General features: G+C 40.4%; 3 protein-coding genes across 7 annotated transcripts; 2 read left to right on the top strand and 1 right to left on the bottom strand.

Annotated features, from left to right (window-relative positions):
- The first annotated feature begins 23,098 nt into the window (after positions 1–23,098).
- SLC9A2 (solute carrier family 9 member A2) lies at positions 23,099–100,771 on the top strand. Its single transcript, XM_033125646.1, has 12 exons — positions 23,099–23,623; positions 49,655–50,118; positions 56,542–56,792; positions 72,214–72,431; positions 72,911–73,113; positions 83,136–83,225; positions 83,756–83,826; positions 89,587–89,748; positions 95,276–95,372; positions 97,307–97,438; positions 98,619–98,709; positions 100,223–100,771. Exons 1-12 carry the CDS (start codon positions 23,338–23,340, stop codon positions 100,591–100,593), a joined length of 2,436 nt encoding a protein of 811 aa, XP_032981537.1. The 5' UTR covers positions 23,099–23,337; the 3' UTR covers positions 100,594–100,771.
- Positions 100,772–105,985: 5,214 nt separating this feature from the next.
- MFSD9 (major facilitator superfamily domain containing 9) lies at positions 105,986–127,699 on the bottom strand. Of its 4 annotated transcripts, XM_033125085.1 has the most exons (7): positions 127,469–127,699; positions 122,357–122,444; positions 121,133–121,176; positions 115,571–115,700; positions 112,791–113,000; positions 109,235–109,905; positions 105,986–107,288 (listed from the first exon to the last, which is right to left on the bottom strand). In XM_033125085.1, the coding sequence occupies exons 1-7, from the start codon at positions 127,631–127,633 to the stop codon at positions 107,229–107,231; spliced, it is 1,368 nt and encodes a 455-aa protein (XP_032980976.1). In that variant the 5' UTR covers positions 127,634–127,699; the 3' UTR covers positions 105,986–107,228. The 4 variants fall into 4 exon arrangements, with proteins under 4 accessions (XP_032980976.1, XP_032980974.1, XP_032980975.1 ...); XM_033125083.1 differs by having other exon boundaries at positions 105,986–109,905; XM_033125084.1 differs by having other exon boundaries at positions 105,986–109,905; positions 112,791–112,943.
- A 16,765-nt stretch (positions 127,700–144,464) lies between these two features.
- TMEM182 (transmembrane protein 182) lies at positions 144,465–219,104 on the top strand. 2 transcript variants are annotated; one of them, XM_033124183.1, is made up of 5 exons: positions 144,465–144,532; positions 164,343–164,442; positions 166,051–166,149; positions 199,894–200,031; positions 216,349–219,104. In XM_033124183.1, exons 1-5 carry the CDS (start codon positions 144,488–144,490, stop codon positions 216,567–216,569), a joined length of 603 nt encoding a protein of 200 aa, XP_032980074.1. In that variant the 5' UTR covers positions 144,465–144,487; the 3' UTR covers positions 216,570–219,104. The 2 variants fall into 2 exon arrangements, with proteins under 2 accessions (XP_032980074.1, XP_032980073.1); XM_033124182.1 differs by lacking the exon at positions 144,465–144,532 and adding an exon at positions 163,484–164,127 and having other exon boundaries at positions 216,349–219,017.
- Positions 219,105–244,194: the final 25,090 nt, after the last annotated feature.

Below are 244,194 nucleotides of genomic sequence, written 5' to 3'. Positions count from 1 at the left end.
AACCTGAGGAGATAATAATAAAGCAGAAGCAACAGAAGAAAGGAAACTAAAGATGGGGCTAGAAAATGGAACCAGAAAAGAGGCTAAAAATATGCATCAGCTCAACACCTATGTGCTCTCTTACACGTGTGTGAGCCACAAACGTGGCTCTGAGCCGTCTAGCAGCCAAGGTGAAAAGACTAGCTTGGCTAAGTCCTCCTGTACAGATTCTCCAACATAGAAACAAATGCGTTTCCACAGAAGACAACCACCTCTTCCTGGTATTGAGACCAGGAAAAAAACAAACAAATAAAAACGTATGTTTCATCTCTGTGATAAAGAAACTACGTAATATAATAAACAATGTCTTCGACAATATCTTAATACAATGTTTCATACGACTTTTCCTTAAATCACTCCTCTGGATGGGGTGCCCAGTTTAATTTGAATTTCAGAGGAACATAGGAGATATACCCCCAATAAACAATTATTCATTGTTTATTTGTGATTCAAATTTAAGTGGGCACCCTGCAAAATCTGGCAACCTGGGTGAGGGCCTCATATAGAAATGCAAAGCCCTACATCTGTGCATGTTTATAATACCGATCAAAATATATGACAGCAGGCAGGTAACAGCTATTGGCAAATCAGTACTCTAGTTCAGTGATCTTGAGTATCGAGGGGGAAAATATTCACCCAAACTCAAAAATTAAAACATTTGATGGGAACACCCTTCTTGCGGTAGTTGAGGACTCAAGGAGGTTTTATTTAAAATGCATGTAAATCACTGTATCATCAGGTCATTACTGCTCACCTACAAACAATTTGTGGAATGACAGTGTTTTTGCTTGTTTTTCTGTTTTTGGTACCATATAACATGATTGCACAGGGATATAGATTAATATCTTAAAATAGAGCTTCCAATTAACATAATAGAATGTGAGAAGCTAGTAAGATAAACCAATAGCATTTTAAAGCAATAATTATTAATAAAAAGGCACTTGACACAAATAACATTGCACAAAAAAAGTAAGTGTTTTTACTTCAAATGCTTTAGATCTGCCTACATAATTAAGAGTCAATATTTTTAAATAAAGCTTGCAAATATGTCTAACCACTATTAAACTATTTAGTACCACATTTTAAACTAAATTTAGACGCTTAGGAAGAAAATGCTATCACCAAAGCCATTTGTTTGCCCTTTTTTTCCTAGGTGAATTGCTCATTTTTAGTTGTTGATATGAGGAAGACTAAATATAGCTAACTCAATTATTTAATAACGTATTCTATTAATCATAGCCTAAAATAATGAAACATTGTGTTTTCTCAGTGTAACTACTTAAATACATAATCAAAATGGGGGACTTCATTTTCTCTTTTCTCACATTCAGGTTAATACGTATTCTCAAAGGTAGTGTTAAAAATCTGACTTCTAAAATTTTGCATCTGTAATAACAAAATAGACTCTCAATATGGTAAATTTTAAAATTAATCCTCGATTTGACATCCAAGAATTTTGTAGAATTCACCAAACAAGAATTTCAAATAGAAAATTCCTTGATGTTTATTAATCTGCTAAGAAACTGGTCAATCGGAGGAGCCAATTCCTTCAGTCCATTAGTGCCAAGTTTCTTTACAAAACGATGTGGAAACCAGTCCAACAGAACTGAGGGAAACAACACAATTTATTCTAGTTAAGCTTGCATTGAATCTTAGCTAGAAAATGAGAAAGTTGATGTCTCAGATCAGTAGTACCTGGGACAAATGGGAATTAGCAGTCTGATTAGTTGTCTGCAAACCCCATGACCCCACCTTGGCTGGCTCCGCTCTGATGTCTCAATGACTTCACTTCTCTGATTCTCAGTTTTCAAGTTCCTAAAGTGGAGTTTCCTGTCAGTAAGCACCATGGAAGTTATAAAATTTATATATAACTAATATTAAGTGCTTAGAGTTATTATGGATTTTGCAATAATCTATGTTTGTTTAAACTGTTTGACTATTCTTACCGACTACTATGGTATTTCCTTCAGTAAAAGATAAGACGTTGGATATTCAACTTACAAAGAGATGCAATGTAAAATTCCTTTATTTTATTTTATTCACTTGAAAAAGTAATACAGTCATTCTTTTACAACACTAAATAGGATCTACAATGAAAGGTCTCCTTCCTACTCCAAATCTACAGTTGCTTATCCAGAAGCAAAACTGATTGACAGTTTCTTGTGACTACTTTAAGAAAATGTCTATTCATATATATATATATAAGCATAGATGTTATATATGTCTCCCTTCTATCCAATCTTTTGTTTTTAACATTTTTACTTTAACAAATGTGTACATACTGTGCAAGCTTTTTTGCAATTGGCTTTTTTAACACAAGAAAGTCTTCAGAGACCTTTTCATATCTACAAAGTTTTTAAAAGCTTTTCATTGTTTGGAGGTACCATAATTTACTTGACACTATTTCTATTGATGAACACTTAATTTAAATTGTTTATCTTCTATTGATGAACACTTAATGTAAATGGGCACTTATCTTATTAGGGAGTTCACTTCATGGACTGTGTCAACGCCTGACCACTGCACTGTGCACCTGAGGCTGAAGCTGAAGAATATTGATTGTCAACTATAATTAATATATATATAAATAGAATATATATATGTAATATTTATGGGATGCGGAGTACAGCATAGGGAATAGACAGCATAGTCAATGGTATTGTAGCAGCTATATACCATGTCAGAAGGATAGTAGATGGGCCAGGGGGGTTATCACTTTGTGAGGGGTTTAAATGTCTAGCTATTACATCGTTTTGTACACCTGAAACAAATAAAAAAAAATTGTTTCTCATCTGTCTTCCCTTTTATAAGCAGTGATTACCCTTGCAAATTCATTTTGCAGGTATGTGCTAGGAAGGAATATGAACCTTCAATAGAAAGTAAATTGAAGGTTCAAAGCGATCGTACAGTTTTAAGTTTGATAGTTATTACCAAATTGCCCCCGAAATCAATTAAATCAGTTTACCGACAACCCACAGACTAGGAGACTCCCTTTCAGCACCCTTAGTGACAATACTATACACCTTCTAATCTTTGCCAGTCTTATAGGTAAAAGAAAATTAATCTCCATCTTGTATCAATTTGAAATTAATTAATTATGAATTAAGTCGTAGTTGATATTTGTCAATTTTCGGCTGCCCAGCATCCATCCCCCATTTTGACACCTCCAGTTACCTAAGGACGGCTCTGTGAAGGACTGCACCATCCTGTGTCTTTGGAGTAGGAGGTAGAGTCCAAAGTCTCTGTGGAAACTATAGGGTTCTGACTGCCTCCCCCCTGCCACTCCATCCAGCAAAGGAGGGGATTCCATGGATCTCTGTGGGTCTGTCATTCTCCTCAAATCAGTGGGCTAGCACAGCCATTCTCTTCTCATGAGAATGGCTGAGGCACCAAAAGACCAGCAGAAACATGCAAGGTTTCTTGAGTTAGAATGACATAGTGTCACTTTCACATCAATCTATTGACCAACATATGCCTTGGGCTGAAAGCAGAGTTAAGAGGTGGGGAAACACCCCTGCCCACAGTTAGAGACCTTTGCAAAATTACTTGACAAATGGCATGATACAGGGAGGAGTGGAGAATGGGAATGAATGAAATCTATCACACACCTGTAAAAGTCATACGTTTATAAATGCACTTTTAAAGAATTTATGATAGATAATAGACATTATGAATCATTTGTAGAATATTTTACCCTCATTCACTGTCTTGCTGAGAGCTTGATGTCCCTCCCTCCACCCAACTTATTTCCATTTAGTCTTTGAGAGTCCTAAAGCAGTTATGTCTTTTATGAATTTATTTAATAGTTATTTGATGTGCTTTCTATGTGCCAGGTACTGTGTGCTAAGTTCTAGAACCATAACAGTAAACAAGACAGGCAGAGTTTCTGAAAGTCAGACTTGGATGGAGACAACCAAGTATTAGGTTGGTGCAAAAGTAATTGTAGTTTTTGCCATTATTTTTAACCTTGTAAACCGCAATTACTTTTGCACCAACCGAATAAAACGCTTCCATTTGGTAGAATGCTAAAGGAGCCCACTGACAGGGCAGTTTACCCAGGCTCAGCGTGTGAAGGAAGGTTTTACAAAGAAAAGCACATCTCAGCTAAAGGCAAAGGAATATATGTGAGTTTAGAAGGCAAAGGTGGCCCGGCGTGGTGGCGCCCCCCTGTCATCCCAGCTTCTCCGGAGGCGAGAGGCTGAGGCAGGAGGGTCGTGTGAGCCCAGGAGTTCTGGGCTGTAGTGCGCGGTGCCTTTCGGCATCAATACGGTGACCTCCCTGGAGCGGGGGACAGCAGGTTGCCTAAGGAAGGGTGAACCTGCCCAGGTCGGAAACGGAGCAGGTCAAAGATCCCGTGCTGGTCAGTAGTGGGATCGCGCCTGTGAATAGACACTGCACTGGGCCACAGAGCAAGACCCCAGCTCTTAAATAAATAAATAAATAAATAAATAGATAAATAAATAAATAAATAAATAAATAAATAAATAAATAAATAAAGGCAAAGGTGGAGGAATTCATTAGCATGTGCTAGAGGTGATGGACGGTCTGATGACTTAGAATTTAAAGTAGTTAAACGGAGCATGGAGTTTGAATGGAAAGATTACTATGAGCACAGAATGCGGTGCGGAGTGGCTCTCGGAAGTGGAGGCAGGGAGTCTAGAGGGATTGGTAGACCAAGCGGGTGTGTGAGGCATGGACAGATGTGAATGGATTCCCGTGATATTTGGGAGTCACAGTGAGAAGCATGGGAGTTAGAATTTACGGAGGATGTAAGGGAGAGTAAAAAATCAAATATAATGCCAGTTTCTTGATCAATCAGATGGTCTTGCATTTAATGGAATAAAGATTCAAGGAAAGGATTGCATTGCATTGATGAGAGGAATAGATAACAGATTTTATTCTAAAAATATTGAGTTACCTGTGTTAGAAGATAAATTGAGGCAGGTTAAATATTTTGAGCAAAAATCATTTCAAATGGGGCAGCATCCAGTCTAGCAGATAAAAAGGCGCTCCAGGGAGCTGTACAAAATGAAAGACTTTTAAAAACAATTATTATTAGTTTCAGGTGTACAAAATGAAAGACTTTTATAGGCAGAAGGGAGCAGGAACAAGGGTTATACCAAGCGAAAAAGTGGATTGTTTATGGCAAGGTCACTTTCCTTTAGGCAATAGCAGGATGGATCAGGCGAATTTCCCAATTAGAGCTGGTCAGGTGATTCCTGATTGAGTGGGTTAAGATCCCATTTCTGGGAGAGCCAAAACTGTAATTCAGTAAAGTCTCACTTTGGTGACATGGGGGCGTACCATAAGCAACTCCATGTTGGACCTGTTGTCTTGTTTTTAACACCTGTAAGATATCTAGGAAGCATTGTCTTGCAGTTAGAAGTAAACATAAATCTGAAGTTTAGTAGGGAATTTAGGGCTGGTGGTAGATTTATGTATCACAAGTATTGCCAGATTTGAACACCAAGGGAGAGGGTAAAAAGGCTCATGGAGAGTCAAAGAAGAATGATGGCAGAATGATGAGAAATATCAATCAGCAGATAAGGGGATCTTGCCAGGGAGGCCAAAAAGTGCAGCCAAAACCCTAAGAGAAAGGTGATGGAGGAAATGTGGACGCCTGCTTGTAGGGAGGAGATCGAATAGCAAAAAGCAGGTGAATCATCAGTGTAGTGCTATTCTTGACAAGACCCAAGAGAATGAGATTTGAAGCAGAGATGGAAGAACAACATTTAGATAGGAATCGAGACCCCTTTCAGTAGAGAAAAAGAAAAAGTGTGTGTGAAAGCAAATAAATGATTAATCTGCATATGTGAGAGAGTTCTTGTTGAAAGGTGTCTCCTTTCTTCTTTCTTTCTTTCTTTCTTTCTTTCTTTCTTTCTTTCTTTCTTTCTTTCTTTCTTTCTTTCTTTCTTTCCTTCTTTCTCTCTTTCTTACAGGAGGGTAGAGTGGTGTGGAGAGAAGACGAAGTATTATCCTTGAGGAAAGTAGAGAAGATTTGGGGAAAAAACAAAAATGGGAGAGAAAACTTAAAAAAGCTAGTTGTTGTTGTGGCAGCATTCAAGGCCCAGGAATGGTGAACACTGTGAATTTATTATGTCTCAAATCTCAGTGGGTGTGCCCTTTTGCACCAGTGTTTAGGTGCATGCGCAGAGAAAGCAGACATTTGGCTTGATCCAGGTAAGGGGTTTTCCAAGTGTCTGCCAGAAGGACAACAGAGCAAAGGATTTTAGAATGTTGGATGTATTTTGCTCTAAACAAATCCTTCATTTTGTAATATAAAGATTTTCCTAGAATTGATTGAAAATTTCAGAATTTTGGTGACTTTGGATGTTTCTCAAAAATAGTCAACTTTTTAATCAATGATAAAGAAATACAAATGGGTTTTCCCATAATAATGCATGTTTAATGGCTCAATCTCTTATTGACATTCTTATGTTTGCTTGCTGGTGACTTGAGTGGGGACAGAGAATTTGTTTTTCCTGTTCTCTCTGTCCAAATATCTAGGGACATAACCTATACAGATAGTGATATGGTAATTTACCGTGACACCTTCAAAGTTTTTGAGAAAAATGTGTATATATCAACATTTTATAGGTTAATACATCTAGCTAGGAAACATATTTAAAAGAGGCATCATTTCAAGTATGGCCTTTTGGATCAAGATACAACCATGCGCGATGAAGCAGTTTCCCATTTCCCAGAGTGTAAACACTTCTCAGGATAGAAACACAATAAGATGTTGGTGTTAACCCAGAAGAGGATGCCATTCAATTCATAAATTACAATAAAGCCTCTTGCAACCAATAATTCATGGGTTGTTTAAATGGGAGCTATTTAGTCATAAAAGGTGGAATCCAGGTACTAGTAGAAGAATGCAGGTCTACCTCCAGGGACAATTGCATAATCTAATAAAAAGATTTATAAAAGTAGGCTCTTGTCTTCTTGTTGCAGTCTAATAGAGGAACTGGTTTTACAGCTTTATTTGATGTCTGTGAATTAAACAACAGGTCTTAGGAACAGGTATATAAGAACTGGTTCTGAAGTGGTAAGAACTGGATTGTACTGTAGGCTTGTTTTTCATATGTAACCTAACTCTTACCTTGAGTTGAATATACACAAGGTGAGTGAGCCAAAATATTTCATATATTTTGGCTGCTTTCATACTCAATCTCACTATGACTCAGGTAGTGAGGCCCATCAGTTGTTAGAAATGATTTAACTTTAAGCCAAATGATTCATTCTTGTGAATACAGCTTAAGTACTATTTTTAGGTAAACAGACATGTCCTTTTTTTCCCTTGCAGTCTTATTTCCAGGTTTTCCTTGTCATTGTTACAAGCCTAAATCCTATAATATTTCTGCTCCAGAACCATAGCAAATGATGTTGATGACATGGAGAAGTTGAGAGGAATCAGAGAGCACTTTCTGACCAGCTAAAAATGCAGTAAAACACTGGAGCAGATTAGATTTGGATTGGATTATAAAGACAATGAAGCATGCCTCCTTATTTAGATGTGGAAAAGTTATGGGGATGGAGGTAGGTAGGTAGGCAGGTAGGTAGGTAGGTAAATAGATCAATAGAGTGAGCTAGATATCAATATATTATCATAAATTAGAATCATTTAATTCTCTATACATAGTTCAAATTGAGATTTGTTTGTATGTATGTGTGTGTGTGTGTGTGTGTGTGTGTGTGTGTAAAAGTAAAAAGGACAGAGGGAGAAAGAAGAGGAAGAGGAAGAAGTAGGAAGAGGAGGGAGAAGATACAGGGACACCATGAGAAAAAAAAACCTATGAAAAGCACACGGCCCGTCCCTGCCCACCCTAAGCAATAATTTTACTTTCCTTGCCTCTTTTTGACAAAAACATAAAAGGGAAGACAAAACACATAAACATACAGAACTGATGAAGAAATAAGTAAATTTAAAAATATGTATTATGTACTTGAATATAACTCATACTTTGGACCTTACATAAAACTAGAGAGTCATGATCATATAGGAATCAGAAAAACTAAATGGACAAGTAAGCGAATCAGACAAGTAATTTAGGAAAAAAGTGATAGCTGACATAACCATTTCTTCCTTTTAATTCGTTCATCCATATAATTTTTAAAAAGTTCTCCCTTGTCGTTAGGTGCCCAAAGTTTAAAAAAGTAATGATGATATCGTTAAGTGAGTAAATATAGAACGGGGGAGGGGCGGAAACCTGGGTTGAGATTTCTAATTTTGCTCTCTCCTGATCAACAACTATGGAGATTCTTATCACAGCTGACCTTGGTCCTAGGCTTTACCACGTGGTAAATTGTGCTTAGTCACTTGAGCCCTCCTTTCTGCAGCTGTTTTCCGGAAGAGGGGCAGGCGAGAGCTTGTGTGAGGCTAGAAAATAGGGCATGGGAGGCAGCAGGTGCTGGTGTCAGCAGACTTCCCTGTGGAGAATCCAGGCCACAGCTGAGCTCTGTGTGTGTGTGTGTGTGTGTGTGTGTGTGTGTGTGTGTGTGTGTGTGTTACAAAGTCAAGTTTCTTGGGTTTAGCTAGATTTGCTTTCAACCTCTGACTGAGCCTGTATTTTCATGGAAAATCAAGACAATTCTCTCTTTTCAATAGGTCAGGAGGATGGATTGACCAGGAGGTTCCTACATTCTATGGGATCAGAAATATCATTTCTCTTCTGTCCTTAGCTCATTTCTCCTGAATCTCATTTACTTGGATAAAAATATTCCATGATGACAATCCAGTGTGAAATCTCATACTTGAACATCTGTGATTATGTTTTATTCATGTAGCATTTTTATTTAGGCCACGTGTTCACTGACTTTCTAGTTAATCCCAGATAGATACTGGAAACTTTTAAGGTACATTAACCTATTTGGACCATCAAGCTACCAGGGCTATTAAGCTGAATACGAAGAGGCCCAGATATGAATTACAAGGTCAGAATTCTTTACTTGGATGTGGCACTGATCTTTGGGCAACTCCATGCATTTTTTAGGATTTCATTCTCTTGTAAATGCAACTGGTGGAGTGGAAAAGATCATGTATGTACACATGTGTGCATACGTGTGCGTGTGTATATATGTGTGTAAATTTTCCTCACAAGAGTAAGACCGAGCTTTTTTCTTTTTCAGTATCTTCCTTTTCCAGTTTGTTACCCTGAGATTAGTTTATGAAAAGAGAAGGGTTGAAGATACTATTCCCCAGAGCTGGAATAAGGACATTTCATGTCCTTATTTTCTTGTACTGTTTAGTCCCATTTCACCAGAATTATTACTAAAAAGTCATCTCAGCCCTTTCAGTTTCAGTGATTCATCTGGTTCCAGTTTATAAGCCAGAATCATGTGTTGTAGAGCCGTGATACAGCTGCTAAACACAAACACCTGAGAAAGCAGTGTCACTTTCACAGGCAGCCCCTTTGATGGCTGCAGTGTGTGTCCTCCCAACACATCGTTGTTGGAAGTCCTTTCTGCTAACCTTTAACTTCAAGGACTACACAGGGTTCCTAGATAACTGAGCCATTAACTCCTTAGCTTAGTATCTATGTCAACATTTTCAAATAGTTGGAAACAAATCTGAGTAGACCTTAATTTAATCTAGAACTCAAACCTGAATAGGTCTGAATTTAAACCTAAATAGACATGAAATTAAGTACTGTAGAACAGAAGTGGGATTCTTAGTGTTTGCATACCTAATAGCATTTGCCATGCTTAATAGCCAATATATTTATAGAATCAAAGTAAAATTGGTAAACTGAGGACACAGTATAGACTGGTGCTTTGGTCAATTACCCTTCCCCCATTCATTTTTATTTCCTTCTGATTGTTTCCATAGTGTCCAAGTAATTCGAAAACTATAAGTAAGATCGCAAGGTGATTCCGACCCATTGACAATTTAAGTCTCTTGGATCCATAAAGACAAAGAATTCTGTTTCCTAATCACACTTGTGAAGGAGTTATGCTATACTTCTACAAGTTTGGACTGGTTACCACCTGTGTAAGTGGAAGGAGGCCTAGTCTAAATATATATTCTTATAGTTCCATGGGATTCATATAGGACCCAAGTGTTACTGAACACTATGGATGGTCATTAGGTTTTGCATCATGTGATACAGAGAAACTTCGGGCAGGGACCTCCAGGAGCCATGTAGGGAGAACTGTTTATATGTAGTTAAAGTATACTCTGTTTATATGTAGTTAGTTAGTATACTCTGTATACTCTGCGCAGACCTGTGCGAGGTGTGTAACATGTTTTTACAATCCATCCTGGCAGCAGTTCTCTGGTGTAGACATCATTGCTCCAATTTCAAAAATGAAGAAGTAAAGAAATTGAGTTCTGGGAAGCTGTAGAAATGTGCTCACATATGGACCTGCATAAATCTTATGCACATTCATGATACTTACCATGTTTTCTTCGTTAGTCTTTCTTTTGTACACACATTTGATTGTGCATATCACTTTTTTCTATGACAATTCCAGGATAAAAAAAGATATTCACACTTATAAAGTTAAAGACAAGTTCAAGACAAAAATATAAGTATAAATTTTATGATGAATCACCAGAGGAATGGTAACAATAATAAGCACTGATAAACAATTGTTTAATATTTGATCAATTATTCCAGAAAAGGGGATATTTATAAAAGGATGACTTTACCTCCTCAATAGAATTCTCAGAAAGCCTCACTGCTTTGTGAAATTTCACGCCCAGGGTCAATGATTATGCATCTTTGAGTCATTGATGTTGTCACAATGCCTTTCATAAATCAATCTCCTTTTGGATGTTTATAGTACGTTTGCCTATTTTATTGGAAATATACTGTTACAATACAACAGAAAGGTATTATCGTCATCATCATCCCTGTTATAGGCAACCATGTTAGGTTGCCTAATTATAGTTATCTCTCCAAAGCTCTTATAGTATGTTTCATAAAATTAAATCTGTATCCTAACCTAGAATAGCATTAAATATACTAAACGTGTATCACAAAATATGCATTTTAAATATGTTAAATGCGTATTATGAAATATGCATTTAAAAGTAGTTTTAGGGAGTAAAACTTTCTTGAGATTTCAAACACAATTTGTGTGGAAGCTGTGTCAAGTATCTTTGCAAACAATGTATTAATATCTGAATTGTCTCATTTCTCGAAGCCCAGAACGAGCCAAATATTCTCTCCCTGAGATTGTGGCATAAACAGGAAATATATATTGTTTTCTAAAAATGTAAAAAACTTAAAATGTAAGTAGCATATTAATCAAATTAGAAGTACTGTACAGCATGGTTCTGCATTAATTTCCAACTTTCTTTCCAAAGGAAACCCTTACTTGAGGTGATAAGAACTGTCTTTATCCTGGTTTCCTAAGGTCCTGCTTTTATATATATATCAGGTTCATATATATTTTTTTCTCCCATTGTCATAATAAATTTGAGATCAGTTTTTATATACTCAAGGCTTAAAATACAAAGGTTTAACTCATCTAGAATAATTTGTATCTACTGTGCTATAGGCACAGTCCTGGAACTCAGGCAGCCATAGACAGATGATTACAGTAACAGTTTCATTTTAGGATTGGAGATGTTCCACTTTGAATGGAAGACATTTTATTTTTCTGAAGGAAGCTTTGCAATAAACTCCATTGGAAAGGGTAACATAAACAGGGGCAAAGGAATTGGCAGTCACCTGAATTGAGGTATGCAATTGCTTTTATACTTTGCATTGAGGTTTTCATAGAAATCGATTGTTTCATTTCCTTTCAATTTAGGTAACTGACATCTTCAACCTAAGCTTTAATCCCCCTACCTCCTACCCCCAGGGACAAGAAAAAACAGAGGGAAGCTTCTCTCTGCTGATATACTGGCTTTGGGATCAGAAGGGCATATTCAGAGAATCGAGACTTGGTGACCACCCCAATCTGTGCTCACCCTCACCTTTACTTGAGATGACTTTGTTCATTTGCCTAACAATAGCTGTGCTCTGTGGGCAAACTTAACGACTCACCAAGCAGTGCTCTTTGAAGAACCTACTCTATGTTATGTTTCAATGTCTATTATTTTGCTACTTGTATGAACACAAATTGCTTGAAGACTGGTTGGTTCCGCAACTCCAGAAGCAGACCACTGAGCTGAAGCATTGTTGGTCCACGCAGTTATGTTCACCTCAGGAGGTGAGGGGAAGTAGAGTTCCTCCCCCACCCCCCACAATATATCTTTTGAGATATTGATTATTTTAAGCTGGTTATTTTCAAGAAACAAAAGACTCAAGAAAAATCTTTGATCTCCCCCTTTACTGCCTAAAGGAATTTAGACAGAGGCCCTGATCCAGGAAGGGAACTATCATCATACATAACTGTAGTTTAATATGAACTAAGTATGGTAGACAGGGAGGAACCTAGTAAGACTCCTTTGATGAAAGTCCTCTCTGTGTCCCATTGTTAAAGAAGGCCCAGCAAACATTTATTTACCAAACATTTGCTTTTCTATCTCCATGAATTGCCTTCCTTCCCTTTGAAGTCCCAAAGCTCCACCCTCACCCCACCCCTACACACCCCTTTCTCCTCTCAACATGGCATTTAAGCCTTACTTGTTCGATACGCCCTCGGGCCCAATATTTTTATGGAACACCTGTGTGTACATACGTAATACATCTTGTTATTTTCTCCTGTTAATCTGCCTGATGTTAATTTGATTATTAGTCCAAACCAGAAGAATTTAAAAGGGTAAAAGGGAAAGTGTTTGTCCTACCCTGCGGAGGGAAGCCATGAGTGGGACAGTCACAATTTGTGAGGCCGCTCCCAGGACTCTTGAGTAGAAGAAGCCAGTGCTAAGCTAGGATTTACATATTATATGGCTCAATTTCCTTTTCTTTCTCTGGATACTTTTCAAGAATGAGAAAAGTCTGTGAAAAGATTGAAGGAGATTTTAGACAAAACTGCAAGGAGTGAGTATGACAAACAGAATGAAAAAGAATACTCGGAGAATTAAATAGGAAATGACCAGGCAGCAGATCAAGGCCAGCCACGGAATTTTCACTCATTTCAGCACGGGCTGAGTGTTGCCTCTGTGCCACCATTCTACCAAACACCACAGCTTCTGCTCCATAAGCTCACATTCTACACAGGAGGTACACAAATCAATGGGTGGGGACGACAATGGATGGATGTCGTGAATGAATACAGCGAGACAGTCATGGGTTGTCTTGTAAGCAACTAATTAAGGGCTCCTCAGAATAGTCCTCAGAATTCCAAGATTGACAAAACTATCTCTAAGCAGTGTCTATAACCCAGAAGGAAGTAGGTTCCTATAAAGAGGTCAGGGTAATTTTTTTTTTTTTTAAATAGTCTGGGTGAATTCTAGCTCAGATTAAGTAAGCACTGGAATTTATTAGGAAATATTTTATTGAGTTCAGCACTTTAGGGTATTCAAATCTTGCTCTAAATTTGTATAGTTTTTGAAATGTATGTGCTTGTATTAGGGATAAGTTACTATTTAATACAAATAGCACATTTTACTCAGGTACAGAATTCTGAAGAAATCCAAGGCTGTGTTTCTGTGCAATAGCCACTTGGCGATCTACATTAGTTTATAAATTTGAGTTTCCAAGGCCAGTTTCTACAGGATGTTCATTTGATTCTGGAGCCAGAACTTCAAGCTTGAATTACCATGTGAGCTTTATGCCAGTCCATGAGAAAGAGAGCTTCATTAGTTAAAATGAGTGATGTTGTACAATTATGAGTGTCTGTCACAATGTCTAAAAACTCAGTTGAATAATCATTTATTGATGAATAAATCAATGCATGAACACATTGCACAAATTAATTACATTTACCTTTTGCAGCCCTCTTCTCATAAACTAAAGTATACATTAAAATAAACAAATTCATAAATAAATTCAAATGGAAGGTTAAGCCTTCCTTTCTCTACTTCCCCTTTCTTATCTTTCCAGTTGACTCCCTTTAGTACCCTGACTGCATCAATGTTTGCTTCCATGGTACCTGCAATCCACTGATCCTACCTGACTTAAACGCTGTGCTCCATCATTATACCACTTCTTTGCACAATCTCTCAACTGCCTTGCTCCTTCATGTGACTTGTGAAACTATGATGTGAGTTAACCTGATCTCTGCCCACTGCGCGCCTCCACCTGTACAAGAAAATACAGATACAGAAAACACACAGCTGAGCTGACTGGTTCCATGTTACATGCATGGTTACTAACCTCAGTGTACTCTAATCCTGTTTGGAATGCATAATTTATATCAGTAGTCATTCTCTCTTCCATTCTCCTTAACAAGCTTTTCATAGTTTCATTCTGCTCCTCAAATCTCCAATGTCTCTTTTCCCATCCTCACCCTCAAGGAAAACTGGAAGTGGTGAGACGAGAACTTATTAAACTACTCTCAATACAGATGTTCACCGACCTGTCTCTGTGCCCGTCCTGTTTCTGTGGTTGTGGCTTTGTCCTTGCTCCTAGCCCAGCCCCATCCCTCGACCAGCACACGAGACACCGTCCCTCTCATGTAACCAGAATAGTGCTTCAGCAATTTCCCTTTTTCTCCTCTAACTCATCCATTATCCCGCCTTTTCATGGGATCATTCCCGTCACTATGCAAATATGCTGTTATTTCTCCAGTCTTGGCAATATTTTCTTTCTTTGTCACCGTGTTTCCCTCTGGCAATTGCCCTGTTTATTTCCTTCTCCATACAGTAAAATTCCTAGAAACAGATGCTGATAACTGACTTTCTCTCACTTCTCTCTTAAACCTGTCAGGATTTTCTATCTACAACTCTATCTACCAAAATTGTTCTTCTCAAGGTCCCCAAACCTCCATGTTCCCAAATCAAAGGACCTGTTTTGGTCTTCAACTTAAATTTGACCCATCAGTGGCATTTGATACTATTATTCACTCTCCAGTGCATGAAATACTCTATTTAACTTCACGGACAAAGTCCTCATCTGAGTTTCCTCTTATTTTCTCAATCGTTTTTTGTTTTTGTTTTTTTTCCTTACCAGTTCTTCATCAACTCCCTAACTTGCAAGTGTTGGCATGTCATGTGTCTCAGTCTTCGCACTTCTTCTTTTCTCCTTCTGCACTCTCTCCATAGGTGGTCTTGGTGTTCCCCCTGGAAGAGGTGTCCAGCTAACTGCCAATGAGTAGTGCTCCCCTTCCTTAGTGTAGAGTTGTTGCTTGGGATAAAACCTGTCCAGCCAGAGACTGTGTTTCCAAGTTCTTTTCACAAATAATTGTGATCGCTAGTCTATTTCTTGTCAATGGAATATGAGCAGAAGTGATGTGTACTCCTCAAAAATTTCCCATTGGAAGAATTTCTTTTTCCTTTGTCCTAGTGAGGTGATGATACCAATTGGCAAACTTCTATTAGTTTAGGTCCCTGAATGACTGTGTGAACCCCGCCGTCAAGCCTATACGCCCTCCCCCAATTGTGTATCAAACTTTAAAGGAATGAGAAATTTTTATTGATTTAAGCTACTAATCTTTGGGGTTTAAGTTTCAGCTCTGTTGCTTAGGAGGCATGTTTTTCTGTAATAGCACCCAGTATTGCCTTAATTATATACAACACTCTATTATTGGCTGATGTTTACAGATTTATATATCCAATCTGAGTTTTCTCCCTAAACCCCAAACCTGAACACTTAACTGTCTTTGACGTTTCCACTTGGAAGTCTAACAGACACCTTCAGCATACCATCTCCAAAGTTCTCGATAAACATTTCTCTAAACCACTTCCTCTGCAACCTTTCTTGTCTGTGTTAAAGAAACAGAACTTTCTGAAGGCATCTCCATTCTTCCAGTGGCTCAGAGAAAAAAGCTTACAGTTAATGTAGATTCCTTTTTTTCCTCTCACACCTTCCAAATCTGGTCTTTTAGGTAATAATGTTAGCTCTCCCTTCAAAATATATCTAGAATTCAAATATCATCAGAATCCAACCACTTCTTACCACCCTTCCAGCCACTACACTGAGTCACACTAAGAGCACCTCTTGCCTGGATTGTTACGAAATTCCCCTAACTTGTACCTCCACTTTCGTTCTTGCTCCCCTAGAGTCCATTCTCAAGTCAAGAACTGGAGAAATCCCATTAAAATAGAACTCAGATCTCATTTGTTTCTGCTCAACCTTTCAAAGATTTCCCATCTTAGTGTAAATGCTACTATCTTTGTCAGGGCCTCCAGAGCCCTACCTGCTAAAGCCCCTGTTTCCTTCCTGATTCCCACTTCTGAATGTCTACAACTTTTGATATTTGTTTCTCTTGTGGTATCACATTTGAGGCTCTCTCATGGCTGTGTATGAACAGCCTAGAAGAGTCAAAAGAGATTTCTTTTCTAGTTTCAGTTCTGTCACTTAGAGACTGAATAGCTTTTGATCAACTTTATTAACTTTTTTGAGTCTTGCATTTCTTATATCTAAACTGGGGGAAATCACGCTCACTACATAGGATTGTTGGTTAATAATGAGTTAAAGAAAAACATACTAAAGACTCTAAATTCGTGTTGACATCATAATTACACCACCATCATCATCACCACCATCGTTATCATTCATCATCATCTCGTCACCATCACCACCACCACCATCACCACCATTACCGCCATCACCACCACTATCACCACCATTACCGCCATCACCACCACTATCACCACCATCATTACCGTTATCACCATCACTGTCATCATCATCATCATTGTTCTATAGCATAGTGTTTATGGTGTAGTCTCTGGGGTCAAGTTACCTGTATTCAAATCTTGACTAGCGGTGTGACCTTGGGCAAGTTACATAACTTTTCTGTCTTAAACTTCCTCATTTGTGAAATAGGTTGTACTAATGATATCTATAATTTTAAGGTATTATGTATACTATATATTATACTGTGTATAATGTTTAAGATATATTTAATGAGATGATAGATACAGTGTTTAAAAAGAGCCTGTCTCATTGTGGGTGCTCAATAAATGTTAGCTATTGTTATTATTCTATCTATCCTTATCATGCTGTATAGTTGTCAAGGTAAAGACTCGTATGGTCCATCTGTCTGTTTATCTCCTGCAGGAACAAGAGCTTAGCACATAGTGGATCCTCAAATAGTTAAATAAATACTTGATGTTTGGTTGTACAAATGAATAAATGAATAGATGGATGAATGAATCCATAACTCAAAGTTAGGCAGGGCATAATGTAGCACACACTAAGTTTCAAACTGACAACTCTGTAAGACATTTTCAAGTGTTAAGGCTGATAAGAAGAACTGTAGAAGCTCAGGGACTGTAGGAGGTGTGGACATTCAGAGGTGTGTACACTAAATTTTGCTCTTGCCCTTTGGGGAAGCTCTAGGAAACCACAGGAACAGTTCTCTATGAACAGTCTGGAAGCAACTGATGACATTTTCTCAGAATGAACTCTTATTAAATAAGATCTGCACAAGCATGCTTTCTTAGAGTGACCTTTGGTCAGATAAATGGAAACTCAAACAACTTTAAGGAATTACTCAAGATCAAAGAGCAGTCAGTAGAAGCGGATGAAGATGCTTGCATGAAAACTGGTGTTTTCAACTCTGATCCCTTTATTTCCACACTTGGTTTTGGTGAGATTTCTGTCTATTTCCAGTATGGTAACAGTTGATTAAATTGTGGAATACTAAACAAATTATGCATTTGCAAATGTACCCCTCATTTCTAACTCCTGTTTCTAGAAACATCTTTGCCATGATCCTAAAGAATAGCAGAATGCCATCCCCAAATCTGCCACTTTGGTACATTGATTATTTTGAGCTGTACGACTTGAAAAACAGTCCTCTGAACTCTCCTGATCTGCATAAAAACAAAAGGAACTCAACTGTCATAAATCTTCTCCGTAAGAGTTTCATCAACCAGGAAAGATTGACTCGTTACAGGAGAGGAGACTAGAAATTGACACCAGACAAACTGTATCACAAACTATCATATCTCCCACCTGTTCTTCTAAGGGCCAATTCATCTTTCCCAAAAATGATTTTCTCTTCCCTAAGAGGCTGCATCCTCCCACCCCTTTCCCTACAAAAAGATGGTATTTCATCCTGAATTCTAAGCCACCCCAGAGAAATATCATTTTCCCCTGGATATCTCTCATGTATGCATGAGGTATACTTGTACATGTCAATAAACTTCTACTTGCTTTTCTTTTGTTAACCTTTTCTTACAGGAGTCTCAGCTAAAAACTCAAAAAGGCAGAGGGAAAATTACTTTTCCTCCCCTAAAATCCCTAGAAGTACTGTTATTTACTGAGTCTCCCAAAACACAAAGAGACTTTTAGATGCAGTGCCTCGCAACTGTAGAGTCTCTATAAATATTTGCTGAATTGATTAATGAGTGCCTTATATGCAATAATGGATAATATTTAGAGGTTCCGATGGGTTGTCTCTTTGTTTTGCGGCTGCATTGCACCGCAGAGTTCAGACATAGCCTGGTGGAGTTTAAAGGACAAGGAGTATCTCCTCCCACACGTGACATTACAGTGACTGAGGAGGGTGAGACAGGATGGAGGTGTGTGTCCTTTTTACACAGATGTGTTGTTTTCAAATGCCAGATTTGCAAATCCTTTTATAAAGAAACGTAAAGCTTCTTATTCTGAGTCTTTTATTTTATGGAGGAACACTGAGGCTCTGAAAGATTTAGTGGTTGAATATCTGAAGACAGCATCTTATTTCAAATATACTAAAGATTTCCATATTAAAAGGACTGCTGTTATTTATAACCTTGAATTTGTAGAAAGTAGCTTTTCAGATAGGAAAACATTTCTCTGTTGAAATGAAACAAATACCTCTGGTGAAAAAGAAAGAGAAAAACATGTAATTTCACGCACACCAGTAAAACATTCACCCCACTGCTTGACAGGGATGCTGTCTAAGAAGAGGGTTCTAGGCTTTTGCTGAGGACTGTCTTTAAAATAAAAAAAAATGAAGTTAGTTTCGACATTAAGAATTTTCAACTATAATAACAAAATCATTAAGTCAACCATACTACGAGCACTGACTTTTTATAGTCAAAGACTTTTAAATTGAAACGTCATTACAACACTAAGGGTTAGCGGTTGTACAATACAGATTTCAAAGAAGGAAGGAGATAAAACATGCACATTATAAAAATGTGTAAAAAATAAAGTACAGTATCATCTGTAAGCATTACCTAACTATTAGTAGGTCCTCTGGTGACTATCATATGCTGGTACCTAACCATGGAGACATTTCTTTTGCGATCTGCTGCAGATCCAGCACCTAGCCTGGCCTGCCTGGGTGCTAAGGGAGCTGCTGGCTTGTGGAGAGAGTGCTGGCGCCCCGCTGTGGTGCAGAGGGGCACTGCCACTTAAGAAGTGACTTCCTCTCCTGTCAACCTTCCTGAAAAACTGGGATAATAATACACTGAACCTTTGGAGATCTCTGCCTGCTCCTTCACACAGAAGGTCTCGGGAAGTACACATTCAACAACTTCATAAAACTCCAAGCTCTGTGAGGCAAGAGACACAAAGTTAAATCTTGAGTCCTCCAGACCCTTCCTTCCAGCAGTGCAGGATTTGAGTGGAGTGGGGGTGAATTTAAAACCAGCTTTGCCCTAGGTGATAATCCTAATCTCCTAGCACAGCTCACATTTTTATTTTTTAAGGTACATTTGTTCTCATAAGCTAAATGTCAAAATCCTGTGATTTTCTTTTTTTTATGCCAGATATAAGGTCCTGCTTGATGACTATGATTATTCCTGTTACAGGATTCCATTAAATATATTCGTATTCTAACGGACCACTTTAGCTCAAAGGGGAGAAAAAAAGATTTGCCAGTTTCTCTGAGAGGCTTCCTAAATTCCCAGGAAACTTTTCTATGCAACCAGGAGAAAGCCAATCTCAAATCAGGTAATTATTATGCATTAAAATACTTAGAAATTCTGTTATGTGATTGGATTTTCACATCATTTGGATAGGAAGGATAAAAGGACATGGGAGATCCCAAAATATGAACCAGGATCATTGGAGGAAAACATTTCCTGTGGAACCATTCATATCCATCCTACAGCTGGTGCAACCATGAGAAAGGCCTGCAGCCCATATCTCCAAGGCAGGACAGCTGTGAATTCCTGGTCAGATCATACATTTATTCATCCAACACATTCTTAGTGGGTACTTACTGTGCTCTCGGCACTCTGCCAGGAGCTAAGGATAAACGAGTGAATCAAACAGATCATTCATCCTTACCTTCACAGACCTTTCAGTCTAGCGGGAGAAAAGTAAAATGATTAAGTGCTAGGAAGGAAAGTTATGGGGAGACATCACAGGGCATCAAAGGGGTCTCTGATTAATCCAGAAAGGCAGGGGCCATGTTAGACCTCCTTGAGTCGGTTACCCTTGAGCTGAGACCCTAAGAGGAGTTGACAGGGTAAAGAGCAGAGAAGAGAAAAGGTTCCCCTGCACAGGGAACAGGATGTGCAAAGGCCCTGAGATGAGAGGGAGCACACACCACTGGCCAGAATTCATAGAGCATGGAGGGGGTAGGGAGAGGAGTGAGGTAGTTTGAGGGAGAGGCAGAGGTCAAAGCAGGTAGGTCACTGTAGGGTTTTAGTCTTCCCCAATGGCACTGAGAAGCCACTAAAGGATTTTAACTTGACAGAGATGTGATCTCACCTTCAGTCATTCCATGGGTACAGTGATGAGTGGTGTTTTACCATTTTCTGGGGCTGAGCTCCCAGCTAAACAGCCCTTTGAAGAAATGGCTCAGCCCAGTCTGTGTCAGCAGGGAGGTGTAATTTAACTCTCCTTCTTATTTGCTTTCAGGAAAAGACGAAGAGTGTTTTTTAAATTAAGTCCTCCATTTTCCATTTATAAGAATAAACAGAAGAGCATTTTTCCAAATGGAAGAAGTTGATGACTAACTGCCAAAGTACAGATTTGTAAAATGAAAGCGATACTAGAGTCTGTCATTTCTGCAGCTACTATGGGCAGTAAGGTCTCAGAAATATCAGTTTGTCATTCATCTTCTTGTTTGTGGTGCACAAACAAGTAATCCAGGTGACTCCAACTCCTAGAAATTGTCTTAATGTGCCCTCACCTTCTTATTATTTCACTAAACTAGTAGCACTGGTTTGGTGTGCTTACTCTAAATAAAATTTTATTCTGCTGTGGCTTTTGTGCACATCCCTATAACACGCTCCACTATTCTATTTAACATCACCTGAGGAAATAACTTGCTGTTTTGGGTCAACTAGTGTCATGGGGTGGAGGGTGGGATAAAAATCAGTGTTAGCATAGATAGGCCTAAGCTTGATTTCCTTCTGGACTCTGATTTGTAAACTTGGGTAAGTCTGTTTGTTTGCTTGTTTTTAAACACTTCTGCATCTGTAGTTCTTCACTGAGAAAGTGGGTACAAAAATGTATCTATGTGGTTTTTTTGATGATGATTAACAAAAATACAAGTGTGTTGCACAGAGCTTTTCCGTGTAGAGCTATGCAATTTTTTAAAAAAGTATGTATCATTTGTTTTCTCACAAGGAAATGTTAAGCAACTACCTTTCATGAAAATTTCCAGTGAACAGAGAAGGGGAGACAGATTTTTGGATGGCTCATTGATTCTTTTTAAGAAGGTAACATATCCTTACATTCAATTCTGTTTGCACTTTTGAAACACTATGCTTTGCAAAATATTAACTGAAGTGTTCTGTGTCATCGCCTGGATTCCTTCTCTCATTTTATCTTGGATTTGTCCCTGTATTACTTTCAAGGTCAGAACATGACTGTTCCTTGTTTGCTTCTACTCAGGTGGAGGATTTTTTTTTTTCTTGTACCCTCTGCTGACATCTCATGGATTCCTTGCTAGACCTTTGAAAAAAAGAAAAATCTGCTTTGAATGTTGAACTGCTGGGTGTTTAATAGGAGGAGCCATATTTTGACACATTAAAACCTTTAGAAAAGAGAAAGATTTTATTTCCTAAATATCGAAGGGAAAATTGTTGCAGTTACTTGAGTGACTCCTGCTCTAATTTCATGTTCCTTTCAGTTTTTGGTGGTAAGATGCTGGGACACTACGGTTGCACCCAGTGAGTCTAAGATGCCTTTGCAAGAAAGCTGCGCTTTCTGAGGACGCTGGCCTGGAAGATAAAGCTCTTTTAGATCCAGAAGGAGAATCGCATTTCCTTTCCTTCCCTTTCCTCACCACAGCGCGTCCTGTAATTAGCGGAGCAAGTCAATCTGAGCTAAGCTAGGCAAATCACTGGTTTTCCACGAAATAATTATATTTTTGTTGCTCCCGGACATGTGCACCTCTAAGCCTGAAAACAGAGAAAGATGTTTTTTCTATTTCGTGACGGGGGTAGGGAGAAGAAAAGTGGAGGCGACAGTGGCGATAGGAGTGAAACTAGTACACTAGTACGAGGTGGAAAAGAAACGGATTCGGTGGGAGCGTGGGAACAGCGCGTTCTGCAGAGGGCGTTTCGGCGCGCTGAGAGAGTGCCCGGGACGCGATCCGATAACTCTCGGAGGGGGAGCAAAATGAGGCTTTTCTAAACTTTCTGTGCCATCTGCAGAGTTCCGTGGCGGGTCGGGGGAGGCGACGCCCGGGAGAGGCGGGTAGCGCCCCCCCCCATTGTCCCCCCGCGGGGCGGCCCGGCATCTCCTTCAGACCCTGAGCCTGCGGCGCCCCCTGCGCGCCCAGTTGACCCGGGTGTCCCCTCGCAGAGCCTGTGCGGGAAAGGGAGTCACACGTGGGTCGCGCCGGCCCCCTCACTAGATGGACGCCCGACGCTGCCTCCGGGGCGGGGACAGCTCCGGCTACCTTGGGCCCGGCGCGGCAATTCCACCCAGAGCTCGCTGGCTCCGGGGGTGGCAGGTCTCCGCGCGTTGTGTCCGCGCGAGGGGAGCGCAGCTGCCGACCCCGCGGTCACAGAGGCCCCGTGTCGCCGGCCGGCTCCGGCAGGTGCGCGGTGCCCCGGCCGGGTGCTCGCGTGCTCCCTCCCCGCGGCCCGGGCGCCGCGCCCGCCCCGCCCCCGCCCCCGCCCGCCGGCCGCCCGGGGCAGGGCCTGCAGCCGTGGCCGGCGAGCCGGGACCGGGCATGGACCGGCGGCCGGCGTCGGAGGGCGGCTAAGCACGGTAGAGGGTGCGCACCCGGCTGGGGCCGAGCCGGTGGGCTGCAGATACACGGCCCCGCGGCGGCAGCGGCCAGTGCCGGCTGTCGCTGCCCCGCGCTGCGCGGGTCCAGCGGGCGGCGCTGCCGGGCGCGATGCGCTGAGCTCCCGGGGCTGAACGTGGGCTCACGGGCGCGCGGGCAGCAGAGCCCATGGAGCCGGCGGGAGCCGGGCGGAGCCTGCGGGCGCCCACGCCGCTGCTGCTCCTGCTGCTCCTGCAGGTGGCCGGGCCGGCGGGCACCCTAGCTGAGACCCTGCTGGACGCGCCCAGGGCCATGGGCACTAGCTCCAGCCCGCCCAGCCCCGCGAGTGTGGTGGCCCCCGGAACGACGCCGTTCGAGGAGAGCCGGTTGCCAGTGTTCACCCTGGATTACCCCCATGTGCAGATCCCCTTCGAGATCACCCTGTGGATCCTGCTGGCCTCCCTGGCCAAGATTGGTGAGCGAGCTGGACCCGCGGGGTAGGGAGAATCGGGAGCGGACGCTCGGGAGGGTGTCCGGGTTGGAGAGTTGACCTCTGCGTCGTGACCACCTCCCTGTGAACCTGGGCGGGGGCGACAGATAGAGCAACTTCTTCTGGTCAAGAAGGAAGAAGCAGTTTCGCACAGGAAGCACAGGAAGGAGCAGTTTCGTGTTTTGGGTTCTTAAGTGGACATTGGCCTTGAAATAGTCCCAAGTATTAGCCCATACACACTTTGCGATTTGCTGCTTACTTCTGCCTCATTGGCCAAGTGTGACAGCCCTCTGCCAAAGCGGGGACCTGTTTACTGAGGGAGGCGGGCAGAGGGCTGAAATTTAGTGCTCTCACCTACTGGGAGAGAGGTGCTGGCAAGCTTGGAGGCGAATTTTGTTAAAGGCCTGGTTGCTGGAGGGGAGAGACGTGTCCGTGATACAGACCTGACCATGCACCTGACTAATGAGGTGCATGGAAGGGGACCAGGGACACCTGAGCGCCTGCTGCTGGGACAGTAACGCTGTCTCCTCCCTCTTTTGGGCTTAGGCTGTCACTCTCCAGGAAGTGTTTTCTTAGCTGACTGAGGCCAGTGAGGAGAGATGCATATTCAAAATAATTAAACCACCTTTCAAACTACCTTTAACCCCCATTTGGAAAGCAGAAGCCTCAGAATATGTTTTCTCACCTCCGTCCCCCACACCACATAAACTTTTGTTGTGATCATGGTGCTTTATTTTACTTTATACTTGAAATACTTGTTTACCTTAAAATGTGTCAACTACTGTTGTAATGATTCAGAAGTTATTAGGTGGAAAGAACTGATGCATTATTGCCCCGGTTTTATCCATTTGTTCCGTGAAAGGTCCTGTGCTGTACAGTGAGGCGGGTTTCCATCAAGAGTGAAAAGACACATTGCCTGTCACCCGTGACGAGCTCAATGATAAGTGGGAGAGATTGTACACATGCCACTGATCTTAATGCAGAAAAGTGCTAAGTAGGGTGGGAAAAGATAACATGGCAGTGTAGGGAGGCAGGGATCACTGCCTCATGCAATGGAAGCGTTTAAACTGGGTTTCCAAGGAGGGCAAAGATACAGTCAGTTGGAGATGAGAGGAAACCGTTCCTAAGAGGCATAAGCACAGACATAAGGAGGGAGGGAAGCACAAAGCAGGTAGAAGGGATGGTTTATGGGAGGGTGGAAGTTGTGGGAGGTAAGTAAGCTTGAAGCGGACCTCCAACATCAGATTACATTACTTAGATCCTGTTAGTGGTGACCAAAGGAGATACATGCTACTTAATGACTTTGCCATCTGTAATTGCCTCGCTTTGACATGTCCTACTAGTTGAGTGTTTTAATTCCACCTGAGAAATAGAATGAGAGGAAGTGGATTTCCCCATCTGTTGAGCTAGATATACACATTTACAATAACCTCGTTGCCTGTAATAATACACTCAGGTGCCATCTCCTTCTACGGGCCTCACAACAACCCTGCCATGTAGTAAGGACAGATATTAATACTCTCACTTGGTAGAGGTGGAAACTGAAACTCAGCGTTTATACGAGTTGCCCACAGACACACAAAGTGGGGAGCCAAATGCAGGCTCCGTTCACTCTCCAAGTCCCAGCCTCCTGCACTGGAGGTGTGCTTTGTGCCCCGTTTCCACTGCTGCTTCTCTGTCACCATTTCTACTCAGTTACAACTCTTTCTTCTGTTCTTTACTCTTGATTGTTTAATCTGATTAATTACACTAATTACAGCCTCGAGTAGGCACTTAAGTTCATTATGTCTAATTTTCACAACCATCCTGGGTAGGTATGATCATCCCATTTCCTATATGAGGAAACTGAGACATGGGGAGGTTAACCTGCTGGTGGGTGAGCCAGAATCCCCCCACCCCCCAGTCTGTCTGATGTGTCTCCTCTTTGTGTCTATCCAGGAAGCTTGTTTTGTTGTGAAAATTCAATGAGAATAGGTATGTATAACATTCTTAGGAGACTGCTGGGCATGTTGTAAACACTAAATAGCATCATCAGTACTGGGACTGGTAGTGGCAGCAGCAGCAGTGCTGGGACCATCTCTGGCACTCCAGTTCCTTCCTCGCTGGACTGGGCTGCCTGCTTCTGTTGTAGGCTTAGCTTTCTCCACGTGTTGTTATTCTGTGGGTTGCTTCTTGTGCTTGCTCCTTTTCTATCATGATCTCTCCATCTTCTTTGAGCTTATCACATCGTGTGGTATATTATTAAAAGGCATTTATGCTTGCATGAGGTCAAAGGTGCATTGAACTACCTGTTGGCAGTTTTCTTATCCAGGTGTTCCCTGGCATTTGCTGTTCTCCCAATCAGTCATCTGCCCCCACCCCACCAAATGCTAAACTGCTCTGGCTACTGTTTCCTCTTTCCTTCCCGCATCTGGGGTAGTCTGGGGTAGCACAGAGATGGATACAGAGACAAATGTTCCTGGATCCCAGGACAGAAGGGTATGAGTAGAGAGGGGTGTGAAAGGAGACTGCAGTGGGTGGGGTGAAGAGTGTAGTTCTCCGAGCAGAAAGTGCGAGTTGAGAATCCCCAAAGCGGGGCCTGGGGCTCTTTTCCAGGTTCTTCCTGTAGCTAGTGCATCCTTGTAGTCTGTTGCAGTCCGGTGCCTAGGGAGCCTAGAAATGCTCAGAGATCTCCCCCACCCGCCAGCCCCAGGTCCCAACCTTTCTGATTGGCTTAGGGGAAGACTGTCCTGGTCCTGTGGAACACTTTCACAGCCCATTAAGCAGTCTTCTAGTCATTCAAGTTCTATTTGAACTTTTGCACTGGAAAAACTTCTTTTGGGTGACTTATCTGACCTAATTTGCTCATATTTGGAGAGGATGATGAATTGAGCTGTGCAGTGGGGAGGTGAGGCTGTGAGGTAACAGGAGTATTAACCATACAAAATGCCATGGTTTCTATTTGGGGCACTTTTATGCCTGTACCTAGTGTACCTGAACTTACCTGCCCCAGAGAACATGGAGAAATATTGTGAGTGATTAATCAGAACAAGGTTAAATCAGGTTACCCAAAGTGGAGGCTTCTGATAACCTTTGCAGGAGGTTTAAATCACCTGAAACTGACATAACATCGTATGGCAACTGTCATTGAAAAATAAAAATTTAAAAAGCGTGCCTGATGGTGAATTTGGAATCGTTTTGCTTGCCCACAGGGATGGTGTTCTGCAGCCTGGAAAAATAGGTAGCCAAAGAATTCAGAAGAGAAAAATTTCCTGGAGTGTTAAGATTGTCTCCTCTGATTTTCTTGCCCGTGAAATGGGTCAGTGGGATTTGAACTTGGGCATTCATTCCATCTCTGTTCAAGGACAAAGCACTGGGTCCCCTGCTGTTGAGTATCAGGTCCCCTTGTTTGCCTCCAGTGGTTCCTCAGATGACCCTTCATTTATATTGTGGTCTTGTAGAGCTGGTCTGTTTGACTCTTCCGGGTGTCACCACTCAGCTTGCTCTTTTTATGTCCTTTGGGTTTAAACTTGGGGTTAGGATGCAGAATTTCCCACTTCCTTCCATCCTGTTGTCTTGAAATTAAGTAACTTGTGTTATTATTTTAAGAGGAAGACAAAGCGATTTGGTCTGTGAAGATTTCTCCTCTGGGGCCCAGGCTGTCCTGTATTTGAAATATGAAACCAGAGAGTTTCCTTGGATAATGCCTGCCTGGATTACGAAGATCTTGATCTCCGGGGAAAATCTATCCTTGCCTTTAATTTGTTTCTCTTTGTCATTTTTGGTTTTCCAGAAGCATATTTACCAGCTAGTTGGTCAGTGGATGAAGCTCGTGGTCTTCATCTATTATTTAAACCCCATCTCACTTTGAATACACTTCTAATAACCTGGTCTTCCTGAAGGCATGTGTGTGTCTCTAATAAAGCTAAAAGGAGAGCTCTGATTCCTTTGTCTCAAAGTCTCCATCTCTTCCCATTGGGCTAACCATGCATTTTCTGTTTTCTGTCTGAAGGGTGACTTTCAACAGCTTTGTCATATTCTTTCTAAGGAACATTTCAGGTGACTTTGAGAATTCTATCACCATACTCTACCACAGAAAGATTTTTGTACCTTTTACAGTAATAGCATATTGTTATAATATAATATTTTTCACCAATAATGTTACTCTGTGTATGAACTTTAACAATGACAAAAATATTTATCATTAATGGGATGCTTTATTTTTCACATATCTTGAAGTATACAAAGAACCTTTTGTATAAACTTGTTTATTCCCTGTAGGTTGTGAAAACCCACCTGTAATAAAACCAATTGAATTTGATGGTTTGTATATGGATACATTTTTCACCGATGATTAAATTCTAATTTTTTTGTCTTATAATTTAGACCTGGTTTATATTTAACTTCCTCCAGATTAGTTTTTAATTTTTATAAGCAATGTATACATAGATTTGCAAACATGCTCACCAGTTTATCTTCATTGTTACTTCTTGTATCTTCCCTTTTCTTCAGATTGTTTCATTTTTACTGAAATATATTCTTTACTAGCTACTTCAGGGAGGGCCTTTGAATGATAAATTCTCTTGGTTTTTGTCTGAAAATGTCTTTATTTTGATTGTTCTCTTGAATGATTATATAACAGAGTATAGCAGTTGAGTTATTAGCACTTCTCAGTTAGAAGACATTATTTCATTACTTTCTTTTAGCCCTCTTTTGCTGCTAAGGAGAATGAAATGTTGTTACTCTCATTGCTCTTTGGGATTAAACTGACCTTCTCAGTGCTTGTATTTCAGACTTTTCATTTGGTTATCCTGCTGTTTCCTGTGGATTTATTATTTTTTTTCTTGCTTGGAACTTCTTGTGCTTTCATACCTCTTACTGCCATTTTATGTTTTTCATCTCTTTTCCTTTTTCTTCTATTTCTTGGTGGTTTTATCAGATCTTTTTTCCAGCCTGCCCTATTATTTTCAGTGTGTTTCTAATCTGTGGTTAACTTACTCATTGGATTTTTCATTTTAATTATATTTTCATTTAAGTCTTTTTGGTCATTTTTCAAGTCCATCTGCCTTTTGTTCAAGCTCTTTATTATTTAATTATAGTTTTTAGTCCTCCTTTCATTCTTAAATTTATTTAAACTGTATTTATTTTATAGATGTTTTTTCAGATTGTTCTGTTATTTCTAGTTTTGGGGGGTTATTAGTTCTTAATGTTTATCACATCTACTGACTTTCCCTTTTGTGTATTTATTTCCTAATATAAATTATAGTTTTTATTGTGAGTTATCTTCAGCAGGGGATGTTTACTTGATAGGATTCTGTTTTCCTTAAGTTATAAAAGGTTCTCACATAATGGTTTTGAGTGTTCTTCTTGCTGGGACCTGGGGTTTCAGTGATTGGTTTTTAGCATTAGTTATTTAGCTTGGTTTTCCTATGATTCAAGTACTATAAATATAGACTTTATCCTAATATGTGGTGGAGACCTGAAATTTTATACTTCACAGGTGAATTTTCCCTCTGCCCAAGGCCATAAAGAGTTGACATGTTTCCTTCTGTTTCTTCTCTGGCCATGGACATCTTTTAGTATTTATTTATTTAGGATAGTGTAGCTCTTCGAGGCTAAGGGATTTATGCCCGTGTTCTTCCCTTACTGGTCTGAAGTCGTATTGGGCAGGTAGTAGGTATATTTGGAATTCTCCTGGTTCACAGTGGCTTGAAATCCTGCCTACATCTCTTGCTTTGATTCCTCTCCTTTTTCCCGGCCTCCTAGACTTCTAAAAAAAAATTTTGAACATGGCTAGATATTAATATTGTATGGTTGTAGTGAGCGGAGGCTCTATGTTGACATTGTTGGATGGCTCCATGACATTTTACATGGTACTTTTTAAGAAATGCTTTCTATATAATGTTCAAAGTCCATAAGTTTGTTCTGCTCATAGAATATCATGATGGAATCGCTAATGTAAATTAGAAATAATAATGTACTTTTCTAGTATTTTCTATCTGCAGAATATAGAGGTGTGAGTATTCTGTCTTTGTTTTATCATCTATAGTTTCACACTTGGAGAGAAGGGGAATAGCTCAGCAGTTGAAGAAGTGTGGACTTAAATTTTGGAAAAGGTATCCCCTGATTAGAAGTAGGAAGACCTTGGTGCAATTCCATTTCTGCCATTAACTTCCATTAACTTTGTCTTATGACCTTGGAAAGTCTTCACCTACTTGATTCTCTCGTTTAATTAGTAAAAGTAGGTATATATATTTGCTCCATCTGTTTACTATTTACATAGAGATAATATGAGATACTTTGTAGGGAAGGAAATCAACAAAGTTACAACAAAGTTACAACAAAGATTTTACTCTTATAGCAAAAGCAACTTAAGCCAAGACAGATGTGTTTGTTTTATTAAAGTGATTTGTAGACATGGGCGTGTTGTCATTCTAAATAAGACGTGCACAGTTAAGTGTAGGTTACTCTCTTGCAATTACATCTTTTAAATGCAGTGAATCATAATGAATATACTTCCTGCAACAATCCTGTACATTGTTCATCACTGTCCAAGGCCTTTCTAATATGGATTTGAAAAATTCATCCCTTATATGAAGTGTGTGTGTATTCCTCTCTCCGTCTTCAGTAATTCCAAAGGAGGGTGTGGGAACTCCTCTAAAAATTCTTCATATGACTGTGACAGAATTATATTTTAAATGTGAATTTTATGACTTAGTGTTGGCATACAAAGGCTCACATATGAAAGACAAAAATGAAAAATCTAATTCACAATTACATTTAGAAATTTCAACTGAAAATGAACCAGATTACACATGCCCGCCCTACATGTGAAAGCACTCTAAAATAAAATTGGGAGGTTTTCTTATCCATAGAAAGCCCTCATGGAGTCACAGGGCAGTGACACAATTCCGTTGCCATATTTCTTGACTGCGCCACTGGCAACCCTGCCACTCTGTGTTCCTAAGCTTATTTCCTAGCGATCCCCTGTCTGGGAAACCTGAGCAGTGTAATGGAACCTAGTGAAGCCTTTTATGGTGGCAGTGGAGGGCGGAGATGGGTGAGACAGGATAATCCCTCTACCATGGTTTCTTTAATAAAATAATAGCTCACCATGATGGGGCGTTCACCCATGCCAGGTATTTAGGCCAAATGCTTTATACCCATTATCTTATTTAATCCTCACAATAACTCTGGATAGTAGGCACCATTATTATCCCCAGTTTGAAGAAATAGATGAGGAAACAGGGCTAGAGAGCTCAGGGAACTTGCCCAAGGCATTGCAGCCCTTATGTGGTAGAGGTGGGGTCCTTGGCTGGTGTACGCCATCGCTCCAATGTGTCCTGCCATCTTACCTCTCGTGGAGAAGAGTATTAAGTGTTAGACCTCTGCCGATGGTCTTCAGAGCACCTTGATGTATCTTACATCACTTGCTCTTAACCTGGAGCCTGAAGTCTTGGTGCACTTGAGCCTCAGGCTGACCCTTATTTACTCATTTTGACTGTCTCAGATTTTCATCGTAAAATCAGGCAATAATAACAACACCCGGCCTACTTCACAGGACCACTGTGTAGACCCACTGAAATAATATGTGAAAGCAGTTGTGACTCCGTAATTAAGGCGAGTCTGACCTCACAACTCTGTAAACTGGGTAGTACAGAAAGTGGCAATGAAAAGGCAAGGTGGCATAACTCATAAGAGTATCAAAGCTAGAACTTGAGTCTAGAATTTCTGAACATTGGTTTAGCCTTTTCCATCTTCCCTAACTTAGGGACTATAGCATTTTAATGCTTTTGAAATACATATATTTAACATGTTAAGGATTCATAGGTTAAAGGTTCAACCCATATAACTTGGGCTACAATGTAAATTTTAATAGGCCACAGTCCAACCCAAACAGATTTACAGAAGAAAAGATGTCACATCTGTCTCATTATTGCACGTACATACACATTTTTTGAATTGCATGTGTACACAGATGCATAGAGACACATATGCACACATAAATGCCATTCATTTGGCCATAAGTTCCATGAGGGAAGGGAATTTATTTGACTCACTGTATAGAACAGTGCTTGGCACGTATTAGGTACTCAACAAATAATTGCTGAGGAAATGAATAACTAAATATTTAGAGACATAGAGATATTTTTTGTTACATCTCAATTTAATCGTGGTAATTAAGGTAAGCATACATCATGGTTTGTCCATGATGTCCACGGTTTACATTTGTTATCCTAGCACGTATATTAATAGCCTGTCCTTTCATTCTCAAATATACTATTTGTAGGATAATTTATTTGGTCACTGTCATGTGTGCTTTTATCTCACTTACATCAGTAACTTAAGCTCTGTTCTTCAAAATCTCAGCTCTGCCACTTCTTACCTGTGGACTTTGGGTGAGTTTTAATACACCTCTCTAACCTCAGTTATTTCATCTGTTTAATGGGATGATAATAGTAACTTTCTCATTAGGTTGTTGTGAGGATAGAATTAAAGCACTTAGTAAATGTGCTATCTTACAGACTTTAGAAATTTGGTTAGCCCTTGGTTGAGAACCGATGTCTTGCTTCCTTCTCCAAAGCATGATAGCATTATATTGTGAAAGTCTATTTTGTCCAGTTTTTCCATAGCTAGTTGATCTTGATGTTCCTCTCTCCTGCTGTTGGTGTTATGCATATCTTTCTCTCTAAATCATACATATTTTGGTTCCCAGTGTTGCATAAACTTAAACATTCATCCTACTGCTTTTGTAAGTTAGTTTGTGATGGAAAAGGAAAGACAGTGCATACCCTTTGTTTTATGCGAAGTTTCTGTGTTGGAAATTGAAAGGTGTACAGCCAGGCATAATAGGTGAAGGGCAGAAGGAGACAGTGAGTATGCAAGGTTCACGGTCAAGTGAGACTGTCTCTGCAGAAGCAGGCTCTCTTCTTGACCTTCCTCCTGACACCCCCGGAGCTGCTGGGTCTGCTCAATGTCATCAGGGTCCCCAGACATGTCAAGTCACCCACAGGTTGAGGGAATGCACTTTTTAGTAGATTTCCAAGTTCCCTTGTATTTTTGTACAAACAAGGTTTCTGTAGGAATCCAGATAGGGAAGAGTTTTAAAGCCAAGTGCTGCTGAAAGTAATTATTGTTATAAAAACTGTAAATCAGCCCTCTTTATCTCCAGAATTCTAAAGCAGAACCACACATTGGCTGAATGTACGTTTTCTCTAACAAAACACTAGGATGATGAAGAGAAATGATAAGACGTTGCAGCCCCTCCTTTCCTATCTGATTGAAATTTCTGATCCTCAGGAGGACACACTTAGCATTAGTTTGTCTTCTCAGAAGAGTGGCATCGTTCTCCGGGCATTCTCCTGTGAACTATCTGGAAGGATGTGAAGATGGCGCCTCCAGCTCGAGGGTCTCCCATTTGTAAGGGAAGTAGAAAATATATATGCCTGTGTGCAAAAGTTCTCACCCCAGTCTCTGTTCGTGCTGCTGCCCAGGCTTACTTTCTTCAGTACTTTTATCACTACCTGACATGTGATTATTTATTTATTGGTGCACTGTGTACTCACTGCCCCTCCCTGATCGAGCAGAGGCTGGCGGTGGGGTGGGGTGGGGCTCGTGTCTTTTGTTTTTGTCTCCCTCTGTGGAGCTACGAATGCACAGAGTTAAAACTCAGGATGTCTACATTCCCAGTAACACTGTTTTATATTTTCAGTGGTTTCACACCTCGAATTTATTTTGATTTCCACAAGTCTTTACTTAAAAAAATGTCTTTTAACATTCATTCATGTGCTCACATTCCAAGCTCTGCTCATGAGTGCTAATGGTTTTGCAAAACGGATGTGGTTGAGATGAGAGCTCATTTATGTATTTAATGACTGTAGTCCCTCTACCGTGAGTTTTTTTTCTTGGTCTTTTTCTTTTCATTTATTCTTGATGTTTCAATTTTATGTTTTGAGGCCACTGAAACAAGGGGTGCTGCTCCTGATCCCTCAATCTCTGAACAAATGCCTGTAATTGGTAGGGCTGTTGTCCTCCATTTTTCCACTAAACATATTAGTGTGATTGATTATTATTTTAATGAAACATAATAATTATGATGAAGGTGGAACCATAGAATTCTTAAGATGCACACATCCTGATAATCATTGAAACCCCTTTGGTCTCGGTGCCGGTGGACCCATAGGAAGTCGTGTGGACGTGTAAAGACCACCTGAGTTGATAATCAGAAGCTGGAGAGGAGGCAAAGTGAACAAAAATGTTATGGTTCTAGGCAGTTTAGAAAATAGTGTAATTTACTAAATGAGGTTGTTTCTTAGTTTAGCCCGAGCCACCAGTGTGCAAGTAGGTCCCCTCCATGTACATAACTAGTGACTGCAGTTGAGTGTTAGCAACCACTTAATTGAAAAATGAAATTAGGTAGCAATTACTGGCAATTGTGGTTTTTTTGTTTTTTTACTATACTTTGATCTATTTATTTTAAGCAAGTGGTAAATTTGTTTAGAAGGCAGGCTCTTAAAGGAATAAAAACCAAACAGAAAATAAAATTTCAACACAAGTGGTGGGTTAGGTGGGGTAGCCTCCCTGAGTAACCTTGTCCAACTTAATGATGGCAGTGGGCAAACAACAAAACGAAAATTGGCAGAATTCGCTAACTCCCACCTGGGTTGAAAGAATGGCAAGTCCTAGGATTTAACTTGTAGCCTGGGGCAATAAAATAAAAATTGCTTTCAACTGTTGGACTGCATGGAACGCTCTGAAGGTAGGTTGCAGTCTACCAGAGTCCTTATTCACCCAGGGTGCTGCTCCCATCCCCGTCCTCCTGCAGCTTGATTATGCAAGGGTTACTCAAAATAGTCCCCAGAACTGAACTACTCCGGGGATACTCTCATTTCCCCTAAATGGTGCCAACACACTGGCAAGTTTCTACCCTCAGAACAGTTTCTTCAAATCTAGTCTTTTCTTGGTCAAATCCCTTCATCAAATGGTGTTATTAAATGGAAAAAGAAGAAAAACAAAGACAGCCGAGAGCCACATGAGGATAAAACTTAGTAAAGTTGAAGATATTTTTAATGACATGAGGGCTGGGGTGTCTGCTTCATCGCTGTAAAGTCTACACCTGCAGTCCTGACAGATTCAGAACAAGGTCTGTGACGATTTTAGGCTGCCCTGCATGTCACATGAAACATGACTCGAAGACTTTCTAAATAAGAATACTCCGCATGTCCTCGGCTGCTCTCGGCGTTTTTACAGCATGGGTCTTATTTCCCACCTGGCTATAGTAGAAATTCCCCTGGCGTGTGGATTACTTAGCGTGGGGAGGCACGCATTTCACACCCAGACATATTATATGCAGAAGTATTTTGAACACTGTCCAGTGTCACTCTTATTTCCTGGGGCAGAGTTATTGCCTTGGTGGGTGGGGAGAGTGCAACTAAGCCAGTTATAATTCCGGGCCATCTGATGGTATGTGTATTCTATCTTGGTTGCACCGTGCCCATGGAGCATTTTGCAAAATTCATGTGACACAAACCTCAGATTTTCCTTCTGTTGGCTGCCATAGACTCCGAGAGTGCTGACAGCAAGAACTGAACGTTATTAGAAGCCCTCCCCGTGGCCTGTCCCACCTGTAGCTTCAAAAAGGAGAATGTGACCCATTAACAGAGTAATTAATCTAAGATGGTCTTTTCTAGTGGGAGTAGCCAAGATGGTAAAGGACATAACTGGTTTTGATCTTTTGAAAGCAGGTTAGTGGTAAACAATCTATGTAAAATTCAAAACCATGAATAACTAAATAAAAAGGGAGAAATATGATTTACAGAAAAGTACAATGTTTCTTTATTTATATACCATGTCTTCTCTGGCTTTCCTCTAACTAATTATCTTGGAAAGGAAGAAACTGATTTGCTTCTTACAAGATCAGGATGCGAAATAATTATGATACATATACAAGGTATGACCACAAAATATGGTGAATGTTTAAATTAAAAAAAAATTATTATGGTAAAAGACACATTGCCGTTAACCCCCCTCAAAAAACTCCCCCTCACTTCGAAGACACTTATCCCATCATTCTTGCCACTTTCTGAAGCAGCGTTGGAAATCCTCTTTCATGAGTGTCTTTAGTTGCTCTGTCATGGCTGCCTCGATGTCCTGAATTATTTTGACTTTGGGGAAGAGAGAAAAGTTTCACTGTTCCAGATCCAGTGAATAAGGTGGATGAGGACACACTGTAATGTTTTTATTTGACAGAAATTGCTGTACCAGAAGCAATGTGTGACACGGAATGTTGTCATGATGGAGGATGATTTGGGGCACACTTTAAAACACACCTCCTCTCAACTGTAGCTCACACCTGACAGACTGCACCAAACAAGTTGAAACTTGTCACACATTGTTACTAAGGTTCAATGCACTGCTTCTGGTATTGAAGATTCCTGCCTTTCCATTGGATGGCACTTGGCAGCAGCATTCACCATATTTTGTCTACGTGTCACACCTCACTGCTACTACAGTGATTTCTGTCAAATAAAAACATTGCAGTGTGTCCTCATCCACTTTATCACCGGATCTGACACCATGAGACTTCTGTCTCTTCCCCAAAGTCAAAATAACCAAGAAAGGTAAATATTTTGAATCAATTCAGGACATCGAGGCAGCCACGACAGCACAATTAAAGATACTCACAAAAGAGGACTTCCAGAACTGCTTCAGAAAGTGGCAAGAACGATGGCATAAGTGTGTTCAAAGTGCGGGGGAATATTTTGAGGGGAATTAATGGTGATGTGTCTTTTATTGTAATATTTTTTTTAATTTAAACATTCACAGTATTTTTTGATCACACCTTGTACTTCACCTAGATGCTAATTAGCCAGTCCCTTGCATAATAATCTCTTTCAAAAGCTTTTGTACCACACAAATAGCTATCTAGCACTTCGTACCACACAGTAGCCACCTAGCAGTGGGGCCTGCAGTTGTCACTTCATTGGAACAAATTTTGTAGAGATATTGGAGGGTGATAGGAATGTTCGAAGGCACAAGACTGGGAGCTGTGTCAGTGCGGTTGTTTCCTGTACAGTGTTCCATGAGCTTGCTGCTGTGACGGTCTCATCAACAGCCATGGCTGGCCTGCCCAGAACCCATGTAGGCAGCAGAAGGCTGGAGAGACCCAGCCTGTTTGCTCGCCCTCCAGGTCCCTGGGAGCCGAGGGGATCAGTGCCGGGAGCATCTTCCCAGACCACCCAATTCCTGCTCAGAGCGTAGGTACTCCCAGACACCTCCATGTGTGGGATCAAAGAATTCTCTCATTCGATGGGAGAGCTTTGCTGTTTATTCAATTTGTGACTTCCCTTGAAATCCGGAGCAATATAGTCTTTGTGTGTGTGTGTGTTACATCAAATTTCTGAGAGCAGTGTCTGCCTTTGGCTTCAGTAGATGTGTCCTTTTGTATGATAGGAAATTCAGTTAGCATTGGATGCAATGTCATTCATGAAGCGCCATGAAGCAGAGAGTTTATGGATGATGAGTCTGGGTGAGTGTGTGTGTGTGTGCGTGTGTCTGTGTACGCCGCCACACATACTCATACAAACACAGCTTTTAAGTCTGTTGTAAGTACAAGGCTGATGGTTAAATACTAAAAGTGAAATTTCTAGTCATTCTTCAGGCCCAACTTTTTGTGGAGAGAAAAACATAATCCTGAGAATTGATCTTACCTTGCTGATGGCCCAGGAATGGAAGTGAACTTCACTGGCTCCATGTGCTGCCTGGGACCTGTCAGAGAACTTGCCCCATTGACAGAATCCAGCCTGGGGCCCAAGAGGGTCATGGAGGTATCCCTTGTGCCTAAAGAGCTGAGCTCTCACTCACTGGCTTCCAGCCTCATACCTGGTTATGTTTAAGGGAGCTGAGTGTATTGTTTGGGATACTTATACAGTCAGAGTCAGTTACAATTTGTTTTATAGTCAAGTTAATAATAATCAATGGGAATGCCATTCTCAGAATGTGATCATGTTCCCGAAAGGGAAATAAATAAGTAAAAATGGTGACATTAACCATTTGATAATGGTGAATTATCAAAACAATTAACCATTGATAAAACTGGGAGACCATTATGGAATACCTAAGGGAAAGGCATTCCTGTTTTACATCTTGAATAAGGAGTGGGCTTGGGGAGTCGTGCTGGGCTAGAAGTCAGGAGGCCGGCGTGTTCTCTCATGCTCCTCTCACACTGTTAAGTCACACAGCAACTTTATCGTCTATGAATGTGACTCACAGAAACTCAGAGATACATTTTATTTGCTAAATTACTGGTTTATTATAAAAGGCTGTAACTCACGAATAGCCAGATGGAAGAGATGCAAAGAGCAGGGTATGGAGAAAGGGCTCGGAGCTTCCATGCCTTGCCAAGACACACTCTCCCCAAATCTCTGTGTGTTCACCAACATGGAAACCCTCCAAACCCAAGTCCTTTGGGTTTCTTCAGAGGCTTCTGTATGTAGGTGTGGTTGATTAAATCATTGGCCATTGGTAATCATTTCAGCCTTCTACTCTTCTCCCCTACCTAGAGGTCAAGGGATTGGGACTGAAAGTTCCAGCCTTCCAATCGCATGGTTGGTTCTCTGGCAACCAGCTCCAACCTTAGGTGACACCTAGGGGCATTCTAAAAGTTGTCTCAGCATAACAAAGGACACCTTTCTCACTCTCATCACTTAGGAAGAGACCAAGGTTTTTGGGGAGTCTGTACCATGAAAGTGTCAAAGATCTGTGGGGAAGGAGATAATTTCCCTCCCCACCTCCCCCCTCCTTTCCTTCTTACTGCTGGGCTGGTAATAAAATTGAAACAAGATTAGATTAGCAGGAAAAAAACCCCAATTTAACATATGCGCACAGGAGAATCACAATATGATGCTCAGATCATCAAATGAAGCTCAAAGAAATGAGCAAACCAGGCAGCTAGCTTGTTATACTTTTCAGACAAAGAAACAATAAATTTTTGAGAAATTGACAGGACGAAGAAAATTACTGCTTATTAGAAAGGAATCTAAGCAAGGTTGGAGCTTGGGTACTAACTTAGTAAAGGCCTTACAAGGTTTGTTTATAAGACTTTTGGACTCCAGATTCTTTTAACTCTTGTGATAAGGTTGTCTGTCAGCCCTCAGGAGTAGGGAGGGCACCTGTCACGTGGGAGATTTATCTCCTGCCTTTATGTGGACAGAATGGTCAGCGTTTTCTTGTTGCATGGACAGTTTCTTAAGTAACTTTAATTCAAAACAATCTATATGCCATCATGGGATATCTTGGGGTGGTTTCCCCCGGGCCCTGACAGACCAAATGTTTATTTCTTATTATAAATCATAGTACTCATAAAGGATATTGATCTGTTGCTTTATTTATTTGTACAATCATTGTCTGATTTTGATATCAGGGTAATACTAGCTTCATAAAATCGATTAGAAAATATTCTATGCTCATCTGTTTTTTGGAAGAGATTGTGTAGAATTGGTACTGTTTTGTAGAATTCACTAGCGAAACCATTTGGGCCTAGAGATTTCTTTTGGGGGGTAGTTTGAAATTATAAATTCGTGGGTTTTTTTTTTTTTTTTTTTCTGCTAGTTACAGGGATATTCAGATTATCTCCTTCATATTGGGTGAGTTGTGGCCATTTGCATTTCTTGAGGAATTGGTCCATTTCATCTAAGATGTCAGATATGTGTGTTGAGTTGTTTATAGTATTCCCTTATCATCCTTTTGATGTTGGTGGGGTCTGTAGTGATGCCCTGCTTAATTCCCAAATTATTGATAATTTGTGTCTTTTTTTTTGGCAATCTTACTAGAGATTTGTCAATTTTATCAATTTTTGCAAAGATTCAGCATTGTAATTTTATCGATTCTTTTTCTATTTTTCTGTTTACAATTTCACTGATTTCTGTTCTTTATAATTTCCTTCCTTTGGAATTATTTTACTCTTCTTTATTTAAATTTTTGAAGTGAAAGGCCAGATTACTGATTTGAGACTTTTCACCTTTCTAATGAATGCATTTAGTGCTATACATTTCTCTCTCAGCATTACTTTAGCTGTGTCCCACATTTTAATATATTGTATTTTCATTTTTATTCAGCTCAGTGTACTTTCAGATTTCCTTTTTGCCTGTAGATTTTTTTTGTAATGTCATTATTGAGATATAATTTACATAATACTTTTTTTTGTTGTTGTTAAAGATTTTATTGGGGAAGAGGAATAGGACTTTATTGGGGAACAGTGTGTATTTCCAGGACTTCTTCCAAATCAAGTTGTTGTCCTTTCAATCTTAGATGTGGAGGGTGCAGCTCAGCTCTACGTCCAGTTGCCATTGTTAGTTGCAGGGGGCACAGCCCACCATCCCTTGCGGAAATCAAACCGGCAACCTTGTGCTTGAGAGGAAGCACTCCAACCAACTGAGCCATCCGGGAGCTCAGCGGCAGCTCAGCTCAAGGTGCCGTGTTCGATCTTAGTTACAGAGGGTGCAGCCCATCATCCCTTGTGGGAGTCGAGGAATCGAACTGGCAACCTTGTGGATGAGAGCCCACTGGCCCATGTGAGAATCGAATGGGCAACCTTTGGAGTTAGGAGCACGCAGCTCCAACTGCCTGAGCCACCGGGCTGGCCTCTACATAATACATTTGACGCTTGAACATTGTGGGGGTTAAGGGAATCAAACCCCACATAGTAAAATATCCACATATTACTTTTGCCTCCCCAACAATTTAACTCCTAATAGCCTAGTGTTTACCAGAAACCCTATTGATAACATAAACAGTTGTTTAACACATATTTTGTGTTACCTATATTATATACTGTATTCTTACAATAATGTAAGCTAGAGAAAAGAAAATGTTATTATAAAAAATTATAAGGAAGAGAAAACACATTCCCAGTGTTTATTGAAAAACATCTGCGTGTAAGTAGACCCATGTAGTTCAAAACCATGTTGTTCAAGGGCCAACTGTTTATTTTTCATCCATTGAAAGTATACAGTGTGGTGGTCTTTATCATCTTCACAGTTGTGCAACCATTTTTACAATTAAATTTAGATTTTCATCACCCCCAAAAGAAATCCCATATACTTTAGCTTTGACTATGTGATTTCCCCATCCTACTCTAGCCCTAGGAAGTCCCTAATCTACTTTCTCTTTTTGTATGTTTGCTTAGTCTGGACGTTTCATATAAATGGAATCACACGATATGTGGTTTTGTGACTGGCTTCTTTCACTTGGCGCAATATTCTCAAGGTTGTAGCATGAATCAGTATGTCATTCCTTCTTATGGCCAAAAAGTGTTCCATTGTTTGGTTTTGCCACATTTTATCCATTCATCGGTTGATGGGCATTCGGGTTGGTTTTACTTTTTAGCTATTATGAATAATGCCGCTGTGAATATTCCTGTACAGGTTTTTGTGTGGACAAGTTTTCATTTCTTTTGGGTATACACCAAGGAATGAAAATTTTAAGCCAAATGATAAGTCTATGTTCAACTTTTTGAGGAACTGTCAGACTATTTTCCATTGTGGCTGTACAATTTACATTTTCACCAGCATTGTATAAGGGTTCCTATTTCTCCACATCCTTGTGAACGTTTGTTATGATCTGTCTTCGTTTATAGCCATCCCCGTGAGTGTGAAGACCCATAGATTATTTAGAAGTGTATTGTTGAGTCTCCAGATTTAGATATTTTCCTGTTTTCTATACGTTATTGATTTCTACTTTGACTAGTGATTAGAGGATATACTCTGTATGATTTGTTAAGTTTATTGAGGTTTGTTTTTATGGCTCAGGATATGTTCTATCTTGGTATATGTTCTGTAGATTCTTGAAAAGAATGTGTATTCAGCTGTTGTTGGTTGGAGTCTTCTATAGAATTAGATCCTGTTAGTTGATGTTCTAATTACTCTATCAATTATTGACAGAGGGTATTGAAGTCTTTACCTGTATTGTATATTTGTCTGTTTCTCCTTTTAATTCTGTCAGTTTTTGTTTAATATGTTTTATAGTTCTGTTGTTTGGTGCATACACATTTAGGTTTGCCATGTCTTAGTGGATTGACCCTTTTATCATTATGTAATGTCCCTCCCTGTCTGGTAATTTTCTTTGCTCTGAGGCTTACTTTATTAGAAATTAACATAGCCACTCCTGCTTTCTTTGGATTATTGTTTTAATGATATAACTTTTTTTATTCTTTTATTTTCAACTTTCTTACATCATTGCATTTGAAGTGAGATTTTTGTAGACAACATATAGTTGGGTCATAGTTTTTAATCCATTCTACTAACAGCTACCTTTTAATTGATCCATTTAGAGCATTTACATTTTATGTAACTATTGATATGTTTGGGTTTAAATCTGCCACTTTATTTTATTCTGTTTTTCCTTTCTTTGTTTTCTTTTCCTGCCTTCCTGTGGATTGTTTGAACATTTTTAGAATTCTCTTTTCATTTATCTATAGTGTTTTTGAGGTGTCTCTTTGTATGGCTCCTTCAATGGTTCCTCTAGGTATTATATATGGATACATAATGAATAGCAGTTTACTGGTGCAGTCATTTACCAGTCTGAATGAAGTGTAGAAACCTTACCTTCCTTTATGTCTGTTTTTTCTCCTGCATTTATAATAGAGTGGTCTTAAACATTTTCTCTATATACATTGAGAACCACATCACACAATGTTATAATTTTGGCTTCAGTGGTCAAACTTAATTTAGAAAACTCAAGCGGACAAGGAAAATGTATAGAATTTGCCCATATTTTTACTTTCTGTTTTTCTTTCTTATTTTCTGATGTTCTAAGATTTCGTTCTTTTCTATTTTGAGAACTTCCTTTAACTATTTTTTTAGGGCAGGTCTGCTGGCAAAAAATTTTCTTAGCTTTCCTTCCACTGAGAATGCCTTGATTTCCCCTTCGTTCTTGAAGGATGTTTTCACTGGATATAGAATTCTGGATTGGCAGGTGTTTTTTGTTTGTTTGTTTTGTACATGAATAATGTTGTGCCACTTCCTTATAGCCCCCATGGCTTCTGAAGAGAAATCTGCTGTCATTCTATTTTCTCTTCTATAGGTAATATACAGTGTCCTTTACTCTTTGTCTGCTATCAAGATGTGTGTGTGTGTGTGTGTGTGTGTGTGTGTGTGTGTGTGTTTGTGTGTATATTTAGAAGTTTGAGTATGGTATGTCTTGATGTGGATTTCGTTGGGTTAATCCTGTTTGAGGCTCACTCATCTTGATTCTATCGGTTTATATCTTTTGACAAATTTGGGAAGGTTTTCGCACTTATTTCTGTGAGTACTTTCCCAACCTCACCCTCTTTCTTTTCTTTTTCTGAGACTCTAATGACATGAATATTAGATATTTTGCTATAGTTCCACAGGTCCCTTAGGCTCTGTTATAAGTCTATCTTCTTTCTGTTTAAATTAGGTAATTTCTATCATTCTATCTTTCAGTTTACTAATTCTTTCCTGTCTACTCCATTCTGGTGTTGGGCCTACACAATTGAATTTTTTGATTCAATTATTTTTCAGTGCTAAAATTTCCATAGAGTTCTTCTTTGTATCTTATATTTTCTTGCTGAGGTTTTATATTTCTTTGCTCATATTTTCTTTTTTTTATTTGCTTCAAGTATGTGAGTAATTGCTTGTGAAACATTTTGATCATAACTGTATTAAAATTTTTGTCACATAAATCTAACACATTTGTCATTGTGATAGTGTTATCTATTGTCTTTTTCCATTAAGTTTGACATCTTGACATAATGAGTTCCTAGCATGATGAATGATTTTCTTTTAGAACATGGACATTTTGGATATTATGTTATGAGACTTTGGGTCTTTTTATATGTTCTGTTTTAGATGACTTCTTATGACACCACTCTGGCAGTAGCAGGGGAGGGAGGTGCCATATTAGTATTGCCAGTTGGGGGTAGATTTCATTGACCACCTGAGGAGGATGCTACTCATTATTACTGGGGGATGGGAGTCTGGTCTCCACTGACACCTCCTTGTCTCAGAGCAGGTAGGAGTGCCTCTTTGCTGCTCCCCTGGTGGCCTATACTGACACCACAGGGGAGTGGTGGCTTTCTTACCACTGGGGGGAAGTGAAAGTCCTGACTCTTCACTAGGCCTCTGACCCATGACAGTGTGGAGGGTATAGGTGCCTCCTGATTGCAGGGTGGTAGAAGTCCAGGTGCCATGGCACCATGGGGGAGAGAAGGTGCTCTTTACTGCCCAGCAGTGAAGAAAGTCCCACCTCCCTACTTTTTCTTTTCTGACACCACCCCAATAGGAGGCAGAGGTTTTCTTTGTGGTCTAATGAGGGTAGAATCTAGACTCCTCAACTCAGACTTTGCTGGGGCCATAGTTTCTTCTGTGGTGTTTGGCTGGAGTAGCACCATTATTATTTTAAAATTTTCTGTCTTGCTAGGCTGCCTCTTTCCTGGTCCTTTGTATAGACAGAGCAGGCTTTTGTTGGGGCTTTTGTTGTCTGCATCCATTGTTGTTTCCAGGTTGCTGGCTCCTTTAGCTCCAAGTGTGGGATATTAGAGTCAAAAAGATAACCCAGGTAATTCACTACTGTGTTGTTCTTCAGATCTCAACCTCCCTAGCTGGGATCTATCTCACTGAGAGGACAGATACACTCACAGAATACTTCTGGCCATTTGATGTGTGGATTTTTCCACAGCAAGCAATTCTCCACTGCTCTGTGGACACCAACTGGGTTTCCTACAATTCAGTTCTGTTTTGACATCATCTACTTGGGAGTTAGTGTCAGATCCCACTGGTTAAGGGCTGAGTCTCACAAGACTGCCCCCATTGCAGATGCCAGTTGTTTTGAGTCCCAGGCTGCCACCTGTGCTTCTTACTGGCCAGCTATACAGCAGGGTTCTCATGATGCCTAACTCAGGTTCGATAATTTGCTAGAACAGGTGTGTCATTTTCTATCTTGTATTATAAATACTTACCGTCTTGGGTTATCTTCCATGCCAAATATAAACTCACTGAAGACATGGTCCATTTGTGATCTGATTCTGGGTCCCTTAGAGCCATGTACAGGGAACATACTTAACCAGTATCTGATGTAGGGTTTAACTCTCTTCCTTTACAAAGTTCTACCTGGACAGACTAAACTCATTATGCTTTTCTTTTTCTTTGCAAGTGGTCAAGTCATTTGGACAAATAAAATACAGCTTAAGTTCTGCTTTGGAATAATGCCAACAATTTTTTTTAATGTTTCATTTTTATTTTCATTTTTTTCAATTATTTTATTATTGCAAGTCCCTTGCAGATTCATAAGTGGAGCATTTTTAAAACCTCTATGTTTATATTCCCACTGTTTTTGTTAGGGTAAATGTTAAATGCATAGAACTAAATGTTGTGAGAAATCTATATTCACAAGTTAGCATTATTGATGTAGATCACTTAATTGTGCTTTATTTATTGAATTGTACTCTACTCGTTTTACGTATTATTTATTTATTTGTTTGCTGCTTTATTATTTATTTACCCAATTTTGATTCTATTTATTTTTATAATTAAATTCTGTTACTCAGTCTTTGTCCACTAAAGGTATCTGCAGTGGGAGCAGCTTGTTGATGTATCTGATCACAGTGGTGTTTCTTTATTTTCTCTGTTTCTGTCTATTACTTGTTACAATTCTATCTTTAAAAATGTATATTTGCTTGCTCTGTGACTCGAGATACATAAAACCAGCATTTTAGGCCGAATGAACTTATTTATTTCTTTTAATACTTAAAAAAAAAGTTTAATGTATTCCATAAATATTTACTTTTGTTCCCCAGCCAAATGGGCTCGACTCAATTTAGACCTCTTTCTATCATAAATCCAGTGTTTCCCAGAGTTGCTTTGAGAACGAACAGCTTGGAAGCTAGTGCTGGGTCAGGCATGCTCAGTGGCTGCCAGCAGTAACTTCATTCCCTACCAAACACAGGCTTGAAATAGTTGTGGATTTAAGAAATGTAATTGTTTTCTCTTTAAGCTCATAGGGAGCATCATTAGAAAGTTTGTGTTTGTCTTCACCTAGAGACAGCCCTCTCTCTCCTGAGGGCTTTGTCCCTACCCCTCACCACTAATGTTCCTGGACCCTCACTACTTGTTCATTAGAACTGTTACTTTATTTTATTTTTTGTTTGAGACTCATTTTGCATGTTTTTTGTTGGTGGTTGTGGTAGTTTCCCTGATTCAGATTTTTACATTGTTGCTCTTTCGTGGATCCTGCTATCTGGAAGCTTCCTGTGTTGTTTCTCACTTTGCTTTCTTCCCAGAATTTGACAGAGATTATTTTGAGTAAAACAAGAAAAATGAAGTGAATTAATTGAATTGTGCTTTGTTATGCAATAGATCTTTAGATTTTTAAGCTCAGTTCATTTCAACACATATGCAGAGAGAAACTAAAATAGATTCTATCCAGGAGAGGAATGTTTTAACTACGTATTTTGTACAAGAGACCTCTAATCCTGTTCCCCTTCCCACAAAGTGAATTTTGATTGCAATTAAAATAAAATCAATTTAAAGTGTCCATTCTCAACAGACTTTTATATGCTAGTAGTAAAAAGTGAATAATACAAGTACAGTGCTCTAAACACTATAAATAGAAGGTAGCAGGAAATAACAAAGAACAAATTAAACCAGGGGTAGGTGAGCCACAGCCTTGGGGAAAAATATGGCCCCAGCCTGGTTCTGCATGGTCTGTGGGTAGAGAATGGTTTATAAAACATTTGTAAATGGTTAAGCAAAATCTAAAAGAAAAGTGATATTCTGTGACATATGAAATTATATTCTAGTTTTTGTGCCCATAAATAGTTTCATTAGAATGCGGCCACGCTCATTCATTGAGGTGTTAACCTCTGGCTACTCTTGTATAACCATAGTGAAGTGTGGCATGCAAGTTGAACATATTTACTATGTCGCCCTTTACAGAAAAAAGTTAGCTGATCCCCAGACTAAACCATGGGTGGTACCTGGAGTAGCTCATGGTCAGCCTTGTAAAAATCATCAAAACCTTCATTTGATTTTTTTCCCCGATAACTGATGTATTTCTCGATAATATTAGGCAGGCTAATGACTCTAGGAAGGCAAATTTTGTCTATTCAAGTTCATTTCCTTTTCAAGAAGTACTTGGGGTGGTTGGAGAGAGGCCATAGATGCATATGCATTTGTAAATGTTGATTTACTTGTTTTATTCTGCGAACAATGACATTTAAGAAGCGTGTTGGTTTTGTTTTGTTTTGACTAATTAGTTTGCTGACAAGTGTGATGTTCATCCTTCATAAAAGCATAGACACTTACACACAAAACCTTTTATGCCAGCGGAGAATATGTTATAAAGTTCAGTGTCTCTGCTTATGTTCACTAAAAAACACTGATCTAAGATCTCTTGTGACCGCCCTTCATTCAGTCCCTTCTCGTCTGTGGAGGAGTAGGGCAGATTCAAACTGCTGTGCAATTTCTAACAAGGGTCATTCAGACCAATTGGAAATGGTCTAAAAGAAAGGAGAGCAGCCTTTTCAAAATACTTGTAAACACATGATTTCTTAAACAAATGTCCTTGGTTTGTTGCCGTTCTTTTCTGCTATTTGCCACGACCTGATTTTCCCTTCCTCACTTCTTCCACGTGTCTTTCAGCCATGTGTCCCAGTGGCCATTCTGTCTGCGTCCTGCATTTATGTTGCTGCATTTCACTCGCTTCCCCTTGGTCATGTCCTGCTCGCCTGGGCTCCTGGTCAGGATCAGTCCTGATGCCAGAGCATGGCAGGTGTGGGTCTCTGTGATGCATTAAAGCAGCCTCTGTTTCTTCCTTTCTCCCATCACCCTGATTTGCCACCCTCCATTCTTAGGAATAAGGATCTCCTTTCAACACAGCAAGAGATGGCACCCCCACATGAGAGCATGGGGTACCAGAGGCTGGGTGGCAGTAAAAGGGGAAAAAAAGACAAAAAGAGAAAGTAGGAGCCACCAGAAACAGGCCTCCCCTACTTTTCAATTTGCAAATGATCCTGTTCCTGGCTTCTGTGCATTTCTTTAAAACTGTTTTCTCCTGCTTTTTCATATAGAAGACAGGAAGAAAACCAAAGTTTGGGGGTGTTTGTGACGTTGTAGACACAGTGGTTCGTGCTCAGCAGCCCATACATAGCTCAGTTATTGTCATAGTTCTTTATGTGGTGAGTGCATTTGTCCCCATTTTACAGATGAGCAAATCGGTCCTTAGCCTGTTAGTAACTCATCCACAGCTACAGATGAGGCAGGCTGGCTCCAAAGTTAGGGCCAGTCATCAGATAGTAGCTGATAAGGCCCCCAGCACACAGATTGGGCCTTCATTCCTGCATTCCTGAAAGGAGCTGATTGCGCATGAACCCTAGGGGTCCAGGAAGGCTGCTATTGGCACGTCCTTATCATACATGGAAAGTTGCTTGCAGAAGCAAGGGTCAGATGAGGAGAGGTTACAAAGATGTGATTTTTCAGTGGACTTCTTTTAACTTCTCTGTTTAACAGAGAGGTCAACAGGCCCGAGATCATGGATAAAGACCTGCTGAACCAGTTGAATACATATATTCCCCAACAATTATTGGCGTCTGCTACAATATGACTGATAAAAAAATCCAAGCTGGAGGGGTGATTTGAATACCCAACATAAATATGAACATTTAATTATTTAGAAATTAGTTCTTTAAATCTCTTCCAATTATTATGATGACATTGTGTTTTGGGGTTCACAGACTATTTTATATGGTTTGTAGGGTTCTAAGGATTTACTTATGTATTAAAACGCTGTGATTTTAAGTTGCTAAGGACTTATTCTGTTCTTATCTTCCTTATCTCAGATAATTTCCATATGCTGCTTTAGTTCTAAAATGTATGATGTGCTGTTGCCTTGCAAGTAAGAGCTGTTGTCACTTAAACCTTGTCAAGTGACCCTCGTGTGTGAAGGTCCTTGCCATGTTGCCCCATGTGCTGGTGCAACCATATTTCTGTCCTCTTTTCCTGCTACAGGCCACCCCCTAATGTGGTCTCTGCATTAAAGCCACATTGGGCCCCACCACAAATTAGGAGATAGGTATCTTCCTCCATTTCTTCACTTCCTGATATCTTCCTGTATTTTTTCACTTTCTAAGAGACTCTTCATGTCGTCTCTGTGAGTTCAGTGCCTGTCTGTTCTTCAGCCTTGCCAGATGCTGCCTCCTCCACAGATGTGCTCAGCAGCTTTCCTCCTGCTCTGTTCCCATAGCCCTTGATTGGGGCTTTATCTCCTGGTACCTTGTGTTGGAGTAAGTCCTAAACATACCTGCCCTTTTGCCTTCATTGGAAACTCTGAGACTGGACGTCGTGGCGAGTTTATATGCTTCATATAGCAGTTAACTGAAGTATCTTTGATCAGTTGATTTGGTTGCCTCTGAAGGAGCAGCCATCTGAAAAATTAAACGTATTCAACATTCCAAGCGAAAGAATCTGAAATCAGACATATTTAAATAAGTCACAAACTCTTCTCAATACCAGAGGTGACAGCAGTAATCCAAAAACTGGCATGTGATCTGGCCACCTTGGCAAGACTGTGTCTTTTTGAGCCTGCATTTTCAGTGAAATAAAAAGGTGTGTGTGTGAAAATATCTGCCTTGCTTAGCCCTTAGGGTTTTTATGAGGATGACATGAGATATTACACCTGAAAATGTGTTGGGAGTCACGATATTGCTTCAAATATAAAATTGCATTGTCTTATTTGAGAAAACGTGATTGGGATTTAGAAAAAATCTGTACTGTATACATATTGTGTACCTTAGCAATCTGCTTCTGATTCAAATTTAAGTTTGTACCTGAATGTACTTTGTGAATAGTTTTAAGGAGCTCATCAGACTTTAACTGCAAAGACTGTACAGCCAATCTATAGCCAATTATGCTGACCTGGGAGATTTTGAAATAGGACCAATTGGTCCTGTCAAACAGAACCAGTTTGTCTTCTCCGTAATTCCTGCATAACGCGAGTTTTGCCTTTTTATTTTTTCCTGAACAGGCTTCCATCTCTATCACAAATTGCCCACAATAGTGCCTGAGAGCTGCCTTCTTATAATGGTTGGACTTCTACTAGGTGGGATTATTTTTGGAGTCGATGAAAAGTCCCCCCCTGCAATGAAGACGGACGTGTTTTTTTTATATCTCCTCCCACCCATTGTACTTGATGCGGGCTATTTCATGCCCACGCGCCCATTCTTTGAGAACATCGGTACCATTTTCTGGTATGCTGTGGTCGGGACTCTTTGGAATTCCATTGGCATTGGGGTGTCCCTGTTTGGTATCTGCCAGATTGAAGCCTTTGGCCTGAGTGATATCACTTTGCTCCAGAATCTGCTCTTCGGCAGCTTAATCTCAGCTGTGGACCCCGTGGCTGTGCTGGCTGTCTTTGAGAACATTCACGTCAACGAGCAACTCTACATTCTGGTCTTTGGAGAGTCCCTGCTGAACGATGCAGTGACAGTGGTGAGTAACTTGTTGACAGTATGTCACTCCAACAACTCCAACAAGTGGGGCCGCCCACCAACCTGCACCAGCATTCTGTCAGAGACAGCTCTGTGCCTAGAAGAGACTCTCACTGGATTTAATGCTGTGTTGTTGCTATCTTCAAATTCTAAGTAAATTTTTTACGTATTGTTTAATATTTATTTATTATTATACAGTAGGCCCCTCATTTGCATTTTTCACTGGGTCATGCAAACTGCGTCACTGGTCCTTGCTTGCAAGGCTCTGCTATTGCCAGAGGAGCATAACAGTGATTGTGACTTGAGTATCTCTGAGATTTCTCATTTTAGCATTTTCAAAAGTGATGGGTTTTGATCAGAATTTAAAGGACTTCAGTTCCCAGAATTCTTTGCGGAGTGATGCTATCAGTATATAATGTGTATAATACAAGTGAAAAGATAATACCTACTAAGTGCCATTCTATCTCTGGGGATGCTTTATTTCTTAATTCATTGTCGTAGGGAAATTTTTCATCACACAGCTCACTTTCTGTTACTACTCAGCCAGCATTTTTCTAGTCCTCACCGTTTTCCCATAAGTGGGTATTTATTCAGAACGCGCAAATTATTTTGAATTCTTATTAACTGACATGTAATTAGAGGCAGAGGCTACTATGATCTTAATGTTATCAGAATTTACCTCCACCCCACCTTCTGAGCTCAGGCAAGGTGTGGAGAGAAAGGATGAGGACGCCTTGCAAGGAAAGAGGTCCCCGACCAGTGAAATACTCGGGTGGCCCTTCATTCATAAGCAGTTAGGGAGCAATGGTGACGCTGTTTCATGGTAGTCATGATTTTGTAGTAGTAATGGTGATGGCGGTGATCGCCATTAACCGCTTGTGAATGCTTAGTTTGTGCTCGGGTCTTCATGACAACCTATGAAATAGGTATTCTTCCCATTTTGCAAAGAAGAAAATTGAGAGAAATAAGAAAATCATCCATAATGTCTGTGGATATCATTATGTAGAAAATAACGTATTGATAAGGAAATCCCATTTTTTAGAGTAGCGGCTCAGACAGCTATTTTAAGAAGGCTGAATTAACTCAAGTAACACAATCTACCTCATTTATTCCATTATTCATTAACAGTGATTAGTCATTAACTCATCCATCTTAAATTTTAACTGGGAAACTGCCATAACAATGAAGATATTTCATAACTCTAATTTCTGAAGGCATCAAGTTTTATATTGTGACTTATGTCTGGTATATGCATTTTACTCTTGTTGAGGGAGATTGTGGATTAATTTCAACGTGGAGTTCTTACATCTATTTAGTATCAAGGAAACTTTACAAAGAAATCATAACACCTTGCTGCTTTCCTTCTAGAACAGTATGCCAGTCATGTCAGTTTCAGAATGCTACTCCATGCCTTTACGTCGCTTTCTCTTTTCTTGTAAGATTTCTCATTCAGACATCTCAGTGGTCCATTCTTTGAGTTTGTCAAGAATCATGTCTCAGGAAACCATCTGGCTAAATTAGTTTTTAAAGTGTGCAAAGGCCTCAGGCTTGCCCGGTCTTGTGCTTCCTGTCAAGAGGCACAAAGCCATCAAATGTGATTTTATGGACGGAAAAGGAAGGGCTAACCCAGAGAGGGCCTTGGGCCAATCTGAGGGCCTGCTATTCTGATACAGTAAGGAGGGCAAGGGCAGAGAAAGGGCATGGCTGCTCTTAGGTATGGAAGCCCTTGTTACAAGACCAAAGCCTGTGAGTCAGAATGACTGTTACGTTTTCAGGTGAAAGAGCCTTCCTGGTAGGTTATATACACTGGGCTGGGCTGAAAACCCATGGACGCTTAAAGCCAGACCCACAAGATAACGGGACATGCCAAGTAATTTGCCTACGTAATGCTGAAGTATAAACCACCAGAAGTTTCTTTAACTGAATTGGCTGAATAGTGGACTGAACTGACCAGGAATAATTTAAAAAATGGTGTAAAAAATTATAATTTTGCCCCCTACTCAGGTGCCCTTGAAAGTATAGAGGTGGAGATGTTTTACGGAAGATTTTTGTACTCATTCACCTAGTCTTATCTCTAGCAGAGTTATATGGACCACACTGCATATAGTGAAAATGATGAGTCACTACATATGAGTTGCAACCAGAATGGTAGAGATTAACAGAGAGAATCAATGTTAAAAATGTGGTCTGGAGGGTGAGTGCAAATAACTCCTTCCCCAAATCATGATAAATTCAATATTGAGTTATAAGAGTTGAAGGGTAGGAAACCTATCACAAAATGTCTCAAAGCAAAGAGAAATTCATAACGTATGAATTGCAGGCAAACTCTTTGTGTTATTGTCTAGGGCCGTAGTAGATTGCAATTAATTGGAGAAATGACAGTTGAAAATAAAAGTGAGTTTTTAAATAGGATTTTTGTGCTTTCTTTTATAATGAGTATTTTAGGAAAACTTTAAAAAAATTTCCCTTGTTAGGCAAAGACTGTTTAGGTTTTCAGTTATCTGAGAAGTCCTGTGTTTTCCGTGGTATGTAATCAAATGACTTAACGCTTACATGGTAACTTCCAACATCATTTCTAGAACATGTTAACGCCACCATTGAATATTCTAAGGCAGTTTCCAAGAACACTTAAATAGTTTCCCCAATCTACCGTAACTGGGATTGGTTAAGGAGTGCTGGCTCCGTGGAAAGGGGCTAGGGAGCTGCCCTAAAAGCCTGATCAGTACGTGCTATACAGTGGAATTTCACTGAAGGAAGCCGGACCACTTGTTAATTAATTTTGCTCTTGCAAATAGCAGAATAGATTTAAAATCCCATACCCCAAAGTGATTATTCTTTATGTTCCACATCAGAAAAAGTGACCTGTAAACTCTTTCTCTGGAACAGAGCTATTCTGATAAAGAATGCGGTATGGTTCGCATCCTTGTGTTACATGATTTCACTGGTTTCATTGTGCATTTTCTTATTTATTTATTTGTTTATTTATTTGTTTATTTATTTATTTATTTCAGGTGCACAAAACAATGTAATAAACATTTATCATTTATATCCCTCACACAGTGATAACCCCCCTCCCCCCATCTACTACCCCTCTGACATAAAGCCGTTACATTTCCACCGTCTCTATTCCTAATATTGTGCAGTTTCAATCAAAGTTCAAAATAGATCATTTCTGATTTTAATATATGTAAGTGTATTAAAAGTAACAATAATGAGTAGAAAGAGTTGAAAGGACTCAGCTGTCAAATTAGCCCATTGCAGAATTTAGCACACAAGCAGTATCCCTGACATTTCAGTCTTCTAAAAATACAGTTGTCAAGTGGAGGCCAACTTTGCACAGACCGACTAGAGACATAATTGCAGCCCACATACATAATACATATACATAAACAGATATAAATTACAACTCCAAAAGCCCTTTTCTATATAGATCCCCTTGCGGTAAAATTAAAGGATTTAACTGGAATGAAGTAACTGGGTTATGGCCAGTTGTAACTAAAAGAATTTTATCGTGTGTTGATCACTAGGTATCAAGTTCACTGTAAAACAGGTGGGAGGTTATGGAAAGCTTTGGGGTTGTCAAGGTAACGTCTCGACCTAAGCTATGTCCTCGTAGCAGTGCCCTGGCATCGGAGGCTGAAGAATGATCAAACTGGAACTTCTGACCAGTAAGCCGAGTGTAAAGTGCCTGCTGGCACTTTTGCATTGCTCTCTGCAAAACCTACCGGGATATGAGAAACAGACTGTACCTGTGATACACTTGGTTTATTGAGTTGCCAGGAAGATGGCTCTGGAAAGATGATGGCAGTATGCCAGTTGTTGCTTAGGAATGAGTATCTGAGTGTCCTTTGGGGGCCTCATCAGTGGGCTGGAGGGGTGGGGGTGGGGAGATGAGAGCGAGGAGGAGGAGACGTGAGTTCTGTGCACAAAGAATTTCTAATTTTGGGGGAAGTGAGGTAGGTGTTCAACAGGCAGCACCTACAGCACAAGATGGCATATCACCAAATGCCAAATGGTTCCCGGGGGCCATCTGTGTTGCAGGAGGCAAAGGAAAGGACACTTTGCAAGGACTGTAGGAGTCCAGGCAGGCTCTTGAGAGGAAGAGCAGCTTCAGCTGGGCCCTGGGCAACAAAGTCTCCCTGGATTTAGGAGCTGCGTTTCTACCAGGAGAAACCACAGGAAGGAAACCAGAGGCAGCGATGAATAAACATGGTACGTTTTGTGGAGCCAGTGATGAGACCCTCTTCCAGACGGAAGGGTGTTGGAAAGCAGTTTAAAAAAGAAAGTGTGCCAGGTGTGTTGAGCCTTCCTGAAGTCAGGCAGTCGAACATTTTAAACTTGAGAGTGGAAAATGCAATAGCAGTATTTAAAGGAAGTGAGTCTTTCGTAGCTGGAAGGGACATGAGGGCAAGGAGAGATGTGATTTGCAGGCTGGAGGCAAGGAGGTGACAGAACTGCAGTGCCCGAGGGGCTGGGGGAAGTTGTCTATGCAGCAATGGCCGGCCTGGAAATCCGTCTCTCTCCTCAGGCAGCAGGTGACTGTCACCTCTTGGCCTTGGCTGCTTGGAGGCAAGGGGTGTATACAGTACATGTCTGATCCTCTCTCAGGAAGCAGTTGTGGCGTGTTAATGCTGGTGAAATCCGTATGATGTGTGCACGAGGCCGGTGGCTGAAAGTTGGAAGCGGCTACTACTTGAAGCCAGTTTCTTTTCTGGTAAATGATGACACCTTCAAGCTATTTAAGTCCTCAGGCGAGTGAGTTGCTTTTTCCTTCTTTTCCTCAAGTCATTTCTTCGTGGTACTTCGTGGTACGATACCCAATGCTCAGGTGTGTCGCATCAACCATGGGGAGAGAGGAAAAGCCCACTGCTTACTAAGTAATAATCCGCTGTTTTTTTCCTGTTTGTTTGTTTTTTCAACACCAATGAACTTTTATTGTTATCGCCTAGGCAACATGGAAAAAGTAAATTATAATAAGGTATGATCCTTGACACAGGAGTTTATGATCCAGTAGAAGAGAGGAAAAAAATACACAAAACCTGCCATGTGGTAGCTCTAAAGGACCATTGGTGAGGTAGGAAAGAGTGAAATGGCTTTTTGCCAGGACACATCGGTTAGCAGGGAGCTTCTGACTCACTCTCCCATGACTGAACCTTGAAAGACTTACCCAGAAGGTCAAGAGCCCTGGGTTCTGGTATCACCTCTGACATTTTGTAGGACAAATGGGTTCAATTTTGAGTTTGTCCCAACCCAAACAAGGGCATAGCACAGCCTATACTATGAAAGGCCTGTGTCCCCAATGTCCTATCAGCCAGCTTTCCTGGAGATCCCCGGCTGTACATATGATGATGAAAAGAAGCAGGGCACCCACCTGACCTGTATTTTACTTGCTGGCTTGGGGGGCAAAGTGGTAGAGTGTAAGCCATCACCTCCCGTCCCAGTTGGCTCCGTGGTCCTCAGAAACATGTATGAAAGCATACTGCCCAGCAGATGTGAAGTGCCGAGCGCTTTTGAAGCCTTAATTAAACTAAGACTATGTAAAGACCATGTAGGTTTTTCAGTAATCCAGTAACATTGTAGTCTTATCACTTCAGAGGCACAAAATATGTACGAACTTATAACACACACACACACACACACACACACACACACACACTCGTTGCTGCCTCTGCTTTGAGAAAATTCCTTTGAGTCTCATGTTACACCAGCTATGTGTATGTGTGGGCAGGGCAAGGAGGAGGGGTCATGAGTGAGGACCTCAGTGACCCGGGGCTCTTCAGAGGGCACCTATACTGATGGGCAGATCCTTCCATGAGGTGACCCCACGATAGGACCTAGAAAGGTAACTAAATTCACAGCAGCACTGACGAGCCTCAATACTACAAGCAGGGCGTGTTGGATGGCAACCAGGTGTTTTTAAAATAATCTTCTAGATCAGGGGTGTCCAAACTTTTTTCAACGTTTTTCACCAAGGACTATATGCGGTAAAATATACAAACAGCCGGGCCACTCACTCGAGGTGAAGTACGTATTGCCTCACCTGGTTTATTTAAGTAAACTAAATATATTTTTGGAATTTGCTGCGGGCCAATAAAAAATGGATTGCGGGCCGCAGTTGGCCCACGGGCCACAGTTTGGACACCCTGTTCTAGATGGTACCTAAAAAATGTTTTTGGAGTAAGTTGTATAATAATTTTGAAGTTTCCTCTCCCTCACTTGAGCAATAGTTTTCCTGACCACACACTTTTATCAAAGATTTTTGTGTTTAAAGCTATCAAATATAATATTAAAGTTGCCACTGACCATCCACTTTGGTACACAGAAGACATGTCCTTTTGAGAAGGTTGGGTAGATTCTTCTGTGGCCACAGGGATACTGGGGAATTTGGAAGGGGTCTTGACACCGTGTTCTCTTTCTCCCCCAGGTCCTGTACAACTTGTTCAAGTCTTTCTGCCAGATGAAAACCATTGAGACTATTGACGTGTTTGCTGGGATCGCCAACTTCTTTGTTGTGGGCCTTGGTGGTGTTTTGATTGGCATCTTTCTGGGATTTATAGCGGCATTTACTACTCGGTTCACGCATAACATCCGGGTGATCGAGCCCCTGTTTGTCTTCCTGTACAGTTACTTGTCATATATCACAGCTGAAATGTTTCACCTCTCAGGTATCATGGCGTAAGTATTTAATTCTTTGTGAAAAGCACTTACTGATGACATTTCATTGAATTCATGTATTCTAAGCTGTTAATGTTAAATAAGTTATATGAAAGAGTAGGTTTTCTTAAATTCTTCTAAGAACAATTGAAAATAGATTTTTCTTACTCTTTGTTTTGAAGAAATAAAAGTGCGTATCGACCAAATTTTTACTAAAGTGATCTGGTGCTAATATGAAAAACTGCTTAAAAAGTTATCTCTTAGGTCTCATATAAAACATGACAGCACACTGTTGGGGTTGATTGCCAGACACCACAAATTTTCTGAGTCTGATGCCCATTCAGTGTTGTCCAGGTGGGGGGCTGTAAATTTCTTCCAATAAGGATGCATAACCCAAACTATATTTGGAATTCTGGAATTGCTTATGTATATTCATTTGAATAATCTGAGTAGTAGAAAACCTTCGTGCTGTGTGATTGACTTAATTTGAAATAATAGTGTAATGTCATTCATAGCAACATTCAATGAATAAGGTACATAGTCATGTCATTTTAGTTTAGCTTTTAAAATAAGGAGGCATGATTATACACCAGGAAATGTATAAAGCAGGGAATTATTTCTTTATTAACATTAGTGGATCATTCACTAACTGATTCAAAGTTTCACAAGTGGTAATGTTTGGGTCTAATGTTCGCCGTTGGAGGGTCACTTTGAAGGAGGCTACTTACTGGGTGTGAATGTTTTGGTAGCACCCCAAAACATGCCTATTATTGTATTGTCACACTCTGGATAGAGTCAGTGAGCAATACTTAATAATGGAACGCCTTTAAAAGGTTTTATTTTGACAAATGTTTACTTGAAGTTTAACATATGCTAGTCTCTATGCTAGGTAGGGCCTGTTATACATATTTAGAGTTTTGCTGTTGTAAACATAGGTCCAGTTCTTGACGTTTTCTGTGGTAGTCTGATTTAGCTGATGCTTTGATTAAGGAATGTTTTGTTTTTCTCCTCCCATCACCACTTTTGTATCAGAAGCAGTTAAGGTTGGAGGAGGAAGTCAAGTGCGTTTCCACAAGGAGAGGGGAACCCATTGTAATGAAAGCCATGAGTGAAAAGGTTGGGTGGTTTTCTGTTTCACAGAGAACCTAAATAAAGCAACATATTAATCCAGTTTGACCCAGTAATGAAATGTTCTGGATGCTATTCATATCATTTGTATGACTTCCAGTTTCCTCACTGTCATTGAAAATGTATGACCAGCTAGTTACAAGGTCTCTGAAAGGATTATGGGGGTAGGACTTGGTGTCTAGGTTTCCAGCAGCCATCTAGCAACAATCTGTGTAAGAACCTTGGCTGTATTTTCACCATGTGCATATGTAAACGTTCTAGAACACCCACATAGTTATCTAAATATCTTTGTCGATTTGCCTGATGTTCAAGGGCAGAAACTGGGTTGGGAAGAACCAGAGTATGGAGGTCATTTGGAGTGTTGGATGGGGTTGGGGTCCTGGTGCATCTCTGCTTAGAAGTGTTGGTGAGGCCCAGAGTCTGCAGAGGTCGCTAGGCTTGTGTCCTGACCTCCTGTGAAGACAGGCTCAGGGGTTTATCTACTCTGGGAAGTAGGAAACCCAGGACAAGTAGGGTAATTAGAACAGGTAATTAATTCCCTGCCGTGGCTTGTTGGTGGATGAAAAACATCCCCTTTGTTTCCAACCTCAAACTGAACATTTATTTTACAACGCAGTGTACAGAAAAGTCCCTTATTACATTTAAACTTCTGCTGTCGTTGCACACAGTGTACTAAAATAATAAACTAACCTTAAATAAGGTGTTATAGGAGATTTAAACATGTTGGGGGTCTAGTTTCCATTCATGCTCGTTAACCATGATAGTAAACGAAAGGACAGACCAGTGTGGGAGTGCACTTGTTCTGAGAAGTAATGGCCTGTTTTCTATTGTGAAGTAATTAGTATACTATTCAAACCTCAGCCATGTATGATTCTTCTGTATGGAGTACATCATAGATGTGCGTATCCCCCCTTGAAAGGGCATTGTGTGCACTTTCCTGTTGTAATTACTGTACTTACCTTGGGATGTTGACCCAAGGCATCCATATAATGATACAATTAAAATTGCATGTTCATATGCACCTTGTTTATAGAACTAGTAATTTTTTCCACAGTAAACCCGCATTGTACTGGGTTTAGAAATTCCTATCATACTTCATGCTATTGCACTTTCTTTTGCAATTTACAAACACATTTTAAGGTTAATGGGAGTGAAAGCATGTGACGTGCTATACTGAGCATGCTCAGTAATTTCCCTTGTTTGCTTAAGAGAAATGGGCAGCCACATAGAAAGGAAAGTAGGCGGAGAGGTTAGACGGCTGGTGAGCTCACAGAAAGGTTAATGTGCCTCTCTCAGAATCTATAAAATGTGGAGTTGTGAAACTTGTTCTACCTGAGTTTTGCCTGCTGTCCCTCTCTCCCTCCCGTACCTTTTTCCATCCATCTCTCCTTCTTGTCCCTTCCTCTGCTGATTGCCTTTCTTTTGTATAGTTTTGCCTAAACTGCAGGGTAAATGGTAGGAGGAAATTTGAAATTATAAACTTTTTTCAAGATTTATTGAGCTACAATTGAAATATAACATCATGTAAATCTAAGGTGCACAATATCATATATATATATATATATATATATATATATATATATATATATACACACACACACACATTTATCTCAAAATGATTACTACAATAAGGGTAGTTAACATATCCATCACCTCACATAGTTACCTTTGTGTGTGTGTGTGTGTGTGTGTGTGTGTGTGTGTGTGGTGAGAAGTTTTAAGATTTACTCTCTTAGCAACTTTCAAGTATACAGTACAGTATTGTTAACTGTAGTCACCATGCTGTACATTAGATCCCACAGCTAATTCATCTTATAATTAGAATTTCCTACCCTTTGACCTCCGTCACCCATTTCCCTCACACTCTCCACTCGCTGCCACTAGCAACTACCAGTCTTCTCTCTGTTTCTGTGACTTCGGTTTTTTGAGATTCCACACGTTAAGTGAGGTTATTCTCTCCATTGATAGTAATCATGTTCTTTCTTTTACTTTTTTTTAAAAATTAAATTTATTGGGGTGACGATGGTTAGTAAAATTACGTAGGTTTCACGTGTACATTTCTGTAATACATCATCTATATATCACATTGTGTGTTCGCCACCCAGAGTCAGTTCTCCTTCCATCACCATATATTGGACCCCCCCTCCTTTTCTACCATTACCTCTCCCCCCTTGCCCTCTGGTAACCACTAAAGTGTTGTCTGTGTCTATGAGTTTTTGTTTCTTTATTTGTTTGTCTTGTTCCTTTGTTGCTTTCAGTTTTATATCCCACATATGAGTGAAGTAATATTATTCTCGACATTTTCTGACTTAATTCGCATAGCATAACTCTGGATTCATCCATGTTGTCGCAAATGGTACTATTTCATCTTTTCTTATGGCACAATAGTATTCCATTGTGTATATACCACATTTATTTTTTTTTTACCCAATCACCCATGCTGTTTCTAAAGAACATTTATTTGAGAGTAAGGAAGGTCAGAAAGCAAGGGAGGAATAAAAGGAGAGAGGGTGGTGGTTTCTTCTGAGGTGGTTTGTAATTATTAAGAAGTCCAACTAAAACCACTGTGAGAAAAGGAAAAATATTGCCCCAATGTCCACATTTAGGGGTTTTGATATAATCATCTTGAAAACCTAGCTGAGGAGTGGGGACTCTCCCCGAGGAGAAGTTGTCACTCCTGTAGGAATGAGCAAAGTCCTTTAAAATAGATTCTGTGGGTTTGGGTATTTATTTTTCACAAACTAAAATTGCACTTACACAATATTTAATGTTCAAAATAATGTATTTTCTTGCTTTGTCTTCTTAGAGGAAAAACAACATTAGAAACATTATTTTAATCTCATTTTTTGTCTGTATTTACACTGCAGACTGACTGAAGATCAATAGAGCTTATATATTATGGTCTGTAGGGAAAATATAATTTATATAGCCCGTGAATTCTCAATTACATGAGTCATATAATTCAGTTACACAGTTTGTAATTAGGTATTTTAAGGTATGTTAAGAATGCAGGAAACAGCATATGGGGGATTTCATAGTAGTTCTTAAAAACATAGTATGAAAATTAAAAATAGCTATCATAATAAATGCTGCCATAGCATGTTTCATTTTGTGAAATACACTTCATGGACTTCTTTTTAAGAGCAAATGAGTAAAGTGATATAATTTGGGGCCTTCTACACCAAAGGTTTGTGGTGGCTTCTTAACTTGTGTTATTTCTATGCAGCTCTATTCTAGGTAATCTCAATTCTAGGTAGTCTCTGATTTTTGATGGAGGCAAAAAACAAAACAAAACAAAGACCCTACGTAAAATTAAATATTTCATTGTTGAAGATGATCAGGGATAGACTTTTAAAGTTACTCAGTCCTTCATCTCCTCACACATATTTCTGAGTCTCTCCCTGTGTTTATGAGGTGGTACTAAAGGAATGATAATTTTAGTTTAAGTGAAACACAAACAGAAAAGTTAATTTTCTAGGAAGAAGTGACACAATGCATAATAAAGCCAATAAGTGCTGTATTTGACCACCTGATGAAAATCAGTTCATTACATTCTCAGAATGACATTTAACTGAAAGACAGAATACTGATATTGTTTTTCTTGTTTTCAGGACTAATCTATGCTACTTCTCTTCTCTGGTAGTATAGGTAATAGAGTAGATTTTAGTGGCGGGTTGGGGATTCTTAGACAGGAAAATATCTGGTGTTTGCCTGCCAAATTTAAACTACATGAAACTTTAACAATTTGCCCCGAATTAAGAACTGATTCCCCAAAATCTATTTGAAAACTAGAGATTTTTTCATAATTGGGTAATACTGGTCCTGCCATCAGTTTGCTCTTTTGACTGTTTTTTGACTATTCTTTGTGCTTATCTAAAAAAAGATTATAGCATTGCTGGCCTGTGTCTCAAGTATATCGTAGAAAATAACTTGATGTGATGATCACATCCTCATTACATTACACTTGGTCCGGAGCTAACCATTTAAAGTGGCATTTTCCTCTTTCAGACTCTTAGATGTAAGTGACTTACAATGGTAAGGCTAAAATGATATTCTTGTAATGTGTAGGCCAAAAATGTAAAACACAATTATAAATCAGAAATGTAAATATTGTCTAATTGCTGAGATATTTCTGCCTTTTCTGTTTTAATGAAAACTTTTCAGAAAACTGATACTGAAACGAAGTGTGCAGATATCACCCGGCTGGTATGTCTGAGTATGACACATTTGGACACATGGCTGAAGTGAAATTTCCATTCCCTTTATGAGGGCATTAGAGCAGGGAATTCAGCTATGGGGGTCAAGGTTTGCTTTTCAAAGAACAGGATAGGTGCCCTAAGGGAAACCTGTTACCCCTTCACCTTGATTTAACAAACCTCAGTGTATGTCTCAGCAGTTCTCCATGTAGGGGAGGAAGCTAGCCTGGCACGAACCCAGAGACTTCTGTGTTGGTTTCCTTGACAGGGAGAGTCTGTGAGGAGTACCTCTAGATGCTGTCATGTTCCTCTTAGTGTACTCTCTCTTCCTTGCCACTTTTCCCTTACCTCAATCAAACATGAGGTCTCACTTTTTCAATGTTTCCAGGGACGTGTCCAAGTGGCCAAGATTCTGTCTTCCCACGTGTGTCCTCACTGTTAATCACCAGTTATTTGAGGTAACTTGAGTCACTTGGGCTCAAACCAAATCAAACCAGATTATTGGTTAGTAAGGGAAACTCAAATTAAATCACCGTATTGACTCATATAAACAAATTCTTGATGAGGACAGGTGTAGATTTGACCTTGGGGTTATGGGACCAGGGACAACTGTGTCACCTGGCCCCTTCCTTTTCCTTCCTCCCTCCCTCCCTCTCTCTCTCTCTCTCTCTCTCTCTCTCTCTCTCTCTCTCTCTCAGCTTTGTCTTCCTCAGAGGAAGAAATATGATTGGATCAGACTGTGTCATGTGACCAGCCAGGAGGCAGTGAACTTAAACTCACTTTGAGTAAGACGGCCCTGCCAATCTGTGTTGTCTACAAGCTATCAAGCAATGCTCAGTCCTTCATAGTTCAGTATGGTGGGGGTGGGACAGGTGATGGTGGAGTTCAAGTCTCAATGATTAAAGAGAAGGGAATTCTGGGCAGAAGGAGGAGTGTAGCCAAAGGCTCCAAGGTGAAATGCTCTAACACATTCCAGGAACGGAACTCTAAGGTGGTGAGAAAGGTGGATGCTCAGTCTTGACCTGTTTTGTTCTGTAAGCAATAGGGAGCCTTTGGAAGCTTTAAGCAGAGAGATGATACAATTATATAAACATTTTAAAGTGGATACATGAATGGAGTGCTTTCAAAATTTTTTACACCATCACACATAAAACTTACAATATTTTAATAGTACTCTGTGGTAAAAGCTGGAAGGTCATGGCCTCAGGCTCACTGGATGCCCCAGGACTGTCTGGGAAAGAGGGTGAAAGTACCTAGGTAGAGACTTGGGTAGGAAAGACATATGTGGAGATGTGAAAGAAATATGCTATTAAACCAGTCAAGAGAAGATGGGAACCTATACGTAGAACCTACACGCAATGAACATTGAGAGAAGAGAAGGGAAACTAGGTGGCAAAATGGAATTATGAGGTGTAATCAAACAATATGGTGAATGTTTAAATAACAAAAAAAAAATTACAGTAAAAGACACATTGCCATTAATCCCCCTCAAAATACTCCCCTTCACTTCAAACACACTTATCCCATCATTCTTCCCACTTTCTGAAGCAGTTCTGGAAGTCTTCTCTCATGAATGTCTTTAGTTGTGCTGTTGTGGCTGCTTTGATATCTTGAATCATTTTGACTTTGGGGAAGAACTAGAAGTTGCACGGTGCCAGATTTAGTGAATAAGGTGGATGAGGACACACCGTAATGTTTTAATGTTTTATTTGACAGAAATCGCCATATACCAGAAGTGATGTGTGACACGGAGCATTGTCATGATGGAGGATGATTTTATGGCACACTTTAAAACATACCTTCTCTCAACTGTAGTTCACACTCAACTGACTGCACCAAACAAGTTGAAACTTGTTACACACTGTTACTAAGGTTCAACACACGCTACTTCCTGTATTGAAGACCCCCGCCTTTCCACTGGATGGCACTCGGCAGCAGCATTCACCGTATGTTTTGATCACAACAGAAAGGCTCCATGTCACACATTGCTTCTAGTATGGCAATTTCTGTCAAATAAAAACATTATGGTGTGTCCTCACTCACGTATTCACCGGATCTGGCACCATGAGACTTCTGGCTTTTACCCAAAGTCAAAATGACCATGAAAGGTAAACATTTTGAATTGATTCTGGACATTGAGGCAGCCACAACAGCGCAACTAAAGACATTCATGAAAGAGGACTTCCAGAACTGCTTCAGAAAGTGGCAAGAATGATGGGATAAGTGTGTTTGAAGCGAGGGAGAACATTCTGAGGGGGATTAATGGCAATGTGTCTTTTACTGTAATACATTTTTTTATTTAAACATTCACCATATTGTTTGATCACACTTTGTAAATCCACAGTAGTCCTTAAATCTCATGTCATCCCTTCTTTTTACTCTCCAATAAAATTTTAAATAAAAATGATTCAACTTTCAGCTCTTTTTCTCATTTATTCTTTCTCTCCTGGACCTTCTGCCTGTGCTCCCACTTGCTTTCCTCAAACTTTGATGTATTTAGGAATCACCTGGAAAGGTTGTGCAGCATGCAGAATCCCGGGCCCCAGCCAGAGATTCTGGTTCTATAGGTCTGGGGTGGGGCTCTGGCATTTGCATTTTTCCCAAGGGTTTCTGGTAATCAAGTCCTCCAGAAAGCCATAGTTTTGGAAGCACTGCTCTGATATATGTGCTGGGAGCAGTAAGAGTTTAACTGCCAGAGAGAGGAGACTCTTGCTGAGGTTTGCAGTGCTCAGGCTGAATCCTGAAAATACTCCGTGTGCTCATTCAGTGCAGGGTCGTTGCCTGGCTGGTTCTTATATCCATGTCCCACTGGCAGTTCACCCCCTATACATACAAGGAGTTCTCCAGCTGGAAACCTTTCACTCATCGCCAAGATCTTGGTCCAGTCTTCCTGCCGTTCAGACCTTTGTCTCCACTCCCCGGCTAGAGCAGTGGACTCTGTGGGTCCCTTAACACCTTGTGTTTCATTACACTTTGACAGTGAGCTGTGATCCTTTGTGTTCTTTCCATAAAACCATGACTGCTTGGGTTCCAGAAAAATGATCTATAAACATTACTTGAATTGAATTGAAGACATATAAAGGAGAAAACACAAAAGATGTGGGAAATCCATGGCATGGACAAGACTGTGTGAATAATCAAGCATTTGTAATAGTTTGAATTTACTCCGTTTAATTTTTGCTCTTTTAGAAAGGTTCAGTTTTTATGCTTGGATCCTCCTTTAAAAACCTTTTTTTCTTCCGTTTTCTCATATGTCAAACTCACTCTTTTTTGGTTGTCATGTTTCCTGGAAGAGGAAATCCATTATATGGTAAATTCATGCCCTGGAATAATTAATTTACCTCACATGAGTGAGTACTTTATTCTGAGAACAGGCAGTGTACCCTGAGTCACCACAAAACCTGGCTTTAATCAATACAGAGAAAGCTCTTTAATTGTTCTTCGTCCTTGCTAATGCTTTGCACTGATTAGCAGAGTATGCTTTCATATTTAGCAAAGTCTTTATTCAGAATATGTAAGTATTATTTGGACTGCATTTTCTTGCAGTAGAATCCATACTTTTAAAGATCACCATGGATATGGAATGGGAGCAAAAGCATTTTGCAACATTCCTATTGTCAGTTTAATTGTAAGCAGTTCTGATTACAGAAAAAAACTCTCCTAACATGGGAACAGAAATTACAAAATTGACTCCTCTTGAAAAAAATAAAAACACTTGTACTTACAAACTGAATTAACTGAGGCATGGCGTCACTGTATGTATGTGAACACAAATAGGATATGTATTTTTATCTTCACATCTAGAAATCTGCTGTCACCGCCCACCTTAGGTATTGACACCTGGTCCCTTTGGCTACACAGGTCACGATCATCTGGATGAACGGTCGGGGTCTTCAGACCGTTCAGCAGACTGGGTCAACATTAGTTGAACTTACACTGGTAGCATGACATGCACAGAACCATGACAAGCATGCCTAGCTCCTCCTCTCCCCAAGCATCCCTTCTGTTAGGAGATGAACATCCATAGAAAGCTGGATTCATTGACTGCTGGGATGAAGTCACAGCACTATAGGAAAAAAACAGTCAAATGACAGATCATCTAAATAGAAAGTCTGATGCCCCCACCCCTGCCCGAAGCCTCTGTTGAGACACTATTAGCTGGCCTGAGTTTTTTCTATGCTGAATTTAGAGTGATAATGTGATGAAGAAAACGTCAATTGCTGGTGAATATAACAACCACTAATTATAGTGCTTTAGCTTTTCCTTCTTTAAATTGCTGATAATCACCATACATTTATGTTACAACGTAATGTGGGGCAAGATAATAACAAAGCAGAATGCACCAGGGAATTCTATGCATACCTTACCTCCATGTGGAATGGAATCTCCCACGGAATGGAACCTAACACCTGTCAAAACATGGTCATGTCTTGGGTGTTACATGGGCCAGGTGCTGCATCAGATTATGAAAACAAAATGGCAAACCGTCGTTGCAGGAAACAAGTTGACTTCAACCTCTAGGTTCGTGTCCCTCCAAATCTGTCCTCCACATGTCCTTCGGAACTCTCTAAAATATAAATCTGTTCATACCACCATTCATAGTAACAGTTCATCCAAGTATCCATATAGTCATTGATTCAAAACACATTAATGACAAGCCAGACACTATGCTAAGCATTGGTAACAACTTTTGTTTTTCCTTCATGAGTCTTCCGTTGGGTTGGGGAAATAGACACTCTTTATATGATCGAAGATATCAACTCATTTTGCCTCCAGCCTACAGAATAGTTTTAACTCCTAAGCATAATATATAACAGTATCATTTGTCATTATCTGGCCCCTAAACTTCTTTGATCCTCATCTCCTCTCCTCCAGCTAACACAGTCATTCCACAGTTCCCTGAATATGCCAACCTATTTATTTGTCTCGTGCCTTTCCCCATGGCCTCTCCTGTTGCTTGATTTACTTCCCTTTTCTTCTTTCTGCTTGGTGAGCTCTTCACCTATCCATGAAGACTTTGCTCAAATGCCCCCTCTTGTGCGGTGTGGCAGAAGTAGCCATTTCCTTGCTCCCAAAGCATCCATGCCACTCCTTGTTTCTAGCACTTGAAGTGTTGTTCCGATGATCTCTCTGTGACTCCTCGTCTGTTAGACTGGGAAATCTCAAAAGTAGAAGCTGCATCTTACTTGCTTTCATCTTCCTAGACTTCAGCACAGAACTTGACCCAGAGTAGATGCTAAGAAAATGTTGGTTGATATTAAATTGTTATTCACAATCATATTAACGAAATATGGAGATTAGAAAAGGGAGACATGGAAAGGACGGGAGAAGGATGATTGAATGGCATAATCTAATAAAAGTAAGGTTATATCGGAATACTAAAGGCCAGTAGTTTTATGTTTGAATGACCTTCAGGGTTAAGAAATTCAACTAGAATTTTCTACAATATGATGAGTCTATTTAGGTTATTATTTTGGTGTGGATACCATCTCACTGATGTTCAGAATCACGGTGAGAGGCTGTGGACTTCAGGCATGACATTCCATGTGTTCACATGACGATGGAAAAATAAATCTCATCTCTCAGTAACGTCCAGTGCTCCTGGGATATGCTGTGACATGACCTTGTACCCAGTGACACTCCTGCCCACATACTCCAAACCAATAAGATTTATGGTGACATTTGAGACTGTTAGCTGTAGGTGATCTAGGAAGGGGACAGAGGTGGTTTTATTTTTCTCTATTCCTGGGAGACTGTACTGTGTATGCCTCCCTCACTGGAGGGAGACTAGCTCATTTGTCATTTTGTGTACTTATGATGTTACTGAAGTGAGGTGGTTTGGCTTCAGGTCAGAGTCGACTACAGCGGAAAACCTCTTTGCAATGAAAACAACTCCTGGCCTTTGCTTGAGAGGCCATGTGCAGAAAGCTGGGACAGACCAGATCAAGGCCATTGGGAACAGTTCTCCTCATGGTGCACTGTGCATCAATGTCAGAGACATGCCCACACTTCCTGACCAGGGCACTGCCGGGCCCTGAATCCTCTGGAACCCATGGGGGGCATTCTTGTCCCTCCAGCATCTCACCTGTGCTGGAAGGAAACAGAATGAAGTTACAGTGAGGTGTCTGGCAGACGAGAGCCTCGCTCCTGGTGTCACGTTAAGGATACCAAGCAATGGAAATTGATCCTGTGGACATCCATGGAAAATTCTTTTTTTTTTTATTCCTACACCAAAGCTGTATTTTTCAATCATTTCTGAATAGATTTTTTTGTTAAATTCTTCACGTAATGAACTGAAGGTTAGTTTTTGCCTGTATGGTTCACATGTTGCCCAGTGACGGATACGAACATCATCTCGGAGGGAAATGTTTACCGCATTCCCAAAAACAATATTCTCCAGCCTTTTAACAATCACTTTCTGAAAGATAAACAAACAAAGAAAGTCCAAAGCCAAGGGGAACAGAGGGAAATTCGCTTGGTATGAGAAACATAGAGGTTTCAACTCTATAGGTGATGTTTCAACTCTATAGTTGATGTTTTATTTATTTAGTTAGTTTTTTAGATTATATTGGGGAAGGGGAACAGGATTTTGGATTTTATTGGGGAACAATTTATACTTCCAGGTCTTTTTTCCAAGTCAAGTTGTAGTCCTTTCACTCTTAGTTGTGGAGGGTGCCGTTCAGCTTCAAGTTGTTGTCCTTTCAGTCTTAGTTGTGGAGGGCGCAGCTCAGCTCCAGGTCCAGTTGCCATTGTTAGTTGCAGAGGGCACAGCCCACCGTCCCTTGAAGGAGTCGAACCAGCAACCTTGTGGTTGAGAGGATGCACTCCAACCAACTGAGCCATCCGGAAGCTCAGCGGCAGCTCAGCTCAAGGTGCCGTGTTCAATCTTAGTTGCAGGGGGCAGAGCCGACCATCCCTTGCAGGATTCAAGGAGTTGAAACGGCAACCCTGTGTTTGAGAGCCCACTGGACCATGTGGGAATCGAACCTGCAGTCTTCGGAGTTAGGAGCATGGAGCTCTAACCACCTGAGCCACCGGGTCAGCCTGTTGATGTTTTATTTTAAAAAATAAAAATGATTTGTAAAAGTTGGGTAGTGGGTACTTTAATGTTTAACATTCTCCATTTGTGTCTCTAAGCTTAAATGCTTTCTAACAAAATCATTGTGAAGCGTCTTTTGAATAGCATTAGAGAATTTCAGGAAGTAATATGGCCATTACGAATTGTTTTGTTACAAATTTTCAATATGGCAACATTTCTGAAAGGTTCATTAGTTTGTCTTGCTGTGTATGTCTTTTCTTTATAAAACATATTATGATCCAGATTCTTAATTTACTCTGGTTTTGCCCTCATTACTTTGTATTGGGCAAATCTTACTTTTTAAAGTCTGGTTAAAGAAACATTACCCCAGAATCTGACGGATGAAGATGTTCCGAAATGTGGTTAACTGATGGTTTATGTTCAGGTGGGTGCTGGCAAGGCGCCCCTGTAGGCTCCCTGGAGAATTGCCACTTTCCTCTCTGCCCTCCCAGTCTCTGTTGCTGGCTGGTGGAGGTTCCTCTTTTTTTGTCAAGTCAGTGTGACAGAGCTCCTGCTAGCTTCTGTCACCAAGCACATGTGAGCAGCTCTGGCCACACTCATCTGGGGACATGCACTTGTTTGTGGCCACCACCACAAAGGAAGTGAATGCCTGCGATGGTGTGTGGTCAGCTGAATAATGAACCCCAAAGATTCTCATCCCCACAACCTGTGAATAAATATATTCATACCTTCCATGGCGAAAGGGACTTCACCAATATGATTAAGTTGAGATGGGGAGGAGATACTGGACTATCCAGGTGGGCTTGATGTCATCACAAGGCTCCTGACGAGAGGAAGGCAGAAGGTCACAGTTAGAGAAGGAAATGTGTGTGACCGGGAGGCAGAGGTCAAAGCAATGTGACCACGAGACATGGACTGAGCAGCCTCCAGAAACTAGACAAGGCAAGGAACAGGTCCTCCCCTAGAGCCTCCCGAAGGAGCGTGGCCCTGTTAGCACCTGCATTGAAGCCCAGTGCGGGGGATTATAGACTTCTGAGCTCTGCAGGCGAAAGATGATCAATTTGTGTCGTTGCAAGTCACTGACACATTTCATACAGCAGCCCCAGGAAACTAATACAAACAGTCCTGTGCTTGAGAGAGGAAGAGCAAGGGCCCGGCAGGGGTGGAAGAACTCTCTCACATCAGAGATAATCAGGCTCGGCGAGCTTGGAAAGAGTGAAGATTCAGTTCTGAATAGCGTTAGATTTGCGTCGGACTTCCTGATTAAAATCCTGGCACTGCCATTTATTAGCAGTGTTTTCTTGAGTAAGTGGTTCTCTGTCTGTCTTTGTTCTCTCAACTGTAAAATGAGAATGATAATAGAACTTGCCTCAGAGGCTTGTTATGACGTTTAACTGATACAATACGTGCGAAGTGTTTGCACAATCCCTGGCACAGAGAAGAGGTGTAATAAACACTATTATTATTATATAAGCCCTCAGCTATTTAAAGGCTGTGCTGTGTGTTTATGGCTGCCGGATTTTATTAGCCCGTTTAATAAGGCACTCTTTCTTTTGGGAACAACATGAATTATACGTTCCTGGCACATATAAATGTAGAAGAAATACCTGCTCATTCTGGGGGCAGTGACATTGTGGCTAAATGCATGGTTCTTGGCTTGGTGGGAATTTTTTGTTTTGTTTTAATATGGGGCACAAAAATAAATATACACGCTTTCTATGTGAGGAGTAGGTCTGTTCCTTGCAATGAAATATTTTCATGGCTACCTGCTCAAGTCTTAACTCAGAGAGCTCTTAGGTTTGCAGTCTTGTATCCTTGTACTCACAACAAGGAGGATTTCTCTAAAGCATCCGAAAGCCTCTCAGGGAAAGAGGACTAGGTGCAGTGGTTGGGGGTGAGAGACATGTAGGGTCATCCTGTTCTAAAGTTGTGAGAATGTGAAAACCTCACAGATCGTGGCCAGCAATGAGTTTAAGGCATAGTGATCTCACAGTGGAAGGAGATGGTCCCTTGAAATCTGTCTTATTTCATTCTGAAGTCCTTTTGGTACTTTGCAGTAACTGTCTCTGTGGATAGGACCTACTGTGAGCTATCATCCAGCTTATACTAAATTTCCCTCTATGGGTGCCATTGGAGTTGGTCAGGTGTGGCCTTCCAGATAGAGAGGAACATATGTGTAAATAAGGCAGAAAGACAGCAAAGAGCAGGACATGGCTTGGGAAGTTACAGACAGTTGAGGCACATGGAATGTGCTGGGAGGTATACGGAACTGTCTGCTGAGGGAAGTGTGTGAAGAGCTTCAGGCATTTAACTAAGGAGCTGATCCTAGGGCCCTTCCCTTACCAGAGTGTGCAAAGGTGCTGTGTGAAAATAGGCACCGCGAGGTCCCAGAGTTTGGGAAATGTTTGGGAAAACAAGCAGAAAGCATTTCTTTCCTGTATCTTAGAGGAAATTCTTAGAGCCTATCGATACATTTTTAAATTTCCTGGAAGTAGATACAGTAGATGAGTAGAAATGAGACCTGGAACAAAGGCATCGGGACAAAAAAGAGAGAGTGGGTCCTATAGACACTCAGGGTGAGGGATAGAAAACAATTGGTGACCAATTAGATGGTGAGGGGTGCACTGAGGAGGGATGGCAGTGGCGAGAAGGCCAATGTGACCCCAGTTTCAAGTTAAGGACTTTAGGCAGTAGCTTAGCATGTTAAGTACCAGAGGAATAGAAAAGATGGATTTGGTTTTATAGGAAGATAACGGGTCTTGGATTTATTTTGGACTTGTTTTATTTGTGATGCTAACACGATAGCTAATGGTGCCAGTGTCCACAGACCTTTGAGAACGTGGATCCGGGGTAAGGATTGCTGTAGGGAACAAAGCTGGACAGAGCTGAGCAGTGCAGCTGAAGACTTCCAGAGGTAGTAGGGTTTCCAAGCAAATCACATTCACTTATAAAAATCAGTCGGTAATGTTGAGCTCATGGGCAGAAGGGTAGAGCCATAATTTAGCTCTTAAGGGCTAACTGTTATATTCCGATTAGGATCATTGTCATGTTTAAATAGAAACTATATCTTCTCTTGCAGAATCATTGCTTGTGCAATGACTATGAATAAGTATGTGGAAGAAAATGTGTCTCAGAAATCTTACACGACCATCAAGTATTTCATGAAGATGCTGAGCAGTGTCAGCGAGACCCTGATCTTCATCTTCATGGGCGTGTCCACCGTTGGGAAGAACCACGAGTGGAACTGGGCCTTCGTCTGCTTCACCCTGGCCTTCTGTCTGATCTGGCGAGCACTGGGTAATGAGCACATTTCCCCAAATGAACATTCGGAAACAGTCCTGAAAAGAATGGGGCTCTTGTCTCCTCCTTCCCCTTTGCTGCTGCGTCGTCTTCTTTGTCTCCCTTTCTTCGTGTTCCTCGCTTCCGTTTTTTATCCTCCTCCTCCTCATTCTTCTCTTCCTCCTCTTTTTCCTTTCTTCCTCTTTCTCCTCCTCTTCTCCTTCCCGATCTTTACTTCCCTGAGTATCTTCATGCCTTTGCTATAAATCAAGTTAATCTCTCTTAGGTACTCTGATTTCACATTTTCACCCATTATCTTGGAACAACAAAGGCCCAACAGCCTAGTAATACAAATACGGCAGAGGAAAAGGTGGAAAGATACCAAGGGGCCTATTTTTAAATCTTCTGTCTTTTCACAGAAGCATAGAAAACGCATCTTCGTATTTACTTGTTCTGGCCTCACAGTCTGTTTTCATTGGTTTTGTTTTCCTTCTCAGGTGTCTTTGTTCTGACTCAGGCCATTAACTGGTTCCGGACGATCCCCCTGACCTTTAAGGATCAGTTTATCATTGCCTATGGGGGACTCCGAGGTGCCATCTGCTTTGCGCTAGTGTTTCTCCTTCCTGCTGCCGTATTTCCCCGGAAAAAGCTCTTCATTACGGCTGCGATCGTCGTCATATTCTTTACTGTCTTCATCCTGGTGAGTCGAGTTTTTTCTCCCAGCAAAGTGTCTCCCTTTACCAGGACGAAACCTGATCTTTCAGACTATTGTGATGAGCGTTTTTTATAAGACACAACTCTGCAAAGGCATGTTCACGCTTTGGTAGTTATAACGTTAGGGAAAGTCATATTTCCTCATGTCACTGGATTGTGCAGCAGCCTGAACGTCCAGTTTGGTCACTTGGCCTTGACAGAGGATATATTATTTAAGGACTCTCAGCTAAGTGATCTAAGCTTACTACTGGAAACTTACGAACTGTGCTTGCTCGTCCTCGTCATTTATTTTTTCACTCTCCGACCTAGTAAATGTACTCAGTAAATGCTAGTTCTGTGATGATCTTCCAGCAGCTATTCGACCTGAGTTGACTGCTTAGCAGTGTTTCTTTTGAAATGGTGGGATGGGTAAATTCAAGTTTAAGGTTGGGAGGCAGAAAGTATGGCAGGGAGAGCATGGGCCTGTGTCAGGATCCTGACTTTGCAAGTTAATCTCTTTAAGTCAATCAGCCAGCCTTTAGGAGATTATATGTTGTGGATACTCATTTAGTAAATATATGTTGGACTTCTGCTACGTGCCAAAGAGTGCACTAGGAGCTCAGGATGAGTGAACTAGACACAGAAACGTCCCTCTCCCTGGAAAGCTTGTATTCCAGGGAGGATGGCAGACACAGGACAGTAAACACAACAAGTCAGTAAGTTAGAGAGTGTGTTAGGAGGCGAATGACGCTATATGATAGGAAGGGAACCAGTCTTAAGAAACTGGGGAGGAGAGGAAAGCAGCCAAAGAGACTGAGGACACATGATAAGTGACAAAGGAGGAAAAACAGGAGATGTTTTGTTTTATTTTTTTAAAAACCTTGTTTACCTTTTAGTCACAGAGTGCTTTCTATATACCTGACGCAGGTTGAAACATCTTTGATATTAACGTATTTAATCCTCATAACAATTCTATGGCAGAGTTCTAGGAGGAGTCACCATCATTCTTCCCATTTCATAGATGAGGAAACTGAGGCCTTGAAACGGAGTTTAAGTACTTTTCCCAAAGTTACACGACTAGTAAAAGACCAAGGTGGGAGTCAAAACCAGTTTGGTCTTAACTCTGAATAAAGTGCCCAGTAGAATATGTGGTGTGTATGGAAAGTATCCTATATTGTAACTCACTGAGCTTCTAGTCACTTCTCCAAACAGGAGTTCATCCTTCATTCATTCATATCTCCCAACACGGGGGACAGTAGGCTGCCCTGTCCAAGGAATCCTGGAGAAGCATGCCTTGGGAGACCCTCTCCTAAGTTAAGAAATGGCCGCTTTTTGTAACTGTCTTCGTCATCAGCACCTTTATAATGCTGGTACCCATCAGGAACCGCTTCCTTGTGTGAGGCACTCAGACCAGGGCTTTCCTATTTGCATTATGTCATTTCATCCTCCAAACAAAGCTTTGAGAAAGAGACCAGTGAGGCTCAAAGAGAGAAGAGACTGGCCCAGCGACACACATTGGTAATGATGGAAGCTGAAGGTGAGCCCAGGACTCTGACTCCATAGACAAGTTCGGAACTATTAGCTTTATTGACTTTACTTAGAGAAGCCATTATTCACCAGGTTATGGCTAGTAAGTTTCAGTTACAGTTATACATACTAGTTTGGGTTCTAATATCCCCTGTTGGTTTGAGTTCCCTTCTTATATTCAGGGAGACTCCTGGGTGTAGAGGACAAGCAAATTTCCTTGTCTTTATTTTTTTACTGATGAAGAGATAAAGGTCTTTACAAGGTCCTGGTTAAAGTCATCCACTTTCTTACTCTCCCACTCTGCCTGAGGCACAATCTTGACGTGAATCCACTTGCCTTGAGCATTTTCATTTCTCAGGAACATGCTAGGGCATCCTGTTTGAGGGGAAAGTCAGATAGGGATGAGTGACTCACCACCTTTCCTAGGCCAGCTGGCCTGTCCTTAACCCACCAAGGCTTAGTTAAAGCTCTGGACTCTTCCCCATGTTCTCAGAACTTAAGGTGTCAAATATGAAAATAGAAACACGTCAGTCTAGTACAACTAGGAACTAGGTTTATTAACCGTTATTGTCCATACAAGTGCTTCTCAAATCATCTGTAAAACCAGTGCCCACCCTGCAACATCATGGACATACACACTTGTAAAATACAATAAAATGACTTAATAGGAAGATGTAATTCAGGAGAGGGCATACAAAAGACAAGCTCACATTTTGTGGTTATTAGATTCAACAGACATAAAATTACATTTCTACAATCAGAACAAACATAGCATGGGGAAAAAGAAAAGTATTACAAAAAAGTATACTATTGTTCACTGATTGTGTGTGCGTGTGTAAGTATATAGAGTATCGCTATCACACACATACTATTTTGGCTTTTTGGAATTGTAACTCAACCAAAAGATGGAAGGCATTCTATATGCATTCCATTCCCGATAGTCAAAGCCTACGCAGCCACTTTGAATGAAAACCACGTATGTCAATATTTAACTTTGATGAACAAAGTTTTTAATATAATGAATTTTAAAAAAGCAGAGATAACAAACAGAATAGTTTAGATGTGTTGGCTATATTTGGTAACGTAAACACATCAAGTTAATCCTTCCTTCAGTGGTGGAGACATTTGCGTGTCAGTGTTGGGAGTCTGAAAGCATACTCCATGGCCAGTTTTCTCTGATTTAAGGAAACCTGGCAAAGCTCTCTTTGATGCCTGTTGGGAAGAGGGATTGCCGTAGTTCCATACCTACTGCTGTCTTACCTTCACTGTTGTCTGCCCCACCATTCTGTTTGCACAGATTAGAGACTAATGGAGTAGTCTTGACACTGACCACTTTCTCTCCCTCTCTTTCTCCTGCCCACCCCTGGCTCTTAAGAGACTCTGAACACACGCAAACAAATACATACGCACTCTCTTCAGAAAGGATTTTTTTCCCCAGAATATATCAATAATTAAGGAACTCAGGGAAAGAAGCCTGAAAGGAGATGCTTCATGGGTTGTAAACATAGCAGATATAATTAATTAAAATCTATGCATAAATTTTTGCCTTCTGATTAAGAACTATGCATTCTCCTTCAAATGACAACTTTTATGTTGATGGGTCTATCATTAAACTTTAAAATGTCTTTCCCCTTATTTCAACATTTCTTATATGATGAGCTCATCTATCCCGATACTGTTGAGTTAGCACTATCTTCTAAAATAGAATTCCTGTGACATATGGTTTATTATTTGATACCAAGATTTATAATGAGAATGTTAACATTCTTTGAATCACATTGATAAATTAGAGAAAGTAGCCTCTTTCTGAAGCACAGTGTTACCAGAATACAGTCTCGCTTGTGGAATATTGAATGAGTGAGCAAGTCTTATTCCTTGGATGTGTAAATTCATTTCTTTTAAATAAGATTGGTAATATTATCTAAAATATAAGCTGTCTCTCTTGTTTTAAAATTATGTTGAAGATCGAGGGGAGGCAGGGTTCAGTAGTAGAAAACACAGATGTTGGAGTAAGGCTGCACTGGGTTGATAGTGTGGCCCAGCTCCTAACAGCCTCTGTGAGCCTCAGTTTACATAGCTCAAAGATCTGGATAATGGGCTGGATAATGGTTAGTACCTTATACCACATACTGTGTTTATCCACATATTTCTTCTTCAATGCCTGGGAGTGGTACTAACCTGATGGATGATTTAACTTGTTGTTTTGCTATGTTTAATTATAACGTTAAGTAAAATGGTAATAGAAGAAAAAAAAACTTAATATCTTTCAATGTACTTTCCTTTGAAAGGAAAAAATCATTAGCGCACAATAGTTATTATTTCATGAATCCCTGTAATCATATAGCTGGTCCTCAGAATTCTGGAAATCCATTCAGTGGTTGTCTAGAAGTCCATCAAGTAGCAAGACTGACTGGAATTCAAGAGGCAGAAATCTCTTTTGGCCTCCATTGCAAATTAGTATTGTATCCACTGTGTGTCATTGTCCAGAACTCTGAAGTGTCTGGGATTTTTACCTTACTTACAAGTTAACAAGTTAGCCGGTTAAATTTTCATGAATGCTCGCAGGAGACACCTGATTCCTGGGTCAGAGACAAAGGACTTTATTACTTATGGTAAAATCCAGAGGCCAGAGCTTCATGTTTGTTTGGGTCAGTTCTCTGTACCCCAAGTCCCATGGGGTGACACAAAGTTTCTGTGATGGATGTCTGCACGGGCAGTGGACCGATAGACAGGAGTCAAACACTGAGCTTGAGGATCTGTCACTCTTTGTCTGGAGGGTAACATGACCTCATCTCTCAAGGTATCTTGTTGCAAATGCAACTCTGATAATAATGGCCAAAACAAAGTGGTCAAGGCCTTGTGTTATTGGCGCCCCCTGTAGCGATGTGTGTGACACTCAGGACCCATGGTGGGGTCGCCTTTCCCAACAATCAAAAACACCATTGCTGACTTAGCCTCTCAAACTGAAGTGAGGATGCTCACAATTTTATAGACACTGAGTAAACCTTCAAGTAGGCTTTGATTTGTTAAATAAATGGTCGTATATTTTATATATTTATATATCATATGACTATATATACTTTTTTATATATAGTCATATGATATATATACATATAGAATATAGAAATATATATATATATATATATATTCTTATATTTAATTCACATATACTATTACTAACTAGAGTTCAATGGGATTCAGAAAAAATTTTTTTTAGTCCTACAATAAAGTAAGCAAGATGATCAGGACTTTAAGATCAAAAAATGTAGGTGAATAATTGAGGATGTAAGAGAAAGAAGAGTTAAAGATAGTTCCAAGAGTTTTTGTCTGAGCAAATAGGTGGCAACAAGGAGATATATAATTTAATACCAGGGGAGTACTGGGTTGGAAGGGTGGGGTGTCACATGTTCGTTTTACATTTTTGGACATGCATATTCGCCTGTTAGACATCCAACTGAGACGTTGAGTAGGTGATTGTGTAAATGGGTCTAGAACTTATGGGAGAAGGCAGAGTAGGAGATACAAATTTGAGACTCATCAGTATATGGATGTTTTACAAAGCATAAATCTGGAAGAAACTCTTCAGGGAGTAAATATAGGAAGAGTATAGAAAAGAAGACATACCAATATTTAGAAGTCAAGACAATGTTGAGGAACCGGCCTAGGAGACTGAAAACAGTGACTAGTAAAGTGGGAGAAAAATCAGGGGAAATGTCCAGAAGTCAAGTGGAAAAAGTGTTCAGGAAGGAGCGGATTCTTGTAACTGGGACAAATGCAGCTGCCAGGTCAGGTGAGGTGGGCAACAGAGACTGGACAGTGGATGCAGTGACTCGGCGATGAGGGTAGTGAGTGGCCATCTTCACAAGATCCCTTAGGATCAGATGGTGAGTGAGGAGGGAACCCCATTGAATGGATTTCAGGGAGAAGGGGAGGAGAGAAACTGGACGCAGGGGATGATACAGGCAACTCAGCTGACGTCTGGTGGAGGAAAAGGGTAATAACCAGAGGGGAATATGTGCCAAAGGAGGGCTTTTGTTTTTGTTTTTTCAAAGATCGGAGCCATAGCAGCAGCGTGTCTGGATACTGGTGGTACAGTAGGGAGAGAACATTGATGACACAGTAAAAGGAAAGGCATGGCTTAAGGGAAGAGTGTAGATATATGACAATATGATGAGTCCTGAAAGAAAGGTAAACAGAGGGCTGTGGGACTGAAGTGAAAAGCATGAGAATCTACATGACATTTTTATTGTTCTTGTCCCATTTATTCCATTCTAAAATAAACACTGTATATATAACTGGGCTTGTGATCTCTATGATCAACTTTGTAATGTGAGAAAGGCCTGATGTAGGATAGCATAGCAGCGACAGTGATAGTTTGTAATACAATCGTTTTTTACAAGTTTTTCTGGAATTTGGCTGCTAAATCAGCAAAGAAATATACGGCAGTTCCTCCCACCTCTTTTTTTTTTTAAAACTCATTCTAAGGGGGAAAAAATCAAGAAATCAATTTATTTCAAAAGAATAAACCAAAAAGAATGCTCATTATTTAATAGACAGTACGTCTTTTTTCTTAGGGTACTGGGAGCAGAAGGGTGCAGGGCGGGCGGAAAGCAGAGATGGAACAAGGTAGAAAACAAACCGCACCTGGCGGTCATGCTACCCCTGCCTACTGTTAAATGAGTCCTTTCCATGAGCTCTGGCTCTGCAGTGTCGTGTTTATTGTGCCACAGCTGAATGAATGGGTGAAAATTTAACTTGGGCTTTGCAAATATGTTTTGCAGTGGTTGATGGAAAACCAAGGGGTATATCTTTAGTTTTTAAACTATATGGGTGGTAGCAAGCTGTTTTCTAGGCCTTATCAGGTTGCTCCCCAGGTGACCTAACTTAGAAATTTTCCAATGTGGTAAAGAAGGTGCCTTCTCAAAGGTATTTTTTTTTTCCCTCTGTCTCTCCCAACCAGAGACCCAGGCTCCTAGAATATAACATCCAGGGTAGGGAACTTAATATGACACACTCAGATGCCATGTACTCTACTTCCAAAATAGATGGATTGAGGAAGGAAGGAAAGAAAGAAGGGAGGGAGAGGAAATAAGGCAGAACGTATCAAATAATTCCTATTGAGCAAGACATGACAACTGCAAATAATTCAAGGTGAGAAGGGGTGTTTACTAAAGGAAACTGTTTAAACAAATACATATTTTAAAAGACAGTGTCAGTGAGCCATTGCATGTAATCAATATTTTTTATTAATTATAAACTAATTATAAATTATGTTGTAGTTTTAGAAACTTGAGTTGATCTAGCCACACTTGCTTCCGGTAGTTGGTCAGTTTTGTTTTATTTGTGACAGTCCATTAATTTCTAGATTATCTATCTAGTGGAAGGAATCACCATATGGATTGGGGCCCACCCTGTATTTTATCTTTATTTTTATGCCCCATATTTGCAAATACTGGGAACTCATTTATTGTTTACTAAATGAATAATGAGTGAAAAAAAAGAATATGTTAAATAATAGTTCATATCCTTAGAATACATCATATAGTTTTAAAAATTGTACTGATTTTGTTAATTTTTTTCCCTGGAGTTATTATTAAACTAGTGTCTTTATGATATCTGGAAATCAATGAAATCCATCTTTGTAAACTACATGTTCATACCTATTTATATAAGTGACAAATTACGGAATATGTATTGATTTCAAAACTGTTGTTACCTCCTCTGTTATTTCAAAGTGGCAGACTTGGAACGTGACACACTAGAGCTCAAAGTGTGTCTTATTTCAAATGTGGTCAAAATTAGTTCACACTTCAGAAAGTTAAAGTTAAGCTGAAAAATGCCCCAAGCTGGAGTGAGGGAATAAAACAAGTGGTCGCATTTAAAAAACTGTGTGTGTGTGTGTGTGTGTGTGTGTGTGTGTGTGTGTGTGTGTATCACAGTTTATATTCTCAAAAGGTTTCGTAAAGACTTAAAGAGGTGCAGAAAGATGAGATGGAAATCAAATGTATGGCAGGGAACCTATCTCAACATAAGCACCACCACCTCAAAATCCAATACCCCTCCCATACAAATATTCTTCATGCCCAGTGGTGGCAAATATCCACCAAGCAAGAAAGCTGGGGCCTCTGTTGTCCCCACATTCTCATCCCCTCCTCACCTGGCCTATAGTGCTAGTATCACATAACTTTAAATATATTAGTTGAAAATTTGTTTCGATATCTTTAAGTTCCCCGTTATTCTTTTTCTAAATTTTTCTGGTTACATTTACTCCTCCAGATTAATTTAGAACCAACCTCTGAAACCCTGTTGAAAATCCTTTGGAATATGTTATTGGAATTGTATTATTGCAAGTACATTGAGATAAAATTGTCATCATGATATTGTTAAGTAATCCCATCTAGGAACTGTATGTGTCTTTTTAAAACTGAAATCTTTTTAATATCCTTTAATTAAGTTTCATAGTTCTCTTTGTAAAGGTTCTGTGCATTTTTGTGATAGGATTATATACAGGTAACCCCCCGTATAACATGGCACTTCTACCGTGTTCCCCTGAAAATAAGACCTACCCTGAAAATAAGCCCCAGTTAAGATCGTCAGCCAGAAGGGCACATTTAGTATGTTATGACGATGTTCCAGAAGAAGGTGACATGACTGTATTTGAATAAATGTAGATTGTTGTACATGAAAAAATAAGACACCCCCTGGAAATACGCCCTAATGCATCTTTTGGAGCAAAAATTAATATAAGACTCGGTCTTATTTTCGGAGAAACACGGTTTAATGTGGTTTCCCTCTAACACAGTTCGAGAATTGGGGAAAACCCTCCTACAACACGGCATCCTAGCACACGGTTTCTCTCTAACATGGCTTGAGAATTAGAGAAATCCCCAAACAACACGGAGTGTAATAAGAGCTTTTAAGAGCAAAAGATATCTCATTCGAAACTAGGGAAATCCCCGAACAACACGGAACATAATAAAAGCTTAGTAGTGATGACGAAGAAAACATTATTTAATGCATATTAATATGTCATACTTTTGGTGAAAATTGCTTTATTAAAGATATTTCTCTTAATTATAAAAATATAATGGTATTTTAAAAAAATGTTTGGAACCTAACTCCCTTTTTTGTTCTTTGTTTTGTATAACACGGATTCGCATAACACAGCATTTTTTAGGAACCTAACAACCGTGTTATACAGGGGTTACCTGTAATATATTATATATATACATTTGGAGATAGAGTATATAAGAGTACGTATATATGCTTAGTATCTATATGGTATACTACTATATATTTAATGTATTATCTATATACTGGTACATACTATTATGTATATATTCTGTCTACATATACAAATAGATGAAGATGTAGATATAATTTTCCTCGCTATTTTCTAGGTGTTTATTCTGTTTCCTTTTTAAATTAATATATGGGATGGATTTGTGTATGTTGATTTTATGTCTAGTCACTTTATTGAACTTTCTTGCTATTTTTAAATGAAAAAGAATTGTCTTAGATACTTTAGGACAAAAAAAGTAGATCATCCGTGAACAACAAAAATCTTGTTACTTCATCTTCAGTATCTACACTTCCATCTCTTTGTCTCTTCTTAATCAACCGAGACCTGCAGAACTATGTTGGATAGCCCATCAGGAGTATCCTTGTGTTGTCCCAGTTCTAATGGAAATGCTTTTCATATTTCATTATTAAGTCAAATGTTCACTATAGGTTTCTAGCAAATAATTTAATTTTTGATCATGTTAAGGACATTCTTTTCTTCTTTGCTTGCCAAATATCTTATGATTCTCTCCATTTCCCAAGGTCATGGTGAGCATGCCCAAACCAACTCTTGCCCTTTGTCACTGCTGATCCTTTGCTTGTGTTTGGTCTCTGCTACAATATGTTTCCAACATCTTTTAAGACACCTCTCCAGTGTTCCCTCTCTACCAAACCCCTTTCTTGACCCGCTTTCTGTGTGTCTCTCTCATTCTTCCTTTGCCTACTTTGTAGCTGTTATTGGTATATCCTTCTCCCCATAAGACCACAAAGTCCCAGAGCTGAGGTCCGTAACTATTCATCTTTGGGTCTCAAATGTCCAAGCTGCTGACATGTATGCAGTAGGTGATCAATTAAGCTGTGTTAATAAATTAATTAATGTAAGAATCATTGAAAAGTTTTCTGTGGATAATACAAGTAGGTGATAGTGTGGATTTGGATAATATTTTATTATTTCTTAGAATTTCTTTCTCTTTCTATTTTTTACAATTACGTTTTCAGTTTCTTGTGTTTTGTTTCTAGTAGCAGGTGTGGGGACTTGGCCCTCTGAAAATACGCCAGCTATTGAAGGAGAAGGAAAAGTTTACAAAATGTTGCATGTACTGTGTTAAATATTTGGAGCAGGATGTCGTTTGTTGGTTGTCAAAGCGTAGGAGAATAAAAGTTATTCTTGAATTTTTAGTTTTATTCTATAAGAAAATTCACTTTCTGTTTTATGTGCAGGGAATAACCATTCGACCCCTGGTGGAGTTTCTTGATGTTAAGAGGTCCAATAAGAAACAGCAAGCTGTCAGTGAAGAAATCCATTGTCGGGTAGGTTTTAATATACTATAACAATTTAAATGATAAAAGAAAAAATGTTGGATTCAGTCAAACAGTTTTACATCATGGTCCTCATTTCCTGACAAAGAGGGAAATGGCAGAGGGTAGAAGGGAGGGAGGCTGAGAAAGATGTGGGTTGGGGGTGTAGAATGAATGTAGCCCCCTGGTGGCTTCTCCAAGTCAGCCTGCTGATCTTCGGAATACAGGACAAGGGATCCCCTTTTATTACTTCCTTCAACCTGAAAATGTTTCTACTGGAAAATCATTGCCTTACTTCATATTTTCAAAAATTATGAATAAACTTATGATGAGAAAAATAATCAAAGATTAGCTTAATATGCATGTGACAAACATCTCATCAATTTGTTGATGATTAATTATTGTTTTATTGCTTTTAGTGAAAAAAACGAAACGAAAAGCAAAACTATCAGGGTCTTTGAAATTCAGGCATGATATAAATAAAGTGGAAATTACTGATCTCAGGTAAAAATGAATCAATGAGCCTGCCTTTTTTGTTTTAGTTTTTTGATCACGTGAAGACTGGGATTGAAGATGTTTGTGGACATTGGGGTCACAACTTTTGGAGAGACAAGTAAGAAAGTCTGATGTCATTACATTATGCAGTGGCTCTGGATCACTCTGGAAGCTTGACTTATTGACTTACCTTGTTTTTCAGAGTTGTACGTGTTTCCTATACTGTGCCACAGTGTGTCCTTTCAGATAAAATTCAGCTATAACAGAGACCTGGAACAATAGTGGCTTTAACACGATAGAAGCTTATTTCTCTCTTATGTAAATAGCCAGAGGTAGGCAATGTAGGTTTAATAGACCTACATTGTTCTGCTGCACAGGCTCCTCATGGTCCCAGGACCCTTCTGTCTAATTGATTCCACCAACAACTTCCATTTCTAAAGTCGTCTTTTAGACCAAAATGGCTGGCCCAGCATTAACCATCATATACACCGTCCAGGCTGCATGTAGGAAGAAAGATAATGAAGACACAAAAAAATGTGTACTAGCTTCCTCCTAACAAAGTTATCAGAAGTTTCCACACAATTCTTCCAGTTATATCACATGGCCTGACCTTATGTGACTAGAACTCAGTCATACGAACATTTTTCACTGCAAGGGAAACTGAGGAATGCAATCTATTTGGTTAAAAACTGGGGTTTCCATTACTGTTTGTTCTCCCACCTGTATTGAAGGTCTTCAGAGAACCTGAGGATATAAAGAGACTAACAGAAAAGAAATATTTTTAAAGCTAGTTATCTGAAAGATTATGTACACTTACATAAATGTATATTTGTCTACATGCCTATCTATCTATGTATCTATCTATCATCTGTCTGTCTATCTATCTACCTATCTATTTTTTTTAAACTTTAAAGGCTCTGTGGTAGAGAAATAAGATTCATTGTCTCTTTTCAAGGATTTTGTAGTTGAAGTAGAAAAGGTAGACTAGCCAGGCAGAATCACTGGCTAGGAAAGACTTTTGAAGGAGGTGGCATTTCTGTTGGTCACTGAGGACAGGTGGACAGGTTCTAAGCGATATTTGGTGGATGCCTTCTGCTTTCCTGCCTTGTCTTTCCTAACTTGCTAACAGATCGCACCCCCCAATGCTAATTAACATGAAGTTGACCAATCTACCAATATATGTAATTTAACATAAGGGAATTGTTAAGTGCTTACTGTTTGCTCACATGTTCTGACATGATACTGGACTAAATGAGAAGTATAAGCTATAGACTCAGGCCTTTAAAATTTTGCAATATAGTAAAGACAACAAAACAGTCACACAGCATATAGATGCGTGTGTGTGCGTGTGTGTGTGTGTGTGTGTGATATCATTAAGTAATAAAATGAATTATGGAGACTTTAAGCGCAACTTTTACAAGCCTAACCACACCATTTACCAATGTAAAAAGGCCCCAGGGATCTAGACTTATTTCATCTCTAAAGGAAAACCATTTTATTTGTCAGAAGAGAGTGCCTAATTAGCCACATGGGGGCGCAGAGTAATACAACAAAGCAAATTAAAATCATTGTAAAACTATGAAAACAGTGGACGTTTATACTGGGCACTAGTCACTGTTTTGGAGGCACGAGGTAGAGGAGAGAACTCTAACCGTCAGCCATGTGACTTTCTACACTGCTCTGCTTTACATCCCTGGTACCTTCTAAGAACCATCCCAGTGTGTGCCTACCCAGTGATACAGACTTCTCTGCCTTTCATCACGATAGTTTCCATAGCCACGCCTATTACCCACCTACCTTCTCCCTTTCAACCCAGCCACTTTTCTCCTTTCTCTAGCATCCTGTCAGTCCTTCTTGAAGTGACAAGTGACAGTAGTACCCCAGAACAGTTTGTTTCTTTTCAAAAGGGAAGATCAGGCTAAAGATTTATACCACTCTTCTGCCTCCCAAACAGGGGGAAAAATAAATGTGAGTGGGTATGCAAATCAGGCCAGCAGTCCCTGGGCCAGTGTTAGGAGAAGGAAGAGATGGACCCTTTGATCATGTATGTTTTCTCTGGAACTTGGGTGAAGGAATGTCAGAGAAAGTCAGGCTATACATCCTATCTTTCAGGGAAAGGCACTTTTTTTTCTGGGGTACATGAGTCTGTTGCAGGCAGACATCTGTAAACTGCCAGGCTAATTGGACTATAACTATTAAGGATGGCAGAGACAACTTTAATTCCTGCCTGAAAGGTAACAGTTACATGTCTAACATTTTTCTCTGCAGTATGCATGCTTCATTTAATAATTTCATGAACCCCTATGCATTTCCATGCATGGTGTTTTCCAGGTAAATTTCAAATAATTTTCTGGATCATCAGGTGTACTGTATACTGCAGATAGAGTGGGGAAGTGGGTTCGGAGGGATTTGGTGCTGACACAGGCCACTTTTAACATGAGTTCCGCTCACATCCTGTCTCTGGTACACATATAAGTGTTGATTTACTAGAGATGACATAAAAAGCAATGATAGTTTTAGGTATGTTGGATATCTTCCCCTTTCCGCTGGAATCTCATGCTGTGGATTTCTAGTCATCCTGCTAAACAATTCTTGAGGCATTCGCTCCTTTGAGAATGAAACGAGAGGGTAATACATAGGGAAGCTTCTCGAACTTGGCAAGAGGAACCAAATAATGGAGAAAGAAACCACCTGTGTGTAGCTTGGCAGAGAAATAAAAGGAATGGAAACAAAGCAAAGAAAGAAAATGCACAGTTCCTATGCTAAATAGGTCAGATATCATTGTCCTCGGTGTTTATTCTTCCTTTTGTTTATCTCTAGTGAATAGCTAAAACAATAATAATAAAAGTTTAAAATGATGTGTTGCTGCCAGGAGACCTGCTCTAGGGCTTAATGTGCGATTCAAAATAAACTTAGAAAGAAGTAGGCCCAGTGTTTAGTGTAGGGATGGCTCTCTTTAATTATTCATAGCCCTCCAGTATTTAGAACAAAGGACTAGCACCAAGAATGTGGGTTAAGGTTGTTTCCTGTCAAAGCACAGGTGTGCCTATAAACCTCCTTGGGCTTATGGTGATCCCTGTAATAAATCCCTTTCTTTCTCAACCAATATTTATTACGTGCTGTTTCTCTTACAAGTTGGCATAATAATGTTACATAACAAACCACCCCCAAAACAAGTCATTTATTATTAAAGCGCCTGAGTTTAGAGGCTGAGAATCACCTGTTCTGGGCAGGTCTTGCTCCTGCTTCAGTGGGTGGCTGGTTGTCAGCTGATCCCGGCTGGCCTTCTCTGTGACTGGGGTAACTTACCTCTGCTTCACGTGGCATTGACCATTGTCCTGGGACTAATGAGTCACTCCGTGCATAGCCTTCTCGTGGTAATTATGGAAGCACAGGAGGCAAGATTTAATGAACAGGCCCATTTTAAGCCTCTGCTTCCATCATCATGTCTGCTAATAGCCCATTGGCCAAAGCAAGTAGCATTATTGAGCCCAGAGTCAGGAATCAGGACAGGGCAGGCTATCGAGGTCATGGAGGAAGGAAGATGCCAAGAGGATGTAGATACAGGGAAGAGTTGGGATCAAGTGATTCATTCTACCATACAGGCTTACAGTGTGCCAGGCGCTGCTCTATGCAGTAGTGATATAGGGAAACAACAAACCTCTGCCCATAGATATCATTCTAGTGTTAGGAAACAGAAACTAAGGTAAAAAATTAATAGCATATTAGAAAATGATAACTGCTATGGAGGAAAATGTATCCTTGAAATAGAACAGGAAGTGTGATGGGGGTGGCATGAAATTCTAATGGGATGGATCGGAAAAGCTCTTTTGGAAAAGTGACGATTGAGGAAAGACTTAGGGAGGTCTGAGAATGAGCCCTGCAGGTATCTTGGAGGAGTGTACCTAGTAGAAGGAATAGTAAGTACCAAAGCCCACAGATGGGGGCACAGCTGGTAAGTTTCCAGGACAGGAAGGATACCAGTGAGGCTGGACCTGAGTAAGAGGAGCACAGTACTAAGAAGTACGGCTCCAAATTATGTAGGGACTCCAGGTCATTGCATGTTTACTCAAGTGGCTTGCAAGGAGTCATATTGTTCCACTTACATTTTAAGAGGATCACACTGGCTTCTATGGGTAGGCTGTAGGAATGCAATGGTGGAAGCATGGAGACCAGTTAGATGCTCATTGCAAGAATCTGTTGAGAAATGATGTCTAGGACCAGGGTGGTGCCAATGGAAGTGGTAAGAAATGATTGGATTCTGTATCTTTTCTGATGGTGGAAACAACAGGAATAGCCGATCAAATGGATAGGGTGTACTAGTTTGCTAGAGCTGCTATAACAAGTACCACAGGTTTGGTGGCTTAAGAAACAGAAATTTAGTTTCTCAGTTCTGAAGTTTAGAAATCCAAGATCAAGGTGTCGGTACATGTTCCTTCTGAGGACTGTGAGGAAAGGATCTGTTAGAGGCCTCTCTCCTTGGCTTGTACGTGACCTTCTTCTTCCTGTCTTCATGTCATCTTTCCTCTGTCTGTGTTTGTCCCCATTTCCTTCTTTTTATACAGACACCAGGTATATTGGACCCAGGCCCACCTGAGTGACTTCATTTTCACTTAATTACCCATGTAAAGCCCCTATCTCCAAATATGGTCACATTCTGAGGTACTGGGGTTATGACTTCAACATGTGAATTTTTAGACAGATATTGAATTCAGGCCATAACATGGAATATGAGAGAAGAAGAATCAAAGATCACATCAGGGTTTTTGTCCAGTTGGAGTTGTCATTAACTGAACAGGGGAGTATTGTAAGAGAAGATTAGTTCAGTTTGAACATGTTAAGTTTGAGATGTCTACGAGGTATGCAACTGGAGATGTTGAGTAGGCAGCTGAATATTCATTTCTGGTGTTTGGGAGAAGTTGGAGCTGGAGATACTGGCAGGAGTCACTGGCATAGAGATGCTATTAAAATCCATGAGACTGGGCACGATCGCCATGAGTGGAGGTACAGAATAGCACCAACGGGCACTCCTACATGAAGAGGCCAGAAAGAAGAAAAATAACCAACAAAAAGAGGCTGAGAAAGAGGTAGGTAGGCACCATAAGGAGCATAGTGTCCTGGAAGAAAATATTTTAAGCAGGAGAGGTCCGAAAAGGTGAGGACTAATAATTGGCCATTGGATTTATATGGTGATGGGTCACTGATGGCCTCAATATGAGTAGTTTGAACAGAATATTGGAGGCAAAAGCCTGATTTGTGAATGTTCAAGAGAGAATTAGAGGAGATAGAGAGTATTAACACGTTTAAGTAATTTTGCTGAAAGGGGAAGCAGAAAAATAGGAAATGTAGAAATATATGTAAATTAATCTATAATTAGTGAATATTAGATATAAAGAGGGTGCCAACAAATGTATTCACATTTTAAGAAAGGAAAAAACTGCATTAAAATTGTAATACTCAATATATACCAATAACAAAAGATGAATTCAAGTCGTGTATACCTTTTGTTGGCACCCCCTTGATATATGACATGGCTGTATATAAAAATGTACCCATATATGCAATATATATATATATATATATATATATATATATATATATATATATATAAAATATATATACACACGTGTATACATATACACACATACATACACACATACATAAATACATACATGTGTATACACACATACATATACATATTTTATGTACATATATATTCAGGTATGCACATATGAAAATATATATAATGATCAGACTAGCTAAATAGTGGTACTACATTATTTCCCTAGGAGCAGTGGAAATGATTTTATTGCTGAAAACAGATTTTTCTCTTAGTGTGGTATTAATAAATTGAAGCTTTTATTGTCTTTATTTCCAGGTTTAAGAAGTTTGATGACAAGTACCTGAGGAAGCTTTTGATTCGAGAAAACCAACCCAAGTCAAGCATTGTATCCTTATATAAAAAGCTTGAAATAAAACATGCCATTGAGATGGCAGAGACTGGGATGATAAGTACTGTCCCTTCTTTTGCATCTCTAAAGTAAGTACTGTTTTGCAAATAAAAGTTAGTTTTGCTAATATGTCTTTATGGTTTTCTGAAACCAGTAATAATAACAAATTTGACCTATGTCCTAGAGAGATACCTTATAACCTCACAGCAGAATGAGATTCTGGCTAAACTGTGAAGCCTAGAAATGTGTACCTTATGCTATGTCATGTCATGTCATGTCATGTCATGCTGCATCACACCATGTTATTTTAGAATCGACTAGTCAGAAAATACTTTGTCATGTTTAGGATGATTATGCCTTTATTATATTTGCTTTGGGTAACTGAGAGCTTTTCAAAAGTAAAGTCTCTTATGCAGGCATTTCGATGTGTTATATTTGCTACCATGGTTCCCCCAAAATAAGACCTAGCTGGACCATCAGCTCTAATGCGTCTTTTGGAGCAAAAATTAATATAAGACCCAGTATTATATTTATATTACATTATATTATATTATACCCGGTATTATATTAATTATGTTATATTAATTATATCATACCATGGTGTTTTATATTATAAAGTTATCTTATTTTACTATAAGACCAGGTCTTATATTAATTTTTGCTCCAAAAGATGCATTAGAGCTGATTGTCCGGCTAGGTCTTATTTTCGGGGAAACACGGTATTTTATATATATACATGTAGTTATTTAGCTTTTTCCTCATCTCTGGTATTGAGAAACAGGTATAGATATCTTTATAAATTCTTCAAATGTTTTTAATAAGCAGCCAGGATTGAGATCCACTGACCTCGTCTGTCTGCTCAATTTTAAACATGAGGAAATGAATACTCAGATTTGGAAGTGATTTGCCCAAAATCTTATAACAAATCTCTAGTAGAACAGTAAATACTCAGTTAGCAAATTAGGTTATGTCATCATGTAATCATCATTCCTTTTCTATTACAAAAATGACAGAAATTACAGGTTCTACTGGTTTGTTCTTTCACTCTGAGCTTGAAGCTCATTTAAACTAAATGTCATCTAATTAAAATGCTATCTATGGGAGAGTTGAAATGACAGAGGAAGCTCCAAATCACACCCAACCATATAAACTATGACATTTACTAGGACTCTAAGTCCCCTATAAAAATTATGGGCGTTTACACAATTAAAAAAAAATAGTGATCAGAATGGCTTGGAGGTAAAGGCATTATTATTGCGTTATAAACAGTAATGGATTGAACAGAATGGCTGATTTATACTCTGCAAATAACTCTCTGTGTGACCTTAAACTGGTCCATTTATTTCCCTGAGGTTAAGTTTTTTCCAAGTAGAAAATGGAGCTAGACTTGATCCTTAAGTTTCCTTCTAGGTTTATAATTTCATTATCTTCCTTATGCACTATTCCATTTGCAGTTGAAGCAAGGGATAATTCAATTATCCAGCTTCTCAACAGGAGAGCCATTGTCTTTGTGATCACAGAAGAAAGAAATCTCAGTTTTATTCTCTGTTCACAATTCATTTTTGAAGCTGCTAATAAGCAGAGTAAAGGCAAACGTTTAGGGTTAGGGAACTAGGTTACAAAATTAATGGCTAGCCACATAACTAGATAAATGAATGCTATATTGACCATTCTGTCTCTCCTGAAATGTGTTCTCTGGGAAAAGTACAAGCAAAAGGGGAGAGAGATAATAAGGAGTTGTATTTCTGACAATAATGAGCTGAGTGTTACAGACCAAACCATCTTCTGAGAACAACTAGAAAAATAGTACAAAATATATTTTAAAAATTTGCATGAAATCTGGAGTATGCATGAGGTGAGGACTATTTTTAGCTAAGAGTCAATAGAATAAGGAAGTCCAAGAGATGAACTAGCATTTGGGGCTATTTTCTCCCTGGATTACAAAGAAGGTGTCCGACAGTCTAAAAGACCAAAATAGAGGTTTTGACAGACTGATTGGTCTTAGAGAATAAAATTGGAATTCAGGACCTACCAAGAAGGAAGAGCTCTTATACCCAAACATAAGTTGTTACCTCAAAATTCTACATCTTAGTCCTCAAAGAAAGGAAGTCCAATCTAGAATGATCTTAATCCACAATTGTTTAAATCATATGAGATTGATATTACCCCTATCCAAGCTGCTTGAGAGAAATAAACTTAAACCTTCTATGGAGGAAAAGAGCCTTAAACTACCACTATGATTTCTCATATGTGATGTCTAGCAACCAATCGAAATAAAATGAGTAGACAAGGAAATGTGACTGAAAACATTGAGAAAAAGATAAACAATAGCAGAGTAACAACAGGTGCAAAGGGGATTCAGATAATTGAGTTATCAGAGATTTTAAAATAAAAATAATATGTTTAGGGCAAGAAAATGTCATTGCCATTTTTGGCATTGTCATGGAGACTATTAAATAAAAAATATCTTAGTAGAATATTTGACCTAAAAATAAAGTAACTGAATATAGACTCTCATTTGATAGGTGTAAAGGCAGTTTAGATACAGCTGAAGAGAGAATTGATTACTTGGAATATAGGACAGAACAAAGTAACCAGAATGAAGCACAAAATGAAAAAAAAAAAGGGATGAAACATATTGAAAAGAAAGTAAGAAACATAGGATATGGTGAAAACTTCCAGAGGGAGATAAGAAATTTGTAGAAGCACTGTTTTATGACAAAATGGCTGTTAATTTCCTCAAATAGATAAAAGACATGAACTTTGACAAACCTCAAGCAGATTAGATAAAAAGAAAACCAAAAGTAGATACACGGTAGCAAAAAGTGCTAAAAATCAAAAACACAAAAAGAAAATTTTAAGTATACTCTAAGGAAAAAAGAGACCTATTTTCTTCAAAAGAAAAACAATATCCTGACAGCTGTTTTTCAACAAAAAGCAGTGGAAACCATTGCTATCTTCAAAATTCTTAAAGAAAGTAACTGATTAACCTAGAGTTTCATTTCCTGCTAAACTACCCTTCAAAAATCTAGAATAAAAACATTTTTAGACAAATAAAAACCATCACACTAAAGTGAATGGTAGAGGGTTACAGACAGAAGGAAGAGTCTCATAGAGAAGCTTTCAGATGAAGAAAGGAATTAAAACAATGGAAATAGTAAATATTTGTAAAATTTAAATGAATGTTATGTGCATAAAATGATAATGTCTGTGAGGTTTGACATGTATACCACATTAAAGCTCGCGACAATAATAGGTCATAAATTGAGAGGGTGTTATTGTATTCTAAGGCCCTTGCATTATCCAGAAAGTGGTAAAAATGAATGTATTTTGGACTTTAATAAGTCAATGATTTATGTTGTAATCCCAGGTAACCATTAAAAAAAAATAGTAAAAAAATATAACAAGCCACCAGAGAAAGGAAATGAAATAACAAAATAAAATAAATTGTAAAAGGGCAACAAACTAGAAAAATCAACCATAAAACATATGGGACAAATAGAATGCAAACAGTAAGGTAATAGTCTTAAATCCAAAGGTAAGTACATTAAATATAAACCCACTCCATTTAAAAGGGAGACATGATCAGAATTCAGAATGGATAAAAATATACAACTCATGTTGTTTGTAAAAGACACTTCTTATATGTAAGGGTATAGAAAGGTTACAAAGAAAAGGTTGAAAAAAATATACTGTTAAAGCACTAAACAAAAGAAAGTTTGTGTAATTATATTATAGCCATAAAATGTAAGTATTATGGGAAAAAATTACTAGAGATAAAGAAGTACATTTTATAATGATCAAAATTCAATTCTATAAGAAGACAAAACAAGTCTAAATTAGCATACAAATAATAACATAGCCTCAAAATAATAAACCAAAACTCGACAGAACCTCAAGTAGAAAGTCACAAATTCATAATCATAGTGGATATTTTAAGGCTACACAAGGGAGGTAGTTGTGCACTTTGCACTAGAGTTATGCAAACATATGTTGGTTAAAAACTTGTTGGGACACTGTTCAAGAAAATCAGGCATCAAAAAGATTGTTGTTTATGGATCTTATTTATTCATTCTGACTTTAAAATTCTGTGGATTAACTTTGCTGATCAAAAGACCTAACTGGAAAGCTGGACAGCTACCTAAACAACAGTGCGTCAGTCTATAAAGATGCTTCTTTAAAAAATCATCTGAGCAACTGAAGTTGAGACAAAAATGAATCATCTAAATAAGAGAAGTCTGTCCTGATGAAGCCTTGAATTTCTGTGTTCCTTCCTCTGTGTGTCTCCATTACCCTTCGCACATAGGTTTTTGTACCCCAGTAATTACTGTGATGGTTGGTTTACAGTAACAGTAAGTTTGCATTTAAAAATAATATAAGAGAACTATGCTCTTTAATTTGTGGGCCCTTGGCTCATCTTCTATATGCATTTATGTATATTAACCATCCCAGCTTTCATTTATTTTCTTAATTTATTTTCCTATTTATTTTATTGTATTCTGTATTTGTGAAGGCCCCCTCAAAGCCTTTTTGAAGGGGTTAGACTAAAAATATGTAAATACAGTCAATTCTCATTGTTTGCAGCATTTACGTTCTATAAAGTTGCGGTGAACACTGATTTGCAAATACTCAATCATCGCTCCTGGAGAAATCCAGGGGGAGGTTCCTGTGGGCTTCTTGTCACAATGTGCTCATCAGCCCATCAGGACATAATCTTGTTTTAGGTATATTTCTGTGTGAAGACAATTTATTTAATATCTAGTGTTGTTTCATTAATACTGAATTTGTGGCCAACTCATGCCTGAATAATGCTTCTCTGACACAGATTTTCTCTGGAAGGTCCCTCACCTCTTATTACACATAGGAACTCTATATAGCACTTCAGAACTGTGCTCAGGAGCCATTTAAAACAGCAACATCACCAACAAGAGGCACCAAAATAATGAGGAAAATGTGTCACTAAATAGACCATGAAAAGGACATTTTTTGACAGTACGAGAGCTGCAACAAGGAGGCAAAGCATCTCCATGTTGATTGACTTAAATTTCCCCCCACTTCGCACATATATGTGAATGACTGGCAAAGTGCCATGAGTACTGATAACACGTTTATAAATAAATTTTAGCACGTCAGTGAATTCGCAAATGTGAAATCCCTGGATAATTAGGATTGACTGTATATATATATATACATATTGTATAAGTGGTGTCTTTGCAGATATTTCTAATGAAGTATTTAAAAGCCCAGGCCACAAAAGCAAAATATATCTAATTACATTTCTGTTGGGAAAAAACCGTCCCATATTACTTTATTTATGGAGTATTAGAAATAATGGAGTGATAACATTATAAGGTACTATAGTTTATCTTTTTTAAAAAATAATTACATCAACAGACTGAAAACATGTGCATGATTGAACTTGTCCTGAATGATTTCGACACTGAAATAAAAATTTCAGAATTTTGAGTTATTTTAAAATATTGAATTATTCCTAAGTATTATTTTTTAAACTAAGGTTCTTCTTCTTACTTAATGGTATTGTACCTGTAAGAAAGAAAATTGATGATTTTAATATTTTTTTGAATACTAAAACCTTATTATTTTAAACTTTCACAGTGACTGTCGTGAAGAAAAAATAAGGAAGCTCACGCCTGGTGAAATGGATGAAATTAGAGAAATATTATCCAGAAACCTCTATCAGATTCGTCAGCGAGTAAGGATAATTTATTTAGCTAAATATTGACTTGCTTTTGACTAAAAATAAGGCCTTCTGATTTTATGCTACCAGTTAGAGTGGATATTGCCCCACTGGTACGCCAACCTCTGAGTTCCCACACCAGGCATCTTCACTTCTCTCAGACCTGTTTCACAGTGTGAGTGTGCTGTCTTGTTAGGGTACCACTCTCCTCAGGGCACCATGGGTGAAGGCCTGCAGTCCCCTGGGAGTTCTGCTACTGTGGGTTTGGAGATTAGACACACACACACACACACACACACACACACACACACACAAACACAGAGACACATTAACTAATTGTGAAGAAAGTAATTGATTGCCCTCTAGTTTTTAATGGATACTTTTATGTTTTAAGACTTATAAAAATATATTTAATCTTGTTATTCATAAAGTGCTATAGTTTCTTCCTTCACTGTATCGTCTGAGTCACTTCTTCCACTGCATTTCCATTGTTAACACAATAATTTGCTAGTAATATAGCTAACAGTGAATGCACACAATTTGCCAAGCCCCTTTTCAGCGTATTGCATGTATTAGCTCATTTAATCCTCTAATAAGTGGGAAGTGTTACCGTGGACTCCATTTTACCGATGACGAAAATGAGGCACAGTGAGGTGAAGTGGCACACAGGCCACGCTGCTTGTCAGGAGTCCCCTCACTCATGTCAGGGTCATCTCTGTAGCTTCTTAGCTGGTTTCCCCAAAGGCTGTCCCCTACATTACTGTTGCTCCACCCTTTTCCCTAAAACACCTTTTGATAGCAGTGTTCTCCTACTTAAAATGAAACACAACAACAGTCATGGCTTCCAGGCTAAATGGTTCTTTCCAAATTTGGGGTCTCTATATCTAAGTTCTGCTTTATCCAGCCTCATTTACACACCTCCCTCACCCACCCACCCCAAGCCCTCACGGAGTACAGGTTTCTGTCTTCATTCCTTGTCCTGGCTTGCTCTCTTTCCTGTCTCCACGGCTGCTTCCTGTCAGCTTAGCTGACCCTTTCATTTTTAAGGTTCCCCAACTTTCTGTATTATTCCCAACACTGTCTTTAAGTGGGATAACTTGAGCTCGTGCTGTACCACATACATTTAGCACTTAATTTCATGATTTTGTATTATTTTGTTAGCTTTAGATGCTCAACAAGATAGTAAGTTTCTCAAAACAGGAACTGAGCCCTGTCCTTTATTACTTTTGCATTTCTCTACTAGGCCTAATAGAGTCTGGACACAGCGATACTCCCAAGAAGTACACATTAATTCTGTCAGAAAAGGAACTTAATTATGAACAACAATTTGTCTTAGGAAACAGATTTCTATATAGCTTATAAAACTAAAACTGCATGCCATGTACAGCCCTCGTTGAGGTATTTTACTGCTTCAAATACGAGGTCACGATCACTGCTGGTGGTAGGTAGCAGCAGCTTCCTCAATTTGACAACCCAGTTGAGAAGAAATGTTCCTAAGTCAAAATCAAAAGCACATGGCACCACCAAGTGGCTCAAAGTGATGTGTTTTTATATTACTAATTCCTGTCCAATGGAGAATGTATGAAGATGATTTGTACCCAGCCGCTAATGATGGATAAACACATACAAGATACTTCAAGGTACATGAAGGCACTTGATGAATTCCATCATTTTTCTCATTATTATAAAGATCACACTTTCCAAGGGGTGGGGGGGAAACTTACTCACTAGCTTTTATTAGAAGAGGAATACGTTCCAAATTTTAAAGAATGTTAACTTTCATACTTTTTTCCCTTGCCCATTAGTTGTTAAATACCTAGCTGAGTTGCAAAGCCAAAGGAACATAGTAAAGTTTTGGAATTTCTGGGGCAGTGATCACTTCTTTTTTTTTCACTTTCTTTCTTTTTTTTTTTCTTTTTGGTAAAATGTCACTTATGTTTTCATTCCAGACTTTGTCATACAACAGACACAATCTGACGGCTGACACAAGTGAGAGACAAGCCAAGGAGATTCTGATCCGCCGAAGGCACAGTTTGCGGGAAAGCATTAGGAAAGACAACAGCTTGAATCGGGAGCGCAGGGTAACTGGCTTTTGTGCCTCTGGGATGCACAAGTCTTCCAAGAGGGTAACCAGCAGCCGTCCCGGAAGCGCTGCTGAAGGTTGATTCTTAGGAATTCTGGGATGGAGTTAATTACAGCCTTTCACATGTCTCTGGAACGACTGTTATGTTCCAGACACTGCTCTAGGCACTTGGAATACATTAGTGATCAAAAGAGAAAGATCTACGTTTGTAGAATTCGAATTCTAGTGGGGGAGAAGGAAGTCATCAATAGGTAGAATAAGCAAATTATCTGTTAGAAAGAAGGCAGTAAGTGCTATGGAAAAAATTTAAAATCACCCAGGAAGGAAGTTGGGAGTATCAAGAAGGGTCAGGCAAGTTACGATTTGAAACAGAATGACTGGGCCAGGCTTCGTTTGCAAAGCAATATTTGAGCTTTCCAGGGAGAGGTTATAAGTCCTCTGTGTGTTGACTTCCAGAAGGCTGGGGAGTGAGTGTTCACCAGGGAGTTCATTCAGCATTTATTTGGTCCAGGGTGTTGTCAATAGATTAGAAAAGCCATTTGCAAAAGATATTATGATTGCTTAATTTAACACAGCAGGTATGCATCTTATTTTTGAAAGTATTCTGTATTTGGTTGTCAGATCAAAATTTTGTATATGAACAAGATTATCTTTTTTTAATGTGTAAAATATGACAGCATCGTTTGAAAATTGAAGAAACTGGAGAATGTGGCATTGGAAATGCCAGCAAATTAGCTATAGTAATACTTTTTGTTTTATCATTTCTAAGACTTATTAAACTAAATAAACTAAAATGCGCTACATTTTTCATACGTCTTCTTCCCCATACACATAGGTTCTAAGTTTTTCAGTAATACTGTTGTCACAAATAGGTGGTTCAGTAACTTTTCTTTAAGAAAACCCAATAGTTTTCACATGTTGTTTCTAATGGTCCCACTTTATTTCCATTTTCCTCACTCCTGATTTCTATTATATTTTAGAAGAGGTTTAGTTATTTTAAATTAAATAATGATTGCTTGGAACTTTATTCACCATCCCTACAGCCCCTCACAAAGTGATTTTGGAATTGAGAACTAAAATTTTAATTTTTAATAAGGTCTGTCATAAAATTTTAAACTTCTAGTATACAACAAATGACATCTGCGTAGTCTAAGTATGGTTTTCTGCTTCTTTTACAGGCTTCCACTTCGACCTCTCGATACTTATCCTTACCAAAAAATACAAAGCTTCCAGAAAAGCTACAAAAGAAAAAGAATATTTCTAATACAGGTAATGATACAGTTGGAGTAGAACTACTTGACGCTTATTTACTAATGTTTATAGAATAGAAAGATGTCTTTATTCTTCTTCATTAAGCACAATGAGTTCAATAGTTTGCAAAGCTAAAATAACAATATGGTGACCTTTTATTCTCATTGCAGCCTTTTTGAATGGAGTTCCGTGCACATTATTAATAACTCAATCAGTGATTTTCCATAATGATTCTATTTGATATCCCAAAAATAAGACCTAACAGGACCATCAGTTCTAATGCGTCTTTTGGAGCAAAAATTAATATAAGACCTGGTATTATATTATAGTAAAATAAGAGAGAGCCTTATATTAATTTTTGTTCCAAAAGACGCATTAGAGCTGATGGTCCGGCTAGGTCTTATTTTCGGGGGAACACGGTAACAAAAGAAAATATTGTCACCACATGGTCAGTGAAGAGGTACATAGAAAGTTGTAAATCTGCAAAGGTGTATTTAAATTTTTACAGTAAGTCTAATATATTTTCATAAACACAGCCGTATATTCTATTTCTGAATATAATTATTAAAACTTTGACATAAAGTCTAAAAGCTCTTTATTTGATGATAATCTTTATGTAAACTCCAAGCCATTTTCTGTGAAACCCCAGGAGAAATATGTTAGGATATCGTGTTATTAAAATATGGCATGTAACAGTAATAATGCCCCCCTTTTTGCTTGTTTATTTAATTAACCAAGAAGAGGAAAGTCTAATGATGGCTGGCGGTAATGGAGAGTGAGGTGAAAAATGAGAAGGGAGGAAAAGGGAGCACTGGATATTTAGAACAGAGTGGGCCACGTTATCACCACACGTCCATCAGAAATGCTCTAAATTCCTAAGAGTCTCAACTCCTGGGCAAGCGTCCGACGAGCTGTTCTACGCTCCATAGTCTAGGACCAGAATTTTGACAATGAGCTGATTCTAATCATGGCTCCTCCCTTTGCTTGGCAAATACACATTGATGTTTGGCCTTTTTATAAAATTATAAAGAAAATAAACAAAGCTGTATACAAGATTCCAGACCAAGACAAGAATCTTCATAATAGCAGTTAATCCTTGGTGACTTCCTGTGTGACAGACCCTGAGCTGAGCCTCCTGGGGTGGCTTCTATGGGGCAGGTGAGAGCATGACCACTGCTGCATGGTGGTCCCAGTTTGAATCCCCGCTCCACCCCTTATTGATCCTGGTGGAACTTCTGTAAAATGGGGGATTGTGAGAATTAAGTAGGTTAATGTATCTAAAAGTGCTGAGGACAGTGTCTGGCACATAGTAAACTCTTCAAAATCAGTATGAGTAGACATCTGTGGAGCTGACTGCTCACGGAGATCATGCAAAAATGCCCAGATCTCTCAGAGCCAGAGGGAGCCCTTGGACCTCCCACCCACCCTGGGGGCGCAGCAGTGGCCGACCCACTGATGTATTGCTGAGTCACTTGTAACACCTTCTCCCTGGAATGCTTGTCCATGTTGTCCTTCTTTTGCTCTGTGGTAGGTGGCAATAGCAGCGACTCAGACACAGATGCTGGGACCACTGTCCTCAACTTAAAGCCCCGAGCTAGGCGCTTCCTGCCAGAACAGTTTTCAAAGAAAGCCCCCCAGCCCTACAAGATGGAATGGAAAAACGAGATGGACGTCGATTCTGGCCAAGGGCAGCCCTGCAGTCCCCCAGCTCCCCACAGCAAAGAGGGGGGCACCCAGACCCCAGGTGTGCTCCGGCAGCCCCTTCTCTCCAAAGGCCAGTTTGGCCTGGTGCGGGAAGACAATGTGACTGAAGGCAACAGACCCAAGCCGCCACCCAGGCTGGTCCGAAGGGCATCGGAACCTGGAAGCCAGAAAACCCGCTTTGGGAGTGAGAAGCCTTAATGGAAATGGCCAAAGCTGACCTGGGGGGCGGGGGTAACTGACCCAGCACAGCTGTGGTTGTTACCCTGAATCCTGGCACAACAGCGGAATCCATTTAAAACCCTGTATGGCTCTAAATCCTTTCTTTGGGCGATAGAGTCACGCCATTGATTAATGGGACGATTGCTTATCCCAAGAAGAGGAAAATCAAAGAAAAACAGTCCCCGTCCCATCGGATGTCTTTTATGACTTCAGTTATGAGCAGTTGTAGTCTTTGCAGGCCTACAGAAAAAAAAGTGTGCCTTTATTGAACTTGAACGACGGAACTTGAAATTTTTAATACACCCTTGTTGGTGAAAATTTTAATATATACACATGCCTCAAAACTTTATTTATGAAAAAACATGTATATCTGTAATCAGTTTTTAAGTAAATGGCACTAAAAATACTCAGAACATCTTCCCAAGGCGTAAAGGGCAGTCCTGGAGACTGGGGGGCCATCAGCTCAGAGTCAAAGCGTTTCCTGACTGTGAGGTGACGACCGCTTGGTAAAGGAAGAGCACAGTGTGGAGCAGATACCTGATGACTCAAAGGGGGAGACAGTCAGAACTCCTAAACAGATGAGATGGCCTGGCTCCCAGAGGGCCGGGTAGAGATCTTGCTACTCCTAAGGAATAATGAGAGTCAGCTGGTTTTTAATTTGTTCCTCATTCTACCATTTGCTTGAGGTGACATATATTCCATCTCCTCTTTGTGTTTAAATGGTGCAAAGAGGAAGGCTGTGTGGGTGACACCAGCTTTTGGTGTGTGACCAAGTTGGTGGCAGCTTTACATGAAGTTCCAACATGTGGGCCTCATGTGGTGTGTGGGGAGACAGGGCAGCACCTGCTGACAACTTGTTGGCAGATTTGTAGTGTGCAATCCTGGGAGGAGGATGCAGGAGATTCAGGTTCACACTCATGTAGGACCACCTGCTCCAGACATTTTTCTGTAGAACATTCTAGAACTTTGAATCCAGGTCAGAGGCTCTAAGCAGACAAGATTGAAAGTTTATATGAACAGTATTCCAATGTTTAACAAATTGGTGAGAGGTTAGGTTTTGAATTTTATTCAGGAAGCACTTTGGAGAAAGTGGGAGTTCTGTTATTTTGCACTAGTCTGTTAGTTTGTTACCTTTACCCTCAATAAAGTAGTAACTCCAATTCTTTATATAAAAATGGATTCTACTCACCTGAGTACTATTTAAAAGTACAGCAAAAAGACAAGCAGTGGAACATGATTAAAGATGGCTTGAATCTGTGTCTTAAACTGTAGAGTTTATTGGCCTGTCATTTTTTTCTTTTTTATTTTTCCCTCTGAAAAGCTCCTCTTTAAAACTTGACTGGAACAAGATTCTAAAGTTCTGGGTTTAGGTATGAAGCCACTCCTGTAGTTCCATGGATTCACATTGGAGATATAGCAAAGGATCCAAGTGACCACAGTATTACGGGTGGAAAACATGGATAAATTCAACAAAAGAGATACAGTACTGAGAAATCGTTGGCTGTGATTTTCTATCCTCTTCTTCTACCCTCACCGACATGGAGAAGTAAATCTTCTAGACTTTTTTCTCATGTTCTAAAGTCTTGGAATACTGCTAGATTGTTGGGCATGAGACAGAGAGGAGTATCAACACAAGACACAAGCTCATAAATAGCAGTTTCCTTCCGAAACTCTCAAGTTGATCCGTGGAAAGCAGTGTAGACATAATTTGAAAACTACAAGCTTTAGGACTCTGTGCCAAAAATCTTTATTTTAAATGAAAATATTTATAAAACTATGTAATTCATCTGTTGAAAAGAAATTAAAACTTTTATGTTAGGATTTTATTATAGGAATATAATTCAAGAGATGTGATGTGTATTTTTGAGAATGCTAAGACTAAATTTTAAGAAGTTAGTTTATGAAATTTGAGAAGGAATAGTGACATGGAAAGGAACCTTAAAAATAAATTTCTTGATTTTTCCTGGTGTTCTATATTAATAAATTTTATAAAGAGACTATGGAACTGAAGGAGAAAAACATGAAAATTTTTACAAGACTTCTCCTTAAGCAGGTAGACCAAATTCAGCTTTCACTTATTAGAAGTCAAATAAAGAATTTGGATGACATTGTGTGAATTTTGAAAAAGGGAACAGTTATGTCATTTTATCTTTATTACCAGTGTAAATGTTTTCTTATTTGTTGAATGATAAAAGTAATGAAAAATAAATTTGACTTCATTTAGCTTTTTCTCTATAACTTCTTCTGTTTTATAAAATTATTAAATTGTACACACTATACAGGGACAGAGTATGGAACTGAAACCCTTTAAATATGAAAACAGTCTAAATTTCAGTAATACAGCGAGACACCCAACCCTTGGTAACTGACTCCTAGTTCAAACAACACTGGATCCGGACAAAGTTCCAACCTGACTATAAAATGGCGGTGGGTCTTTGGTGTTTGTTGTAATAAATTTGATTTGAACGGTATGTAAGTGAAAAGTCAGGGCTTCTTTGTATATAATTCTAAGGGCCGACTATTTGGAATAAGTTATGCCAATTAGCAAACAACTAGAAATTGGCCTGCGAAGTCTGATACTTTAAAAAAAATCTATGTTTTGTATATATGACTCCAAATTACCTGGGCTGAAATTCCCTTTGGCTTTTGCTAAGCTTTGTAGAAGGGGTATACCATTCTACCTACCATGTTTCCCCGAAAATAAGACTTAGCCGGACAATCAGCTCTAATGCGTCTTTTGGAGCAAAAATTAATATAAGACCCGGTCTTATTTTACTATAAGACCAGGTATAATATAATAATAATATAATACAATATAATAATAACATAATATATGTAATATAATTAATATAATATATAATAAATATAATATAATACTGGGTCTTATATTAATTTTTGCTCCAAAAGATGCATTAGAGCTGATGGTCTGGCTAGGTCTTATTTTTTGGGAAACACGGTAGGAGAGGGGGGTGTTTATTTAAATAAAAAGCATAAAGAAGCACAGTTATTTATTATGTCTCAGCATGTTTTACATTTGTTGCACTGAGTATGTTAAAATTGTCTTTTCATCAATCATGAGAACTGTAATATTTTATTAGTTTCAAAGTTTACACTTGACTTGATTCTTTAAAGAGCGATAAAAGAGACTTCTTTCCTGTTGAAGCAGCTCTTCGCATGATCTGCTGAGGCCTGAACACTGTAAATTCTCTTCCTCAACCTGAACAAGAAAGGCTCCTGAATGCTGACAGTCTGGTGGTCTGGGGTTTTGGGTTAATTTATTTTTATTTTTAGAGCAAAACATGTATTAGTTTGGTGCAAAAGTAATTGCGGTTTTTGCAATTATTTTTAACCTTTTAAACCGCAATTACTTTTGCACCAACCTAATAGCTTGCTGGTATTTTATACCCCGCATTTTAATATGGCCCTTTCTTCAAATCACTTGAAAGACCCGTGCGACTTTCATTTGGGTAACTGCTGCCTGGCAGGGGCAGTAGCTCTTTGTTCAAGAGAAATGACACTTCCCTTTAAAATTCTTTCCAATCCTCTTGACACATGGCTGACACCCTCAGACAGGGTCAGCCCCCACAGATGTGCAGACAAAGCCCCCACATGGTTAGTTTTGAAACTCTAATGTTGCATTAGCAAGTAGTTTTCTGATTCCCTTTGTTTTCTAAGTTTCTCCCATGTTTTTCCAAATAAAATTCTATTTTACTGCCTCTAAGAATAGTCAATAAATTGTAGGTCAGTTCTCTGACCAGTATGGTCAGGGAGTGAGTTTTTCTTTGTAAACATATGCACTGTGACGGATGATCAAATTTTTAATATACACAGCATTTTATTTTGAATGGCTCAGAACCTACTGCAGGACCTATGTCACAGAGGTTTTATGGGGACCCATTATCCTTGTGGAGTGTAGAAATGTCCCTCCATGAGATGCCCAGTAAACAGAATGCAGACATACCAGTGGTCATTTTTCTGGTTTTCACTACTGTAACAAAATACCTTGAATTAAATATTCAAATGGTATTCTTTTTTATTTAATTGGGTCCTGTTGAGTCCTAAGTACAAGTGATAACTAAATTTATAATGTAAATAAGCCTCTCTGCATCCAGCAATGGTAACTCAAATGGCCAAAAATTATATGTCTCCTGACAGAATTTTTCCTGGTTCCCATGAAATGTTGTGCAAAAGTTTAAATATTAAATCATGGGGCAATATTTAATTACTCATTTATGGAGAAAATAAGACATCCCATGAAACCAGGACAGCACCAGATATTCCAATTTTTATATTTATATGTAAAAACCATTCTCATTTGTACTAAATAGGATCATGATAGCTGGAATTCACGAACGGTAAGAATGTAAGACCAGATGGAAATGCTCACCGCGGCCTGTGACGTCATAGTCTGGCGCTGTGGGAAGTCGGAGTTCACAGTGCCTTGGCCTATGCTACAACCCACAGCAGACGAGGCAAGCAAACCCTTCAAGTACACACACAACTAAAGAGCCGGGCCACAGCCCGTAGCGGAACACATTTATTACGTTAGGTTCATGTGGCATCATTCACGTGGTTTCACTTTCATTAAGCAAACTCAGGATAGGTTTCGGTAGGTAAGCCATCGTATGAAAAGGTAATTCTCAGTCTGGATGAGAACCTGAGTCCCAGCTATTCAAAATGGAAGAGAGATTCTTTGATAAAGGCCTGAAGAAAGATCACCACTTACCTCACATTGTAAATTGCTATTAATAGGTATTTTAACTACTTTTTTCTTCTTCTACTGTGTATGCTTTGGCAAAAGGATTTTTATTCATCAAGTTGTTGTATAGTTTAAATCTAGAGTGATCAAAACACAATACTTTGTTCTAACAAGATCCTTACGTTCCACGTTTATGCTATATAAGTTATTAGTAGTAATTAACATTCCTTAACGTTTGTAATTATCTGTCCCCTTAGAAGAACAACACAAGTTGTTTGAGAATACCCATCTTCAAAATAAGAATCAGCACTATTTCTCACATAGTGAATCAGGAAAACAATAGAAATGTTTTTATTGTTTTCACAAACAGCTATCTGTAAAATGGCGAGTTTAGACAATCTGGGAATAAGAAGTGATCTAACGTTTTAACATAAGTTCACATTTGAGTAGCTAATCAGAAATAAATCCTAGTGTGATGACGTGATCTTGAAACTATTGGCTTGCCATCAGTATAGAATTAATTTCAGATTATGTATAATTTGGTACTAGTATGTGGTTGTAAGGGACATGGATTTGTTATCCTTACTATTAATATATGTTTCAGGATGCTGGAGGTTAGAATTTTCAAGCACTTCAGTACCCTGACTTAAAATACACATCAGGATACAACAATGGCTTCGAATAATTATAATTTATTAGAATAAATAACACTGCATTACAGCTTTAAAGAGATTTTATAATTAAAGAAAATGATTTCCATATAACTGGCAAGTTCATTAGGAAAGAAATTTCGGACTGAAAAATGTTTTTTTCAATCCACCACCTGTTCCAAGAAGAACTGCATTTTTATACACGTTATCCTGGCTAGATCCATGGTAAACTATTTTAAGACTTCCGAAATGCCCCCACCAGACATGTGGGCATCACCCACAGCCCCTCCTGGAATCTCCCTGGGAACCACACACTGACAGTCACCAGGCTTTTCGGATTTTGCCCCCTACCTGCTTTCGTCAGTGCCCAGGACCACCTCTCCCTCACGCTCCTCTGGATTACTGCCCCAAAGTCCAGACTGCTTCCTCCTCGGCCTCCGGTTGGTCCTCCCTGCTGCAGCAAGTATGGATCTTTCTAAAACAGAAAGGTCCACAAAGCACTCGCCAGCACGAAATCTTCAGTCCCCTTTCTCTCAGAATAAAAGCTTATCCGAGCAAGGTAAATGAGCCCTTTCAGACCTAACCCTGTGATTCTCCACTCTGGCTGTGCATTAAAAACACCAGGCACTTCAGAGCCTGGTTCCCCAGGTCCAGGGCACGCTCTGGGTACCAGGTGATTACTACGCAGCCAGGGGAGAGAACCACTGATTCTAGTCCCTTCCATTTGCTCCAGGCTTAACTCTTGCCGGACCTCAATGCACTAGGAGGGCACAAGGCCTGGGATTGGAGTCCTGCACGTTTCTCTCATGGCCAGGCATTCCCTGCTCCCTTTCTGGGTTTGAGCATCTTTCTGGGGAAAAGGCCACGCCTTCTAGAATCCCAAGCCCTGAGGTGGTTTCACAGTACTCACCAGTTGGGCTGGCATAATGTTGAAAGCGTGCCATTCCCTTTATAAACTTTTCAGGCAAGTTCAATGCCTCTAAAATAAGATTCCACACATTATTAAGTTGAACCATATGAAACTGCAGATATTTTTGACATACAAAAATGGCAATTTCATGTGACTCCACCAAATACTTTAGAAAGCATTACAGAAGTTACTCAAGAGAATTTAAAAAACAACACAATATTTAACTGAGCAGATTTAATTTCCCTGAGATCATGTTCCATAAACCATACAGATACTGTCCATTACAGTAGTGGTTTTCCAACTTTACTGTGCATACAGAGCAGCTGGGTATCTTGTGAAAATGGTCCCCAGCAGGTCAGAGGTGGGGCGTGTCTGTTCCAGGGGATGCTGATGCTGCTGGTCCCCAGAACACACCCTGAATAGCAACAATACATTAGACTATTTAAGATAGGAACTGTAAGAAAATACTTATGTAAAAAAAAAAAAAAATCAGATGAACAAAATACCAAAATCACTAGTGGAGAGTAATGTTTCTGTGCTGTCTATACTAAGATCGATCTTTGGTTTTCAGTATTTCCATGAATCTGATTAAATGTAATTCCTCATTAAGTTTACAGGCTTTTATTTAACTTCGAAAATAAAGTGCTATGATTTCAAAAAACAAAAAAAACAAAACATGGCTATATTTAAGAGCTTCTAAGAAGCTTGTCTACTTCTGAGAGTGAAGTAAAGGCCATCTTGGGAGAAATTCTTCTGAAATTGTACTTCCTTGCAAAATTCCTTGATTATTTATTGTCCTTTTGAGTCTAACCTCCATGATGAGTTCTGTGCTCCTTAAGGATGAGGCCACTTTATATCATATTTCAGTCTCTTCCAAAGCACCAAGCACTTGTGTGAAAGTCCCGAATTACAATACTTAACACAAAGTGTGTATTTTTCTTGTAGCTAGATAGGAGAAAGGGCAATCTTCACATTTCCAATTGATGCTTTATCATAAATATTTGAGTTTACACCATACCCAACTTCTAAAAGTACAGAATTACTTTTTCTGCTTCATATACAGTAAGTACTAAAGTTATGGCAAATCAGCGTGCTAAGACAGTATTTACAATTATATGTGTGCTAGGGTGAAAGCAGGAATAATATCCTAGTGGACTAATTAAGAGGACTGAAAAGAATGTATACTTTGAGAGTCTGTGTGAGGAAAAGAGAGAGAGCACCTAAATAATTTTTATTAATAAGTGATGCCATCCAAACAAGCCTGTACTAGCCCTCACTCTAGGCCCCTCACCTGGCCCCTTGGGTGCTAATTTTGGAATGGCAGCTCAGTCTGGGTCCAGGAAAAGTCACACCAAAGCATGTGCCTGTAAACCAACACAGCTCTTCTGTTCGCAAGTGATTTTCAGCACAAGACATTAAAGAATTAAGTCCCTCCAATAAGGCATGACACCTGACTCTGACTGCATAAAATGTTATGGGGTATAATGCTGAGAGCTGGGGAAAGTTTAACACATTGTTATTACACAGTTTTAACGAACAGTCTAAATTGAGTTAGCTATTAATAAAAACAACATACTCAGAATGGTCCTTTTCCTACCTCTATGAGAAACTGTAAATGGTCCTTACTAAATAATGGACGTCTGGGCCTCACGAAGCTTGGGAATCAGTCCATAATGGATTTTTAACCAGGTCCCCAGGTAGAAGTAACACTCATAACCTTGTTATGACTTGAGAATATGACAGGCTGGTTTTAATAAAGTAGCTTCTTCATTGTCTAGGATTTTGATAGTAGAAAAGCTCCCTCTTAGCTTACACAATTGGACATAGAACCTGTGTTCTAGCTGACTGGCATTTTATTAACGCATCGCCCTCTTCTTATTCAGTAGGGAAATGCTTGGGTCTCTCCCCTTCTGGTGCACACCATGTTCTGTTATCCCACCGCTCTTCCTGTAGCTGGTAGCTTCCCCACCCCCGATTTCACCTCATTGGCTCACATGGGAAGAGGAGGCTTTTAGGAAAATGTTTAAGCCTTCCCCTTTGGCAAAGCTCTGACTTCTGATCCCCTGGCAGGCCTAAATGCAGAGCTGAGCGCTGCCCTGGATGCCTCCCAACAAAGCCCACTACTTGGAAATAAGTCTTCCCACTGACACCACCACCCTTTGCCAGGCAACTTCTCATCAAGGCCTGGGTCCCTCACTCACACACCTCGGATTTTGTTCCTTCCGGTTGTCCAAACCCGTTCTATTCACTTTTTAATCTATCACTCCCAGTACCACCACGGCGAGGACTGTTTAGTGACATTACAAAAATAGCCACCAAGGCTAACGCAGCCCCCAGACTGGGGGGGCCACAAGGGCTGACCTCCTGGGCAACTCCTGAGAGGAGGGGCGCGACGATCCGGCCCACGGCCGTCACCGACTGCCCCACGCCAATGAGGGTGCCGCTGCTCCGGGCCCCGCCCTCGGTCAGCTGGAGGTCCGTGATGCACGTCCTGCCAATGGCGGTGGAGAAGGACAGCAGCGTGGAGGACAGGACCACGGCCGCCATGGTGCGGGCGGCGGAGTACAGCAGCAGCAGCAGGAAGGTGAGCGTGTTGGAGTGCAGCAGGATCCTGTGGGAGTCGTGCCCGTACAGCCGCATGATGGGCCCCAGGGCGCAGCCAGCCAGGGCCCCCAGGGCGCTGCTGTAACTGATGAGGTAGCCTGTGGTCTTGGGACTGACCCCAAAGCGCTCCTCCAGGGCCAAGACAAAATTACTGTAGTACAGCATGACCGCCATGGCCATCAGCAGGCGCACTAGAAGTATGTCCCACATGTCAGAAAACAGCAGGGTTCTCATGACCCTCAGTGTGGACACGACTTCCGTCCAGGGCGGCCCAGCAGGCTTCCCATGCGCCGTGCTCCCGGGGGTGGGGCTTCCTTCCTGCACTTCATAGTCTGTCTTTCCTGAAAGTGCACGGTTCTTACCCAGTCGCAGGCCATTCTTTGTATTGTTGACTTTTATGTCACTCCATGGAAACAGCCAAACGAGACCTGTTAAAATGGCATGATCTGTTAAAGGAGGCTGAATGCACTGGATTCACATGGTGCCCTCCGGGGTGGGGGGCGGGGGGGGCGCTGGGGAGACGCAATTACTGGTATTAGATTCCTATTCTGTATCAGTACAGTTATGAATCTATTTCTGAACCCAGTTTTTTATCATTCCCAGTTACTTCTATGCCATTTCAATATCAGAATTGTGCTATTCACCTTAAGAAAAAAAAAAATCTATACCTACATAATCACTATTTTTCCCCCAGCTCAAGAGCCTATGAGGGTTCCTATAGCCCATCATTTCGTATCTAAATTCTTAGGCTATACATTTAAAATCTTCCCTCATTACTTCGCTAATTCTCTGACTAGTCACCATCCATCCAAACGTTGGACATTTATTCTTTCTAAATGTTGAATCCTGAGAAATAGGAATATATCAACAAACAAACGAGGCCTAGACTATCCTTGCCCCAAGCAATTTAAACCTAAATGGGGGTTCAGACATGTAAACAAGCAACTAGATTCCAGGGTAAGTGCTATGTTGAGGGAAGCACAGGATGCTATGGACAAAGATGGTCAGCGCTGGCGTGGGGGGTGGGGTGGGACACCTCCACACCAACCATCTGTCAGGAAGCCCCTGCTGGGACCCGCCCCCAGTCAGGGCCGCCATATGCTTTTGCAAGTCTCACCTCAAAACATGTGGGGGCGCCATGCTCATGGACCCTGACACACCTTATGCAGCAGCTCTGATCCCTGTTCAAATAATCCCACCTCCGCCCTCGTGTGACTGGCACGTTCCTGTCTCGCTTGTTTTATTGATCCCGTGCTACCCAAGGAGAATGATCTCTTGCCAATCAGTGCCCCAAATTTTCTTAAAACTAAATTCAACCTTGCCATCCGAGGACATCTTTCTTAACTCATCCCTGTGGTTTTTCAGTCCTTCAGCACTTAAGTGTCACGTGGACCCGTGGCTGCCACCAGTCAGTGCTACTTCAGGCTGTTTAAAGCAACTACGTTTGTGTTACATGGATTCTCTGGACTAATTTGTGACAGAAAACTAATTACATGAGAACTTACATTCTTCATTTATTCCTATTTTTAAGAGGGCCCTTGGGCATTTAACAGAATCTTGATAAAAAAGTGAAAGAATTGTCACTGACAGACTAAAAGGAAGAATTAAAATAACAATAAAAATGATAATGATGACAGCATCTAACATTTATTTAGTGCTTACCGTATGCAAGGCAGTGGGGTAAACTGCTTACATGCAAAACCTCTTATAGTTTTCCTAAGAAGTCTATGAGTCATGTTACCCCATTTTATAGATGTCGAAACTGAGGCAATTCACCGAAGGCCCACACAAAAAAGTGACAAAGCAGGGAATTGACCCCAAGTCTGTCAGATTCCAGAGTTTGAGTTCTTAACCACGAAAACAGAATTCAAGAGAAAAAGACATGAAAGGCCTTTCTCAGGCAAAGTGGCAGAACAGAGCAAGGACAGAAGCTGAAGGGGTACAAGGATCGAGGAAAACAGCTGTAGTCATTGAGGAGGAAAGTATGACAAAGTGGATGAGAAAAGAGCTACACGCTGTGCTCACTGTGCGACCACCAGGCGCTCCGTGAAACACCCTCTGCTGTCCGGTCCAATCACTCCCCTGCTTGTCCGGCCGGTGTCTGCATCTGCCTCGGCCTTTCCCCACATTCCATAAGTGGGAAAAATGGAAAAATAAACCCCTGTTACTCTAAACCACTGGGAAGAGTAGCAGCTGAATGGATCCCTGACTCAGATCCATTCACAGGCATAGATTAGGGCAAAATATTAAGCAGCAGTATCATTGGAGAATCCAAAACAGAACTCCATACTCATGTTGTTTACATGCTGACTTCTGACTTTCAATGGTATCACAGTCATGTACCTTCTTTTACATGGGAAGGTACCTGGATACATCAACCAGTCATGTGCTTGAAGCCATTTTATCTAGGTTCACACAGATTCATCAGACCTCTCCTCCTGGCTGAGGTTAGAGGTTAAACTTCTGGCAGAAAATCATAAAGTATTTCTATGAGGACTGAGATTAAGCTCATCAACTTTGCTTCCAGAGTTGAGTGATGACTCAGCCTGGAGCCTTGCATCTGAAGATTCGCAAAGCTGCAGCAGATAGGATACCATTAAACTGAAGAAAAAACTGAACAGCATGAATCTTCTTGTTTATAAAGGTGTTTATCTAAGGGTTGGCCAGGCACCAGTCTCTGGGCCAAGAGGTTCATCCTGCTTTCTTTAAGCAAGCAACTGGCCCTGCATCCAAGGAATTCACAGTCCGGTATGTATCTTTTTATTCATCAAATGTTACTGAACGTTGGCTATCTGTCTGGCCTGTTCGGGTCAGGGACGACAGCAGTGAGCAAATCCGAATCCTTGTGGAGGTTCCTTTCTAATTGTGGTTGTTGTGGGGAGAGGGACAGCAAGAAACACATTCATAATTTCTGAAGTGCTAGGAAGAAATTCAGTTATTCTAGACAGAATGATCAGAGGAGGCCTCTCTGAGGAAGCCAACGTTTGAGACTGGAATGATAGGAAGAAAAAGCCAGTAAAGGAACGAATGCTGCAGTGGAAGAAAGAAGAAATCACAACAGCCTCCTGTGGGAATAGGCCATGGTGAGGTCAACCATGAAGCCACGGTGGCCGGAGCACGTGCAGGCTGTGACAGACACACAGGCTTTAGCCCCACTGGGGGCTGTGCAGCAAGGGATGCCACGGTCTTTCATTCTTGAATAAGGAGTCTGCCTATGCTAAGGAAAACAAACTGTAAGGAGATAAAAGTAGGTAGATTGCTCAGTATGAGTGCATAAACCAAACAATCTGCTCATGATTAAACGGCAACTTACCAGCATTGAGCATGAAGACAGAAAAACAGATGAAGCACGTTAGGTAAAATCCGCCATCTAGTTCAGTAAGACATCCACCGACCATGGGGCCCAAGATGAAGCCCACACTAGATGCTGTATTGAACTGTCCAATTACTAATGGCCGTTCCTTCTCTGAAACCAGATCGGAAAGCAGAGCCCTTGAAATGGAGAGTGTGTGCTTAAAAATACCTGCAAGGGGACAAGAAACATTTTACAAGAAACATGTGTAACATTTTCCAGATTGAAAGTACCTCGCCTGTGACCCTGCACTTCACCTCCATGCCTGATGGAGTTCTGATCTCCAATTTTTTTTGAACGTCTAAGGCCTGCAGGTCCTTTCCAACTGTGAGTGGACTCCTGGTCTAGCCCCACGATCCTGGTTGGTCACCTTATCTCTGGCAACCAAGCCCCTGAACCCTCAATCCAACCTCCCATCACGACGTCACAGTGTCTCCAGTCCTCTCATATCCACGTACAAATTATGCTGGTTTCTATTCAGAGATTTATCATTCTTTATTCATACTCAGCGAATGAACATTTTCTGCATGCCTACTATACGTCTGGCATGGACCTCGACCTTGAGGGTAATACAAAGAACAGAGAGGGGGAAAAAAGGCAGATATCCTTGACCTCACGGAGCCTGCGTATCCATATGAGGGTGGCAAGTACTATGAAGAAAAACAGAGCAGGGAAGAAGGACAAGGAGTGGAAATATAAAAATATGATTACAGAGTCATCTAACCAACACCAACTGATTTTGGTGTTGACTAAACAAACTGAAAGCTGTGACAGGACTTACTCAGAGATTTAAAGACCTTGTAACAACTTTATATTCCTCATATTTCTGCTAATGTACTTGACTTGTATGTACCCATACACTGAACAAACACACTCAAAAGCAGACTGGCACATTCTAGTGACGTAGGTTGCCTACTGTTTTGATCAATACATAGTAGGTCCTACTAATCAGCACTGCTGATGGGTCTGTGTGAGTGCTCCTAAGTGTGATGGGACACAGAACTTTCTAGTGATCTCCTGGAAAGAAGCATGGCTCGGCACATCCCTGCCTACATGTGCTGATGCACAGGAGTCCCGGGTTCTAGTGCCAGCTTTGCCTAAAAATTAGAGTGGCATTTGTTTGGTAACCAGCCTCTTTGTGAAGCACAGTTAGAAATCCCTTTCGGGATTAGGTAGACTGACTCCCTCTATATATATTTCATAAACTGTGAGAAAGGATGGAGTGGGATGACTCCTAAGAGGTGTTATTAGTTTTATGATTATTTTTGAAGTGATATCAAGGTGGGGGTCACCTCACACACCCGAGGGAAAGGACCACAGTAGAGTATCTTGTGAGCAACCCAGACTAGCCTTCGCTTGCCTTCCAGAGGTAGGGCTGGGGGACAGAGAGCAGGTGAAAACCAGGTATCTAATTCTCATACTTCAACCTCAGGTTCACGTTCAGGATACAAGGACCTGAATCTACAATTGACATTTGAAGCAAAACCCTGGCGAAGTTCCCTGGGGCTCCCTCGTGTCCGTGGACAACCAAACACTGAAGAGGTTCCACGACAAGAAGTAATTTTTATGTGTAACTCTCCTTGTTGGGAAAGAGTGTGGCGTTCACATAACAGAACTATCAGTACTCACATCAGGCTTGTTTTATGTTAAATAAAAATCCTTAAAATCCTCCACATAAATCCTTACCCATTTTGTAACAAATATAGGTTCTATTCATGTCTCTCGTCTCTTTCTTCAGAATTATGGATGGCCTTACCACTGAATGGTGGAGTGGGTTACGCTGCAGAAGGACATACTGCCACCGAAACAGAGAACATGCACACGGAACAGCTATCTGTTGGATTTTGTGTGTGGTGATGGGGCTTGTTAGGAGGACTGATCACATTTATTAAAGCAAAGACTTTCATAAACCATTTTTGTAAGTCAACCAAAAGGCACAGCATGCATTTTGGAGGTCAAACTGAGGAGACTTATCCACCGGGGTAGCAGCGTCTGTCAGTGCTCTAATGAGCAGGGTGAAAAAGAAACATGGAAAGTCCAGGGCTGCAGTCATAAGGAAAGGCACGGAGAGAACGAAGAGCCTCCACGGTAACTACCCACACCTCACCACCCAGCACTCACACATGACGTTTCAAAGAATGGACAAAATATTGCAGTGAATGGACAAAATGAAAGCTATTTCAAAGATGGCAGAAACATGCAAGACCAGTCTCGAAACAGGACACTAACCATGAGCCATCCCAGCATGCCCTGCCATCCCCCTTCGCCCCACCACCACCAAAGCAAGAGTCTGATTTACAGAGGCTGCAGGAAATCTACCACGGTCAATCTCAATCGGAAGTCGGGAAGCCCAATATCAAAATGATAAGCTCGCCGAGGACAGAGTAGTAAGCACAGTGCTGGTCCAAGACATTTAGCAAATTCTTCCTGACTGAATGCAGACAGAGATCAACAGGAAGGAAGCAGGGCCTGAAGCAGTGGCAGAGCTGTGCACACTGGCAGACGCAGGGCTCCGGGCTATCGCGTCTTGGGTTTGTGGCTCTGGACAAATCAACAGAGCCTGACTGATGCTACGGTTAAATGCTCAATCAACAGCGGTATTACAGCTATAACTGATAGTGTCATTATGTCCTCTTTACGTAAGCTGCGTTCAAAGAGGCACTGAGAAGCAGGGGCGGGCTCTCTATATACACGTAAGTGATTTATTTTGAAGGAAAACACACGCCGAAGCAAGAACTCACCCACAGGCACCCTAGCCAGGGCAAACAGGAAAACGTTGGTAGACGCTCCGAGAATAAGATAACCCAGGGCACTGAACAGAATACACACCAGCAAGGAAGTCCGTCGTCCGGTCACATCGCTCCAGCAGCCCTGAGAAGGCAAGAAACACAAAGTCCTTTGACTCACCATAAAATCACCACCATGGAAATGCCCCCCGGATGGGACCCAGTGGAAATCATCAAGGAGTTTGGGCTAAGATCCTTCGGTGCTCAATTCTGTTCCGCCATTTGTCAAAGTAAGATATTTTTCTCTGGTCTTCCACAAGTTAAGTGGGAAAATACAACACAGTTTTCTTTATCCAAAAAAGGCCTAAGATAACCAAAGATAGCATCTGTGATGACCTGCTAGCTGAGAATGGCTGGAGAAATGGTGAAGTATAATTTATAAAGCCTCCTTTTTGTCTTCATCATTATTACTTTATGCACCTCAACTTCTCAGTAATCACATTCAGTTTAGAAGTTTAGAAAATACTAAAAAAATAAGACCCGGTCTTATATTAATTTTTGCTCCAAAAGACGCATTAGAGCCGATTGTCTGGCTAGGTCTTATTTTCGGGGAAACATGGTATATATAAATACTTTACAATCTCCAAATCTACAAATGATGTATTTTTAACAAAATATAGTACACTGTATTTTGTAACTTGCTTTTCCACTTAATACATTTTGAACATCATTCCATGTCATTAAGAACTTGTCTTTATCTTTTTTTGTGTCGTTTTGCTTAAGGGTGTCTGTTCTCTGCCATCATGACAACCATGGACTTTACCATTAATTTTGCCAATCCAATAGGTTAAAATTACTCATTGCTACAATGTGAATTTCTTTGATTACTATTGAGATGAAACTTTTCCAACATTAATTTTTTTTCAGTTTTACTGATATGACATACAGCTCTGTATAAGTTTAAGGTATACAGTATAATGACTTGACTTACATATATTGAAAAATAATTACCACAATGTTTGTTAACATCCATCATCTCAAATAAACACAATAAAAAAAGAAAAAAAAACTTTTTTCCTTGTGAAGAAAACTTCTAGGATTTACTCTCTTAACAACTTTTAAATATACCACGCAGCAGTGTTAAGTATAACCATCATACTGTACATTACATCCCCAGTACTTATCTTATAACTGGAAGTTTGTGTCTTTTGACCACCTTCACCTAATCTGTGCCCCCTGCCTCTGGTAACCACACATCTGATCTTTGTTTCTCAAAAAACTCATGCAAAATATAAAGTCATTAAAAAATGAATGTTTTTTTATTCCTTTATAAAGATTCCACATATGAGCTCATACAGTATTTGCCTTCTACTGTCTAACCTAATTTACTAAGCATAATGCCCTCAAGGTCCATTCATGTTGTCGCAAATGGCAGGATTCTCTTCTTTTTATGACTGAATAGTATTCTACTGTATATACATGCACATTTTTATTATCCATTCATCTGTTGATGGACACTTAGGTTGTTTCCACGTGTTGGTTGCTGTGAATAATGCTGCAATGAACATGGGGTGGACAAGGATCTTTGGCATAGTGAGTTCATTTCCTCTGGATAAATACCCAGAAGAGGGATTATGGGGTCATATGGTAGTTCTACTTTTAATTTTTTAATGAAACTCCATACTGTTTTCCATGATGGTTGTACCAGTTTATATTCCCACCAACAGTACACGAAGGTTCGTTTTTCTCCACATCCTTGCTAGCATTTGTCATCTCTTGTCTTTTTGAAAATAGCCATTCTAACAGGTGTGAGGTGGTAACTCACTGTGGTTTTGATTTGCCTTCCCCTGATGATTAGTGATGTTGAGCACCTTTTCATGAACCTGTTGGCCATGTGAGTATCTTCTTTGGAAAAATGTCTATTCGTGTCCTTTGCCAATTTTTTCATTGGGTTATTTCTTTGTCTGCTATTCAGTTTTATGAGTTCTTTATATATTTTGGATATTAACTTTTATCAGATATATGATTTGTAAATTTTTTTTTCATTCCATAGCTGCCTTTTCATTTTGATTCTTTTTAGTTTGATTCTTTTTAGCACAGCTTTTTAGTTTCCCACTTGTTTATTTTTTATTTTGTTGCTTATGCTTTAGGTGTCATTTCCAAACAAATCAGTGCCAAGACAACTCATATCAAGGGGCTTTTCCCCTATGTTTTCTTCTAGGAGTTTTATGGTTTCAGGTCTTACATTTAAGTGTGCCAGTCATAACTCCCACATCTGGGAAGCCTCAGAGTCCGGACAGGTATGGGCTCCTTTCTGAACCATTCTTGTTGTAACTAAGGAGGTTTGGTGACACTACAAAGGTGGCCTAGGGTGAAGCTTGCCCAGTGGGTAACTAGCTGAGCCCCCCAGGGCCTCTGTATACGAGGCACACAGAAAGAAGGAAGGCAGAATCCATAGGGGGAAGCCTGAGCAGAAGGCAGTGAGGAAGGAAGGACAGAGGAAGGTAGTATGTGCTACATGGAGGCTTGGGATGGTCGGGGGGAGACCTCAGGTGATGAAGGACAGCAAAGTGAGCAGAGCTCCAGGACCACCTTTCTAGTGCACTCTTCACTTCTGCGTTTTCTGTTCTCCAGATCAGCATGCTTATCTGAAACAAACCTCCCTTGCAGACTGAAAGTTCTGGCCTTCGAAGATGCAATCAGAGGTCACCAGTGAGGCTTCTGAGACAGTTCTTTAGAGGTGGGGGAGGGTACTGGCAAACTGCCTTATCCTCTTCTCCTTCCTGCTGAACGTCCCGACGACACTGGAGGCTGAGCCGCTGACTAGCTGAGGATGGCTGAGCAGGATGATGCAGGTGACCGGGTCTCTAGGAGCACACAGACCCCGGGACAGCCTCGGATGGTCAGCGGCACTGTTCCTCCTTGTACTTCTGAAGTACATCTGTTCTGCACAGATGAACACGAGCCTGACTCATAAGGCCCGTTCAACTACAGCATCTCCACACTGACCCGTTTTATATACTGAGGTTCTGGGGAAGGCTTTGTTTGAAAAAAATGTTAACTACCCTAAAATAAAAATCACTAAACACTATAACAGCGAATGATCACTGTCTGAGAAGGGTGTCCCGTGCTGTTCCTGCTGGCTAGAGGGTGGTCAACACGGCACCCTGCTCCCTCAGCCCTCAGTGACTTTCTCCCCCTCTCGCATTAACGGTGCCATCTCTGCCTTGCCCAAAGCCAATCCCGGTTCGTGACCACTCCCCATTTTTTATGATGTGTTTATCTTTTTCTTAGGGACCCAAAAGGTCTCTGTACATAAAGATATAAGCTGTCATGAAATTCCTCTATAAAAAAAATTTGAGAGTCTTCCAAAATACTGTCAGCCTTCTACAAATATCATCAAATCCTTTCCTCCCAGTTTTCACTTTAATGGAATTTAGAAATTCTCCACACTCTTTGGATCTGGGTAGGAGGTCACTGGCCTCCTTGTGTCCAGAGGGCAGTGATATAATCGATAGGTACACCCTGGGACCTAGGCCAGGCTGCCTGGGTTCATCTCTGAACTCTTCTCTTTCCACATGCCACAGACATATTACTTAACATAATTAGAGAGGCTTACCTCTAGGCTCAGTTTCTCTATCGGAAAAATAGGAATAATAGTAGTACCTGTCTCTGAGATTCTTTCCTTCTCTCGACATTTGCTATGTGCTTTATATAAATGGAGTCATTACAGATGCATGACCACCAGAAATGTGGCTGAGGGCAGTTATTATGAGGACTGAATGGAATAAAATGCTCAGAACAGAGCCTGACCATAAGGACTTAATAAGTGCTAGTGATTTTTATTAAAATGCATATACTAAAAATTAGTCAAATCTGACAAAGCACATCTTTTCTTCATAAAGATTTGTTTTTAAAATTAAAATGATTTTATAAAACATAATGAGAATACATATTTATAAAAGCATCGGTTAAAAGGAAATTTTTATTAGGTGTTCCTCCATCTGAAGGATTTCTAAGGCAGTTCTCATTGAATTACAGGTACAAGGTATATGAAATGTGTTTTGTAAGCACAAAGATAACAAAGCAAAGAACATCTGAGAAAGAAGGTTGGGTCACAGCTGGCAACAAAAATTCACATTCACAAAATGCTGCTATGTGCCAGGTGCCTCACTGGTGCTAGTGGTAAACATAAACGATCAGATCAAGCCTGTCTTTAAGGAAGGTTAGAGTCCAGTAGGAGAAAGGCACTTGACTAATTAAAATATACCGTGACTTAACTGAGCTAATATATATACACATGTGAAGCAAGTATTTTTGTAATGAGTTTCCAAATAAAAAGGAAAAAGTGTTTACTAAGAAGTAGGCAAATTGTTCTCTCACAAGAAAGAATATGACATATGACATGTTACCCCATAAGCAAGTGCATCTGATACTCATTATCTATTTACTTTTTCAGATCATTAAGGCAATGACATGACTCTTAGGAAAAAAATAATAATGGACTTGGAGTCTCAATACTGAGATTAGGTGACTTCATCAAATTATTTAAAGTTTGCAAGTCTTAATTTCCTCCTGTATAATAATGGGAGATAACAAACTGCTTTGCTGGGTCATTGTAAAGATGAAGTGAGAATAAAATTATTATTGCTATGTAAACTTAACATATGCAAGACTTTAAAAAAGTTTAAATCAGGGAGTAGCTCTTCAGTTATTTAAGAACTAATTATGGAATCTGACTGAATTTCTTGTATATTTTAAAACATATTTTGCAAACCAGCCGCTCTTGGGAAGCACAGTACTATTTCCTGTGTTCATCAACAGTGAGACCACCAGCCAGCTGTTTAGACCAACCAATGTCATGGCTGATCAATTCGTGGGACTAAACTGATTGTTCTGTTTGACCTGCTTGACCCACTGGACTCGGGAGTCTTCAGGCCAGAGTGGCCATGGTGGAGGGCACAAAGGAGAGAGAAGGGGCAGACCAGTTAGTTAAGAATTTGGAATTTCAAACAACTGAGTGATCAGAAGTATGAGTGACAAGCTCAGTTCTGTATCTTTCTACCTCGTGCTGTAGATAATATGCGTACAGCCAAACACTCCAAATGGCTCCTTCTATCTATAAACTTAGCTTTATAATTAATAAGCCATGTAGTTCAAAACGACGTCAAAGTGGAATCCTCCAAGTCTGAATGGAGGTGATTATTGTCAATTAATGGAAATAAATCATAAAGTTGGTGATAATGTTTGCTTACATTCTTTTTTCTAGTAAAGTCAGCAGAGAATCATGGCAATAATGTGCTTCAGTTCAAAAAGGGGGTACTCATTCTCCCTCAGTGGGCTCTTTTCAGAGAAGCCATCTGGTCCCTTTCAGCTCATGTCTTCTCAGCTGCCCAACGAGGAAGAGAGATCACTGTAGGATCCTTCTTGATCTAATGACACTGGATATGCTAAATCACCTGCACATCTACTTTTGGTAAAACCTCAAGCCCCAGATTTCACTTCAGCCATGCGGGATGGCCTGCAGAGTATATGGTTATGCTTTCTAGATGCATTGCCAGATGGAACGTGACTTACCACCAATGTGCTAGAAAAGAGCTGCAAAATGCCGTAGGAGGAGCCTGCAAAAAAACATCAATGACATCCATAAAATCAGCCAGAAGGATCCCAAGAATGGATTAGTGTGGTGACAATTACATAGAAATGAACAGAAACACGTTAGGGGCAAAAAAAAAGATAAATTAAAAAAAAGAAATTACTCCACTTTTTTTTTTCAATTGGACGAGTATAAATAACATAATTTCTAATAAAAGGCCTTCCAAATAAAATTAAAAGTAAGCAGATGAGAGACTAAAGGCAGGGTCTTCCCTTAGGGACCCGGAGCGACAATCTTTCCACTGTGAGGAGTATGCTGCTCCATCGGAGAAAAGTAGTCAGGGGAGTCGAAATATGAATCCTAGGAAAATTCTGCTAAGTCTCGAACATTTCAGTTTTCTTAAAATGCTTTAGTCTTACAAAGAACTTACAAAGTTTTATGGAGTGCTTTCACCTCCATTATATCACAACATACCTCTTCCGCTCTACATAAAAACCTTTATGCTGCTGGGTGGTCCAGTATAATTCCAAGTATACTTTTCAAGGGAAATATAAATCATGGCATGGACTAGGAATTGCTGAGTTTTATGTACAAAACTTTCCCGAAACATCTGCTTATCCAGTTTATGAGTGATCAAGGGCTGTAAGTCTTAACAATTTTGCATTAATTAGCACAATCCTAAGCCCTGCTATTTCCTGCCTCTTTGGTAAAGCAATGACTTCCGGATGGAGACTTTATGCTGCAGATAGAGAAACCCTATAGCCCTCTAAGATGTGGTGGTGCAGGAAGTTTGTGACTGATTTGTGAAGGCTCACCCCAAAACTCCTCCTGCAAGGTGTGATTTCTATAGATCATGGTTCTCTGGTCTCTCACAAGAGGTGAGAGGTTCCTGTAGGCAGGAGTCCTATCTACCCTTTACCTATCCAGCCAGCACCTAGGAAAGGCTCAGTTAGCAGCTGAACCATCACTGGTGATATGGGGCACGGGGATAATGCTAAATCTGAACACAGGGAGTCTCCGAAAAGATGAATCCCGTTTGCTTCAGGGTAATATTTCTAAATATTCTGAAAATTCATTTCATCCCATTGTCAATTTACCTTGGGATAATACTATTTAGCTATAAGGCTGATTTGTTTTTAGGTACTTAATTCATTCAGGGGATGTAGATTTCAGTGTTCTGAACACATGCACTATTAACCACTCACCTACTATTCCCGCGACTGTTGGACTTGCTCCAAGAGACTTGACGTGAAGGCTCAATAAAGGGACAACCATGCTGACACCAAACAAATCCTAAACAACAGAACATTGATTAAATTAGAATTGGAAGGCTAGGTGTTCTTTCAGTGGGGATCATAATTATAAACTGATTTTACAAATAAAACCACTATCTAAAACTTTGGGCAAAGAAGAAATCCTAATTGTATATTACATTACGGTATACTCATCAGGATCAAGTTATCAGAGATCCAAATACAATGTAACAGCTGCTAAGCATAAATGCCTGGGCCATCCTGACCTAGAATCCATTTTAACTTTAGCTTCTTTGTGATTGATCCTTAATATTCAAAGAGGATGTGCTCACAGAAGTTCCTCAAATTAAACAAACAAACAAACAGACAGACAGAATTTTTGTGGGTAATAAAGTGGGAAAGGAGGTAGTAATAATGTGTATTTCTTGGCAAAGCAGCTCATACTTAAGAATAAGAATTTCCTCCTGCAGTTAGAGAAGGTGATTGATCTGTGGTTTAGAGCCTTACAAGGTAATACCTGAAAAGAAAAATCTCAGTAAAGCAGGGAGGAGAGAGAAGGTTGGTGTATTGATGGAAAGCTGCATTCTGCAGCTAAGTCATCGAAAGTGCATGCGCTTTGGGGTCAGACACAGTTCTCAATTCCTGCTCCAACACCTACAAATAAGCATGTGACCTTGGGAAGTTACTGTTACCAAGTGTCAGTGCTGTCATCTGTAAAAAATGGGGATAGGGACACCTGCCTGGTAGAAATGTGACGTACATTAACAGACATAATGGTTGAGAAAGGTCTGACACAGAACAGAAGCGCAAACATATTTGCTCTTTTCTATGGTTCTGGGAATAAGTGCTGATCCTTTTGGCTAGTTATTCTGAGTTAACAGAAAGGCTGTTAATTTTCCCTTTAAGTGTTGTTCTCATTCCTACTTCACTTGGTTGCCTGCTACAACTGGTTTAGAAGAAAAACACATGGCACACGCAGAGTTTTCTTTATATTCAACCTGAATTTCTTTTTCTATTAGAAAAAGAATCCTGGTTAAACAGAAAGACATGCATGAAAAATATATTTTCTTTGGGCCTAAAATTAATCTTTTGCTCCCTGCTTCTCTTGGCGGCTGTACATTCACCGAATTATAGAAACATGAACTTCCAAATGCATCTTTTAGTGGTTTTTCCCATGGTTATAGCGTTAGATGGCCATACATTTACTATCCAAATAGTGATCTTATAGCTCATAAATTTATGTTATCAGAATGATGGCTTATTATTCTGATTATAAGATTCAGTTGTCCCCCCTTATCCACGGGGGATATGTTCCAACATCCCCAAGTGGATGCCTGAAGCCAGAAAGTACCAACCCCTAATATATTGTTTTTTCCCATACACACATACCCATGATAAAGTTTAATTTATAAATTAGTCACAGTAAGAGGTTAACAATAATTACAAAATAGAACATTTATAACAGTACTCTGTAATAAGTTATGTGAATGTAATTTCTCTCTCTCTCAAAATATCTTACTATACAGTACTCACCCTTCTTGTGATGAGATGATACAATGACTGTGTGATAGGATACACTGAGGCGAAGGATGTAAGCATGGCAACGTAGTGTTAGGCTACTAGTATAAGGGTTACCTGAACACAAGCACTGTGTCAATCTCATTACCAAGATGGCTACTAAGTGATTCAAGAGAAGGCACTTGTATACACACAGCCTGGATACGCATTGGATGGAGTGGGACATCACAAAATTTATAACACGCTGCTCAGAATGGCGTGCAATATAAAACTTATGAACTATTTCTGCAACTTTCCACATAATGTTTTTGGACAAAGGTGGGCCACAGGTCACTGAAACTGCAGAAAGCCAAACCACAGATAAGGTGGAACTACTATACTTAAAATTTCTTTTGGGTCTGCACCAATTTTTTTTGGGCTTTATTGTCAGCTTTGTCCCATCAGCCTACTTATATTTTATATCATTTAAACAACTCAATATACATCAGCTACCTATTGCATTTTTCTGGATCTTTCAGAAAAGGAAACTCAACTGTCCTGCAAGATTCCGCCCCCACAAAAAAAATTCCCCATGCTGCTTGTCATTTAATATTCAAGTGGTTATTCTAAATAAAGGATGGGAGAGCAGTATTTAAGTAGATAGGCCGAGGTCTATGGAAGATGAATATAAAAATACAGACTCATAAGCAATAATGGATGATCAGTATTATTTTAATACTTTATGAGCCTGAAAAATATTATCTTTTTCCAAGAACGCTGAATGCTAGGTCCTTCCTCTCTGGAAGTTCTGTTCTACCGTGTTTCCCTGACAATAAGACCTACCCCAAAAATAAGCCCCAGTTAAGATCATCAGCCAGACGTTGCTTTTAGGACGTTATGATGATGTTTCAGAAGAAGATGACATGACTGTATCTGAATAATGTAGATTGTTGTACATGAAAAAATAAGACATCCCCTGAAAATAAGCCCTAATGCGTCTTTTGGAGCAAAAATTAATATAAGACCCAGTCTTATTTTCGGGGAAACACAGTCTTCCCCTTTACTGTAAAAGATAACTTTGAATTTGGCACCTGAAAATCAGGTGAGAAGGGGCCACTTACCTCTTTCACAGAACTTCTACATCTCTCAATGAAAACTGATGAATACATTAAAGGGTTTCAGGATCTTTTTCAGAGTAGGAACCCAAATATTTCTTGATTAGTGGATTACATCAACAAAAATGAATTCTCACCTGACTAAGGCTGATGAAATTAAATATAAATCCCACCAGGTACCTGGAGGAAAGAAGCGCCTGAAATCATAGATCTTAGCAGCATCGTAGTATGCTGACCAAAAAGGGCCTAAAGCATCATCTTAGTCTTCCTTCCTAAACCAATTACAATCTAGAAGCACAGATAAGAGCTAAAAACAGAACATTGGAGCAAATGACTTCTGTAATCTTGTCCCATCAGAAACCATTTTCCCAAGAGTCTTAGGTGTCTTCACATCTCTAAATATGTTAAAAATAATACCTAAGTTATGTATACTATTCCTTAGATTTTACCTAACAGAGTCATTAGATGCTTCAAGGATACCCAAGGCTGCATATATTTTGTTTACAACATTTCCATTTAAAAAAATCCCGACTCTCTTTTAACTTTTGGAAGATCTTACATTCTCCCCTGAAGATATTAGAGACCTAATGATTCTCTTAAATAAATTATTAAAATTGTACACCAGGCGTGCTAGATTAGACTCACCAGGTACACAGCACAAAGACAACATATGAGAAGCTCTGAATATCAAATCTGTACCAGAGGGCCAACCATAAAGAATGAGCTGCAAATTTATTTTAAAAAACTTCAAACTATTTTGAAATCTGGGTCATGTTGGTTTCCAGAACTGGACTTTTCAGGTGAGGGTCCAACTCCTTTACATCTGGCAGAACCAGATGGTAGTACCATGTGAGGTACGGTAGCAACAGCATGGGATTCCCGTCTCCTACCAGAAGGGTGGATGGCAGCCAACTCCCTTTTGAAATTTGAAGAACCACCTACATACACTCTATGGTTTTGAATTCTGTAACTGGCCTGGAAGGTGGAAGAGGCACCTGCATCCTGAGACTGAACTAAGATTAAAGAAACAGGATCAGAAGGAACACCAGGTTCTGACCTCAAAGGTATTAAGGCTAAGGGTGGAGGCTGCAATGTTAACTGAACTGGAGGCAGAGATTCTCTCTGAAAGCCACCCTCCTTAACTGTTTCATGGTTCTGTGTTTACAGCAATATGGTGAATACGCTTTCATCGTTGTCTTAATAACTATTCATTCAACATTAAACCTTTCCTCGTATTGAGGAGGGGGGAGGGAGACTTCCTTCCTGCTCCTCTCCAAACTAAGAGTGACTCAGTGTCCTAACTCAAGTGAGGCACCAGACCAGGCAGAAGCAGTGGTCTTAACCTGCCATGGAGGCAGAAAACAGTAATTCCCCTTTGCCAGAGCCCAGGGCCATTGGGGACTGCCTTCAAGGTGTCAGAAGGCAGCATTCTCTCGTTGACACTGATCAGCTCCACCTCCTTTTGTTGTCAAGATACAGCCAAGAGGAAATCCTACTGGGTTCTTGTCCCAATTCTGTCCCTACCTGAAATAGCTCACCACCAGGGCAACTGAACCAGACCTAGATTTGGAAAGAGAGGAATGAAAGGGTGGGTCTAGGGTTCCTGCATATAACAATCCACGAACAACCAACACAAGCTCACTAGTAAGGATGTAAATTTTTTTTCGGGAAAGGACTGTGTATTACAGCAATCGATTGGAGCTCCACAGCACCTATCACATAGCTAGTTTCCAGAAATTCCATGAATAATAAATGAGTGGATGGATGAATGACTTACCCTACCATACACTCAGCTTTCTAAGACATGGGAATTTGATATCTGTCCTTATTAAACCAGGACACACACACAAATCATGACAAAACCCTGCACTGTGCAATATATAGTTTATTGAAACGGAGATGTGTATCATTCACTATGAGTTGCATTTTTAAACATCCCAGTCAACCGGAAACCCTAATGAAAATGTGCATAATTCTGTCCAGGTGGGGTCATCAACTGCGACTTCCCAGACCTGGCCTGGTAACAAGGCCTGTGTGCTCCTCCCGCAGCCACGGCACCGCTGGGCTCTCCCGAGCTTGCCCAGGAGCACATGCTCTCTACCCTGCATGCCTTGCACCTGCCACATCATCTAACACCTGGGATTACCCTCCAACTAGGCTCGGCCCACGAGTAACACCTGAGACTGGGGGTTGGTTCTTAACCAGCTGTCAAAGGGTGGGTGTCGCGAACCCCAACCCCCAATGAAAGCACAAGGTGCAATCAGGCCCTGTGGCCAGGTGCAGAGAGAAGCGGTTTGGGGACAAAAGGAAGCTTGATTCGTAGGCAGGCACCACTAAGCAGGAAGCAGGTTCCCAGCCCTGCCCGGGCCTTACAACCACCCCTCGGAGCTTCAAGAAGAATCACTGTAATTGGGTTCCTAGTCTGCACCTGGATCCCAGTCCCAGCACTCACCAAGAAGCCCACCAGGTAGAGACAGAGCAGGAAGCGGCGGTCTCCGAGGGCACCGGGAGCGGGAGTCCCCGCCTCGGCCCCTCTGCTCGGCTCCTGCCCTGGCTTTGGTGTCGCCGAGGTCAGCCCCGGGACCGAGCCCGGGCCTGGGCGGTCCCCGAGCTCCATGCAGAAGCCGGCGAGGGGCGCAGACTGGAGAAGGCGCTCCCGGCGCTGACTCCAGGATCCTCCAGTTCTGGGCAAGCCCCGCCCCCGCGGCGGCGGCGCGTGCGCCTGCGCAGAGGGGAGTGCCGCGGGCTGCCCCGGGGCGCCGGGCCGCCGTCCGAGGTCCCCTCGGCGGGGGGAGGAGGGGACGGCGGTTGTGAGTTCGGTCCCGGTGGGGAGTGGACAGCTAGTGCCACCAGCGTGTGAAGGACGCGCCCCTTTTATGATGGTAATTATGTGATGATGCTCTTCGTTTCCTTGGGGTAAAGACCTTGCCTGCCGTCCCTGCCATCGGAGGGGGGGAGGGAGTTATGATGAGCTTCACTCAGAGTACGGGTTATGAGGGGCAAAGCCTCCAAACTTGTAGAAAAGTTTTATAAGAGTTGATTTGAGACAGGTTTTGAGGACACACCTGGAAGCAAAATCTCAATGCATTGAGAAAGTGCTCTGCAGAATGGCAGCTTTATAACTTATTTTATACATGAGACGCAAAAGAGGAGATGCAAGAAGGTGCATGAAACCATTGGTAGTAGATTAAGGAGGCAGGAGAAAGCCAAGTGTGTGTGTGTGGGGGGGAATCTCTAGGATTGTATAACAAGTAAAATGGAGAGATACATACCGTGTTTCCCCGAAAATAAGACCTAGCCAGACCATGATCTCTCATGTGTACTTCGGAACAAAAATTAATATAAGACCCGGTCTTACATAATATACTATAATATAATATGATATAATACCGGGTCTTATATAATATAATATAAGACCAGGTCTTATATTAATTTTTGCTCCAAAGATGCATTAGAGCTGATTGTCTGGCTAGGTCTTATTTTGGGGGAAACACGGTATTTCTTTTACCTTAGTGGGTACAGGATAGTTAATAGTGAACATTTACAGCACGTAGAGATGGTATGCAGGACCCAAGTTAACAATGAATGAGGAGTGTGGAGACAGAACCCCAGAGAGCAGTTTCCAGGCTCTCGGCCTCACATAGGAAGGTGCTGGCTCAGGTAGTAGACGGTCATCAACTGTGACTAGTTGGCCATCGGCTGTTAGCGGTTAGCCATTAGCCACTGATATAACTGCTGTGGCTAAGCTAGCAAGGGGTGGCGTGGCATGGTGTGGCGGAGTGTGGCTTGCGGATTGCAGAGAGGCGGATTACAGTTAGCAAGTGAGGTTGGTGGGCAGAGACAAGTGGACGGCAGGTTGCAGGTCGTGTGGCTCCTGCAACCCAGCCGCCAGCAAGACTATAGTTGTATGACTCCACTATCTATGGCTCTGTTGGTTTTCCTTTTTGGCCTCACCATGTCCTGCCTTCTTATGTGGGGAGTGGGACTAGAGACCCAGCATGACAAGGAGTTTCATAGTTTTGTGTTCTGGTCTTGTGGTCTGGTGCCTGTGGTTATGCCTCAGAGGGGTCTGGAAAAGAAAATTACTATGACATTTCAAAAGTATGTTATCCTACATGCATAAGAACAATGGACAGGGCTCAGTTAAGGTAACGATCCACCTTTGTGAAGGAAGGTGAGACGTGACTACCTACCATGACCTGTCCAGTGAGGAATTCATGATCAGATCATCCTGTGTGCTTACTTTTGGTCACTGAGCTTGTCAGGCCTGCCATGTTGCCCTCCAATAACTTGTAGGGCATAGACCCTTTTTCGTTGCCAGGGTTGGCCTGGGTGGTGACCAGCTTCAGATGTAAGACCCCAAGATTTAGGGCACTAGTTGGCTGTGACTGACCTGGAGTAAGTTAATTTGGCCCCTCCAAGGGCACTTTCCCTGGTGATGTGTGCAAATGTGAACAAGACAGAGATGGTTTCTGCCTGAGTTGAGGGTAGAGTTTCCTGGAGGAATAATAATAAATGCACAATAAATAAACATGATAAAATAATAAACATACAATAAGTAAAAGAATAAAAACAATAAATAAAACAACATTTTGACAAGTGATGTAAGAAAGCATGGTCTCAATGTAGAGACTGAAGATGTGAGCTGCTTTAGAAAGGCAACTTGGAGGAGGTGACATATAAGCTGAAAAGAGTTGAAAGGAGACATATGTGTCTGAAAATTTCTGAACAAACTGAGAGATCAGAGAGGTAGGGAAGTAGGCAGGGGTGCAGATCATTCAGGACCCAAAAGGCCATGGCAGAGATTTGGGGTTTTATTCGGACTGCAGTAAAGTTAGCACAGGACCTGACACTTAAGTACTTAATAAATATTAACTATGATTAGTAGTCCCGCTTTTGTTTAGGAACTTATTTTACTACTTACTCCTCTCACTCTGGTATCAGGAAGAGTCAGATTTTACTGAAATTTTGATGAAAATCTATTCAGTTGTGTTGCTGAATTACAACATCTGTTGAATTCAGTCTTTCAAAGTTTCTTATGGGAAAGTTAGGGTACTGTTTAGGGAAGAATGAGATAATGAAATTAGAATGGAGACATGTGTTTGGGTCCAGATGAAACTGATAATCTTGAACCTCCAAGTCACTCAGGCTTTTTTTCCAGTAGAAGTAGTGTGTCCTTCTGTGTCTGAGGAAACTAGCCTTCTTGTTCTTGAAAATTGTGTGATTTTCCCATCTGGGGTAGATGCCTTGAAGCGGGATGCTCAGGTTCAAGACCAATCCAAACCACCTAGTGTGGTTGCTAGATAAATAGCCAGGGTAAAATCTTAGTCTGCTCCAGGGGGCAGGTAAACACTACAACTTTGGAGGAAATTGCTTACACACCAAGAGAATTGAAAGACTGCTAATATATAATCAGCAGAGACCTTGGAGGTCTCTGGGCCTCTTGGGAAGTTCCTTACAAACAGTTGACTGAAGCAGAAACAACTAAGGCTGGTTCACAAATAGATCTGCATGATATTCTGGTACCACCTGAAAGTGGATAGCTGTAGCGCTACAGTGCTACGTGGGTAACTTTGAAGGACAGTGGTGCAGGAAGGAAATCCCTGCCATTGGCTGGAACTTCACGTGGTACTTTGGTTATTCACGTTGCCGGGAGCGAGAGCCAAATATGAAGTACACTATTTATGGGCAATATCAAATAGGCTAGAGGTAACTGACTTGGAAGGTCAGTGACATATAGTCTAAAGAAGAGATGTGTATGGATGTGTCAAATGGGGCACAGGATGTAGAAGATATTTTTGTCCTATGTGAATGTCTACCAATGGGTATCTATTGCAGAGGAAGCTCTTAAAGATGAGGTGGACAAAATGATGTGCTCTTTGGATGTCCCCACCCACACTAGTATTTCTTCGATGGGCTCATTAACAAAAATAGCTATGGTGGCAGAGATGGAGGCTATATGTGGTGTCACTTTTATCAGTGATACTGCTTAATTTTTAATCTACCAGCAGCAGAGACTAACATTTAGTTCCTGCTATGCCACCATTCCCTGGGGGAACAACCCAACAGAAGGCTGATTTTATTGGATCTCTATTAGTATTATGGAAAGTGCAGGGATTCATCCTCAGTGGAATACACAAGTATTTTGCATATATATTTTCCCTCATTATTCCTACTACTTCTAATAACACTGTTCATGGTCTCACAGAGTACCTTATGTGGTATTTTTACGTAGTATGGCTCCTGATCAGTGTACTCATTTCACTGCAGATGAAATAAAGCAGTAGCATCATCCTCAGTGAATTAACTGATCTTATCACATTACCCATCACCCAGAAGAATGGAGGCTTACTGAAGGCTCAGTCATAGTGCTACATGGAAGACGACACCCTAAAAGAATGGAGTTCTGTCTTCAAGCATATGGTGTATCTGTTGAATTAGAGACCATTATATAGTGCTGTCTCGTCTTTATCCAGAAGATATAGCTTGGGAAGGGTAGAAGTGGTAGTGGCTCCTCTCACAATTGTACCTAATACCCCATCTTGGCAACTTTGAGCTCTGGTTTTAAGGTCTCTGATCACAAAGAGGGCAATGTGTCCACCAGGGGACATAGCAAGGGTTCTGTTGAATTAGAAGATGAGACCATATTTATGTTTCTGACATCGTATTTTAGATCTTTTTGTTTTATGTGTTCCCTAACTACTGATTGTAGTTATAGTTTATTTTGTTACTTTTAACCTTCATACTAGCTTTTTAAGTATCTGATTTAGTGTTTATTATATGTTTGCCTTTACCAGTGAGGTTTTTCCTTTCATACATTTTCTTATTTATGCTTATGGCCTTTTCTGCTTACAGAGAGAGGATCCTTTAACATTTCTTATAAAGCCAATTTAGTGGTAATGAACTTCTTTAGTGTTTGGTTGTCTGGGGAACTCTTTAGCTCTCCTTCAATTCTGAATGCTATCCTTGGGTAGAGTATTCTGAGTTTTAAGTCTCTTTCTTTCAGCACTTTAAATGTAATCTACCACTCCCTTTTGGCTTATAAAGTTTCTGTCTCAGAGAAACGAGCTGGTTGCCTTATACGGTGGTTGCCCTTTTATGTGAGTAGTTGTTTTCCTCTTGCTGCCTTCAAGATTGTCTTTTAACGTTGGCCATTTTAATTGCAATATATCTTGGTTTGGATCTCTTTGGATTCAGCTTGTTTGGAACTCTCTGTGCTTTCTGGACCTAAATGTCTGTTTCCTTCCCCAGGTTAGGAAAGTTCTTAGCCATTATTTCTTCAGTTAAATTTCTGCCCCTGTCTTTCTTCTCTTTCTGGAATCCCTATAATGTGATTGTTAGTGTGCTAGATGTTGTCCTAGAGGTCCCTTAAATTATATATATAATTAGCATTATTCTTTTACCTTCTTGCTGTTCTGAGAGATTTCCACTAATCCGTTCTTGTATATTATCTAATCTGCTGGTGATTCCTTCTAGTGTATTTTTTCATTTTATTATTCTATTCTTCAGCTCAAATTGGTTCTTTATTACATTTTCTAACTCTTAGCTGAAATTCTCACTGAGTTCTCTTCTATTCTCAAGTTTGGTGAGCATCCGTATGACTATTACTTTGAATTCTTTAGCAGGCAAATTACTTATTTCTGTTTCGTAAGGATTTTTTCCTTGCTCTTTCATTTGAAATATATGCCTCAGTGTTCTCATTTTGTTTGACCTTCTGTGTTGGTTTCTACGAATTAGATGAAATAGTTCTCTCTCCCAGTCTTGAAAACGTGGCCTCACGTAGAAGTAACCTCACTATGGATTGTGTATGGTTTTGGCAGACTGGTAGGAGCTGGGTGTGCATGTACAGTGCCTGAAGTGCCAGCCGGCAGGGCCCAGCAGGCTTGAGATGGGGTAGCCCAGTGCGTGTGAGTATGCAGTGGTGCCCTGTTGGTCCAGGTGTCTGGGGCTGAAGTGGGCTCTGGGCCATGTGGCACGGTGTGCGTGTGCACGGTGGTGCCCTGGCTGTCCAGGCTGAAGCTGGCTCTGGGCAGGGCAGCGAGGAATGTTCTGGGGCAGCCTTGCACATCGGCCAGAGGATTCTGGATAGGATGCTGGATAGAGGTTCCACTTGCATTATGGAAACATACATAATGTAAACAGTTGTGCTCACTGGCCCCCCCCCCCCGCAATCCCGTCGTTCCCCACTCTTCTCCATGTGGTCTCTCTCTCTCGTTTACTGTACAGAAACTGTTTCAGTCAATCCTCAGTTGTCTCTCAGGAAGAATTGATCTATACGTAGGTGTTTATTCGGGGTGCCCGTGGGAGGGGGCAAGTTTAGCATCTCCTACACTGTCATCTTGTCCCCATCTCTTGCCTAAGATAGTTTGATTGTCACAACTAGGGGTGTGCTACTACCACATCTAGTGAGTGGAGACTAGAGATACTGCTAAAATTCTACAATTCAGAGGACAGCACCCCACCACCCACAACAGAGAGTTATCCAGTACGTAATATCCATAGCGCTGAGGCACTGCTCTAGTGCTATCTCATGTTTAAGCTGTCGGCTACTTTGTTAGAACATTTCCATTATATCTGCTCCCCTCTTGGCTTTCGGTCTTCCCTCTGTACTGTGCCTCAGAGCCAATCTTTGTCTTGCAGTTCTAGGGTATATTCCATCATCATTTCTAGTCAGCACTTGTGAGCATGTTGGTGGTTGGCAGAGGGGAGAGCATCTTTGGTGTTCTGACTATGTCTCAGCCAGGCATAATCTTAGAAAGGAACTGTCTCAGGCACTAAGAACCTGAGTCTCAAGGATGTGGCCTTCTCAAGTGTTCCCATCCCTCTTTCAGTTGTAGTGCTGGGCCTGGCAACAGATATTCTAGTTCCTCTCTTATGTAGAGAGGTGTTTTTGTTTGTTTGTTTGTTTTAATGGACTTATTTAGAACAGTTTGAGGTTCACAGAAGCACAGCATAAAATACAGAGAGTTTTCATATACTCCCTACCCCCACGCATGCACAGACTCCCTGATTATCAACAACCCCCACTGAGTGGTACATTTGTTATAATCGATGAACCTACACTCACACATCATTATCACACAAAGTCCATAGTGTGCGTTAGGGCTGACTCTTGGTGCTGTTTATCCTGTGGGTTTGGAAAAATGTATAATGGCATGTACCCACCATTGTGGTATCATACAGGAGAGTTTCACTGCCCCAAAATTCTGATGCTCTGTGTGTATTCCTGCTTCTTTCTCAGGGGGAAAAGTTTCTTCCTTCCTCCCTTCCTTCCTTCCTTCCTCTCTCCCTCCCTCTCTTTCTTTCTTCTTCTTTTTTAACCTCTTGCTTACTCAGCTAAAAGTGTTTCCACTGTGTGACAGTTTTGTTCTTCTTCTCCATGCAGAATAAGGCTTTTGTTCTACAGGGGAGATAGGTGGGTAGAGTTTGGCAGTGGCTACTTTTCTGCTCCCCTAGCCAATACTGGTGGGAGACGACTCTTAAGATTCTTCCATCTTCTCTGTAAGCACCTGGTGGGTGATGTGGGTATCCAGGTGTGTTCCTGGGATCGTGATCTCACAGTTGCCAAGGAATGGAAATGCAGATCGGAGAGGCAAATTTAAGCGGCACACAGTTTTATTGTAAAGAGCAAGAAAAAAAGCTCTCAGGAGAGAGGGGGGACCTGAAAATGGAATGCCCCGCAGGCTAAGCTGCACCTATATGTCCTGCGTCTGCAGTCTTCAAGTTGTTTACCAGAAGCTGATTGCTCCAACCTCCTCCCCTCCCCACCCCCCTCACCCCTATACCTGGGTTGGTGTCTTGGCTGATTCTGCAGTTTGATATGGTAGCCCCTCCAGCCCAGTTCCCTTCTCCACATTTTTCTGCCAGCTACTTTGAAACTGTTTCTCTGGGCCTTGATGTCCTCCGCCGCGGTCCTGTCCCTGACTGCCTATAACTTTCTTATCTCAATCTCCCCACTGATGATGTAACCCTACCTGCCTTTAGAGGGAGGGGCAAAGACCGCTCTGGCTGCTTCCTGCTGAGAAAGGGCAGAGTTTGGGCCAGCAGTGGGCTAGTCTGTCAGAGGGCGGTCTAGTGGTCCATGGTAGATGGGTGGGTGTTGGAGGTCCATGTGCGGCTCCATGTTGAGTACCATTTGTAGCTTTATGGTTTCTAGGCGAGAAGCGATAAACCGAATGAGCAGATTGAGGATGCAGGGTCCGAATGAAAGCAGAAAGAGGACTAACCAGCAGGGGCTGTAGCCATTGTAAGAGTTGAACGCTCTGGGACGTCCACCAGTCTGAGAGATTTTCGATGGAAGTTACGAGTTCATTTGCAGTGTCTAAGTGGGTGACCATGGACCCAGAATGATTTATGTAGAAACAGCGTCTCTCTTTTAGGTAGGCACATGTGCCCCCTACATAAGAAGTTAATAAGTCTAGAGCCCATCTGTTTTAAAGAACCACCCCTACTAGTGAATCTACCTGTTGGGTAAGCTTCTGTATTCCAGTAGTGGTTTCTTTTAAAGATTATTCTAGTTGGCCCCCTAAGGCAGTAATGGATGCTCCTAAAATCCCGGTTAGAAGTGGGATTAGAACCAGCGCTACTGCGACCCACCATGCTCTGGGGTGCAGTTGTTTCAAAACATGTGGCATATAACTGGTGCTGGGAGCATACTGTGTTTCCCCGAAAATAAGACCGGGTCTTATATTAAGGTTTGCTACAAAAGAGGCATTAGGGCTTATGTTCAGGGGATGTCATCCTGAAAAATCATGCTAGGGCTTATTTTCTGGTTAGGTTTTATTTTCGGGGAAACACAGTAGTCTGCCATGGGAGCCAGGAAAGCAAGGCTACAGAGGTCAGTCCAGCCAGGAGGTAGGGTGAGGTAGGCTTTGGTGCCACAAAAGAAAAAGAGACCTTCCTCAGGTATTAGATTAAGATTAAACCTGCATGTATAGAGGGTTTGGGGTTTGCCCAGACTGGAGGACGTTCCACTCAGTTTTTGCCAAATTAAAGTTAGAGTCTATCCATGTTGAGTCTATCGGAGACTGTGGAAGCTAAAGCGCTTGAGGGGTAGGTTTTTAGGGAGAACCAGTGAGTGCAGAGGAGCAGTCCCGAGGCCAAAGTGACCTGTGATGTGTTGCAGACTACATGAGACCATCCTGCGGAACAGGATAGGTTTGTGGTGGCTGTAAAGGATGCCCTCCTTGGGGGGGTTCAGGGGTCCTGAGGAACATGTGATATTTGGTGGGGGTTTTATTTGCCTGTAGCGTGTTATAATTCGGGGAATTCCAATGTTCTTCCCCTGAATTGGTGGTGAAATTGAAAGTGAATTTACATTGGGAAGAGAGAAGCTCCCCAGGCATACAGGAACAATTCCAGGCATTTAGGTTGAATAGCATTTTCTCAGCAAAGTTGAAAAGTGGCAGAAGTATTAAGGCTTAGCCTATCTAGCCAGGTGAGAGTCTGGGTTTCACTGGACTGGGGACTTGATCGTCTCTTGCTCTCCATGGCCTCCCTCAAGGTGGTCAGAAACAGTCCCTCAATGGCCTGGTTGGGGAAACAACTAGTGTAAGAAATGGAGAGGGTAACAGTGTAATTGGCTCATAGCCAGGTGAAAATAGGGGTAGGAATAGTGGTCCCCCGGGATTTCCTTCCACAGATCTAGCAATCGGTTAGGTTAAAGGTGGCTGCCATCAGCTGGACCCATTCTGAGATTCCCTCTGCCCGGAGGGCATGGGTGGCAGCCAGAAGGAGAACAAGGGAGACGAATCCTGCGGTCATCCTGGACTTCGGGAAGGTTTCATAGTACTACTAGAGTGAGTCCTAAGAATACGATGCAGATCAGTCCCAAACTCAAGCCTGCCCACGAGAGACAGTGGCAGGGAAGGGGTGTCGGGTCTAGGGCAGCACAGATGAGGGTGAATGGTAAGAAAGAGGAAAAAGGTAAGTATTAGGAGAATGTAACCCCATTATCGTCCCTCTGGGGTTAAGTCCCACCATCCAGGCACTTATCTGAATGGTGCAGGATTACTTTCAGACCTCCTTGGGGATGGCTGGAGGATTCAGGGCTGGGATCTACAGGTGTCAAGGGCTTACCCGAGAGTGGTGGATCCAGGAGATGAATTCTGGCACCTTAAATGCCGTGGGAGTGGAAAGGATTGCCGTGTAGGGCCTTTCCAGACCGGGTCTAGACTAGGTGACAGAGGGAAGGGTTTTAATAAGAATTTCATCACCTGGAGAAAATAGGGGCTGCCTTTTTCTCTGGGTTGTGATCCCGATATCTGTTGGATGGCCTGTTGGAATTGGGCCAGAGAGGTAACATGCTGGGTTAATTTTGTGGTTTCACGGTCTACTAGTAGGTCATTTGTTAGGAAGGACCTGCCATAGAGCATCTCAAGGGGGCTTAGGCCCCATTTGTTGGGATTTTTTTGAATACGAAGGAGAGCTATAGGGGGCAAGGTGGTTCAGCTTTGGCTAGTTTCTTGGTATAGCTTTTGAAGATGTCTTTTAATAATGCCACTGGTCTTTTCTACCTGGCCAGCAGACTGGACTCTCCACACACAGCGGAGATGGAGGTTTATTGCCAAGGCTTTAGAAACTCCTTCGGTGACTGAGGATTTGAAAGAGGGTCCCTTGTCACTTTGGAGGGACCTGGGGAGACCAAACCTGGGTACGATTTCTGTGATTAGAGCTTTAACTACCTCTATAGCTTTTTCAGTCCTTCAGGGAATGGCCTCAGCACAATGTGTGAAGGTGCCTACTAGGAGATATTTGTATCCTTTTGCTTTGGCATTTGGGTGAAATCTAACTGCCAGTCCTCCCCTGGGTATTTACCCTGCCTTTGTATTCCCATGGGTGTTCGAGGATGTGTTAGGGGGTTGTTTCTATGGCAGACCTCACAGGAGGGAAGGATGTTTGTTATAGTTTTGCGAATATCTTTGCCTATGAATAACCGTTGAGCCACCTGTACGGTTTTGTCCCAGCCTAAATGGAAGGTCTGGTGTAGGGTTTTGAGGACCTTCCACTGATTTGCTGCTGGGAGGTGGAGACAGCCATCCTCACTTTGTAGCCATCCAAAGGCATGTAAGTGTAGCCCGTCTTTGTCCACTGTTGTTCTTCTTGTGTGTATTGGGGCCTGATACGTGTTGCCAATCTGTCCCAGCTATTGTGGGAGCTAGTTTGGCGGCGGTTTTGGCCACCTGATCTGCTAGACAATTACCTTCAGAAACCTCGTCCTTTCCCTTTTGGTGTCCCTTGCAATGTCTGACCGCTATTTTTGGGGGGAGGTGTACTGATTGGAGTAACCAGTTGATCTCCTGATGATATTTGATGGGAGACCCAGTGGCTGTTAAGACATTTCTTTTTTTCCAGATGATTCAATGGCATGTAAACCTAAGTAGGCATATTTGGAGTCAGTAAATATGTTAGCCCTATTGTCTTGGCTCAGTTCCAAGGCTCGGGTGAGGGCAGTAAGTTCAGCTAGCCGAGCGCTAGTCCCGGGGGTCAGGGCCTTTTCTTCTATGGTCTCATGCAAAGTGACTACAGCATAGTCAGCTTGGCGGCCCCGTTTTCTATAAAAGAGCTCCCAACAGTGAAGAGCGTCCACTTTGGGTTGTCTAGGGGCATATCCTGCAAGTCCCACCTGACCGCATAGGTCTGTGCTAACACCTGTTGACAGTCGTGTGTGAGTCTTGTGTCATCCTCAGGGAGGAAGGTGGCAGAGTTTAAGGTAGAGCATGTCCTGAGCTGTGTGATCGGGCCTTCCCTGGCATTTTAAGAGATGAGCATCTGTGAGCCAGTGGCTGTTTTCAGTGTTTAGTAATTCCTGAATGTGGTGTGGCGTGTGTACTGTGAGGTCTTGATCCAGGGTGAGTTTGAGGGCCTCGGGTACTAGAAGGGTGGTTGCTGCAACTCTCCGGACGCAGGCAGGCCACCCGCGAGCTACTAAGTCCAGCTCCTTGCTTAAGTACCCTATCGGTTGTTGGGCAGGCCCTTTTTGTTGGGTCAAGACCCCAGGCGCCATTCCTTTTCTCTCTGTGATGTGTAAGTTGTAGGGCCCCCTGGTCGGAAGGCTCAAAGCCGGGGCAGTTAGTAAAGCCTGTTTCAGGAGGTTAAAGGCCTGTTTTCCCTCGGGGTTCCCGAGCACCAGGTGCGTCGTGGCTTCCTGTGTATCTTTAATTGTTTGGTACAGCGGTCTGGCTATTTCCCCATAGCCAAGAACGCATAGAAGCACTATCCTGTTAAGCCAAGAAAATCTCTAAGTTGCCTAAGAATTCGTGGAAATGGGGTACGTGGAAATGGGTTGGCCCCTTTCTGGCCCTAGGGCTCTCTGTCCTTCCAAAAGCGTTAAGCCCAAATATTTGACTGTGGTCTGGCACATCTGGGCTTTGGCCTTAGAAATTTTGTAACCCCTTGTAGCCAGGAAGTTTAGGAGGGCAGTTGTTCTGTGGCTTATAAGGCTCTGGGGGTCCGGGGGGGAGCGCACAAGAGATCATCTACATATTGGAACAGGGTTCACTGGTCGGAGGAGTCGGACAGGCCCTTTGAGAGGGCCTGTCCAAATAGATGGGGGCTGTCCCTAAACCCCTGGGGAAGGACCGTCCATGTGGGCTGCGAGGTCTGGCTTTCGGGGGTCCTCAAAGGCAAAAAGGTACTGTGAATCAGGGTGTAAGGGTAAGCCGAAGAAGGCATCTTTCAAGTCTAAGACAGTAAACCATTTGGTTTCTTTAGGTATTTGGCCTAAAAGTGTGTAAGGATTTGGGATTATAGGGTGTATGGGGACGACCGCCTCATTGATGGCCGGAGGTCCTGTACCAACTGCCAGTCTCCGCTGGGTTTTTGGACTCCCAGGATAGGGGTGTTACAAGGACTGTTACATGTCTGCCTTTTTAAGGTTATTGATAACTGAGATTAGCCCTTGTCGAGTCTAGGTTTTAAATGCTACTGCCTCCTGCAAGGAAACGTATACGGGTCCTTGAGGTAAACACAGATTGGGGTAGCCATTAGGGCACGGCCGACTATTCCAGTCTTGGCCCAGAGCTCAGGGTCAATGTCTGTTTCTATTACTGGGTGGCAGTTGGGAATTTGTCCAGGGGTTAGGAGGGCTACGGTTCCTGGCTATGTCATGAGATCTCTTTCCAGCAGGGGAGTGGGACTTCCTGGCATGACCAAAAAGGAATGAGAAAACAATAAGTCACCCCACAAACACCCTAGTGGTTGTGAGAAATATTGGGTGACTGGCTTTTCGGTTACCCCGTGGATGGTAGCACAGTGATTTGAGAGTGTCCGTGGGTTAGAGAGGAGGATGGAGAAAGTGGCTCCTGTATCCAGGAGGAAGTCAACAGGCTCCCCCTCTATTTTTAGGAGTACCTGGGGTCAGGGGTCCCTGTGGGCAACTGGGACGTGGGAACCGTTGTTAAAGAGCCTCGGGCCCCCTCAGTCTCATGTGGGGGCCTGGCTCGATGTGCTGGCCCTGGGGGTTGAGGCCCCTGAGTACATTCCAGTTTCCAGTGGTCTCCTCCACAGAAGGGCCGTGGTCGGGGTGGTCTCCGTGTTGCCACCAGTGTCTGGGAGCACTCTTTTTTCCAGTGCCCGGACCGTCCACTTTGATAACTGTTGGATTTTCCCCTGATCTCCTGTGGGACAGTGGCCTGAAGAGCTGCTATAAGCATCTCCATTTTCCTTTTGATCTTTTTTACTTTATTTTGTGCCTCTTCCTGGTCTCCATTATAAAACGCCGTGTTGGCTACCTTAAACAATTGTGCTGTGTGCCCTTGGGCCCCACAGCCAATTTGTGTAGCTTTCTGCAGAAATCCGGGGCAGCCTGAGTTACAGACTTGTCCCTAAGGATCATGTCTCCTTCCAGGGTAGCTGATAGGGCTGTGCTTGATCAGGGCCTCCCTGAGACGCTATCACAAGGCGGAGGGGTTCTCGTCTGATCCCTGACTGATGGTGAGAGTTTGGAATAGTTGAGGGGCTTAGCCCAGGGCTTTTTTAAGCCCTCCAAGATACATGCCAGAAAATGCTTCCTCTGCCAGTTTCCTGTGGCGGTATCGGGGTCCCATTGGGGATCATTGGTGGGGACTGCCTGCTTTCCTGTGGGGAAGGGCTACCTGACAGGATCCCATCCTGTCTTTTCATCATGGTGTACTAAACATTGATCATCCCCGAATGGCTCAGCGGCTTGTAGAGCCGCTTGTCTTTCAGAGCTGGTAAGTGTCTGATTAAGGATTACCATGGTGTCCTTTCATGAGAGTTTGAAAACTTGGCTTAGGTTTTGGAAAGCCTCTATGTATTTGTCTGGGTCCTCTGAAAACTTTCCTGTCTTCCTTTATTTATTTGAAGTCTTGTAGGGAGAAAAGGACCTGGACTCGGACCGGGCCGAATTCTCCTGGCATCTCTTGTAATGGCAAGACAGTTGCCCTATGGGTGGGGTGGCCATGGGCAGGCAGTCCTGGGGAAGGAGGATGCTGAGGGATAACTCGGGCTTGCAGAGGGAGGGGGAACGTGAGAGGCCTGAGGAGAGACCTCTGGGTAGGTATGTGGTTCCTGTAACCCGACTCAAGTGACGGGGAAAGTGTCTGTCTAAGGAGAAGCCTTCGGTGGAGCGGGGCATGAGGCCAGGGCCAGCAGGCCGGGTCAATTTTACATTTCTTGCATAAGTTTGGATCATCCCTCGGGGCTAAAAAGGCCTGAACATATGGAATTTCAGGCCATTGACCTTCCCGTCTACAGAATGGGTCTAATTGTATCATGGTATTGTAATTGATCCTTCCCTCAGGAGGCCAGGTCTCCCGTCTTCTCCCCATCTTTGTACTGGGGCCACGCTTCAGAGCAAAAGGATATCATACACTGTTTCTTCAGGGTCTGGGGGTCACATTTATCCCAGTGTCTCAGGATGCATTTCAGGGGGGTGTGGGCGGTTGAGGGCTGAGTGCCCATCTGAAAGGGAGAAAGAAGAGGAAAGGCGTCCCTGTTTTGCTCTTTCTCCTGCTAATCTGCCCAGGGCGTCCCCTAGAGCCAAGGTCTAACACACTGCGTGACCAGGAGCTAGATTGTGGGGAGTGGCAGGTTGCCAGGATTAGTCACGCTCCCCTGGGCCGCCTGCCCTGGACCCCGAGTGAATGCTTGCCCACCCCTGTGATCGGAGACCTGTATAATGCATGGCGGACGACGGGTCATCTTAGGGTGTATGGATGGCGGCCCCAGCTCTGGGCATCCCTGAAATTGATGGCCCGGGCTATGTAGAAGTGACTCTGTTTGAAGAGAATGGAGATGAGGGTGTAAATGGCCCAGACCTGGCAGGATGGGTACTCTAAGGAGTCCCAGTCCTGATGTGGGCTAAGGAAAAGGTTGCAAAAGCCCAAAAGGCCTCAAAGAACGAGGATTTCTTAACATAGGGGAATCGGGTCTGTGGGAGGTAACTTTGGTGACTCTGCCGGAGGGGTGGCAAAAACAGAGGTGTAAGAGAAAGGTGGCAAGATATTTGGGCCCCCATGGATGGAGGCCCAAGTGAGCATGGGCCACCAGGCAAGAGCTACTGGGGCAGGAGTGGGCCAGGGAACAGAAACAACAGAGGTGCTGGGTGGGAACCTCAGGGCAACACCGTCTACGGTTGAGGGCCTGGAGGAGATCCCCGTGGGACTCGAGGAGGAATTCCACCAGGTGTTTGAAGAGAAAGTCCTGGTGACTAAGGAAGTGTGGTAAAGGCAAAGGTCCATTTTCTTACCTTAGATGTCGCGAGGAATAATGTGTCAGGCAGGTGAGGAGGTCTAACAGGAAGGGGCCCGGACCAACGTCTCACAAACCGTCAAAAATAGGAGAGGCTGAAAAGAGAACGACAGTATGAGAGGGATGGGTCCAAGGCACCCGTTTGGGCTGTCGGACCGGCCTGGGACCACGGAGACCTTTAGGACCCACTGTAGTGTTGCTATGTCCAGGGTCCCGCAGTTGTTATCCTAGGTCCGTTCCAATGGTCATGCGCCAAGGACGCTGCCCTCCCCGCAGAGAAAGAGAAGTCGAGCAGCAGGTGGCTGACATTCCTCATACAAATCGGGGGATCCGCCGCCTCTGGTCCCAGAAGACCTGTCCACTGAGTCTTAGAGATTGGCAGCCACGCTAGTCGCCTTTAAATGGCTGACGGAGGCCCAATTTTCGTGTGACAGGAGAAAGGGATGAAAATGATGAAGGCCCGGGACGGCAAGTAGAAAGGCAAAGATAATATTTACCTCTCCTTACATCCTGGACGAGCCCCCAAATAATGTGGGTATCCAGGTGTGTTCTCGGGATTGTGATCTTGCGGTTGCCGAGGAATGGAAATGCGAATCGGAGAGGCAAATTTAAGCAGCACACAGTTTTATTGCAAAGTGTAAGAGAAACGCTCTTTGGAGAGAGGGGGATCTGAAAATGGAATGCCCCGCAGGCTAGGCTGCACCAGACACTATACGTCCTTGAGTCTGCAATCTTTATGTTGTTTACCAGACGCTGATTGCCCTTCCTCCCCAAACCCTCCAAACCTAGGCTGGTGTCTTGGCTGAGTCTGCAGTTTGCTGTGGTAGCCCCTCCTGCCCAGTTCCCTTCTCCACATTTTTCTGTCAGCTATTTTGCAACTGTGTTCTTTGGCCTTGATGTCCTCTGCTGCAATCCTGTCCCTGACTGCCTATGACTTTCTTATCTCAGTAGGGTTTGTTGAAGAAAAGCAATTTGATGCAAATCCCCCTTTCATGGGACCTGCAGGGTCTTCACACTAGCCACAGTGGGCCTATGACAATCCATTGGAATTTTTCAGCTGAATACTCTTAGGCGCTCATAGGCCATTCAGCATTTTCTACTGTAGGTTAGCAAATGCTTGGGTCCTTTGGGTACTGGGAAAATGACATTGTACCTCGGCTCTTCGTCTTCTTGAAGGAAAGACTTCAATGAAGAGACAGAGTTTGTGCACCATAGAACATCAAGAAGTTTATTAGTCAAAGCAAGTACACTCTGAGACACAGAGTGCGCTGACTCAAGAGAGGAAAGCAGCCTCTCCTTGCATTGCGTGAAGGCTTTTATTTCTATGGGTAGAATTGCCTCCCCCTCTCCCTTCTCTTATCTCTCTTGCTCCCCCTGATGTGCCTAGTCCTCCCTTCTCTGGCTTTTAACAGCTCATTCCTTTGATTTAGGGGCGTGTGCAAACACATCTCTTTGGACTATGGGAAAACCTGGAATCCTGTTGAGCTAGTAAGTAAGGTATTGGTGGTCCTGACAAATAGGATGTGTTCTCTGATAAGCAGGATGTCCTCTCTTCTAATGCATTTCTTTGATTTAGAGGTATGTGTAAGCCTGGAATCCTGCTGGGCTGCCCCAAGAGGTCTTGACCCAAGTAGGAGCTGCAGCAAGGGGCTGCCTAACCAGGGTTAGCTAAGTTTCTCCGCCTGCTCATTTCTATCTACCTACCTACCCTATCACTTTTTCTCCCTACAGGAGCTTGTTTTCCCCCTGGAGAGTCAAGATGGTTGGTTGTTTACCTGAGACCTCAACTGTCTCATGGGTTCAAGTAAGTCATGAATTTGAAATTGGTCTAACCTTTTGTTTGAAGAAAAGGAGGACAGAATTCTCTTTCTAGCTCTCTACACTTCCAAGATGAAAATGGAAACTTTATTACTTTTTTCACACTATAATCATCCTTTGATAACTGTTGTGGAATTGAAATCTGCCTCCAACATCTAACTCCTGGCCTTAGTTTCATGTTCTGGGTGACAGATGAGGACCTTACTCTCATGACCTCGTTTAACTTTAATTAACTCCTAATGGGCCCTATCTCCAAATATAGTCACATTGGGGGTTAGGCTTTCAACATATGAATGTGGGGGTACACAAAGCAGTCCATACCATGTTTCCCCGAAAATAAGACCCAGCCGGACCATCAGCTCTAATGCGTCTTTTGGAGCAAAAATTAATATAAGACCCGATCTTATTTTAATATAAGACCGGGTATAATATAATACCAGGTCTTACATTAATTTTTGCTCCAAAAGACGCATTAGAGCTGATGGTCTGGCTAGGTCTTATTTTCGGGGAAACATAGTAAGAAACCCTGCCATAGAGAGATTCAGTATTGCCTCAATTTCCTCATTGATAAAATGGGAAATTATAGCACTTATTGCAGTGGTTTATTGTGGGGGTTAAATGAGTTAATAAATGCTAAGCACTTGGTGCTGAGTGCTATTTTGTTGCTGCTTCCATTTTTGTTATGTAGCTCTTGTGTCATTTGGGTATCTTGATATGTACTAATTTTTAAGCATTTACTGCATACCACATATGCAATTAAATTAAATGGACCATAAAGAACCTGGGTGAGCAGGATGTGAAGACAAGAGCCTTCTGTGCAGGAACTTTGGCAGCATCTTCAGCAATCCTGCAGACAGTGGCCTCTCCGTGGGCTGCTGACTGCATTTTCACAAACGCAACATCAGCTATTTTCTCCTCAGGGAGAGCTGGGGGCACTGAACTCCCTGAAGAATGTGTCTCCCCACTCCCACCTTTCTCATTGATTGGATTGTCTTTCCTTTGGGGCACAGGACCTGAACTGGCTCACAGACCCTGGGCTCATTTGAGCCTCTTCTGAGTCCCGTCTTGGGAAAGTCGTTCGGAATGGGAATTAAAAAAGTCCATCTTCATCTTTACCGACAAAGGACTCAGTCGCAAAGATATTTAAGGAGAAGGCAGCATACCCCTGAACCAAGGATAAATAAAAGTGTCATTCTCTAAATTAAGACTGACGTCCTTGCATTCAAGAATACTAAAAAGCACTTTCACAACCAAGGGACAGGAGAGGGGATCGTCTTCATTTATGTGGCTTCTGGCATAGGAAATGTAACATGTCCCCTTGGAAAGAATCACAACTAAACAAAGGAATGAGTAAATTACATCAAAATTGCAATTGTTTAAAATGTGTGTTGTTTATATAATGGATGCATCCCTACCAGTTACATCATTTCCATTTCTAGTTTTAGAAATCAAAGAATTTTCCCTTTGTTCCCCAGTTTTGTTTCTGAAATGTTTTACTGTGTGTTGATTGCAACTGATGACAGGTTTTTAACAAATAAGTTCCAAGTTTTTTTGTCCCTTTCAGGAGTTAATACACTTAAGTGCAGTAATAGAGTTCCTTTTGGAGTTAAACCCAGAGCTGGGCAGCAAACCATTTTTTAAAGTGAAGGAATTTTTTGTGATATTACTCCCTCTGTGTGAATTACTTGTGTACATAGCTCTCAACTCAATGGAGTGTAAACGGCCTAAATTAATGAGGTGAATGAGCCCGTGGGTCTTGCTGCAGTTGTGTTCAGTGTAAGTTATTCATCATGACCTCGGTACTTTGATGGCACCATCTTAGTTAAGGCTGTCCAGCACCAAGTACTGTGAGGATAGTAAATCCTTGCACTACAATCCTTGTGTTATATATGCGTAAAAATCCCAACTGACGATAGTATACCATGGGATGCAAATTTTACCATTAGCCAGCAGATGGCAGTGTTCAGCTGAAGTCAATTCCACTCAATTAGATTACTATTTGGAGAGCTATGTATTTACTGAGCACCTACCTAAGGCATTGTGCTAGGCGTTAGGGATGTAGCCGTAAACAAAAAAAGAATTGCTTAGAGTTTACTGCTCCTATAGAGTTTATTTGTTGTTTCTATACTACATGTAAGACCAGAAAGCCTGTGAATAATCTCTCAAAATTATAGATGGTGGTCCTGTTGTCATATTGATGGGGGAGGTAGCAAGAACCAAGAATGATAATACAAAACAGAGATTATAAAGGTCATTAGAGTGGCAGACACATATGGTGATGTTTCACTGGCAGTCAAAGTTTGTTTCAATAATGATTATAGGGAAACAATTGATTTTAGGGTCATCAGTCAGACTACTGTCTTACGTCTAGGACTATGGAACCACAGTCTCTTACCTGTATCCCTTAGGGCCAGATCTCTATAGAACTCAGAATTTGGGGGATTTTAGAAAGGTAAAAAAATATACATATTCTATCCATTGCCTAACACTCCAGTAGAAACTGCGGAATGCTGTAATCAAACATATCCATACTTAAGCAATCAAATATATGAGAATTCACAGTATAGTTTATGTGCAGGGTGCCAAAACAATGTATACATATGACTTGTATTCATCTTTTGTCATTGTTATATATTGAGTATTACAATTTTAATACAGTTTTTCCCTTTCTTAAAATGTGTGTACGTTTTTTTTGGCACCCTCTGTACATGCGTATGCCAGTCAAGTCTGCTTTGCCAAAAGCTTTTGGTTTTCTGAGATTTTAGACATTGAAATGGTAGACAGGTATGATGAATCTGTGATAAATTATTCTATGACATAAAACGAATCTACCCTAAGATCTCCAAGTCTCATTCCAGTTGTGTGGAAAATGGATCCCCAGTCTGTAGAAGCCTTGAGAGTTTGATTTATATATTTGTTTACAAATATGTTCAGCATTGTTGGGCCCTGAGTATTGTCATTCTTGTATTTTTGTAAGCAAAATGAACCAGAATTAATTTTGTTTTGAGAATTTTTAAATAGTTTCATTAGCTATTTTGAGATCATTAAGACTATTGAAATATCAGGATTGGAAATTATGGTCTTAGAAAAAACCAGTGTTTTTCTCATTATCACTCACAAATTAAACATGCCTTGGGATTTTTGTTAGGTTTTAGCATAACTTACCAATGAAAAGCACAGTAACTAAATAAAAGGACATTGGATCAAAACAAGCAAAGCCCTCCATTGTTTGTAATCATCCAGCCTTTGGTTGTCAAGTTTTATTTAACTTGTGAGGAACCATGTGAGACAATTCTTTATTCTCTATTTTTACATGTTGTTTGTTTCAGTGGGAATGTATTCCTTTAATTATTATGTAATGGAAAATAAAATGTTATGTTTCAAATGAGACATTTTATGTGCTCAAGAAACTGCTAGAAAGCAGTATATAATAAAGAATAACGATACCAAACAGACAAACGAAAAAACAAGAAGGGAGTTTACCATATGATGTTGGAATGCTAACGATCTTCATACACTCTAGATTTTAAAAGATTGATTTTTAAATTTTGTTTTAATTGAAGCATTAAAAACATTTTTGCCACAATTTCTCTGAGACTCTAAAAAGCAAGTTATTTCCAGGAAGTCAGGAGGATCTCCACATGAAATTGTGACAGTAGAAATAATCAGGATGAGGGGAAAAAAGAATTCAGGGAGCTTGCAGAATGGAAAAACCAAACCAACCCAGTCTTAGCTGAACACACTGTGCCATCTAATACATGATTTCACAAAATGTCTGTTTGTTTGCTTCATTGTTTAGTCTTTAGGCTCTTCTCAAAAGTATTTGAAGCAGCTTACGTAGTCACATGCAAACTAACAGGTAAAAAAGGTGTGATACAGTCAGGGGCACACAGGAAGGAACTAGGGAAGTCACGGTGCGGGAGGGGAGCGGGAATTGGGGCATAACCTTTTATCCATTGACTTCTGAGCTTTCCAGGTTCCAAAGTGAAGAAAGAGGTCCTCACTGTGCCTGGAGAATATAAGCTCATTGAGGTTAGAGAGCACATTTTACTCACTGTCAATGTCCCAGACACAGCACTATGTCTTAGAAGAGGCACATAGTAAATATTGGTCAAATGAATCAATATTCATAGTGTCTCCAAACACAATTCTTTTTAGCATGTAGAAATTTTCTCCTGGTCCTCATCAGGGACACTATAGATGAAGGGACCAACATCCCTAGTAACATCTTGAAGAATAATGGGGCACATTTTCTTTGGGGCTTTGATTCATGTATTCATTCATTATTTATTCATTGAACAAACATTTCTTGACCTATTTGTTTTTAAGACATAGGGATTCAAAAACTTTCTAGAAGAGCAGGAGAATAATGAAATATGAGAAAGTGTTACAGGTTATATAATACAGTCTCCTTGGAGCGTGCTGATGGTAACAAAACACCTAGAAAAACATGTAGCACCCGGTAGGTACTTGGTAAATATTTGTTGAATGGATTAGTGAAGAGTTAATCAGATAGATGGAAGAGAAAGGCCTTAATCAGAGAGTAACAGAGAACTGTTGAGGACCTAGGAGGGAGGATAATGTGTGTGGGGACAGCTGGGGCACTTGGTGAAAAGTTAATTTGTTAAAGTAAAGCTGAGTAAGATCTGGAAGCCTATCATAGGGAGATTTATATTATGTCTCCTTTTTAAATTTTTTCATCAAGAATGATCTTCATCTAGGACGTCATAGGAATGGTAGCAGCGATCTGGTCTTCTTGAGTTCTTCTCCAGAACTTACCACAAATTGAACATCTGTAACCCATCAAAGGACTCTCTGCTCATCACACAGAACAGCTAAGAGGCTCGTAGGAGGACTACTCGAAGATGGGCAAACTGGGCGAGCAGGGGAAGAGGAAAGGGAGCAGTGTGGAGATGCGGCCGTCATCCGCGGCTGGGGAGGCGTGGGGGTCCCAGGACACAGAACAGATATCACAAGAGCCAGGAGATGGGCTCTTTCTCTGTGTCCTACAGCTGATCTCTCCTGCAGAGAGAGCAGTGTATCACGTGTTTGAAGCAGTAACCTCAGCGGAGATCTCCAGCTGGGCCCTAGGTCAAACAAAAAAGCAAAAGCCATACCTGGGCCCCTTCCCCCACTCGCCCACAGCAGTTCTACCCCCAGCCTTCCAGAGTCTCAAGCTGGTCCCTGAACTGAAGAGTATGTCAGATGACAGAGGAGCTGTAGTGCTCAGGACCTGGAAAAAGCCGCTTTGCAACTGTGACATAGGGAAGAGGCTGGGAAAAGTGTGACACTGCTGGGCTGGGAGATGGCAGACACCTCCCTTCCCAGCCCGCACCTTTTCTGGGCTGCTGCTGTGTCAGGAAAATTACAGCTGCAGAGACACACAGGGGTTAACAGCAGGGGGCAGAGGCAGCTCTGGGCTTTCAGCAGCTCAAAAATCTCAAGCCCTCCACACCCCCCCGACGGAGGAAGTGCCCTAAGACTCAGGAGACCTGTGCACAGGGAAGAAGCCACATCCCACTGGCTGGTTGTGGCGCTGTCAGCGCGCATATGTGCAGGCCAGAGCAGAAGCTGCACTTTGTAGAAACTACCAACCACACCTCATAGCCCCACTCATCTAGAACTGCAGTGCCAGTGTCACTCTGGGTGCCAGATGGCCAGATCTGCCTCCACAAGACGTAGAGGACTCTGTACAACAGAGGACAACCTGGAGATTGTTTGGTTGTCTTAAGGCAAGAGTGGTGCTGCTTTTTTTTTTCTTTTTCTTTTTTTAATATTACTATCATTTTTAGCATATATTTTATATATTTACACTTTCCCCTTTCCCTCTCTCTTCTTTTTTCTCTTCCCTGCCCTACTTTTCCTCCCTCTTTCCATTTTTCTGTGTTAATTTTGTGTGTGTGTGTGAATATGTGTGTATTTTTGATATTTTTGCCTGTGTTGACTGTGGTTTATTTTTACATGTGAGTGTATTTGATTTTTTCTTTGTTGTTGTTGTTGTTGTTGTGTTTGTTGATTTGTTTTGTTCTGAAATTGCCCTACACGAGGGCCCTACAACACACCCAGAGGCCAACTGCAGACCAAACCAGAGTATTACCGAGTTTGACTTACAAATGACACACCAGAAGGGAATTTTCTACAGGCACAAGAGCCCATAGGGGCCAAGTCTCATCTGGGCAGTCAACCCTCATGCAGCAGCTCATCCGCTGTGGGCATAGCCAATTCTCACAACTAGACAGCCTGGGAATCAATCCCACCTACTGACAAGCCAGAAGCAATTGAAGCTCAACTTTAACAGGAGAATACACGCAACACAAGGGTCACCTTTGGAGCACACACACAGGAGAATATGGAAGTGGTGCAAGTTAAATATAAAGGACACATATTACATAAGACCACCCAGCAAAGACTGAGAACCCTAGGGGAATCTATCTAATATATTGAAGCAAACACAGAGAGTCAGCCAGAATGGGAAACAAAGAAACATGTCCCAAATAAATGAACGGAAGAAACCTCCAGAATTGGAACCAAATGAAATAGAGGTAACCAACCTATCAGAGACTGAGTTCAGATCACTGATGATAAGAATGTTTAACGAGCTTAGTGACGACATAAGGAAGGATAGAGAAATCATAAAGAACAACCAGTTACAACTAAAGAATACAATAACTGAAGTAAAGAACATACTCGAAGGAATTACCAACAGGTTAGATGAGGCAGAAGATTGAATCAGCGATTTAGAAGACAAGTTAGCAGAGACCACCCAAACAGAACAAAGAGAAAAAAGAATAAAAAAACAATGAAAAGGTCTAAGAGGCCTCTGGGATAACATCAAGCGCAACAACATGTGCATCAGAGGAATACCAGAAGGTGAAGAGAGGGAGCAACGGATCGAAAACATATTTGAAGTAATAATGACCAAAAACTTCCTTAACCTGGTGAAGGAAACCGACATACAAGCCCTGGAAGTGCAGAGAGTTCCACCCAAGATAAATCCAAACAGGCCCACACTAAGACACATTATAATTAAAATGGAAAAGGTTAACGGCAAAGAGAGAATCCTAAAAGCAGCAAGAGAAAGACAGCGGGTTACATACAAGGGAACTCCTATGAGACTATCAAATGACTTTTCTACAGAAACCTTGCAGGCCAGAATGGAATGACAGGAGGTATTCAAAGTGAAGAAAAACAAAGGCCTACAACCGACATCGTTTTATCCAGCAAGGCTATCATTTAAAATTGAAGGAGAGATAAAGAGCTTCCCAGAAAAGAATAAGTTAAAGGAATTCATTACCACCAAGCCAGCAATGCAGGAAATGTTAAAAGGGCTTCTGTAAACAGAAGAGAGATGAAAACAATCTAAGAGAGACCAGAAATACAAATAAAAAAATGGCAATAACTATGTACCTATCAATAATCACTGTAAATGTAAATGGATTAAATGCTCCAATCAAAAGACATAGGGGGGCTGAGTGGATAAGAAAGCAAGACCCTTGCATATGCTGTATACAAGAGATTCACTTCAGATCAAAAGACACATACAGGCTGAAAGTGAAGGGTTTGAGTAAGATATTTCATGCAAATGGAAATGAGAAAAAAGGAAGCTGGAGTTTCAATACCTATATCTGATAAAATAGACTTTAAAATGAAGAATGTATTAAAAGACAAAATGAGCACTACATAATAATGAAGGGATCGATTTAACAAGAGGACATAACCCTAGTAAACATCTATGCACCCAACATAGGAGCACCTAAATATATAAAACAGATATTGACTGACATAAAGACAGAGATCAACAGTAGCACAGTCATAGTCGGGGACTTCAACACCTCTGCCAACAAGGGACAGGTCTTCCAGATAGAAAATCAATATGGAAACAGCGGCTTTAAATGACACATTGGAGCAGTTGGATTTAATCAATATTTTCAGAGCATTTCACTCCAAACCTGCAGAATACATGTTCTTCTCAAGCTCACATGGAACATTTTCCAAGATAGACCACATGTTAGGCCACAAAACAAGTCTTGATAAATTTAAGAAAATTGAAATCATAACCAATTGCCTTCTCTGACCACAGTGCTATGAAATTAGAAATCAACTACAGGAAAAAAACTGGAAGACACACGAATACATGGAGGCTGAATAACATGTTACTAAATAATGAATGGGTCAACAATGGGATCAAGGAAGGAATCAAAACATATCTCGAGACAAACGAAAATGAAAACATGACGTCTCAAAATCTATGGGATGCAGTGAAAGCAGTCTTAAGAGGGAAATTTATAGCAATGCAGGCCTACCTAAAAAAACAAGAAAAATCACTAATCAAGTTTATCTTTACACTTAAGGGATCTGGAAAAAGAACAGCAAAATAAGCCCAAAGGTAGTACAAGGAAGGAGGTAATAAAGATCAGAGGAAATAAATGAAATAGAGACCAAAAAAAAGCAAAACAATATAAAAGATCAATGAATCCAAGAGCTGGTTTTTAGAGAAGATAAACAAAATTGACCACCCTTTAGCCAGACTCATCAAAATAAAGAGAGGACCCAAATCAATAAAATCAGAAATGAAAGAGGAGAAGTGACAACAGACACCACAGAAATACAAGAGATTTTAAGAAATTACTATGAGCAACTATATGCCAACAAATTAGACAATCTGGAAGGAATGGACAATTTTCTAGAAGCATACAACCTTCGAAGGCTAACTCAAGACGAAACAGAAAACCTGAATAGACTGATTACCACCAGGGAAATTGAATCAGTAATCAACAAGCTCCCAACAAACAAAAGCCATGGACCAGATGGTTTAACAGGTGAATTTTACAAAACATTTAAAAAAAGAATTACCACCTATTCTCCTCAAACTATTCCAAAAAATCCAGAAGGAGGGAAAACTCCCAAACACTTTTACAAGGCCACTATCACCTTGATCCCAAAATCAGACAAAGACATTGCAAAACAAGATACAGGCCAATATCCCTAATGAACATAGATGCAAAAATCCTCAATAAAAGATTAGCAAACAGAATTCAGCCATACATTTAAAAGATCATACACCATGATCACGTGGGATTCATTCCTGGTATGCAAGGGTGGTTCAACATCTGCAAATCAATGTGATACATCACATTAACGAAATGAAAAATAAAAATCATATGACCATATCAATAGATGCAGAAAAAGCATTTGACAAAAGCCAAAAGCCATTTATCATAAAAACTCTTAAGAAAGTGGGAATAGAGGGACCATATCTCCACATAATAAGGGCAATATATGATAAACCCTCAGCTAACATCAGACTCAATGGGGCAAAGCTAAAACCATTCCCCCTAAGATCAGGAACAAAGCAAGGTTGCCCACTTTCTCCACTTCTATTCAACATAGTGCTGGAAGTTCTAGCGACAGCAGGCAGACAAGAAAAATAAATAAGGGCATCCAAATTGATAAGGAGGAAGTGATATTGTCATTGTATACAGATGACATAATACTATATAGAGAGAACCCTAAAGACTCCACCAAAAAACTATTAGAACTGATAAATGAGTTTAGTAAAGTAGCAGCATACTAAATTAATATTCAGAAATCAGTTGCATTTGTATATACCAATAATAAAATATCAGAAGGAGAAATTAAGAAAACAATCCCATTTACAATTACTTCAAAGACTATAAAATACCTAAGAATAAATTTAACCAAAGAAGTAAAAGATCTGTACTCAGAAAATTATAAGACACTGAAGAGAGAAATTAAAGAAGATACAAATAATTGAAAACACATAACATGCTCATGGATAAGAAGAATTCATATTGTTAAAATGTCCATACTGCCTAAGGCAATATACAGATTCAACGCAATTCCTATCAAACTACCAAGGACATTTTTCACAGAAATAAAACATACAATCCTAAAATTTATATGGAACCATAAAAGACCCTGGATAGCCTCGGCAATCTTGAGAAATAAGAACAAAGTGGGAGGTATAATGATACCTGACATCGAATTATACTACAAGGCTACAGTAATCAAAACAGCATGGTACTGGCATAAAAACAGACACATAGATCAATGGAACAGAATAGAGAGACCATAAATAAATATATGCCTATATGGTCATTTAATCTATGACAATGCAAACAAGAATTTATGGTGGGGTAAAGACAGTCTATTCAATAAATGGTGCTGGGAAACCTGGACAGACACATGCAAAAAAAAGAAGCTGGACCACCACCTAACACCATATACAAGAATAAATTCAAGATGGATTAAAGACTTAAATGTAAGATCTGAAACCATAAAACTCTTAGAAGAAAATATAGGAAGAAAGTTTACAGACATTACCTGGAGTAAGATTTTTACTGATATATCCCCACAGGCAAGGGAAGTAAGAGAAAAAATAAACATGTGGGATTAGGTCAAACTAAAAAGATTTTTTCACAGCAAAGGAAACCATCAATAAAACAAAAAGGATCTACTGAATGGGAGAAGATACTTGCCAATGATATACCCGATAAGAGGTTAATATCCAAAATTTATTTAAAAAACTCAACTCCAAAAAAACAACGCAATTAAAAAATGGACAGAGGACATGAAGAGACATTTTTCTAAAGAGGACATACAGATGGCAGATATATGAAAAAATGCTGAATCTCACTAATCATTAGAGAAATGCAAATAAAAACCACAATGAGATACCACCTCACCCCAGTCAAAATGGCTATCATCAATAAATCAACAAACAAGTGCTGGTGAGGATGTGGAAAAAAGGGAACCCTTGTGCACTGTTGGTGGGATTGCAGATTGGTGCAGCCACTATGGAAAATAGTATGGAGGTATCCCTAAAACTGAAAGTGGAACTACCTTATGACCCAGCAATTCCACTGCTAGGTATCTATCCAGAGAAATCCAAAACTCTAATTCGAAAATATTTATGCACCCCTATGTTTATTGCAGCACTATACACAATAGCCAAGACCATGGAAACAACCTAAATGCCCATCCGTAGACGACTGGATTAAGAAACTGGTACATTTATACAATGCAGTATTACTCGGCCATAAATAAGAATGAAATCTTACCATTTGCAATGATATGAATGGACCTAGAGAACATTATGCTGAGTGAAATAAGTCAGACAGAGAAAGACAAATAACATATGATCTCGCTTATATGTGGAATCTAAAGAAAAGAATAAATGAACTAATCAGAAACAGTCTCAGAGACATAGAGGAAAAACTGAGGATTGCTAGGTGGGGGTGGATAACGATAAGGGGGAAGGTGAGGGGATTAGAAAGCACAACTGGTAACCACAAGATGGCCACGGGGATACGAAAGTCAACTTGGGGAATGTAATCAATAATGTAAAGATTTTGTAGGGTATTCGATGGACACTTATTAGGAAGACCACCTCAGGGATGATGTAGATGTCTGATTATTGCACTGTACTCCTGAAGCTGAACAATAATGAATATCAACTATAATTATATATATATATATAGAGAGAGAAAGATGAATGTCTCTCTATATATAATGAATGTCAACTATAATTTTATATATACATATATGTATGTATATATATGTGTGTGTATATATATATACATATATATATATATATGTATTGTTACAAGAAGTGGAGTACAGCATTAGGAATAGAGACACTGAAAATGTAATGGCTGTGTGCGATGTTAGAGGGATAGTAGATTGGGGGATGGGAGTTATCACTTTGTGTGGGATATAAATGATAAATTTATAACTATTACATTGTTTTTTACACCTGAAACTAATTAAAAAAAAGCTAAAATATAATAAATTTAAAAAGATGATCCTCATCTAGAGGCAGGATAGAAAGAAGCCTAATATATGATGCACCAACTCATTTGACACATTTTATCTTACCTGATCATCCTCTAAAACATTGTTCCCATTTTTCAGATTAAAAAAAAAAAATGAAAAAAAACCTGAGACTCAGAGATTTGAATGATTTGCTCAAGATCACTCATCTAGACAGAAAACTCCCACTCTTCTTAATTCAGTGAAATCCTCATTCTAAAAGGTGTGGGACAGGGAGCTGGTACCTGCAGTTCCTGTTCTTGTCCCCAGGTTCCCTTTGTCCGGGAGGATCACCCCTAAGTACCCAATCAGAACCTTGTCTCTTCATTTAACTTTGGGGGCACAGAGAATTCAAAGTTGAAAGTTGTAACATAGATAAGGGGTGACATTTAGGATATAAACATAGACATAAAACCCATAAATTGCTGTGAATTGCCTTTGGCAGTGAGACCCCATGCAGATCTCTTCACCTCTGGCCTTTAAAATAATTTTTTTCAATTACAGTTGACATTCAATATTATATTAGTTTCCAGTGTACACCATAGTGGTCAGATATTTATATAACATACGAAGTGATTGCCCTCATTGGCCTAGTACCCACCTGGCATCATACATAGTTATTATGATATTATCGACTATATTCCCTCTGATGTACTTTACATCTCTGTGAGTTTTTGTAACTACCAATTTGTATTTTGTAATCCTTTCACGTTTTTCACCCAGCCCACAAACCCCCTCCCATCTGGCAACCAATTTGCTCTCTGTATCTATGAGTCTGTTTGTGTTTTGTTTGTTATGTGTTTTAGATTCCACATATAAGTGAAATCATATGGTATTTGTCTTTCACTGACTTATTTCATTAGCATAATACCCTTTAGGTCCATCCATGTTGTTGCAAATGATAAGATTTCAGAATGGCTTTCATCAAAAAATCAACAAATAACAAGTATTGGTGAGGATGTGGAGAAAAGGGAACCCTCGTGCACTGTTGGTGGGATTGCAGATTGGTGCAGCCACTGTGGAAAACAGTATGGAGGTTCCTCAAAAACTTGAACTAGAACTACCATATGACCCAGCAATTCCACTTCTGGGTATTTGTTTGAAGAAACTCGAAACATTAATTCAAAAAGATATATGTATGCCTGTGTTCATTGCAGCATTGTTTACAGTAGCCAAGATACGGAAGCCCATTCATAGACAAGTGGATAAAGAAGATGTGATACATCTATACAATGGAATATTACTCGGGCATAGAAAAGAATGAAACCTCTGGCCTTCTTCATGTGACCAAGAACATCTTTAACTCCTGCCTCCAAGAAGACTTTTAGATGCTAAACTTCCCGACTGGGAGAGTGGACTTCCACAGAGAAACTGGGCATTTCATATTCTGCCTGCTGAAGACTTAGTTGTATTTAAGATGTTTAACATGCTCAGGATGGTGTTGCCACGTGATAGATGCTCATGAGTATTAGTTATTATTATTCAACTTGATCTACATTTTTTTAAAAATATTTTATTGGGGAAGGGTAACAGGATTTTATTGGGGAACAGTGTGTACTTCCAGGACCTTTTTTTCAAGTCAAGTTGTTGTCATTTCGATCTTATTTGTGGAGGATGCCGTTCAGCTTCAAGTTGTTGTCCTTTCAGTCTTAGTTGTGGAGGGCGCAGCTCAGCTCCAGGTCCAGTTGCCATTGCTAGTTGCAGGGGGTGCAGCCCACCATCCTTTGTGGGAGTCGAACCGGCAACCTTGTGGTTGAGAGGACACGCTCCAACCAACTGAGCCATCCGGGATCTCAGCAGCAGCTCAGCTCAAGGTGTCGTGTTCAATTTTAGTTGCAGGGGGTGCGGCCCACCATCCCTTGAGGGAGTCGAGGAATCGAACTGGCAACCTTGTGGTTGAGAGCCCACTGGCCCATGTGGGAATCAAACCAGCAGCTTTGTTAGGAGCATGGAGCTCCAACTGCCTGAGCCACCGGGCCGGCCCCTCGGTTTACATTTTTGACATTCAAGCTCTCCCATAGGTTTGAAGTTGAGACACCTTACCTATGAGTTCTGACAATTCGGTTCACGAACTTGCCACCATGCGTTTACATTGACAGCACTGTACAAACAGTTCAGTAAGGTTTCATAACCTTTGTGTATTAATGTCTCATAGCTGTGTTAGTGTCTTGCTGAGTGGAGTACATTATTGTTGCGTGTTTTTGTGTACCATAGCGAGAATGTCTGAGCTTGAATTAGAGTAATGAACAAACATTAAATTTCTTGTTAAACTTGGCAAGAGTGGAAGTGAAATCAGGAACATGTTAGTCCAAGTTTGTGGCGATAGTGCTAAGAAGAAAACGACAGTGTACAAATGGATTAAACGTTTTTCTGATGGGAGAGAACTCATCATTGATGAAAGGAGTCAGGGTGGCCAGTAATGAGCAGAATTGATGAAAACATTGCAAAAATTTATCGAATTGTGCATCAAAATCATTGGCTGACTATGAGAAGCATAGCAGACCAAGTAAACATCAATAGAGAACAGTTAGGAAAATCTTAACTGAAAATCTTGGCATGAGAAAAGTACGTGCAAAAATGGTCCTGAAGGAGCTCACCAATGAACAACAGTAAAGTAGAGTCGAAGTTTGCCAAGACCTTTTGGAGAGGCAAGACGATGTCTTGGGCTGTGTTATCACTGGTGATAAAACATGGGTGTACCAATAGTGAACAATGCAGGTTGGCTTATTCTCCATGACCAAAAAAGTTTTGTCAGTCCAAATCAAGATTCAAAATGATGCTGGTAATCTTTTTTTATATCAGAGGGATGATTCATTATGAATTTGTACCAACTGGATAGTTAACCAAGTTTACTATTTGGAAGTGCTGAAAAGGCTGTGAAAAACACAAAAACTACCTGAACTTTTCGCCAACAATTCATGGCTCTTGGATCATGACAATGCACCAGCTCACACGGCACTGTCTATGAGGGAGTTTTTAGCCAGTAGACAAATCACTGTATTGGAACACCCTCCCTACTCACTTGATCTGGCCCCCAATGACTTCTTTCTTTACCCGAAGATAAAGGAAATACTGAAAGGAAGACATTTTGATGACATTCAGGACATCAAGTGTAATACAACGACGGCTCTGATGGCCATTCCAGAAGAAGAGTTCCAAAACTGCTTTTAAGGGTGGACTAGGCGATGGCATTGGTGCATAGCTTCTCCAGGGGAGTACTTTGTAGGTGACCATAGTGATACTCAGCAATGAGGTATGTAACACTTTTTCTAGGATGAGTTCGCAAACTCACTTGTCAGACCTCATATGCTGTGGCCTTGCAGATTCAGTGTGGTAATCAAATAATCAAACATAGATTCTGTGTTCACATAAGAGACAGGTATGTTCAATAGCAATGGAGCTGCTTTTGATATAGGATTATTGTGAGTTGAGGTTGGTGCTTAGGTATGTCTGTCTCTCCTCATCTGGCCTTTCACTAGAAAAGAGGGTGAAAGTGAAAAGAGAAAACCTACGGCAGAATTTGTAAAGAGATCATGAGAACACAGCAGCTGTTTAACAATCTTCCTGGTGCATAGACAACTTCCTTGGCTGCTGAGAGAACTAGGGGAAGAGATACTGAATGGCTATTAGAAATATTTTAGAATCATGGAAAATTATAGGAATTTCAAATGACAGGCAAAGGTCCAATTTTCAAAAGAAGAAAGATACTTTTTGACCCCTGGATTGTAAGTTCCATTTTATTTCTCAGTAAGAGTCCAATGTAAATTAAAAAAAAAAAAAAAAAAAAAAGGTTTGTGAACAGAGAAAGCACACACATCCTGATAAATTCTGTCTCTCCGACTTTCACAATGAACAGGCCAGGCCAGATGAGGGTCATTTCTTTTGGGAGGGATTGCCAGTTGGATAGCTCAGGGAGTCGTGTATTTGCATCTCAGCCAAGAGTCCTAATACAAATTGATTTTTATTTTATTTTAGTGCCTGTTATGTGTCAAACTCAATAATAAGCACTGGCGATAATTGAGCTAAAGGATTTCAGCTTCATGATTTCAAAGTATTCAATAATATTTTTCTCAAATAGATGCTCATGAAAGAGTGGTTGGAATAATTAGGTACATTAACAAGTGGTGTAATAAATATACATTTTTATAATAATATTTATACATTTTTGGGTATAGCAAAAATGGTAAGATAATGTTACTAGATGGGCCGAGTCCAGAAAGATGATTTTTTGTGTGTGACAAAGACAGAAATTGAGATGACTCGTAACAGTAACAAAGTTCTACACTCTTTACTACTTATTTGAAAAATCTAGTCATTTGTTTGTGTGCATGTTTGTGAATGTATTAAAGATTTAGTATTAATGCATAGATTTTTACCACACACCATTGATGTGTAAATAGCATAAATAAAACCTTCCTAAAATTCTTCCTCCTCCCCAAACAATAGCGTTGTCACCTACAACCACTGTTGCACAACCACCACTACACCAATCCTGGGAGAGGGTGTGTAGGTGAGCAGGAGAATGTGCCTAGGATGGCGAGATGCTCTTTGAAACCTCTGGGTACCTCATTCTAATAAATCACTTTTTCTCCACGACCTCATGAATTCCTCAAGGTCAGGGCCTGTATATTGTAACCTTAGTATCTGGTAGAATGGACCCTCACAAGTTCTCAATAAACACTTTTTGAAAATGTGTTTCTCTCCCCCCCCCAAAAAAAAATCCTTAATTTGATCTGATATTGCATTCATTATACAATAACATCTGTATTCATTTCCTATTGCTGCCGTATCAAATTAGTGGCTTAAAACAACACAAATTTACAATCTTAAAAGTCCAGATGTCAGAAATCCCCCAAATCTCGGGGTTGGTAGGGCTGCATTTCTTCCTGAAGGCTCTCAGGGAAAATCTGTTTTCTTTCCTCTTCCAACCTCTAGAAGCTATCCACATTCCTTGACTCGTGGCCACCTTCCATCTTCAAACCAGTAACTCTCTGGCCCGCTGTCTGGAAAGAGCCTCTTCTTTTAAGAATTCATGTGATTAGATGTCCCCTTCCTGTGTAATCCAAGATATTGCCATATAAATTAAGGATTAGGGTGTTGACATCTTTGGGAGGCCATTATTCATAGCATCCCAGTAAGAAAAGTGGTGGTACTGGGGTCTTAAACTAGACCAAGAATACTTGCACTGTTGGTGGGATTGCAGATTGGTGCAGCCACTATGGAAAACAGTATGGAGGTATCTCAAAAATCTGAAAATGGAACTACCCTATGATCCAGTAATTCCACTCCTAGGTATCTATCCGGAGAAACCCAAAACTTCAATTCAAAAATCTTTATGCACTCCTATGTTTATTGCAGCACTATACACAATAGCTAAGACATGGAAACAACCAAAATGCCCATCGGTAGATGACTGGATTAAGAAACTGTGGTACGTTTATACAATGGAGTATTACGCAGCCATAAAGAAGAAAGAAATCTTACCATTTGCAACAACATGGATGGACCTAGAGAACATTATGTTAAGCGAAATAAGTCAGACAGAGAAAGATAAGTACCATATGATCTTATTTGCGGATTCTAAAGAAAAGAATAAGTGAATGAACTAATCAGAAACAGTTTTGGAGACAAAGAGGAAAAACTGAGGGTTGCTAGATGGGCGGGAGGGGTGGGGGGTGGGGGAGGGTGAGGGGATTGGAGGGCAGTTGGTGACCACAGGATGGCCACGGGTTTGAAAATTAATCTGGGGAACGTAATTTGGTGGTTACCAGAGGGTAAGGGGGTTGGGGGGTGGGGGATGAGGGTGAGGGGGATCAAATGTGTGGTGATGGAAGGGGAGCTGACTCTGGGTGGTGAGCACACAGTGTGATTTATGGATGATGTGATACAGAATTGCACACCTGAAATCTATGTAATTTTACTAACAATTGTCACCCCAATAAATTAAAAAAAAAAAAAAAGAATACTTGACTATGCCTCACTTCAATTTCAGTACTTGGAATTGTAACCAGAACAGCAAGGAGATTTGCAGTTGTGCCAGTCTAAGGGATGTTGAAAGGAACAGGGTTACTTCAGAATATCAGAAAGTTCTGCGTATGTTCAATCTCAGAGGATAGAATATGATTAATACTAGAAACTTTAGGGAAGCGGCTTTTGGTAGAAGTGAAGGCAGAGCTGTGTGGACATAATTGATTTCCTTAAATCCAATAGGCTCAAAAGGTCAATGATGCGGGGAGTCTTGTAAAGGAGATTTGGGCATTAGGTGAGGGATCAGCTGAGATGGAGTCTTGAATCCCATTTAACCCTCAGTCACTGATTCTGTGACTTCGAATCCATGACCTGTGCGCACCTCTGATTGCACATGGCTGGAGCTGGCCAAGGCCCTACATCCTTACTGGGGAGGCATCTTTTTGTCCTCGCCAAATACACATCTAAAGATGTATGCTACGCCAAGCAAAAAAAGTGGTGAAGGAAGCTGGTAGGGTTCAGATGCCTCGTTAGATAGAACATGCAGTGACTTGTGTTACTATTGAGAATATACAACCGGTAGCCATGGGCACAGTACAAGTTTTAAAATATTACACAGATACTTAAAAAATACTGTCTGGGAGATTAAGACATGAAAACAAACTCTAGAGTCATGGCATGAAGAAAGTAAATTCACTGCTCTTTGGTGGCTTAGATGGGTATCAAGTATGACTCATCTTTTGAGGAAATTAGATACTTATAATAAAGAAAACAGAGGAAAGAGTAGACCAGATTCTTTCATCTTAATCCAGAAAACAATATATTTTTGAGACTTTTTTTCATCAGTCCCATTTGGGATGATCATTTGGAATAACCTGTACAGGATCTGGGAGCTGCTGTGGAAAGTGCTGTTTTTATGTCAGTAGTGTGTGCTGCATAAAAGTACTTTTTAATATTTTAAATAGTTTACGTTACCATATTCTTGATCTTTTCAGTACGCATCTGGATGTCTAGGTCATAAATCTGAGCTGTACTTGGTGTTATGTTAGATCCTTTGACCCACACATTATTTTCCACCCCAGAAACATTCAAAAGGAATTAAGAAATTAATTACAACTTCAATCATAGTCAAGAGGAGTCTTTATGGTTCTTCATAGCTGCATTTGTATATCTTCAAAGAAAGCCTTTAGTGTCTTCGTGGTTGTAATGGCCATTCTAGATGAAGAGTTGCTGTTCAGGCACTGAAGACTGGGGCCAGTACTGCCGATGGCTTTAGACCATTCCATCTTCTTTCCACTTCTATGGATTACCCAACAGCAATAATGATCATTATAGCCAGCTTCTGATATTCCTCTACAGTCAGGGGAAGGTCAGCTATTTTTTGATCCCCACGGGAGAGAGACAGCTCCTCAATCAGTTTCCTAAAATAGCCAGCCATTCTCAGCTGCCGGGCTGGAGTCCCTCCAGGGGTGAGCAGAGGGAATACAATCCACCAGCTGGTTCTGAGTGAGAAGCCACCAAAACACAAGCGAGGAGAGGCTTCTCAAGAAGATTCTGCCTACTCAAAACTCCTCATTCTTTTTGTTGTTGAGAAGCTAGGTGTCTGCCATTTTTTAATTTCTTATTTGAAGGGAAACCAGTGAATTGAAAATGAAACTAAATGTCGCCATCTTCTTTGGAGCTCTCTTTGGTGCTTTGGGGGTTTTACTCTTTTTGGTGGCTTTTGGATCGGATTATTGGCTTCTGGCAACTGAAGTGGGGAAGTGTTCAGGTGAACAGAATGTGCGTTTCTTTTTCAAAGTATTGATATATTTGGTATCCTCTTGAAATCAGAGAATAGTAGTGGAGTGACTATTACTTCATAGAAGAGATATGTAGACAGCTACTGATCATTATTATTGGGACCAGATACGTTGCTTTAACAATTTTAATGGATGGAATAATTTAATTATTTTCCTTATGTTGACAGCAAGTTACTTCACTTGTGTTCTGTGCAGATAGAGAATGTCACTTTCCACCATGAAGGATTCTTCTGGAGATGTTGGTTTAATGGGATTGTGGAAGAGAATGATTCCAATATCTGGAAGTTCTGGTACAGTAAGTGCAATTTCACTTTTATCTCCCCCTTGTCTTTAAAAGAAAAAATGAACAGTTTCTTATTTAGTACACATCATTTACAGAATAGGATTGAATGCTTAGTTGTACAATCCAATAGGGTGTCTGCAAAGGGCTCATGAAGTGACTCCTTTTCAATAAGTAGAAATAGCTGTAGCAATAATTACTTTATCTAATATAAAGTAGAAGTCTGGATATTTATGGTAAAACTGAATTTTCCACTGTTTCCTTTCTCATATTTTAAATACACTAACCCTAACAGAACAAATATTATTTATAGTATTTTTCGAGTGTCTATTACTAATACATTGCAAGTAAATGTTTTTATGTTTTTTTAAAATCCAGAAATAGAGATGTATTATTTCATATTCATGGCTTCAAAGTTTAAAAAATTCATTTTTTTTTAAATAATGAACATTAATTACCAGCTGTGGCAGATGAAAGCTTGTTCTATTTGGGCTTCAACCAAATTTGCGGGCAATATCAAGAAATGCCTCGCTTTTGATGTTTGCTTTCTCTCAGAAACTTTCAAGTTCTTTTTGAAGTAGAATAGCTTCTTAAAAATACGATGCATTCTTTCAACTGTATTCACTATATTGTACTAATCTTTGAAAATCAATTCATTGAAAACAGCTAGCCTTTATCTTATTGCATCGAATGAAGAAAAGAACTATTTATTACCCTAAGGCTTACTGTAGGTTAAAATTATTAGTCTCCTTATGAAATCTTACTGTGACAAATCAAAGCATGATATTTACACAATAGTCAAGATTGTGGAATATGTAATAAAAATATGAGATCATGGGATACTTAAGCAAGCTGATGACAAGTTGGCGTATCTAAAAGGAACAAAGTAACAAGGAAATGGCATTTTGAGAAGAATATTTGAAAGACTATCTTATAGTCGTTTTGGGGGGGATGGATAAGCATGCAATGTGTCAATAAAAATTATTTAGACTTTGGTAAAGTGGATAAATCAGACTGTGCAAGAGAACGATTTTGCCAAGGATTTAGAGAAAGGAAGAATATTTCACTCTTTAAAGTGTCCACAATGAAAGTTTCAAGTTTTCAAACAACATGAAAGTTCTTTTCTTGTGGCTTCTTCAAATGCTAAAAATATATTTTAATTGTTAACTTGTATGATCTGTCATTTCCATTTTTTCCCCTAACAATAGGATTTAGAAGACATTTTATATTAATTGGAACTGATCAATGTTAAATCTAATTGTATTAGATTTTTGAAACAATTATTTTTTGGATACTTACTACGTGCTAGGCATTATGTTAGGAACTGGAGAGTATGGTTCTGAAAATAAGTGAAATGTGACGCCTTCAATTTTAAGGTGATATTAAGGGCATTGAATTACCTCACGGGCTAGATGTTTTGGATAAATCCACTTTCCAGGTTCTTTGTGCTTCCCAGTGTGAGTTTTTTAGAAAGTCTACCCCACTCACTCAACAATTTGTTGATCTAACCTGAGGTTTTATTTAGCTTGTGTACCCCCCGGCCCTGTATTTTCCTTTTATTGGGAATGAGTTTTTACTCAGCTCCTCAATAACAGATGACCATTGTTTTGGTTTCCTTCCCAGCCAATCAGCCGCCATCCAAGAACTGCACGCATGCTTACCTGTCACCATATCCCTTCATGAGAGGCGAACACAACTCTACCTCCTATGACTCTGCAGTTAGTAAGTACCGCTGTCCTCACAATGCTTCTGAGAGGAACGTGTCTTTTCTGACAGATGCCCCCCACAAAATTGTTGAGGGCAATTAAAAAATAACTTAACATCTATAATTTCAACATTTTTCTCTTATATCAACCTGTTACGTACAAAAGAAGAGGATATCATTTTTCACTCACCACTTAGAATTCTAGCAGAATACAACTTTTGTCTAAGAGTAAAGCCATTATAATTTACTTGCTAGTTGTAAAGGTAATTTTGTAAGTGCGTTTTCTGATGTGGAAATAGTGATGTTCATTAAGCAGAACTGCTTTTTCCGGGTTTAACTGACCTACAAACAGTCTGACAGTTGAAAATATTGTAGTACACACCTTGCTTTGAAAACATTTTTTTGCAGGTGTTACAAATAAGATTATGCTACTGGATTCCTACAAAAGGACTGAACTTTGTTGTGTGTGATAGCCCGTAGAAGGATAGTCAGATGTCATTACCTGGCTTCTCTTGTATTTTCATACTGTATTTCGTAAGTACTGTAGAAAGTACTTAAACTTAGCTTCTATGGAAAGTACATAAGATAGTAGAGTACTTATAGTACATAAGTGTAGTGTTATAGAAAGTACATAAGCTCAATGTGTCAGCTTTATTCTCAGCTGGTTTCATGAAGCTTTTAGTAAAGGATGGCCATCCTAATCTTAAAATGTAAGGGGTGGTATAGAATTTGCCAATGTCATAAGCAGAGCCAAAAATATTATCAAAGAGAATACCTAATATATTTAATGCCCTGAATAGACTTACATTAGACAGTATTCTCCAGAGACTCAGTAGGAGATATATAGGAGAGAGATATTGAGGGAGCACTTTCACGGCATTGGCTTGTGTGGTTGTGGGGGCGAGCAAGTCTGAAATCTGTAGGACAGGCCTGCAGGCTGGAGATTCAGGTAAGAGTTGGTATCGCAGTCTTGAGTCTGAAGCTGGGAACTCTAGTAGAATTTCTGTGTTGCAATTTTGAGGAGAATTCCTTCTTCTTCTTCAGAAAACCGTGGTCTTTGTTCTTAAAGCCTTCAACTGATTGAGCGAGGCCCACCCCCTTTGTGGAGGCTCATCTGCTTTCCTTGTAGCCTACTGATTATAAACGACAGTCACATCTACCAGTTGCCTTCACAACAGCATTGAAACCAGTGTTTGGCCTAACAACTAGGCACCGTAGTCTAACCAAGTTGACACCTAAAATTAACCATCACAGAACTTCCATCATTCATCCATTTTTTTCATCTTTCTATAGCATATATATTTCCATACATTGTAATTTTCTTTTTATATTTGTCAAAGGATGTCGCATTTGCTTATATCACATCATTACTATGACATTTAATGGAGCGATGGGAGGTCCGGATAGGAAAAGAGGTGAGCTGATCCGTGGCTGTGCTTGTCCACCTGGGTTGCTTGTTACAGCACAGTCAAAAGGACTGTGACTGATGGTCTTGAAAATGTGCGCATTGTGGCTGGTCATTCCCATTAAACCGCATGAGTTATTTCATTCACATTTGTGAAACTCTCTCACATTGTGTACGATGTGGACCCCTCTCACTGCTAGGAGATGAGATGGTACAAGGTAGAGTACAATAAACCATTTTGTGTTACCAAAAGCTACAAAAAAATATCCTTTCCTGAACATTCTTACTTTCATAAAATGAACTAAGAAGTAGTACAGGGTTGGCTTTCTAGAACATTAGCAATTTGCATAAACATTAGTATTGTTGTTGCTCATATTCATATGTTGAGGCCCTGCGATGAGGTAGGTATTGTAGGCACCATATATTTTAAAATTCATCCGCATATTTGAAAAGTCTGCACCTCACGGAGATAGTAGAGAACTTGAAAAACAAGGTAACATAATCTGTGCATAATAATTATGGAGATGGATAGTAAATGCATGTCAGAAAAATTATACTGCAATTACACTTAGAATTATTATGTAGCACTGTGGATAATTACTGTGTCATTTGGGGGGGGACTGAGGGGATCTAACGACAAAACCATATTCCGTTTCTTTAAAAATTAACAAACGCCTTTTTGGTACATGTATTTTATGGTGTTCTTTCACTTTAAGCAACTTCATCAATCACTTTAAGTAAAAATTACTGAGATGGGAAGAATTATGTCCTACAACAGAGATAGTATATTCCATTTATCTTCATGATATTATACAGTGATACCTGATATTATATTAGGGTGATTTTTTTTACGTTTTGCTTTATCCAAGAGAAGGACATAGATTTCATCAAAAGGATTCTATCTGCCGGAAAGTGTTTCCTACTCACTGAGGCCACACAGTCTTCACTAGACTCCAGAGCTACTCTTTACCTTCACGTAGCTTCATAGTTCTCAGGCATTATACATTTGCCAATTTATCTTGGGTAAATTTAAAGTATTGTTTGTAAAGCCTGATGTATCCTGCCTGGCAAATTATTGGTAAAATGGCTTGTATTCTCCTCAATTTTTACAGTCACAGTTGACCAATATTGAAATCAGTGAACATGATACAGTGATATGTAATTTTTCTGGAAAGACTTAAAATCCTTGGATGTTACTGATGAAATGATTCTATTTCATAATATGGAAACTGAGCCTGAGACTCAGAGAAGTCATGTGACTCTGTCTTCACACAGCTGATCATTGCCAGAACTGATGCAAAGCTTCAAGTCTCTGGGTTTTGTTTATTAATAATCTTATAAACTACAGTAAATGAAAAGGCTATTTTAGTGCTTGCAATTAAAACTTTTTAAGTATAAGTCTCTTAGTTGAATCTCAATGAAAGAATAAATTAAACTTATATTGGCTTTTTCTGCCTTTCTTGTCTGATCCTGACCTGTGTACACAGTCAGGTCTAATTCAGTTTCCTTTAATTTTTTTAAGCTCAAATATATTATCTAAAATTCAGTTATGCTCAAATTAAGTTATTGAGTGGTTTCCCAAGCCTAGAGGGGGTGATACAATTCCCAGAATTCTTTTTTTGTGGTAGGATTGTGTACTTGGAAGTCCATTACACAATTCCATTACCTTGTGATAGCTGTCAGTTTTTGATGTCTGATAGATTTTCTGGTTTGTTTCATGCTTAAGCTCACAGTCCATTTATTTAGTATCATTTGATAGTGATGTGCTGGACATAGATTAATTTGCAAGATAATTCAACCCATGAGTAAACAAATGATTTCTTTTTGATGTCCCCCTAGCCTTTGGCCACACCTCCATCTCAAAATGCTCATTATACTGAACTGTAATTGTTTCTTTACCTCAGTTTCTTCCTTTTTTATTGCAACTCCCTATAGGCACAGAATGTAACCCTACTCGTCGTTATATCCCCAGAATGTAGTATGGTGCCTGGTACTTAGTAGATGCTTAAATATTTGTATAGAGTGACATGGAAACATTGCAGATGGTATTTTCATCAGGTAATTGTTGGAATTTTAGTTTGTCCAAGTGAAAAATTTTCAAAATTAAATCTCATACTTGGCTTTCTTCTTAAGCAGAATATATTGAACATAATTTCACCTTCTCTTGATGTGTTGGAACAAACACGTACACAGGCTAGCCACCATGACCTTCGTTGGGTTCCTCGGAATATGTATTTGTGCTCTTGCCGCTGGGCCTTTGTATGTGCCATCCCTCCTCCCCAAAAGTTATTTCTCTCTTTCCAACCCCTCCTCCCTTCATTTCCCTAACAAAGCAGGTCTATGCTTCCAGCTAGTTCAAACTTCAGTTTTCTGAAGAAGCCTCCCTCGCCAGCTCATACTTGCACTAGACCAGATTCTCCTTTATAAAACCCTTGCTTTAATTTGATCATTAATAACATAGATGGTAATTATTTACTTGTGTAATTTTTTTGTTCATGTATTTCCTTCCCAATTCAACTCCGAGCTCCTAGAGTGGTCTTTTATGTTTGGCTCACCAAACATAACAGGATTGTATCCGCTGAATATGTTTTGTGGAGTGACTGTTTCTTAGAAGTCTTCGTTAGAAGACTGTACCGCGGTACTAATACTGATGTCCTAAGTAATTATTGATATATGTAGGCATGTTTTAAAACTTTACTAAATGGGCTTAGATTACTCTTAAAATTTTTTATTCATGCTTTTTGTAATTTTTAGGCCTTCACCATTGTTTTCACATGTCAACTGTCCTTTGCTTTTATTTTCAGTGTTTGTTTATTTAGTATTCCATTTAGGTCTGTTTTTTCCTTCACCCTTATAAAATAAATGTGGGATGAAGTGAGTGATATAAGACTAGAGTCAGGAAGGCAGCGAGGCAAGATATTATTTGTCAGCCACACATTAGGCTGTAAGTAACAGAAAACAGACAGTAGCTGCAAAATAAGGGAGGTTTTTCTCCTATGATAAGAAGTTCAGAGGCAGCTGCCATAATGAGGCTACTGGGGACACAGGCCTTTCCACCTTTTCTCCTCAGCAGGTGGTCAGTCGCTATCTTATTCTTCCATCTCCAGAAGAGCAGAAAAGTCTCTAGAATTCTTCAGTCGATTTCTAACAATGCTTTCTTCATCGGAACCGTGTCACGTGGTCTCTGTTAGGCTGGGACATGGAGTTGGTGGTTTTCTAGCTACTGGAGTGGAGCAGGAGAAGGGAGAAGGGCTGGGAGTGAGTGTTGAGTGGATCAACCTGAAGGATCCTCTTCAGGGGAGTAGTGTCAAATCCTGCCTGTGAGTCGCTGGGGCTTGGATGAGGGTGGGACAGCGAAGGTGAATAAGGAGTAAGAAATATAAATGATATTTAATGTGTAAAACTTGATAGCCAAGCAAAAGAAAGCTGGAGGAATCTAGGACGATGAAGAAATTTCCTTTTGAGGAAGGTGCTGTTCTGTTTCAACAATATACAATGAAAGGTGATACGGTCACTTCCCTCTAAACCATAAATATTATTTTAGAATATTTCTTTCCAGGCCTTCTTACATGCATATTATACATAGTTTTAATCACTGTAAATGCAAATGTATATCTCACTTTTCTTTTTTTAAGATAGCACGTTTCTCCATATTTTTACCTAATGGTTTCTTAAATTTCAAATATGTTAGGTGTTACCTCCACATTAAAAATAATGATATGCATGTAACATTTTTTTTATAATTTGCATTAATTGTTTGGATTATATTTCCAGACGTGTGCATGGCCAATCCAAAGCTAGGAATAGGTTGTTTTTTGTTGTTGTTATTGTGCCATAGTACCAACTTGCTCAACAAATAGTACTGAACTGAATTATTTCAACTAAGAACATTTGGTAAGAGGGACAGAAACATGATAACCAAGAGCAGGGGGCATGCTTTGAAGTACGGGATGAGGATGTAGGTATATTCAGTCTGGGTTGATGGTGGAACACCAGTTTGAAATAATTCAACAAGTAGCTTTATGTGCAAAACTGACTTTCATGAAAAACATTCATTAGCACAACAGACAATGATGAATTGCAGAGGTGGTTTTTGATATCAGATGTAATCTTTAAGAAAGAAAAAAATCTCAGGAAAGAAGGCAGTAAAATAACAGTAACACTTAATGGGCGAAAGAAAGAAACAAGAACAGTCCAGAAAGAAGAAGAACGGAGCAGGCTGATGTGTTATCAGAGGGACTGGGGGAGGGGAGGGCCCTGAGAAGGAAGTGTTGGTCCTCAGGGACAAGTGCAGAGTGAATGAGATTGAGAAGGGAGTAGAAGAAATTGGATACGACTCTGATAATGCACAAGTTTTAGTCGCCCCTGGTAGCTCCCTCCCCACCAAGGGCTTGCTCAGTTGTGGACGCCCATAAAGGCAGCTCTTTCCAGGCACTTCCTTCTAGACCTAACCCACACGCCCTGCTGGTTGGCCTGGCACCTCCAGACTTTCTGCTGTGTGTCCCTCTCCTGCTCACTGCCCGTTCCCTTGGATTGCACAGTGGGCCTTGCCCTATTGCCTGGTATTCCATTCCATTTTCCTGCACATTCTGTTGCCTGAGGATCTTCCTGAGAGCCCATCCCTAGGCCAGGCTTCCTCCTTTCCTCTCCTCCACTCTCGTCTCCTCTCCTCTCGTCTCCTCTCCTCTCCTCAGAGGAGAGGTCAGAAAGCACTGATCATAAGGGGTGAAGCAGTAGAATGCCAGGAATGTAAACCTCCCCCTGGGGTGCTGAGGGAGTGGGCAGTGAGGAAGTGGAGATCTTTGCAAATAACCAGCCTTTGGAATAGTGACCACAAGAACACAGCTTTGGAGTGCAGGGCCTTGCAAAATGACCGCATACATACACACAACATCTGCCCTACTATACAAAGCAAAATAAGACAAAATATAAACATGAATGCCATTATGTTTGACAGTGTTAAAAAGCACAGAAATGAGTCAAAAGTTCATGTAAAGACCTAAATAATTGAGGAGACATACCAACATATCATAGGTAGCTCCTTTCGTTGGGACGGCCTCCCGCTTCCAGAACAATTACACTGGTGCAGCTGGGTTTTATTTACCAATTATTTTCATGTTCAGATATAGTGAATCTGGACATTGTCTTAAATTTACCAAATACTTACAAATACTTTATTCCACCCAGCTTTAGTTGTGTAGAAACAAACACACACTGCAAACATGAATGGAAAATATAATTCAGTCTTCTTTTTTGTGGGGGGTGAGGGGGTCATAAATGTCAAGTACCTAGATATTGAGAAACATCTTGTCATCCACTTACTTAATTTCCTACTGTTCGTTCAGACCTTGGGGATCACACAGCCGTGGCCACAGACACAGCGTGGTATGATAGGGTGGCTGCAGTTCCTGACTTGTGGCTGGCTTTTCATCTGTGACCCCAGTGTAGGCTCACGGGGTAACTGGCTAGGCTTTCAAACGCTGCCGCTTGTGAGGATATAGTCAGCTTTTCAGATCCAGGGCTGAACATCAAAGCTATAATTAAAACTCACTTTTCAGACAGTGTTATTTTGTGTTTTCTACAGTTTGTTCATGGACGTGTAGGGATTGCTTGGCAGTTTATGTAACATCCCTCCAATGATGGAGGCGATTGCTCTCTGTAAACGAGACTGTGGTTATTTATAACAGTGTGGCTTGGCTTCCTGTCATGGAGGACAGGCTCCAGCTTCCGCAAAGTCTTCTGGTGATGTCTGTGAAAATGTCGGCCACACTCAGAAGCAGAAAGCTCCTCTCATGAGAGGGCACTCTCGGTGCTCTAGCCCAGGGTTTTCAGCCTTGGCACTATTGACACTTGGGGTCAGACAATTCTGGTTGTGGGGCTGCCCTGTATACTATACAATGTTTAGCAGCACCCCTGGCTTCTACCCACTCGATGCCAGGAGCACCCCTCAGTTGTTGCAATCAATAATGTCTCCAAACATTGCCAGATGCCCTGGAGTGGCTGGGCACAAAATCACCTCTGATGAGAACCTCTGGGACTTTCTAGACATTTATTCCCAGCGCTTCTGACCCAGGGCCCAAGCTCTTCTTTGGAATTATTTTGCCTGTGCTCTGTGCCCAGCTCCAATTCTGGGCCCCAAAGCCCATAAGTAATGGTTAGTTTCCTTCTGCCTTCTTTCACGCAGAGTATTCAAACCAAAAAGAAGCAAAGGAACTGGTCTAGGCCTCTCTTATCTTTAAATATTTATCACTTCTGATCCAAGCTTTGGATTTTTTCTTACAAAAGAATATTAACTAGAGCCAATGACAAAAATTGCTGAATTCCTACTGTATGTTGGACACTGTTCTGGGTGTTTCAGAATCAGCCTTAAATCCTTACCCTCAGGGAGCTTTCATTGTAGTGAGGAGGCAGAAAGTAAACAAAACAGGTCAGTCAAGTACTTGGAGAGAAATAAGAGGATGGAGTGTGTTTGGGGGGATCTCAATACTAAATAGGGTGACCTAAGAGGCTTCATAGAGAAGGTGACATGTTTTGAGTTGGTCAGCCCTGGGTTGAATGGGGCTCTGCCATCCAGCCAAGCTGTCCCCGATCCCTCTTTTGGGGACTAGAGGGATGGTGTACAGAGTGGTCATCACAGGAACTGGCACCTGGTAAGGGTCCCAGGGGGTTACAAGCTGGGCTTTCCGTCAGCGTGTCTGTTTTCATTATCTGGAGACACCACTTCCTGGCTGTGGCTTCCTGAATCTCCAGGGAATTCACTGCACTCATTTGTAAAAGGCAGATCTGTGTACTATCAACCCCACGCAGTTGGTCACATGAAAAGATATAATAATACAAAGGCTTAGCAGAGTGGTTGCCATGTAGTTGGTATTCAATAAATGTCAGCTATTTTTATGGCACTATACCAATTTAGAGCACTGAGAATAAGTCGTCATCAGGGTACATAAATTCATCCCAGCTTCTCCCTAGTGAAATGCTTCCTGCTCTCTGCAGTGTGTGTGTGTGTGTGTGTGTGTGTGTGTGTGTGTGTGTGTGTGCAGTAGCATCAAGCATTTTACAGAGTTTCTAGCAAAAAGTAAGGGCTTTGTAAATAACGTTCAGTGTTGTTGTCACAATCACTGTCACCTAGTACAAGGTAGTTAACACTACCATCTGTGTTACTGGCCAAGATTTACCGCTGTTTATTTTGTAATAGTGATTAAAATTTACTCAACAAATGTTGAGTACAAGCTATGTACCAGACACAGTTCTCTGTTCTGGGGAATAGCAGTGAACAAAACAGATGGACATCTCTGCCCTCTTGGGGCTGACATTCTAGTGAGGGGAGACAAAGCATCTGGAAAAACATGAAACTTTATAGCGTTCTCATCGCCTCACCTCTGCCACCTTCCAGGGACTACGGGGCGTAGCTGGCACAGGTGTGGGTGATGAGGACTCTATAATGTGGTCAGAGGAAAGCGCGCCTCTGAGAAAGTGACATTTGAGTTGAGACCTGTAGAAAGTGAGGGAGTGAGACATGTGATACCGGAAGAAGCATGTTCCAGATAGAGGGAACATCGTATGCAAAGACCCAGAGGCCCAGACCTACCTGATGTGTGCAAAGAATAGAAAAGACATCTGCACAGCAGAAGAGTGAGTGATGGAGAGAGAGAGGGTGCCAGGAGAGGTGGGGGTTCGTGTAAGGACCTTGGCTCATACTCTGAGTGAGATGAGACAGGGCTAGGGGAGGGTTTTAACCTGGTTTATATTGTAAAAGAATCTCTCCAGTTGTTGCATTGTTAACAAACTATAGAAAGGCAAGGGTGGAATCTGGGAATCCAGATAGGAGTTGTGCTATATTCCAGCTGACTAAGACAAGGGTATTACGAGGTGGAAATTTGTGATTCTGGCATGGTCTTTTTAAAATTATTTGACAGCCAGTAAAGAAGTCTATCAAATGGACAACACCTGTAACACAACAAAGCAAAGAAAAATCTTTTGTTCAGGGTTGCTATATACTTGAAAATATCAGTCCTGGATTCCATTTTTCCCTTTTTCTAAATTTTCAAATACTTTTTTATTAAAGAAAATTTCAAACACAGACATGGAGAAAAGAGTACAATAAATCCATATATTGCCATCTCCCAGCTTCAATAATTACCAACATATTTTCTAATTGAATTTTATTACTGTTAATTTTGAGAGTTCTTTAGATATTCCAGCTATGAGTCATTCACTGGATATGTGGTTTCCAAATATTTTTTTCCTAATCTGTAGCTTGTCTTTTCATCACCTTAAGGTCTTTCATATAGTAGAGGTTGTGAATTTGGATGAAGTTCCATTTACGGAGTTTTTCTTTTATGGATTTTACTTTTGGTGTCATATCTGAGAATTGTTTCACAAGCCTCAGGCTCCGAAGATTTTCTCTTTTCTTCCAAAAGTTGTCTTTTTAAAATCTTTTCATTATTATTATTATTATCAGGTGCACAAAGCAATGTAATAGTTAGACATTTACACCCCTCACAAAGTGATAACCCCTTCCCCAGTCTACTACCCCTCTGACATCGTACAGAGCTGTTACAATTCCACTGACTCTATTCCCTATGCTGTACTCCACGTCTTGTGAATATATATATATATATATATATATATATATATATATATATAATTATAGTTGCCATTCATTGTTATTCAGCTTCAGCTTCAGGTGTACAGTACAGTGGTCAGGCACCTACGCTGTCCCTGAAGTGGTCTCCCTAATAAGACAGTGTCCATATGACACCCTTCAAAATCTTTACAACCTTATTGATTACACTCCCCAAACTGTCTTTCTTGTCCCCATGGCAATTTTGTGGCTATCACTTTATGCTGTCTAATCCCCTCACCTTCTTCCTCAGCCCCACCCTCTCTCACCTAGCAACCCTCAGTTATTTCTCTATATCTCTGAGCCTGTTTCTGATTAGTTTCTTCATTTATTCTATTTTTTAGATTCCACATATAAGGGAGCTCATACGGTATTTATCTTTCTCTGTCTGACTTACTTCACTTAGCATAGTGTTCTCTAGGTCCATCCATATGGTTGCAAATAGTAAGATTTCATTCTTCTATATGGCCAAGTGTCTTCCAAAAGTTTTATAGTTTTATGTTTTACATTTAAATCTATGATTCATTTCGAGTTTCTTTTCATGTAAGGTGTAAGATTTATTATTTTTCAAATGAATGTCCCATTGCTCTAGCACTATTTTTTGAAGAAACGGTCTTTCCTCCATCGAATTGCTTTTGCACCTACGTCAAAATGTACTTGGTCAGTCTTGTGTGGGACTACTTCTGGGTTTTATATTCTGTTCCATTGACCTATGTGTCTATCTCTCTGCCAATGCCACACCATCTTGATTACTTAACTGTACGTCTTGAAATTGGGTTGAATGATTCCTCCCACTAGGTTCTTATTTTTCAAAATTATTTCAGCTTTTCTAGGTCCTTTGCCTTTCAATGTAAATTTCAGAATAGTCTTCTCTATATCTATAAAAATATTTCTTGGGTGATAGAATTTCCTGTATATCAATTTGGGAGAAGTAATATCTATATTATGTTGAGTCTTTCAATCTGTGAATGTAATGTATGTTTCCATTTATTTAGATCTTCTTTCATTTCTTTCATCAACATTGCGTAATTTTCAGCATATAAGGCGTGAATGTGCTTCGTTAGATTATTTCAGTTTTTCTTTTGCAATTGGGTATTGTATTTTTGGGTATTGTATTTTTAATTGTCATTCCCATGTGTTTATTAATAATAGAAATATAACTTATTTTTAAAATGTCTATCTTGTATTCTGAGACCTTGCTGAATTTACTTAGTAGTTCTATGAGGATTTTTGTGTGTGTGTGGATTTCTTGGGAATTTTTACATAGACAGTCAAGTCATTGGCGTATAGGGACAGTTTTATTTCTTCCTTGCTTATTTATATACCTTTGGTTCCTTTTCTTGCCTTATTGCGCTGGCTATTGCTGCCAGTACCATGTTGAATAGCAGCAATGAGAGCAGACGTCCTTGTTTTGTTCCTAGTCTTAAGGAGAAACCATTCAGTCTTTTTTCATTAAGTATGATGTTTGCTGTAGGTTTTTTGGCAGATGTTCTTTATTAAGTTGAGGATGTTTTCCCCTATTCCTAGTTTCCTGAGAGTTTTTGAATTTTGTTAAATGTTTTGTTCTGCATCACTTGATAGGATCACAAGATTATTCATCTTTAGCATATTAGTATCGTATATTCAGTTTATTGATTTTTAAAATATTGTGCCAGTGTTTTAATCGTATATTCAGTTTATTGATTTTTAAAATATTGTGCCAGTGTTTTATTACAGGAATGCATCCCACATGGTCATGATGTATGATTCGTTTTATATATTTTTGAATTTGATTTGTTAAGATTTTGTGAAGGATTTTTGCAGCTGTATTCATGAGAGATACTGGTCTGTAGTTTTCCGTTTTTTCTTTTTCTTTTTTTTTTTTTTAACTGTCTTTGCATAGATTTAGTATCAAGGTAATATTGGTTTCACAGAGTGAATTGAAAAGTGTCCTCTCTTCTATTTTCAGGAAGAGGTGTGGAGAACAGATGTTCATTTTTCTTTAAATGTAATGGTTCGATTGAATTCCCCAATGAAACCACCTGGGCCAGGAGATTTGACTTTCAGGGAGTTTAAAATTATAAATTTAATTTCCTCAATAGTTATCGGGCTATTTAAATTATGTATGTGATATTATATGAGTTGTGATAGTTTGTGTTTTTCTAGGAAGTGATCCATTTCATCTAAGTTGTCAAATTTATAAGTATTTTGAGGGGATTAATGGCAATGTGTCTTTTACTGTAATAAATTTTTTTAATTTAAACATTCACCGTATTGTTTCATCAACATTGCGTAGAATCTATAGAATTGTTCATAATATTCCCTTATCCTTTTTATGTATGCAGTATCTGTAATGATATCCCCTGTGTTATTCCTGATATTGGTATTCGTGTCTTATGTTTTCTATGTCAGTATTGTTAGTGGATTGTTCATTTTATTGAACTTTTCGAAGATCCCACTTTTTATTGATTTTTTTTTCTATTAGTTTTCTGTTTTGAATTTCATTGATTTCTTTTTTTATCTTTAGTATTTCTTTTCTGCTTGCTTTAGGTTTGCCTTGCTCTTCTTTTTACAGTTTGTTGAGATAAAAGATTAGATCATTGATCTTTTTTTATATTATGTTTGCTCAGCACTGCTTCTGCTGTTTTCTACATTTTTGATATGTTTTAGTTTTATTTTCATGAAATTAAATGTTTTTGTTTTTCATTTCCCTTGAGTCTTCTTCTTTGACTCAGATAATTTAGAAGTGTGTTGTTTAGTTTCCAAGAGTTCAGAGATTTTCCTTTAATCTTTCTTTTATTAATTCTTAGTTTGATTCCATTTTGATCAAACACCATACTCTGAATTATTTAAATTATTTAAAATTTAATGAGATTTGTTTTGTGGGCCAGGATATGGTCTATTTTGCTGTATGATCTATGGCACTAGGATAAATGTATACATTGCTGTCGTTGGATGGAATGTACTATGAGTGTCAGTGAGATCCTTTTGGTTATAGCATTAACTGAATTCTTCTGCCGTGTTTCCCCTAAAATAAGACCTAGCCGGACCATCAGCTCTAATGCGTTTTTTGGAGAAAAAATTAATATAAGACCCGGTATTATATTATATTATATTATATTATATTATATTATATTATATTATATTATATTATATTATATTATATTATACTATACCTGGTCTTATATTATAATATATAAGAATAGGTTTTATATTATAGTAAAATAAGACGTCTTACATTACTTTTTGTTCTAAAAGACGCATTAGAACTGATGGACTTGCTAGGTCTTATTTTCGGGGAAACATGGTATATCCTGTCTGATTTTCTGTCTAGTTTTCTATCAGTTGTTGAGAGGGAATATAGAAGTTTCCAGCTATAATTGTGAATTTACTATTTCTCTTTTCAATTCTATCAGTTTTTGCTTCACATATTTTGTAACTCTGTTGTCAGATGTATACACATTTAGTATTGCTATGTCTTTTTGGGAGAGTGACCCGCTGTGTTCTCCCTATTGATACCTTCCCTCTACCTCAATTTCTGGCAACCACTGAACTTTTTACTGTGTCCATAGTTTTGCTTTTTTCAGAAAGTCATATAGTTGGAGTCATACAGTATGTTGCCTTTTCAGATTGGTTTCTTTTACTTAATAATACGTATGCATTTAATTTTCCTCCATGTCTTCTCTTGGCTTGATAGCTCATTTCTTTTAGGACTGAATAATATACCATTGGCTGGTTGTACCACAGTTTATTTATCCATTCACCTAATGACGAACAACTCAACTGCTTCCAACTTTTCGCAGTTATTAATAAAACGGCCATTTACACCTATGTGCAGGTTTTTGTGTAGACACAAATTTTCAACTCCTTTGGGTGGATACCAAGGAGAGTGATTGCCGGATCATATGGCAAGAGTATTTTTAGATTTATAAAAACTGCTACACTGTCTTCCACAGTGGCTGAACCATTTTGCATTCCCACCAGCAGTAAGAGTTGCTATTGTTCTAATCCTCTCTAGCATTCGGTGTTGTCCATGTTCTGGCTTTTGGCCATTTTGATAGTTTATCTTGCTTTAATTTTCGTTTCCCCGATAACATGTCATGTGCAGCATAGTTTTAAATGCTTATCTGTCATCTTTATATCTTCTTTGGTGAGGTGTGTGTTAAGTAATGTCTTGGCCCATTTATTAATTGGGGTATTTGTTTTCTTATTGAGTTTTAAGAGTTCTTTGTACATTTTGAATCACAGTCCTTTATCAGATTTGTCTTTTGAAGATATTTTCTCCCAGTCTGTGGCTTGTCTTCTCATTCTCTTAATATTGTCTTTTTTGGAGAATTTTAATAATGTCCAGTTTAGCAATTATTTCTTTCATGGATTGTTCCTTCAGTGCTGTATGTAAAAAGTCATCAATCTAGGTTTTTTCTTATATTATCTTCTAAGAGTTTTTAGTTTTTTGTTTTACTTTTAAGTGTATAATTTATCTTGGGCTAATTTTTGTAAAGGGTGTAAGGTCTGTATATAGATTCAATTTATTTCATGCAGATACCCACTTGTTCCAGCAACATTTTTTTTGTTCCCTTTTATTGTCTTTGCTCTTTTATCAAAGGTCAGTTGACTATATTTATATACATCTATTTCTGGGCTCCTTATTATGTTCCATTGATCTATATATATATCCATTATTTTGCCAATACAACCCTGTCTTGGTTACTGTAGCTTTATAGTAAGTCATGAAGTCAGGTAGTTTCAGTTTTCCAACCCTGTTCTTCTCCTTCAATATTGGGTGACTATTCTGGGTCTTTTGCCTCTCCATATAAATTTTAGAATCAGCTTGTTGATATCCACAAAATAACTTGCTCAGATTTTGATTGGGATTACATTGAATCTATAAATCAAGTTAGGAAGAAGTGACATCTTGACAATATTGAGTCTTCCTACCCATGAACACACATGTCAAATAAATAAATGTCTTCATTTATTTATTTCTCCTATGATTTGTTCATCAACGTTTTGTATTTTTTCTCATAATAGATCTTACACATATTTTGCTAGATTTATACCTAAGTATTTCATTTTGGGGGTACTAATATAAATGGTATTTTGTTTTTAATTTCAGATTCCACTTGTTCATTGCTGGTGTATGGGAACTCAATTGACTTTTATTTATTAATCTTTTATCCTACAACCGTGCTATTATTAATTCCCTGAGTTGTTTTTTGTGGGGTTTTTTGTGGGTTTTTCTTTTGGGTGGGGGAAGATTCTTTCAGATTTTCTGCATAGATGATCATGTCATCAATAAACAAAGCAGTTTGAATTCTTCCTTCCCAAACTGTATATATTTTGTTTCCTTTTCTTGCCTAATTGCATTAGCAAGGATTTCCAGTGTGATTTTGAAAAAGAATTGTGATGAGGACATTCTTGCCTCGTTCCTGATCTTAATGGAGAAAGCTTTGAATTTCTCACCATTAAGTATAATATTAGCTGTAGGGTTTTTGTGCGTATGCATTTTCAATTTAAGAAATTTCCCCTCTATTCCTAGTTTATGGAGGGTTTTTTTTTTAATCATTTATTTTGTCAAATGATCTTCCTGCATCTATTGGTATGATTATGTCATTTATTTTGTCTGTTTTTTAGCCTGTTGATGTGGTGGTAACATTAATTGATTTTTGTATGTTGAACCAGCTTTGCATACCTAGGATAAATCCCACTTGATCATGATGTGTAATTCTTTTTACATTATTGGATTTTATTAGCTAATATTTTCTTGATGATTTTTGCATTTGTGTTCATGACAGATACTGGTTTGTAGTTTTCTTGTGATGTTCAATTTGATATTAGGATAATACTGGCCTCATACAGTGAGTTAGGAAGTATTACCTCTGCTTCTATCCTCTGGGATATTATAGAGAACTGGTATAATTTCTTTTCCATAAATGTTTGGTAGAATTCACTAGTGAACCCATCAGACCTGGTGCTTTCTGTTTAGGAGAGTTGTTAATTATAGATTTGATTTCTTTAATAGATGTAGGCATATTTAGATTGTCTAATTCTTCTTGTTTGAGTTTTGGCAGATTGTGTCTTTCAAAGAGTTATTCTATTTCATCTATATTATGAAATTTGTGGGCACAGAGTATTCCATAGTGTTCCTTTATTATCCTTCTAATGTCCATGGAGCTTGTGGTGATGTCCCTTCTTTCATTTATTACATTAGTAATTTGGGTCCTCTCTCCTTTTTTTTTTTTAATTTTTTTCTCAGATAGTCTAGCTAGAAGCTTATAAATGTTATCGATTAATTTCAAAGAACCATTTTTGGATTTGTTGATTTTCTCTGTTAAGTTTCTGTTTTCAAATTCAATAATTTTGCTCTAATTAATACTATTTCTTTAATTTTTGCTCTAATATTTTTTTAATATTATTTCTTTAATATTATTTCTAATAATTTTTGCTCTAATTAATATTATTTCTTCTCCCTTTGGATTTAATTTGCTCTACAGTTTTAGATTCTTAAGATAGAAACTTAGGTTATTGATATTAGATCTTTCTTCTTTTCTAATATATTCATTCAGTGCTACAAAATTTCCTCTAAACACTGCTTTCCCTGCATTTCACACATTTTGATACTCTTTTTTCATTTTAACTTAGTTGAAAATATTTTCAAATTTATCTTGAGATTTCTTCTATGACCTATGTGTTATGTAGAAGCATGTTTTTTTATATCTACATATTTTGGGATTTTTCCAGTTATCTTTCTGTTATTGATTTTTAGTTTAACTCTATTGTGGTCTGAGAACAGACTTTGATCTCTAATCTTTTAAATTTGTTAAGGTGTGCTTTATGGCATAGAATGTGGTCAATCTTAGTGAATGTTCCATGTGAGCTTGAGAAAACTGTGTATTCTGCTGTTTAGGGTGAAGTAGTGTATAGATGTCAGTTATATCCAGTTGATCGATGGTGTTGCCGAGTCCTTCCTGATTTTATGCCTGATGGATCTGTCCATTTCTGATAGAGAGGTGTTGAAGTCTCCAACTATGACAGTAGATTCATTCTTTCCTCCTTTCAGTTTTATCAGTTTTTATCTCATGTAATTTGACACTCTGTTATTAGGCACATATACATTAGGCAAATCTGTCATTTAATTAATGTATTTATGCCATTTATATTTAATGTTATTTTTGATATGTTAGGTCTTAACTCTGCCATTTGAATTTTCATTTTCTCTTTGTTCTGTTTTTTATTCTCTGTTTTTTTTATTCCTGCCTTGCTATAAGTTACTTGATATTTTTTAGCATTCCATTCGATTTTGATTTATCTGTAGTGTTTCTTAGTATGTCTCCTTTCTCCACTCCATTCCACTGTTCAGACCATCCACTGAGTTTTTAGTTTTGGCTATTACATTTTTCTAATTTCTAAAAAAAAAAAAAAAAAAAAAAGTTCTTCTTTATCTCTTCTATTTCTTTGCAAGATTGTTTTTCCTTCAATTTGGTTTAAACATGTTCATATATCTCTTTGAGACATTTTTATCATTACTCATCTAAAATCCTTGTTAGAGAATAACATCTCTACTCTGTCTGTTGGCATATATTGAGTGATCTTTTTCACTGAAATTTTTCACTGAGATTTTCCTGGTTATTGTTTTAAATTAAAACCTGGAATTTGGAGGTATTATGTTAGGAAACTCTGGATCTTCTGGTCTTTGTTTGTTTGTTCCTACTGCTCCTACAGGAGAAAGGGTAGACATTGGCTTGATGAAAACCAGGTGAGAGTAGCATTCCAGGTTCCCCACTTAGCCTGTGTTGACATGAGGAGGAGCCGTCCTTGGTATTTCTGGGCAGTAATGAGAGTTTTGGCTTCTCACTCTGCTTCTACTGATACCATCCTGGCCAGGAGGTACAGGATTGGGTCATGACAGCTTCTGCCACAGCTTCTACTGACTCAGTGGTGTTTTCCTTACCACTGGGTGGTGGTGAAAGTCCTGACTCTCCTCTTGGTTTTCTTGGATACCACCCTCTGGGGGAGGGATGTCTCATTTTCATCTTGTAGGAGTGGTTGTCCAGTGTCACAACATGGTCTCCTCTGTCACTTTGGTGGCTTTATTACCTCTACAGACACGAACGTCCTGACTCCCTATTCAACCTTCTTTAACACATCCTGGGCAGGTAAGCATGGGGGGTTGGGGCACCTTGTTACAGCCTGTCAAGTGACAAAGTCCAGGCTACCCTCTTGGTGTTTACTGATCCAAGTGGGGTTGGGGACCAGTCTGTGATGTTTGACTGGTGTCGAGTGCTTGTTTTCTAAAAGTTTCCTGTCTTACTAGGCTGTCTTAACCTGGTCCTTTGGATAAATAGTTTTTGTTGGGGCTTTTATTGTCTGTGATTGTTGACATTTCTTGGTAGCTGGCTTTTCCATCTCCACAGACACCATGGGATGGGGGCTGAATATTACAACCTGGTGGTGATGAAAGTCTCATCTCCCTCCTTTCTCTGACACGACCACAGCCGGGGGCTGGAGTGTTTCTTATAGTCTGGTGGGGGTGGAATCTAGACTCTTCACTCAGACTTGCTGAAGTTTTCTTCTGTGGTGTTTGACAGCAGTAGAGCCGTTATTATCTCAGCGTTTTCTGTCTTGATATGCTGCCCCTTTCCTGGTACTTTGTGTGGATGGACCAAGTTTTTGTCATCTGTGTCTGTTGCCTGGTCATTGACTCCTCTAGCTTCAAGTGTGAGATGAATGTGGTCACAATAAAACCTAGGTAACTGACCACTGTGTCATTTGTTTGACTCCAAGTTCCGTAGTTGGTTTGCCTCTTCTCTTTATCTTTCTGAATCTTCTTCTGTTTGTCTCATAGATAATCTCCAGAGATTTTAGTTGTGATTTAAAGATGCAATAGGGAAAACTCCGTCTGCTTCATCTTCCTGGAAGCAGAAGTTCACTGTATCTGGTTATATTCTGAAGGAACAGTTGACCAGATTTGCTAATGGATTGGGTATGGAGTATGAGGGGAAGAGAAGAGTCTGTGATGACCCTTTTTTGTCCTTACCAACTGGAGGGGTGAAGTTGCTATTACCAGAGATGGCGAAGGCTCAAGTAGAGCTGATTTTTAAGAGGAAGTGTTGGTCATTTGGGGACATGTGAGGTTGAGGATGCCTCGTCGAGATGGTACAGAGGCTTTTGGATCACAGAGTCGAGTTAAAGGTGGAGGTCTGGACAGGAACTGTACCTCCGGGAATCACTGCATTGGAGGCATATTTAAAGCCATGGGGTCAAGATGAGACCATTTGGAGAGTGAGTATAGAGAGAAAGGAGGGCAGTTGGAGGTCTGAGCCCTGGATGCTCCTTGGATAAGAGGTTGGGGAGAAGAGGAAGGACCTACAAAGGAGACTGAGGATGGACAGCCAGGGAAGCAGGAAGAGAACCAGAGAAGGGAGTGGTAGGCTCAGTCAAATATTGTGAAAAAGTAGAATACAGCATAGACTGACATCTGAACCTTGGATTTTAGAGGCTGTCCACAGCAATTTGATGTCATGTTTGCAACCTGGATTTCTTTCTTCTCAGGCTCACTACCACCTTGTCCCTTTTAACAGATCACATTTTGTGTAATCTCATTTTTTTTTCTCCCATCTGTAGATGATAATACCTGAGTGATGAACATCACTACTGCTTGATAAATCCAGTGATGGAATGAGGAATTAGATCCAGTGATTTATCAATAATTGAAATGATAAATTGCTTAGAAGCACCATCACAATTTCTTCAAAGCTGTTCATTTATATCCTTATTTCTTACTTCTGCGTATTGAAACCTAACCGATTGGCAAGTATATGAAAAAAGAAACATTTTACTTGTTATATAAAAATCACTAATATCACAAAATGGCTTACTTCATTTCTTGTTACGAAGTAAATGGGTTGATGTGGGGTTCCTGTTTTATGCATCACTTTGCTGGCCCACCTACTTTAGCTCATATTTATTGCCCCCTTGGATCTTGGTGACAGCACTGTGAGGCAGGATTTATTGCTGCCATTTCAAAGCCAATGAATCTGAGAATGTTTAGGTTTCTCAATGTGAAGAACGTGCTCTGTTTCTGTATATATTAGAAAAGAAGAAAGATCTAATATCAATAACCTAAGTTTCTACCTAAAGAAACTTGAAAAGCAGAGCAAATTAAATCCAAAGGGAGCAGAAGCAAAGAAATAATATTAATTAGAGCAAAAATCATTGCATTTGAAAACAGAAAACCAATAGAGAAAATCAACAAAACCAAAAATGGTTCTTTGAAATGATCAATAAAATTTATAAGCCTCTAGCTAGGCTATCTAAGAAAAAAAAGAAGAGGACACAAATTACTAATCATAAATGAAAAAGAGGACATCACCACATGTTCCATGGACATTAAAAGGATAATAAAGGAATACTATGGAATACTTATATTTCATGTACCTGACAAGCAATATATACTTTAAGACAAAATCCATTTTTTAATTAGGGAAGAATTGGTCAGTTCTGTTATTTTACTTTTTAGTTCGGGTATGCTGAGTCAATATCAGTTTTTCTTTTACTATTTATTACTCTTTACAAACAAATTTGGGGTATAGAAATCAAATTAAAATGACTTTTATATATACCTATTTTAAAATATGACAGATTTTATAGAGTGTTTTTCCTAGTACGCAAATTCATTGCTTCAAGTTTTCAAGTGGCCACAGCTGTTACTCACATTAATACAGCCGTCAGTCAGGTTTGTTAAGGGGAGTGAAACATTTCATGGAAAGCAAAGTGTTAACTTGTTTCCAGAGCAGCAGCTGTTGTGCAATGTGGAGGGTACTTGCTGTAACACCTTATTACTATGCTGAGTACTAGCTAGAGAGGAAGTCTTCCCGAAAAGTATTGTAAAGCTGCAAATAAATAAAAGCAAATCGCCCACTAGACCATGCACAGGATAGCTATGGGGATGCTGTGTTTGATCTTCTCAATGATTTTCTGGTTAAAATGAACAATTTTAGAAGGCTGGTTCTTTCGAGCCAAGACTTGGAAGTTCCATCTCTACAGTTCATTATCAAAGGGAAGTATTGACCATCTACTTGCTGGGACTCTAACCAGAACTGGAAGTGACTTCTGAGACTGCTGGTTGTCCCTTTTTATCAAGAAGAAAACAGAAAGTTAGGGAGGCTGTTTAAGTGACTCACTTCTAAAACACACATAGCAAATAGCAGGCAGGTCACTGAGAAAGCAAGGCTGCCAGTAGGCATTTCTGCCACATTCTTTCAGATTGAGACCTAAAAAAGGGCAAGTCAATGAAAGATGCCCACGAGGGGGTTAGGTACTGTACTTGGTGAACACTGACTTAGAACACTAAAGGTCATGTTTCTTGCTAAGTGGGAAAATGTGACTCTCCGTCTGTGAATAAGCAAAGTGAGAACACTTGTTCTGGAATAAATGAGACGCGCTTGCCCTGCCAGAGATGCCGGCTATGTCCCAGCTATCCTGTCTGTCCCCACGAGACACGTTACTCTGGCTGGGCGAGCACTCCTTGTGTGCGTGGGTGGTTCATATCCCAAACCACACAGGTCCTTATTCTGAGCTGGCCAAACATTAGCCAGGGCATTTGCAGGCAGGCACCGGCAACTACTCACCTGTACAACCCTCTCACTCCAGAAGCCACTGCTTACTCTCATCTCAATACTTTTATTTTCTTCCTAGAGACTTTTTTGCTCCTTTCTTTTTTATTCCATTCTTTGATAAGGTCTCCCTGCTCATTTCACTTGCCCCACAAGACAGGCTCGTTACCATGAAACATTGCCAGATTTTTTTTTTTTTATTTTTTTTTTTGTGGCTTTATCTCAGTATTTTACCCCTTCAGAGGAAAAAAAGAAAGTTAGGAAAATATAATTTCTGTGAGAAAAAAAGGGAGTATGTGTTTTTCTGCTTTTTCTTTGTCTGTTTCTCACTGAAACTATCTCCCTCCACACACAGCCAGACTACAAACGTTTTGTCAGTTGTCTGATGATTATTGACAGATCGAAGCTCCATGTGGGCAAAAGGCCAATATTAATGTAAGTTAGTCAGTGGTTTTTCATGTCATTTGCAGGGAAAGTGTCACACAACGTGGGCCGAAATGTTCCCCTGTGAAACAACCCACAAGGATCAGCATGGCCCCCCTGTTTTCTCTCTCTAGCCACTTCCTCTAACACCAAAGCTTTCATTCACTCCTGTGCCTTCACACGTTACTTGCGCACGCCTGCTTTCCTCCTTAGTTTCCTTGGCTTGTGATTTCTGCTCTCTGGCTCCATTTCCTGCACTTTTGCTTTCTCCTTTAAGAATCACCTCCTCCAAGAAGCCTTCTGCAATATGCCAAGATGGGGTCAAGAACCCTTTATCTATTCTTACGTAATATACCTTATAGTTTTCTCCTTGCGCTTCGGATAGCTGATAGTCACCTGATTGTGTATTTCTTTCTCTCCTGTTAGACTGCTCAATGGCACACGTTATACTTTTTTTCATGTCCTATCACCAGGAAGTATTTACCTAGCACAGTGCCTGATACAAGGTAGATTTTTTTTCAGTCAGTGTTTGAGCACAGGTGGATGAAAAGAGTGGGATTCAGTTTAGTTGTTAACTAGTTCTTTTGTAGAGTGTTCTATGATAACAATAGAAGGGGGAATATCAAATCATTTTTTTAACATTTGTTGAGGTGACAATGGTTAGTAAAGTTACATAGGTTTCATGTGTATGATTCTGTAATACATCATCTATATATCACACTGTGTGTTCACCACCCAGAGTCAGTTCTCCTTCCATCACTATATATTTGATCCTGTTGACCTGTTTATCAAATCATTTTAATGCTGTAAAATTCCTAAATAGTACAAACTACTTTTGAATCATATCCCTAAGAGAATGTGTTGATGTGTGATTGTAATAAAAAGACCATAAAATTCCCTGGAGAAATGTGATTTCTAGGATGGTAGAAATGTAGAGACAAATCACTTTAAAGATATAAAAACTTAAGACTCAGAGGCGTTGAATACTTACAATGGAATATTTCCAACTAAGTAAACAAGACTTTGCTATAATTATTTTCAATGTTTCTAAAAAAAGGTTTGGGTAAGCAGGTTCAAAGCTAATGTTTAAAAAAGTATATGAATAAAGTGATCCTAAAAATGTCCGTTTCATGGCTTAATATAAAGGATAACAAGTCTTTTCAGGTATAAATCAGATTTTTCCTAAGGGGGAATTGGCAAATGAGTAAACACTTCTCTATCCTGGCATGTTTAGAATTGGACAGAAACACAGACATTCCTGATGTCCTTGACTCACTTTCGTGCCCTGGGTGTTCAGGAGTGTGGGGAGTCCTGAGTACTCTTACTTCCAGCCTAGGCGATAGCATCTCATCACTTGATTCCTCAGCTCTTCTTTTCAAGTGTCTGTTTCTCCTTAGTGGGGGTTTCAGTGGTAAAGATTCTTCAACTATTGCTGTAATGAGGTTGAGACCATGGATTCTTTTCTTTTTGAATGAGTTAGTTTCATTCTGTTCCAGGGCCCTTAAATTTTCCACAAACTTGGACTTTGTACTGTGAGATTTCAGTGGAGAAGGAGTGATCAATTATTGATCAATCACTCCTTCGCATGTTATTGGGCATGTCTTACATGCCAGGTAGAAAACTTCCCCTAGTTTAGGAAGACGAGCAAAAGTGAGTCTACCTGAAGGAATTCGTAGTCAGGAAGTGGAGGTGGAGGTGTACAGAAGGAAAGACAAAACAGAGGTCTAAGTCCAAGGACTGGCCTGGGTCAGGACCACGTTGCTAAGTGTCAATCTGTGTGAACGCTTTCAATCCTCTTAACACTATAAAATAGGTATCATTATTAGCACATTTTGGGGAAGAAAAGTAAGGCACAGAGAAGTTAAGTAACTCACCGAAGGTCACACACCTGGTAAGGGGTATTGCAACTCTGGAATCTGTCTATATTCCTACTGAGTTTACACTCTCCTGCCTTTTGGTGGAGATGAGGGAGTAGCTGTCCTATGTCCCTTCAAGGAGGGAAGGATGCTTGAATGGACCTCGAGGGACAAGTAGGAAGGCTGTTTATTCCAGCTAGAGGAAACTGTACTGCAAAAGCCCAGAGGCAGGATATCAGCATTCCCCCCCCACGCCCCCCGCCCAGGAAATGGCAGTATAATTTCAGGTTTCCGGAAGATAAGGTAGGAGGAGCCAGAGTGGGGGGATTTGAGCCTAGAAGGCTTAGAGGGAGGAGTGACAATTTATTTGAAAAAAATACAGCAAACGTAGATACTGATGGCGTCTGAGACTGAGTGCATACAGCCCTGAGTTCAAATTTTGCCCTTGTCCTTCACTGGTCTTTTAATTTTTGGAACTCTACTTAACCTCTCTGAGGCTCGTCTGTAAAATACAAAATAGGGATTGCTGTGGTGACAGAGGAAAGAATACCTATAAAAGCTGAGCCACTGCATCGGTACAGCACCTTCTCTATAAAATTAGCAGTTCAGGGGCTCAAGAGTCCAGGGGTCCTCAACCTGGCTGCATTTCCTTTTCCCTAGGGGGCTTTTAAAATATGGTTGCTGTGCCCACCCTCAGAGATCCTCATTCCGTTGGTCTGGTTTGGGATCCTGACTGGGTATTGTGTTCAAGCCCTCCAAGTGGCTCTGAAGCCAGGCAGGGATGGGAGCCGCCAGTCCAGGCCCCCTGAGACTGCAGGGGTCAAGGGGAGACCTTGGAGCTGGAGGTTGAGCCCTGGGTGTTCCTCTCGCCCCTGTATTAGGATCTGAGTGGCTTTGTACACAATGCCACTGGAAGGGGGAAAGGCTTTTTCCTCTGCCCCTTAGATTCAGTGGCTGGGGCCCTGCCAACTGGACTGTAACAAGACAGATTTACATGGAAAAAGTTTATTATTACATATACATATGGAGACCTTCATAGGAAAGTGAAGACGCAAAGAGGCAGATAGGCCTGAGGATTTATACACTTTTTAAAGTATGCAGACCATCTCGGTGCTGACGTCTTTTCATGGCCCTGAAATTCCCCTGGAAGGTGGGATTTATGGCTGTCTTCATTCTCAAAAGTTTTTGCTTTTAGTCAGCCAAGGAAAACTCCTAGGTTTCCTTCTGCATGCATTGATTCACATTTGCACCCAGAATAAAGTAACCCTTATGCCAAAGTGGCACGTGTTGGCTGGCGTTATTCTGATCCCCCACACCTCACTCTGAGAGCCTTGGTTTCCTCACTGCTGTGACCTGGAAGACATTGGCTGCTGCTATTATCGAGTTGCGTCCGTCCCACACTTACTCCTGCCACTGTAGCCACCACCACCGCTTCTGCCTCTAAGATGCAAAGCCGCCCTGCCCCATTGCTAGCCCCCAAGGTCGTTAGTGGTGCACACGAGATAATGGCCGTGGATGGCCTCTCCAACCTGCAAAGCTCGCTGCCCATGTGAAGGAACCCCTTCTTCTCCTGTTCCAGGGACTTCCCAAGGTCACGCCCAGCATGGAAGGCGAGGGCCCTGCCCAGCCTGCCCAAGGCACTTCCTCCCTGTCAGCTTTTCCTGCACCGCCAGTGTTTACAGTAGGGAAGTAAATACACTCCCTCCTGTTCCTGCATGTTCTTCTTGTCCTGGAAAATCAGCGGCCTGTGCAGAGCACGTGACTGGGCTTGGTGTGTCGGCGGCCGCGGCGCCCAGACACAGACACACTGTACAGCCTGTCCTGCTTTGGGGCAGGCTGGACTGTATTTTTAGACCAGCCCAGCGCTGCCAAGACAAGTTGTGTGTGGAGACGCAGGGCAAAGCCCCTGCTAAGGCTCCCGCAGCACATGGGGGAGGTTGGGGAGGGTGTCGGGTGGAGGTGCCAGTGTTTTGGCTTCATTTTGTAGCACTTCACGTTGTGTGTGCTTGAGGATGTATGAGAACATAGGATTCGATTTGTGAAACAGCTTTGTGAGGCAAGATAGCAAGTTTTGAAAAATGAATAACACAAGTTTATCTTTACACTGAAAATACAATGTTTACATTTTATATATACAACACAATTATTTATCAAAACACTGTGAATTTGGAATTGTGATCCTGTGGGTTGACTTTTTCCACTTTACTCCGTATGAAAGAAAGAGGGTTTGTTATGTGAATTATAGTATTGTGAAATCAAGAGATTTGCTAATATCTTAAAAGAACAAGCAGTTTGGCATACAAAAGAAAACAATGAAGACAGTCTTTATTCTTGCTGGGTTCTCACCATCCATAACAACAGTTTTACTAAAGCTTATTTCACCTCTATCCCGACTGCCCAGCTTCAGGCCCTTGCTGGGGTTGCTGTCGTAACTAACTAGTTTTCTTTGTTCTATCCTTTTTCTTGCCAGCTCATTCTCTGTACAGTTGCAAGAATGATATTCTGATACAAATGTGGCTATCATTTTTTTGGCTATCATTTCTGATGCCTACGCTTTGTGGGCTCCCGGGGACCCATGTGATGAAGGACCATCTCTTTCTGAGTGGCCTAGAAGGTTCTGACCACTCTTCTAGTCCCTCATTTCTGTTCTGCTCACCCACCTGGGTGGCCATTGCCTGGAGTGGCTTTCTCTTCCCCCATCCATGGACCGCTTCCATAGTCTGATTGGAATGACCTTCCTCAGCCTTCTGCCTAATGAAATTCTAGGCAGACATAAGACTCAGCACAGCGACCCACAGTCCAGTCGTGCTTTCCGCCCTCCCCTTCAGCCCAGAGATAGTGGCCTCTGTGCAACAGCCCGTTCGGCTCCATGCTGTTCTGTGCATTTCTCTGCTGGGGCACCTACCACACAGCGTTAACCATATTTGCTTTCTCCTCGCTGGGATTATGTCTCACTGTAGCAGTTTTTGGAGCTTGGAAGCTAGAGAGCCATCAAAATATGTTGGTAGCTTTAGGTGGTCAGCCATTCACAGGCCAACTGGCAGGGCCCCTCTCGGAGGTCCCTTGTGAGACACCAGTTTGAGTTACTGGCTGGATGTAAATGGCTTGGAATGGAACTTCGGCTCAAATCATCCAGTTAAAATTTCAGGCTGCTTCTGCTCATTGTCTGCATTAATGAGGTCTTAGTGCGTTTTCATTCCATTCCTACTGGAAAAAGAAATCATGGTAGGGTTTTATTGTTTTAAGCCTTTCCCTGGAATTCAGAATAGATGCCAATACTGCCATTAGCTTCTCTGGTAATCTATACACTCACAACATATACAAACACACATGCACACATAGTAATGTGCATAATTACTAGTCCGTTTGTGTCTGTCCTGAAGTTTGGGATGATACTTATGTTTCCTCCCTGGAACACGATTCTTAACCCATGTTTCCCTATGCTTCCTATTTATGCCCCTTTGGAATTTGACCTTTTAGGCATACCCGAGATAAGTCTGAAGCTGAAATTTGAATTTGCAATGCAGTTAATACTCTTTATGTTATGTGCTTTTTATGAATAAAACTGAGACATGAGGGCATAGTTTTGTATTCTATATACACTCTTATTGAACAAACTAGACAGTGTCTACAGACCTGCTGCTATCTCTTTTCTCTGTTGAAAGATAACAGGATAGTCCTCAAGTGAAAACTTGAAAATGCTGCATATAAGTGAAAACATTATACAAATATGAAGTGATACACTTACACAGAATATACTACCATGACCCTTCAGTGTCCTCTGTCTGGGCTGATGATTCTAGACCTACTAGAATGAAGTCTAAACAAGTTGGTAGTGAACGTAACACTGTGAGGGTGAAAGTTTATTCAGGAAAGTAAACTGAGGACTCGAGAACCATTTCTGTAAGATCTGTTGTTAGACTAATTACTAGTCAATCTTATCATTACCACATTTGACAAAGGAGTACTTTGTTAGGTCAATTCATGAATTTATGTAGAATCAACTTCATTTCTTTGAAAATAGCTGTTACTTCTGGCCTTTTACAGATTCAGGTGATGCTTTCCTCTAATTAATTCAAATTGTGGCGATACAGATTACATGTAAATCTATTTATATTGTAAATCTGGCTTCATATTCTAATAGGAACTAATAGAAATTCAGTATGGTTTAAGTTAAGCATTGAATTGTGTTTAATGGTACACATTGATTTTTAGAGACGTTTTCACTTGGTAGTCCAAAGCTTTTAAAGAGAAAGCTTTGCAGTTTTAATGGGCTCATATAAACAAGAAAACAGACGAAGTGTTCTCTGAGATACGTTCAAGATCAGGAGTCTGATCAATGTAAACTACTAACCAAACAAAAACAAACAAAAACACCCTTGCCACCAAAATTTTACATATATATAAATATACTGAAAGCTTGTCCTCATCGTAGATCCATGAGATTTGTACCTATCTTTTAAGTGTCAACTGCGTTGTTAGCAAGAACATTATATTACAAGATACGTAGTAATTAATAACAGCAAATATATTTGGGTGCTTCCTGCATGCTACTTTCCATGTATTTTCTCAATCCTTACTATAAACTTAGGTGAAGGATATTGTTTTATACATGGAAAAACTGATGTCCATCAGAGTCACAAATTAGTGCATGGAGGGGCCCCAGTATCGTGTTTCACTCCCAAAACATGTACTTAATTCACTTTACATGAAGGATACTGATTGTCTCACTATACTCTAGACCAGGGGTGTCCAAACTGCGTCCTGCGATCCATTGTTAATTGGCCCGCAGCAAATTCCAAAAATAGATTTAGTTTACTTAAATAAACCAGGTGAGGCAATACGTACTTCACCTCGAGTGAGTGGCCCGGCTGTTTGTGTTTTTTACTGCATATGGCCCTTGGTGAAAAACGTTGAAAAAAGTTTGGACACTCCTGCTCTAGACAGTGAAACAACTGTACCCAGTTCCGCAAGACGATTCTTCATGACGACCAAACATTTTAAGTCTGGAATCCAAGTGTGCCACCTATGCAAACTAGGTAATATATAATTAGCTAAGAAACGGGAAGTTCCAAGCCATTTTGAAATAGTCTTGAAGTTATGCAATTCTGAATGCTGACACACAGGCAGTAAATAAAGCACGTAGTCAGAGACTGCAGTAAAGAACCTCATTTGGAAGTTATTTCTGTATGGTTACAACTCTCCAGGTAGCCAGGTCCCCCTTCCCTTAGATACAGATCTGTTGCCTGCTTTTTACATGGGACTCAGAATCAAAAGTCAGGCCACTTTGCCAGAGCAAATGAAAGGACAGGCATGAGCAGTTGTCAGGAGCAACAGGAGCTCTGAGGACCATTCATCCCCATTTTTGTCTGGCTCTCTTTCTCTCCTTCGCCACATGTTTTCTTCTTCTCTCTGTGTAGAGGCTTGCCCTGCTTTTCCTGCCTTCCCTGTGTCTTGATTCATAATTCCTGCCTTCTTCCTTGTACGTGGCCTTAGCTTACCATGGCTCTTCTGGACACAGCTGCCAGCGCTTTCTTTTCACTTCAACCCTGCTACTAATTCCCTCACTTTCCCAGTTTTCCAGTTCTCAGGAACCCAACTTGTCTTTTCAAAACAGAAGCAGGGGTCAGAGGTCACCATGTTTTGGCTGTCTTTTTGTCAGGTGTCTGACCGCATTTGGGTGTATAGGAGTAGGGCCACGTTGTATAAAACATGGCCAATGCCTTCTTAGTGGTTAATGGACAGGGAACCGTCCATGGAAAACGGTATGAGAACTTAGTGGACCTTTACGCATTGACAATCTAATACAACTTCTGTGGTACACTCTCAGCTCTAACCGAAAGGGATTTCCAAATGCCAATGGTACATGAGAAACGGTGTGCAAGGCTCTCTGAGGGAACTAATTTCCTTTCCTATTACTGAACGCAATACCACCTGCTGTGTCGTTTTAATGCAATTTTAACAATAGCAGCAATAAAAACAACTACAAAATAAATGCCATTCTTTGGTTTCTATTATGTGCCACACACTTCACATACATTATTAATAATTCTCCCACTGGCTCTAAAGGATGGATGCAAACATCCCTAACTTACAGAAGTGATAGAAATTCAGGAAGCTGAAGTAACTGGTTCAAGGTTATACATCACACATAAGTGTAAATACTCAGGTTACTCTGATTCCAAAATCTACAATTCTTTACTGTATTATGCTAACAGTATATTTTTCATATTTCAACAGTCAAATATATTTTCAATAAATTAACATGAGAAAAATATTCTACTATATTTATACAGATATTCACCTTTTTCTCTTCCTTCATTCCTGAAGTTTCTGGTGTCATTTCCCTTCAGCCTAATGAAATTTCTTTTGCATGTCTTTGGAGAAGTCTGCTAGCGACAAATCCTGTTTTCGCCCTTGAGAAACGGCTTTCTGTCACCTTCATTCCTCAAAAATATTTTTACTAGACACAGAATTTTAGGTTGCTAGGTCTTCTGGCACCTTAAAGGTGTTTCACTATCCTCTGGCTGCCATCATTTCTCATGAGACACTTGCGGTCTTTGGAACTATTGTTCCCTCTGTTTAATATGTCATCCCTGGGCAGCCGGTTGTCTCAGTTGGTTAGAGCGCAGTGCTCATAATACCAAGGTTGCCGGTTCGATTCCTACATGGGCCAGTAAGCTGCACCCTCCACAACTAGAGTGAAAAAAATGACTTGACTTGGAGCTGACTTGTGCCCTCCACAACTAAATTGAAAACAACAACTTGACTTGGAGCTGATGGGTCCTGGAAAAACACCCTGTTCCCTAATATTCCCCAATTAAAATTTAAAATAAATAAATAAATAAATAAATAAATAATAATATGTTGTCCTACCCACCCCACCCTGCCTGCTTTTAAGACTTTTTCTTTGTCCTTGGTTTTCAGTAATTTTATTATTGTGTGTCTGGGCTGATTTTTGTTTGTTTGTTTGTTTGTTTATACTTTTTGGAGTTTGTTGAGCTTCTTGTATGTGTAAATTCATCTTTCACCAAATTTGGGAAGTTTTCAGGTATCATTTCCATGATTGTTCTTTATATACCAATATCTTTTGCCTCTGCTGTAGAGACTCCAGTGGCACAAATATGAGATCTTTTGATATGGTTCCACAAGTCCCTGAGACTAGTCATTTTTGTTTTCAATCTCTTTTCTTTCTATTGTTCAGATCAGATAATTTCTGTTGCTCATTCTTCAAGTTCACTTGCTCTTTCCTCTCTCATCTCCATTCTATTGAGCTTATCTAATGGGTTTTTAATTTCATATATTATATTTTTGAACTCTAAAACTTCAGTGTAGTTCTTTTTTATAGCTCTATTTCTCTTCTAAGAATGTCTATCTTTCTATTCATTTCAAGATTGTTCTCCTTAGTTCATGGAAAAAGGTTCTAATAGCTGATTTAAATTCTATCTGATAATTGACACATGTCAAGTAATTTTTATTGTATCCTGGACATTTTGAATATTACATTGTCAGGTTTGCATACCATTTAAATTATTTGGAGAATATTGATTTGTTGTTTGATCCTGCATGGTCTGTTCTTTTGTTCTGTGGAACTGGTTTCAATGTCATTTCAGTTTTCAGAGTCTTTGCTATGCTGCTTGGGTCTGCTGGGGCATCCACCATTCATGGCTTGCTCTGGTACTTGGGGTGGGGGAGGGTCCTGTACTGTAATTCAGCTCTCAAAGCCTTTGTTATACTTCTCTGGGTGTTTTGTGCACACATGCAACTTGGGGAGTGAGCTCATTACTTGTGGCATTCAAACACAGAATTAGAGATTCTCCAGCTCTCTCGTCTGTGGGATTTCCCGTACACCCTTTGGCTTCCAGGGCCCCTTTTCCCAGTTTTTCTGGCTAGAAAGATGGGAACCTTTCACAGTTGACCTCCTGTGCTCTGGCACAGTTCTGTGCAATTGTATCACAGTGCAAAGGAAAAGAGAAGACACATAACAGTGATTCTTTGCACAATACGGGTCCCTTTCTCTGATTGTTCTGCCCAAAGGGTTGAATCATCATTTGGGATCTTAGATGCCCAGGCCTCCCGTGGGGCAGCTGTGCAAATCTGCTTTTAAAGCTGGCCTTGAAGCCTGACTGGAGAAACAAAAAGAGAAAAATAAGAAACCTAGGGATTTTCCCCAAACTCTGGCTTGTAGGGGCCCATTTTCCTGTTTCTCTAACCAGAACAATGGCCTTATCTAGAGTTTTTTGTTTGTTTCTTTTTTGTTTTTCTCTGTTTGTACCTTTTCAAAGTTCCCAATTGATTTGTGCTTAGGCCAAATCCAAGAGGAGGAAAAAGGAAAAACCCAGAAGGCTCTTTATAGTTGAGTTGATCTCAGTTACACGTTTGACTTCCCTCCTTAATCCACTTGGTATCGTTTATACTTTTTAGAGTCATCAGGTAGTTGTTTGCCATATTTTTCTGGTTTTAGTGTGATCAGGGGAGCGACAGAATGGGTTCCTTATTCTCTGTCTTTTCTTATTGCTGTTTTTACCCCTGGCACCTGCCGCAGAACCTGTCATGTGATAGACCATGAAGTAAATGAAGTGAATCAAAATGTAAAATGTGAAGCTGCCAACTGTCTAGTAAACTTTGGTGGGACAGGGACGGAAAGTACGTGGCTCCCAGGCTGTCACTCTTGCTTCCTACCCTCCAAACCCATGGGTACTTCTTCACCTCTCTGCTCTCGGCCGTGTCTGAGTACAACCACAGAATACTTCCTGTCGCAGCACACCTGGAAGGCTCTGCCCAATCACAGCATCGCCATATGACTTAAATGCCGGCCTTTGATTCCTGTCTTCAAGACTTCGTTATCCACATAAAACTCCAGCCTTCCTTCCCACTTCACTGCAATGACTCCTCCCCTCACATTCCCATTTTCCCAGCCTGCTTTCTCTTTTTGACACTCCAGATCATGGACATTCTTTTTTTGTTCTTTGCCAGGTGGGCTTTTTGAGAAAAATCATTCTTTCTTTTATATAAAGTTTCTATATTTTCATTAAAAAAATTGCAATTTGACTAATATGTTTCACTGAGCTTTCCCTTGCTTATACCGAAAGGAATTTTAGTGTACAGCCTTTGGGAAATGATAGATTTGTTTAACAGATTGATAATTATACTGCTCAAAATCAGTTATTGGAATTCCTTTTTATTTGATTACTGCCGTGCTTCCCTGAAAATAAGACCTAGCTGGACCATCAGCTGTAATGCGTCTTTTGGAGCAAAAATTAATGTAAGATCCGCTCTTATACAACATATTGTGTAAGACCGGGTTTTATAGTAAAACGATACCAGGTATTAATATTATATTATATTATATTATATTATATTATATTATATTATATTATATTATATTATATTATATTATATATTATACCTGGTCTTATATGATAGTAAAATAAGACCGGGTCTTATATTAATTTTTGCTCCAAAAGACGCATTAGAGCTGATTGTCCGGCTAGATCTTATTTTCGGGGAAACAAGGTATATGTGTCCCAACTAACTCAAGAGTCCCCTTTCTAGAACTTCCGGTGTCCCCTTTCCTAAAAGGGAAAATCTGGTCAGAAAACTGACTCCCCAAAGTATATTAAGTATGTGTATGGTGCCAACCCCAAGCATGATGATTGAAGGTCGATATCATAGAGTCCAGTCAACTGATAAGGTTTCCGTTTAAAGATTAAGTTAGGACCCGTCGCCTGGGATTCTGCCCGGCAGTGCTGTGGCTGACATTAGAGAAATGAAAAGGAAAGAAACCGGCTGAGCCATAGGCTACTGGGTTCACCGACTAAGCGTGCTTTTCTTCTCTCCTTTTCTGCCGTGGTCTCCAGTTTACCGTGGTTTCTGGGCGGTCCTGATGCTCCTGGGGGTAGTCACTGTGGTCACCGCCAGCTTTCTGATCATCTGTGCAGCGCCCTTCGCCAGCCACCTTCTCTACAAAGTCGGGGGAGGCTCCTATGTGGCTGCAGGTACGTACTGCGCTGTGGGCGTGACTTCTAGCCAGGGGTTTTCTCCACGGCATTGTGTTTTTCATTTATAGTTTCAGGTATCCGGCTTCTAGTAGTAGGAATACAGTAATCTTTGTGTCTAGTATTTCTCAAGTGCTGACTGTACAGCCGACACTTTTGCAGGCACTTTCCCTGTCCCACGTGCTAACACACTTAATCAGCATGACAGTGTTTGCTCATTGTGTCCACATCATACAAAGAGGGCACTAGAGAGGAAAGCTCCATGGGCAGAGACTTTAAACCTCTCTTACCTTGTTCATTTTCTGTCTGTAAAATGGGGTCGTAACATGTCCCTCTGTAACATCAGGATAGAGGTGAACTTTTTGGTATACTCTTAAAGATAACCCCATGAGTTGATGGAAGGAGAACTGACTCCGGGTGGTGAACACACAATGGGATTTATAGATGATGTAATGCAGAATTGTATACTTGAAATCTATGTAATTTTACTAACAATTGTCACCCCAATAAATTAAATAAAAAAAAAAAAGATAGCCCCATGATGATACTGAAAACCCTCGTCATTTATGTATCAGAAGTAAGGAGCATCTTTCTTGACAGTGTTACCATTCAGTTTTCATAATTGTGATTCATGTGCATTATCTAAACATACTCTTCTTTGTAAAACCTACCCTTATTTTAGTCAGCTTTCCCACTAATCTTTCTAATTCATGTTAAAATGATCATAGTACAAATAGAAAAATAGTGGAATAGGAGAGTCTTGGATAACTTTAAGCCCTTTTCATTTATTTCGTAAAAGCCAGAACACTAACTTGAAAATGTAAGCCCAAGGTTCTTTGTAAAGATAACAATTCTAGAAAATCATACAAACTTCCACCTGACTCAGACCAAAAAGTGTACGTGACTATGCTGCATTGTAATATCAGGTAAGAAGGACAGCGTGTTTCTATGAGATGCAAGTGACTGCAAAGGCGCAGAATGGATAGCTTTATTGTCTTTATAATCATTGCAAAGACAGTTCATGATGTTGCCCACCATGATTTAATTAATGGTCAATTAACAGACAGTTCCTGTAAGCACAGCTTTTGCATAATATTGTGCTGAGTTCTGCAGAGGGCATAAAAAGGATAATCAGGTATGGGTCGTCTGCTCCAAGTTCAACAAAAAAAAGAACCCCATCTCAGAACAAGAATCTTGTTTAATCTAATTTTTACTTCAATTCTTCAATTCTTCACTGGTTTTTCAAGGGCCTTTATCAAGGGCTCAGATTTACTCAGTTGAGCTCCTAATTTTTTAAATAACTTTTTACAAATTGAAATGTTATTCACATACCTTAAAATTATCATTTTAAAGTGTATAATGCAGTGTTTTTCTAGTACATTTACAGAGTGGTTCAAATATCACCACTATTTGATCCTGGAATATTCTTATCACCCCACAAAGAAACCTCATCCTCCCCTCCCCCGATCCCTGAGTAACCACTAATCTACTTTCTGTCCCTATGGGTTTGCCTGTTCTGGAGAGTTCATAGAAATGGAATCACACAATATGTGGCCTTTTGTGTCGGGCTTCTTTTACTTGGATCTCATAATTTATCATCTGTCTTCTTTAATTCGTAATTCCATCAGGCCAAACACCTTATGTGCCTTAAATAGGAGTATCTTCTTTATCAAACTTTGTTTCTCCCCTAAACCACATTCTACACTCACTTCATTCAAATGTCTAGTTAAGGTGCATATTTTTCCACTGTCTTCCCAGCATTAATAGCTCTCTGCGAAAATATGTACTTATTTGTTTCTCTCATTCCTTGATTTTCTTTTTAAATCTTTGTCAATAAAGGTAATGTGTAATAGTGGTGGATTAGTACTAACACATGGGCAGCACGATCGATTTAAACTCAGAAACACTCTGGTCCTGAGTTTGGTCTTAGGGATTGAGAGAGAGACGGAGAGGGAAGGCAAGCGCACACTTGATGCTTTTGAAAAAAAATTGTTGGTCATTTTATTATTTGCGTCAAAGTGTATCCACCTGGACTTATCGTGGTGATTACATGGTAAGGCATATGAATGTCGAATCCCTATGTGGTACACCTGAGCTAATGTAATATTGTATGCCAACTACACTTTAATAAAAGTAAAAAAAAAAAAGGACATTAGTGTGAGAACTCTGTTGAAGGATAAAACATTTGATACGTTCTCATATGCCTGTGACAAGTGGATTTTCTTTTTCAGTGTATCCTTTGTTGCATGTGGGTACGGGTTTGAGGTCTTCCTTGCTCAGGTTTTCATGCAAAAGCCCCTTGGGAGTTCGGGGGTCTCGAAGGTGTTCTGGGAGCCCATTCTGAAAGCCACTAAAATGGACGATTATGACATTTCCTTTCAGATTTGACTTAATTTCCTCAGGGCACAGTTCTTTATTGCTAATGTCAGACTGTTTGTTTCCCAAGAAGAGAGACGCATATTCTGTTGGATGAGATAAAATATTACTATTTATCTCATCAGTTCGGCCAGGAAAAGTGATGCTGTAGGAATAGCTAAAGTTTACTGTATAGCAGCTATTTCCACCATGAAACACAATCTTTTAAAGCCATCATGGGCCCCATAAATCATCCTTAAATTTGATACTTGCTGACAGAAGAATTTTAAAAATCTTCCAACTAATTCTCCGTTATTAACATTCCCAGATAATGTTGATAGGCAGCTTATTCTTTCAAAGTTGAAGATGAAAACTAACTCACATGCTATGCTATACAAAGATGAAGAGAATATGAAACAAGCATTAGGTTGGTCACCTAGCCAGGGTTTTTTCTGCACCACATTTATAACAGAACCATGCATATAGTCATTTACTGAGCTCAGTGGAAGTTACAATGCTTCCTTTGGTTAGATTTTATATTTTCAAGATGAAGAGATCTCATTCCATGCACCTAGTATCCCTGAATTGCTCTCGCTTTAGGACTTGCTTTGTCATTCCATGCCTAACCCACTCTCCTATGCTGCCCACCTGTGCCAACACGCTGTGGTCTGGCGGGCAGTTAGGAACAGGTGTGGCTTGGACCCGTGGTTGCTATGGCTGCTTTATCAATGCCACGAGCGAGACTGGACACTCTCTCTTTATTTGGACAGGTGGCCTTAGGACAGGGCAGAACCAAATTCCAAATGGCTATTGCTGGGTGTGTGCACATAGAACAGCTCTTTGGCATCATCGGGAAGATTGTTCTGGGACATTCCGTGCGTGGCTGGGCACGCTGACGTTGCAGCTGTTGGTATGAGTGAGGGGTGGGGTCCGTGGTATTCCTCTCCCTCTGGCCACAGGCTCAGAGCAAGGTTTGGAGGGCGTGTGTTACCACTTCCTGCATCGGCCAGGTGCTTTCTCAGGCGGCCAGGCCTTGTGTTCCCCGAGGAAGTCCCTTCTGGACCAAGTGTATGGGAATTGTCAGGACGGATGACACCCAGCTAGTGTCTCAATGAGTCTCCACAATGCTAAACAATTGGTGACATTGTTTTAATGTGGATGCCTGGCAACCTCTCAGATACAAATGGGGTGAGTTTTGTCTTCCCCTAACTCTGTGTTATTGGAGGTGATAGGAAAAATGCAGGAAGAGTTAGACTGGATAGGGATGTCATGACAAAACCTTTGAATTCTATGGAGAAAATTATGACACAGCTGAATATTTCTAATGCCTGTGCAAAGGGACCTCCACACAGGAATTGCTGCACGTCAGTAAGACTTCTGAGAGTACAAGAAGGGGTGATGACATGGTCCGCGTGTCCTGGGACACTGGCATTGGGTGATAAGCCACAGACACTAGAAACCAGTATTTTCCCAGCATATCAGGGCAGGAAGACTATTCTTTCACAATTGAAATCACCTTTACCTGAACGACAAGCTAGGAGTCCCTTTTTCTGCTGAACGTATTATAGAACGTGGCAGTGTCATCTGGGTTGGCGTTCCTGAAAACTTTCAATCTTGGCTAACTCCTTTGTTAGACCCTCAAGTTGGTGAGGCTACAGAGGCATCTTGTAAGTCAGAGGAATAGAGCAACAGCCCGTATTCTAGGCCCAGGGTGCATTAGTGGGAGGACGGGACCTCATAGGTAACCAGTCCTATAGAACGTGGAGATAACCAGTCCTTTGGAATGTGGAGGTAGCTAACTAGTCCTTTGGAACGTGGAGGTAACTAGCCCTTTGGAACGTGGAGGTAACTAGCCCTTTGGAACGTGGAGGTAACCAGTCCTTTGGAACGTGGAGGTAATCAGTGCTTTGAAACATGTAGACAAATTGGGGGCTCCCTTCCTGCATCCGTTCTGGGACTGCAGGTTGTGCTGCTCAGCCAGACAGGGATTTCTCAAGCTGTTGTTGATTACCAGGGCCATGAGCCGAGTGAGTGGGGTGAACTGTGTAAGTCCTCTGCCACGTGGGACAAACAGCCTAGAGCACATCCTGCCATGGCCACCCCTGCTTCCTTCTGGTCGGCAGGACAGTGCTTTGTACGAGTGTCCTGCCTGAACCCTCTTTCAGAAAAGTAGTATATGAAAGGTAGGTGGCTGTGAAGGGAATGTAAAATTCTCATAGTTAGCAGGGATAATGAATCAGAAGTAAATTGGACTTGTGGTTTGTTTTCTTTTTTTTCTGTCAAAAGATTCGTGAGTTTTATAGCAGCTCATCAGTAAACCACTTTTATTTCTACATTTACTTCTGATATTTCTATCAGATAAAGATATCAGAACAGATTTTTCTTCTTTTTTTTTTTTTTTGCTTTAATCCTAGAGAAAAACAGCTCCCAGAGGCCAAGGGATCTATTAATATTTTGGACACTCATTTTCCTTTGGCTGAGACAGAGCACATGACACACAGGAGGTGTTTGGTGTCATGCCTGGCTCCTCGTGTCATCCTCCACAGACCGGAGAAGATGGCCACTGTCAGAGGAGCAGGGGAGACGGTGTGTGTGGGAAACACAGACCAAGAGCAGGAAGGGATTAGGGAAGAACTGCTGACGGCCTCGAGGCAGGCGCTCTAAGCTTACAGGCACACGCATCTCCCGGCTCGCACCTGCTGTCTCCACGTCTGTCCACTGAAAGATCCAGGCTATAAACAGCCACTTTCCCGGAACAAGCCGAGGGGCCTCTGTGAGGGGAACAGGACAGGAAGGCCACTGAATTCTTGCCTGAATGGCTTCTCTAAAGCTTCTGTGCCTTTCTTAGTGTGCAGGAAGAAGGCTTTCCCGAGATGATCCCAAGCATAACTTCCCAATGGGGAACAGAATATTCCACTGAAGTCCAGGACTTGACACTGTACTCAGAGATGTGCCTCGCTGGGGGTGGGAGATGAAAAGAAAAAATGTGCTTAATAAAAACTATGGGTTACGGGTATATCAACCAGACATTCTTCTACTTCTTGTAGTAGAATTAGTGTCTCCGATTTTTATGAACTATAGAGCAATAGTTTGAATGTCTCTTTTGCTCATTCGAAAGGCTTAGGTACACCAGATCTGCTTTCTAAGTAGGCCTTGAAAAACTAGTCAGTCTTATGTTTCTAAAACTGCATGCCTTATATACTCGCTTTATGCCTTTAGTTGTCATATTTGGGAATCTGTTCAGGAAAACTATTGTTTTTGGATGCTGACATTATTACAGTGTGGGAAAACCTTCCTTCCAATTTTATGTGGAATTTTAGTGCCCTCAATCTGACATTTTATATAAATGTTAAGTGCTAGAATAAGTCAACCTTGGTTAATACTAAATAGAAAAGAGCTTTGAAGAGTTGTACTTCCAGAAATATTTTAAAGCCTTATGACTTTTCTTTCTCAGATACTTCTTTGCAAGTTTATTTTTCCCCACATGGCTTATCAGAAATCTGTGTAATAAGCTGCTAGAATCAGACGTGTCCTTGGTGAATGGAGCACCAACACGGTAGCTGTGTGACACTAAAATGAGGACCCAGGTCCTCACAGGAAGAATTCAGAAGGGACATTTCAAATCTAAGTGTCCAGTATCTCAGCCAGATGAAGGCTATGGAAGGGAGGGAGAGCTTGAAGAGGAGAAAGGAGACCCAGAGAGATTTCTCTAGAAAGATGTTGCCTTGCCATGATTCTCCACCCCACCCTGGGCTTGGCGTATGAGTCTTTATCACAAACATTCTGGGTTATGGTTGGCTCCGGCCTTGACAAATCTAGAGCGTGAGAGGCCCGTTCAGTAATTGCTTTGGTGGTACTTTTCTAGAAAAACATGAACTTCAAACTTAAATAAGTATTCCCCACTACCTTTAAAAACGTGTGTCTGTTCTGTTCTTCTGACAACTAGAATGACAGGCCTGGCCAATGAATGCTTTTACTCACATGCCATATTATTAGTTCTCAGATGTGTAAGGTGACAAGATTCTTTCTGGCCTATAAATAAGGTCTCTGGTTTGGGATTAGGTTTGTCATGGTGGAAAGGCCCAATGCATTTCCATTTGCTTCATTCCCCTTTTCCAAAATATGTGTGTCATTAACATCTATTGACTCAGTACTGTAAGGGAGTTCATGTCTGTATAAATATTCTGTTTCATTCCACACGCTCCCTCCACATAGTCCTTTTGCTCAGAAATAACTATCAGTGAATGGCTAAAGCATATTGATTTCTCCACTAATTTTTGTTACTCATTTTCTGAGGACTTTTTTTTTCCTTTATACTTTCTTGTACAGAAAGAGAAGAACAAAGGTACAGATTCATCTGAATGATCAGAGCCACATAAGCTGAGTCCTAGAAAGAATGTATACCTCCTTTGTGGTTTGCTTAACTGGACACTTGAAGGAGAAAATGTCCTTAACATGAGTAAGCACAAGTCTGGATTCAGCTGATGTTACTCTTTCCAAACTGTTCAGTAACAGGACTGCGAGGTGATTGGTGCCACCTGGTGGACAATTCCAGTAAGACATGAGCAGATGAGGTTAAAGTAATACAATGTGTTAGCCACTAGCAGCAGGATTACATGCCAAAGTTCAAAATAATTAATAATAATAATAATATAATAGTAGTAGTAGTAGTAGTAGTAGTAGTAGTAATAATAATAATAATAATAATAATAATAGAACTAGCCAGTGCTGATTATATGCTTGCCAGCTTCCAGGCATGTTTATAAGTTCCATTAATTCCTCATGATTGCTTTCTGTGGTAGGCATTTGCCTTATCTCTCTATTTTACTAATGAAAAGACTGGGACAGGAAAGTGAAAAACTTGCTCAAGGTTATTCACCTAACAAAGCGTCAAGCTTTCTAGAGAGTAAACCCAGAACCAGGGCAGTCAGAATCCAGGCCTGTTTTCTCCAGCCACTTCCTGAAACTCACTTGTTGTAACACTTCCGTGGCGTTAAATGAAACTCTGCTTTATAGATTAACTCCCCAATTCCTTGTAGAGGTGGGTAAACCCTCATGGTCATTCTCTCAATAACTGTTTATGAAAAGAATAGAGTATTGAATATATTGTGTAAAATTATTATGCCAGTCTAAGAAAGTGATAATTACTTGAGAATTCCAATGGACGTGATATAAGTTCAGTTGACTTAATGAAAGAGAAGAGGCAATTCATGTATTTTGAAAGTAATATGATGACGTGTGGGCAGCAATGAATATTTGGGAATCAGATAGATGTAATGGAAATGCACAGTTGTGGAATTTATAACTATATAACTTATTCAGGTTATCTCAGAAAATTGGAGAAAAATCAGTGGAAGGCAAGTCTGAGAAAATGAAGAATGGAGATAAGTCGACAATGTTTATGGTTGACCCTTGCGCGTTAGTAGGTTTACAGTTTCTGAAATATGAGATGTAAAAATGAGAATAATTTAATTATAAGAAAAAGAATAGCATATTCATTTAATGAATAAAGAACTATTCCAAAAACACAATTTAAATTGTTTTTAAGCACTTCTAGTTTATTTTTTCGGAAAAACTAACTTTTCTGGTGTGTGTGGGGGGTGGGGTTCACATTTATTACTCAGAAAAGTTAAGAAACAATTTAAAAACAAAATTAACCATAATTATCTTCCACAGAATTAATACAATTGAAAAAAACCTCATTGTATGGTTATACTAAAGACATATTAATATTAAAAATTGTAATATAGAAGTTATATATGGCGATGTGAACAGATATGTAACAACCCACCAGGATGTGAACTGTAAGCGTGATTATTACAAATCAGGGTTCATTAAGATGGATGTTATTACGCTCTGTGATAACATGAAAATTAATAGCTCATATCAAACTGTGGTTATATCGTTGGTAGATAAACTAATTTCTTATTGAACTAAACAATATAAGACCACTTGAAAGTATATTACAATATAAGGACAAGTATTACTCTTCAGAAAATGTAAAATTTTCAAATATTCCTTCCCCCAACATAATATTTAGAAAAATAAGTATGCATTTTAGCCTCTGGCATAGATTCGTCCTACACTAATGCCCATGTTTCCTCCTTCAGCATGACACATAGGGCTCCTTAGAAGTTGACAAAGACCTCAAACCTGCAATTTTTAAGATTCCTAGTATATTAAAAGTTAATACATGTCAAAACTTGTTTGCAAATATTGTGGCATTTTTAAGTGTTTGCATTTAATGCATTAATGTTCTGTGCTTTTAAAATGCATATTTAAAGGGAATCACCCCATATATGACTTAGTTTGCAGACATTATCCAGAGCCTTGTATGAATAGAGGGCTCAGATAAAATAATCCTAATGGACTCCATTGTCATCCATATCTTGAGGGAACACTATGATTCCATCCCAAGAGGTCAAATCCCTTGCCAGTTCTCAGAAAGAGGCTAAATTTTATCCCCTAAATAAAGGCTATAGGTACTTCCTGAATATGTGAGGGGCAGTTCTTTTTCCAATGGACTTCCAGAACAAAACGGTTCAAGGGTGGTGGTCCACGGTTGGGGACGAGTTGACAGAGGTTCATTTTTTAATGAGAATTCATAAAATCCATTTACATGTCATATTTTAATGTATTATGACATATTTTGAGTATGTCATTGAATATGACATATTTTAGTGTCATATTCAAATAATACATAATGTATGTTAAAGAATTAAGGAACTGAAAACAACCAGTCACAAAAAAATCCCTGTGCTCTAGGCACTTGGATAGTTAAATCACTCAGTGAGCACTATTATAATAAAAGTTTTAATGACAAATCAGTGTTTGAGAAAGATAACGTGAGGCAGTTATTTAAAGAAGGAACTGTTCTTAGTAGAGGGTAGTAGGTCTGCTGGGGTGGGGGGGGTAGGCTTGATCCAGTGTGCTTCAGGTCAGTCATAGTTTCAGTAAGCCCACCACTATTTTATCAATTTGATATTAAGACCCGTGTTTTGTAAAAAAATTTTATTGCCAGTGTTTTCAAAGCCATTTGCCTGAGGAAATGTATCCATCATTTCAAGGCTCTATGTTTGAGTTAGAACACCACACGCCATAAGATTCGTAGTAGCTTGATTCCTAATAGCTAAAACCTAGAAAGAGCCCAAAAGTTCACCAATAGATAAGAAGATGAACAAATTGTGGCCCATTCATACAATGAGCGACTGCTCAGCCGCAGACAGGACTGAACTACTAATGCAGGCAACACCGTGAATGGATTCTCAGTCATCTTGCTGGGTGAAAACAGCCAGGGACAAAAGACTGCATACTCTTGTGATTTCATTTCTATGAAGTTCTAAGGGTGAAACTCTGCTTTAGTGATAGAGGCTTTGGGTGGGGGAGTGAAGAAGCATCAAGAATGTCTCTGGAGTGACGGGGATAAATACCTTCTATTTTTCATGGGTTGTGGCTACACTGATGTTTACATTGATCAAAACTCATCAAAGCATTCACTTAAAACCCATATTTAGCTCTATGTAAAGTGTATCTCAGTTAAAAGAATGAGAAAGAGCAACAAGAAACCTGAACACATTCTACCCATTAGAGGACACTTCAAACTGTTGGAGCTTAATATAATACCTGTAAATATTAGTCCTGTGTGGTCTAATTTAAGCAGTGTTTATATGAAGACTATTTATACATCTTTCGCAAAAGCCCCTGTGGGGATGTGGTTCTTTATGCTGTGTATTGCTCCTGTGCAGATCTGGGGAAGGCATTGGTGAGTTGCTATATTTCCTTTTAGAAAATAATAGTAAATACATAGCTTCTCCAGTTTCCTTTCTTTGGGCATGTTGGGTCCGGGCTTACCATTCCATTAGTGCTGCTGCTGTCCTTAGCACTCTGACCCCACACTCCAGGTTTTGTCTTTATATCTGTAGTTAGCATGAACTATCCCCCACCTTACAGGGAACTCCACCTGGAAAAGTAACCTAGTCTACCAACCTCCTTGGAATATTTTTCCTGTTGTAGGATGCCTAGTGTGTTACACCTGCTATCAGGGTTTCAGGTTGAGTTACTCCGAAAACTTTTGACCTTGTAGTAGACAATTAACTACTATCCTCTGAAAATAGACGCAATGAGTAAGCCGATGCTATGGTCCCTAAAATTTTATGAAGTTGCCTTTCTCGTTCTCTGTCGACGCCCGTGCTGAATATTGCTGTATCTCTAGAATGTATGTGTCCTCCAAATACAGAAAAGACAAGTTTTCTAATTTGCTATTCACTTTAACTTCCTTCATAATGCATTTTTTTGGGCTGTGGAATTCTATCGCTTTTCCTACGCCCACTGAAAACTGAAATGAGTTGCCACTGAGTTTGTGTGGAAGCGTGACCAAAAGAGGCCTTTTGAATTTATGATTTCATCCCAAGTACAAGGTCAGGCAATTAAGTTCGCGAACTCATTCTAGAAAAAGTGCTACATACCTCACTGCTGAATATCACTATGGTCACCTTTGAAGTACTCCCCTTGGGAAGCTATGCACCGACACCTGCACCTAGTCCACCCTTCAAAGCAGTTTTGGAACTCTTTTTCTGGAATGGCCATCAGAGCTGTCATCGTATTACCCTTGATGTCCTGAATGTCATCAAAATGCCTTCCTTTCAATATTTCCTTTATCTTCGGGTAAAGAAAGAAGTCACTGGGGGCCAGATCAGGTGAGTAGGAAGGGTGTTCCAATACAGCTATTTGTTTCCTGGCTAAAAACTCCCTCACAGACATTGCCGTATGAGCTGGTGCATTGTTGTGATGCAATAACCATGAATTATTGGCGAAAAGTTCAGGTGTCTTTCTCACACAGCCTTTTCAACCCTTCCAAATAGTAAACCTGGTTAACTGTTTGTCCAGTTGGTACAAATTCATAATGAATAATCTCTCTGATATCAAAAAGAGGTTAGCAACTTTGTTGCAACAAGTTCACGAATTTAATTGTCAGATCTCGTATCCAATAACTGCCTGTGACTTAGTTGGTTAAAGTATATTTCAAAGACAGGTCTGTTACAGCTAAGCAGTTAAAGATCAAGTTTATTGTTTTTAGTAACTCCAAAAAGCTTCTGATTTTTAATACCGGTACATGTACTTCTGTGCCAAAATATAGAGGTTTGAAATTTGCTTTCTTGAAGAAGAAAGTTTTCATTTCCGTGGCTAACTTTTCCCTAGGAATGCATTTTTAAACCTTTTTTTTTTAATAGAGCATAAAAGATCTTATAGTATACCTTCTTTTTCCATTCTTGTTTCTATGAAATATTGAGGACATGCAGTGTTATTTCTCAGTCTGACTTGTTGGAGAAATTCTTCTGTTTTTGTTTCCATATTATGATCATTTTCATGTTGTTTGTCATTAGCAATTGCATTCGCAATGGCATTTGTGACTGAATTTGTGACCTTTGTTTCAGAAAATGTTCTTTCCAAATTGATTTCATGATGTTTAGACGGAGAAGTTTTCAACTCTGTAAGGAAATCCATGTACAGCCACAAAGCTGAATGGCTCTTCCCCACCCTGCCGATAAGAAGGTCCCCAACATGTTCCTGCCGTGACCTCGTTATTTGTCCATGGTTTTTGAATGATCACAGCTCTTCATGGGATTTGGGGCCATATTTAGATTATGCCTCCAGGGAGCTATTTTACGAATTTTTGTTGGACTTCAAAAATCAGGTATTATAAAATTTAATTGGCTGTAAATTAAGCTTCCAACATACATGGCCAAATTTAAATATCACGTCACTTAAAAACAACTTATTACCTAGATATTTCCAGTACTTGCTATTCCTGCTAACGTCACTATGGCAGGTGGGTTTGAAATGTAATTCACTTGTTACTCAACACAGTTATTGCTTGTGTCTTTATGAATGATGGTCTTGAGATACCGAGGGACAATAATTAAGATTTTTCCATAATATTAGTATTTCCCCAGAAGAGACTTCTCACTTGGCAGGTAAACCAAATGAATAACATTGTTCATAGTAGTCACAATATCCCACCAAAAAATGTTATCTGTCTGGGTATACACACACACATGCTCTCCTCTCATCCCCCATGCACACGTTACCACAAACTTCTACCACACTTTTTCTTAACCTTTGTGACCTTTTCTCTTCAGAAGAGTACAGAGCTGTGATTTTCTAGAGTGTTCTGAACTAGTTTGTCTGCTATTTCCTCATGATTGGATTTAGGCTATTCATTTTGGGCTGCAGTATCATAGGAGTGATGTTGTGTTCTTCTCATTGTGACTCATGAGGTGGTAAGTGACATCAATTTGTCATGTCACTGGGGAGGTTCACTTTGGTCACTTGAGTAAGGTGGTATATGGCACGTTTCTTTAGCGTAAAGTTACTATTTTCCTCTTCATAATTATTAAGTGTTTTTGTGGGAAGAGACTTTGAGCCTGTATAAATATTTATTTCTCATCTAAATTTCATATACTGGTTTTAGCATCCATTTTTGTTTCTTGCCTGAATTATTACTTAAATGATTGCCAAGTGATTTGTAATTCAACTCCTCTTTCTACATTTATAAGTTAGCATTCTGTAAGAAAAAGCTTTCCTTTCTCCCCACTTATTTATTCACTCATTTATATCACTGTGGGCATATGGATTCCTATTTTATTCAATGATATATAATGCGCCGCTATCATAATCTGTTTGACAATCAAATTGTCTCAGAATTGGTTAGGGGAAGCCCCATCTGCTGGCTTCTGAAACACCCCCATCACTTTTTTAGTACATCTTAATTTTTTGATATAAGAAGACTTTCCAGAGTCATCTTGTACTTTCTGTCCCAGCCTGGATTCAACTATTTCTTTGAGATGCCCTGGTTCCTGCTATTTAGAAGAAAGATCTGGACACTTAATGTGCTCCTTGCTACTGGGTGTTGTTAATCCCAGACCCTCACAGGGAACAGAACCGGGAAATACATCTAGGTATATACACACAGCTATATTTTAAAATACATACTTTTACTTTTGTATTCATCTATCCATCATCATCATCATCATCTGTTATCTATCTACCTACCTACCGATCATCTATTATCCGTTATATCTATCATCCATCTATTATCTATCTATCTATCTATCTATCTATCTATCTATCTATCTATCTATATCTCTCTATCTATCTCTATCTATCTCTATATCTATCTAAAACCATAAAGTCACACTGATGCATTCAACTCCAAACATGATAGAGTTCATTCTAGCTTTCCTCCTTTCCAAATTTGTAACTGCCTTTTCAGGCAGTGAAGAATGGGGCTCCAATAAACTTCAACACATTTACTTACTTGATGAGTCTCCCGGTCTTTAACAGTCTCTCCTGACTCCTGTCTTGGCACATACTTTGCACAGTACCCCTCATAAGTTCTTGCTGCCATATCCACTAAACCATTGATCTTTGGTATAAATACTTTCCCTATGTTTATTAATTCATTTTCCTTCTCTCTGTCTCTGCGCGTGTGTGCGCACACACATGTATAAAACACTGGTAGTTTAATGAGCAGGGAAACACTTTTATTCCATGGGTAAGCTATAATCATAAACTCTTCTGATATGAATTACATGGACTGTATCTTCAATTAGCAAATAAGGTAAAGCCCGTAGTGATAGAAACACTTATTAGTCATTGCTTTCAGGATATAATTGCTCTTCAGATAACAGCAATATTTAAATATAAGTTAATTCTTCCTTATTAAGAATCATGTATATGATTACCTGTGACACAATTTTTTTAAATAGTCTAAATTCAGAAATGGGTTTTGCAGCCTTTGAAAAACTGTGCGAGGGCTACTGGTTTTTCACAAAGGCAATTATCTTTTTTTCTTTAATACAAATGTCTGAAAACACAGGAGATTCACATGATGCAAGAGAGATAAAAACCATGTCAACAAACAACAACAAAAGTTTGCAATATGTTTGCACAAAGCAAATAGTATGGAAATAGCTAAGCAGAGAACACTGTCTATATTATATTAGCAGAAAACACTGTTCATATATTTGCTGAACAAAATGTACTGAAATGCACAGACTTGCTAGACAACACATGGCATCACCATATTGTTGTCAGAGGCTGAGGTACGGTTTTGTAGGGAGTTTGCTCGCCGGCTATGACTTTATTATTGCCCTGTGATATCGTTGTTGTTCCGTGGTTATTGTTCAATTCGTGCTGCAGTATTTGCATTTACGTTACAGACCACAGTGTGAAGGATGCTGCTTATTAGTGAAGCGTCTATGCTGGTTCCTCATTGCTCTGCAGCTTGCATGGAGATTATGAGAAAGCTTAAGCTCTGACACGGATAAACCTTGACATATGTACAAGCCCTTCTTCCTTTGTGTTTACTAGTTAAGGTTTTTTATGAAACTGATGCCCCAGAGAGAGGACATCCTAGCTACTGTAGGAGCACAATGAACTTGAGAAGAGTGATGGATGGAGAGGCTCTTAAAAGTGACTCTCTCCGGCTGATGTGCCTCAGTCTGCCCCTAGTCACAGAGTTATGTTTCCCTTTCAGACAGACTAGCCTATAGACTTTTGTTGGACGGAAGATTTTGTACCTGATGGGTCAGTTTGTTAAATCAAAGAATATTATGGATCCTTGACATGTTTGGATTGAACGTTTGGACAAATAGCAAGTGACCTCAAGTGTGTTTTGCTTTGGGACAGATTTGAATCCCTAGGGCTGTGTGGTTTGGGTGGGGGACGTTTTGCTCTCTCACTGGTGGATCAGCTTAGCTGACTGTCCTGACTTGGCAGCTCAGCGCAGCTCTGCCACTCCCTTCTGTTATTCCAGTGACGCATGGAAAAGATGTGCTTACTGGTATTCTCAAGTGTTAGCATTCATGAAGTGTTTCTGTCATATTGCTTGTGAAGGTCAAGGGTCCAACACTAACATTTTCTCTACTCTCATAATTCCAACAGTGTTTTTGAAGAGGTGGATTACAGGTACATTGAAATTCTTCATGGATTGTGATGTTGCCTTCTAGTTGGTGGTTAAGAATTTTTCTTCCTTTCTCCATCCCTCCTTCATTTCTTCCTCCTTCCATCCCTCCTTCCTTTTTTCCCCCTCCTTCCTTTCTTCTTCCTTCCCTCCCTCTTATTTCCTCCCTACTTTCTTTCTACCTTCTTTCCTCCCTTTTACTTTCCCTCCCTCCCTCCCTCCTTCCCTCTTTTCCTCCCTTCTTCACGCCAACCTGTGGTTTTATGTTCCACAGAATCTTTTATTATCTGTCCCCTCCCTCATTCTTTCAAGTCAGTATTTCCTCTATGCTTCAGCATATATATTTTATATAATCAATTTACAGCATGTATATTTCAGTTTTAAAGAGTCATGAATATTATTTTACATTAGTTCAGTATTTTCATTTCTTTCTTGTCTGGTGCTTTCCTTGGCTTCTATTTCCATGGCCATATTTAACTGCAGCAGAGTTATAACAATATAACAATAGTCAGAAAGACCTGAGCTGAAAATCGGCTCGGAAAACGACTAGCTGTGTTGGCACATACTTAAAACAGGGGATTAATCATACCTATTTCACCAGTTTATTGTACATAACAAAAAAAATAATGTGTTACAGTGCTCATCCCAAACCAGGCATCAGTAAAGAGGGACAAATGTTAAAATAACTTCCACGAGGCAGGGATCTTTGCCTCTTTCTGTTCACAAGCAGCTCACACAGTGCCTGGCACACAGTAGTACTCAGTGAACACATGTCAGCTCTTGCCGTGGTTCTTATGCTGCTACAGCCCTCATCTCAGCACTTTGAAAATTTAACGTAAACAGTGTACATATAAAATACATATAAAGGCTCTGACACAAAGTAGGTGATTTAGCTAGAACTCTATTTTTAGAGACGTATCGTCAGGCAAATGATTGGCAAGTGTTCTTAGGGAACCATCTTCAGAAAGGCTAAAGGTCTTTTGTTTTGTCCTTCTCAGGCATCCTGTTTTCACTGGTGGTGGTGCTGTATGTCATCTGGGTCCAGGCAGTGGCTGACATGGAAAGCTACAAAGACATGAAAATGAAAGACTGCTTGGATTTCACTCCTTCTGTTCTGTATGGCTGGTCATTTTTTCTGGCCCCCGTGGGGATATTTTTTTCTTTGCTCGCTGGATTACTGTTTCTAGTCGTTGGACATCACATTCAGATACATCACTAATTAAACTGTTGCCACCAGTGTTTTCGTGACAGATTTTGAAACACCATATTTTTAATTTTCATTTTGTTTCAGTGATCCCAGCATAGAATTAGTGGATGAAATGTTTTAGTTGCTATTTGAATTAAGCATTTTCCTTGTGATTTCCTCTAATAAAAAGGTTCTAGAATCTCTCCAGACACCAACATGTTTCCATATAATCTAAGTGCTATCCAGAACCTAGTTCTTTAGGGAGCAGGTCATGTGGGCCTCCCTTTCATTGCACTGGTTAGAGTTCATGCAGGTTGCAAATACATGTAAAGGTATTATAATAACACAGTGCCATCAACGGGGGCAAATCAAGATTTGATTTGAAGCCTCCTTCTTGGCATTTACTTCTGTTGCTACTTAAAAAAAAAATCTTTGGAGAATAATTAAGAACGGGAAACAAATGTCAGAGAATTTACTCCATTTCTTCTCTGCACACATGCATAACCACATACACAGTCACTGACTCCTGTGAGCAAATTATTCATTGTTTAAAACTAGATAGCAGTTGTTTTCATAGCAGGAGCCACGCAAACTTGTCAGTTAAAATGGGCCACAACAACCGAGAATGTGGACTTTTTCAACTTTCTTACCAACAGTAGCTTGGTTACCTAATTTTATTCACTTAATTGTGCATACTTACATAAACCTTAAACTATATTTAAAAGTAACAAATCTGTGCACCAAATTACATATGATGCAGATTGGATTTTTAAAAACTTAAAGTGGGTTAATTGTATATTTAATATGGTTGAAACTATGTGAAGACCAAGTACCTTAGCTTAGTACATAATGTTATTTATTTTAGAATTTAGAATTCCCATTTAAAATTGTATTGCTGATATGTTCAGCATGTGAAATGTATTGACGAAATGTGCATTTAATATGCACAAAAATACTTCCACATGAGACGATAATAGCCTTAGTTTATTAAAGACTATGAAATGTTAACTTTTCCTGAGATTTTATGGGTTGTAGTTCTTCTGATCATTTGATTCCCTTAATTATTGTCCATCAATTTCTTTATCTTTACACCAGGTATATTAACATTTACAGACATGCTATTTTCTTTAACTTCTTGTAAGACAACTTTTGCTTTTTGCAGGGGGGAGAGGAAGGGTGGAATAATTCTGTATTATTTACTAGCACAGACATTTTGCATATCAAAGATGTTTGTCTGGCACCAGTTTTGATCGAAATCAAATCCATCTGAGATGCCGAGGTCCTATTTGCATTTTGGAAACCTCCACCAGGGAGGAGTTTGTGTTAGTGAAGGAACAGAGTACAACATGGCTGTGAGTTTTGTTCCAGGGGCTGCGTTGTACGCTGCAGCTGCTGTGAAGGTGAAGACAGGACTCAGAGGCAAATTAGGGGTGGTTGCCTGGAAGATGCTGTAGCTAGAGGGACTGCTGCTGTCCATCCAGCTGTTGCCGTGATGGAGAGATTGCCCGAGTCTTCTCTACACATCTCTTACTTTCCATTAAATCTTGCTTCAGTGGGAGGGATTTCTGGAGGAAGAGCAAAGATCGGAGGCATCTACAGAATCCTGAGGGGCCCATTAGTATAGGGACACTAAGGACTTGCATGTAGTGAGAAACAAAAAGACAAAACAAGAAAACTAAGCTTCAGGGGTGTAACTGGTTTCTCAAGCCATTTCCATTATATCCTAAATGATTTTCATGGTACTTTCCTTAGTCTTTTTCTGTTTCATTTTTATATTGCCTTCATTTATTTCTTTGCTTTTGGCTTGATTATTAGAAAAATAATTATGGCTTCTGTTATGCATATTGACTCTGATATTAAATTATGGCACACCATTAAGTTTCCAGACGACGCTAGATGTATTTGATTAGTTCATGTCATCTGTAAATACAATTCCTTTTTGTAGAACTTTGGAATGGAGCCTTTTCCTAGTGTATTATATGTCATTTAAATTTCACATACAAGCTGCTTTCAGTAAAGGTTTGAATATTTATAAATTTCAGATGCTTATCCTCACTTTCTAATGCACTTACGTGGCTACCATATATTTATCATAAGGCAGTTGGCTGAATATGTGATATGTGTGACACTTTTACACAGACCCACACTTTGGAAGTATTTTGTGGTTGTAATGCATCAATCACATTAATTCAAACGCATATCCTGATCTACTTACCAGCAATTCGCAGGAGGAAGGAAGGTAAGTTGTGTTTGCTGTCAGTGCGTAAAATATACTTAAAAATAGCAGAGGTATACAGCATATTCTTGTAACAGCCTTACATCTGATTTGGGACAGTGTGTTTCCTGTTATTTCTCTACTTAGTGTATTGATTAATTTTCAGAAGCTTCCCAACAAAGTGTTTAAATCTTAAGAGTGTTGATTTTGCATCATAAAGTTTCAATTTGATAAACAAGATATATTTTGGTGACCATTCTAGAAAGTGTGAAATAAGAGGGCAGTGACTCAGCCCCTCGGACTGTGGTGGAAGCTGCAGTCTTTCCATGTTGTGTTTGCTCAGTGGGTTTAGTTCCAACAGGCAGCAGGTAGCGTGTGCACTGAAACTGGCAGGAAAACCCTGCAGAGAAGCTGAATGATGGTGTTCGATTTGGGTCAGGAGGGTAGGACTTAAAAAAATACTAGTTAAGTGTGCTCTTACCGGTCATTCAGTCACTTTTATGACTAATCTATGAAATGTTTTTTTTTTTTAATTTGAAGATTAAATCCACTTATAAGGGTATATGGTGGAGGAGGCATCGATATTTGGTAGTGTCTGTCTGTCTGTCTGTCTATCTATTTCTGTCATCAACATGTGCTGTGTGTGTGGAGTGTGTGTGTGTGTTACAATTATAAATTTGGGTAGAAATATATAAAGTGAATGATGAAAATCAATATATTTGAGATAAGCAAATTTTTAAAAATCAATCTCTCTTGGGGGACAGTAATATAGCTGTGTTTCCCTGAGTGCCATTTCAACTGTTTGACTTGATGATGGTCTGTTCAGTTCAACACATAATTTGACTTATATTTTCCTGAAAATAACCAAATTAGGCTTCCAGAGTTACATTGTCAGAAGGCAAATATGGGATGCTAATAAAACAAGCTGAGTATAAGTGTGCAGGAGGGTAGCATTGTGGGGAAGTGCTGGGGTTACATGGAAAGAAATATATTAATGAGTAAGAGGATGGGTCCCCAATTTGATTTTGGGGGAACTCCACCAGGAATTGGGGGCTCATACAAAAGAGATGAAATAGAAACTAAATTTTTGTTGATTGCCTGAAGGAATGAAATATATGGAGATATTTCCTTAATGGTGATCAAATGTAGGTAGAAATATTCCAACAAAAACTTACTAAGTTGGTACATTAGATGTGTTAAAACCCAAGGAGGGTGGGGAAATGTTTAACATCAGACTTATAGTAAACATTAACTAAGCAAAGAAACATTTAACCTGCTTAGCAGGGAAAGAGGAAAGAAAGAAAAACATCCTGTTAGAACTCAGAGTTTCTGGACTAGCAAACCAAGGCAAGTGCCAGGAGCTTTGTCTTAAGGATATTAAGATTAACCTGGACCAGCCTCCAGGCTGTGAGCTGGGAGTTATTAGCGAGAACAAGGCTGAAGTAACAATGGAGAAGTACTAAGAGTCCCACCCTGGCTTTTGAAGGGTCCTTTTTCTCATAATCTGTAGCTATGATGGTGAAAACTTGAAGGGGGCAATTGGACAGTTGAACATTGTAAAATGATCCACATCTGGATATAATCATATAGTATGTCTAATAATTCTATTTTGCATATATGTATACATGTGTAATATATATATAAGGTATCGATAAGTAAATAAATTAGAATGATTTTGAATTCTTCAAGTAATGATGATTTTTCTGGTTCCCACAATGACAGGGATAGTCTAAATTGGCTTTATGAAATAAGCGTGGTTGGAATAACTGGCATTGATCCCGAGTATTAAGTAGATGATTTAGGGGGGAGATGACTCACTGGGTAACAACGACACACAGCACACATTTTAGTATTCTCATTCTTCTGGGAGTCCAGGGTTATTGTGGCATATGTTACAGAAAATGTAGATGGTTCCTCCTTTATATGGCAATTTCTTTTGCCCTTTTCTAGCATTTCTTTCTCCCTTCATTCTAAAAAGCAACTGCCACTATTGAAATGTTCACCAATTCTTGCAGATAGCATTGACATTGAAAACTATATGAACAAATAGGTATTTGAGTAATATAGCTTAAAATGAAAGACATATAAAGAATAATACTTATTGCCTCGCATTTTGGTGTGGCATATAGAAAGACACTATAAGAAATATTGATATATTGTCTTTACCCCCAAAAAATATAAGACCTTTTTTTCTGAAAAATTTTATGGGTATATGTAAATATCAGGAGAGATGTCAAACAGAAAGTTGGATTAACTTGTGTGCGTGTGTGTATTTGTGTGTGTATATACATATTCCCATATACTTATGTATGTTTATACATATGTGCATGTGTGGCATATATGCATACGTATATATGGATTTGAATAAAACCATTTATATATATGTACATATGTATACATATATATATACTGACATATATGTCAGTAAATACACGTCTGAATGCACATACCTACATGCATAACATATATGTATTTATAAAAAAATACTTTGCACATCTATTTTATATGTGTGTATATATATATATACATGAAATGTCTACATTTATATTACATGTACATATCCACATAACTATCTGTTTCAGACATACCTGAGCTCTTATGATTTGCTGAAAAGGAGGGCACATTTCATTTTTATGCTATTATATGCCTGTCCCAGTGGTGAGTGTACAGGGGACACTCAGTGACTACTATCATGTCCTGTCTTTCTCGGACCCAGGGCATATGTGGTGATTCATGTGCAATGAACGGGTCATGTCTTACCCTATGAATACCCACTGGTGGTTATCCTGTCTTTGAGCATCTTCCAGGAGTTGACACCTGGCAATTGATAGCTGTTAATGAATATTTAATAGTTATATATTTTGTTGGATAAAATAATTTCTAAAGCAGTATGCCTTGGTTGATACATTCATTCAATCCCCCTGCAGAAGACTAAGTCAGCTGGACTCGCCATGATTTCCTCATTTGGGTCACCTAGAGGGAGGAGGACCCTGTGGTGTGGTGGGAAAGGTGATAAATCAGTACCTGAAAACCTGGATTCCAGTCCTGGATTTTAAACTTATACTTTGACAAGTTATTCCACCTCACGTTGGCTCAGTTTCTTCATCTAAAATATTTACTAGTTTATTCAACAATAGTAATTGTGTCACAAATGGTGCTATACATTGGGTATATATTACTAAAGAAGACAGACATGGTATTTTCATTTTTCAAGCTGGGATTCAAGGTAGGAATATAGACAATAAATAACAGAACAAAAAATTCTATGAATTTATAAATGGTGATAAATCCTCTAAAGAAAAACACGTAAGATATAATGACAGATAAAAACCATGATTGACAGATAGTCAAGGAAGTTCTTTGTAAGGAGAGAATTATGAATTGAAGGAGAGAATTTTGTGTATTCTGATACGTGAAATATATTAAAGGGGCATCTGGGCGAAAGGTGGGAGTAAGAAGTTTTCAGGGAGGAGGACTAGTGGGAGAGAAGGCGTGAACGTGGAAAAGAGCTTGACATATTCTAGGAAAAGCAAGGTGGCTTGAGTGGCTGGACATTGAAGGGGAGACGTTTGTGATGAAGTTGGAGAAGTAAGAGATGCTCAATAATTCAGAGCTTCTGAGCCATTCTAGTATATTTTGAAGGATATAATTGAAAGAACTTCCTGGTGGATTGATTATGGGATGAGGAGAGGGACAACTCAAAAATCATTCTTAGATTTCCAGCTTAAGCAAATGGATAGATGGAGAAGACTGGAATAGGTAAGACAGGAGGGGAACAGGCTTGGCGGAGAAAGCAATCCATGCTTTATTTTGATGATGTCATGTTTGAGATGCTTGTGAAATGTCCAAATTGAAAGACTGGTAGACACTTGGATATGGCAGTCAGTAGCTCAGAAGGGACATCTGAGTTGGGGGCTCACATTTGGGAGTCACCAAATTTAAAGCCATGGGAAAGATGAAAGCACTATGGAGGGTGGTTAGAGAGAGTAACTCTGTCTGCACTGGAGCACCCAACACTTAGAGTATAGAAGACTGGGCCTGGAGAGAGGCAAAAATAGACATAGAAGGATTGATGTAAAGTGTGGTATGAAGGAAGCCCAGAGGGAGAATATTATGAACAGGGACTGAGTTTTGATCTTTTCCTACACTGCGGAGATGATGCCTAAGGGAAGGAAAGGGCACCTTTGGTTATGGAAGCTTGGAGGTTGTTGGTGACAACGACAACAGATGTCTTGACATAGTGGGAGCAGAAGCCAAATTTGATTGGCTTGAGGAGTTAACGAGAGGCGAGCAAGTGGAGAAAGCTTAGTGTGCAACTTCTTGTCTTTGAAGGGAGCAAAGCTTGAGGGAATCTAGGTACCAGAGATGGTGAGATCCAGAGAAAGCATTCTTAAGACCTGAGAAAATGAGAACAAGTTTGTATGTTTTGAAAATTATTCTGTCCACAGAAGGTGATGATGTGAAGAAGGACCATGGCTAGAGTGGAGTCATGGAGTAGGCTGATGTACGTGTGTCCGGAGGGACAGTGGTACCTGCTTCACCTTAAAAGAGGTCACATATTTGAAAATACCCAGAATATACAAAGCACTCATTATGTTAAATTTGATTAAAAAACAAACAAAGGCAAACACAAATTCTGTTGTACATTTACCGTGTACTAGTTCCAAGATTACGTGTTGGTTGGGATTACATAAAGTTTGGCAAGTCACCTTGTATATGAGTAGGTCAAGTGTATTGCTTATCAGGCAAGCATATAAATAAGACCCCAGGGAGTCAACACAGTTGAAAGATCTCTTGAAATTTTGAGTAGGAATAGGAAATGACAGCAGACTCAGTTTGTCAGGATATTCCTTCCTATCTAGAAGATTCCATCTCGCTAATGAAATTAAATGCTCCCTGACTTGCTTCTCTAGGTAAATATTTAAGAAGGAGATTTCTTGCTTATATCTGATGGCATTAGTTTTATTCCTGTCTAGAAGAATCCCAGTTCCTGTCAGAAAACCACCCATCGGTAGGAGGAGAATATTCAGCTTCCTGTTTACGGACGATCAAAGGACATACCAGGTACTGCACTAGAGCCCTGCATCTGGATTCTGCATTATTTGTTTTAGATTGTCCATTTTTGATTTGGCAAATTCCCCTAAGACAAAAGGAACAGTGCAGTATATGAAAGAGGGGTGGTGAAATAAAGATCAGAAAGAGGATTTTAAAAATTGGCTCCATTTGGAATCTAAGAAATTCTTGTATTTCTAATTCATCAGTAGTAAAATTAGAAGCATTTATTTTTAAAAGGGACTATAGAGGAAGCATTGTTTTTACTATTCTTTACATATGACTGGCCTGGTTGACTACTAGCACATCAATGAAATATCTCAAGTACCCTGGAATAGGGGCCACATCTCACACTTGTAGATACTGTAGTTTTTCGTTGATCGACAGCATTATCAATACACTTTGTGATTTCTCATACTTTTACCTGTCCATGTGATTGTTCATGGAGAGGAAGATGTTCCAAATTAATCTGGTTGCTTCATAACATTCTTATTTTAATCATAAAATGGTGAACCCCAAAGCCTACAATTTTACTACCTACCCAGCTTTCAGAAAAATATAGTTTCCAAGTCTATTCACAAACAATAGGACAGGGGGAAAAAAGAAGAAGAAGACATTAAGGAAATCTTTTAATTCTCCAAGCTGTTTTTTTTTTCTTTGTGAAAGGAGTACATTTTATTAGACAATTCAGAAAGTACCAATGAGCAGAAAGAAAGAAAGACATTTCACCTATGATTCCATCACGAGTGTCCAGCAGGATAAATAATTCTAACAGGTGACAAGGAGAGAATCATACTGAATAAAGGTTTTTAAACTCAATTTTTTACCTAGTACTATCACTTTAACAATTGTGTGTCATTAAATATTTCAAAGATTATCTACAGTCTCTCAGTAACAGCTAAGCCAGCACAGCTCAGAGGCATGCCAACCTCATCTGTGTTTGAGTCTTTGACTTCAAAGATCCCACTGGGGATCTTTGCTATTCTCCATGTGGACATATTTTTAAATGGAGGAATAATTGTGCCCCTCCAGTCTAGATTATTATGAGTTAAATAATTGTAGGCTATTGAAAATCATACTAGAGAAATGAAGAGTGCTCTATAAATTTCCACTGAATGAAAATCAAGACAAGATCAACAATGGCAGCAAGTCTGATTTTTGAGTACTTCCTATGTGCCAGTAGCTTTTCAGACATTGTCTGGTGGTGTCATTCCCCTTGGAGAGCTGCGGGAACTGAAACTGAGAGAGTATGTAACTTGCCCAGGATTTCTAAGTGTTTGAATCTTCATGTTCTTTCAATAATACCAATTGGCTTCTTCCTAATAGTGGAGGGAAAATGTTTTGAACATATTTGAGTGAAAACAGAAAGATTTCTGTGAATGTTTAGGGCTACATGTTGGATTAGTTGCATGAAAGAAAAACCAAGTTGCATAAAGTGAGCTACTTTTTAATCTTCCATTGACCACTCACTTTGGTGTAGTCGTTGGGCTTCAAGCATAAAATGGGATGGGATGGTATACCGCAGTCCCTGTGCCATGCTCAGCGACCTCAGTGACCTAGAATCTGATGTAAGGCAATAGGTATCTGCAGCCACTTTAATGGTTTATGGCACTCTGGGGGCAAAATAGAAAGTCCACTATTTAGAAAGCAGAAATGGCCTGGCAGAAATGGCTTTCTCATGTTGTGATTGGACTCCATTGTTCTCAGTGTTAGCGAGAACATCCAGCTATGTGGTAGGAGAAAGACACTGGACTTCTGAGTCTGACACCTATCTGTGTACCCTCAGGCCAGTTACTGAGCTGCTTCACTTTTCTCCACACAGTACAATTGGGCACTGTCTATCCAGTCTGCAGCTGGCTTTTCAGAGTTTCCAGAAATACCAATTAGGGTAGCAGGGGTAAAGGCCTTCTAGTTAAGAGAGAGCACTCTGCAGAGAGAGAGAATGACAGCCAGGGTTGGAATCTGAGTTCCAATATTAGCAGTGTGAATTTGAGTAATTACACAACTTCTTTATGCCTTAGTCTCCTTATCCGTGAAGTAAGGGCAGAAAAATATTCATGCAGGGTATTTCGAACAGTGCCTATCACCGAGTAAGTGCTTACTTAATAAGTGTTCTCTACTACTGCTATTATTGTCATTCTACATTGGAATTACCATGTTTCTATAGTTTGTGATTCAGGAGTCCTTACCTTACTATTCAAAGATAAGTGGTGCAACTTTTCCAGGACCATTTCCTCATTCCTTTACTCATCTTGGGAGCATCTTACACCTCTGCTTATGTAAGATTTCCCAGGAGTGCGAAGAGAGCCAGAAACACTTGGGGCACGGGGTGGCCATAGTTATATTATGTCCCCGTTAGAGAAAACAGACCACTACAGAAGAGACGTTATCTCAGAAACTACTTAGGTGGGTTTCCCAATGTTCTTGACCAACCAAAAAAAAAAAAAGAAATTTCAGCTAGTGCTTTTTTTTTAAAAATGGGGAATGCATTTAAATGTACAAAATGAAAACAGAAAGATAATCAAAAACAGCTGTCCTGCACATCAGCTTCACATGCCCTCTCGTCACGTGGCCTGACATTGAAACAGACCGCTCTGCTCTCATTACCACACATAACACTGCCAGCCACCACATGGCTATTGCAAGGACCAATCAGGTAACTGCACTGCAGTGCTAGGCACCCATGTTCCAACTGCTCTATGACTGAGCTAAATGGAAGTTGACTTCATGTCTTCTCTGAAATTGACTGTGAAGGCGTGACCTCTGTGATCCTCTTTATTCTTTCTTTTGCATGCCTTCTTTTTGGAACAGTGTCATACTCGCACCAAAGAGGAAATTCAGTGAGGGTATCAGTCTGATATACTGAATTAGCAGACACATTATCTTTTCCTTCCTTCTACATTTGCTTAAGAGCTTCTAAACCGGAGAATAGAAAGTGCTAAATGGAATGAAATGACCTGTTGAGGGTAGACAACGCATTTGTGAATGACTTCAAAAAATTCCCCAGCTTCAAGTCTCCTCCCAGTTGTAGCTTCTTTTTTCTTTGCTTTCCTCTTTTCTCCTCTCTTCTAACTGAAGTACTTTGTGTATCATTGATCTTAGAAGATCGTTTCTTGAAAAGGAACCATTTTCCCCCACCCTCCTAAGAAGCCCCAGACAGGGTTTGGAAGTGCGGTTAAGTGTTGAGCGTTAGAACAGATTTGAGCCTCACTTTCGTTATCATACAAAATTTGTATCTCACAGAATATTCAAGGAAAACAAACAAGCACCTTCCAAAAGGATTTGGCTAAGACGCTCACTGGATAACAGTGACTTGTGGCTTTAGGATTAGAGAAGTAAAAATGTTTGGGAATGTGCGTTGGAAGGACGTATGGCTCCGTGCAGCTGTTAACCAGAGAAGAGAATCAAATTCCTACCCTAGGATTGATCGAAGGGTGTCGAATGTGTCTCAGGTTATGTGTAATGGAGCTCCCCGGTGGAACAAACTGATGGAATTGCTAGTATGTGTGGGAAAGCGGGGCTGAGGACACTGCTTCGATCCATGTCTGATACATACATCTTAGGAAAGACATTGCTTAATTTTTTATCTGTGAAATTGAAAGGGTCATTTAGAGAGCTTGGAAAGCAAGGTAGCCAGTGCATTTCACAGGTTGTCACATGTTACCTTTGCAAACAAATGCCCTCAGGAAAACTGGTTTTGTTTTAGACATGCCTTCTAATTCTCATGCAAGATGACCTGGTGGTCAATGTATCACAAGTGATAGCCCAGGTAAGTGGAGTGTTGCTGAGAATCCCTCTCTGACCCAGTTTCCATAGGAGCTACTCAATAAACACTGACTGAATGAATGAATGAAGTGAATGCATCAGGCTGCTGTGAACTTTGGACACAGAGTAAGGTCACTTTTCTTGATGAATTAGAAGAAACAGAAGCAGTATATAAAAATTTATACTAAACAAATATTCTGGTCATTTAGAAAAATAAAAGTCTTTCCTTTAAAGAGTTGGAACACAAGTTAGCAATATTCCTGATTCTGTCTTTCTCTTTTAATGTATACTAATTATCAAGTTATTCCTTCAATTCCCAGCAGGAGAAAGTGAAGTGCAAGGCTGAGGTTATAGGATAGCTAATGTTTCCGACCAGGTACTGCCAGTTCCTTCACCTACGCTGAGCATTACTGGATGTAGAATTTCTTACTTAGTTAGAACACTTTGTTGAATACGCTTCATAAGAAAATGCACTAATAGTGGCACAGAGCTGGCTACTGTTATTAGGGAGCAGTAACCCTAGTTTATGCCAGAGAACTGGAACAGCTCAGTGTGTCAGTGTGGGGAGCCTAGTCCATCCATCAGGACGCTGACCTATAGCCTAGGGCAAAAGTTGGGCAGTGGGGTTCTTTCCCCTCTTTCCTTCCTCCCTGCTTCTCTCTTCTCCCCCAATGGCTGCCCTCCCAGCATTTATACTGGGGACATGTCGAAAGATTGACATTTCTCAGGAAGAAGCAGAGACAGAAGCAAACAGTCATCCTAGGAAAAGTGAGACGGCTTAGGGGGATGGAGACCGTCAGAAAGCACGTGAAGACTTTTGCCAGCAGGTCAGCAAACCACCCACATGGACAGTGTAGGAGTCCCGTCAATAGCAGAGGCTGCCATGAGGTCCAGGGGCATGCGGCTGTGGCCATCGGAGGCTTCTGGCCTCCAGCTCCAGGAAGCAGGCACTCGAGGCCTTTATATGTCCTGTTCTTAGCTTTTTGTGAGACTGTGTCGTTCTGTACCATGTGTTTTGCTGGAGCACCCCCCGCCCTTCCTCGCTCCATTTAAACCAGACTGAGGCTGTTCATATTCTTGGCAACCCAAAAAGCCAAACCAAAACAGAAAAGGAAAATTTAGGGCCAGTGCCCTCCCGCCCACTAGGTCGGTGTCCATATTACCTGTAAGAGTACGAGTAGTTGAGTAACAGGAAGTATGTTCATATTGCTTATATACCATTGAGGGAATCGAGAAAACTGTAGTGGTTGAGAATTTGCTCTTTGCCCATATCTATCTACGGGTTTGCGTCTCTTGCAGAATATTTGATTTCTGATCTGCCCACATTTGTTTTTATAGCCACATAGATGTCTTATTACTGTTGGTAATTTCATACATCTGAACCTTTACTTATTATTTCCAGTGCCATAACCCTCAGACTTAAGGAATAATCAATTTTTGACAACCGTTTCATACAAATGACCATTCTTACCCTAGAGACCAAAGACTCAGAATTCAGGAGTGCTCAATCGCTGCCATTAAGCCCTGACGGTGTGTGAACTAATGGGGCTTTTTGCACTTAGGTTTTAAGCATTCTGTACATAAAAGTGGTCAAGGCCATGATACCAGGTCTAATAATGAGGCTTTTGTGAGCTACCCTGGGAAGTAAGCTATTGTTTACGACCCCGAAGCTTTGGGAAAGTACATGCTGGTTTTAACCACCTGACAAATGAAATTTTGGAACACAAACCATTTATCAACAGGGTCCTGTCTGCATACATTTTCCATGCAGTCATGTTAAAAGAAGAGTGATGAAGAATTTCAAATACAGAACTTCTGGTTCTTGAGATATGCTCCTTAATGTGCATTTTGCCACGATTTATTGCAGATCTGATGTGACGAATTAATATGGCACTTGTAAAGAAAGGCTGGGCAGTTTTTGCGGCAGTGCTCCTTTTTTTTGCATAGTACACAGACCTCCATATTCTTGTATGTTATGTTACAATGAAATGTGTATGCCAACTAGAGAAAACTCAAGAAAAATGGAAAATTTTGACAGATGTTGTCATGCCCGTTTCCCTGTGCCCAGCATGGAAGAATGACAGACAATCATCAGGTCTTGATGGACGCAGTGGTCATGTACTTCACTGGACTTCATCCACCTACATCCTTTATTCTGCCAAATTTCCATTTTGTACATAATCAAAACATATTCCAAGGATGTATTTCTGGACTATGAATTAACCTTCCGTTTCAGTGATTCTTCTCAATCTTCCTCCAAGTTTTGTCCACTGAAAATACTCCTGCTGTTGTTATTATTGTAGTTGTTACTGCCCTTTTTTACTGGATTTATATGCCCGTATGTACATTGCACAATTATGATTGGAAAAAGCCACACCTAGCTTGGTAAGATCCAGTGGCTTGAGTATCATTCTTTGAAGTCCTTAAAGGGGTTTTGTTCTAGCATTCATTCTTGGGGGAGGTAGACCTTGGGGCTAGATGCCTGAGCCAAATGCAGAATCATATAGTACAACTGTGTTCTTAAATAAAAACCAGAAGAAGTTGGATCTATTGCAAACCACATTTATAATATCATTTGAAGGACAGCTGGGGTCAGTGTTAAATTTTAAATTATCAGATGCAAAGAGGCAACTCTTGCATAACAATAAGCACAGGCTGTCACATTGAATGGAAAAATAACCACATTTTCACCTTGGAAAATATATTCTAAATAGGAGAGTAATTGTTTTTAGGAAGCTATTCATGACTTCCTTTTTTTCCCCTCCTACCCTCAAGAATCGCCCTGGAATAAGGTAAACTTTTTATCATAATTTATACAATGTAATTTTTTGAATAGTTTAGAATTTTTATAGCCTGATAACAGATTTGCCAAATTGCACGCAGCCATCCTGCACTGGCAGGGAGACAGGCGTGCGTGACCTGCTGGGTCTTTCTCATCTCTAATGTCTGAGAGACTTTGAAATACATCCCGGAGCTTAATTATGACAGCGATTTTTATTATTCTGAGCCCCTAGTGGCGTACTTCATAAGAACAATGTTAAAGAAAAGAAAAAAAAAAAAAAACCGAGAGAGAGAGTTGGTGCTTTTGCAGTGGTTGACACAAAAATTGGAACATGCAATGATTTCACAGAGGAGCTTGCCTTTTTCAGGCACGTGGAGGGAGGAACGGTAGGTTGGGGAGAACAGAGTTGCTGGCAGGAGCTTATGAAATCAGCTCTGTTATGCATTCACTTCTGGTATAAACCAATTGTGGATATATATTTTATAGAAATAACAACCATCTTTGCGTCAATTTAACCAGCATAGCTACGTTCCCCTCCCCCCACAACAGCCAATCCTGCCTCTAGTACCACCCTGGTATTGTTATGCGTGGGCACTGGAAAGTCACGTACCACGCTTTTTTCTTTAAACGTTTTAGTTGGAAATCAATTTAAACTCACAGAGCAGTTGCAAAGATAAAACAGAGCTAGCTCCCCCACACCCTCCTTACTGGCTTCCTCCAAAGTTAGCATCTCTGAAAAACACAGTATGACTTGCAAGAAATTAACCTTGGTCCAATGCCACTGACTAAAACTACACACATTTTTTTTTCCCTTGGATTTCACCAGTCTTTCCTCCACTGGTTTTCTCTGATGCAGGACCCCACACTGCATTTAGCTGCAGTGTCTCCTTAGCCTGCTCCAATCTGTGACCATTCCTCAGCCTTGTTTGTCATGACCTTGACACTTTTGAAGAGTACTAGTCAAATACCTTGCCAGGTGTCTCTCATTTTGCTTTTGTCTGATGTTTTAATGGATCAGAGCTCTGAGTTTTGGGAAAGATGACAGAGATGACGTACCCTTCTCAGTGGGTCATATCATGGGTCTCAGGACATTAATACCTCCCATTCCTGGGGACAGCCACTTTCATCAAGGTGGTTCCGCTAAGTCAACGACATCACTGATTCCATTTCTGTGAATGGGGCCTGAGTTAGTAAAAGAACATAGCTGACCTTATGTTAACTTTTAGTTTAGTAGACATATAATTGAAGTAGCATATATGTGCATTGAAGAAGTATTCGATGCTGTGAATCATTGACTGTTGCGTTTTTAATTTCTGTGCTCTTTGATTTGTGACCATCATGATCTATATAGATCTAACTAAGGCTGATAATACTATGGCTTTTGTAGCCTCAGTGAGTCAGTCCCTGACCCCACTTTAGCCTTAACTCTAAGGCTAACGGATTATCCATGGACGAGCTTCCTGCACCAGAGTCCACCTAAAGAAAGAAGCACTGATCAAGTTACAACCATAGGAGTTGTCTTTTATCTGCATATTTATGGTTTTTCCCACTTCACCCCGGAGTTGGAAAAATCAGAGAATTACCTCCATTGCACAAATTAAAACAAACAAACAAAAAACCTGATGAACTGATACTTAGAAAGGTTCAAGGACATGTCAAGGTTATATGACTATGGCTGTGCAGAGTCAGTTAGAGAACCCGGGTTCTCTGATACTTAGTTCACTGAACTGCCTGGACACTCAATTCATTCCGGCAGGAGAGGCTCAGGGCCCTCGGTGGTCCAGAGCAGTCTAATCTGTAAGCAGGTGGCTGGAACTCTGAATTTATTACCAAGTTATTATGAAAGCCAAGGAAGGTTAGTTAATCACTCTGGTTTTTCCACTTGGTGGGTGTTATTTCAGGAATAAAATACTCCTGAAGTCTATTTCTAATTTAATGCCAAGATGCAAATTGTGCCTCACCTGCTTCACCTAGGTGTTATTTATGCCCGAATAATACCTCCTAGATGAGGACCCTTTGTGCCTGTTTCCTCCTTTGGAAATTAAGGATAATAATAGTAATCAGTTGTACACAAAGCAATCGTGGGGGGTGGGGTGGGAAAGGCACAATAAATGTAACAGCTCGGGGAAAACCAAAATCAGGGAAAAGTGCTATGGAAATGCTAAATGCAGTAGTAGGAATTATGACTTCTCTGCACATTCACCTCCAGAGGCCAAGATAACACAAATGCTTGGTAAACATTAACTTCGCTCAACAAATGTATATTAGCTGCATATAACATCAGAATCTAAAGCTGGAAGGGATTTGAGACGACAATAATAGCAGCGAACATTTTTTTAATAGACTTTTTAGAGCAGTTTTAGTTTCCAGCAATATTAAACTGGAGCATATTTCTTATTTCTTTCACACATACCCCTGTCCCACTCTCCCATCCTTGCACATAACCTCCGCCATTATCAACATCTCCACCATAGGGGTGCATTTGTTAAAACCGATGAACCTATATTGACACGTCATTATCAGCCAGCATCTATAGTGTCCGTTAGGGGTCAGTCTTGGTGTTTTACATTCTGTGGGTTTGTACAAATGTACACTGACACGTATCCACCAGTATAGTATCATACAGGGTAATTTCACTGCCCTAAAATTCCTCTGTGCTCTGCCCGTTCATCCCGACCTCCCGCTTAACCCCTGTTGACCACTGATCTTTTTACTGTCTCCATAGTTTTAACTTTTAAAGAATGTATATAGCTGTAACCACATAGTATGTAACCTTTCCAGATTGGCTTCTTTCACTGAGTAATATGCATTTAGGTTTCCTCCATATCTTTTCATGGCTTGCTAGCTAATTTTTTTCTAATATTCCATTGTCTGGACCACAGTTTTGTTCTGCTTTTATCTATTCACCTACTGAAGGACATCTTGGTTGCTTCCAAGTTTTGGCAATTATGAATGAAACTTCTACAAACATCCCCTTGCAAATTTTTGTGTGGACATGCTTTCAGTTTCTTCTAGTGAATACCAAGGAGCACAATTCCTGAATCATAAGGTCAGAGCCTGTTGAGTTTTGTAAGAAACTGCCAAACTGTCTTGCACAGTGGCTGCACCATTTTATATCCCCACCAGCAATGGATGAGAATTCCTATTGCTCTAATCCTCTACAGCATTTGCTGTTGTAAAATTCCTGGATTTGGGCCATTCTACTACGTGTGTCATGGTATCTCATTATGCTAAAAGTTTTTGAGTACTTAATATACGGCAGACACTGGACTAAGCAGTATAAACGACAGTCTCATTTAATTCTTACAAAAAGCCTGTAAAGTAAGTGCAGTGATTTTGTCTTTCCATTTCACAGAGAAGTAAAGGGAAGTTTAGACAGGGTACCTAACTTGCCTACGGTCCCATGAACCACAACCGCAGAGCCAGGTGTTCAGAGGAGCCCCCGCGCAGGGTTCCTGTGAGCTTGCTGCTCTGCATGTTTACCCCCTCCATTGGTAGGGAAGGACGTTTATTCCAGATCTGTGCAAGGACTGCCTGGGGTCGTGGCTGGTCAGAGTAAGACACAGGAAGAGAACCCGCTCTCTGTCAGCCTTGCCCTCTACACCACACACCTCGCAGCCGTCAGTCATGTCAGCTTTGACCTCCAACATGAATCTTTGGCTTTCTACTGAGGAATCCTGATATATGATGGGCACTTCAAGCTTTGCAGATCCAGAGCCTGTTTTAAATGCATTTAATTCAATGCTCAGATTAGAGACAGAGGAGCTCTGAGTGCAACACATAAACAGCGTCACCTTGCCATCTAGTTGAAATATGCTGGCTACTCTGTGCGTGAACACAAGCTGCAGAAGAGAGCTCTGTGCTATACGGCGCCTCCCTCCAGTGTTAATTGTTTTCTCAGGTAGTTTCCATTCCCAGCTCTGTGGTACCCCGTGGTGTTAGTAATTTTTTCATGAGAAATAGAGAATTCTTAGAACATTAGTTCCAGCCCAATTCAATTTTGAAAACAAATGTTAGGCATAAGAAGGTGAAGTGTGAGGATTTTTTTTTTCAACTTAGGGGGTTGTAATTCCAAAAACAATACCAATAATTATAAAGCTGCTCATTAAGACAAATAAGAAAAATGATTTGAATTAGAGAATGGAAAAGCACAAAGAGTAAAGCACTGACTAAATTCTGCAACTTTACCATAGAATGATTTGCTGTAGATAATGGAGCAGAGAGTTTGCTCCTGACCATAAGAGAACTCGTACAACTGACAGCAGACTTTGGGTGTGAGAGGCCAGTGCAGGCAGGCCAGTGCACTGCACAAAGAATCTTTTTGTGATACCACGACTGGGTTCTGTCGGATTCCAGAGCTGTGGCGATGACACCTTGATGGAACCAGCAGTACCCGTCTGTAAAATGTGTGTATTAGAGTGATGGTGGAGACGGAGAGTTCCTGCAGAATAGCTGGGTCAGCTGCACACTCGCCTGGGTAGCAGAATAGGGGCTGATGGGTTGCTAGTGCCCCAAGTAGGTTTGGTGCTGCATTCTCATGCTTCCCAGAGACCCAGTGATGCAGCCTGGCTTGGTCTCTCTCTGCTGTGGGCAGTGACTTCCAGGGAAGGTGCTGGTTGAGGAAGGCAGAAGTGACTTGAGAGAGCTCCCCACTGCAAAATTAGCCACATAGCCTGCAGGGCCCCGTGCAAATTGAAAATGTGGGGCTCCTTGTTGAAAAATTGTTAAGAATTTCAAGAGCAGAGCACCAAATCACGTGCGGGTCCCTCTAAGTGTAGGGTCCTGTATGACTGCATAGGTCACTCACCCGTGAAGCTGGCCCTTCCCCAGCGTTAGTGTCTCTTCTTATCTTTGTACCACATCTGTGTTGGGTCGGAGACAGTTCTCTATCAACTTAAACCTTCATTTTATCAGAATACGATTAAATGAAAATGAACGAGGCACATTGTTTCAGCTTCTTATATTTCAGTGAGAAGAAATACCTAGGATTCCGCTCATGGGCTGCAAACTCCTTCACATTGAAATTAGCATTAATAAGAAATACTCATTAATATTTTCAGATGACCACTTACAAATCCACAAAGTCCCTTTACTTTATAAATCTAGTTATCCGATGCTGCCTCCATAAATGGCATTGTGTTTATATCCATCCCCAGTTCAATATAGGTTTGGTGAGTTGTTAAGTTTGAAAAGAGAAAACTGTGAAGCTCAGTTACCACTTTTGATGGATCACTATACAGTGGTACCTTGGTTTTCGAACGTCTCCGTTGACAACATTTCGGTTTATGAACACCGTAAATTTTATGGATCTATGGTATCATTAGATAGTAAAACTCATGCTGAGTTTGCAGTTTTAGGGGTTGATTTTAAAGGTCTGGAACGGATTAATCCATTTTGCATTACTTTCTATCGGGAAACCATGCCTCGGTTTTCGAACGTTTCAGAACTCGAACGGCCTTCCGGAAGGGATTACATTCGAAAACCGAGGTACCACGGTAGTTTGAACGTAAAGGGTAACTTTGTTGAATCCAGAAAGATGTTCCCCACCCCCTGAGTTTCATTGCCTGGTATAGTGGACTACAAAGGTGATTGGGCATAGTTCCTCCTCTGAAGGGCTCATATTTTGGCAGGGTGTAAAGCACGTAACTGCATTAGTGACAGGCCATGTGCCACGTATGTACGCATTAGGGACGGGCAGAGGAGGGGGCTTAATTCAGTGGCAGGTGACCGGGGAAGGCTGTCCGGGCGACACCAGGGTGGAAACTGCTATTTCCATCTGTCCCTTCTGCCCCACGTAGTCGTTCACAGTGTACATTTGCCATTTCCCAAGTGGATCATCCTTTTTCATTTGTCATCAGTAACATCCCAAAGAATAAAAATCCCAAAAGCACCTTAAAAACTGTTGTGGAGGACAAGAGGAGGTTGCCAATGACTGTTAAGGTGGCAATGAGATCCAATGGCCATTTTAGAAACAGTTGTGGGGCTCTGCGGAGAATGAATGAAAGGACCTGGATGAAATGACTGTATGGAATTTGAACCCATGAGGGTCTCACAGCTGTTCAGGCGGAGAGACCTGGAGACTTCAACTAAGCCATTGGCAGAGGAAGATGTGGTGAAAGAATGAATTTAAGATACACAGTGGATGTGGACAATTGGGGAGGGAGAGAAGTCAAGGATGGTTAAGGACTCCCAGTCTTCTCCAAGGTAATATAAATGAAGTCTTGTATTTCATGCAAGGGAACAGCGGGCATTCACTATTAGTACATAATACTCAATATAACATCAAATAACTACCATGTTGCCCAGAAAATAAGACCGGGTGTTCTATTAATTTTTGCTCCAAAGGACGCATTAGAGCTGATTGTCTGGCTAGGTCTTATTTTCAGGGAAACAGGGTAAGATACCAAAGACAACATCAAAGCTGCATAAAAGGCTATGTGGAATTTCTCTATTGATTTAAACACTTGGAAAAGAAGGAGCAAGAGCAATTTACCACAGTGCACGTCTGAGTTTGTGCTGATTTCTGATTGCTTCGTGTTTATATCCCCCAGTTCAATATAGGTTTGGTAAGTTGTAAGTTTGAAAACAGAAAGCTATGAAGCTCAGTTACCACTTTTGATGGACCGCTATAGTTTGAACTTAAGGGGTATCTTTGTTGATTCCAGAAAGGTGTTCCCCACCTTCATGTTATGACAATTGTAAAGGTCTAAACTTTTGCTGCTGGCTGGCACCCTATCCCAAATACTCAAAAGTTTCCCTTCATAGTTTGTTTGGAGCGCTAGAAAAGCAGAAATGTAGATGTTAGCGATTGACCAGCACGGCAGACACTGTGACTTTTGGGGTAGATATTGAGACACTGTGACACTCAAGGGGAACGTGGCTATGGTTTCTGGCCCAACTGAAATGCAGGACATGTCTACGTTACATTTCTGTGCAGAGAGAAGGGTTTGCTAGTCCACCTGACGGACTGCCAGGGCAGTATTATTATTCTCAGTGTGCGGCCTCTGAACAGAAGGTCAACAAGTCTACCGCAGACACGCAGGAGGGCAAGGACCCCAGATGGTCCTCGGCTGCCAATCAGTGAGAATGAATTGTGCAGTTTAGAATAGATAAGAGAAAGCCTCGCGGGGATGCTGCAGATGGAGAAAAGCCATGTAGAATTGTTTGGGAGTAAACAAAGTAACAAGGAGTGGGATTTACATCAATTCATAGTAAGGACTAGCTCTGGGTGTGTCTTTAGAAGAAAGGAAACTGAACCAGCATCCTCAAAAATCATAAAACTAGAGGCTGTCGCTTGAAAAGAGGCCACTAGAGGGCTCATTTCATCTATAAAGAAATATTTCCTTTACAAACCCAGGAACTTTCCAAAAGGCTTTTTTTGAGCACATCTAAAAGGAGGTGGGGATTGGAGCAGGAAAGGGGCGTGGGGAGTGGCAGTGAAAGTATTACACAGAGAGTCATGTCTTTGGATAACTTTTGAGGAAGGTGTATGCTTGAGTGTGACGTCACCACAGGTTAAGGTGCTGTATTTTTCTGATTATGTGGCCTTAATACACAAAGCACATATTCCGGGGAGAAATTAAGACTTTTTATCCCTGCATAAGTGTGCTGTGGAGCAGCTCCAGATTTGGCCAATGCTCCATTGTGCTCCCAAGGGCCCATGCACCTAAAATGGAGCAGAAACCAAAGTAAACATAGGGGTATTTTGGGGCACAGACAATGGGGGGGCACTGAGTTCGTGTCAGGCCACCTCAACATCATAGAGAGTGGAGGGATAAAAACCAAAACAAAGGAAGGTGGTTAAAAAAAAAAGGACATTTGACAAATGTACAACTCCAATTCCTTTCACGGAAAGCAAAATCATTCCCAGAAAGCAGAGAATTTCCAGCAATAGGGAGAGTCAGAGCTCATAAGAGCTTGGATGTTGGTAATCCTTCCATTTGTAGAATATTTTCCTGATCTGCCAGTGCATGAACTACATAATTGACAAATCTTCAATTCACGGTATTTTTAAGTGGTCCCTCCTTCCTTCTCACAGTTAAAAATACATCACATAAATTACTACCCTGCCTCCTGAAACAGGCAACTGTTCTGTTGTCTGCCGTTTATTTGTAAAACATTTTGGCACTTTCCGTGGAATTCTTTGTCTTCTCAGTTATGCCAGGGGACTTTTTTTTCCCCCCTCCAATTTTGCTTTGTTATAAAGTACAGTGTCCCAGAGATCCCCGGAGAAGCAAACAGCGGTGTCAAGGACGGGGTGTGGAGGCAGGAACCAGTGACTACAAGCAGGGACAGAAAAGGGAGCTAGAATAGTCACAGTGACAAGAAAACATAGGCTGTCCCCTTCACTAGCCAATGCCTTGGTCTTGCTGCTTAGGGACCTGGCTGGAGGGGAACCCGGAATCTGGGCATTGATCATCCTGGTGGAGCCCCATCTCCCATGTGACACACAGCAGCCACGCGGAGAAGGACAGGGAGAGCGCAGCCCATCACCACACACCCTGCGTACAGCTCTCCGCAGCCCCCTGGGGCTCCTGTGGGGGAGGCTGAGCAGTTCTTCCTTCCCAGCAGGTGTCGCTGTGGAATTATTAAAAGGGGAAGGAGAAAAGGAGCTGCGTTTTGGTGAGCTGAGCCCCAGATAAAAGACCTTGAACTAAAATTGCACACAGGCTAGGCGGCAATGACTTCAGAGGAATTAAAAACCTCTCCTCCAAAATTGACTGCCACGACTGTTGTCTCTGAACTCTTTATTTCACCTGGATTTTCAAGTTTTAAGAAGCAGAACAATTATCCATAGGGACATTCAAAGGATGGGTATCTATTAGATTGGTGCAAAATTGTGATTTGAAAGGTTAAAAATAATTGCAAAAACCGCAATAACTTTTGCACCAACCTAAAACATTTCACAATGTTGGCAGCAATATGAAGTTTTGTCCTATTTGCTGACTGTTTGGATAGGCTTCTTTTTTTTTTTTTTTTAATTGGGGCGGGGATACCTTCATGTCATGGAAGCACTCAGGAATCCAAAGAGCTGGATTCAGAGTCTCACTTCTCCATCCCTATGTGTATATTACTTTATAGACAATTCATATAATTTAGAGCTTTGAGGCTCAGCTCCATGACAGGGTAATTGCAAAGGTTAAATAAAATAATATTCATGAAAGCACCTAGAACGGTTAGTTAAATCTGAATCCGGATGCATCATTGAAACACTGGTTTAGATTTCCCTATTACCTTAATATTTTAATTTCATTTTGAATAGATTTTGTTCATACAGTATTACCCCGATGTAAATTATAACCTCTGGGACGGTAACCCACTTACCTCATTTGGCCCCAGTGCCCACGGACCATCCCTGCTCAGGTGTCCTGTGAGGAGTGGAATGCAAAATCATTATCTCTATGGTCCAATATCCCTTTCTGCTGTCTTTATTCTGTTTGATGTTGCTGTCCCCTTTCCCTGAACCTTGCTTGAATCGTTGAACCTCCAGTTCTCCTTTGTCACTGTCTTCTGTATCCAAACAGATCCCTGAACTGCCAGTGGCATTTTCAAATGTTGCCTGGTCTCCTTTGCCTGCTGCTGTCGCATCGCTTGTCGGCAGGGTTGCTAGTCTGGTTCCTACCTCAGGGTCTTCTAGGTAAGCTGGGGGCCTTCTCCAAATCCCAATTCCAGGCCCCACCCTAGACTCACATCATCGAAACTGGGGAGGTGGGGCACAGGATGACGTGGCTTTAACATACACTCTGGGTTTTGTTGGGAGTCCTCACATTCATTTCTGACCTTGATCAAGTCAGTTCCGGCCATGTTTTTATTCTGTCCCTTCTCTGCTGCATATCTTTGGGACTTCCCATTTCATCAAGAATGTACTCAACTTCAAGTCAGGTGATGTCATCAGACAGCAAAGCCCCTGTCACATAGTATGTATTTAATTACCATACATACCTCTGGGTGGTACCTGGATCACCCCTTCTCTAGGGACTGTCTTGATATGTAGAAGGGACACTGGCACTGTCCCTCGGCCATAGCTGTGTGCAGGCTTCTGATCCACATGTGTAGACAGATGGTATTTCCAAAGAATGTGAAATCTGAAGTGGAGAGATGTTGAGATCTGGACTCCTCGGAATTGAGTCCCGTGAATGGAAAGCCCTCTCCCGAAGAGCGCTGGTTGTTGAAGGTCCCAGACAAAGCCTGGTTCTGCCCATCCTGAGCCTTGACCGCTCAGATCTACCCCTCATAAGATACCCCAATGTCCCCCAATAAATGCTCTTTCTGCCCCCCTTTTTATTCAAGTCACCCAGAGTCAATCTCTCTTGTTAACCGAGCATGACCTGATACACTATTGGAGAATCCATGTGTTCATGATACAATTCCAGTATCTACTTAATCATGTGATTTCTCACAATTCCCTGAGAAATTTCTTCTCAAAAACCAGGCGACTGTCCTAATAAATTTCAATCTTTTCTACATGGATTTCCTCTCTTCTCTGTGACTCCAGTGTCTGAAAGCCCCTTCCTGAAAGTTCTTCAGTCTGACGTCTCATTTCTCCAGGCTCTTATACTACTGCTGACAAACCAATCACTGTGCGTTTATCACATATGGGTTTGTACTGTCATTTATTTTTTCACTTGTGTTTAATGCATCTTCCCACTAGCTGCAACCCACTTGGAAGCAGAGAACACGTCTCAAATTTGTTTTTGAATGTTTTTCTCTTAAATGCTTAATGCTTAAATGTTTCTCTACTACTCTTATTCCTAAATGCTTATTGTTTAAATGTTTCTCCCCTACTATACCATGTCTTATAAATATTTATTGAATGAATGGAGGAAACGCATACCTGCTCATATTTATAATTAAAGGGAACTCGGGAGTATAGTATTTGTTTTTCCAAAAATGCTTCCAATTATCCATTCCCTCATCAGTTCACATGTAGAGGGAAACGCAACATTCCCTTTGTAGAACATCCGCTTTGTAATTGCTCCTGTCAGGGTGATTAATGAATGGTGGTTTGTGACCAGGAACCTCTATGGTGACCTGGTGGTCAGCAGAGGCCACCTTGTCTCAGATATTTCTAGCCCTGTATGAGGTTTTTTACAAAACAAAATTATGGCTTTGGAAAATGACTAAGGTTGCATTATGGGAACATTTGCATAGAGATACCCGGAGCCTGTCCATAGCTAATTGCATCCAGGCGGAGGCCTGATTTGCTTACCAGGCCCTCCTGACTGGGAGGTGCATGGTCACTCCAGGCTGCAGCCAGGCCAGTGCCTTGGGCCAAATGTCTTTTCTTCCTCCTGGCTGTCTTCTGCATGGGCCTGTCTTGCCTTCTGCTGACATCTCAGGCTGAGGACCTCTCACTGCTCTTGCAGGGCTAAGCTTGGCCATGCAGGGAGAAGGGGAGGGGGGTAGACGGTGATGGGGAGTAGGGGTTCTCCAACCCTCTGGCATTGACTTAGGGTGGAGTAACTAAGGTGAAAGGGCTTTCCACCTTGCCAGTTACACCCTTCATGCTGCTGCTGTGACTGTCTTTGTTTCTCTTCTTCTGGGACCCCAAAGTTACTGTCAGCTATAACTGCTTGGCTCACCTGATGGAAAGCAGCGACTCTTCCCTGAGGAGTAAAGCTGCAATGGCTACAGCTAATTAGGCTCCCTGATCTGGGAGCAGAGGAAGTGTGGCTTTGAACTGTGGCGTTCAGAGACTGTGCTCCCTTCAAAGATGCAGGGCAGTCTTCTGTCTCGTCTGTTCTCCCCTTCCGGTCGGGCCCCAGGACCTTGGAGGCCACTAGTGTACTAGTACGATGCAGCAATATTAGTGTACTAGTGTACCAGCATTGTACGTATTCAGTGGATTTTCTCACTTAACCCTCACAGCAACCACGCAAGGCAGGTACTCAATTAATCCCATTTTGCAGTGGTGGAAACTGAGGTACAGAGAAATTAAGTAACTTGTCCAAAGTTGCAAAGCTCTATTCTTATAGTAAGTATTCCAATAATAATAACAATAACAATAATAATAATACAAAGAGTACTCCTATAAGTACTCATACTGATTAACTCTTTCCTAGTAATTATATAAATCTGGTAGTTCTATTTCAGGAACCACTTTAGCAGGATGTTAGGTAAGAGCTATCTACTTGATCATTTAACGACGATTTATTGAGCATGTATTAACAGGTAGCCCTGTTCTGCAAGCTGAAAGCAATACAAAATAGAAAAAAAATAAGTGGCTACAGTACAGTTTAGGAGAAAAGAAAGTTTTCTCCATGTCTGTCTTGTTAGTTAGGCGTCCAGCTGTGGGTGCACGCACAGCTACAGACACCAGTGGATGTGGACTCTGCTTGCATTGAACTGGGCAGTGCAGCGCCCTGGGAAGGAGATCAGTCCCCAGTTTGCCCAGGTGTGTCCGTCAATGTCTTCATCGCTCACTAGCACTCTGACCTTGGACATTCACATGACTTCCCTGTATCTCAGTCGTCTCATTGGTAAAGTGGGAATCATCTTAGTTCTGAATTCTTCTGAATTCTTCCGAGTTGCTCTAAGGATTAGAAGGATGCGTCCGCGACGCTGCTTAGAACGCGATGGGCACGTTGTAAGCATCCACTGAAGGGCAGCTACTCTTGCGGTTATTTCTTGCATCTCTGTGTTTTTACAACTGGCACTAATGTAGAGGACCCTGGGCCCCTGCTGTAACTCCTCTAACGCCTGCCTCCCTCCCAGCACCTTTCCAACAGGATGGGCCAGCTGTCCCACGGGTAAGTTCTATAAAACCGTATATGTTCTCCATAGACTGCATACCCCTCTCATACATGTTTATTCAGGACCTACTGTGTGCCAAGGACACGGGTGTAGCCGTGGATACGACAGGCAATTTCCTTTCCTGCCAGAACTTTCCTGCCAGTGATGTTTAGTTGTTAAACAACTCCTCTCACCCACCAATTAGTATTGAAATTCCAAGAATCATAAGGAGATGTTCAGGGGGCTTCACTTTCTCGGGAGCAGGGGTTAATTCGGGGTACAGATAAGCTTCCCGAGGAACTGATTAATGGTGAAGCTGAGGCGCGAAGGAAAAGCAGGAGTTGGCACGCGGAGCAGATCAGGGAGAAGTTTCTAAGCAGAGAAATAGAAATTGGAAGTCGGGGATGGGGAACGACAGGCAGGCAGAAGGCGCGTCCCCTCTGGGCCAAGCCCGGCTGCCACCACCGTGTTCGCGCACGTGGGCAGAAGCCCAGGGAGCAGTGTGCTTGGGTGGGAGAGCTCTGTGGGTGCTCTGCCCGTTATTCTCTCCTGAGCAGTCTGACGGTGTAGTCACCTGGATCTTCCCACCAGTGGTATGATTTATGAGCATTTTAAAACTGAGGAAAATGGGAGATGAACTAAATTGCCCTGCTCCCGAAGTTGGTGGATACCCAGCTGGGATTTGTGCCCAGGCTTGACCCTGCCCTCTGGGTAATGGTCCAGCAGCTTCGTGCTTAAACAAGATCCGGATTACAGGGCTCTCCAGCCTCTCTGCCTGTAGGTATATCAGTATATGGGCTGAGATGGCGACTTTTCCTGAAAGCTGGGAAGCAAAACCAATCAATCCCTCTCTCTTGGGTGGAGGTAAATGGCATTTTGGGGGAAATTGTAATGTATCCAATGATTTTTTTCCCCCAGCACCTTTTAATCATCTGAAGTGGTCTTCTTGATTCAAAAACATAAAATACATTAACAAGGAGGGTTACAGTTGTAATGATCATATTTGGTATGTTTACTTATGTCCCCCACCTCCCATCCCTAAGCAAAATAAAGCACCAAAAACTAAGAAATGTTTTTGGAGATAAATAGTTTTTATCGCTATTTTTTACTGG

Source organism: Rhinolophus ferrumequinum, chromosome 13 (assembly GCF_004115265.2).
Source record: "Rhinolophus ferrumequinum isolate MPI-CBG mRhiFer1 chromosome 13, mRhiFer1_v1.p, whole genome shotgun sequence".
Classification (NCBI taxonomy): Eukaryota; Metazoa; Chordata; class Mammalia; order Chiroptera; family Rhinolophidae; genus Rhinolophus; species Rhinolophus ferrumequinum.
The sequence above is the reverse complement of the archived record's forward strand: the minus strand, read 5'-3'. Positions and strand labels throughout refer to the sequence as shown.

Bases quoted from the DNA above. Each gene is read 5' to 3' on its own strand.
- MFSD9 (XM_033125083.1), bottom strand. From the start codon at position 127,633: ATGGAGCTCGGGGACCGCCCAGGCCCGGGCTCGGTCCCGGGGCTGACC. The intron at 121,177-122,356 runs GTGAGTGGTTAA...GTTTTTTTGCAG, and splicing joins AACAGTCGCGGGAATAGTAG to GCTCCTCCTACGGCATTTTG. The intron at 113,001-115,570 runs GTGAGTTCTTGC...GTCCCCTTGCAG, and splicing joins CCTGGCTAGGGTGCCTGTGG to GTATTTTTAAGCACACACTC.
- SLC9A2 (XM_033125646.1), top strand. From the start codon at position 23,338: ATGGAGCCGGCGGGAGCCGGGCGGAGCCTGCGGGCGCCCACGCCGCTG. The intron at 72,432-72,910 runs GTAATGAGCACA...TTTCCTTCTCAG, and splicing joins TCTGATCTGGCGAGCACTGG to GTGTCTTTGTTCTGACTCAG. The intron at 89,749-95,275 runs GTAAGTACTGTT...AAACTTTCACAG, and splicing joins CCTTCTTTTGCATCTCTAAA to TGACTGTCGTGAAGAAAAAA.
- TMEM182 (XM_033124182.1), top strand. From the start codon at position 163,996: ATGAAACTAAATGTCGCCATCTTCTTTGGAGCTCTCTTTGGTGCTTTG. The intron at 164,128-164,342 runs GTGCGTTTCTTT...TGTTCTGTGCAG, and splicing joins AGTGTTCAGGTGAACAGAAT to ATAGAGAATGTCACTTTCCA. The intron at 200,032-216,348 runs GTACGTACTGCG...TGTCCTTCTCAG, and splicing joins AGGCTCCTATGTGGCTGCAG to GCATCCTGTTTTCACTGGTG.